Source organism: Amblyomma americanum, chromosome 2 (assembly GCF_052857255.1).
Source record: "Amblyomma americanum isolate KBUSLIRL-KWMA chromosome 2, ASM5285725v1, whole genome shotgun sequence".
NCBI classification, from domain to species: Eukaryota; Metazoa; Arthropoda; class Arachnida; order Ixodida; family Ixodidae; genus Amblyomma; species Amblyomma americanum.
The window spans coordinates 52,236,154-52,524,511 of record NC_135498.1 but is presented as its reverse complement, the minus strand read 5'-3'; the positions used below and the strand labels follow the sequence as shown (position 1 = coordinate 52,524,511).

At 47.5% G+C, this 288,358-nt stretch overlaps 9 protein-coding genes, 1 long non-coding RNA gene and 1 other non-coding gene across 18 annotated transcripts; 4 read left to right on the top strand and 7 right to left on the bottom strand.

The window, feature by feature from the left end:
* Positions 1-8,334: 8,334 nt before the first annotated feature.
* Positions 8,335-27,358, bottom strand: LOC144121240 (carboxypeptidase M-like). Its single transcript, XM_077654351.1, has 8 exons — positions 27,125-27,358; positions 21,431-21,528; positions 19,657-19,829; positions 18,554-18,741; positions 16,607-16,786; positions 15,531-15,683; positions 12,370-12,512; positions 8,335-9,789 (listed from the first exon to the last, which is right to left on the bottom strand). The coding sequence occupies exons 1-8, from the start codon at positions 27,336-27,338 to the stop codon at positions 9,664-9,666; spliced, it is 1,275 nt and encodes a 424-aa protein (XP_077510477.1). The 5' UTR covers positions 27,339-27,358; the 3' UTR covers positions 8,335-9,663.
* A 42,479-nt stretch (positions 27,359-69,837) lies between these two features.
* Positions 69,838-98,657, top strand: LOC144121241 (uncharacterized). 2 transcript variants are annotated; one of them, XR_013312579.1, is made up of 2 exons: positions 69,838-70,014; positions 98,466-98,657. It is a non-coding gene; the product is annotated as an uncharacterized LOC144121241 (long non-coding RNA). The 2 variants fall into 2 exon arrangements; XR_013312580.1 differs by lacking the exon at positions 69,838-70,014 and adding an exon at positions 90,866-91,004.
* LOC144121242 (carboxypeptidase M-like) lies at positions 79,515-90,999 on the bottom strand. The gene is made up of 8 exons (XM_077654352.1): positions 90,746-90,999; positions 87,956-88,053; positions 85,279-85,451; positions 83,814-84,001; positions 83,127-83,306; positions 80,789-80,941; positions 80,016-80,158; positions 79,515-79,779 (listed from the first exon to the last, which is right to left on the bottom strand). The coding sequence occupies exons 1-8, from the start codon at positions 90,963-90,965 to the stop codon at positions 79,669-79,671; spliced, it is 1,266 nt and encodes a 421-aa protein (XP_077510478.1). The 5' UTR covers positions 90,966-90,999; the 3' UTR covers positions 79,515-79,668.
* A 10,930-nt stretch (positions 98,658-109,587) lies between the features above and the next one.
* On the top strand, positions 109,588-112,077 carry LOC144118560 (uncharacterized). Its single transcript, XM_077651469.1, has 2 exons — positions 109,588-110,554; positions 111,054-112,077. Exons 1-2 carry the CDS (start codon positions 109,664-109,666, stop codon positions 111,372-111,374), a joined length of 1,212 nt encoding a protein of 403 aa, XP_077507595.1. The 5' UTR covers positions 109,588-109,663; the 3' UTR covers positions 111,375-112,077.
* Positions 112,078-137,780: 25,703 nt separating this feature from the next.
* On the bottom strand, positions 137,781-210,942 carry LOC144121239 (cytochrome P450 4V2-like). Of its 3 annotated transcripts, XM_077654349.1 has the most exons (12): positions 195,660-196,386; positions 195,196-195,618; positions 170,028-170,146; positions 165,796-165,881; positions 159,016-159,215; positions 157,438-157,507; positions 155,594-155,720; positions 154,365-154,571; positions 152,797-152,970; positions 144,194-144,260; positions 142,162-142,341; positions 137,781-141,395 (listed from the first exon to the last, which is right to left on the bottom strand). In XM_077654349.1, the coding sequence occupies exons 2-12, from the start codon at positions 195,440-195,442 to the stop codon at positions 141,229-141,231; spliced, it is 1,644 nt and encodes a 547-aa protein (XP_077510475.1). In that variant the 5' UTR covers positions 195,443-195,618; positions 195,660-196,386; the 3' UTR covers positions 137,781-141,228. The 3 variants fall into 3 exon arrangements, with proteins under 3 accessions (XP_077510475.1, XP_077510476.1, XP_077510474.1); XM_077654350.1 differs by lacking the exons at positions 195,196-195,618; positions 195,660-196,386 and adding an exon at positions 210,681-210,942; XM_077654348.1 differs by having other exon boundaries at positions 195,196-196,395.
* On the bottom strand, positions 139,076-139,265 carry LOC144122314 (U2 spliceosomal RNA). The gene has a single exon (XR_013312905.1). It is a non-coding gene; the product is annotated as a U2 spliceosomal RNA (small nuclear RNA).
* LOC144121238 (calcium-activated chloride channel regulator 1-like) lies at positions 173,210-177,251 on the bottom strand. Its single transcript, XM_077654347.1, has one exon. It carries the CDS (start codon positions 177,166-177,168, stop codon positions 174,022-174,024), a length of 3,147 nt encoding a protein of 1,048 aa, XP_077510473.1. The 5' UTR covers positions 177,169-177,251; the 3' UTR covers positions 173,210-174,021.
* Positions 210,943-218,829: 7,887 nt separating the features above from the next.
* Positions 218,830-247,562, top strand: LOC144121237 (uncharacterized). Of its 5 annotated transcripts, none has more exons than XM_077654343.1 (4): positions 224,437-224,581; positions 235,874-236,000; positions 245,724-245,904; positions 246,806-247,562. In XM_077654343.1, the coding sequence occupies exons 2-4, from the start codon at positions 235,970-235,972 to the stop codon at positions 247,047-247,049; spliced, it is 456 nt and encodes a 151-aa protein (XP_077510469.1). In that variant the 5' UTR covers positions 224,437-224,581; positions 235,874-235,969; the 3' UTR covers positions 247,050-247,562. The 5 variants fall into 5 exon arrangements, with proteins under 5 accessions (XP_077510468.1, XP_077510472.1, XP_077510469.1 ...); XM_077654345.1 differs by lacking the exon at positions 224,437-224,581 and adding an exon at positions 234,696-234,815; XM_077654344.1 differs by lacking the exon at positions 224,437-224,581 and adding an exon at positions 234,792-234,819.
* Positions 247,563-252,459: 4,897 nt separating this feature from the next.
* LOC144121235 (neprilysin-1-like) lies at positions 252,460-261,450 on the top strand. Its single transcript, XM_077654340.1, has 2 exons — positions 252,460-252,656; positions 258,782-261,450. The coding sequence occupies exons 1-2, from the start codon at positions 252,572-252,574 to the stop codon at positions 261,187-261,189; spliced, it is 2,493 nt and encodes an 830-aa protein (XP_077510466.1). The 5' UTR covers positions 252,460-252,571; the 3' UTR covers positions 261,190-261,450.
* On the bottom strand, positions 261,418-269,975 carry LOC144121236 (uncharacterized). The gene is made up of 5 exons (XM_077654341.1): positions 269,705-269,975; positions 269,469-269,585; positions 268,145-268,255; positions 265,402-265,551; positions 261,418-261,929 (listed from the first exon to the last, which is right to left on the bottom strand). Exons 1-5 carry the CDS (start codon positions 269,777-269,779, stop codon positions 261,849-261,851), a joined length of 534 nt encoding a protein of 177 aa, XP_077510467.1. The 5' UTR covers positions 269,780-269,975; the 3' UTR covers positions 261,418-261,848.
* Positions 269,976-274,492: 4,517 nt separating this feature from the next.
* On the bottom strand, positions 274,493-284,449 carry LOC144121230 (thioredoxin reductase 2, mitochondrial-like). The gene is made up of 13 exons (XM_077654332.1): positions 284,069-284,449; positions 283,906-283,971; positions 282,996-283,308; positions 282,202-282,280; positions 281,733-281,866; positions 281,119-281,138; positions 280,914-281,005; positions 280,316-280,487; positions 279,103-279,239; positions 276,124-276,219; positions 275,444-275,608; positions 275,177-275,274; positions 274,493-274,933 (listed from the first exon to the last, which is right to left on the bottom strand). Exons 1-13 carry the CDS (start codon positions 284,163-284,165, stop codon positions 274,810-274,812), a joined length of 1,593 nt encoding a protein of 530 aa, XP_077510458.1. The 5' UTR covers positions 284,166-284,449; the 3' UTR covers positions 274,493-274,809.
* Positions 284,450-288,358: the final 3,909 nt, after the last annotated feature.

The following is a 288,358-nucleotide window of genomic DNA, read 5'->3' as shown; positions in this document are numbered from 1 at the left end:
ACGCTTCAGAATTCCGCCGCTACGGGAGGGGCACGGCGCTGTCGTCGCGCGGCAAACTTTAGGTTGGGGTCCCTATTGAAAAGAAGAGCTCGCGTGCGCCGCAACCACAGTTGTGTCGTCTTTGATGCGACAACATAGCTAGACAACCAGACTAATCTGGACTTGCACTCAAGATTAACCAAGGCTAGCCATGCTATGCTTTAGCTTTCGCTACGTATATCCTGGCATAGCCGAGCTAAGCCACTGCCAATTTTCCGGAGCCACCCACTTCTGCACCTCTTTCTTCTCTTAGGGCCGAATTCTAAAACGCTCCTTAACTTATACGATTTCCTTACCTTTAGTTAGGAGGCCTTCATGCTGCCTAAACGTAGTCCCTCCTTTATCCCTTCCCTTACGGTGCAGTTCAGGTGTCCGCCGACACGTGAGACAGATACTGCGCCAGTTGCTTTCCCCAAAAACCAATTTTCAAGAATTTTTACGGCTATGGGATGCAAAGGGTTTTAATCGCTGTGGTCTCCACCCATCAACCCTTTGAGACCAAAGAGCTAAAAGAGGCAGAGACCACGCTATTGTACGGAATTCGCACAGGTTTCACTCGGCGTCGCTTGGATGTACAATTCAGGACTCGCATCGCACCTGTTTTCTTCGAGCAGCGTTTAGACGTCTTCGCAATTGTAACAAAAGGTAAAAGCAGCGCTAATTTAACACAAACCCCACAGAAAGACGGACAGAATTGGCGCCGACTCCAACTGTGTTTATTGAAGGCCACACTCTAAACAGAAAGGAGTAACTAGGGAGTAGCCTGTCCTATGACGCACTCCCTTTGTAAAAAGGGAGTGCGCTAGAGGATACTCTCTTTTTACTCCCATATTGGCGTATTGGTGTTTAGCGAGCACATATGTTGCATATATGTAGTATATATCCCGAATAAGGTGCACGCGTGCGCATTTCCGATATGGCAAAGAACCAAAAAAAAACGCCAAACAAATTAAAACACCTTTGTAGATTAGAGAGGGCAGATTTCACTTAATCGCATATTTTTTTTAGAAGTCTGTATTCAATTGCTCGCAGGGAGATAGAAGTGGTGCTGACGCACTTTGTCGCCACTCTTTGTGATAAAAAAGACTTCTGCCCGTTACGAGCGCCGTGGCTGGCAGAAGCCTTTTTTATCACAGAGAGTAGTGGGGACTTCGCATCAAATTCGCCCATTCGGCATTATTTTCAGTACATCGACGGCTCAACTGGGGGCAAGCTACTTCTCCATTTCGTGCTGTTCGAAGTTCAACCACGGCGGCTGGTTTCGAATCATGAATATGCTCCAAATCCCGCCTCCTTGTTCCTTCTGCTTGACAATGAATTTCTGCTTGCCGTGATATACCGAAAGTTGTAAGTGAACTCTCATTTCCTGCGTACCCCTTCTTGTTGATTGACGCGCAGCTTTTACTTGAGCAACCGCTGAACGGATTATTTTAATGGCCAGTTTCTCTTATGGCTACGATCGTACGCGCTTGGGAGTTGGTTGTTCACCGCACATTTCAGCTTTCGGCCGGTTGAGCAGCCAGGACGACGCGAAAGATGTTACTTTCAACCGGAGCACCGTCCGCGGACTGGTCGTATATCCATCGCACATTAGCCTCCCTTCGTGAGGGCTTTGAAGGAAGACGCTAGAGCCGAACAATGGAACTTGTATTTCATTCGTGGCAGCCCATATATGTATACGATGCACACAGAAGTAGCGATGGTGACGATGTTTCAAGACGGAGTGTTGCAAGGCCATATCGACGTCGTGTACGTGTTTTCACTATTTCGCCGGAAGCCACGCACGGCGCTCTTTTAAAAAATTAAGACCACAGCCGGCTCACAGTGAGGTCCTTCATACTCGTCGAGTTTTTTCCTCACTCACGAAGGGACAGAAATGAGCGCGAGTGGACGCAAGCTGGGGAGGAGAAAAATACTAACCCCATCGCGTCAACAGCCATTTCCGCTTCCGCCGTTCCATTGTTGCCAGTCTCGAGTGGGCTCCGCAGTTGAGCTCTGTAAACATTTGCAAAGCAGCCTTTTTTGTCATTTTAAAAATATGTAACCATTTATCAATGCCGCTATTAGTTGCAAGGTCGTCGGGACAGCACTGCAGGATCGTGGACTGCACAAATAAGCAAAGAAATCGGAAGCGGATCGCCGAAATCGCGTGCGGACAGCACGCAAAGAAAGTTCCAGTGCGGTCGGCGACATGTTTCTGCTGCACCACTTTCCGCCGACCAGCGATTAAGTTGCCACTAGACAGGTCTGTGCAAACGGGAACGTCTACATGCCAATTACGAACCCTCGGGTACGTTCAAGCCATTTTGAAGATGATTGCGCACGGAATAAAGTCTGGTACTGATGCTGAACGTGAGGTACAAGCACGGGTCAAGCGATATTGCTACTTTTATAGCGTCGCACATTGTTACACGAGTTGTTTTCGTTACCATGAAATTACTGCCGTAACAGCGATGGTAAATTTATCTCCGTTTTGCGTTAAAATTTCACCTGCTTATCAGTGGTATAATCGAGGTGTCGCACCAAGTCATTAACAAAGCATTGCGGGCTGGTCCGCAAACGCGATCGGCTTGTAGGTTGCAATAGCAATGTCGACAGAATACGGGCGCTACAAATTTCTGGCCACTCGACGTTATCTACCAATTCGACGACTGCCAGCGGATGTTTGGCTTACGTGGGTTTAACGTTTCGAAGCGACTCTAGCTATGAGAGACGCCGCTCCAGAAATTTTCGACCACCTGGTGTTCTTTAGCGTGCACTGACATCGCACAGCACACGGGTCTCTAGCATTTCGCCTCCATCGAAATGCGACCGCCACGGCTGGGATCGAACCCGCATCTTTCGGGTCAGCAGCCGATATTTCAGTGGATGTGCGTATGATGAGCTATAAAAAAAACACAACAACAACAAAGTAATGACAGAAAGAGAATCGTGCAATATAAATAGCAACGACTTTCTAGTCAACACAATATACGCCGCATCTCGACGCTGGTGATCGCTCCCGCAGCACACTCAAACGTTCGTGACGTGACTTCGGCACCCAATCACAATGCTCATTTTTTCACCAACGTCCGTTAAATGGGAGAGTTCCTGCGGCTGCCGCTCAGCGCGATCGCAGACTTCGATCAGGACGAGAGGCAAAAGTGCTCTCCTGCGCGCATTCAGTATAGCCCAGCAGGTAAAAGGCACGACGTAAATTTTGTTGTAGTCAAGGCTGAATGCTGGGTTAATTGGTTGTACATTATTAATTAGAAAAGACTAGCGCTATAGACGAGGACACAGAAATTTAAGTACACAGGACAAGCGCTTAACATCAACTACGTTCTTTACCTCACAGAAAGACACATAAATACAGGTCATGATCACATGAGTGCAGGGGCGTAGCCAGGGGGGGGGGGGGGGGGGCTATGGGGCTTCAGCCCCCCCCCCCCCCCCTAAACTGTCACGCACCGCTGACCAAAACAACCACCGGCGCAGGAAGTCATTCTGGATTCTGTCACCTACAATGCCTTTTTCAGACTATAAAAGACATCCTGGCGCGAACGAGCAATTACGGGCATAAACGGGCAATTACGAAAATGTATGACTGTCCATACCGCAGAAATTTGTGCCGTTCATTGTAACAGTTAGCATCATGATCAGAATTACCATGCGAATACTAAAATTTTGAGGGCATCAATAACCGATTTTGATTGACCTTGCCCATTGAAAGCCCTGCTCACGCGGTGTTTCCCAACCTACACATATTGGTTATTTCAACTTGCGGCATCATTCGTGGCTTTCGATTGTCCTTTTCTTTCCTTTTTATCTACCTGCTTTTACTTTTTCTTCGAATCAAAGGAATACCCTTCTGTAATCATGGGTGCAGAATAATTGTCGCCGTGCAGGCGGTTAAAAAACACATACTTCCGTATTGATATCTACATTGTTCCTCTATTATTCTGAACATATGGTGCTGTCGCGACCGCAGCATGCATGGCCCAAGTACATATCGCGACTTCTGCTGTCATAGTTTTGTTCTTGCCTGGATCGTCTGTCTTTCCGTGTGTAAAGTTTACTATCTGCGATTGCGTAAGATGTTTATTTGAACTGTTTGACGCATTGTATACAGTGAAGTTTACTTACATACGTAGATTTAATGGATACATACGTGTATTTAAAAATCTTTTTGCGATGTTTTGTGCATACATACAGTAACTTTGTTTCCTGTGGCACTTTGTTGTCCTTTATCAAGTTGTATCTTCTCATTTCTAGTAATCCATTTTAAATTTGCACTTCTAATGTATACTTTGCAGAACTCCTCTTTTATACATGTGCTCGCTGTTGCGAATAAAATTTGGGTGCAATTACTCGCAATACATGACCGGTGACAGCTGCTGTTGCGCAGTACACTGGAACGAGGGACAGCGTCATTGAGATTTTTCCCTGGCCGTTAAGTATGTACAAAATCTAAATGTTCTTGAACGACAAAAAATCATTAAAATGTTTTTCCTCTGCTTGCTCATTCCATGTCCTTTACGTTTATCACATCAGCGCCAAGCGCTGCTTTGCTGGTTTCGGACTGATATAGTTTTAGACTTCGTGTGATATTTTCTTTACTAATTAAATACGCGGAAACATGGAACCATTGGTATCAGTTATGTCTGCCACGATTTTTAAGACATACGAATACATTCTTTTATTTAAAGAATACATATTTCACTCGTCTAGACAGGGCGTAGCGCTATCTCATACACAATGGCATTGTCAATGGCAATGCAGTTATTATTCTTGCGTTTGATTCCTGCACAAATTCTACGAGGAGGCCACCCTGCAACATGAGCCTTGCCCCCTCCCCCCCGAACAGAATTTCTGGCTACGCCACTGCATGAGTGTGGCTGTGAACAAATAATCACTTATGCCCACGTGGTAAACTGTTTTCCAGATACCGCTTTTCATTTTGAGACAGGGCGAGTGGAGGCGTGCTGAAGCAGTTATCTCCTTCAGTGCTGATACAGTAGGCTTCGCATATCTCTCGGTGCAGCCCAGCACCTCCCCTACCGGGCACACACGTGACTTCAAATGCTGACACGCACCCGCAACGCCTGCCGTGCTTGGATAAAAAGCCGCCCCCCGCTAAAGAATCGACGGCTGCGTTGTGCTCTCGTAGTCGATCATTTAGGCAGCGTCCCGACTGCCCAACATAGCGCTTCCCGCTGGAGAGCGGAATCCGGTATATAATGCCGGTTCTGCAAGGCACATACTTGCACTCATGATCTGTCGTGCAGGCTGGCTTCTTTTTTCTCATTCACAGCTTTGCACACGCGGACAAGCTTCTCAGGAGCGGTGAACAAGACGTTCGCACCTCACTTAATTCCCTCCAACTTTTTTCAGCCGGTGGGATAGCTGACGCACATACGGTATGGCTGTCCACCTCAATCAGAGTGCCGCTTTCATTCCGCTCCTACAGAGTGCCACGTGCCCTGATTTCCTTCATCAGGCCTTCCGCGACTCCCATCACTGTTTCAAGAGGGAAACGGGCCTTGGCCAGCCTTACCTCTTGCGCCTGCAGACTCTCCGCGATTTGACAAGCGTGTTGGCTGCAGCGTGCATTATAAAGGAAAAACGTGTCGTGAAGGGGTTTAGATACGTTGATGACTCTATTGTTTTTGTGAATGTTGATGATGGCAGCAAGGAACCACAGGTTGTAAAGCGGGTTTTTAGAGATCTTCAGCAAGTGTTCGCGGGATCTTAGGTTCACGCATGAAGTTCCGGTCAACGGATGTCTCCAGTTTTTATAGCTGTGTTTGTATTTTGGTCAGGGGCACATTTGCTGGGCGTATGGCCACGCTCAAAAAAAAGGGGGATAGCAAAACACTGCTCGCATGGTGCTCTTGAGAAGTCTTGTCACAACAGAATCGCGGAGAGTCTGCAGGCACAAGAGGTGAGGCTGGCCAAGGCCCGTTTCCCACGTGAAACAGTGATGGGAGTCGCGGAAGGCCTGATGAAGGAAATCAGGGCAGGTGGGCGCTCTGTAGGAGCGGAATAGAAGCGGCACCAGATTGAGGCGCACAGCCATACCGTATGTGCGTCAGCTATCCCACCGGCTGAAAAAAGTTGGAGGCAAGTGAGGGGCGAACGTCTTGTTCACCGCTCCTGAGAAGCTTGTCCGCGTGTGCAAAGCTGTGAATGAGAAAAAAGAAGCCAGCCTGCACGACAGATCATGAGTGCAAGTATGTGCCTTGCTGAACCGGCATTATATACGGGATTCCGCTCTCCCGCGGGAAGCGCTATGTTGGGCAGTCGGGACGCTGCCTAAATGATCGACTACGAGAGCACAACGCAGCCGTCGATTCTTTAGCGGGGGCCGGTTTTTTAGCCAAGCACGGCAGGTGTTGCGGGTGCGTGTCAGCATTTGAAGCCACGTGTGTGCTCGATAGGGGAGGTGCTGGGCTGCACCGAGAGATATGCGAAGCCTTCTTTATCAGCACTGAAGGAGATAACTGCTTCAGCACGCATCCACTCGCCCTGTCTCAAAAAGAAAAAGAAAAACGGTTACCACACATGCATAAGTGATTTGTTTCCAGCCGCACTCATGCGATGATGACCTGTATTTATGTGTCTTTCTGTGAGGTAAAGAACGTAGTTGATGTTTAGCGCTCTTCCTGTGTACTTATAGTTCTGTGTCCTCGTCTATAGCGCTATAGCGCCACACAATCCCGAACGCTTTCAGGTATGGGGAACTATGACCAGTACTTCGATATGGTCCTGCCATCAGATTCACGATGTTACATAATGCTTTACCAAGATATCCATACAGTACTTAACATAAGAATAACCGCCTAAAACGAACAAAGGAGTTAGCGCCTAAAACGAGCGTCAGCATTTATGCCGCGCATCCAAGAAGTTTTGCCAGTTGCGCACGTCGCAAAAGCGTTCGTTGAATGGATAAACAGACCTATAGTGCTGTAAGTTTTCACCATGAATGCATTATTTATTTTTTCCCCAATGTTCTGGTTGTGAAACAAAAGTAGCAAGGCGTCTTAAGCGTAAAACTGTTCTGCGACATCTGCATGATCTTTCTCTCGAATCGCATCAGTCGAGTACGGTATGCCGATGATTGCCGTTACCGTGTTAGTTGGAGCGCCACGCCTTGCAGCATCGGAAGACTTTAAAATTACATTTTTTGTTCTTTGGCTGCAGTCGGCCGTTCGGGGAAAAAAATATTAAAGCTGGGCAGCTCAAATTTTTCCAAAGCACACCAGCTCCTTTCACCGCGCACGTCCCCCCCCCCCCCCTCCCACCCCCCCCCTCCTTTTTTTTTTCTCTGTGAGTGGAGATTAGACGCGACAGGAACACGCACCAGTCGCTGAGCTCAGGTTCATCACCTGCGTTACGCTCCTTGAATCCCGCAACGCCATCACGGAGGCTTCTGGGAAGGGTTTCAAGATCGTCAGTTACGACGTTCTGTTTTCTTCTCGCCTCCGTTGCCGCTGTATTTTCTCAGCACATACACATGCTGCCGCTGTCATCGCATCTTACACGCGCGTAATTATGCGCGAAGCAGTCCTCGGAGAACCTGTTCCAACCTGCTTGTCTCGCTGCTTAGCAGTAGCGAGCTCCCCTGCTATTTTTCAATTTTGACTTTTCCCGCCGCGGCTACGTACCCGACCTTGGAAAGCCATAACCCTTGCGACCAATCAGTGACCTTTTTGACTAACGCAGGATGCGAAATCGCATGACGTGCAGTGCCACGGTGGGAAGGTTGTGACGACGTCACAAGGTCATGTGACCTCTATGCACCAATCAACGACGTTTGTGACAGCCGCACGACGCGAAATCGTGTGCTGTTAAGTCTAGAGCTGTCGCGTTAAAAATTATTCTGCGACCTGTCAGAAGTCTGCATTTCATGGACAGTTGAGGTTTTCGCGCGGGGGGCCCATCACTGGAGAGAGAGAGAGAGAGATAGAAGAGAAAGAGAAATACTTTATTATTGGAGAGGAATTCGGGGCACGCCCCCGGGTCCCCAACCCATCGCTGGATTGCATCTCACTCTCAAAATTATTCGCACTTAGAAGTGCGAATAATTTTGAGCCAGAGAGTAATGTTTATTGTCCAGATTCTCGCCAGCTCATCGGCGTAGATCCGGATAAGTACAGTAACCTGCCAATAAAGGTAGACTTTTGTCGACAACAGGGATATTCAGGAAGCAGCTGAACTGCTGGTTGCATTACATACAAGGGAGAACATTCCGTACAGAACAGTGCAGTTACAGGAAGCTTTCCGAAGGCGGAATCTAGAGGAGTCAGAGCCAACTTCAAGCATCAGGTGATATCTTTTTATTCGTAAGGCATACAGATAGACACAGGCAACGTGACGCGAACCCGCCGCTAGACGCACTTGATGTAGAGTATGAAATATATGTCGTCATCCCAATACGCCATGGACTCGAACGCTCCTTTGTCTCTCGACGGTGTTGCATAACCAAAAGCACTCAGGGTTCGTCCTTTCCCTATTGTGTATTTATCGCTTGCGTTGCCTCATGGCCGAATATCCTATCTGTGCGGCTGGTGGCAGCGCTATATACATGCGTCCTTCAGAGGTTCACGCAATCCATCCTTGTCCGCCCCCAGATATAGCCCATCTTTTATTTCGAAACACTGCTAGAGACATCCTGGCTTTATGGCGAAGGTCCCGTTCTTAATCCGAGCGATAACTGAGCCGAGGTTAAGAACTGTATGAACAGAGCTTATATGCCGGTGTGGCAAGGGGATGAAAAACTACGTTGTTTGAGGTTGCCTCAGGAGGAGCTGCTCAACGTCATGTATTACGTAGGCGAATTCAAATCGATGCTGTTCAGCCCGCGCACAGAAAACGGTGTCGTATTGAGAGCTGCAATGTAGCCAGTATTCAAAGGCTCCAATTTCTGAACGACACAAAAAGCACCATGCGGGCCCCAGCGACGGATTTTCGCTCCTTTGAATTCGTAGCCTTAAAGGGATACTTAGGATACCTCCATGGAATGTTTGTTAGGAGTAGAAATATTTTCTAGGACCCTTTCAGACTGTGTTGATATTTTTGTGGCAGCGAAAGACGCGTTTATGGCTGAGAGAATCGCATTTAAAACATTTTCAGCCTCTCGATCTAAACTCGTGACGTCAAGATCTCAAAGAACTCCGAGATCACCATTTGCAAGTGAACAGTGATGCGGCATATAGCTAGCCTAGCCTCAAGGATCCGCGAAAGAAAACCTGTTATCAAGTCACCGCAGTTTGCCTTCGAAAACGGCTCAATGGTGGTGATACCTGTTTTTGATGTTATCCACCCATTTTACCACATAAAAACTCCGCTTTCACTTAATGTAGCCTCTTTGTCACTCGAAAGCGAAAAATCTAGGCCGTATGGGTAAACTAATGATTTGCCCTCGGTTGCCGTTTACACATTAAACACGTAACCAAACGACTCAACATTTCAACATGACGAACAAGCATGAACACAGGTACATTCCGAACTATTGGTTTGCACTGCTTTGTAAATGCCACTGAGGTGCATCCAAACACACCCAAAAATAGCTTCACAGTGCCCGCCACCTTGTCGTCGCACCCAGCGGGCGGTTGTCTACGCTGAGTTTCCCCAAGATCCGGCTCAGTGCAACAGCTGCTCCGACTCTTCTTCTTCGCGCCTTGACTTGAGTGTCACGTTGAGAACGGTGAATTGCTCCTCCGGAACGCTGAAGTTCACCTCGGCCTCGTGGAAGCCCGTTGCAGAAACCTGAATAAAATATGAAAAAAAACGAGGTGTTTATGATGCAAATGGCTGATGATCTGCATCAGGTTCCAGCGCAAAATAGGCTATTTGAGTTAAAAGAGCGCTTTTTCGGCATAGCATTGCCAGTGGTGTAGTACATCAGAATACAACTAGAAAGTGCTGACTAGCCGGCTGTTCAACTAATATTGAATAGTTAACTTTTTAACTATTACTCTTAGGCTCCTTAATTATTTAAAGGCATGTAGCCCGCCGTAAGTAATAATAATAATAATTAATAATTGGTTTTTGGGGAAAGGAAATGGCGCAGTATCTGTCTCATATATCGTTGGACACCTGAACCGCGCCGTAAGGGAAGGGACAAGGGAGGGAGTGAAAGAAGAAGGGAAGGAGGAGGTGCCGTAGTGGAGGGCTCCGGAATAATTTCGACCACCTGGGGATCTTTAACGTGCACTGACATCGCACAGCACACGGGCGCCTTAGCGTTTTTCCTCCATAAAAACGCAGCCGCCGCGGTCGGGTTCGAACCCGGGAACTCCGGATCAGTAGTCGAGCGCCCTAACCACTGAGCTACCGCGGCGGGTGCGTAAGTAATATCCATATCAGTTTTTATAATTTCGAAAATGCTCTTACCCTCGGTGCTGTGGCCCAACAAATTTTGGCTATTTCGACGAGTTACGTGCACTGGAGAGGTTGCTTTGCCTGAAAGCCTGTCGAAGGCGCATGTGTTTTGGCGCGATGTAGCCGAAATTTGTTGGGCCACAGTGCCGAGGGTAACCACGTTTTTTAAATTCTAGAAACTGATACTGATATTACTTACGGCGGGCTACATGTCTCTCAATAATTAAGGAGCCTACCAGTAATAGTTAAAAAGTTAACTTTTAAATACTAGTTAACCAACCTGTTAGTTACCACGTGTTAGCTTTATTCTGATGTATTACATGGCTGACAATGCTATGGCGAAAATAACTCTTCCAACTCAAAAGGCTATTTCGAAAAAAAATGTCTAAAGTCTTAGGTGAAACAGCGTGTATAACTCGCTGGAATGATAGTGTTTAGGCTTATTTCGTGCGGATAGTTTGGTTGCTTGTGGGAACCACAAGGCTTCACGGCATCCCGAACCACCTTTCGTCATAAGCTGCGGGCTGACTAACGTCGGTGTAGGAACACGCAGACCGAATGCTGTGCTGAAGTGTATATAGGAAGGCCTTCGCTATGCACGGCGCTGATGGATGTTGTGGAGCAGCAATTTCACGAAGAGGGCCTTGAAATGTCTTGCTGCGACGTTACCGCTTCCTTGTCTGCGGCGCATTCCTCCTCCTACTCTCTGCGTTTCTAACACACTGTAAAATGTCGCACCACTACCGGCTTCAGCCGATAGTGCATGCACATGAATGACCGAGTGCTGCCTGAATAACGCATCTGATGACCAGCCAAGGAAACGCGATCGCACTATTTAGTGGTCATATCGCTCTTTACGACGCGCCCGTGATTGCTTTGTCTTTTTGCTGTTTGAATGTTACGGATAATTACAGGGGGCTGAGTGTGTGTTCGGTGGTTGTTTGGGAACCACTGGACTTGGTTACATGTGGTTGAGTCTGCATCTGAAATGGCAGCTCTGAAGCGGGCGGATTCGTCGAATAAATTTGAAGGTCATTCCAGTCTCGTGAGTCCTTCCAGCCTTATCGTTTCTGCTCTATAGGAAGCGCTTGCACGACCTCCTAAACCACATGTACACAGTCAACCGTTCCTGGAAAACTGGGACCTGTCATTCCTTCAGGCTGTTTTTGATCCTTTGATGTGTTCAGCCTGCCGGTGAGAATAGCTTTTATATTACGAGATTTCTTCTTTCACCCCCTCCTTTATCCATTCCCTTACGGCGCGGTTCAGGTGTCCAACGAAATATGAGGCAGATACTGCACCATTTCCTTTCCCCAAAACCAATTATTATTATTATTATTATTACGAGATTTCATTATCGGGTCATTAGGGTGCTTACCGCTTAGACAACCGTCACTGCCAGCTTCAGACGCCTCAGTGTCACGGCGATAACGAACAGCCTCAAAGCGATGTCGCTTTGCTCAGCGATTTGCTCTTGAGGGCATTCTTTTTTGCTGAAACATAATGACGTAGAGGAGGCGGAGGCTTCTGTGCCCCTCGACGCGTGGCTCTGATTGGTCGTGACGTATGCGGCATCACTGTTCGCACCTTTGATTAGACTACGCTACACGCATTATTCACGCGTAATCTATGCGATACCAATGGCCTCTTTTTGCGAAACACTTGTGTAGAGGACACGAAGTTGCACTTGAACAACAGGAACACGGGGGTTTACAGATAACACCAGGAAGAATCTCGATGTCATGGAACGGTTGCGATAAACGCTCGCAGAACAAATGCATAATAGATATCGATCGCTTTATAGTGTGCGTGAGCGCGGCGCAGTGAAGGCGAACGGCATTAGGCGGCATTGTGGGGGCTGAAAGTTGCGAGTTCTCGCCGCCACTTGACAAGCCCGGAAACCCCTCAGGTTCAGTTGTTCTCACAGCCGAAACACGGATGGCGTTTCCTGGAATGTAATCTCACCTTCAGAGTGTACGTTCCCGGCCTGAGGATCCTCCAGTACTCTCCCCTGGACGACGTCTTAAAACTGGCTCTACGGTTGGAGACCTTCAGGGTCGCTTTGTCCACAGGGTTACCGTTTTCGTCTTTCACGATCCCGCGCACGCCTGCAGAAAGAGGGTCAAGTTTTGTAGAACAGTGCGCAGATTAGGTCGAAGGGAGAGGGGGAGGGGGTGTTTTGTAATTGCTTCATCATCATAATCATCATCATCATCACCACCACCACCACCACCATCATCATCATCATCACCATCATCATCAGCCTGACTACACCCACTGCAGGGCAAAGGCCTCTCCCATGTCTCCATTGCCTGACCATTATCGAAGTTCTTATCAACAGTCGGAGTAAGATCACGTGGAGACAAATGTTTTTGTAATCTCCGTTACATAAATCTACTCTGCGGAATCTGTGCCCACTATATATCGCTTCGAATTCTCTAACCTCACCATGTCTCCATCGTACCTGAGGCAACAACAACAACCATGTTGCCTGACTCTTTTCTCACGTTGCACTTGCCAAGGGAAAGACCATTATGTGCGCACCTGTGAATGTAATGCCTAATATTGGCATAACCGGCTTTAAACGCTCCAGCAATACTCTTCACCAGACCTGTTGTCGTGGCTGAAGTATATGCACGGACAATTTTAGAGATACTAGCCGCTGTGATCTCAAAGCGTTACAGAACAAGGCTGCCGCTAGGAAGAGGATACACGAGGAAAATCATATCCACCCCGCTTTAGGATATAATCAAGTAGCACTTCTCTAATGCGTGTCGTTCATTTGAAATCTCTTGTCTACACCTGTCTTTTTTGTCTTTATGTCACTCGTTGTGCTGCCTTTAATCTCATCCCTAGGTTATTCGTTTTCGCTACAAGCTGTGGACACATGCCCGAAAACTGGAAGGATGCATCGATTATAACGCTTTCCTTTTGTGACATAGTATCTATAACTCTGGTTCATGATTTAGAGGTGTCTGCGAAATGAAGTTAAATGATTATTTTTCATCAGGCACTGTACATACTCTCATAATAAGCGCGCATTTTCCCTCAGAAAACGCAAAAAAAGATATTGGGGTGCACTTTCATTATGCGGGGTAAAATATTGAGAAAAAATGAAGTGGCAAAAATGAGGAGCTATAGAGTTCACTCTAGCACAAGTCCCGGCATTTAGCGCGAAGCTCGACCGCAGTTTTTCATATGGAACAGAAAAACGCCTCGTGGCCTGGCATGGTATATACTGGTTTGCGGATTGCTGGCGGAACATCGCATTGGCTGCTCGTCCTGTATGGCGAAGCATAGTTGTGATGTCGTGCGAAGCGCGTGTGACGTCACATGGGTAGCGCGTCTCTCGGCGCTAGATAAGCGCTGCGTTCCGCAAGTATAGTGCATTCTTGGCCCGGCATGGGCGTGCCAATAAAGCGTCTACGTTACGCGTTACGCTGGCTCTGCCTCATCGCTCTCGGTTACAACAGTAGTTGTCATGAAATTTCAAAGGTGGTGCTTTACAATACTGCGTACTTCTTCCGGCGTTCAAAAATGGACGCCTGCTAGCATTCGTACTAAGCGAGGGAAAAAAAAAGTAGTTTCTGATAGCCCAAGTAAGAGACACGTTCGTTATGCGAGAGCGTTCATTACGCGAGCAAATACGGTATGCAATCTCTTCAGGAACTGTCTTGACTGCTCTGACTAGACATGTGCATCGTCGTAATTTCCAATACTTTTCTGCTTTGCCGCTCGTACCGTTATATAAAGCACAAAGGGCACGAAAGCTCCAGGGGTCATTGGGTGGCTGGCGACCGGACCTCACCATTGGCTGCATATCGCAGCCAATGGCAGCCAATGGTCGCCAGCCACCCAATGACCGGGTCGCTTGCCACAGACGCTTGAAAGCCGCGAGTACATCTGAGTGACCACTGACAGTAGACTGAATGGACGCGAAATGAACAAGGGAAAAATGGACAGCTTATAGAATATGACCCCAGGATCTACCAACTGATGTTTATGCTGTACGCCAAACGATTCGACATTGACTGCGTTTACGAAAAGTCACGCAGCTTTGATCGAAACGTTTGCGCCGCCAGCTGCCCACAGAAGTCATTTAGTAAAAAAAACAAAAAAAGAAACGAAGAGCTTAAAGCCTCCAGCTGCAGGACGTAAGAAAAGCAGCATAGTCGGAAAATTGTATACGCCGATCTTGCGGAAAATTTGTTCGGTGTGAGTTCACGTGACTTTCCCCAACCACTCTTACGAATGAAAGACGGGTTAAACTTATTCAGCTGATGTCGCTGTAATGACAAAAACCCCGCAGAAAAATTAGCAGTGGCTTAGCTCGGCTATGCCAGGATATACGTAGCGTGAGCTACGCTGAGCCGCTGAGCAGCAATTTCGCTCTCCTTCTCCATGGCTATACCACACTGGCAAACGCCCCACTATATGTATATCCCCACTGATACCTCTGCGCATGCGCACAAAATGAGAGGCGCTATCAAGCGGCTCCGGCGCAGCGTCAGACTTCGCTACTGCGCAACGGAGGCGCACAGCTGGGCACGCGCCGGCGCCAGTGCGTCTGCCGCGGCTATGACGCCACTCCTCTGGAATGCGTGCGCGGCGGCGGCTCCGGCGGCGCGCCAGCTGTGCGCCGCGTGACGTCACTGCTCCTCGCGCATGCGCAGCACGGCTCTCCGGGAACCACGCGAAACTGCCCAACCTCGGACAATGCAGCTCACGCTACCAAAACGCGAGACTGAGAACGAAACACTTTACGCAAATAGACGCTACGGAATACTCCGAACATACACGCGCTGTTTAGTGTTTTCTCTGTGTCTCATTTTTCGTATTGCTTTTGCGGAGATGCGTTCTGAACCACTACGTAGTCGAAGCCCATATTTTCCTAGAAGAGATGAGAGTGTTTTGATGTCGGGAACCATCACGGATTTCCGGAATACGCAAACTACAGTAGACGATGTTCACCTTGACAGGAATGAGGAGGTGTATAAGGTGCGGCAGCGGTGTTTCCCATTCTGACAGCTCGCGTTATCGCCCAGCAGACGAATACTCAAGTCTGTGCCCACTGCGTCCGCCCAGGGTGTCCGCAGTCTGCGGACGGGATCGAGAGAAGCACTTGCCTTTGTGGACTTCGCCCAAGTAAGCGAGCAGTGCCTGCCTGTTTTCCTCCCATAGGCGGCCGAGTTCTTGGCGAGGCGGGAACTTGCAGCAGGAGATCTCCAGTGTCACGTCCATGCATCCTTCCCAAATGTAGTTGTAGTCTGCCATGCTGCCTGTGTGCAAGGATGTCCGAGACAGACTTAGTCAAACCACAGCAGTGTGAAGACGGAAAACATTTCGCCGTCAGGACCGTTTGCTCCAAAGTGATTGGTTTGGTTTATGGGGGTTTAACGTCCCAAAGCGACTCAGGTTATGAGGAACTCCGTAGTGAAGGGCTCCGGAAATTTCGACGTCCTGGGGTTCTTTAACGTGCACTGACATCGCACAGCACACGGGCCTCTAGAATTTCGCCTTCATTGAAATTCGACCGCCGGGGCCGGGATCGAACCCGCTTCTTTCGGGTCGGCAGCCGAGCGCCATAAGCACTGAGCTACCGCGGCGGAACTTTTTTTTTTCATTCATTCAGTCTTTATTTTTCTTTTGGACAGAGAAGGAGACAGGACTAAAAGCTGGTAAACTTGACAGAGATCCTTCCCCCTTTATCAACTTGGCAGCTACAGTACACAGGCAGAGATTTTCAATTTTCCAAATAAACACTGAAACAAAATAACAAAACACTTTGTAAAAAAGCAGCGCTATGCATTGCAGCCCAAACATAGGTAATAGAAAAAAAAATGACTGGTCATTGGGAAACAAAAAAAATGAATAACAGGTATATGTTTAAACTGAGTGCAATATTATGTAATCTTGATAAGAAAAAATCGCTTAATAACATCACTTGAATGCTGAAAGGGGTCAAACAATTCTTTGTTTAATTTATTTAATAATACTGGAACAGTACAAGAAAGAGACTGCTCGGTATAATGTGCCCTAGGCGTCGGCACTAACCAAATTTCTTCATGTCTTGTCTGCAGGATATGCGTGTTTTTCCCAAGTTTTGCCAGATTTCAAAGTGAAATCCCTGGAATCGCCTGATGAGTGCGAACCGCACCAGGGAAAGCCCTGGAGATGTAATGAACTACTGAGTGGGACGTACCTGAGAAGTCGTACCAGGCAGCTCCATTAGTAGTGCCGTTGGGAAAGGACGGCATTCCTTCTGGAGGACAGGCCTTCCCCAGGTGCATGTTGGCGTGATTAGATGAGTACACACTGGCGAGGTGTCTCAAGACGTCGTCGTCTGGCGTCAGCGAATACTTTCGTTCGACGAATGTGAAGTCTGAGAGGAAGCCGAAAAACGAAGTGACGTATGCGCTTGCTAAAAGGCGACTCGCCCGGCACGGCTAGGGCAAAGCAGAATTCATGTAATCGTGCACTGGAGGGCACAACGGTCATGAAGTCGGTGGACAAACCCCCCCCCCCCCCCCCCCCCCCCAACGGTTTTTATTTCAGTTATGCACTTGAAGAGACGGAGCGAAAAGATAGACAAAGCTCAAGAAGAAAGATAATTTACTTTGGGCACCTAGCTGATCCAGCTGAGCATCCACGTCTGCACCTCTCGTTTTCTTTGCCTTCAGCATCAGATAGTCCGACTGCCAGTTAAAGCTGACATAGGCTGCTTCTCCAAGGGTCTGGGAAACCTTTTCCGGCGCGGAAGCCTGCTTGGGCCTCTCGTGTAAGCTAGAAAAACGTAGCTTCGCTAGCACAATATGTAAGGATATGTAAGGCCGCAGCTTCCACTGAATAGGTCTGCCTCCGTTCCACTTGGCTGCAGCTGGCGTGCACGGGTTTCGTCCTTGCCACGCGGCGGCACCTGCCGCAAAACCTGTTTTCCTCCTTCACGAGGACACCACGAGGCTTCGCAACGACGCATAACTGCTTTTTTGCTAGTGACCGACGCAGTGCTAGCGCACAAAATGGGAAGGGGGATTTTTATATCTCCACTTTGCCACCTGCTACAGTCGGATACAACTCAAGAACGAAGCGGGTTTTCCCGCAATTTTCAAAAAAAGGCCACCGCCGTCTGGAAGACGAAGTAACGAGCATTAGCTGTGTGGTTTACTATAGATGAAGAAAGCAATGAAGAACGCTCCGGTCGTCTCGGGAAACGGAATGTAATACCTTTGAAGCGGGGTGGATTGCCACCATGTTCGATTACGCGTGCGTGCACGCACGCCGCCTAGCGGAACGATCGCCGCCTAGCGCCATCTATCAGAGAAATTACGGGGACGAGGCATAACGACGAAATACGAATGGGAGGCCTTACTACTGAGCTCCGACCCGGCGATCCAGCTACAACTGTCCGACTGGCCGAAGCCGCCGCCGAAAGTCAAGACCTTTCGACCGTCGTCTAGGCGGGTAGACCTCTGGCCACCCTTTCTGTTGGACAATAAGAAAAAATTGGCGGTGGTTTAGCTTTGGTTAAACCTGAAGTGACGCGATAGCTGCAGCGGGCTGAGTGGGACTTGGTCACGTGCCCAACCAGGTGTTCAGCCACGGCGCCGCGCTGCCGGCAGCTACTCCGCACCACGTGACAGCGTGGTGGCGCCGCCACGCTGAAGGCTCGGAATACTACCGTAATGTAGCTATCGCTACAAAAGTTTTCCTATCCTATCCTGTCGCCGACAAAGGACCTCCTTCCAGCCAATGGCGTCGGCCGGTTCTCATGGGCCTGCTAGCGTGACAATGCAGGGAGTGGCAGATGAAATGCTATAGTCCACTGCCTTCATGGTCGAGGATAGGCTCCTCCCAGCATTGCATGTATTGTTACGCCGCGGCGTGCATTGTCCCGCTATCAGCCTAATGAGAATCGGCCGACGCCATTGGCTGGAAGGGGGTCCTTTGTCGGGGAAAAGTGCTTCGTTCTTGAGTTGTATTCGACTATAGCGTCTTGCGAACTCCCCCACCCCCCCGGCCACATACACACAGACTTTAAACAATGTCATCGACTCATCGGTGTGACAGGCGCCGGTCATACAAGGCATCTTCCCGGAACCTGAAAGAGCCAACCGTGCAAAGCGCGAACGATGCATTGCTGAGTGCGTACCGACGAAGGGCATGCTATCGTAGGGGTAGCTGGCTACCACCACGCCCCCGTGGAGATTCGCAGCCAGCACGAAGGGAATCTGTTTACTCCACCGCCTCACTGCCTCGGTCTCCGGTTGCTCCTCGTCCTCCTGTGTGTTGTAGCGGTTCGGGAAGTTTCGGTTCAGGTCCAGGCCGCGGGCGTTCTCGCTGCATTCCAGTAAGCGCCGCGCTGAAGGTTAACAAGGGAAGGAACTTGCGCTGGTGGAGGCATCGTTAAAGACGCGTGATTTGAGACAGTGTGAGCTCAGAATCAAGCTCCAAGTTCGTTCTAAAGCGCAGTTTATGTAGGAGCCCGTATACTTCAATGAAGTTCTAAAAATTAGCGACGGGTTCATTGGCAGTTTGCGGATGCAGTCATTTCTGAGATCTAAGACAGCATGGTAACCACAATGTTGGTTTAGGTTTAGTTTATGTGGTTTAACGTCCCAAAGTGAATTAGGACATCAGGGACGCCGTAGTGAAGGACTCCGGAAATTTCGACCACCTGGGATTCTTTAACGTGCACCGACATCGCACAGTACGCGGGCCTCTAGAATTTCGCCTCCATCGAAATTCGACAGCTGAGGCCGGGATCGAACCCGCGTCTTTCGGGTCAGCATCCGAGCGCCATAACCACTAAGCCACCGCGGCGGCCAGTAGTAGTATTAGTAGTAGTAGTATTAGTAGTAGTAGTAGTAGTAGTAGTAGTAGTATTTGGCCTCCCTACGTGATCTGAATGTTTCCTTAGTTGGCAACTATCACTGAATGCCTGATGATGATTATGATGATGATGATGATGATGATGAAACCTAAACCAAACCAACATTTTTTTTTGTCATTCGAGAAGCACTTCGCGCTGCTTCAATACTCGTGCGTCTTCGTCATGTTGGCTCCTGTGGAAGGAGCGTCGATCTTGGAAAACAGGGTTCAAAGGTTTCCCACTCTTAAGTGCCAATTCACTGGTGGCGGAGCTTCATGTGAACGAGATCTCGCCACAGTTTAGCTGAAAACTTGTAGACGTCTGCTATGGAATTTCCGTGATTAAGGAAAAAAAAAAGCACAATTGAGAATGCAGCCACGTACCGCCCTCGAAAGCCGTTGCAGACGCCCTCCTCGGACATGGCGAACCCGTCGGGGTTCATGCTGGGCATGATGTGGATGCGTGTGTCGTCCAGCAGGTGCCGCACGTACGGGTCCACTTCGTAGCGAGTCAACAGGTGCGAGATCAGGTACACCATCATCTGGCGGCCCACCGTCTGCGCAATCGACGCATGCGCCGTGGTTGAATGGTCCCATAGGATGTCTGGAAATTCACTTCTTCGGTGCGGGTGTACGACCTGAATTCTGACCTCGCCATTTTGTCGCTTAGAAGAGTAAAAAAAACTCACAGGACGGTTACGACTGTGTAACGCGAGCTGCAGCGATAGCTGTTTAGGCGTTTAGTTTTGGGGATATTTTGCTGGCGCACTGGTGTAGTGGTCACGTGATGCACCCCTGCACTGGCAGGCGGCTGTTCCAATCCATACAGAGCCACCCGTAGACTTATGAGACCCAGGTTTACAGGTTACGCCGATGGCGACGGCGACGAGAAAGCCAGGGACGGGCGCCTAACAGTTGTCGCTGTAAAACGTTTGTACAGCATAAGACTGCCATAAGTCCAGTATAAGTCCTCTTTTCTCGGAATAACATGGCCCTACCGTCATCGCCTTGCATTTATCGAAGTTATATAGCTTAGAAACCCGTGAAAACAAAAACGAACATCAATTTTAAAGCTCAGAAGCGCATACCAACTGACCTTCGAAGTTCTCATCGAAGGAAGGAAGGAAGGAAGGAAGGAAGGAAGGAAGGAAGGAAGGAAGGAAGGAAGGAAGGAAGGAAGGAAGGAAGGAAGGAAGGAAGGAAGGAAGGAAGGAAGGAAGGAAGGAAGGAAGGAAGGAAGGAAGGAAGGAAGGAAGGAAGGAAGGAAGGAAGGAAGGAAGGAAGGAAGGAAGGAAGGAAGGAAGGAAGGAAGGAAGGAAGGAAGGAAGGAAGGAAGGAAGGAAGGAAGGAAGGAAGGAAGGAAGGAAGGAAGGAAGGAAGGAAGGAAGGAAGGAAGGAAGGAAGGAAGGAAGGAAGGAAGGAAGGAAGGAAGGAAGGAAGGAAGGAAGGAAGGAAGGAAGGAAGGAAGGAAGGAAGGAAGGAAGGAAGGAAGGAAGGAAGGAAGGAAGGAAGGAAGGAAGGAAGGAAGGAAGGAAGGAAGGAAGGAAGGAAGGAAGGAAGGAAGGAAGGAAGGAAGGAAGGAAGGAAGGAAGGAAGGAAGGAAGGAAGGAAGGAAGGAAGGAAGGAAGGAAGGAAGGAAGGAAGGAAGGAAGGAAGGAAGGAAGGAAGGAAGGAAGGAAGGAAGGAAGGAAGGAAGGAAGGCCTCATCGCAGCTCGGTAAAAGGAACCGGAGCATAGTTTTCATCCTCTTTCATCCCAGCAATACAGATCAAGTTGGAGGCTAACACGAATTCTTAACTGTTTGACGTCACGCGTCCTTCACTCACTCGTGAGAATGAAGTTATCCTGCCTTCAGTTACGTGAACTGCTAGAGAAATCTCTGCAACGTTGTTACAATTCTATGTAACTTGACCACGTTGTCACAGCTTTGTTTCGTTCCCCGGTTCTTACTCTGGGAACGGTTAAATTGAATGACCCGATCACCAAGCACGACAGAAATTTCTGTAGTGTTAATGTCGCGCGACAAGCGTTCTTGTCGTAAGACAGAGACTCGTGTCGTGGGTTATGCCGCGCGACAGAGGTGTCCGCAGTGGGTGAAGTACAGTGCCACATTGGAATGCAACGCAACAGCGGAAAGGGAATGTGCAAATGGACTTACCTCGTCACCATGCATGTTGGCCACGTATTTAACGTTGGGCTTGAGCAGAGGCTCCTCGTCTGGGTCCTTGGTGACGAGGAGAACCCACAGGTCACGCCCTGCGACAAGTTCAAACTAAACTTGCCGCGGCACGCTATAACTGCTGAAGTTAAGCACTCTGCTCGTTCACGGAAATTTACTATTCGATCCCGGCATACTCGATGTGAAACAGGAGTAAGAACAGCGAATATCTTTTGATTCTGTGCTCATATTGAGAGCTCAGTAGTATTAGGCGGCGGACTTTGCGCAAATTTATATCTTCTTCGCGTTCGTGCCGTCCCGTTGTTAACTGTGAGTGCGAACCAGCGAACTAGCGGAAATAGCTCCCTAGCAGGCATAGTCGCTCTAAGGGCCTATTTCTGACGTTGGGGCCTCTATTTGCCCCTCTTAGATTTACAAACCCGTTTAATGGTTGCGTTAAGGACGGTAATCGAGGCCTTACAAAAATTTCTTTAGACAGTATATAGACCGTCCATAAACTTCGTTCTATAAAGTGTATAGACAAATCCTAGAATAGTGCACAGTGAACACAAATCATTTAGACAGTTTATAGACAATCTAAAGATTTATGGTCATACCCTTTCAGTAGACTTCTGTCTATTGACAGCCTATAGACTATGAGTAGACAGAAAGAAATATCGATAGGAAGGCAATATAGCGTCTATAAAGAGTCTATAGGGTGTCTATAGAACATATTTATATTTGTTTTCAATTAAATTTTTATATTTGATAAAGCAATGTGTCGATACAAAGGAATGAGGCTTAGTTTTGCAAGAAACGCTGCAGTTTGTTTCGGAAAAAAAGTCATATATCAAAAATGGTAGAAAACTTCGCTTTTGCAGTTTCGCGAAATCGCATGTTTGGTTTCCAGCAGGAGAAAAATAGGATTTTGTGAAACCTGAATATTTATTCCGCACTTATCTGATAGCTTATTTGTGAGAAGGAGTGCCAAAATAATTTTTGAATCTAGGAACTTGGCAGTGAAAAATTCGCAAACTTAGCTCAAAAAGTTAAGCGGGCTAAGAACAGCACTTTTCAGGGCTATAACAGAACAAGAACGGGTATGGACTTTACACTGAAATTTTTCCTCACTATATACCGTTTCTTTGTACTACGGTCAAGGAAAATTCGTGCTTCAAGAAGAGAAGTGTTTTTCTATATAAATGTGTAAATCTTGTGGAATTTTATTTTTTTGAAAAATGGCGAACTTTTACAGATTTAAAAACAAACACCATACCCGATTTTTTTTAAAAGAACTTTAGTACGTGGTAATTCTAGATCAAGAATAATGCATTGTAGTACTTTGTTTTAAACTACAAAATAATTTACTAATTTAGACCATGTTTCGTTAAGTTAGCATTACCGGATATTATAAAGTATAAAAAGTAACGGCCAGAAATCTGACTTCAAAATGAGTGCATGAGATTACATTTTGGTTACAATAATGGCACAACATCGGTAAATACTTTGGAACCACGTTTTTGCTCGTCGCTTTGTTAATAAATCAAACCGTGAATAAGTTCGGGTCTTCGCGTGGCTTCTATAAGCCTGGCTAATGCAAATCAGAATTTTGCTGCACTTCAAGGGTATTTCAAGGCAATTTGGCTTCGGATAAAAATGTTAAAACTCCTACCTCAAACTTTTGCAGCCTTTTGATGAAGCATGGCACCTTTAATAAAACTCTGAGCTAAGAAAAGTCGACTGATGGGCTAGTTCGTTTTCAGGCATTATATTCATCTCATTTAGCTCAAAACACACACCAGCCAAAAGAAAGCAACACACAGGACGAAACACGGGCGCTACTCACAACTCATTTATTCAAGGAAAGATCAAAGCATCTATATGTTTGCTGACCTGCGCAGGCGCCGCCTGACAAGGAATATTAAAAATGAGCGCACAGGAAGTTCATAGAGCAGGTGTGAAAGAAAATTTATCTCTTTATATCGTAGAGAGGCAAGGGAGGTATCACTGACACACTTTTGCTCCGCTTTTCTGATGAAATAAGCATCAAATTTTTCGCGGGCGGTTTTTTGCCCACTTCTGCCTATAGGATTCTTACGCAACCGAAACGCGGTGTACAATCTGTGCAGGCAACGCAGCGGCCCACAAGTGGGTGTGTTCATTATCAGCAAGATCTTTTTTTTTTTTGCTTGCTCCCGGGGTCGGTCACCCACACATCGTCCCATCTGGCCGATGTGAGCTCTACCTCAGGACAGGGGGATCTCGTGCACGGCGATGCTGGCACAGTCGACAAAACTCGCTTCATGCTGCATCTTACAGCACTGCTCTCTATTCTCGCGAGTGATGCGACTGCTCAGCCGAGCAAGCGTCTTGGGGGCTGTAAAGACAGTCGGAGCATTAAACCGATTAGCCACCTTCTTCAAGTTGCGGCAGACTGTTATAGTATTGAGAAGGGGGCGAGCTTGGAAGCGAATGCAGAAAAAGGGTCACCGACGTGACCTGAGGAGGGCGCGGGAAGAGGCGCCCCATAGACCGACAGTACACGTTGCTGGCGGGACTCAAGACTGGCTCCTCTCCTTGAAAAGCGGGGGAGCGCTTATTACCTTTTCCTTTCACTTTTTCCCCCGTGCATCTGGGTGCCGCTGAGAAGGCGCCTGCGGTGTGTCCTTCACGCCTGCTGCCTTGGAGAATTGTCGCAGAGACCTTGGGCATGTATGGAACCACTTACGGCCTCTTTTTTCCATCCGTGGTATTCGCATGCGCGCCCTTATAAAAATGGTTTAAAGACAGTCTATAGACCTCTTATAGACTCTATTGCTTTCATATAGATATTTTTTCGGTCTACTCATAGTCTACAGACTGTCTATAAAGAAAAGTCTACTAAATGTGTATGGCCATAGACTGTCTGTAGACTGTCTATAGGATTTGTATTGCCTATAGAAGCCAGCTGAAAACAGCCCCTCCAATTGGCGATCAAAACCTGCTTCTATTTCACAGACACACGGTCTCAGAAGCGCGGATTCCAAGACCAGTGTTGCTATGCCTCTCTTTACTACTTTTGAAGGGTCTGAATCGTAAGGCAAGAGCTCTTTATTATTATTTTTTTTTGCATGAGGGCCATACGCTTTGCACACATGCCTTTCGTTCAGTTCTATACGTAAGTCTAAAAACAGAAGCTTTCCTTCCTCGTGCAAGCTCATGGGTAAAAGTTAGCCCTTTGCCGAGTTGAATAAAATGCTATAATTCACTCTTTAGTGTATGCAGAAACGTGGAGGCTAACGAAAAGGGCTCTAAAGTAAGGACAACGCAGCGAGCAATGGAAATGAAAATGATAGGTGTAACGTTAAGAGACCGGAAGCGGGCAGAGTGGGAGAGGGAACAAACGCGTGTTAATGACATCCTAGCCGAAGTTAAGAGGATGCAATGCGAAGGCAAGATAACCGCTGGTCCTTAAGGGTAACAGAGCGGATTCCAAGAGAAGGCAGGCGTAACAGGGGGCGGCAGAAGGTTAGGTGGGCGGATGAAAATAGGAAGTTTGCAGGCATAGGGTGGGCGCAGCTGGCAAAGGACAGGGTTAACTGGAGAGACATGGGAGAGGCATTTGCCCTGCAGTGGGTGTGGTCAGGGTGATGATGATGATAGTCGTTCTTAATTGTTTTCGGAGATTGTGTGCCCATGAAAAGCAAGCAAGTTTTGATCATCAGTTACAGAGGCTGATTTCGGCTTGCTTCCCTGGGTCAGTCGTGGTGGCTGTGGCTGAAATGCTTTTGAGGAAAATGAAGGCATGAATGCATGCGAATACCACGGCTGGAAAACAGAGGCCATGTCAGGAAGGCAACAACAACAAAAGAGAGGCCGGAAGGGGTTCCATACATGCACAAGGTCTTCCACAACTTGAAGAAGGTGGCTAATCGGTTTAACGCTCCGACTCTCTTTCCAGCCCCCAAGACGCTTGCTCAGCTGAGCAGTCGCATCACTCGCGAGAATAGAGAGCAGTGCTGTAAGATGCAGCACGAAGAGCGTTTTGTCGACTGTGCCACCATCGCCGTGCACGAGATCCCCCTGTCCTGAGGTAGATCTCACATCGGCCAGATGGGACGATGTGTGGGTGACCGACCCCTGGAGCAAGCAAAAAAAAAAGATCTTGCTGATAATGAACACACCCACCTTGTGGGCCGCTGCATTGCCTGCACAGATTGTACACCGCGTTTCGGTTGCGTAAGAATCCTATAGGCAGAAGTGGGCAAAAAACCGCCCGCGAAACATTGGATGCTTATTTCATCAGAAAAGCGGAGCAAGAGTGTGTCAGTGATACCTCCCTTGCTCTCTACGATATAAAGAGATAAATTTTCTTTCACACCACCTCTATGAACTTCCTGTGCGCTTATTTTTAACATCCCCGGTCAGGTGGCGCCTGCGCAGCCCAGCGAACATATAGATGCTTTGATCTTTCCTTGAACAAATCGGTTGTGAGTAGCGGCCGTGTTTCGTCCTGTGTGTTGCTTTATTTTGGCTGCTGTGTGTTTTGAGCAAAATGAGATGAATATAATGGCTCAGATCAAAGGTGCGCGAAATGGTATAGTTGCGTTTTGTGCTTCTGATATTCCAAAATTGCCAGGAAAGCCCCTTAATCCCGGAAATATTACGATTCTCTGCATACGTATGCAAGCTAGGGTCGCCTGCCTACATAATCAGTGAGCACGAAAACAAAACCGCAACTCGAGTGGCGAGTGCGATGCGTCAACAGCTCAGACTTCTTTGTTGTTATTAAAAAAAAACTTTAAAGGAAGGACACGAAATTTCTTGCTACAGTTGCACAAAGCCTATTCCAGCGGAATGTATGCGTAAAGAAAGGCAGTGCTATGAGAAGAGAACACTCTTTTACATTTTCGCTTTGTCGCAGTATTCAACGATTCAGTTTCCAAATGGAATAAAAGTGTGTGAAAATGAAAAAAGTAGTTTAAGAGTGATTAGAATTGCTTCCTTAAGGTAATTGTGATGTGATGTCATTACTTATTGTGCGCAGTATTTGGTAATGTAATTTAACTGCATTTTCGCAGTTTACATGAACATAATGACTAATGTGGTATAATTACTTTTTAGATGTATTTAAATGCATTATCCCCCCCCCCCCGAAAGAAATTGGTTAGGACACTTAAGCTCCGCCTTAACGGTATGACGCGACAGCTTAATGGGTTAATTCCCATATATGCAGAAAGTCATTCTTCACTTTACATTAATATATCCCTGGGAGTCCTCATACCCCTTCCCGGCGCAGTGGTGCAGCGGTTAAGCGATGCGCCACTGCCCTGAGATGGCAGGTGCTCCCAGCGGTGGGTCTTGTGCGAGTCAGGTTGCTTTTCCCGAGAGTCCAATAATTAATTTAACTGCCACCTGCCACGGTTAGCGGTTCGCTCAATTTCCGGTGGGCAGGTTGTGTTGACGCCGCAAGGTCACGTGACCTAGGCGGCCCACCTGTCTCCTAGCCAGGTTGCTTTCTGTACACAACCTTCCAGAGGCATGCTCGTGATGTTTCGCTCGACAGCGCCGGCGCCGGATTTTACGAGTAACGGGGCTTTTAACGTTCTGGCGTTGAAAAAAACCATAGAACAAATTTTTGCTGAGAACTAAAATTTGTTGGACTTCCCTTCAGTGTCCCTTTAAAGCGCAGATGTACTTCGCATGCACACGTACCTTCCACGGACTTCCCGATGCTGTATAGCCGGGTGAAGTTGGGGTAGTTGGCGCTGACCTTCTTCAAGATGGCGGTCATCTCCTCGTGGTCGTAATAGGTGAGCTCCCCCGGGGTGCTTTCTCCCGTGGAAGCAACTGACTGCACGACCACTGCGCGCAGCCAGAACAGGAGCAGTATGGCCAACACAGACGGGAGCAGGCTGCGGGACTCCATCGCGACGGGTGTTCTTGCTTCTCCTGCACATAGAACGATGGATTTCTGGTGGTAGCGCTGCTGCACATCATTCGTCCAGCATATGCTCTAATGGAGCTATATGAACGGAGCGCTGCTATAGTCGGATACAACTCAAGAACAGAGCGGCAAGTTCACCTCCCTGAAGGCGCTCTTACCAATGGCTTTCACCGATTGTCATGGCGTCATGGTTAATCCCCAGTTAATCCCACACCATTCTAGATTAATCTCGTGTCATGCTAGCGTGACAGGAGACTGATTACGGATTAACTCCGAGGTCATGAGAATCGGTGAAAGCCATTGGCTGGAGAGCATCCGTTAAGCGGAATTTGCCGCTCCGTTCTTGAGTTGTATTTGACTTTAGCGCATTTATGAATATATGACTTTATAAATAAATGTGCAATATGGTTTAAGCTCTTGATGTTTTGCTGAAGACGAAAAATTGTACATCTGATAGCTTTGAGGCGCTGCATGCAGTTTCTCAAGTATTTTTTTTTTTAATTTGAAAGAAAAGGGAGCAGAAAAAGAAAGAAAAAAGGGAAAGGAACGAGAGAAGAAAGAAATGAACGCAGAAAATCAAGGCAAGCAAATATAAACTCACCTGTGCGAATGAAAGCCGGCGAAAATGTCAAATGCAAGGCTTTGACGTTGGTTTTAAGATGAGTGACTATGGAAGCTCAACGTAAGTTCTGGCTCTCGTGTTGTAGGCCAGTAGGTTTTCTGCCGCCGTCGACGATGCTGTGAATCGCGAGAGAAGCTTGGTGTTTTTATTCTGGAGGGTATCTTTGTAGGTGTGCCTAACGGTTTCTGAGGCGGTGCTTCGAATGAGTCAGAATCGAGATAAGCCTGCGAAGGACAATGAACAGTGGTTGCGCCGTGCCTTACGCATCGCCAGAACTTGCACTCATTAGACGACGACCACTATCAGAGTGGCCGTAGTTGTAATTATCCTTCCTTTGTTCACTTTTGAGAGCCACTTCGCACAATTCTTTCAAGAGAAGAACAAGTGAACTGTTAGCATCTATGATGAAAAATTATTTTTCTGGGAAGAACGATTTGATTGTGGCTGATCAATGTTCTGCGGATGTGAACTAATTTGAGGCCGAAATCGAGGTTCGTTCTTAGAAATCCTACTGTAGTTTTCGATACACGACCACCTTTAGTGCTGCGCTGTCTATCAATGCAGCGCCGCTCCGTTTTTGAAACAAAATGTTCCAAGAGTTTCGGTTTGGTGCGAGGTTGGCATTACCGAACCTCGCAGTTTAGGGAGGCAGTTGAGCGGTTATAACGGGTATGGCAAAAAAAAAAAACATTTGAGGTCACTGCGTTAACCAGCACTGGAAGAATACGAAAGCATTGACTTCTACTCATTTCTCATTACCTCTCTTTTCCTCTCTTTGCTTCACTTCTCTCTGAATGAAAGAAAAAATGAAAGAACTTTATTTTCCACTTGAAAAGGGATGGGCCTCAGACGAAAAGCTACAACTATGTAGCTTGAAATTGTGTGTGACAAAGGCAACATAAATAATACGGTGGCACACAGGGCAGCTCGCAAACAGGACTAACAATTTACAGGGCAACAAAGATATTCGAAAAGAAAAGAACAACAACATTGGAGTAGCGTCAAACGCAATACCAGACCAACATTGAAAGCTACTCGGTTGTACTAACTAAATGTAACTTCAATGCCCTCAGAGGTAAATACATCTGTATCCCTTGAAGTAAATTTGGTAAACAAAATGAGGCAATGAGAACTGTAGCGCAAGTCTTCCATAATTCGTTCGTATGCGCGGCAGAACCCATTTATCATTGCATCTGGTAAAGGCATATTTTTCTTTTGGTTCTAATTTAGCGAAGGACATGAGAAAAGCAGCTGTCGCGGGAGAGGAGAACCTTAGATAATGTACTAGCAGGAATTGAAAGAGGACATTAATACGAATAATCTTGTACTGAAAAAAATCAAATGTATGAGCTGTGTAATTGGCCCCGGCAATTAATCTAATCTCTTTCTTTTGATGCATTAGTAACTTATTCATGTTAGCTAGCCTTTGATTGTGAGTACTGTGCCTGCCAAAACTTATTCACAGAGAAAAAAATAGGGAGGTGCTCACTGATTGCGCATTATGTTACGCTTTCTCCTGCGTTACGTAATGACGAGTCAGTGGTTACAGGTGTAGAATAGATTCTTTCTGGTGTAACCCTCACTGGCATGTCAGCTATGTTGAAACATCTGTTGGAGGTACGAAAAGGGTTGATTCCGATCTCAAAATGATATTCCTGGACATATCGTTATTAAATGCAGCTCCAACAATTGGAGTGTAGCTGCACTATTAACAAAAAAAAAACCAAACCAAATGGGGTTAAATAGGTTAGCATCTAGCGCACACCCAAAATGAGGTTTTTTTTACTCCACATATATGGAGTGTTCTATTTACTCCCCATATACAAGGGAGGAAATCAGGAGTACAAGGGAGTAAAATTTTAACTACCCACAGAAATGCAACACGAAATGGCTTCATGTTTATTCATCCACATTAAGGCTCATTCTTACAGCAGTGAGAGAGGCAGAAACGGACAGGGAGCTGGGGAGGCAGCCGGCAACTCAGCTTGGGCAACTGCGCTGCTCTAATGTGAGCGCGCGTAGCGTGTTCTTCTCGCCGTCTGCGAGCGCAGCCGTGGCGTAGGTGGAGACGGCGGGAGTCGTCTGCTTGTCGTCTGCTTGCGCTTTGCGAGCTCGTTTGGTTGCATGTTATTGTAAATAAAGCGATGTAACCTTTAAATCAATAGTCTTGAGCTTAAAAGGGGTCTCAAATAAGTTTTAATGGGCATGCACCACGGCATAGTTAACTAAAAACCTGAGCAGTTTAAGTTGAAAATGAGAACACCACTGAAAGTAATCTGCCGTGGCAGCGTTTGCTATCATCTTCACGTCTTTAAATCTTAGCTTCTTAATATGATTAAAGAAAAATGTAGTCTCGTCAGCTGTATCAAGAGCTCGGCTTTGAAACTCTGCTCCATCGCAGTTTTATCTCAGCACATTATAGTCGGCTGCAACGTAGTCCAGAAGCAGACGAGACACTAGGTTACGGCGCGGCGGACGCAAATGGTTTTTTTTTTTACTCCATTGGGGACTTGGTGAGCACTGGGAGTAAAAAAGAAGATTCCCCCATTTGTCCTATTATTCAGTGCAGGGAGTAAAACAACCCATTTACCACATTTTTGCTCCATATTGACGGAGTAAATGTTTCCATACATGGAGGTTAAAGGGTGACGCTAACCATTAGAACTCCCAATTGAGTTGGTTCTTTGTTACAGTGTACTGTGGGCGATGAATGCGAGAAATGGCTGAATAGAATTCTAAAAACTAAAGCATATTTACACTGGGAGGGCGACCGCTCACGGAAAGCATACACTTTCCCGTTCAGACTAATAAAATTTCAAATTTATCGCTGATTACACGATGCATGTCTAGTATATTGCAGTCAAAATGACTACACACCAGCAAAGCTGCGCAACCACCATAAAGCCGGGCCAGTCCAAGTAGTATGTTCAGTAGCCGTTGATTTTAAGCACATAATAAATATTTATGCTCTAAGTTTCACTGAGCACAGTACTGAGAATTCATCGAAGAATTCTTGAAAAGATATTCTTTTGTTTCTCATAGATCATATAGTTGTGCAGTTCAGGTTACCAGGGAAATGCTAACGCAACTGCGGCATTTTGGTTACTGCTAAAAGAATGAAAAAATTGCATGAACATAAATATAACCAATCAAAGTATTCCAGTCAATGACGCGAATTCAATTCTTTTGCGAACAAAAAATTTTGTAGATCGACCAACTCCGCATATCGGACACCTAAATTTGTGGGTCGCTCGCCGATAGGCGCAGATGGCAGCCTCATGCGATCCTACTTATCGACAGTCCCTAGCCGCAGTACTTATCCGCAAGCCTAAATATGTCACTGCTAAGGCTCACAGATGTGAACGCGATCATCTCGACGTCAATGGCATGCATGCTGCAAGCAGTTTTTTTTATATATAAAACCTTGGAACGCGTCTCTCTGGTTAATGTTCCGTGCATTAGAATGTGGTCGCCGTCCTCTTGATGCCGCTGGCGCCTCCATGCTTTGCAGCTAAGTGGTCACCGTATGATTTCGCCACAGAAGCAGCACGTTAGCTTTTTCTTCCCCTAAAATACTTCGAGTTAACTCATTCAGCGACTGTGTCTTGCTTGGCAGGCCTTCCTGCACAAATCGATAAACTTTTTTCTGCAAATGACGCCGGGGGCATCGCGATTTCTTTTATCGTGCCGGAGTTGCAGCGATAGGCGATGACATATAGTACCGTGAGCCATAAAAAGAATTAAAAATAATATTGCCCAGCCCGCACCGCCCTTGAGGCACAGCGGGCAATAGGCGATGACAAATGGAACACAGCGCCCGGCCCGGACGTCATTCCATATAACGTATTCAAGATCTGAATAGCTCCGTAACCCCTCAACTTCTTAGTTCCATCAACAAATATGGATTCACGGCATCGTCCCAGGGAGCTAAAAGCGGCTTTTGTAATTCCCATTTCGAAACCAGAGAAGAAACCGGTGGACCTTGGCACCCTTATTCGTTAATGTTCAGGAAGCGTGGTGAATATTAACATCATTTAACATCAATTCTACCGCCCTACCATAGCTTTCACATGATGTTCCTGGCGGTAAATTGTTATACTCCATTTCATACATCAAGTGCAGCGCTAGCGACGTTTTGCACTGTATACATCCGCGATTAAAAAGTAGTGCGTTCCTTGTGGTGAGCGAAGGATAATAGATGCTTTGCGTGCGAGCTTATGACGCGATACATTTGTCAGGAGCTTCATTACATGCCTCGTTACCCAGAAAATCCTGGGTCGGCGTTGCGAGCAAAAAATCACGATCATGGCTCTGGAAGGTGGTCCCCACAGAGCAGCGTATGCGGCAGGAGGGCCACCTAGGTCATGTGACCTTGCGGCGTCGTCCCAACCTGCCCACCGGATAGGGAGCAAACTGCCCACCGTGGGAGGTGGCAGTTAAATTAATTATTGGTGGCTCGGAAAAGCTACCTGCGTTGCACAAGGCCCACCGCTGGGAGCACCTGCCATCGCAGGACAGTGGCGTATCGCTTAACTGCTGCACCACAGCGCCAGGAGGGGTATGAGGACTCCCAGGGGTCTATGAATGTAAAGTAGGGAATGACCTTCTGCATACGTGGGAATTACCCCATTACGCTGTCACGTCAAGGCCTTAAGGTGGAGCTTAATTGTCCCCTCCAATTCTTATTGCTGGCGACACGCTGTCGCTCTCTCGTGCCTTACACCGCTCGACCACAAAACAAGCGCGGAGTAACACGCATCCCTTTATTTTTTCAAGAGGTCTACCATCATACATTTCACAGCGTTACACTGGATGTGGAAAACGGAGTGCAGTGCACGCTGACATCATCTCCGCGACCTACTGACTCAAGCGGCTCCTCTAAACCCAGCATTGGGTATTAGCGCGACGCATGGGTCAACTTTTCTGCAGTTTTCCATGCATCAGCTCTCGGCTTTATCTGAGCAGAATTACATGCACGTCAGTCGCCGACCACTTGTGTCGCCGCAAACTGGCTGCCTCACCAAATCGTTTTCGTTGATCTGTGGCCCCACTTCAAGGAATCCCGTTGGCTAAACAGGGCTGGTTCTAATGTCAGTTGGTTGCATAATTTGACGAAGGTGTTGTAGCATGAATCAACGAACAAGTGAAACAGGGACAAACACAGCACTGACCAAACAAACGGAGCACATCGTCACACAAAGTAAATGCGTCATTTCTCGGCACACAGCACTGGCGATAAGAAAAACGATTACACATAGGCTCCGCATAAGCATAAGCAAGAGAATCCGCAGGAGCACATTGGACACTTTCCAACGTGCCTATGCGCACGTGCCTACGCGCACGCTACAATGCGTGGCGTATCTGTGTTTCATTGTTTTCTTTATCGCAACTCCCATTTACCAAGCAAGAAAGCTTTCAGTTGGCACGCGTACAAATGCCTTGCCATCAGGATGCCCGCTGTCTGGTTAGCTGTGTGTTTATGTTTGCCTCGAATTTTCTTCGATTCGCGCTATAACCCCTGCGTCGGTAATAAAATGTCTGAGGTCGGCGATCCACCAATCGCGACCTGCGACTACTTGGATTGGTCAGGTTAAAAAACAGGCGACTCAAACGTTGTGTCTAATCAGGCGTATTGCTCCCGAGTGTCAGTATCGGGGGCGTCCGCTCGCTTGTCGGGCGTTATTTAGTAAGGGCTGTTGTGCAAGAGCGGCACGTATATCAAGCCCACTTCGAGCATATAACGATAACACAATGGGATCGCGATGAAGCATTGAATAACGAGGACCTGAAGTGCATCAAGATATTCGCAGTTCATCGAATCTGGGAGCGTCGTCTCTCCACAAGCGCATTATTGAGTAAGGTACCCGCCCACCTGCTCTATGTCTCCGTCGCTGTCTGTGCTGATAACAACACACATGGCTGTGAAACAAAAAAAAAGATGGTCTAATTGCGTAGTTAGGCCACATGCGAACCGGAGGTGCTACCACATAGCGTTTCTCTTTGGTTCCGGTGTTCAGATCCAGTGTTCACGGATGGCAGTTGTTCAGACAGCGATAATGGGCTAATATCCACATATGTCAAATTGGTCATTCTCTACATTCATAGATCCCTGGGAGTCTTTCTATTACTCCTGGCGCAGTGGTGCAGTGGTCAAGCGATGTGCCACTGCCCTTCTATGGCAGGTGCTGCCATCGGTGGGGCTTGGGTTGCGATCCAGGTTATTCATCACGAGCAGCCTCTCACGATTAATTGAGCTGCCGCCTGACACGGTGGGCAGGCTGCTCATCTGCCCACCGCGTCACAATTTTTAAAATAGGCGTTTTGAGTTAGAAGAGCGCCTTTTTCGGCATAGCATTGTCAGCGGTGTAGTGCATCAGAATACAGCTAAGATGTGCAAACTAGCGGGCTGGTTAACTAATATTGAATAGATAATTTTTGAACTTCGTTGTTAGCCTCGTTAATTTTTGAGGGGCGTGTAGCTCGCCGTAATTAATACCCATATCAGTTTTTAGAATTTCGAATGCGCGATTAGCCTCGGAGCTGTGGCCCAACATATTTGGACTACATCGCCCGAAAATACATGCGCTTTCGAGAAGATTGCAGGCAAAGCAACCACTCCGGTGCACGTAACTCTTCGAAATTGCCAAGCTTCGTCGGGCCACAACGCCGTGGGTAACCATGCTTTTTAAATTGTAAAAACTCATATGGATATTAATTTCGGCGGGCTACGCGCCTTTCAAGAATTAAGGAGCCAAGCAGCAATAGTTAAAGGTTAACTATTCAATGTCAGTTGACCAGCCCGCTAGTTAGCACTTTCTAGCAGTATTCTGATGTACTACACCACTGACAATGCTATGCTGAAAAAGCGCTCTTTTAACTCCAAAAGCCTATTTTTAAAATTGTGCAAAATCTTAGGTGAAACACCCTGTATGCACCTGGACTGCTTGCCCACCACTAGGTGGACATGTGAGCAGCATCCCATAAAACAGGCTTTGAACGGACGGGCGAGCGGGGAGGCAGGCAGGCACACAACGGCTAAATGCGGGGAATGGCCACTATAAGTGCTAGCGCACTAAAACAATTTGCTGTTCTTGCGGCCCTGCCCTAATAAGACAATTAAATTTATAAACACGGAAACACCTTGCTCCTGTGCGGATCTGGTCGTTGTAGAGGAAGCGCTTCCAGCAGTGGCTGCCATTACTTAGCTTCCTATAGCTCGCATCGCCATTCGCACCGAGTCTCTGCAAGCAAGACGCCCACACTGTGGCGTCAGTCACAGCCCTATGATTTGGTAGGGCATATATCGACTGGCGTTCTGGATCCCGCAACCGATTGGTATTGAAAGGGTACCACGCAACCTCCTCATCTCGCAAAGGCTGTCAGATTCTTCGATACCCCTAGCGACTCCCACCGCTTCACTGCCTGCGCTCCCCAGCCTGGATGATGCTTTTCTCCATTGCAAAAAGGAAGGTGCACCCGTGCTTCGCAGGATCCGTGCCTGGGTTGCCCTCACTCCGGGCGTCATTCGGAACTGTCCTCACTTCCTAGTATTATTTCCCCGCACCGGGTGACCTGCATGGGCTCCAGAAAAAACGTCCCAAAAAAAAGTACCCGAAAGATGCGTCCCTGAAAAAAAAAGTTCCTGGAAAAAACGCCCTCGGAGAAAACATCCCTATTCGCGAATTAGGAAGAAAATGCCGCCAACCGGGTGCCATCAAACGTTTCGTAACCCGCAGTGATTCGAGCACCCGCATCGCATGCGAGAGGCGCCTCTAAAGGGCTTTTACCCCATGAAGGCAGATTTAAGCTGTTTGAGCCCCACTTATCCCATTACAATGTGGATCGTACGCGCGGCAACTCTTGATGGAGGACACTGGACCTACAATCATGCGGATACTTGGAATAGAAGGCTGGGAAGCATGGTGAGTCACTGCCGCCGCCTAACCGCGTGAAAGACCACTGACGTCTCGTGCTCAGAAGAAGCCACCATGGCCATGAAAGTCGCCCATTGTCAAGTCTGTGCGCCCCCAAAGAAGAGAAACAAGTCAGCGCTCGTGGCGCAGCAGCGTCTTTTGAAATTATTTGCAAACTACACTGCCGGAACGACCAAAATGGAAGATTTCTTGCGGGCTATTGGGCATACGACCCGGTTTTAACTCCATTCTCTTTAATTATTTTTACTTCTGTTTGCTCACGACGTTACTTCATCCTTTAGTCGTGTTTTTGTGTGCTTGTTTTGTCACTTAATTTCTAAAAAAATAATTTCATTACTCTTTCACACAGAAACTCATTTCCTTTTACTCTCGTCACAACTTGCTCATTTTACGAGCGTTAGCTCTTGCTCAACACGTTTCGAGATTTCGTGGGGTCTGCTGCTACCCTTGATCACAGAGTCATTTGTGACAGCAACTACTCATCACGTTTCGAGATTTCGTGAGGTCTCCTACCACCCTGAGATCAAAGCGCCGTACGTGGCTGCAACTAGAAAACAGCCCATCTCGCATTGAGATTTGTAGCGCCATCTACGACAGAATTGTAGAAACAACAACCTTCCACATGCTATTGATGACGTCACGTTCCAATATGATGGATAGAGGTGGAACTATGCAAGTATGACGTCAGGGGACGAAATGGCAGCATAGTTTAGGTTTCTCGAATTCAAGATGGCGGTTATTAAAATTGGTTGTGCCATCTCATTCCTTTCCACCTCACCGAAAAATATCCTAAAACGGGTAGGAAAACTGCCCCGTTACGGGACCAATATACATGTATACATTTGTTCCGCTATATATATACTCCGACAACAACGGGCACCCCTCCCGGGACAATTGTATACCGAATTTGGTAGGCAAATAAAACCATATGGGTTGTGGTATAGAAATAAAACCACAATTAAATAATAGGTAAACATTGTATACATGCAATTAGTCATTGAAGCATAACGATACCGCACCGCAAGCCGTTCTAGGCCCACCTTGACCCCCCAAACGAAGCAAATTTTGTTTGGGACGTATCTTGAGGGAGTGCAAATCGACAATGGATAGACGTGCATCGTAATTTCTCTGACAGATGGTGCTAGGCGGCGATCGTTCCGCTAGGCGGCGTGCGTGCACGCGTAGCCGAGCATGGTGGCAATCCACCCCATTTCAAAAGGTATTACATTCCGTTTCTCGAAACGAGCGGCGCGTTCTTCTTCGCTTTCTTCATCTAGTAAACCAAGCAGCTAATGCTCGTCACTTCAACGTCTGCCATTTGGTGGCGGCCATTTTTGCTTACATAAACTTTTATGGTTTTGGCTTCCATGTTTTGTGGTGTTTGGTGTTTTTCTTAGCTTGTTGCATTTCTTCACTGTGCTATCAAGGCTCAACTGCACTTCTCCTTCGCAAGCTACATTATAAGCTACTACGATTACACCTGTTGTCATGGAAGAGACTAAAAAACGCACAGATACGGTCTGTCTGTAGAAAAAATGATGGCAGCGAAAAGGAAGCAGCTCAGGCCAAGTGCACCCCTGGATCGTTTGGCGCTTCAACGAAGTCACCGGCGGAAGTGCTGTTTCTTGGTATATCTGGTACGGCAATATACTTCATGCCTATCTCTGTTCTCAAATTCAAGAAAGATTCCAATAAAGAGCGCATTTTTTTTTCAAACTTGTTCTGGTAGAATTCATTCTTTGGGTAATTTTTTTACTTCTGCACTTCTTTTCCTAGAGGACTGTTCCTCGAGGGACCTCTTTTCCGGGAACCTTCTTAGCCGGGGACCTTCTTTACAGGGACCTCTTTTCCGGGGACCTTGCCAGGGACCTTCTTTCCTGGGATCTCTTTTCCAGGGACCTTCTTGCTGGGGACCTTCTTTTCGGGGATCTTGCCGGGGACCTTCTTGTCGGGGACCTCTTTCCGGGGACCTTCTTTATGGGGACCTTTTTTCTGGGGACCTTATTTCCGGGGACCTCTTTTCCGGGCACCTCTTTTCTGGGGACATTCCTTCCAGGGACCTCTTTTCCGGGAACCTTCTTGCCAGGAACCTCCTTTCTGGGAACATTCATTCTGGAGACCTCTTTTCCTGGGACCTCTTTCTCAGTGACCTTCTTTCTGGTGACCTTCTTTCCGGGTGTTCGGTTGATGAAAACGAGAGCGTTGAGACGCCGACCGGACAGCTTTATTCCAGCCCATCGAATGCCGGCATGAGCACGAGACGCCCGCCAGCCGCCGCGAGCCTCACGCGGGCGCCATGCCGCGCAGCCAAGCCAAGCCACGCAGACGGCCTAGCCACTGCATGTGGCTACTGCCTACAACATCTCCCCTGACAGAAAAGCAACCTCTTGGGAGGAATGACGCAACGTCCACACTTGTTGTGCCGGTGGGAGGCGTCAGCGCAGGTTGTTTGGGAATCTTCTTGAGAAACTGAAATCCCAAGGAGAGATTCGTCGTATGCGACGTCTTGGGGGTATCTCTCCTCTTTCGCAGGCTTGAGAAAAGGGATAAGATGGGTTCATTTCGCCGTATAGTGCCGTTCCAAGTGTCAACTATATATGAGCTAGGCTCGCTTGCGGGCGTCACCACGTTCCCTTTTAGCTTTAAGTCTGTAACCCAGACTTTATCTCCTTCCAGAAGGGTCGGAAGTTGCCGTACGCCATGTCGTCTATCGTAATCTCTTCGCTGCTGTTCGTGGTATTGGGTTTCAAAATTCCGAAGTTTAGTGGCGTCTGGCAAACGGGCAGCAAGCCTTCCGGGAGTCAGAGGAATCTTTGTCCGCAACCGCCTCCCCATCAATAGTTCAGAGGGGTGTATCCATTTTTCAATGGAGTTGATCTGTAGGAAAAGAGGGTCAGGTACGGGTCCTGGGTCTTCTGGATTGAAGTTTTGATGATTTTTACCGCAGCCTCAGCGAGTCCGTTGCTTTGAGGGTACTGTAAGCTTGATGTGGCGTGTTTGATCCCGTATTCTTGAGCAAACTTAGCGAAGTTGGAGGACAAGAACTTCGCACCATTATTGGAGACTACACCTCTGCAATGCCGTGCCGGGCGAAAATTGCTATGCAGTGAATGATCACTATACTAGATGACAGCTTCTCTAGATGAGTCAAATCCGGATATCTGGAGTAATAATCAGTCACGATTAACCACCAGTGGCTGTTGAAGAAGAACAGGTCTATTGCAACTCTCTCCCACGGTCTTGAAGGAAACTCGAAGGACGGGAGGGTTCCGATAAAACCACCTTCGCTGTGGGGTCCAGATGCTTCAACGATGTCAACCCGGCGTGACATGCAGACAAACGCGTAGTGGCCCTTTTTGTGGCAGCCCCTGCATACCCGCGTCCGCACTGGGCACAGTGAACGCGGATGTCGTTCTTTCCCCACACCAACGACACGATGACGGTACGCTGTCAGCTGGATGCGGATGTAGCCTTGATTCAAAGTGCTCTCGGCCGTCTGTTTGCCTGATGCAACTTTGTTGACGGTCAGCGTTTCGGAGTGAAACTCCGCTTGCTGCTCGCGAACGCTTTCGACCTGCCTGATACTCTCAAGCGCCTTCCGAAGAGTAAGAGCAGCGTCTAATTGCAGTCTCGCTGACAATTTCTGGTCTTGAATGCCGACGACAAGTCTGTCTCGAACCAGTTCCTTTCGGAGGGTGCCGCACTCACAATGGTTGGAAAGCGTGTGAAGCGCAGTTACGAAGTCTTCCACGGATTCGCCGTCGTTTTGGACCCTCGTGTTGAAGCGTGCCCGTTCAAAAATGACGTTGCGCTGCGGTATGAAGTAGCTGTCGAACTGCTTTAGGACGACTTCCAAGTTCTGAGCTTTCTCATCGGAGAGTTTAGAGGTTGCGAAGACGTCCACGGCCGGGTTGCCCATCAAGTAAAGGAGCGTGTCGACCTGATGTGATCCTGATTTGTCGCAGAGACCGGAAGCCGTGTAGAAACGCTCGAACCGCTTCCTCCATTTCGGCCAGTCAGCAGGAGTCGTAAAGCAGAAGGCCTCGGGCGGTTGAATGACGAAGGACGCCATGAACTGGCCGCGTAGTCCAGGCCGTAGGCGCTGATGTGACGTGTGCCACCGTTGATGCGTATCCGAGCGAAAGGAAGCAGACCCGGTTGGGCTTACTGTGGGAATTCTGTTACTTCTGACACCATGTTGGGTGGAGGAAAACGAGAGCGTTGAGACGCCAACCGGACAGCTTTATTCCAGCCCAGCAAATGCTGGCACGAGCACGAAACGCCCGCCAGTCGCCGCGAGCCTCACGCGGGCGCCCCGCCGCGCAGCCAAGCCCAGCCACGCAGACGGTCTAGCCACTGCATGTGGCTACTGACTACAACACCGGTTACCTGATTTCCGGGGACCTTCTTTCCAGGGACCTCTTCTCTGGGGACCTTCTTTCTGGGGGAGCTGTTTTCCAGTGCCCTAATTCCGGTTACCTTCTTTCTGGGGACCTCTTTTCTGGGGACCTTCTTTCCGGGGACCTCCTTGCCGGGAACCTCCTTACCGGGGACCTCTTTTCTTGGGACTTTCTTTCCGGGGGACTCTTTTCTGGGGACCTTCTTTCCGGGGACATCTTTTCCGGTGACATTCTATCCGAGGACCTCCTTTCCGGGGACCTTCTTTCCGGGGACCTCTTTTCCAGGGACCTTCTTTCAGGTGACCTTTCCGGGGACTTTTTTCCGGGGACCTTCTTGCCGGGACCTTCTTTTTGGGGACCTCTTTTCTGGACACCTTCTTGCCGGTGACCTTCTTTCCGGGGGACCTCCTTTCTGGGGACCTCTTCTTGGGACCTTCTTGCGGGGACCTTCTTTCCAGGCACCTGTTTTCCGGTACTTTTCCAGGGACCATCTTTCCGGGGACCTCTTTTTCAGTGACCTTTTTCCGGTGACCTCTCCAGGGACCTCTTTTCCGGGAACCTTCTATCCGGGAACCTGTTTTCTGGGGACCGCTTTTTTGGGGACCTTCTTTCCAGGAACCTCTTTTTTGGCGACCTTCTTTCAGGGGACGTTCTTGCCGGGGACCTTCTCTGCGGGGATCTTTTTTTCTGGGGACCTTCTTTCCGGTGACCTTCTTGCCGGGGACCTTTCCTGGGACCTTCTTTCCAGGGCCGTTTTTTTGTACACCTGTTCTGCGTTTTCATATCCCGAGAAGTTGAAGCAGACATCCAGCCCTTCTCCCGGTCCGACCAGCATTGAAAACTTAAAGAATCCAGCAACTAGCCGCAGGGGATCTCGAGCTGGACAGTGTTGCCATATCATGCCCGTTGGACACAAGGACCTTATCGACCTTCTCTCGATCCTAAACTTTATTGTATCCACAACCCTTTTTTCCATTCATACATTCATATTATCGCCCCCACCACCACCTTTCATGCCTTAAGATAGAAAATATTGATAAAGGGGGTTTGAACTGTGCGGAGCATTAATCGCTTTTATTCCCACCCCCTCCATCAGCATACGGTGATAAAACTAAAATTATTATTATTATTATTAAGAGAAGCCTCTCTGCTTGTGTGCCAAACAAAACTTATACTTTATCTCTTTTGCACACTTTTGCTCCTACGATCATTTCCGCGATGTGGCATGCAAGTTTCCATGGAAGAAAATTGGTGGCTAACTGTTCTTAAGATGATTGTTTACTTGAACCTCATGTCCCTCATCGCTGGCGTCCCGGAGCGGACTATGATGCCTGGCACCTTACCTGATTAGGTGGGTTGTAGATAAAGTTTTATAATAAAAGTTCGTCAAGTGAGGCACTTCAATCTTATCAGCGAAGTCATTAGATGGAGCAACCAGGGGCTGTTTTCTGCAGCTTTCGATTCCATTTTCTGTTCCGTTTGGCTGTGACGTCTATGTGGCGAGAGCAACACTAAGTATAGAAAACAAACGGCCAGTCAGCAACATTGGTCACAGGCACAGCCGGTCTGGTCTTGCCGCCGCCGCTAGCCAGGCTCCTGTCGCCGCATCCAGTCATGCTAAGCTAAAAAAATTTGTCGCGCAAAAGATGTCCAATTGATCATGGATGGATGGATGGAAGGTAGGAGCGTCGCCTTTGAAACGGGACGATGGCAGTTGCCACCATGCTCAGCTTTTCCATTTATTTTTGTTTATCTGTGTAGTAAGTTATTGAAATTAGCCATTTTCTTTAAATACGTCTTCTTACATATTTAACCTTATGTCACCTCTCTGCTTTTGAGCCAGCAATCTTCCAATCGCTTTTTGCTAATTTCCACCGCCGATTTAGGCTATTGTTATCTCTAAGCCCTAGGGCCTCAGGAAGAGTGACTGCGCCGGCGTCGACATCGGGATCGATACCATCACATTTTAGTATGATGTGTTCTATTGTTTCTACAGATTTGCCACACACAGCACTTGTGTCATCTTCTTCGTTAAATTTCTTTTTGCAGCTGCGCGTTCTGAGACACCCTGACCTATAGCTTCAAAGAGGAGGGCACTGCCTCTTGAGTTATCATAAAACACTTCCCTCCTGATCTGCCTTTTCCAGTATCGATATAGTTCTACACTATGCTTCTTTTCCATTGAATCTATCCAATTTTTACCTTCCAAGTTTTTAACCTGTCGTTTAATGCTCTTTATTTCTCCGTCCTCGTGTCTGGAATACTTACTGGTTAGCTTCCTAATTCTTTTCCGCCAGTGTGAGTCAACGCATAGGTACTCTGTATAGGCTTTCTGTACGCATAGGCTTTCTGTATACGTATTCAAATACCTCAGCTGTCCACCTGTTATCGTCCAGTTTTCTCGGGCGTTCTTCGTATAGTATTTTACTCAGGGCTTAATTCCCGTGCTTCTAACGATATCCCCCTGCACTGCCTCGTTTGTGGCTTTCCCGTGGACACCTAGTGCTAATCTTCCAACAGCTCTCTGATTTGCTTCTAATCTCGACTGAACTTCTGACCTATAAGCACAGAACCGCATTCCCGAAAGTAAGCCTTGGCACCATTATTCCTTTCCAAATACCTCTCAGTACTTCATACCTGTTGTACCCCCAAATTTCTCTGTTTCATTATCCCGGTATCTCTTCGCCCTTTTGCTATGAGAGACTGTTCGTGCTTTTCCGTGTACAGCTGCCCTTCGTTTACCCATACCCCGAGATATTTGTAATCGGCCACTCGTGGTATTTTCATGGCCTTGTATTGTAAGCTCCTGATCACTTGTATCGTTGAAAATCATCACTCCTGGCTTAGTTGCGCTAAAACTGATACCCAGACTTTCTCCTTCGTCTCCTCAGCAATTAACCAGAGTTTTCAAATCTTCCGATCAGCTAACAGTACAATATCATCCGCATACATTAAACCCGGTAGTCCTTGCCCAGCAACCTTCCTGCCTAATCTGAATGACAGATTATAACCTAGATTGCTTCCTTGTAGCCTTCTTTCCATACTTATCATATATAGCATGAACAGCAGCGGTGATAGAGGATAACCTTGCCTTAATCCTCTGTGTACCTCAACAGTTGTCGTACTCTTAATTCCTTCCTACGTTATTTGAACTTTATTTTCTCGATATATTTCCTGTAGAAAATCAGTTGTCTCATGACTGATACCTTCATCTTTTAATATGCTCCACACGAGTTCCCTGTTCACGTTGGCGTATGCACCGTTTATGTCCAGGAAGGCTAAATACAGAGGTCTGTTTTCCGCCTTAGCTATTTTTCTGCACTGGGTTAGCACGAAAAGGCTATCATCTAAGCGCCTACCACTTCTGAACCCGTTCTGAAGTTCTCCGAGTATTCTATTACTTTCTACCCGTGACTGCATTTTTAATTTTTCCGCCTGCGTCGCCAGCCTGTATATAACTTACGTTATCGTTATCGGTCGGAAGGATATTATGTTCGTCTTATCGGCTTTCCCTTTATAAATCAAATTCATTTTACTCTGTTTCCAGCTGTGCGGAATTTGTTTATTTGTTATGACTGCCTCCAATGCTTTTATCAGCGTTTGCTTGCCTCTTGGGCCAAGTTCATTAATTAGCTTGTTTAGAATTTCGTCTATCCCTGCGGAATTGCATTTTGGAATATCTGCTTCTGCTTTTTCCAGTTAAGATTGGTCAGTTCTAAGCTGTTTTCTATTGTGCTGCCCTGTGTTGCTCATTCATTGGGGGTGGTTACCCTATCGTCTTTCCTAAATGACTCAGCTATAACTGATGTAATGGAGTTCACAGCGTCATATCCCTCTAAATATTTTCCCTCGGCATCGTGAATCTGTTCCTGCTTTCTGTGATTCGCTTTGCCCAGCCAGCTTATATGGTTCCAGAATTTTCTTGGCCCCCCTTTAGTTGCATCGCGAACTTCAGACAACCAGCAATCAGAGGAGTGTTTTATTTTAGCCTGGACGAGGACCTGCGCTTGCTGTTTTGTTCGTCGATAAGGTTCCCATTTTTGGCCTATTTCCCCTTCAGATAACTGCGCCCGCTTTGCTTCTCTGTTATCCCTTGAAGCCAACCGTCGTTGTTCGATGGCGCCTCCCTAATTTCCTTATTCCACCAACTTTGTGGCTTCCTCTTTCCTCTCCTGCGGTTTACTCCTTTTACTTATTTTATTTTTGTACTAATGAGTAGCTCTAACTTATTATAATCCCACTTTTCCATGGGATGTGTCTCTATTGCTTCCTCTATGCCGGCCACTATTAGCGCTATTTGTTCTTCATTTCATTTTGCGTACTATTTTTGACTCCCCTTCGTTTCTCTTTTGAGCAGGGCTCCCAACTATTGACTAATACGCTTATGATCACTTCCGAGGCTGCACTTTCCCTCCTCGGCTATTTTGCATTATTGTGAGCTTGCTATACATCCCTTGCGACATTAAGCGGTAGTCAATGGTCGTTTGCCTGTTACGGGATTCCCACGCGATTTGTCCCTCACACTTAGTGTCTCTATTTGCAATAACTAGGCTGTGTCGCTCACAGAAGTCTAGCATCAACTTCCCGTTACAATCTGTGTATCCATCCAGATCTTCGATGTGGCCATTCATGTCACCCAGCAGGATAATATCGGCACCTTCTCCAAACTATTTTATGTCGTCATTGAGGCACTTCACTAGATCCTTGTTTTCTTGCCTGCATTTGTCCCTGGTCCCTAAATAATTAAACTACTCCTAGCCATGCCCTTTTGCCGGCAATTGTACCTGATACCCAGACGTGTTATTTGCAAGTTGACTTTATTCTTTGTCAATTTCTTCCTTGATGTATCAGCATACCAACTCCTCCTCCCTTCCTCTCCGTTGTTGTTCTGTTGCTCCATTCCCAGACGTAGCCATAAATAAACGGTGGATCTTCTAGATTCCTGAGATGTGTCTCGCATAGCGCGTATACACCTACTTCTTCATCCTTTAACTGGTGTTCTATTTCTAACCACTTCGCTCTCTTTCTACCGCCTTGCATGTTTATGTACCTGATCCTGAGGTTAAATTTCTTTTTTGTAGTTTTCTTCCTGGACCTCCCAGTGGCCATTTTGTTGGGGTTAACCGCCATTGTTACACTTTATACTTTGCTTCTACCTACCCCTACGCCTTGAGCCGCAGTGGACCCGCTAAAAAGCTACTGCCCGGCCTGCCAGGCGCCAGCCGATCTCGGCTGCTTGCCTTCCATTAAAATGGATGCCATCTCTTGTAAAGCCTCTGCCAAAGCCTTCTCTATGCACATCTCTATGTCTGCCACTTCAAGCCTTTCTCCTGGCTTAACTTCCTTGTCCCTCGTTTAAAAGCCACAACGTCCTTGGCAACTTTTCCGTTCCGTCCTTGCACCTCCGGCACTGTGCACACCACGATCTCGATTTTCTGTGCTATCGCCTTTAAATCGTCAACAGCCTCCGCTAATCTTTCCACTACTTTTGGGGCTTCATTATTCAGGACATCATTTAGCCCCGCCGCTACCACTACCGAATTGCGCTCTGCAAGGTTCTCAGAAAGTTCGCTCTTTGTCTCTCTCAGTACTGCGTCCATTGTCCTGCCTGGGAATGCCTCCACTGCTACCCGCTTATCACTCTTTACACGCTCCATTATAGTTCTTTTGCACCTCCTCATATTTCAGTCACCACCGATAAGCACTAGGGTATTCTCTTCCTCCCTCCTAACTTCCAGATTATGCTGGCTCTTATCAGTGACTGTGACCTCATTCCCTGGGGTTAGCTTGTTCCCCTCCTCTCCATCGCCTCCAGACTTCCTAGATGCCACGTGTGCATAGCTGTTCCTGTCTGAACCAGCCTGATCTAATTCCTTATCGCGGTCCATGGAAGTGCAGGCCCCGTCCACGTGGCTGGCGTTGGAATGTCCGCAATTGTGGCTTCGCTTGGCGGTGTCAGCCATTTTTGCCTCCAACAATTAAACTAAGCTGTTCTTGAAGTTTGCGTTTCTCGCCCTCTCTACCTGTAGCTCTCTTTCTAGAACATCCATAAGTAAGGGGCAAGGGCCTTGTCAAGCTGCTTGTAGCAGCTTTTTTGCTCTTGTCCCAGCATTCCTTTGTTACACGCGGAAGAATGCTGAATAAAGATTTGATTTGATTTGATTTGATTTAGGTTGGTGTCCGCTTCGTTAGCCATGTCCAGGCGTGCACTTAAAGGGACTATACAAAGAACAAAAAGTCGCTTGTAAATGTTTTCAATGCTTAGAAATGGTGCTAAGAAGCATTCACACCAAGTATGAGTCTTCGGAACTGAGCCGGCAATTTATTATGATTTTTAAAAAACCGTGTTTTTCAAAATTGGCGGGCCGATTGGTGTGCTCGTAGTGACCAATTTTCAAACTAAAATCGTGAAAAAAGACGTCACTATACCCTTGACGTCACCAGGCCACAACACGCTGTCATTCACTGGAGCCACGGCAGCCACGACGTCACGGGCACACTTCTGGTAACCGTGAAAATCGTCTGCTCGTGCCGCCGCGCGACCCTCTCGGGCAGGGGCGAGCCAGGGCACTGCCTTCGCGCATATGGTTTCAGTTTTCCTCTGCCGCCTCCTTCTGTCGGGAGTTCCGGAGCCACTAGCAGTGGCTCGCCGAGTCGCTACTGTCGTCGCTGGCGTTCGGCCGGTACGGCGTGAATGCATGGGGCTCGATGCCCATCGCGGCCGTAAGGGCGAGCAGTCGCACCATTACTGCTAAATATAACAGACGACAAGCAAAGAAACCCGACGCGTGCCGCAATCACGCCGCCGACGCTGCTGCTGGGGTTCTAGGAGCGACAACCGGAAGTTGCAAACCGAACGTCAGCGGATGACATATTCATGGGCGAGGCCCAGTCCCAGACCTGTTTTCTTTATTATTTTTTTTCTGGTGCCCTGCGTGTACGAGTTGAGGGGGGAGAGGAGGAGCGTAATTTTTAATCGTCTATTTCTTCGTTGTTATGGATGCTAGCATAAAAATTCTTGCTTTGGGGTGACGAGGTATGAAATGCCTATCTCTCGTCTCCTTTACGTAATCTCAATTAATTTATTGCATAGTCCCTTTAATACGCAGCATTTGCCCATAAAATTCGCGCCTTCGGCCTCCTCTACAGATTCGAACGCGTTTCTTTCAAATTCACCGACACCTCACACTCCTTGCATTTAATCTTCAGTTGCTTGACCATCTTAGCAGCACTCGATTATTGCTACCACAAATTGCTAGGATATCTACGATATCTACAGGCTAAAAAAAATCACCCGCAAGCACGTGCTCAAATAAAATTCTGCCTGCCGCAATAGCCGATCACTTAAAAAATAAAACGAATAACTACCTGTCTAAACTATAGTTAACTCAGAAATGAGCGCAAAATATATATGGATGGATAGACGGATGGATGGATGGATGGATGGATGGATGGATGGATGGATGGATGGATGGAGGGATGAAGGGATGGAGGGATGGATGGATGGAGGGATGGAGGGATGGATGGATGGATGGATGGATGGATGGATGGATGCAGGGATGGATGGATGGATGGATGGACTGACGGACGGACAGACGGACGGATGGATGGATGGGTGAATGGACGGACGGACGGACGGACGGACGGACGGTCGGTCGGTCGGACGGACGGACGGATGGATGGACGGACGGACGGACGGACGGACGGATGGATGGATGGATGGATGGATGGATGGACCGATGGATGGATGGTGATCATAAGCCTGAATTCTGCGGGAAATATACGTGAGATTCCACAGATAACTCGAACTTCAATTATTCCCAATTACAAGTTAATTATAAAAGGCAAACAATGCCAGGTTCGCCTCCTGGAATTTTTCCTGAACCCTTCCCAAAGCGACTGATGAATGTTTAAGTCATCACAAAGCATCCACAGTGCATGACTCACCTGCATTCTGACTTTCAGCCTGTTACTCTCGTACTGACTTGAAGGGGAAGCATACTCTCCTGTCAGTGTGAACGTCACATCGCTCTTTTTGAAAAGAATACACGCGTACGATAGTCATCAGAAACATGAATTGTGTGGCAAATATACGCGAAGTTTTTGCGGATGTAGGCAAGAACTTTCCCGCATTCCCATCTATATTCGCATCCATAGAGCCTGTTGGTAGTGATAAGTTGATATGCAGGAGACTGCTGTAAGGAATCCATTTGTGAAAACCTATTGCCGAGGCTAGAAAGCCGCGACTTCAGGCCAATTTCATTCCAGCTAAAAATTTCAGTGCTTCTGATTTCCTCATAACACGAGGAAAGGCTCTAAAATCCGGTACTATCTCAAGAAGACCAAATCAACTCCCGCAATCTCTTTAGCAGCTGTTCACTCCGCCTAAACTGCCTAGGGATGGAAATTCGTTCGCCGGAAGCGGGCTCCTGGAATTAGAACTGCTTTCCCACTCAATATACAGTGAAAAATCATTGAAGGGTGGTTGTACAGCAGAGGTATGTGGTCACATGTGATCTGCATTTCTCGCAAAATACTGCGATATCTGGTTCCGATGAATAAAAACTGGCGGTGCTTTAGTTCTGGTTAAACCTGGAGTGACGCGATAGGTACAGCTGGCCGAGTGGAACTTGCTGAGTTGAACAGCAAAGCCAGTCTTTCGCCGCTCTGTTTCGCTGGGCGTTCCTTCTTCATCTTCGTCCCACTTGACACGGCGCATGCGCATAGCTGTGACAGCTCGGTTTCGCCGGCGCAGCTGCAGAGCACCACGTGGCTGGTCACGTCACCAACCACGTGACGAACCCCGTGAACAGCCACGGCGCCGCGCCGCCGGCAGCTGCTCCAGACCACGTCACCGACCACGTGACGGCGTTGCAGTGCCGCCACGCTGAAGGCTCGAAATGCTACCGTAATGTAGCTGTCGCTACAAAACTAGAGGTCTCCTCCTGGGCAGCAGGACGAAAGTGCATGATACACTCTGAACAGAAAGGTGTAAAAAGGGAGTGAACTGTTCTCTAGCGCACACCTATTTATAAAGGGGTGTGCGCTAGAGGACGGCTTACTCTATATTTACTCCCGTATAGGTGTATTACTGTTTATAGTGTACACCACAGTGAAGGCTGTCAACAACCACTAAACAAAGGTGCGTCCTTGAGTACATAAGTTCCAGAAGAGACGGTCTCCTGACTACCGCAGTTTGTGCGAAGCAATTAAAGCTCTGTCGCTAAACGATACGATTCTATGCATTATGTTTACCAACAGCAAGAAGGAGCGCACAAGCAACTTTACATGTCCAACATTCGTGAACAATACTTTTGAAAACTGAGAAACTAAGAAAATGGTAATAAATGTTGGAGGTAATCGTCCATTCTTCCGGTATGTAGCAACATTTTTCTTTCACAGTGTCTTCATCGCTCGCACTGAGTAGTGAAAACTGGATTAGAAAACGAGTGAGGAACTTTTTGACGATAGAAAAAAACATCAATAGAAAAAAAATTCGAGCCTCCCTATGGGAGGTCTCTGGATATATTGATTTTTAGTGTGAAAGCTTACAATATATAAAAAAATTCGCTCATAAACTTTTCCCACCCAAAAATGCATTTTTCCAGAAATGTTGGGTATGTTACAGTCAACTGTCAAAGAAAGTTGATCTAGAAAGCTTGCCATGATTAACAATACATATTTTTTAAAATATTTCAGGTAGTGAAGGTATAATTGAAATCGGACAATAATTTTCAGCATCTTTAAGCGCACCACTTGTATGAAGGAATATAACTTGCTGATATCAGTTTTTGCAGGAATGTTCCCACTTAGAATTATAGATTAAGCAATTCTAGCACAAATCTCGACTGTTCATATGATCCGCGCAAGTCATTAATGGAAACATCGTCAATTTCATGAAATGTATGGCATTTTAAACTGAAAATATACATTACCTCCTCCTGACAAGTTGAAGGCAGATATGCTGAGTTATTAATGTTGCGTCGCTTATAGTGCACAAACCTGCCTGTAGTTTTGTATTTCTAAGTACACGAAAGAAGGAGCTGGTAAAGTTATGAGTAATATTATGTCCGGCACTTCATAGACTCGCAAGAAAGTAATTCTCTATATTATTTCGGGTAATAACGCCTCTCAAGCTGTTAATTAGATATCATATTTTCTTACTACTGTAAGTAGTGGCTTTAAAACTGTCTCGAAAATGTATTCGTCTCGCGAAGTGGTTTACGGCATTAACTCTGTTTCTCAACTGGTTAAATTTGGGTTATGTCTGAACATTTCGGGCCGACCTTTGATTGAGCTCAAAGTATTCTTTTTATTACTGCTAGTATGTCTGACGACGTCCCCTCCTTGTCCACGCAAATTAGGTTGTTTGACCTACGTGTCTGCACTGGAATGCACTGGAATGCACTGGAATGGACCTGGAAGCACTGGAAAGAGAGCATCTATCCATTGTGCAGTGTCTCTAGCAGTGCGAGAATGGCAGTCACCGGCGTGCAATCACCTCGGCGTCGTAAGGACTTCGCGATATTGTTCCGCGTTATGCTTATCCGCGCACAGCTTGCGCTAGATAATGCAACTTCAGGACGAATCTGCTCAGCGGTACATGAAGTTGGATGCATCGGCCATGCTTCGCTTCTACACACGATGATTTCTGAGATCACTTATCCGCGGTGCATGGACGGGGCGTGCTCGGATGGGACGGGGGGCGAGGGGTCTGAGGAGGAGGTGCATTTGGGGATCCATGTGCTTGGCTTAAGTAGTAACATTTCTTGAAGACCATCTGCAGCGCGACCGCCGTATTCTATGAGTTGGTTTTACTGCGCAAGTGTTTCGAATTGTCTTTGACAGTTTGCTCGATAAAGGCGAGTCCTTTTTTAACCGTTAGAAATGTTTAGAAGGCGCCCCATGTGGCCTGCGGCAGTTGGAACATTTCAGCGCTCCTGCCTTGCAGGTTTCGCCGCTGACGGCTCGGGACGCCAGAAGCACACTGTCGATATCGCTCACGTGACCCCATTTTATGAATTTGTGGCACTGCAGTTGTTTCGGAATGTACAGCCTTATTTCAAGCCGAAATGTGCATACCTTTACATGAGACGGGAGCAATCGCATTTGATCGCACTCTTCACGCAACATAAGTTAGACAAAACGGGAAGCCCGGAGAGTTATGGCGCCTTCAATCTCCGACTTCACCAGTTCAGGCAAGCCGTCATAGTTGACGGCTACATTGACGTCACGGATGACTTCCGTAGATTCCTCTCTGCCAACCAGAATGTTCGTGGCGGGGGGGTTATGCCTCCAAGGATGGTGACGTTCCGCGGTGATTGCAATGAACCCGCTCAATGGACTTCTTTTCCGACGACGTTCCAGCGGGCGTTCGCTCTCGTATCCGGTATTTCATTTGCCACGACAGCCTCGAACCGCACAGAGACGTCTTGCCTCTTCAGTCGCCTCATGCTGCCAGAAAGGTGCAAAGGCACGATAGGGGACTGAGCTCACCGGTGGTTTATTTGTTTATGTATTCAAAATACCTTCCAGGGCCAAAAGGGCTTCGCGTAAGGAGAACAAAAAGCGATATAAGTATACTTGGCGATAACTTTTTTACCAATAAAGGAAAAGCTATAGGGGCGGAGCCTCTGAGAATGGGTCCCTCTGCCCCGACATCTCGGCAGCAGGACGTCTGCTTTGCACTATCTCTCTGCTTGTTTGCCTCGTTTCATCGCTAGTGGACCTGTTGCCATCTATGGAAGCTTCTTGTAACTGAATTTAAGTGGTCGTGGTCCAAACAATAATTTTATGCCTCCCTCGCCCGGCCCCGATTCTCGCTCACAAGGCTCAGGCGAGTGCAGCCTGCACACCGGACATCCCGAGTCGATTGCGTCGAACCAGGATCGGCTGCTCCGATCGCCCTGCTGCTTGTACTGCGTCGATTTACAGCACCTCATTTGGACCTGCCCCGGCAAAGTTTCATGCAAAGTTTCATGTGCGACGCTCGATTGTTCTGCTACCGACGTCCACGAGTGTGGACCCCTTAGGCGACAATCTAAGAAAACAGGTCTTGTCATGACTGGGCCTGCACCCTACGAGAAGTACTGAGCATATACGCTTCAGTTGGCGGCTGCATGCTAGACTGGGAAGAAGTGAGGCTTTCTGACTTCGATGTCCTGAAAACCTCTTTGCGGACCTGTTCATGCTCATGCGTACTTGAGTGCGTGCGTCCGTGACAGGAGATAATGGAAGAGTGTGTGTGTGTGTGTGTGTGTGACCGACAGTTCGACGCCTCTTGATAAACCGACCAAGGTGGAGCCAGCTCATTGGCCTAGCAATAGCCGATAGCGGTGCTTTTGAGGCACGAAAAGCCTAGACAAAAGTATACGCAGCAGCATGAACTCCTGCTTTCTTTAGAGCGCATTTTACAGTGTTGGGCACAGTTGCCGATGTTGCACGGTTGCCGCAAAACGATGCTTTGTACCCGGAGGTGATGAGTGCGCAAAGCATTCTTCTGCGACAACCGGGAGGTGAGCCTTTCATGTAATAAGACAAGTATGAGCATTGTATAAGGGGTATGCGTTTTTCTCGGGCTAATGCTCAAGTATTGTGGGCCATGCAACAGCATGAAACGAGCCTTATCAAGAGGGATGCTGGGGGCGTGTTAAACTCGTGGCCGAGCGAATATGAGGTAAAGCACACGGGTTCAGATGACACCCTTTTCAGCAGGCAGCTGATACGCTCCCGTGATGATGTAATTTATTTGAACCGAGGATCTGGCTATCTGCCTGTAATATACGCCAGCTTACTTGCGTGTTGCAGCGTCAAGGAGACACTCAAAGACACGTGGTGGATGGGCAAAGCACCAAGCTGGTTTCACATGCGAGGGCAGCGCCACTGCTCTCGAATCAGCGGCTATCTTGACTGACCTCTCGAAGTGCATTTCTTCTAGCTCACAGGAAGACAACGGACGAACTAACAGGCAGGAAGCAGGATATCAACTATTATTCTGCTTCGCAGAGGGCATATATTTATGCACAGCTTTTTTTTTCGCACGTGCCCACGCACACAATTCCAGTGGAAAAAATATGTTGGAACAAACAAGAATAACCTGATGGATTAAGGTTGATGAAATAAACACGACAGCAGGATCTACAAAATAACACCCGCTGACCCGACAAGCGATGATGGTGGACAGACAAATTTCAGGAGCTATCATATCGCGCGTACTTGTCCAAAATGCTATATCATTGCCCGTCGCAGAAACTGACAGCTTGCTAATACAGCCGTTTCTTTCCTCGTTGTTTGTTCGATTATTTATGAAATACTGCTGACTTAATGCATGTCCAAACGGGAGATGGAAAATACATTGTCAATAAAGGAACTTATACCAGGTGCCTATTCTGCTGAAAACTCATACATTCATTTGCTACATTTACATTACATTAATAACGAATTCCATTCGCGATAAAAACTAATAGCATCCATAACGGTGCTTCTCCTTGGCTCAGACTCGCTCGCTACCGGCGCACGTTTTCGAAATTAATTACTGCCGTTTCTACTTGCGCAGTGCACTGATCAGGCCTACTTTTCTGAGATGCATGGGATATCTTTATTGTTAAACCACTGTCCCTATCACTCGCCGCCCATATTCAAGCCAGGGAAGAGGTTCCCCTCCAGTGAAGCTTGTTCACTCAATGAAAGATTAACTTGAATTTCAACGCGAACATGACATGGCAAGATATTCACAATAGCCTTCCGAATCGTGCTGTTATTGTCATATTCGACACAAAAATCCATGGTGAACACCCCTTGATAAAAATGATGTCAACTACTGTGTTAACCAAAAAGCACGAAGCGCACATTAGGCTGACTGTAATCCACTTTAGCACCAGAAAAAAGCCCTTCTCTCTCTCCCTATATATATATATATATATATATATATATATATATATGTATATATATATGTATATATATATATATATATATGTATATATGGACAGAGAGAGAGTATAAGTATATATATATATATATATATATATATATATATATATATATATATATATATATATATATATATATATATATATATATATATATGTATATATGGACAGAGAGAGAGTATAAGTGAAGAAGGCACTTCCCAAAGACACATTTATGGTCGGCGTTTCGATCGCGGTGCGGTTTTCTTCAGGACTGCAATGATATCTCGTCAGATTGACGTCAACTAGAAGGGATAGATTGCTTAAATCAGGTATCTGAGGCGCAGCGTCCAAGAGTGACAGGTGAACTTGGATTCTCGAGCAGGGAGCAGGCAGTCTGATCTGTAACTAAATGGTGGGCCGGTAGTACCATACCGTTTTCTGCGACGGTCCATTTCCATTGGGTCCCTTTTTATTGGCCGCTGCTCCCGTCAGTGTGCCAGAGAGGACGTCGCGCTGGCCGCCACAGAAACACGTCCATGACGCCGCCTGCTTGCATAAACGCGTCACGATTCCACGTCTCTCTCGCGGAACAGCGCGTTTGGCGGCGTCAGGAGTCTGGCACGCCTGACGAGCTTTATCGCCTATGATCCAGTCTCAACAAAGAAATTGAGCATTTTCGGAAAAGTTTCTGCGCATGCGCGGTGAAGGCACAGCCAGCGCCCTCTATATGCGATTTCTTTTAGGTTGGAAAACATGAGCCGGCCGTGCGTTCCTGCGCTGTAGTGCGGCGACTGATGTGAGCTGTAAGTGCCACGTAACTGCAACGCGTTTTTATCTAAACTATCCACGAGTTTCAGAACACCGAGACTTGTACGTGATAAATGCCGCGACGAGATACAAGGCCCAAAAGATGAACCCGTTGATGAGGCCAGTAATGCGCGCATCCAGCACATTTCGAAACAAGTATTCCTGCTGTATTTCTCGCTTGGGGGGGAAATCCGACTTTGCGGCCTGCCCGTGCCCCCCCCCCCCCCCCCCCCTCCTGCCACCGGATACGGGCCGGTGTAGTTTCGGCTACTAGGCTTTGTTCCGGTGCAACGCCAGCGGTGGGGATGGGCTGACCGGGGCCCTTCCCCTGGGGATGCAAAACCCCATGGGAGTGGCAGCGACTCCCAAGCGACTGAGTGGGCCAGTCGCGCACGTGAGGTCCGATGCCTGTGCGGAGGCAGGCCTGGTTTTATAATCAGGTTGGACTCACGGAATTGGGCTCAAAAAGTGCTCGAAAATCAAAAGGCCTCTGCACGCGGGGGCGTGCGTGGCTACCGGCTGGCGCGTCGGTTTCTGGCCACGGAGAGGCCAGGTCCGCGCGGGGGTTTCCAGCAGAAGGGCTCCTTGGGGGCGATGTCCTCGGGGAAGCAGCCAGGGATGGCTGACCGCGGGGCCGTGAGGCTAGAGCGCGGGACGCCGAGGTAAGGGGGACCTTAGTAGGACCGATGCAAAAACCGTCGATGTTGTGGAGTAGCGGTGGAGTAGGCCCGGGTTATCCCACCCTCGGCCAGGTTCTTGGTTTGTGGCCCGGTCAGCCCGGCCCTGAACACTCCCTCCACAGTAGGTGTGGAGCAAGCCAGGGGAGGAAATAAGTGCAAGGTTGGTTGGTTGGAAGCACAGGTGGGTCCCTGGGAGTCTAATTCCATTGGCTGGATCCACCACACATACTTCCGGAGTCTGAAAAGCCGCGAAAAACACTTGACGGTTAGTAGCTGGACAGCATTACGCGAGTCCGAACCGGACCCCTGAAAGTCGTGGAGGAGCCCGAGGCAGCTGCCCCGGGTTAGGATTCCCTGTCTCCGAGTCGGCGCTATTGCGTCGTTGGGTGGTCGGGCATCCCGTGAGTGGAGCCGCACCATTGGACAACATCGACGCCCTCCCTGTCCTGGCCAGACAGGAGTCGAGCGCTGATAAAATGAGGGTCAATATCTCGCTGTCCCCATTCCCATCACATTACCCATAACCCTTCCCTCAGTCCCATTCCCACAACCTATGTCCCCCCCCCCCCTCCGCTACGTCCCAGGGGAGATCAGGGGAGTCTCCCGGGCCCGCTCCCCCGGCTGTGGGTTGCTTAGTAGCATTACCCTATTTTTTTATTTTCCCACCTCCGGGTGGCAAAAGCACAACATTGCCTTCGGGCCTTTTCATTTACATTACGATTGGGTTAAGCCTGTGATACTTTAGTGGTACAGGCAGGAGCTTATTGGTTTACATTTTTTTATGGCAGCTCCACCATACTCTTTGTATTTCTCGCTTACTGCCAAGCGCACACAGCTCGGTCCTTCTAGAAATGTTTTGCTATAGACGCAAAAAAACCGAATTATATATGCTAGTATGAAAATTCACCATAAGTGCTGCGATGTCAAACTGTGCTATCTGAACAGCGGGAGCACGGCAGAGCGCAACCTCGCGTATATGCGTGCATTCTATAACGCTCCTGCACGCAAAGCAACGTTCTACCGTATCAGCACGAGCCGTGATTAAGATAGTGCGATGGGTCGTTTACTAATCAGCTAAGTGCGCCCTGAGGCAAAAGTTGCCGTGTGAAGTTAGCAGAAACAACTCCCGCCCTACCAAGGAAGCGCAAACGTAAACGTCTGCGCGCATTAGGAAAGTGCATCCCAGTACACTGTTACACTCCCGCACATACGCGCACATTCATGCACATTTTCACTTGGACATTCGGCGTTCCACTGAGGTAACAGAGCGCAGGTATTGCCACACATGATCGTTTTTCAGGCTACAACTCGAAAACACTTCGCTCCTTCCCCGTTTCTAAAAAAGGAAATACGGTGTTATCATCCTCTATCATCCTCTTTCGTTATCATAAACACGTTTCCAGCAAGGAATCAACAATAAAACAACAAAATAAACGCACGTGAATAGCTGACCGCTGCCTTGCACATGTTTGTTCGAGAACCCCTTTCCAACCAAAAGTGCCAGTGGAGCTTCCCTGTTTGCACGACAGGTGACGCTTACCTTTCCGCAGAGAATGATGGAAAACAGGAATGCTGACGAAATCAGCACTGGGAACATACAGGATTTTTAAGCACGAAATTGCCAAAGAAAATATCTATGATAATTGTAGGGGAAGCTCTTTGTTGTTTGAGGCCAGGACGAAAGTTTTGCGGACTAAGACATATAGAGTCAGGTACCACGAGATAGACACGTTGTGCGTTGCGTGCGGAGAGGAGGAGGAAACGGCTGAGCACTTGATAGTTTTCTGTAAAGGGTTTCACCCTACAGTGGAAAGCAGCGGGGCTGATTTATCCAAGGCATTGGGATTTAAGGACAGTGAAGGGAAAGTAGATTTTAAGCGGGTAGAAGTAACCAAGCGAATGTTATCTGATTGGTGGCTAAAATCAAGAGAAGAGTAAAATTTCATAAGACATGGCTAGGTGGCTTGAACCTCTGCCCAATTTAAAGGGTTCAGCCGTATCCATCCATCCATCCATCCATCCATCCATCCATCCATCCATCCATCCATCCATCCATCCATCCATCCATCCATCCATCCATCCATCCATCCATCCATCCATCCATCCATCCATCCATCCATCCATCCATCCATCCATCCATCCATCCATCCATCCATCCATCCATCCATCCATCCATCCATCCATCCATCCATCCATCCATCCATCCATCCATCCATCCATCCATCCATCCATCCATCCATCCATCCATCCATCCATCCATCCATCCATCCATCCATCCATCCATCCATCCATCCATCCATCCATCCATCCATCCATCCATCCATCCATCCATCCATCCATCCATCCATCCATCCATCCATCCATCCATCCATCCATCCATCCATCCATCCATCCATCCATCCATCCATCCATCCATCCATCCATCCATCCATCCATCCATCCATCCATCCATCCATCCATCCATCCATCCATCCATCCATCCATCCATCCATCCATCCATCCATCGTCCGTCTCTCCGTCGTTCCGTCCGTCCGTCCGTGCACCCACTCACTGTCCCGCCTACCCATCGACGTAGTTGCGCCTTCCTCAGGACAGCACCGTGAAGCACGAACGCGCTTCATTCTCAGTTAAGAAACATTGCGCGTTTAATTTAAGTCTACCGCTCCAATTGCTTGGTGGTATTGACAAGGAAGTGTTTTGGAGCCACACGAAATTTTACAGCCGCATTGGTATTGAAAGGGCTCCACGTGACCTCCCCAGCTCGCAAAGGTTGTCAGATTCTTCGATACTCCTAGCGACTCCCACCTCTTCAGCGCCGGCGCTTTCCATCTGGGTGATGCCATTCTCCATTGAAAAAATTGGAGGACGCTTAAGCTTCGCCTTTAAGAGTGGAACACGACAGCGTGTTGTAGCACTGTCAGGGAGTCCACGGGATGCCATCGCCCGTTCGGCCCGACACCCTGACCGTTAGAGAAATCGCTCTGCTACGCACGGTGAAACGAATGCCTGGAGCGGCAAACCACGTAGAAGCGTTGCCAGGCGCCTTGTCGGAACGCGCGGGACTCAAGTTGCAGTCGTAGTTCGTCGGCACATCGTTCTTGACAAACCCGATGCCACGAACGGCAGCATAGCTTCCGCGCCGAACGAACGGGCAGCAAGCCGCAAGCTTCGTGGTGAACGCGCTTTGGATGTGCGCTGCTTTGTTCGCCGCTCACCGCGTGATTACTGCGTGCCCACAGGGCCCCACTGCGCCCGAACGCGAAGAGCGGGAGGCACTACCGTCGCGCGCCATCTTTTGGGGCAGTGGCGTACATTGCGAGGAGTAGGAGGAAGAGGAGGGAGAGGAGGGATTTTTCGCTCACGGCCAACGCTGCCGACGCCGGCGACACCGGATTTTCTGCGACACAGGGTCCTTAACGCTGTCGCGTTAAAAAGGGAGGTGCACCCGCGCTTCGGAGGTTGCGCTTCGGAGGATCCGCGCCTGCTCTGCCCTCACTCCGGGCGTCATTCGGAACTGTGCTCACTTCCTATTGTTTTTCCCCGCCCCGGGTGACCTGCATGGCCTGCGGAAAAAACGTCGTGAAAAAACCCGAAAGATACGCCCCAGAAAAAAGGTCCTAGAAAAAACGACCCAGAGAAAACATCCCCATTTGCGAAGTAGGAAGAAAATGTCCCCAACCAGGTGTCATCAAACGTCTCGTAACCCGCAGTGATTCCAGCCCTCGCATCGCTTGCGAGAGGTGCCTCTAAAGGGCTTATACTCCATGAAGGCGCATTCAAGCTGTTTCAGTCCCACTTATCCCCCTAATATGTGATTCGTCCGCGCGGCAACTTTTGATGGAGGACACTGGACCTACAATCATGCGGAAGCCTGGAATAGAAGGCTGGGAATCATGGTGGACCACTGCCGCCGCCTAACTGTGTGAAAGACCACGGACGCCTTGCGCTCAGAAGAAGCCAATGTGACCATGAAGATCGCCCAGTGTCAAGTCTGTGCGCCCCCCAAGAGCAGAAACAAGTCAGCGCTCGTGGCGCAGCAGCGTCTGTTGAAATTATTTGCAAACTACACGGCCGGGACGACCAGAATGGAACATTTTTTGCCGGCTATTGGGCATGCGACCCGGTTTCAACTTCATTATCTTTAATTTTTACTTCTGTTTTCTCATGCTACTTCATTATATAGTCGTGTTTTTGTGGGGTTGCATTGTCATTTCTTTTCATTTCAAAATTTTTTTATTTCGTTACTCTTTCTTTCACACAGAAACTCATTTCCTTTTACTCTTGTCACATTTTGCTTATTTTTGTTTACATAAACTTTTATGGTTTTAGCTTCCACATTTCCTTTTACTCTTGTCACATTTTGCTGATTTTTGTTTAGATAAACATTTATGGTTTTAGCTTCCACGTTTTATGTATTTGGCATTTTTCTTTGCTTCCCGCTGCATTTCTTCACTGTGCTATCAAGGCTCAGCTAACCTTTTCCTTCGCAAGCTGCAGCATTATAAGCTACTGCGATTACTATTACACCTGTCGGCATGGAAGGGGCCAAACAACGAACAGATACGGGGCGTCCGTAGAAAAAATGATGATGGAGAAAAGGAAGTCGCCCAGGGCAAGGGCGTCCCTGGATCGTTCGGCGCTTCAACAAAGTCACCAGTGGAAGTGCTGTTTTTCGGTATGTCTGGTACTGCAAAATACTTCATCTTTACATGTATTCTCAAATACAAGGAAGAGTCCAACAAACAGCGCAATTTTTTGTCAAATTGGTTCAGGAACAATTTATTCTTTAGGTAATTTCTCACTTCGGAACGTTTTTTTCCTAGAGGGCTATTCCTGAAAGGAAATCTTTTCCGGGGACCTTTTTTCCAGGGACCTTCTTGCCGGAGACCTTCTTTCCAGAGACCTCTTTTCCGGGGACCTTCTTGTCGCCCGGGACCTTCTTTCTGGGGACCTCTTTCCCGGGAACCTTCTTTCCGGGAACCACTTTTCCTGAGACCTCTTTTCTGGGGACCTTCTTTCCGGGGACTTCTTGCCGGGGACCTTCTTTCCGGGGACCTCTTTCATGGGGACCTTCTTTCCGGGAACCTCTTTTCTGGGGACCTTCTTGCCGAGGACCTTATTGCCGGGTATTTTTTTCTGGGGACCTCTTTTCCGGAGATCTTCTTTTCAGGAACCGCTTTTCCGGGGACCTCTATTCTAGGGACCTCTTTTCTGGGACCTTCTTGCTGACGGCCTTCTTTCCTGTGACATATTTTCCTTGGATCTTCTTTCCGGGACCACTTTTCCGGGGACCTTCTTGCCGGGGTCCTTCTTGCCAGGGACCTTCTTTTCGGGGACCTTCTTTCCGAGGACCTTCTTTTTGAGACCTTCTTTCCGGGGACCTTCTTACCTGTGAGCTCTTTTCCGGGGACCTTCTTTCTGGGGACCTTCTTGCTGGGGACCTTCTTTCCTGGGACTTTCTTGCTGGGGACCTCTTTCCCGGGGACCTTCTTTCCGGGCACCTTCTTTCCGGGGGCCTCTTTCCCAGGGGACCACTTTTCCGTGGACCTTCTTTTTAGGGACCTTCTTGCTGAGGTCCTTCTTTCCGGGGGCTTTCATGTCGCGGACCTTCTTTCCGGGAACCTCCTTTCTGGGGCCTTCTTTCTTTGGACCTTTTTGCGGGGAATTTTCTGGGGACCTCTTTTCCGGGGACCCTCTTGCCGGGGACCTTCTTGCGGGGGATGTTTTTTTCTACACCCGTCCTGCATATTCCCATCCCGCGAAGTAGAAGCCCACATCCAGCCACCTCTTTCGCTCCTACCAGCATTGAAACCTGAAAGAATCCAGCAACTAGCCGCAGCAGATCTCGCGCTGGACAGTGTTGCCATATCATACCCCTTGGACACAAGGACCTTATCGTCTGTCTCTCGATCCTAAACTTTATTATATGCACAACCCTTTTTTCAATTCATACATTCATATTATCGCTCCCCCCCCCACCACCACCTTTCATGCCTTAAGAAAATAAATATTGATAAAGGGGTTTGAACTTTGCCAAGCGTTAGTCGCTTTTATTCCCACCCCCTCAATCAACGTACGGTAATAACAATGATAATTTATTTTGTCACAGTCAAAAGCAATACAGGCGAGACAGTTCGTTCTAAGCCTTCAGATGGCTTGTAGGACCTTGTATAAAATATACATAGTGACTGAAAAGCATGAATTATGATATTATTATTATTATTATTATTACTATTATTATTATTATTATTATTATTATTATTATTATTATTATTATCATTATTATTATTATAAGCTTCTCTGCTTGTGTGCCAAACAAAGCTTAGACTTTATCTCTTTTGCAATCTTTTGCTCCTCTGATCATTTCCCCGATGTGGCATGCAAGTTTTCGTGGAAGAAAATCGGTGGTTAACTGTTCTTATTGTGTCTGTTTACTCGATCCACATGTCCCTTATCGCTGGCGTCCCGAAGCGGACTATGATTCTCGGCACCTTATGTGAATGGCTGGGCGGTTGATAAACAGTTTCATCTTACAATTACGCCACATCAGGCACTTCAAGCTTATCAGCGACGTCATTAGATGAAGCAACCAGGGGATGTTTTCTACAGCTTTCCATTCCATTTTTCGTTCCGTTTTGCTGTGACATCAATGTAGCGAAAGCAACACTAAGTATTTATTTATTTATTTATTTATTTATTTATTTATTTATTTATTTATTTACTATTTGAGGTCGTTCAGGAACTTACAGATAGGAGTGGTAAGTGATTATGAAAATCAAATACAAAAGAAGAGATATTAACATAGATGACGAAGAAGCGCAGATTTGAATACTTCTGGTTCTGGGATGGAGACGATGCAGGCGGGCAGGTGGTTCCAGCCGGAGCCGGTCTTGGGCAGGAAAGAATGAATGTACTGCTTAGCTCTGACACTTGGAACACTCACTTTGAATCGATGACCAAAACGGGGTGATACATAACTTGGAGCAGTGAGAAGACTTTGTTTTAACGATTCATTTGTGTAATACGTTTTGTGGAAAGTTAAAAACCGAGAAAGATGACACCGCAGTGAAATATCTGGAAAGTGTAGAGTTCGCTTCATGAGTGTGACGCTAGACGAACGAGAGTAATTAGTCAAGATAAAACGAGCTGTGCGATTCTGAACAGATTCTAAACTATTAATCAGCGACTTGATTTTACGATCCCATACGGAATGCGCATATTATATTTTAGATCGGACGACTGTTTTGTACAGAAGTAGTTTTAAACTAACCAGACCAAGTGAAAAGTTACGGCGAAGGAAACCAAGTATGCGATTAGCATTGTTAGTTATAGAAAACAAACGGCCAGTCAACAGCATTGGTCGCAGGCACATCCGGTCCGGTCGGGGCGTCGCCGCTAGCCATTCTCCTCTCGCCGCATCCAGTCATGCTGAGCCACATAGACCACCCTCTGCCAATTCGTCGCACAGACGACGCCTAGTTTCTTTGTTGAGTCTGGATCATAGGCGATAAAGCTCGTCAGGCCTGCCAGACTCCTGACGCCACCAAACGCGCTGTTCCGCGATAGAGACGTGGAATAGCGACGCGTTTATGCAAGCAGGCGGCGTCATGGACGTGTTTCTGTGGCGGCCAGCGCGACGTCCTCTCTGGCACCCTGACGGGAGCAGCAGCCAATAAAAAGGGACCCAGTGGAAGTGTACCGTAGCAGAATACGGTATGGCACTACCGGCCCACCATTTAGTTACAGATCAGACTGCCTGCTCCCTGCTCGAGAATTCAAGTTCACGTGTCACACTTTGACGCTGCGCCTCAGATACCTGATTTAAGCAATCTATCCCTTCTAGTTGACGTCAATCTGACGAGATATCATTGCAGTCCTGAAGAAAACCGCACCGCAATCGAAACGCCGACCATAAATGTGTCTTTGAGAAGTGCCTACTTCACTTAACCTCTCTCTCTGTCCATTATATATATATATATATATATATATATATATATATATATATATATATATATATATATATATATATATATATATATATATATATATATATTGTAATGGGACCGACAGGCGCAGCGCAGCGAAGAAGCGGACGAGTTCAAGCGGGACAACGAAGAAGCAGACGAAGTGCAGCTGGGTTTTTCGAACGACGCCTGTGAGTGTGCCCGTCGTGTCGCCGGTCAACCAAGACCAACCGACCTGTGCTTCAAATAAACGCCTTGACACTTGGCGGAGGTGCCTCGGTTCCCGTCCCGGTCCTCATCCTGGAACTTCGAAGTGGAACGCTCCTCGTCTCCGCCACCATGCCGGAAGGTCCGAGTGAACCATCGCAGCCCATCCCTGCCACCGTACTCTGTCACGGGGTGCAGCGCCAGCGTGACCCTTCTCCATTTAGTGGCACCGATGACCAAGACGTCGACGATTGGCTGGCCTCCTATGAGCGCATCAGCACTTACAATCGGTGGGACGATTCCATGAAACTTAGCAACGTCCTCTTCTACCTAACGGACGTTGCCAACCTATGGTTTCGCAACCATGAGGCCGATCTTCCCACCTGGTCGTCCTTTAAAACGAGCTTCGCCGACGTTTTCGGCCGCCCCGCCGTCCGGAAGCTTCGCGCCGAGCAACGTCTTCGTGCTCGATCTCAGCTCCCTTCCGAGACGTTCACAAGCTACATCGAGGACATCGTTGACCTGTGCAAGCGTGTCAACCCCTCCATGTCCGAAGGGGATAAAGACAACCACATACTTAAAGGCATAGCCGATGACGCTTTCCAGATGCTGCTGGCGAAGAACCCCACCTCCGTCGCTACCGTCATCCAGCTGTGCCAAAGCTTCGACGAACTCCGCAAGCAACGCGCATCTACGTGGCAGTCCGGCGCGCCTGCGGGGGGTCTTGCTGGCTTGGCCCTTGGTGGCTCGTCTGCTGAGCAGTCCCTGTTTATGCAGCAGGTTAAAGACTTCATCCGCGAAGAGATCGCTCGCCAGCTTTCTCTGCTGCATCACATTCCCGACCCCGTCTGCCCTCCACACGACCTGACGCCATCTCTCACGCCCACTATCCGTCGTGCTATTCAGGAGCAGGTCGCTGCAGTTCTGCCATCCAGTCCCCCACCTCCTCCTGTGGCAGCGCCGCTCACCTATGCTGAAGCAGTCACCGGTACACGGCGCTCGCCCACCTCTGCCGCCTACCCTAGCAGCCCGGCCTTTTATGCTCCACCGCCGTCTATACCCCCGCCGCAGGTCCCGGTTCGTCGACCCCGCCGAAACCCTACGAACCCCTGGCGTACCGAGGACAATCGACCGATATGCTATTCCTGCGGTCTTCCGGGCCATGTCGCACGCTTTTGCCGTCAGCGATCTCCTCGTTCTGGCGATTTCATGCGCAATTTCCGCTACGATTCCGGGCCGCCCTTGCCTAATGTCTCTTCTGCCTCCTCTACACATCGCTCTCAGTACCCTACTCGCCGCTCCCCTTCCCCTCGTCGACGTTCCATTTCTCCGATGCTCCGCCGCCCGGACCCTCTCCCAGAGGAAAACTGACTGCCGCAGTTCAGGAGGCAAGAACTGCGTTTTCCCAACTTTTTAAGTCCTCCGTGTTCTCCTGCTAACGTGATTGAGGTGTCTGTTGAAGGCGTCCCCGTTCTCGCGCTCGTCGACACGGGTGCTGCAGTGTCAGTAATTAGTGATGCTCTTCGCCGCAAACTTCGTAAGGTGACAACGCCGCTGTCTGACTTTTCACTACGTACGGCCACCTCTCAGCGCATCCACCCCATCGCAGCCTGCACGGTCCGCGTTTCTATCAACGACGTCGCCTATACCATCGAGTTTGTTGTGCTGACCGCCTGCTCTCACGATGTCATCCTCGGCTGCGATTTCCTCTCGACCCACCGTGCAGTGATTGATTGTGCCCGTGCGGAACTTGAGCTTTCTCCCCTGTGTGATGTTTCGTTGTGTGACCTACCTGTGCGCTCCGCTAAGCTTCTTGTAGCTGCCGACACCAACATACCTCCCTCCTCTTCAGCCCTCGTTCCGCTCCGCCCCGACTCTTTCCTCAGCGGCCCTGTTCTTTTCACACCTACCGCAGCAGCCACTCGCCATCAGCGCCTCCTCATTTCATTCGCCGTTGTCTCGATTTCCGATGGCCACTGCGCCATCTATGTCACCAACCCATTTTCTTGCCCGTCGTTTGTTCTTCGCGGCGAATGCCTCGGCTCTATTGAAGAACTGGACCCTGCTCTTGCTTCCGAGTTCTCCGATACCCGTGCCTGCTCCCCAGTTACTGCCTTAGCCTGTTGTGCGACAGCGCCCGATCCAATTTCCATCGACGTCTTTCGTCGTAACATCGCTCCCGACCTTCCGTCCGCTTACCGTGACCAAATCTTGGAACTTCTCTGCCGCTTCCGCAACTCTTTCGACCTTTCCCAGCCCTCCTTGGGGCGCGCATTGGCCGTCTCTCACACAATTGACACTGGTACCCACGCTCCCTTGCGTCAGCGACCGTACCGAGTCTCGCCGAGCGAGCGCCGCGTCATCCGTGACAATGTTGACGACATGCTTCGGCGCGGCATAATACAGCCTTCTCACAGCCCTTGGGCCTCTCCTGTTGTCTTGGTGACGAAAAAAGATGGCTCCATCAGGTTCTGTGTGGACTACCGCCGTCTCAACAAGATCACACGCAAGGATGTTTATCCTCTACCCCGAATCGACGACGCACTGGATTGCTTGCAGGGAGCGGAGTATTTTTCATCCCTCGACTTACGCTCCGGCTACTGGCAGGTCCCGATGGCAGCGAACGACAGGCCGAAAACCGCTTTCGTCGCCTCAGACGGCTTGTATGAGTTCAATGTGATGCCATTCGGCCTCTGCAATGCTCCAGCCACATTCGAAAGGATGATGGACACTATTCTCAGTGGCCTCAAATGGGAAACTTGTCTATGTTACCTAGATGACATTGTCGTTTTTTCCAAAGATTTTCCTTCCCATCTGCACCGCCTTCAGCGCGTACTCACTAGCCTTACTGACGCCGGCCTCCAACTAAACTTGAAAAAATGTTACTTCGGTGCAACGCAGCTCACAATATTAGGCCATGTCATCTCCAAAGACGGCGTTCTTCCTGACCCTGCCAAACTTCGCGCCGTCGCTGACTTCCCCAAACCAACCACCTTAAAAGAACTTCGCAGTTTTATAGGCTTATGCTCATATTTTCGCCGCTTCATCCGAAATTTCGCCAGTATCATCGCCCCTTTAACGCAGCTTCTTGCCGGCAGCCCGAACCTTTCGTCTTGGTCCCCCGCCTGCGATACCGCGTTCAGCACTTTACGCCGCCTGCTGGTCTCTCCCCCCATCCTTCGCCATTTTGATCCCGCCTGTCCGACAGAAGTTCACACTGACGCGAGCGGTGTGGGCTTGGGCGCAGTTCTTGCCCAGCGAAAGCCTGGGTATCCGGAATACGTCGTCGCTTAGCCAGCCGCGCCCTCACCAAGGCGGAATCAAACTATTCTGTCACAGAAAAAGAATGCCTCGCCATCATTTGGGCAATTGCCAAGTTCCGCCCTTACATTTACGGCCGGCCCTTCTATGTCGTCACAGACCACCACGCCCTATGCTGGCTATCCTCCCTCAAAGATCCTTCTGGCCGACTCGCCCGCTGGGCTTTACGTCTCCAGGAGTTTGATATACCCGTCATTTATCGCTCCGGCCGCAAGCACTCGGACGCCGACGCCCTTTCTCGTTCACCACTCCCATGCGAGTCAACCTCTGCCCTCGTCTGTGCCTACGAATTCTCTTCGTTCAACATCCTTGATATGCTCTCCGAACAACTGAAGGATCCTTGGATCACCTCGCTGCTAAACTTCTTGAACACTCCCTCACCGCATCATTCGACCTGGACCCTTCGCCGCCAAGCCCACCACTTTCCGTTCGTGATGGCCTCTTATACCGCCGTAATTACCTCCCCGACGGCCGGAAGTGGCTGTTGGTCATCCCTCGACACCTCCGTGCTACAATCTGTGCCTCTTTTCACGCCGCTCCACAATGCGGCCGCGCCGGTGTACTGAAAACATATGCTCGCCTTCGTCAGCGATTCTACTGGCGAGGTATGTACCGCTACATACGTCAGCACATTCGGTCATGCACCGCCTGCCAACGTCGCAAGAAACCTCCCCACTCCGCCGCCGCTCCTTTGCAGCCGTTACCTTGCCCTGGCCGTCCCTTTGACCGCGTCGGCATTGATCTTTATGGCCCGCTTCCAACTACTTCGGCTAATAATCGGTGGATCATCGTTGCCGTTGACCATCTCACCCGTTACGTCGAAACGTCGGCTCTCAAATCTGCTAGCGCAAACGATGTCGCTCACTTCATTCTACACAGTCTTGTTCTTCGTCACGGCGCCCCGAAAGAACTTCTAAGTGACCGCGGCCGTGTTTTTCTCTCGGACGCCGTCGAGGCCCTGCTCAAGCAATGCCAAATCGTTCATCGCTACACCAGCGCCTATCACCCCCAGACCAACGGCATGACTGAGCGGTTCAACCGCACTCTGAGTGACATGCTCGCCATGTACGTTGACACCGCCCACTCCAACTGGGATCAAGTGCTCCCGTTCGTCACGTACGCGTATAACACAGCTACTCAGACAACAACGGGGTTTTCTCCTTTCTTCCTCTTATATGGCCGGGAGCCTACATCCACCATGGACACCATCCTTCCTTATCACCCTAACCCTTCCGAGACCACCTTACTCTCCGAAGCTCACCTGTATGCCGAAGAATGCCGGCAACTTGCCTGCTCTTTCACCACACAGCAACAATGGGATCAGAAGCACCGTCGGGATTCCCCGGACCCTCCAGCGTCATACCCATCTGGCGCCCTCGTTTGGCTCTGGGTGCCTTCCTGCACTCCCGGCCTCGCCACGAAACTACTGTCTCGCTTTCACGGACCTTACCGGGTTGTCCACCAAACTTCTCCGGTGACTTATATCGTTGAGCCGCTCGTTCCCTCTTCGGACCACCGTCGCCGGGGGCGCGAAACTGTGCACGTTGAGCGCCTCAAGCCTTACTATGACCCGCCCATCCTCTCCTCTCCGTAAGTCGCCAGGATGGCTCCTTTTACGGAGGGAGAGTAATTGTAATGGGACCGACAGGCGCAGCGCAGCGAAGAAGCGGACGAGTTCAAGCGGGACAACGAAGAAGCAGACGAAGTGCAGCTGGGTTTTTCGAACGAACAGTCAGTCTAATGTGCGCTTCGTGCTTTTTGGTTAACACAGCGGTTGACATCATATTTATCAAGGGGTGTTCACCATGGATTTTTGTGTCGAATATGACAATAAGAGCACGATTCGGAAGGCTAATGTGAATATCTTGCCATGTCAAGTTCGCGCTCATATTCAAGTTCATCTTTCAGTGAGTGAACAAGCTTAACTGGAGGGGAACCTCTTACCTGACGTGAAAACGTGCGGCGAGTGATAGGGACAGTGGTATAACATTAAAAAGATATCCCGTGCATCTCAGAAAAGTAGGCCTGATCAGTGCACTGCGCAAGTAGAAACGGAAGTAATTAATTTTGAAGACGTGCGCCGGTAGCGAGCTAGTCTGAAGCAAGGAGAAGCACCGTTATGAATGCCATTAGTTTTTATCGCGAATGGAATTCGTTATTTATGTGAAGTAAATGTAGCAAATGAATGTATGAGTTATCTGCAGAATATGCAGCTGGGAGATGTTGCTTTATTAACAATGTATTTTCCAACTCCTGTTTTGACATGCAACAAGTCGCCAGTATTTCATAAATAATCGAACAAACAACGAGGAAAGAAACGGCTGTATTGGCAAGCTGTCAGTTTTTCCTACGGGCAATGAGATAGCATTTTGGACAAGTACTCGCGATGTGATAGGTCCTGAAATTTGTCTGTCCACCATCATCGCTTGTTGGGTCAGCGGGTGTTATTTTGTAGATCCTGCTGTCGTGTTTATTTCATCAACCTTAATCCATCAGGTTATCCTTGTTTGTTCCTACATATTTTATTCCACTAGAATTGTGTGCGTGAGCACATGCGGAAAAAAAACTGTGCATAAATATGTGCCCTTTGCGAAGGAGAATAATGGTTGATATCCTGCTTCCTGCCTGTTAGTTCGTCCGTTGTCTTCATGTGAGCTAGACGAAATGCACTTCGAGAGGTCAGTCAAGATAGCCGCTGATTCGAGAGCAGTGGCGCTGGTCGACCACACACTGCCCTCGCATGTGAAACCAGCTTGGAGCTTTGCCAATCCACCACGTGTCTTTGAGTGTCTCCCTGACGCTGCAACACGCAGGTAAGCTGGCGTATATTACAGGGAGATAGCCAGATCCTCGGTTCAAATAAATTACATCATAACGGGAGCGTATCAGCTGCCTGCTGAAAAGGGTGTCATCAGAACCCGTGTGCTTTGCCTCATATTGGCTCGGCCCCGAGTTTAACACGCCCCCAGCGGCCCTCTTGATCAGGCTCGTTTCATGCTGTTGCATGGTCCACAATACTTGCGCTTTAATCCGAGAAAAACGCATGCCCTGTATACAATGCTCATACTTGTCTTATTAAATGAAAGGCTCGCCTCTCGGTTGTCGCAGAAGAATGCTTTGCGCACTCATCACCTCCGGGTACAAAGCATCGTTTTGCGGCAACCGTGCAACTGCGGCAACTGTGCTCAACACTGTAAAATGAACTCTAAAGAAAGCAGGAGTTCATGCTGCAGCGTGTACTTTTGTCTGGGCTTTTCGTGCCTCAAAAGCACTGCTATCGGCTATTGCTAGCCCAATGAGCTAGCTCCACCTTGGTCGGTTTATCAAGAGGCGTCGAACTGTCGGTCACACACACACACACTCTTCCATTATCTCCTGTCACGGACGCACGCACTCAAGTACGCCTGAGCATGAACAGGTCCGCAAAGAGGTTTTCAGGACATCGAAGTCAGAAAGCCTCACTTCTTCCCAGTCTAGCATGCAGCCGCCAACTGAAGCGTATATGCTCAATACTTCTCGTAGGGTGCAGGCCCAGTCATGACAAGACCTGTTTTCTTAGATTGTCGCCTAAGGGGTCCACACTCGTGAACGTCGGTAGCAGAAAACTCGAGCGTCGCACATGGAACTTTGCATGAAACTTTGCCGGGGCAGGTCCAAATGAGGTGCTGTAAATCGACGCAGTACAAGCAGCAGGGCAATCGGAGCAGCCGATCCTGCTTCGACGCAATCGACTCGGGATGTCCGGTGTGCAGGCTGCACTCGATCCGGACCGGGCGAGGGAGCCATAAAATTGTTGTTTGGACCACGACTACTTGAATTCAGTTACAAGAAGCTTCCATAGATGGCAACAGGTCCACTAGCGATGAAACGAGGCAACCAAACAGAGAGATCGTGCAAAGCAGACGTCCTGCTGCCGAGATGTCGGGGCAGAGGGACCCAGTCTCAGAGGCTCCTCCGCCCCTGTAGCTTTCCCTTTATTAGTAAAAAAGTTGTCGCCAATTATACTTATATCGCTTTTTGCTCTCCTTATGCGAAGCCCTTTTGGCCCTGGAAGGTATTTTGAATACATAAAGAAATAAACCACCGGTGAGCTCAGCCCCCATCCTGCCTTTGCACCTTTCTGGCAGAATGAGGCGACTGAAGAGGCAAGACGTCTCTGTGCGGTTCGAGGCTCTCGTGGCAAATGAAATACCGGATACGAGAGCGAACGCTCGCAGGAACGTCTCCGGAAAAGAAGTCCATTGAGCGGGTTCACAGCAATCACCGCGGAACATCACCATCCTTGGAGGCATAACCCCCCCCCCCCCCCCCCCCCCGCCCCCCCGAACATTCTGGTTGGCAGGGAGGAATCTACGGAAGTCATCCGTGACGTCAATGTAGCCGTCAACAATGACGGCCTGCCTGAACTGGTGAAGTCGGAGATTGAAGGCGCCATAACTCTCCGGGCTTCCCGTTTTGTCAAACTTATGTTGCGTGAAGAGTGCGATCAAATGCGATATCTCCCGTCTCATGTAAAAGTATGCACATTTCGGCTTGAAATAGGGCTGTACATTCCGAAACCACTCCAATGCCACAAATTCATAAAATGGGGTCACGTGAGCGATATCGACAGTGTGCTTCTGGCGTCCCGAGCCGTCAGCGGCGAAACCTGCAAGGCAGGAGCGCTGAAATGTTCCAACTGCCGCAGGCCACATGGGGCGCCTTCTAAACATTTCTAGCGGTTAAAAAAGGACTCGCCTTTATCGAGCAAACTGTCAAAGACAATTCAAAACACTTGCGCAGTAAAAGCAACTCATAGAATACGGCGGTCGCGCTGCAGATGGTCTTCAAGAAATGTTACTACTTAAGCCAAGCACATGGATCCCCCACAGCACCTCCTCCTCAACCCCCTCGCCCCCCGTCCCATCCGAGCACGCCCCGTCCATGCACCGCGGATAAGTGATCTCAGAAATCATCGTGTGTAGAAGCGAAGCACGGCCGATGCATCCAACTGCATGTACCACTGAGCAGATTCGTCCTGAAGTTGCATTATCTAGCGCAAGTGTTGCGCGGATAAGCATAACGCGGAACAATATCGCGAAGTCCTTACGACGCCGAGGTGATTGCACGCCGGTGACTGCCATTTGCGCACTTCTAGAGACGCTGCACAATGGATAGGTGCTCTCTTTCGAGTGCTTCCAGGTCCATTCCGGTGCATTCCAGTGCATTCCAGTGCAGACATGTAGGTCAAACAACCTAACTTGCGTGGACAAGGAGGGGACGTCGTCAAACATACTAGCAGCTATAAAAAGAATACTTTGAGCTCAATCAAAGGTCGGCCCGAATTGTTCAGAGTTAATCCAAATTTAACCAGTTGAGAAACAGAGTTAATGCCGTAAACCTCTTCGCGAGACGAATACATTTCCGAGATAGTTTTAAAGCCACTACTTACAGTAGTAAGAATAATGGTCTTTAATTAACAGCTTGAGAGGCGTATTTACCCGAAATAATATAACGAATTACTTTCTTGCTAGTCTATGCAGCTCCGCGGACATAATATTACTGATAACTTTAACAGCTCCTTCTTTCGTGTACTTAGAAATACAAAACTACAGGTAGGTTTGTGCACTATATGCGACGCAACATTAATGAATCAGCATATCTGCCTTCAACTTGTAAGGAGGAGGTAAAGTATATCTTTAGTTTAAACACAATACATTTCCTGAAATTGACGATGTTTCCATTAATGACTTATGCGGAACATATGAGCCGTCGAGATTTTTGCTAGAATTGCTTAATCTATAATTCTAAGTGGGAACATTCCTGCAAAAACTGAAGTCAGCAAGTTATGTTCCTTCATACAAGTGGTGCGCATAATAATACTGAAAATTACCGTCCGATTTCAATTATGCCGTCTATACCTGAAATATTTGAAAAATATGTATAGTTAATCATGGCAAGCTTTCTAGATCAACTGACTTTGACAGTTGATTGTTACATACCCAACATTTCAGAAAAAAAAAACATTTTTGAGCGGAAAAAGTTTTAGAGCGAATTTGTTTATATATTGTAAGGTTTCGCACTAAAAATTAATATGTCGAGAGATCTCATGTCGGGGGGTTCGCATTTGTTTCTATTAACTTTTTTTTTCTATCGTCAAAAAGTTCCTCACTGATTTTCTAAGCCAGTTTTCACTACTCAGTGCGAGCGATGGAAACACTATGAAAGAAAGATCTTGCTACATAGCGGAAGAATTGACGATTACCTTCAACATTTCTTGCCATTTTCTTACAGTTTCTCATTTTTAAAAAGTATTGTTCACGAATGTTGGACATGTAAAGTTGCTTGTGCGCTCCTTCTTGCTGTTGGTAAACATAATGCATAGAATCGTATCGTTTAGCGACCGAGCTTTAATTGCTTCGCACAAACTGCGGTAGTAAAGAGACCGTCTCTTCTCGAACTTATGTACTCAAGAATGCACCTTTGTTTAGTGGTTGTTATTGACAGCCTTCACTGAGATGTACACTATAAACAGTAATACACCTATATGGGAGTAAATAGAGAGTAAGCCGTTCTGTAGCGCACACCCCTTTATAAATGGGGGTGCGCTAGAGAACAGTTCACTCCCTTTTTACACCTTTCTGTTTAGAGTGTATCATGCACTTTCGTCCGGCTGCCCAGGAGGAGACCTCTAGTTTTGTAGCGACAGCTACATTACGGTAGCATTTCGAGCCTTCAGCGTGGTCGGTCACGTGGTGCGGAGCAGCTGCCGGCGGCGCGGCGCCGTGGCTGTTCACGAAGTTCGTCACGTGGTTGGTCACGTGACCAGCCACATGGTGTGGAGCAGCTGCGCCGGCGAAACCGAGCTGCCACAGCTATGCACATGCGCCGTGTCAAGTGGGACGGAGATGAAGAAGGAACGTTCAGCGAAACGGAGCGGCGAAAGACTGACTTTGCAGTTCGACTGAGGTAGTTCCACTGGGCCAGATGTAGCCATCGCGTCACTCCAGGTTTAACCAGAGCTAAACCACCGGCAATTTTTATTCATCGGAACCAGATATCGAAGTATTTTGGGAAAAATTAGATCACATGTGACCACATTTCTCTGCTGCATTACACAAGCGAAGAATGTACAACCACCCTTCAATGATTTTTCTCTGTATATTGAGTGGGAAAGCAGTTCTAATTCCAGGAGCCCGCTTCCGGCGAACGCATTTCCATCCCCAGGCATTTTAGGCGGAGTGAACAGCTGCTAAAGAGATTTCGGGAGTTAATTTGCTCTTCTTGCGATAGTACCGGATTTTAGAGCCTTTCCTCGTGTCATGAGGAAATCAGAAGCACGGAAATTTTTCGCTGGAATGAAAGTGGCCTAATGTCGAGGCTTTCTAGCCTCGGCAATATGTTTTCACAAATGGATTCCTTACACCAGTCTCCTGCATATCAACTTATCACTACCAACAGGCTCTATGGATGCGAAACTCTCATCCGCAAAAACTTTGCGTATTTTTTCCACAAAATTCATGTTTCTGATGACTATCGTACGCGTGTATTCTTTTCAAAAAGAGCGATGTGACGTTCACACTGACTGGAGCGTAAGCTTCCCCTTCAAGTAAATACGGAAGTAAGAAGCGGAAGGTCACAATGGAGGTGACCCATGCACTGTCGGTTCTTTGTGATGACTTCAACACTCAACAGTGGCTTCGGAAAGGCTTCAGGAAAAACGGCAGGAGGCGAATGTGGCATTGTTTGCCTCTGAGAACGAACTCTGCATTGTGAATAATGAAAGTCCAAGTTATCTGTGGAATCTCACGTATATTTCACGCAGAATTCAGGCTTATGATGAGCATCTATCCATCCATCCATCCGTCCGTCCGTCCGTCCGTTCGTCGGTCGGTGGGGAGGGTCGGTTTGTCCGTCTCTCCGTCGGTCCCTCCGTTGTTCCGTCCGTCCGTCCGTCCGTCTCCCCGTCCGTCCATCCACCCACGCTCCCGCCTGCCCATCGGCGGAGCTTCGCCTCCCTCAGGATAGTAGTGTGAAGCACAAACGCGCTTCATTCTCAGTTAAGAAACCTTGCCCGTTTAGTTTAAGTCCACCGCTCCTATTGCTTTATGGTATGGACAAGGAAGTGTTTCACAGCCACATTGGTGTGCCAGTGAAATAAAATAAGCGCCTCCGTATGGCTGCGCTTGGGTGCGTGCCAATGATCAAATATTCCCTTATTATCAAAATAGAGAACGGTTCTCGAAAATTGGAGGCATTTTCTACGTAACTTCTCTTCCATCCAGCTGCTTTATGCACTCTTGTTTGCAAATACATCCGCGTTTGTCCGTCACTTGGACTTCGCACTGAATAAAGCCGCGCAAATCTTCCACACTTATTTTTTCTCATTGGCGTTTTTTGTGATTTGTGTGCTATTTCAGGAACATATATAACCAACTCGGCTTTTTATTTTTGGGCAACAAGATGCCACTGACCTGTCCACAACACAGGAAACGAACTAGCCTCCGCGGTGGCCGTATTTCGATGGACGCGAAATCCTAGTGGCCCGTGTGGTGTGCGATGTCAGTGCACGTTAAAGAAATTTAACAGAGTATACTGAGGGGCCAGTTGGTCAGACATAATATAAACAAAAAACGTAGCATATGGACGGGACGAAGAAGGGCGAAGACAGGACGGTTGCTACACTTATAACTGAATAGAATGAAATGAGACGGTAAACCACACCGGATCCGAGAGCAACAACACGCATGCGCATGACATAAAGCAAGGTAAAAACAAACTGATAATCTTAGAAAGTGTGGAAAACGAGCAAAAAAGAAGAAAATAGAAAGAGCGGTAGATAATAAAAGGTGATAAAAATTCTTAGCACCTTTTATTATCTATCGCTCTTTCTCTTTTCTTCTTTTTTTGCTCTTTTCTTAGCACCTTTTATTATCTATCGCTCTTTCTCCTTTCTTCTTTTTTTGCTTTTATTCCACACGTTTTAAGATTAGTTTGTTTTTACCTTGTTTTATGTCATGCGCATGCGTGTTGTTGCTCTGGGATGGGGTGTGGTTTACCGTATCATTTCATTCTATTCAGCTGTAAGTGTAGCAACCGTCTTGTCTTCACCCTTCTTCGTCCCGTCCATATGCTACGTTTTTGTTTATAACATGTTAAAGAACCCCAGGTGGTGGAAATCATCCGGAGCCCTCTACTACGGCGTTCCTCATCGCCTCAGTCGCTTTGGGACGTTAAATCCTATAAACCAAACCAAAATGGAATCGAACATAAAGCGTTGGATGTGGCAAAATGCTTTTGCGTTGTCCGCTTTTAGCTGGCCACCTGTTTTGTAGCTCAGTGCTCATGAACACATTATTGTCGGCAGCAGCAGGTCAAAGATATGTGCTGAGGATAACCTTTGTATTCACGACAAAAGCGTGGGGGGGAGACGAATCCTAGCCTCTCCTCCACGCAATGCATGCACTGAACGGAAACAACACAAACCTGCGAATGCAGCGCGAAAGTATTTTTGCCTGCAGACTGCAGGGTGTAATGCCAAACACAGTTAGCAATATTTCTGTTTCTTTAAGTTATAAGGACTTTTTCGGTGCTGCAAGTATTTTTTTAGAGATGTGCTGTTTTTTTTTCTCTCAAAGTGAAACTGCCAGAGGTGAATCCGGACTTTCCCAGGACTGCAGTGATACCCTGAAGTAAACTACTTTCAAAATATCGCTTACAGCAGTGACAATTCGCGTGTTCGTTTGTTTGCACGCGGCGTTTAGAGCGCACTAACTGTCCTCCGTGTCAACACGGTAACACGAGCCACACTTGCAGGCGGAGGGGTTAGAAACTGGGTTTGCCCAAGGAAGGGCACAGCAGCGTGGTTTGCGGAGCCTCTTCCAAGCGGACACCCCTAAGAAACCTCCCAAGAATTGCTCGGGAGGAGAAACATGCATGGTTGTCACAAGCCCCACCTGTGGCTGCGCTTAAAACTTCCATCTTCCACTGCAGTGGTGCATCAGTTAACCGCAGCGCCACTGTGCCGATAACGGTATGAATACTCGCCGCGATCACTTAATATGACACATTTTGAGTAGTTCCGTAAATTGTAATCCAATCAGAATTAGAATAGATTGGGGAGTGGAAGATGCATGCCGTCGCATTTCCTCTGCATCAATCCATTGCCCTTAATTTTACGCGATAGCGTAAGGAGCTCGTTCTGCTCAAAACGCGGCGTCGTGCGTCGTACTACGTCAGCCTGAAAAAATTGCGGACCACAGAAAAGAATTGGAAGATAGAATTAAGTCATTAACAGAAAATAGCCGCCGTTGGGGTTCGAACCCCCACCCTCGGTGTTCCAGGCGGGCATGCAACGCATAGCCACGAAGAGACGTCGGTTCGAGAGTGTTGCAGGGGCATCTAGGGAAGTCGTTGCGGTGTGTATGACGCGCTAGGTACAGGCGCGGACATAAGTAAACGGAGCACGCTATTCTGTTCTAAATGCGATCACGCCTTTCCTATCGTAAATAAACATTGTTTGTCCGCGAGAAAGCGCACTTGCGTCCACTACCGGAATGCGGATAAGATAGCTGGAAATTTCAATTAGGCAACGCGTGAAAAATGTTGGAAGGAAAATAGCGTGCTCCGTTTCCTTTTGTTCGCGCATATAGATCCGCGAAGAGACACCAGGACGAATCCGGTATTCTTATAATAATAATTGGTTTTGGGGGAAAGGAAATGGCGCAGTATCTGTCTCATATATCGTTGGACACCTGAACCGCGCCGTAAGGGAAGGGATAAAGAAGGGAGTGAAAGAAGAAGGGAAGAAGGAGGTGCCGTAGAGGAGGGCTCCGGAATAATTTTGACCACCTGGGGATCTTTAACGTGCACTGACATCGCACAGCACACGGGCGCCTTAGCGTTTTTCCTCCATAAAAACGCAGCCGCCGTGGTCGGGTTCGAACGCGGGAACTCCGGATCAGTAGTCGAGCGCCCTAACCACTGAGCCACAGCGGCGGGTGGTATTCTTATCGCACGATTGCTGCCTCGGTATCGGCAGCGAGGGCAGCAAAATTAGCCGCTTGGTGCCTGAATGTACCATGAGTGGTAGTGGAAATGAGGAACCAGCTAGAAGAATGGAGTCGAAGAAGCAAATGGCGATGAGCGGCTCTTTAATGGCGACGGTAATGTAAATATCTGCCTTCTATTGTAGAGAATAAGAGCGGAAGTGATCTTCCCGTGCTCTGAAAGACACGTGAGCCGATTCGAAACATGTTGTGGGCTGTTGCTATATACATGTTCTAAAAGTAGATACAGTGCTTCATCACTGACCTGCCGCGGTGGCTCAGTGGTTAGAGCGCTCGGCTACTAATCCGGAGTACCCGGGTTCGAACCCGTCCGGGGCGGCCGCGTTTTTATGGAGGCAAAACGCCAAGGCGTCCGTGTGCTGTGCGATATCAGTGCACGTTCAAGATCCCCAGGTGGTCGAAATTATTCCGGAGCCCTCCTCTGCGACACCTCTTTGTTCTTTCACTCCCTCCTTTAACCCTTCCCTTAAGGCGCGGTTCAGGTGTCCGACGATATATGAGACAGATACTGAGCCATTTTCTTTCCCCCAAAACCAATTATTATTATTACTATAATCACCCAGAACGCAATCAATCAATCAATCAATCAATCAATCAATTTCAACTCTATTCTCCGAAACGCTCGATCAGCTTCCTGTAACTGACCCAAAAGCTTACTTTTGCTAAAATTTTGTATCTCAGCTACTGATCCGGAGTCCCCGGGTTCGAACCCGACCGCGGCGACAGCGTTTTTATGGAGGCGAAACGCTACGGTGCCCGTGTGCTGTGCGATGTCAGTGCACGTTGAAGATTCCCAAGTGTTCTAAATTTTTGCGGAGCCCTCCACTACGGCACCTCTCTTCTTTTCTTCTTTCACTCCCTCCTTTACCCCTTCTCTTACGGCGCGGTTCAGGTGTCCACCGACATATGAGACAGATACTGCGTCATTTCCTTTCCCCCAAAACCAATTATTATTATGCTACATCACTGGGAAAGGCTAGAGTAAGAATATTCAACAGAGGGTGCGGGCTAATTCAAATGACTGGTATTGACGCATTTATACCAAGAGTCGCAGTCGTTGACTGGCTTGACAGCTTTTTAAGGCGCGCCAAATTTTGAGCAGGACAGGTTGACCATATCGACACGAGTGAAGACAAGATGGAGTCCCAAGCCCGTTGCCTTCGTTCGTGTTCAGGATTCGCATTTAGAATATCTGGCCTTTAAATTTTCGACCCGTTAACAAATGGCCAACCATTTCACTCTTATTAATAGACAGACACACCAGACACAGTGTTCTGAACCGTTGTATTCCGTTTCCACGTGAAATCCGCTGCGGTACAATCAAGAAGCCCGGTGCAGGTTGTCGGAGTGAGGTTTGCCGTCGTGCCCAGCACTTTGGTTGCATACGCTGTGCTGTCCGAGTCCTGCTTAAGCCACAGGCTAATCAGACTTCTCGTGTCCCTCTGACTTGAGCGTCACGTTGAGAACTATGAATCGTTCTTCTGGGACGCTGAAGCCCACCTCGGCCTTGTGGAACCCGGTTGCCGAAACCTGAAGGAGTGAGCAAGAAGCTTTTCATTACACGTGTGCGCATCCAATGAGAGCAATGACCTTTCAATAGTTTTGCAGAACGCCTGGTTAATAGGTTTATTAGAAGCAGATACGTTATATAGTATCGTGTTCTCGCCCCAGTTTGACAAACCCATTAGCCTGAGTGTTGCTATAGTGCCTTTTATTGATTATATTATAGCCGAAGCACAAATGCATTTCCTGGAAAGGGATCTCACCTCCAACGTGTATTGACCCGGTCTGAGGATTCTCCAGTACTCCCCCCTGGAGGATGTCTTAAAGCCGACTCTTCGGTTGGAGATTTTCAGGGATGCGTTGGCCACGGGAGAGCCATTTTCGTCTTTGACGATGCCGCGTACGCCTGCCGGAAGAGAGAGAGAGAATAAAAAAAAGTTTCAAGAACTGCCTTCATGTTATATGGGTGTACAGTTATATTCCACCTGGCTTTTATAGCAATCATAAGGATCAAAAACAGCCGGCGTAAGTTCGCTTTTAGATGAAGGCTACTTGTAGAGTCGATAAATATACTTGCGCCACGCCAGAGGTGGTTGCTGTTGTTTATTGCCTCACAAAATGGTATATACCCACAAGGGGGATGGCCTACGTCTCCTTACGGACTTCATCGTCTTCTTTCACGACCTAGCCATCTTCCGTCTGCATTTGTCTTTTCACAGAATACATTCTTCTGTCAATTAAGCAGAGCTGCTTATATATGTCTTGAGCATTAGGTAATCGTCGTGACACATTCCGTTCGTCTTGCCTATTTCTTTACGCTCTACTATATCGGGAAGGCTATGGCATACATTAAACTGAAGTTGAAGCAGCGGCGTTCGTTTGTTCGGTGTGGTTGCTTAGTGATGACAGAGATGAAAATGAGAATATGTCGCGGCAAAGCTAACCCTGCCTCCGACCCGTTCGCGTAAGGTTGGAGGGAAGCGGAACACACGCTGCCTGCGGGGTCTGTATACTGGGAGTGCAGAGAAGCACTCGCCTCTGTGCACTTCGTCTAAGTAGGCGAGGAGCGCCGGCTTGTTCTCCTCCCAGTAGTGGGCGAGTTCGCTGCGGGGCGGGTACTTGCAGCAGGCCATCTCAACGGTCACGTCCATGCAGCCGTCCCACATGTAGTTGTAGTCCGCCATGCCACCTGCGCACAGAGGTGGTGGGAGAAAGTGCGGTGAGGACATTTAATTTGTGATTGACGATCGCATCATATCCCTCTGTGTAAGTGCCCCCACAGCCAAAACTGCTTATTCAAGAAAGGTTTACCTTCTGGACAGAGTAATCTTTCCGGGGAATTTCGGAACAACTTGAAAAGCTATCTTTACACCTGTTAGTTCGGCTGGATCTAGTATCATAAGTGAACTTTGGCTGATGGCTTAAGGGCAGAATATTTGTGCTCCCTGACTCCAGTCTCTTATATTCCTACAGCAACAAATTCAGAGGCAAAGGGACGCCGCGAATTCATTGTAGCCTTGATTGTCCGAATCGCCTATACCACATAATTTATTCAGAGCGTTGCAGAATAAAATAACCCTTAGCATGTTCTGAATAAGTGATTTGACTATACTGTATTCAGAACAAACTGAAACAGTTGAAACAATGCACCTTCAGAGGTTCGGCTTCGACTCCAAGGAGAATGATAAAGAGGTATGGAGTTTAAAAAACGGTGGACGATTTAGCGTGGTTAGGCCAAATGCGAATTAGGTTCGCTAGCAATTCTGTATTTCATTCGGTTTCGGTTCGAGGCTGAGTTTTCAAGGCCAACCAGGCTTCAGACAAAGATCGACGAAATCGGACTTAAGCTGGATATGACGCGATAGCGTTAATGGGTTAATGCCCATGTATGCGGAACTGGTCATTCTTAACATTCATAGATCTCTGGGAGTCCTCATATCACTCCTGGCGCAGTGGTGCAGCGCTTAAGTGATGTGTCGCTGCCCTGCGATGGCAGGTGCTGCCAACGCTGAGGCTTGTGAGACCCGAGCAACCTCAAGGTCACGGAGAGAGGCTTGGGTCAGACAGACAACTGCGAAATCTGAGATTGGGGGTTCTAGTGAACTATGAGCGCTAGAGCTGTTCTGAAAACTAAACATTTTGACAGAACTGCCTGTCCGGTTGGGTTTGTTAACTTATTGCAAATTGTGACGCATCTGCAACTAAAACTTGTTTAATTTGAAACCCGACGTTTCGGAACCGGCTCGTCTCCTTCTTCAAGGGTGACTGGGGTCTGTGGCTAGCGTCTTTAAGTATTCATGATGGGGAGGAAAGGGGCGGAAAGAAGGAATAAGGTAATGTGAATGGTGCGGGAGGGGGAGAGGATGTCGATCTGGAGGGTTAACGCTGCGAGAAACGTTGCCGGGCTGTGCGGTGATGGGCCGTCCATAGCATAGCCCATAGGCTATCACTGTGAAATTAATACTGGAGCTTCTTGGCGTAACTTGACTATTATGAAAAGAGGGACTGGAGAGAAAAATAGTGAATGGTTCAAGGAATCCGGCTTAAAGCTATTCTATAGCATCTGTAAGACTCAAACTAGGATAAATGCATCATAAATCGTCTTGCATACACTGCATTACTTATCCTCCTACAAAGCCCACGTGTACAAAGTACAGCAGTACCCTTCCAGGGGGAGACCTTATGGAATTTTCTTTTTTTTTTGCGAAGTCCATCAAAAATCGGAACTAATCGTCGGATGATTCCGTGAACTGGAAATGTTAAGACAAGCTCTTCGATGCAATGTGCCCCTTCTACTCCCTCTGCATTAATGCCTCCAGGAGCCTATTGGATGCTTGAGAATACAGAATAACGCGTTCCATTGTACGGTGATGGACGTCCTGCTGTTACAGCCTCCGGCCCTCAAACGTTTTCGCGTACATGTTTAAAGGTCAACCTGCCGGTAAGAGCATGCAATTTGAACCCGCATTGATCAGGCGTCGTAAGGTAGATAAAAAAAGTCTCGGGACGTCATTGGGAGGAGAGTCCTAAAGTCGGATACAACTTATAAAAACGCAGCGCCTTTTCCCCGTCAAAGAACTCCCTTCCAGCCAATGGCGTCTGCCCATTCTCATGACCCTGCCAATGTGACAAAAGAGTGGTAGATGAAAGGGGATAATCCCTTCCCTCTATTGTCGGGGATAGACTCATCTTTCCATTGTGGCGCCGTTCTCTGCATTGTCACACTAGCAGGGTTATGAGAATCATCCGACGCCATTGGCTGGAAGAGGGTCCTTTGACGGTGAAAAGCCGCTTCATTCTTGAGTTGTATCCGACTATAGCAAGATGCGAGTTACAAACTGGGATATACACTGGCAGAGTATAGTATACGCTACCTGAGAAAGCGTACCAGGTAGCTCCGTTGACGGTGCCGTTGGGGTACGCCACTGTCCCATCTTTGGAACAGCCCAGTCCCAGGTGCATGTTGGCGTGGTTGAACGAGTACACGCTGGCGAGATGTTTGAAGACGTCATCGTCCGGCGTCAGTGAGGGCTCGTTGCGCTGACTTTCGTCGTCTGAGCGAGACAATGGGAAGAGTGACGTAAGGCTTCGTCCGGTGACAGCGACCACTCGTGGAGTGGCGCACCGCATGTGGTCCATAAGTATGCATAGCGAGCCACATGGAGCACGCGGCTTTGGAAAGATATACCTCACATGCTGTCCCATACCAGGACTATCAGCGAGATGAACCCGCCGCATTGGCTGAGAGGTTATAGCTCGGTTCCTGAGCCCGAGGATGCGGGCTCAGTTCCGACCACGCCTGCTGCGTCTCGATGGAGGCGAAACACAAGACGCACATGTACTTCGCTATGTAAGTGGACGGTAAAGCACCCTAGATGATCGAAATTAATCAGGAGTCCTCCATTACGGCGTTCCTCATAGCCCACGTGTAACTTTGTGATGTTGAACCCCACACACCAAATAATCCGCGAAAAATTTCGCTCATGTAGGGGAGGCATTTTTTTGAAACCTGGAGCAGGCAACCGTGTTTAGTTGGAGTATAGACATCGGCCAGGACGTACCGAATACGCGCGGATAGTCGTATGGGTAGTTGACGACCAGAGCTCCCCCGTGGAAATTCGAAGCCAGGACGAAGGGAATCTGTTTACTCCATCGCCTTAATGCCTCGGTCTCCGGCTGCTCCTCTTCCATCTGGGTGTTGAAGCGGGTCGGGAAGTTGCGGTTGAGGTCCACGCCGCGGGCGTTCTGCCTGAATCGGGGAAGGTGTCACGCGTGTGAGTTTAAATTGGAGGACTGGCGACTGTAGCGTGACGCATGACCATGAAAAAGATACTGAAATCCTTTTTAGAATGTTTGATAGAGCTTGCAAGGTTTCAACGTTTCATCTACGGTAATAAACAAACAAATGAGCTCGCAAAGCACAAGCAGACGACAAGCAGACGGCTCCTGCTCTCCATGCCGCTGCAGGCGCTTGTCGACAGTAAGGACCCCGTGACATAGGGTCATGCGAGCCTAGCGCAGTCGGCCAAGCTGTTTCGCCAGCTGCACGCGTGCCGCTTCCATTCCGTTTCCATAGATGGCACGGCATAACCCGGCTGCGAGAATTATGCGGGCACACGAATATGGCCCCATGTGTGTGAGCCGTTTCTGTGGGGAGGGAAACTTTTACTCTCTTGAATTCATAAAAAAAAACTCTGTTCTTAAAGGTGAAAACGAAGCAGTTCATACTGAGCAAGTATACAAAACGCCCATTTGGATGTACTCTAGAGGACGTCATTCGCTCCCATTCGGGCTTAATTTTGCTAATAATGTAGTGAAAGCATCGCTACTACCGCGTTTGGGGCTAAGCCGGGCCGATAATGATCTCTGAAGACTGCTGTTTTGCCGAGGTTTTCTTAGCACTGAATTCATCAAAATTTAGTATAGTATATAGCCTGTAGTCAGCTCTTTGCCAGAGCCGATAAGCCAGGTTCCGTACAGTTAGTCATTTCCCTCACGGTCCGCTTCAAAAAATCTGTATGGATGCGTCTTTGCAGCTTTTGCATTTGCCTCACAGTCTTCGTATCAAAGCCGAAGAAGGCTTGATGTATAAATTACTTGAAGAAAATGCGAGAGGTCCAGCAACCTTGCGAAAGTATATCCTGATCCCGCATTCGGGTTCCAGCGCGCATCGTACATGTATCGTGCACATAGCACAATCACCCCCTTTCTTACTAAGAAGTCCTGACAGTTTTATTTTTTAGCTTCTACAGACACTTCACGCATCGCCTGCAGCGTTTGCTTCCCTGCATTTGTTCTGGCACGTGCCAGTTCATGGCTGAATCGGCAAAGCGCTAACCTTAGAATGAAAAGTTAGAAGGTCTCAATCCTAACTTAACCAGCGGCGCAATATTTCCGTTTCATTATTGTCCGGTGACATGTGGCAGATGGTTGCTGAGCAAGATTCTGCCGCTTAGAAAACCTGGTCGACCACTCCCATCGATATCTCGCTCTTTAGGAAAACCTGAAAAGTGCGCAACCACGTACCGTCCTTGAATGCCCATGCAGATGCCCTCTTTGGACATCGCGAACCCGTCGGGGTTCGCGCTGGGCATGATGTGGATGCGTGTGTCGTCCAGCAGGTGCCGCACGTACGGGTCCACGTCATAGTGAGTCAACAGGTGCGATATCAGGTACACCATGAACTGGCGGCCCAACACCTGCGCAGTTCACGTAAATGCGGCGAGTAAGAAAAAAAAACACTCTGCTCTATGGGCTCTCAGAATGCTCTTATTGGGTGGGTGCGTGAAATACATATCGGGAATGGTGAGAAATACATGCTAAGGAAATCTGCTCATCGCAGGCATCAGAGAGCGATAGGTTGTTTGAGCGTTTCAATATGTGCTAAATCTTTCGATGGTCGAGGAGGAAGCTGATGTACTTTTTAATGAACACTGGAGAATGCTGCTGCAGACACGATAATGATGAAGCGAAACACACCCACACAAATCTCTAGCGCAGTAGCATACATACACAATGTTATTAAATTGTTCGTGTAAGATCCATGGTCTAATTTCAGTAATGTGAAGAATGAAAAGGAATGCAATGAAGACAACCAAAACACAGGTAGTCTCTGTTTTAAGTGCTGGACACATGCGTGGTAATGTAAATAAATACCCTATATTTTGTGTGTAGTCTTAATCATATTGATATGTACCCGTTGCTACACAACGCTAAAACAATTTGGCTGAGGCACTGGTAACTAGAAGAGCATCTTTAATGCGCACAGGCTGAAGCAACCTGCTACTACGTGAGGCCATAGGAAGTAACCTACAAGTTTGCTCCTATTACGGCTGGATAAACGGACCTGTCACATCGTTCCCGTTCTTTTGCAGCAGTGCGACAGAAATAGCCTTGATGACCTGGGGCTGTATTTTATGCCGATTCACTTCGTTTTGACACCATTCGGATGTGATGTCAGTCGCAGAGAAAGAGAAGGTGGGCAAGCCAACGACTTATCACAGTCACGACCGATCTGGTCGCAGCTCCGCCGCTAGCTACCCTATACACTGCCGCAGCATGCAGCCCGGCCGAGTCACAGGGACCACGTTCCACTAGTTCATTGCAAAACGACAGCACAGTTTTCTTCCCGAGGCGGGATTAGCGCCGGTAGAGCTCTTCAGGCGTGCCAAAAGCGTTGTCGCGCTCCGTCCCTTACCCGTGTCGTCACCACGGTCCGCCAGTGATGCATGGGCATAGGCAGTGTTTGTTCAAGTAATTGACATCATAGGCGTGTTTCTTCCCAGTACAACGCGACGTCAGCCCAGGCAGACTACGCCACCAGAAGCAGCGACCAATGGCAAATGACTAAAGGAAATGAAAACGAAATGAATCGGTTCAAAATGCTCCGCCAGATCCAATTATTTCTGATGGATGCGAAACGCAAAGGTGCCCGTGTGCTGTGCAATGTCAGTGCACGTTAAAGATCCCCAGGTGGTCGAAATTATTACGAAGCCCTCCCACTACAGCGCCTCTTTCTTCTTTTCTTCTTTTAGTCCCTCTTTTATCCTTTCCCTTACGGCGTGGTTCAGGTGTCCAACGATATATGAGACAGATACTGCGCCATTTCCATTCCCCCAAAAGCCAATTTTCCAATTTTTCAATTATTTCTGATGATGATTCAACGTGCTTAACTTTTTTTACAAAACGAGACACAATGTTATACCGATACCGATGCCGATATGTTATTTCGTTTCTTTGTTTGCCACTGATGACGCTCGCGTCTTGTGTATAAAAAGATCGCATGTTTTCACCATTAAAACCAGTTGTAAGTTCGCTCTCTGTGTTGGTATTGCTGTTGTGTCTCGTTTTGTAAAAAATTTAAGCGCATTGAATCATCACGGACAACCTACTAGGCGCAATTCTCGCCATTGTAGCAATTATTTCTCTTTTTAATTTGCTTCGTTTCACTCATATAGGCGAATAAGATAATGTCGTGTTTGTATGCCGTATGTCGGTAGCTAGAAGAAATTCTGCAGCAGTGGGATTGCACCGCGACAGCTTTGCGTACATTCCCGGTTCCGTAGGTGCGCAAAAACAAAAAAACAAACGCCGCAAATTGCATCCTGCATACAACGCAGACAACAACAACAACAACAACAACAACAACAACAACAACAACAACAACAACAACAACAACAACAACAACAACAACAACAACAACAACAACAACAACAACAACAACAACAACAACAACAACAACAACAACAACAACAACAACAACAACAACAACAACAACAACAACAACAACAACAACAACAACAACAACAACAACAACAACAACAACAACAACAACAACAACAACAACAACAACAACAACAACAACAACAACAACAACAACAACAACAACAACAACAACAACAACAACAACAACAACAACAACAACAACAACAACAACAACAACAACAACAACAACAACAACAACAACAACAACAACAACAACAACAACAACAACAACAACAACAACAACAACAACAACAACAACAACAACAACAACAACAACAACAACAACAACAACAACAACAACAACAACAACAACAACAACAACAACAACAACAACAACAACAACAACAACAACAACAACAACAACAACAACAACAACAACAACAACAACAACAACAACAACAACAACAACAACGCAGCAGTGGAAAGTGAATGAACTCACCTCGTCGCCGTGTATGTTGGCAACGTATTTTACGTTGGGCTTAAGAAGCGGCTCCTCGTGCGGGTCCCTGGTGACGAGGAGAACCCACAGGTCACGGCCTGCGGCACAGCGCGTGAACAATTTAAATGGCGATGAAATGAAACCGCGCTGTTTGCCTTCTTAAGTCTTCCATTCCCATCATAACCGATGCAAACCCTGAGCGCAGCTAAGATCAACCAATTTATTTAGACCCTATACGATCCTGCATGCGAAGACACTTTCAGGCCATTCTACTGGATTCTATATATATATATATATATATATATATATATATATATATATATATATATATATATATATATATATATATATATATATATATATATATATATATATATAGGGCGCTGGTGAACACTCTTAAGGTTCGCTTACACGCAAAACATAAATACCCACGAGAGCAGCAGATTGGACAGCCGTCGCCGTAGCTCAGTTGGTAAGAGCACCGGACGCGATATTCGGAGGTCGTGGGTTCGGATCCCACCGGCGGCATGGTTGTTTTTTCTGCTGCTTTATAATTATTTTCTTTAAGCGATTTATTAATCCAAGTACTATAATATCCCACTGATCAGCACAACACATAAAAAAAATATTCCTCTATGCACCTTGGTTTCGGTGACTGTTAGCTCCCTTCATACGTGTGTATATATATATATATATATATATATATATATATATATATATATATATATATATATATATATATATATATATATATATATATATATATATATTTCCCTGTCCATGCCTTTTTCAAAAAGAGACGGAGAAGAAAGGCGGGTACGTTAATCCGAAGAAGGTTGTGGTTGGCTATGCCACATTGGGTAAAGGGAAAAGGCAACGTGAAGAGGTAAAAGAGGGGTGAAGTCAGTTTAGTGGTGGAGTTTAGGTGCAGCTGTTTAAGCGTAAACTACAGGGGTTAATATACACTTATCAATTTTTTAAGTAGCAACTGCTCTTAGCTCCAGTTCTCGGAAAACCATGTCGAACCCCGTCCGGACCTGACGCCGAACTTGAGGGCGAGCTTATCCGAATTATACCGAAAATTTCCGTCCGAATAGCATCCAGCGTAAAAACATATTCAGCCCAGAGCTGGATTTGGTCCTGCGTCGGAGTAAACAGGTCAGCGTCGCTTTCCGCTGCCTTAGACCACTCGATGTTCGTCATTTTCTTTCTTTAAACATAGTATTTATTAGAGTGAAATAAAGTTATATGTACACGAATAGTTACAAAGTTTTTTGGCACGAGTATTAAATCCAGTTAAAAACAAGGCCCACCCAGGCCAAAAAAGTTCTAAAACCATTACGTGAACCTCATGAACGAAGCCTCACATGTTTTCGCGCTGTGTTTAGATTATCGCCGTCTTCATCATCTTCCATTCGTTCGGCGCGAATGATTGAGAAGGCCGCTGAGATAAAAATTGGTTTTCAGGAAAAGAAAAACAAAGGAGCTGTCCACCTTCTCAATGTACACCTCAAACGCGCCGTAAAGAAAGGGACGAAGAAGCAGTGAGAGAAGAAGGGAAAGAAGTCCATATAAAGGGTTCCGTATTAATTTAGATCACCTGGGGTTCTTTATCATGCAGTGATATCGCACACCACATGAATGCCTCTAGTATTTCGGCTCCGTCGAAACGTGGTCGCCGCGACCAGGAATCGGTCCCGCGTCATCGGGTTCAGCAGCCAAGCTCCCTAACCACTAAACCACCACGGCGAGTGCCGCTGGAAAGCAAGCGAGCGTTAACCGCCACGTCGACCGCCACCTCGACGCAGCAGCAATAAATGTAGCGGTCGGTCGTGCAGCCGACAGCGACCGCCCTCTGTACAGCGTGCTGACACCAGCACCTCTTCTCCGAAAGTGGGCGCTGGTCACGCGAGTCACCACGCACCAAAAGCGGCGAAGGAAGTCGAGTGTGAGCACTAAGAAAAAAGGCTGATGACAGACTTCAAGAACCGAGTGCGACTACCACCATTTATGAGCCGTCGTATAATTGCGCTAAGCCTTGTCTGCAATGCGTTTCATACGTGCAATGCGTTTCTCGATGACGAGATAGACTGAATTTTTTTATTGAGACATCGAACTCATTTTTGCCACAATGCTTCACGCCGCTAAAGGTCTTTAAAAGCGCATGTGACCTGGGTGCCTGAAGGAGCTAGCTGTGCTGCTAACTGTACTGATAGCTCCTTTAGGCCGCTGCAGTGCATACGAAGTAGCCGAGTGTTTGACAGAACCTGGCGGTTCCTTTTTATTCTTACTTTAATGGGCAAGCCCTTTTTTTCCTTCGCTTATATGAATACGAAGTTCTAAGCAGATATTGCCCCCTCGTGCTTCTTTAGGCTTCAAGTGAAGTGAACAACTCAGTTTTTATATACGGGATGTCAATGCTGTGGTGTGTTTTGCGGCCAGCCAAGGTGTGATACGCTGTGTGATCCACCGCCTTAGAGGGTTGAATGATGATGATGATGATGATGATGATGATGATGATGATGTCCTCAGGCTGAATAGCCCGTACCCATGGCGGGGGATTGGCCAGGGCGCATTTTTCTCACATTACTTAGTCAGTTTCCTCACTGGAGACAAGCTCAAGAGAGTTTCTGTACCAACTCGACTGCCTTTTGCCTAAGTTTGCGTATGCGGTGCCAGAAACTACTGTTTTAGATACTATTTCCAGCGTTTTAAAACATGCTATTTTTTAAGTTAACATAATATATGCTCTCACTGCTGGCGATGCTCGCAGATGGTGTGCAAACCCACCTTCCACTGACTTCCCTATGCTGTAGAGATGGGTGAAGTTGGGGTAGTTGGTGCTGATCTTTTTCAGGAAGGCAGTCATCTCCTCATGGTCGTAGTATTTGAGCTCTGCAGGCGTACCCTCCACCGTGCAGGTGGCGACGGACTGCGCGGCAACTGCGCGCAGCCAGAACAGGACCACCAGCAGCGGCAGCGCCGACGAGGTCAGGATGAGGGACTTCATCGCCACAAGCGTTCTTGGAGCTCCTGGACAGAGACACAGGTAATGCAGGTGCGGTGCACTAGCACAAGTCATTCGTAAACATTTGGGAGAGTTGGTCTGACATCCTTCAACGAAAAGTACAGAGCAGTACTCCATGGAAAACGACAGACATGTAGGCGGCACACTCCGTGCCGCCTGCGTCTCCTGCGTCTCCTGCGTCTCCTGCGTCCTGTCGTTTAAATTTCGTCTGCACTACGTTTTTGTTGAAGCGCGTCAGCCTTCCAGCCAGTGCGGGAATGAGCGGCAAGTGCCTGTAGTACATGGGTGGATTATGGTAAGCGCATTTTCGCCTGCGCCTGTCGCAGGTTTTAACTCTTGTTTATTGGCTATGAGCTCCACGTTTTGGGAAGAAAAGCAGACGTTTTTAAGTTTACAAACCGGAGAAAAAATTAAGAATTAATGAAATGAATAACTGAATCAATGAAAATGGAAATAAGATAATAATTAAAGAAGGAGGAAATAACGAAAGTTAAGAAATAAAGAATGGCGTAAGAAACGCTATGAAAGAAGTAAAAACAAAGAAGGAAGAAATTAAAGAAAGAAGGCACAAATTACCTCTTCTAAATGGGTTCCTGAGACGGTGTAAGATGAGAGGTCGGTGACACCCGCAGCCGCTCCACTCGGTGTATAACGTGGGGAATATACAACCGCTATTCGCGCGTCATCAGCTTCCGCACTACCGCCGGTGCTCCACAGCAGCTCGATAGGAGCCTCCGAGTTTTTATACCCAATCGTAGTTGTGGCAGGCTCCGGTAATAATCGCACGCCTAGCTGCGACCATGACCGAAGATTCGTTGCGACCTTGCTTATCCGTGAGGAACCCTGAGATTAGCCCGCGAAGAACAATGAATTACAACACGACCTTTTACGGCAATAGGTGGGCGTTGATTCAACGTTAGCATTACAGTCTGCTTCGCGAAACAACGTCAGCGGTGCATGACGTCACGCGCTGAGGACTTAAAGAATGAAAAAAAAAAACGGTATTGTTTTTCGCATGTACCTGCCACCTTTGGTCAAAATGTGCAAGGTTCTGTTACCGGTCATGGACACTTTACTAAGTCCTGAGCGGCCGAATTTTTATGGAGGGGTTTTCCAATCGGTGCGCGGTTTTTCCTCACTAGGTGCTAGGCTTCTCAGAGGTTGAAGGCTTTGCCCTGCTTTGCTGATCCTTCGATGCGTTTTAATTTAGTGTGCCCCCCCCCCCCCCAACCCATTTTTTTCTAATTGGCTTTTGTTTGTAAAGTTTCTTTGGGCGTTAGGCCCGATTCTTTAGAAGCGAAAAGCTTCACTACGCCACCTTCTCGAGCCGTCAGCGGGACTGCATGTTTGACCTTGAATGTAGCTAGAGGTCAAACCATGAGCATAACTGGTGGTAGTCAGGTTCGAAACCAAGGTGGTCCATAAGGTCAAGGTGAAAGGTCAAAGTCCAGATAGTTGGTGTAATAGTCGCTGATGTCGCTGCTGTAGCTGACGTCATATAAAAGAGAAGAAACAAGAAGTCGAGGGTTATATAAGCACCTGTGTGCGCGCTCACAGCCAGGCGCCTGGGACGATGGAGGAAGATGAACTTCCGGCCGTAACCGCGCGCCGAGAAGCCATGGTCGCAAAGTTTATGTCGTTTCGAAGAAAGCAAGATGTTTAACCAATAAAAAGAATGCCTACTACTGTGTGTGTGTCAGTATGGCTATCTGTAGAAACCGCCAGTCGCTCGACCACGAACGTAGCCAGGGATATGCAGCTTTTGGCGTTGCACCAGGGTTAACCACAGCTAAACCACGAGCAATTTTTTTCTTTTATTTTGCTTATGCCTGCTATAACCCTGTGTTAGGCGCGGGCTCTCTCCCGTCTTTATTTTTGTTGTTACTTTGAAGCATGGGAGTTTGACAAAAAGGATGGAACGCTTTGGAAATTGTGTCTTTGATCCCACCTCGTGCACGGCGAAAAGATGTTAACAATGGTGCTCTTTGATAAAGTTACCCTTGTGCCCTTAAGTTCAAGCCATCCTCATTAGCAGCAACTATGTACACGTTCAAACAAAAATAAAATATCGAAATTAATCCGCAGATATCCACAGTGGCATTTCTTGTAACGCACCGTACGGTGTTTGAACAGACACATAAACTGAAGTGAGAAATAAAAATATGATTCCGGACTGAAGGGAGTGAACAGAACGTCATTAAGCAACGGAATATGTAACGGCAGCAGAATATAATGCTTGAACTATAGACAACAAATTACAGGAACTAAATTAGACCATTTTGAATGATCCGGCATTGTAACCAAGCCTGCAGCAGAGCGTTTGCTGAGGACGGTATCAGATTTATGACATGTCATTGAGGATAATTTCAATTCGGTTTTCATACGTTCTGGTCTCATTCGTCTGCGCGGTACTCAACACTGCCACGACGCCATGAGCATGAGTTAGTGTACGTAACGCTTTCAACGTGAAAAAAAAGCTAAATGTAACGCACAAGCTTAAGCACTGTTAAGAGAATACTGCAAGTAGTTCAGATAGCATATCTTCAATATGCCTGCCTTTCTATAAGTGCTTTGTTGGCGTCGTGTGTCATCTCTAAGGGCTTTACCGAAGTCGTGCTCTGTCCATCGAAAGATCGAACGTCAAAAAAGTAAAGAAAAAAAACGCAAAACCATCGCATACCGGATGAATGCGCCCATCTCTGATGACGGCAGGCAGACGGTGCAAACTGGGCCTTTGGCTACGCGTTTCATTTGACGCCCATAATAAAGACTAAGAAAGCGAACAACCATTAAGGCCAAGACGACATATGAGCCCGGAAATCTGTAGCGCGTCAGAGACTGGTATGATTATTAAGTGAGCGTGTGTAGCATAGAAAAGAAATTCATTGGTTAAAATGTTGATAACTTTGCAAAATAAAACAATCGTTTCAACGGGATGATTGTACAAGGCTGCTCTTGCTGTCACATAGACCTCCGGTCTGTTTGCAAACAAACGTGGTGGCGCTGCAGTCGTTAGCGGGCTCGCGGTAGGCAAAAGGCCAGGGAGCGGCGTGGCGGAGAGGTCCTGAGTGCGGGTTTGGGAGGCTTGCAAGCATGCTTTTAGTTTCTTCGAATCGCGTGAGCGATTAGTCCCGTGAACTTTCTAATTTCGCTCGAAGTGCACGGGCCCGCGCAGACAAACTACGACGTACTGCGAGAATAATCCCGCACTGTGTATTATATAAGTTGTAGGCGGAAAATAAAAAAATTGGATAGTACACCTAAGCTCCGCCTTAAGGGTATGACGCAATATCGTAGAGGGTTAGGCTTTCCATTCTGAGCAGTTTGACGCCTTTTAACGCATTTTTAATTTCATTGAATTGTTTCAAATTGTTTGATCAATTGCACACTCTGAATTTTCTTAATTAGCATCATAAAGCACTGACTTTTTCATTCTGAGCATTTTGGCACCTTTGAACCCCTCTTTTTCCATTTTTATTTATTTATTTAATGAAACAATCAACTAATTACAATGATTTAATTAACTAGTCATCGCCTATCACACATCAATCAATCATCAATCACTACAACCACAAATTACCATGATACGATTTTTTTTTACTCAGCCCCCCCCGATGACAGATAGCCGGTTCAAATCCCTGGCGTGAGCTAGGCTTTAACTTGACTAGCAAGTTTATGCTACATTAAACGCTGAATGGTAAGGCACCATCCGGAACATTCTGCGGGAAGCGGTTGGCATAATACGATTTTTTTACGCAGCCCCCGATTATTTCCGACATGCGGTGCAGACTACTACTACACCGACTGCTTTTCGACCGAACCAGCTGTATAGACCTCCTTCACCCCGCGACGTCACGAAGACGCGGTGGCGCTGATGTCAGCAGCGACTTAACTCAAGAGGCAGTGCACGCCGCAAAGGTCGGTCATATCACCGGTACTGTTCAACGTAGCGATGATAATACTAGCAAGAAGACTCGAAAAGATCGAGGACGTCGGCATCGCAATCTCTGCGGACGGCATCACGATACGGGTCAACCAGGGAACGCTAGGACAAAAAGAGAGAAGTTTACAAGAAGCGGAGACGTGTGTGGAAGAGAATGTGCAAGAAAGAGGACTGGTGTGCTCCACTGAAAAGTCGGAGATCCCCAGAATCCAGAGAGGGAAGAAAAACCCGGAGAGGGAACGGGTCAGAATAATAATAATAATAATAATTGGTTTTGGGGGCAAAGGAAATGGCGCAGTATCTGTCTCATATATCGTTGGACACCTGAATCGCGCCGTAAGGGAAGGGATGAAGAAGGGAGTGAAAGGAGAAAGGAAGAGGTGCCGTAGTGGAGGGCTCCGGAATAATTTCGACCACCTGGGGATCTTTAACGTGCACTGACATCGCACAGCACACGGGCGCCTTAGCGTTTTTCCTCCATAAAAACGCAGCCGCCGCGGTCGGGTTCGAACCCGGGAACTCCGGATCAGTAGTCGAGCGCCCTAACCACTGAGCCACCGCGGCGGGCCGGGTCAGAATCCTCGGAATGTGGATTCAAACAAACAGGAGATGCGGATTTGCAATCAACCGGCTTAAGCTAGCTGCGACGCAAGTGGCAAGAATGATAACCAGAGTATCGCAGAGAAGACGTGGCATAAAAGAAAGTGAATCTCGGAAACTCGTAAGAACTTTGATCATAAGTAGAATGACCTACTCCCTCCTATACTTCCAAACAACCCGGGGTGGGGGGGGGGGGGGGGTATGGACCATATCAACGCAATCATTCGGAAGGCGTAAAAACGGTCCCCCGCCGCGGTGGCTCAGTGGTTAGGGCGCTCGACTACTGATCCGGAGCTCCCGGGTTCGAACCCGACCGCGGCGGCTGCGTTTTTATGGAGGAAAAACGCTAAGGCGCCCGTGTGCTGTGCGATGTCAGTGCACGTTAAAGATCCCCAGGTGGTCGAAATTATTCCGGAGCCCTCCACTACGGACCTATTTGTTCCTCTCTTCTTTCACTCCCTCCTTTATCCCTTCCCTTACGGCGCGGTTCAGGTGTCCAACGATATATGAGACAGATACTGCGCCATTTCCTTTCCACCAAAAACCAATTATAAAACGGTCCTTCATCTGCCGATGCATACAGCAAACGAGAAGTTACTAGCACACGAAATTCACAATACATTCGAAGAGCTGGAAGAGGCACAGCTGGAGGCGCAAAAGGCAAGGCTAGTGCAAACAAGAAGCGGCAGAAGAATCCTAGAAAAGTTGGGATACAACTTAGAAAAATACTAGAAAAGGAAGCAGACATCCCCGACAACATCAGAACCACTATCAAAGTCTGCTCGCTCCCCAAAAACATGGACCCAAACGTACACCCGGCTAGGAGAAAGGCGAGAGCAAAATACATCTAAGCGAAACTGGCGGTCAAAGAAAATACAGTATATGTGGACGCGTCCAGATATAGAGGAAGAGACGTGAGAATGGCAGCGGTAGCGCTCAACTGGGAGGGCGCAGAATTTGCTAGCGCATCCATTAAAAGCGGTACGGTTGATGAGGGCGAGGAACTCGCAGTTGCTCTAGCGATCGCCGAAGGCCACCGGATCGGAAAATCTTTAGCCATCCTAACGGACTCGAAAGAGGCGTGCAGGAACTATATGAAAGGAAGGATAGGTAAATGTGCAAGACAGGTCCTAGCACAAGTGGCTCCAAAAAAGGACGAGGCGAGGCATGTTATTTTGTGGGTACCCGGACATGCGGAAGTATGGGGCAACCTCAGGACCGATGAGACCGCTCGAGCTTACACGAACCGAGCCTCTCATCCACTCAGTCCGGAGGGGTCCTCAGAAAACGTAATGCCCACCTTCTCAGAAATCACGAATTACTACAGGGGGGTAAGGAAAAGATATCCGGAACCGCACTCTAGCCTGACTCGGGAAGAGGCGGTCATGTGGAGGAGGCTCCAAACAGAAACCCTAGCTAATCTTTTCATGTATCCAACGCAGTACAGGGACACGTGCCCCAAATGCGGAGGCAGACCCGCGGTGTATCACACAACGTGGGAGTGCAAGGACAATTATAGTTTCCATAATCAGAAAGAACCATGTTGGGAGCAGTGGGAGGTAGCGCTTTCCAGCCACAATCCAGCCTTCCAACGAAGGCTGGTACAACATGCTGTGAAAGCTGCCAGATCCAATGGGGCCCTGGAATAGGGGCTCCACTCGCTGAAGAGGACGAAGACATCGCAAGATGAAGTCGACCTCTGCACTCTGAAGTGTATAGAAACTAGAGCAGTAAAGTTTATCCTATCGTATACTCTTTGAAGCTAGGTCAGGGCGTCTTAGAACGCGCCGCTACAAAAAGAAATTTAACGAAGAAGATGACACATGCGCTGTGTGTGGTAAATCTGTAGAAACAATAGAACACCTCATACTAAAATGTGATGGTATCCGTCCCGATGTCGATGCAGGCACAGTCACTCTTCCTGAGTCCCTAAGGTTAGAGACAACAATAGTCATGTAAATAAATCTGCGGTGGAAATTAGCAAAAAGCGATTGGAAGATTGGTGGCTTAAAAGCGGAGAGGTGACACAAGGTTAACAGTGTAGTAAGACGTATCTTAAAGAAAATGGCGAATTTTATTAACAACTTAGAGCACAGTTAAACAAAAATAAAGGAAGGAAACTGAGCATGGTGGCAACTGCCATCACCCCGTTTCGAAGGGGACGCTCGTATACCTTCCATTCATCCGTCCATCATCCACTTTCGCATGGTAGGCAAAACAGGTTCCGCCTGCCCGTGCCTACCGCAGCTGCCGCAACTACCGGCGGCTGCATCATGCCTGTGCACTGCAGAAGCAGCATGTATTGATCAGCTGCGTCACTGTTGGATCCGCGTAGTAGCATAAAAGGTTTTTTAAATTAGCCTCGATAGGTTTTTCGCACATAAATACCGCATTAGGAAACTGGCTAACAGGCAATGGGCCACGGTAGTAAAGCGCGAAGTCTGGGAGTCGATCGGCACTGCCACTCAATGCACTTAATAGCGTGCAAGTTACTGCGTTCATTCACCTGAACATCTGGATAGTAGGCTGATAATTGCGCAAGGAAAAAAAAAGACATATGTAGCTGCACACGTGTTTATCACCTTGAGCCGGAGTGCACGGGGCGTCGGCAGGTTCACTCGCCCCCAAGGAATGGAAAACGTCCGAGAACGTCGCTCCGCACAGCCTGCAGCCACCATCAAATTCTGAATTGAAGTGTTTCAATACTGCCGGGCACAGTATTGTATTTGTAAAAATTTTGAGAAGCCGTTCGTCTGCTCTCCGGAGACCGTTACAGGGTTCCGAGCAGCGACGATGACTGTCCTTATAATATGTAGTGATGTCTTTGTAATTGGATATTGGGTAGGCTCGTAGTAGGCTTCCTGAGCATGTTTTCCATATGGTCTGGGCCTGCCCTTCCAAATCCACCCTTCCCAATCCTTCATCTCTCACCCTTCTAGGGAGGCCTGGGAGGCGGCGCTGCTCAGCTGCCATGACCTGCAGTCCCAACAGACCTTGGTCGCCAGGGCGCGAGCGGCGCTAGATGCCATTGGGGCTCCGGAATAGGAGCTCCACCTAGATTTGTGAGGACCTGGCCCATAGGGCCTGGGCCCAAGCACCTCCTTGTAAATAATAAATGTTTACCACCACCACCCAAGGAATGCGTTCTTTTGTTAATACCACAGCATGTTTTAATGGCGCGTTTTATAGCATTTAATATTTACTTGAAACTGTTTCTTAATATCACCGACGGAATTATTTGATTCGAGTAGAAAGAAGTCTGATCAGTTGTGTCAATTTTGCGCGGTAATGTCGGCGTGCTTAGAATAGCCTACCTTAAGTGTGCTAAACGCCACATGCTTTGTCATTGCATCATGCAGGTGTCATGTTTCATGAGGTAGTACATGATCGCGAAGCTTATTTGGAAAGAAGCAGCCGCAGGCGTGCTACTAACAGACATGTGGCGAGATTAAGAGGGGACGCGGCAAGGAAAATTAAGTGTTTTCGTTTTTTTATGCATGCGATATGTAACTAAACTTGGTGAAAATATGATATTGCTACGCCAGTTTCAGTAATGCCTTTTATTTTTAGCTATACCTGGTGCAGGTTTAGGCAATTATAATTAACACCCACATCAAGTCACTCCAAGGTCTTAAAAAATTGAGTAGGAAGTGCGCAAATTTTTTTTATGCCAGCATGTACACAAAGCCCTGTTCCGTATGATGATGCGATTAGTTCTTTTTCTAAATGATCAGTATTTATGCATGCATAGTTACAGGAAAAAGTTTCTTACAAAAATAACGAACATAGTACTGCACGTGCAGGAAAAAAAATCTAGAGATATATTACGCTCCTCAACGTCTCAGGAATAGTTTGCAACAAATGGAATCATTTTGTTTTCATGCGTTACGGAATTACGAAGGTGTGAGTGATGCCAGTCGCCGAAAATGTGAAAGGTCAGAAAACGAACCCTAAAGTTTTTTCCCTCGTTTATGGCCTCTTCACTTTCGCTTTGGTCAAAGGAATGCGGCATTGAAAGCAAAGAAATTACCTCACAACTTTCGACGACCGCACATCTAAAGAGCGTAATTTATAAATTTGTACTGAATATTTTGTATGATTTTTCGTCACGAAACAAGACTCCAGGGCTAGGAAAGAAAATAATTTCAGAAATAAAAATTTGTCACCAAATCGACCAGTTTAATTAACAAGGGGAGAAGTCGGCCTGGCTGGTGCGTGATCATGCGGCTAAAAACAGCGCTTAAGCGATACAGAGGAGATCGGGGACACGACGCTTTCCCCACTTTTTGCACAGCGCGACACGTATGTCAGCAGACGGTGAGCGCATGTCTGGTCCGCCGAAACAACGCCAGCACTTCCCCTCACTACTGTCCCGAAGTAAAATCATTCCGGCAAGTGCAGGGTGTCAACACTTACTTTATTCAATGCCTAGCGTATAAATCAACGGCAGCAAAGCTTTCTACATGTTTACTACTAACCATATGTACAATACACAGTGGCAAACTAGTTCTCTGAATACGCCGCACGTAGCCAAAGCGAGCTCGTGTTCTTCGAGAAATTACTAAGCATCAGCCATTTCTGTGATTCGCAGAAACTGGAAACGCGCCTACAAGCTTTGAAAACCCGCGCTCAACACCTCTCCGCGACGTCACTCCCTGGCCTTCTGCCTACCGCGAGCCCGCTAGCGACTGCAGCGCCACCTCGTCTGTTTTCAAACATGCAGGAGGTTTATACGCTGTCGCGCAAAAGGCGTTGCAGCCCTTGATTTGTACGCTTGCTGCAGAATACATTAACCAGTCTTCGACACTCTGCACTCGTCGGCGTGATCTTACTTCGGTAAAATAATTAGGAGAGACACTGGCATCGTCTGGACTGAGCAGATGCAACCTCGCCGTCTGCTGACGCCCCTACCGCGCAGTACCTTAATTGCAACTAATTAGGCTGGTCGTAATCCTATTTAATCCCTGATATTTCGCTACAGTGTTTTACCCGACAATTTCTGTTAGTTTATCTCCTTAATGAATCGGTTGCTGAGTAACGCAGGTTATTGAAAGACGCAGCTTCTCTGTCGAAAAAATGCCACTCGCCTGCAAACTACGTCGGTTCGACGCAGCTAGACGTGCGCGCAGTTGTTTTCGAGGGCTGTATGACATCCTTTGCCCGCCACTGTAACGTGAGGGCGAAAACAGAGACAATAGCACGCTGCAATTCACACAATGCTTGCCCGCGGCTGTTTCCTTGCAAACAAGTTCGCGATCATGCACTGCTTCATGAAACAACGTATGATACATCACGCAATGCAAGCAGCTACCCGTGCTTAAGTTGCTTTTCGCACACTATAAAGTACGCTATTCTAACCGTGCCAACGTGAAGAACGAAAGAATGCACATACAAGCAGAGTGCTCTCTACATGAATCAGTTGTGTCCGTCGTACAAAGAAATGTAGTGTCAAGTAAATAATAGACGACGTGAACGTGGACTTGTATAATCGTATAACTTTTAGGCATTTTAAAATATGCCATGCGGCCAAAAAAAAGAAAGAAAGCCTTCCTTGGGCACGAACGAGAGGTTCGTGGGACGAGGGATACGTTCCGGCTCCCGCCTTTTTTTAAAACTCATCCCCGAGAGTAGGAGGAGTCAACCAACTCGTGGAGTGCCTCTCAGCCAGTCGATTTCGCTTTAATTTTGTTTTTGGGTTCCTGTGAACAAATTGTTTCAGTCGCAGACGACATAGCCGAAAATCAGGCCCACGGAAATAAAAATATGCGCGCACTCCTTGCTTTCGCCGATCGGTATACGTATCACTCCGCCAATGGCAGAGCGGCAAGCCACCACGCGACTGGCTGGAAGGGACTCTACGCGTTGACTGACTCCTCCTCTTTTCGTAGGCGAGTAAAAAAAAAAAAGAAAGGCGGGAGACGGGACGTTTAATTCTATATAATAGGGAAATCCGCCACGCGAGACAATAATTCGAAGTTTCTAAGAATGCTCGGAGCGCGCAGATCGGGTTCCAGCGGTAAAAAGACTAGCTCAGAATCCTCTTTAGTGCTCGTTCAAATCATGGCGGTCATGTGTACGGTGGATGCACTATCCAAGCAGTACACTGTTCCCTTGAATTTAAAACTCACAGTTTTCGCCTGATTCAAAACTCGCAATTCGGCTTATATTCAGGGATGCTGCTCCGCCAACGCACTTCTTCGGAGCGTATAGCTTGAGTGTTATGTGGCCTGCTTTTTTTTTTTCGAGAAACTGCTTTAAGCCCGTCGGGAATTCATAAATTCAATGAATTTGCAAAGTAGCAGCAGCATACATGGTGGAAGAAAAGAATTCAGGAGAGGCGGTTACGTCACATTTGTTGAAGCAGGCTCCCCCCCCCCCCCCCTCTCTCCCTGCTTGGCCGCCGTCTCAGAGCTCTTGCGCATGCGCAGCAGGCATTGCAGCAGATGACGCCGCCGTGCAGTACTTGCGAAAGCGCGTGACTTCCGGCACAATTTATGAAGCAGCTCAGATAGCTAGGGTCTCCCTTTCCTCCGTGGCAGCATACGACGTCGGCGAAACGGATGTAGGCTCTCGAAGAAAGTAGGACACATGCCCAACATAGCTGCAGCAATAATGGCGTTTTCAGAATAGGGAACACCCCATAATTATGTTTACAGAAACCGAGGATGTGTAGTTGACGACTAAGAGATCGCGTTGTATATTAAGTGAGAACGGCGAATGAACTTTCAACCTGGGTCATGATGCGCGTACTCACAGGACCTAATGAAGAAAACCATACGGTTGTGGCTGGTGGTTTTTTTCTTAGGCGACCGTTCCTGGCTTCCGCGTCGTGGTCGCAGAGCGAAGCGCCATCTGCCAGCCGTGAAGAGCCGCGCTCGGATTTCGCATTACCGGCTGTCGTAATCGTGTGTTATTTTTTTTTCTGCTGGCCTGCAGTCGAGCACATCATAGTTTTCTTTTGTTATTTTTAATTTTTAGCGCTGCAATTCTACGGAGCTGACTTGTAATCAAGGCCGGCTTAGAATCGAGTAGGTACGGCATATGAGCTGGAACTGCGTTACCTTATACCATTGAGCATTATTTTAAAATTACTTTACTGAGGGGTGCATCACCACTCTACTAGAATTAACGATAAAGGCCTTCGGATGACACGATTCGTGACTCGCGTGTACCTCTTTATCCGACCTAATGGCCGGTCTGTTCTTATCGGCACCGCTAAGTGCGATGACAAGCGTACGTCGTATCCTGGTGCACTTCAGTTCGATTATCGAGCCTCTTCAAAACATCGATATCCGCGGTGTAGGCCTGATATCGATATGTACGCAATATACCTCTGCGCTCAGCTATGTTGAATAACTAGCTCACTCCCTTTGCTTTGATCAACTTATTATCGACATAATTTAAGGCACATGTTGACCTCAGTTTGCTACACTCCTTGTAGCAATCAACAGAGGTGCTGTCAGCGTCAAATGCTTTGCGTTACTTTGCTTTATACGGGTTTAATGTCCCAAAGCGACTCAGGCTATGAGGGACGCCGTAGTGAAAGGCTCCGGAAATTTCGATCACCTGGAGTTCTTTAACGTGCACTGACATCGCACAGTACACGGGCCTCTAGCATTTCTCTTCCATCGAACCCTCGTCTTTCGGGTCAGTAAGCGAGCTCCATATATCCACTGATCCACCACGGCGGCTTCAGCACCACACGAATCGCGAACAAGGCAATGAAAATGCAAACATCAAAAGGTGATATTTTAGCTGACAGGTTACTGATTATAGAGAGCATGAATTTCAGCGATGACACCAAGACCGCTGCGGGGAGGTGTTAATGAACGCGGCCTGCATTTTTTATCCAGCCCCTAATAAATTTTGCTATTGTGTTCATGTTTCAGTTAATCTGTTCTCATTTAATTTGACGCCGATGGTATACAACTTTGGTATATTTACACGAGAGGTCGAAAACGCAGGTCCAGTCGACATTTTAGTGCGAAAGCCCTACTTCACGGGGTCAAACCCAACCAAGAATCTTGTGGCGTCCCTGACCTTGAGGGTGCGAAAATAAAAATAAGCATTGCCGCGACTGGGTTTCCAACTCATGGCAGGGCGAACGGATCAGCTTCGCTGGCCACTGCACGAGGGCTGCTATCGCTACAGCCGATCACGCCTCGTGCTAAACTGCAACACACTCACGCTCTGTTAATTACACGTCGTCGCCTTCATAAACTACAATCTGTGGCGCGAACAGATCACATCAGCTTAACCTCGATCAGGGCTTAACCTGAGTCTAACATCGTCGCTAGACGTGCCGACGACCCAGAAAAGCAAAAGCATGAGCCAACCAGACTAAACACATAAGCTTTTGCAAGTCTACTCGGTTTAACTGCGTTAGAACCATGCTTAATCTTGACGAAAAAAATGTGCAATGCTGATGATGTGCAGGAAAAACTAACGAGAACTTGTTTTCTCGAAAAAACATTTCCCCTCCGAGAAACAAATCCCTAAGCCGGCTTGGCAGACGGCCCTGTCTCCCGGTCTATGCAAAAAGGCCGCTATAAAAGGGAATACTGCGCATACCGCACATCAGATAATTTATCTTGACACTACCTATGCTAGCAAACAAGGCAATGTCGTTATTTTTGTAGTGAATGGTGCTTATCTTCAGTTAAAAATTTCAAACAGAACACTTTTTGAAAAATCTCCGAAATATTTAGCCTAATTTCTTCTTCCCTATAATAGAGAGAAAACTGAAAAAATTAGGCCTAATTGGGTTTTACCTTTGTAATGCTAATGCCTATTGTCGTTATCTAGCCAATGTTCTTCATAACGAAAAACGCATTTGATTACGAGTAAATTAACTAAGGTGTCAGAATTTGGAAAATTATTTACAAAAAGGCCATCTTCCTTTTGTATGTAACATGCAGGGATAAAGTCATAGAACGTGCCCAAACGTTTGCTTCAAAAACATATTGCAATGCATTCGTAATTATGAAGTTGCGCATAGACGAATATGACCATGTTAGCACAATGGCATTTGCTATTAGAGGTGCCGGCAATGAGCTGTCCTCAACGTAAACATGCCAAGTTGTCTGTAAATAACAAAATTGCGTAAAATTACCTTGAAAAGGTCTGGCTTCGATAAAATTTCAGGCGAAAAATGCTTACCGCTCTTTAACTCAATTTGGGAGGGCTTAGCGGGCTACTCTCAAAACCTCCGGCGGGGTAGCTCTTCTGTGTTACAAACGCAACGCTTGCTTCCGAGTGTGCAGCGCCTAAGATGAAGCACGAAAACAATAGGGTAAGCCGAGTCTCTGGTGTCTGCGAGGTACGGGAGAGATCTGTTCATGATGCCGGGGGCCAATTAATGCCTTTTACTTGTCTTCTGGCCGAATAAGCGCGAGGCACTACCTTCACTGCACAAAGCGGCGAGCATCGGAGGATGTTGGTTAAGAAAACAGTTAGATGCAGGAGAAACAACTTCTCAATGCTTCCATAGCAGCGCCCCAGTTGTAAGGAACTGAGTATCGCCTGAGAAGATTCACTAGAATCTATTGCCCTCACTTCTTTAGACTGATAGAAACTACAATGAAAACCACGTCTACTGCGCAGAATATCTCAAATAGCCTAATAAAAAATATAAAGGCACCTTCGCGGCATCCAGGGCATGCAGATTATTTTGTTAACGACAAGTGACCTATGTCAGTGACGGTACATCAAGCCTTTTTAAAAAAAGAAAATTAAAGGCCACACTTAAGCTCCGCCTTAGCGGTATGACGTGATTACATAATGGGTTAATGCCAATGTATGAGAAATTGGTCATTCTCTACTTAACAGTCATAGATTGCTGGGAGTCCGCACACCGCTCCTGGAGCAATGGTTCATTGGTTAAGAGATGCGCCACTGCCCTGTGATGACGGGCGATGTCAGCGGTGGGGCTTCGCGCAAGAGTCTACACAGGGAATTTATAGCGGTACTCTTTCCACCGCCGCTGTACCGTTCTGTGTACTTTGCTCTAAAGGGCCATGATGTGTTAACGCGAGTGCCCAAAATGCCGATTTCTCCTCGCACCAAAACGTTTTTCAATAAATTTCACTCCGATGCTCTGCCTGTTAACGCGTGGCTCCAGAGGAAAAATATTTTTTCTTTCTTTTTTCTTCATTTTCACTTCAGATACTACAAAACGTTTCCAAAAACTGCTGGACCAATAGCCGAAGCTAGTATAGGCCCAATGTACATATTTTTTTTATCACAGAAACAGAAGATACCAACATGAAACTCGGTTATAAATGATCAGTGAACGAATTAATAGCAAACACTCAACATCAGACATAAAAAGTTAACAATCATAACCCCCAATCTTCGAAAATAATTTTTGTTGTATTGCTTTACCGAGGAGAATCTTGTACTCTGGGCATAGGTGTTCATTCAGGAAGAGTAGATTCCCCTCCTGGAATCCCAAGACTGAAGTAGAGAGCCCTTGTCTCCTTGGCTTTTCTACCAGCTGGTCACGAACCGTTCCAGAGAAAAACTTTATGACAACGTTTCGTTGATCTTTCTTTTGGTCAGGAACACTTTAGCACTACTAGGCGCCTCTTCCAATTTGGGGCATACGAACAAATGCCCAAAAAAGTTTACGGAACACGAAAATTACATGAAGGCTTAATTTCTGGCCAGCCTAAGAATGCAGCTCATAACTGGTAAACGTGCCCCGTACCATCCTAAACGACCTGAACAGCGCACTTCTCAGTGCCCGGCTGTGCCTCTACGTAGCAAGAAAAAAAAATTCAGCTTTTTTGTGATTTCTGCGTTCCGAAGACTTTTGTGGGCACGTAGGTACGTACGTAGGTACATCTCTGAAGCCTGGTTTGTGGCCGGTGGCCCACCTGCCCACTGAGTTGAGGGCAACCTGCAGGTGTGTACATCTGGCAGGCCTTTCATAGGTCATAGTACGTCGCGTTTCAGCATTCATGACTTATATGTTCACTTATATGTTCACTTATATATTCACTTATATGTGTTGTGACATCGTATACCGGCGTACTGCATCATTCGAATTTCGTGCCATAGACGGCGGCGGAATTTCGTGCCCTGGACAGCGACGGATGCCAGCTTTTGAGCTAATGGGACATATAATGCTTTCGCATTTAAAAAAAAAGTGGAGGACGCTTTACCTTCGACTTTAAGAGTGGAACGCGACAGCGATATCGGGTCCCGGTCGCATCCACTTCGCATTCGATCGCCTTTCGCGCTGCCGTCCGCAGTGGCAAAACCGTCGTGTTATCAGCGGGCGCCGCATTCGGATCAGTTGACGTCTTCAAAGGTTTCGTCTGCCGGTCCTCCAAATTCAAATCCACAACCCCTGTGCGATGTTAGTGCACGTTAAAGCGGTCATAACATGGTCTACCAACAAATCGTGCTTTTACGTTGCACCTGGTAGCCACCACGTTTTTATTCGTATTCGTATATTCGTATTTGTATATTCGTATTCATATATTCGTATTCGTATATTCGTATATTCGTATATTCGTATATTCGTATTCGTATATTCGTATTCGTGGTTCAGGTGTCCAACGATATATGAGACAGATACTACGCCATTTCCTTTCCCTAAAAAAACCAATTATTATTATATTCGTATTCGTATATTCGTATTCGTACTTAAATAAAGCAGCAGGGCTCTACGCGCGAGTTTGAGCTAGAAATTACAATTTGAAGTTATCTTCTTTAAGCACCTTCCCCTGTCAGCGATGGCCATATTGAAGCAGCCTGAGTGACGTCATAAACTGACAGTGCCGTCGTCTGCTGCAAAAGTGCCGCGCGCAGGGTCGGTGCGGAGCAGAGCGAGTGCTTACCCGAGTGCGGCCGTGGCACATAGTGATGAAGTCGCCGAAACCAGGCAGAAGCTAGACAACAGGGAAGGACACAGACCTTTGTTGCCTATGTCCCCTTCAACTTCCCCCTTCACCCCATCGCAACCGCTTTAGAACGTAGAACTCCATAAACCAACTCAAACCAAACACGGCTATAACGTCACCTATCGTACCTCAGCGCAAGCTATTCTCATTTACTTTCTTCTCTACAGCGTAGATGGCGCTGCTTTGCCACAGCTCTTGGCACCCATTTAAAATGGTTTGTAGAGTAGAACGCGACTGTTATCGGGTACCGCTACAAAATTCGAATACTCACAATTACTCATGTGCACAAAGACACTTGCCGAAGTCAGACACCACAACGAATTCACTAGGTCCACTTTTATTCTTCCTGGCTTCAAGGCATCTTCCTGGCTTGACCGTCAGGATCATGTTCTCTCCGCGTTGAGGGATGTGGGCCTGCACCTCTTCATTGAGCTGTTACCAGCACGCCCTGCGTAGAGATGAGGGCGTAACCCAAACATGGGGTGGTGCAGAAGATCATTTCGGTCTTGGTGATCCTGTAATTTTTGAACTACACGTTCATAGAGCTTCCTAGAAAGGAAGTGAGCGAAATGGGTCTGTGATGTTCCAGACCGGATGACTTTCTGGGCTTTGGTGTCAGGTGATAACCGCGTGCTTCCACTCTTGGGTACCTTTCCGGTCTTCCGTAGATGGTTGAAATAGTCTGTGATGTTGTCGATTTGTTCCGGGCCCAGAATGCGCTTAATGACGTTGCCGATCCTGTCTTCGCCTGGTGCCATGTTCTTTGTGACGGATAAGACTGTGGCTCAGATATCCTCGTCTGTTAAGATCGGTCTAGATGGTCATTTTTTTTCCCTTGACGTTCTTGACTACATGCCGGATGGCTGTCTTGTCCTACGTATATCTTTCTTTACGAGCCTTCCCGGAGGGCTTTACCATCCCTTGTGAAGGCGTGGGATATCCTTTGGAGCGTCTTCTGGCTTTCTTACTACTTCTTGTAGGGATTAATCAGGAGCCTGAGGATCGCCCACTTCAGGGGCGTTCCCAGGCTACCTGGCAGTGAATTAAAAAACTGGTCCCAGTTATGCCAGGCCACAGTTACTGCAGTCCACTCCGCGATTTGTGCTATGCGTAAGCGAAGTTCACAGTTGTACTTCTGGATCTTCGTTCCGCCTTTTAGTGAACCCTCGTCGCTCCTCCCAAAGGTGAACGAGGTGGTTGTCGACTTCCGGTGTCACCTCCGTTCTTTTGATCCTGTTGGTGTCCGGCGCCGACGCAGCCGGACTGTTTTCGCACTCGTGGCCTTCCTATTGCTCTCGCATTGAAAATTCACAGGAACACCTAATTACATTATGCGTTGGCAATGCGATAGAATGAGATGCTGTTGATGCCTTTACCGGAGGTGACATCACTCGTGGTCGGGTGACGTCACTTCCTTCGAGCCAAAGGGCGAATTTTATGACGACACATTTGTTTCCCGGCTAGGCTTTTAATGCTATCGCGCTGAAATATATGCCCGCTTCTAACCTCTTCTCTCCTCCTGAGGACTATTATCTCGAGAATCTCTTAACTAAGCAACAAGCAAAAGCGTCCACACTCGCCCCTCGTGGGTTCTCGCGTCATGCCCAGCTCTGTATGGCTAGCATGGCTGGTATCCACGTGTCTTTTCCTCTTTGTTGGACCCCGACCCATGTTATTTATTGCTTTTCATATCGCACTCGATTAGTGCATCATAGTGAAGGTGACCTTGACAGAGAGAGTGGCACGCACCGCGAAACTTTCCCATCTTCCAACAATAAATAACCTCACTTTCCTCCTTGCATCCTTGGTGGCGTTCATCAGATCGCGAACACGCTACGGTGGAGGAATGGTCGGCAGAATAATCGCCGTGAACCCGGGGTACCAGCTCGTGAAAAAAAGGAAGCTTGCGACTAACAGCTGACGCTATAAAGAATTCAACAAATATGACCATCGCAGAAGGATATATTACGTGTTTACGACTCATCGCCCTCAATAAAACAACCTCCTCTGTTTGCGCTGCCTTCTTCTCATCTGGTGGCTAATCCCACGAGGAAAGAGCCCGTATTGTGAAAAAGAAGAACTCGCAGGTTCGTGAGTCCTCGTGCTTTTCGTGGGCTAGAGCTCCTCTCGTTCAGCTGTCCACCAGAAATCACCGTCCCCAACCTCAGCCTAGTCCCAGCCCTCCCTTCCGCACATCCGCTGCCAGTTTTCGCCCCAGCGTCGCAAAAATGTCGCGCAACCCTCCACCTGTCCTCTCGGACACGGGCGAAGCGTCCCGCTTGTCACGACTCTTCTCCGAGTCGGCGTCGCGGGCCTCCCGGGCGTCGCGGTCCGCCGCGCGAGCTGTGGGTCGCAGCATCGCCACCGAGATGACAGTTGCGCTGAGCGAGGCGACCGTCTCCCGGCGGCCCTTCTACCCGACCGAAACCGAAGTGGAGGCGGAGCCGCGCAGCCCGGCCACCTTCTCCTGGGACGCCTCGCTGCTGGCGGCCAGCGCCAGCGTCTTCTGGGTGCTGCTCGACGTGCTGGTCAAGCTGAACCCGTCCATCCCGACGCCCAAGCTGCTCTTCCACGTCTCGGTGGGCGTCTTCGCTGGCAGCATGTCACTCATGTCGGGCGTCGCCGAGCCGTACGGCCCGCTGCCGATGCAGCCGCTGCTCTTCATGCGCAGCGTGGGCGTTTCTGGCTCGTTATTCGCGCGCATCTTTTCGCTGCGTTTCTTGACCGTGGTGGACGCGTTCACCGTCAGCAGCCTGGGGCCCGTGCTCTCCGCCGTGCCGACGTGCGTGACCCGAGAGGGCGCCACCGTGGGACGCGTCCTGCCGCTGTGCATGGGCGCCCTGGCGCTGGCCCTGCTGGGCTACGTCAACGGCAGCGCCACCGACGTGACGGCGGCGCGACGCTTCATGGCTGGCTGCGTGCTCACCCTGACGGCGTCGGTGCTGCGCGCCACGGTGCGCCAGTTCAACGACGCCGTGTCGGACGTTCCCAGCGTGGTGCAGGCCTTCCACTTTTCCTTCGTCAGCCTGATAGTGTCGTGCGTGCTCGTCGTCATGTTCGACAGCATGAAGCATCTGTACGACGACATCGACATGGGCACCATGGTGCTCCTGGCGCAGGTTAGTCGAATCGTAGCTCTGTCATTTGCGTGGAGCGGTTCGCAGGTGTCATCGGCGCGTTCAGCGAGGTAGTCTCTCGTCTTTGGCTTACCGGCTACCCGCAGGTCTACGGCAGCAGGCTCCTGCGTGCTTGTACCCCGCCAGCCGCCAAACACAAAGTTCGAAATTGAAATCTGAAACAGCGAAACTGAGGGCTGCTCGGGAAAAAAACAGAAGTGGGACGGGGGGATGACAGCGCACCCCGCTGATGTAGGGCGCTGGCAAAATTCATGTCCACCACGCCTTGGCACGGGGGTCATTGTCGGATTTGCCGGATAACAGGACTGTCCTGCTCCTGCGACGCGATGCTATTGCCATGTTTCAGGGAGAAAGAGGAAAGGAAAAGGCTCTCGTATTTCCGCTCTTAAGCAGACTTAAGTGCAATCCTGTAATTTACATTTTCTTGTCCATTGTACTCTTTCTATATATGCCATCGGGCACCTTTGTGCTTGGGGCGCAGGTGAGCTTCGCGTACATCTTCTCGCTGACCAAGGCGCGCAACCTGGTGAACTACTACGTGGTGAACGTGTTCTTGTACGTGCTGGACGCCTTCCTCTCCATGGCAGCGTCGCACTTCGTGCTCGAGGAGGGGCCCGGCCTCTACAGCTACTGCGCCGCCCTGCTCGTCATGGCCGCCGTGGTGATCGTCGAGGTCTGCAGGGTGGGACAGCTGCACCTCGACTTCTGCAGACGCCACAGCTGGTGGAACCTGCTCAACGCGCCCATTGTGCCCCGCCCGCGCCCGCCGCCCTTCCGCGGCATGGCCAGGGCTTCCACCTAGGTGCTTTATACGTTAGGCGCCACTCACGACTGGCAGGGTCTCTGACGACTGAGACGAGCGGACCATATCACCTGCTGCACACTGCCAGTCGCCATTTTACTGGAACAAATGTTTCATTATTTTTTACTCGTCACTACACTGCCGTTTCGTGTGCTCTGTCGGAAGTGTTTTCTATCGCAGTGAACTCTGAAGTCAGCTGCACGAACAGTTGTACGGACTGATTTGCTCGCTATCGATTCAGTATCTACGTAGCTTCCAGACGCGTATAAGTCTATGCAATCAAATGACAACATGGGTGGCCAGGGTGGACGACAACAAAGTTTGACGAAAGTGGCTAGTTGTATTGGCCGTCAGCGCGCGCTTGAGTGGTGTCGAGTTACCAGTGGATACAAGCTTGGGAAATGTGCTGTGAACACTGTGTTCCTGTGCATAAGTCTGGGGCGCGCGGGATTTCATAGCTTCCGTTTGTAAATGTCACACTGCTTCTGTGGAGGAGCAAGAATCAGAATCTCTCGCAGTTCATCACGTAACGCTGGAACCAAACCATTCGTAGAGGCTGCTGGGACAAGCAAGCTATGCACAAGCAACCATATAGGTGTTTGCGGAGGTGGTGACGCCTCATTGCCATATGGTTTTTCACCATCGCCAGTAAAAGAAGGTTATCGACAGTGAACTGTAGGAGAACTTGGAAGGCGGTGGTAGCATTCAAAACCTGCAGGTACTGTTTGTGACTGCTTTTTATGTTCTATTCGTGGCTCATGCTTTGCAGGTTTTTTTTTTAAATAGAATAGAAGCATGTGAGATACGTGTCCACCATCGCAGGACGCTGAAACGGGATCATTGAGATCACCCCAACTACTACGTGCTGTGCTGCGTTTCTAGGTTTTGAATTTCAATCATGCGGCCAAAACTCTATTGGTGTGTGCAGTGTTTGGCTGCAGCTCGTGCAGAATGTCTTACACGCACGGCGAGCCTAAGACGTGGTTTCATTGCATAGAAGCATTATGCTCCCACTTGGCATTGGGAGAACATAGGCGTTTGCAGGATCTATGCCTGTATAGCCTGACTGCTCTGGAATTGCTTATGAAGGTTTCACCTCTTGTTTAAACCTTAAGTTCCCGTATATAATTTTCAATCCATATTGCGCCAGAAAAAATTACCCCGTAGAACAGCCTGTGTGGCGATGCCACTTAGTCATGGGCACATCATTCTTGGGCGGCTGCACCTTGAACGAGACGTCGACGGTTGGATAGTCTGGATGACCAAACTTGAGGATATAATGTTGATGCCCTGCATTTCGTACTGGGTCATATTCTCGAGCTTGATGCCTTCCGAAGCCTTGGCCAGCACACCTGAGAACTTCGTCTTCGTGGCCGGTAAGTCCTGCAAGGAATTGTGCGTGGCTTTGACTGTGCACACGCGACTGCAACACTGTTACTTTGTAGGGTATACGGTGGTGTGGCTGCCTACTTCCCTTTGAGGGAGCGTATTCACTCTAAGTACATCTGACAACGTATCGCGCAGCAGGATGACGTCGTCTCGTATGTCATCCGCCAAGATCGCTAGCTGATATTAAGTGTGAATATCGCCTGAGCTGGTCCACTGGCTCATAACAGCGTCAATACTGCATCCGAACAACAAATGAGAACTACTCTAAACATGAGGTACATGGCGAGGTGAAGGGAAAAGTTCTGCAAGTAGCATCACGCTGTTCATGTGTTTCGGGTTCCAGAAGGGGCCGTGCAGCCTAAACATTAATTGCCGTATAAGGGAGTAACCAGTACTCTGGAACACTCCCTTTTAAGTTCATCGAGTGTGCTGCCGCTGTCTTGGGTGGACTTCTATCACTAAATACACAGGATGCTTACTGTTGGCAATGGCACCTGAAAGCTCTGGAGTGCGCTGTGCCATCAAGCTTTTTGGCGTTCTTAACCGCAGAACAGTAAAGAGAATGAGGGAATATGAAGGGCAGGAACTGAATAAAAAGTATTGCGAACCTCAGCGTCGCACTCTGTTTGGCGTGCAAGAACAGCTATTAGTCAAACACATTCTGACAAAGGAACAAGCTCTGAACCCGCTGTAGCGGGTATACCCGGTAACACTACACGGAGCAGAGATACATTGGCTCCCACCACAGATCCTTGGGCATTATCACTGACCATGGTCTGTCTTGGTCGAGGAGCATCAGCATGCTAAAGAAAAGACTGCCATGTTCTTCGCTTTGTAGGTGGCATGAAATGGGCTCCAGCGGAGTGCTCTCTAATAAAACTATACCAGACTCTGTTCGTACGCTACGTCCGATACAGCCTCCAAGTACTCCCTAATATTGGCATTTCTTGCTTGCGATCGTTAGAGAGCGTTCAAGTGCAGGTGCTCAAGGTATATGCTTTGTATTGCAACAGTGAACCTATAACAAAGGCACGATTGAGCAAGCATGTGGCTGAAAAATATCGACATATTTGTCACATGAACCACTTCGTGTGCATTAACGCTTACTTAATTACCAGACACCGTTGTCGCCCACTGACGAAGATTCTGAATGAATGGAAGGATAGCATTTTTCAAGTGCACTCCGCTGCCATCAGCCTCAAATACCACCAGGCTATGTCCTTCCATATCATCCCGTCAAGCCACCGTGGGTGACGGCTCAGCCTTCGGTAGGCCTGCATGTTCGTGGAATTCTCAAGAAATCCATGATACCGATGTGCACTGAAGCAACTTGCTCTGGCGTATATCTGGTCAGAATATCGGAACTACGTTCATGTGTACACTAATGGAGCTGTGTCACGAATGGCATCGACAGCAACTGTGGTGACACCCGCTCGGCCGATAACAATCAAATTAGTGCTAGGACATATTTCAGCATCAACCTCTGCTGAACTTGTGGCTCCTAGGGAAGCGACTTGGCATATCTGAGGAGAACAACCTGAAAGGCGGTGTATACTCACGGACTCTAAACCTGGACTACAAGTTTGTTTTAGGTCTGTTTCTACGCCACACTGCCTACCAGCCACAGCGTCGATAGTAACCATGTTTTAGAAATTCTAAAGACTGATATGGATATTACTTGCAGTGGGCTAAACGCCTTTCAATAATTAAGGATCCTAACAATAATAGTTAAAAAGTTACGCACTCAGTATTATTTAACTATCCTGCTAATTACCGTCTTAGCTGTAGACTGATTCATTACATCACTGACAATGCTACGCCGAAAAAAGCGCTCTTCTAACTCAAAAAGTCTACTTTTAAAAATTGCAGAAAGCCTTAGATGAAACACCCTGTATAGTCGCTTACGGGGGCACGAACTTTGAATCTAAAGGAAAGGCTTCAGGTTTATTTGAGGGCAACGCAAAGAGCTACGGTAAGGGAAATGTTAGAGGTAACGTAAAGAGGCAAGATGGAAGCGTCACTACCCACCTATTATTGCATAACTTATTTTGTTATGAGCGCTGAACTTCAAGGAGATCCAAGCACAGTCCGTTATTTGACCCCGTGCCGTTGCAGCTTCGTTCTTTACTTGATGGGTAACCATTTAAACGTAGCTTATCAACCGCACAGCCTGCGCAACGTGCATATAACTCTTCATATTTCGTAATTCAGGTCCTTGCTGCGGAGTTCGTTGGCGTCGTCATTGCTTTTCCGAAAAACTTTTTTCCTCATTCGCTTTCGTCTTAAGCTGTTCCCTTTCGTTTCGTGTTTTCTTTTTCTTCCCTCTTTCCTTGCTGCTCGGATACTGCATCATATGCAGTGGTATCGGCTCGCAAGGCCATGCGGTGCTGCTATAGCGCATTAATACCGAGCCATGGACGGCTTGTCAGCGCAACTGGTCACATTAAGAAATACAGCAACAGGCTTAAGGAATTTTGTGACATCAGAATTGGCGATTTTATAAATTGGCTGAATGAATGAATGAGTCACGTGCCAACATTCCCCGAAGTGTAATAGCTCGAAATGGGAGAAAGTAAAAATTTCAATACAGTCAAGCTACGATTCGATTCCTTTCGCTCCTCGCCATTTGGTTAAACCGCCGATGCGCCATTGGTATCGACTAGATTGGCCACTCATCGCTACGCATACTAAGAGCGCAATAGAAGACAACAGGAACCTACCCCTTTGTCATAATTGTCGAAGAATGTACCAACGTACGAAAGCAGTTTCAAAGCTTGCGGCGCGTTAGTTTATTTTTGACACACTTGTTAAAGGCGCGTTTCTCGGTTCTGCGGCGTCAGTGTCATTGGCACCGGCCTAGTACCGGGTCACGCTGATCGGTCACCATGAAGTAATGTCACACGTGACGTCATTACAACCAGCCATGCTGACCTGTTCAAACACAATGACGTCACGAGTGACAGCTGCTGATGTCACGCATGGCTTCCCTGCAACGCGCCTCGCCGACTAGCCCGATCAGAGTGACGAAACGAGTGATGGCATAGACCCGTCAGGCGCACTCCTACCCTAGTAGGCGACAAATAATAATGAATAAACAACATTACATATTCACGATAAACAATTGCCGTTCAATCTCGCGTTACTTAGTGGCGACGATTTAGTGAATTAGTTTTTTTTTTTTTGCTTCAAGTATAGGGCTAGCATTGCAACAATTTGTTCACTTACCTTTTTTCTGTGTTGCTCCGTTGTAGACAGTACTACAGTGGTTTGTAGATATAGTTACACCTGGCCGCAGCTGCGGCCAGAACCTATTGAACTCTCTAATTGGGGCTTCTTATTGCCTGCATCCTATAACGCCCGAGCATTCACTTAAAATACTGCATATGCGTAGAAGTTTATTGCCCACCTCACCGCAACCAAAACCTCCTGCGGTTACAATATGGGCTGCGTGAAATGCTGTGGCCACCGCGCCTGGACGTGAAGAGTTGCTTAAATGGGCGTAATGGGGCTGGACAACCAGCCGCATCGGTATAGCTTCTCGCCTTCACCGTATGTATGCAGTTGGCGTGCAAGCCCGAATTCGGTGTAATGGGAGTTCGATTAGAGAAATGCATTAACGGATCGTTCGGCCTGTTTTTTCCTGGCCACGTGTTTGCACGGCTGATAAGGCACCGGCGGCAAAGGCGTATCCGCGTGCATTTAAAGAGGAGAGGTGCTCCTCCATGGCGGTTATTTGTTTCGGTTCTTTTGTTTTGTTTTTGTTTCTGCAGCTACTTGAGCTAAAAAGAGTGCAGTCCTTAACAAGGATGCCACAGAGTGCTATAGGCCTTACTGTGACTAAGGTCGTGAAGCACTGTGTATACAGGGTGGCAAGCTTTTCTTGCACAATGTCCCCACCGTCCTAAACTGATCTGCAGTTACCTGATCTACACCAGCTGCTCTCCCACTTTGCATAGAATGCAAGGCTTTCCTTACTTCCTCTTTCGTTACCAGCGGGATCTCTAATTTCTCTACACCACCACCTTGATCTTTGGCGTCTTGGTTGTTTCGGCTACTGCAGAGATGCGCGTAGAATTCTTTGGATGTTTTAGCTATCGTATCCATATTGGTAACGATATTGCACTCTTTGTCTCTGAGGGCGTGCACCTGATTTTTGCCAATAACTAATTTTCACTTGATCGGTTTTAGACTAGCTCCCTCACTTAAAGCCTGCTCGATCCTCTCCACATTACGCTTCCTTATGTCGGTTACCTTATACACTTATTGATTAGCTTCGACACTTCTGTCAGCTCTGTCCTATCGATGAGGTTAAAGGCTTTGTACTTTGTCGTTTCTTAATCAGGTGTTTTGTATCCTGAGAGAGCTTGCAAGCTTCCTGTTTAGCTACCCTTGCTCCTGTACTTGTGTTGCGCACTCTATATTTCTCCTTGTGAGATTACCACTCTTCTGAAAAATATGCTCACCGTCCTCCGTTGAAGAGGAACATCTGCCCTCCAGCCAGATCCTGAACCCATCTATTTTCCCTCTTACCGCGAACTTCCTTACGTGGTTCTTCCTTACTAGTTTCTACCGTTCCTTGTGGCTAGTTCAAAATTGCACCATTCCATGGACCCTACATCTCACCTTGCCCAGCACCTCCACAAGCTGCCCTATGCCAGGATGAGCGCGCATAATGAACACTAGTTCATTTTCAGTCTCGCCGTTCTTCGAATTGACTGTTCTCTCGTTTGTGGAACAAGGTGTTCGTTATGCGTATACCATTCGTTTACGCCATAGATACTAATGGCTAATTGGAAGGCACAGGAAACCAAGTAAAGGCAAGAACAACAAAAATAGAGAATCTGAATTACTTAATGCCATTTTCGTGTACAGTACTTCATAAGATGAGCAGAAAGAGCAGGAAAGAAGGACGAGAAACAAAGTGAAGAAAATCCAAGAAGAGGTATTCCAGTGCGAAAGGCGGAGCGTGCCCTGTGCGGGACGCACACACACGCACGCACGCTTACTTTCGCTGCTGGCGGCGTAAGAGCAGACGTTATTGCCTTTCACCCTGAAGGCGCAGCAAAGCTGGCCGTCTGTTCAGTGTTCAGCAGCCACGTGTGTTCGTTCTCTTACACCTTGGCAGAGGGACGCTGGAGTGGTAGAGAAATCGGCTCGGCCTTGCCGCAGGCACTTAACAGCCGGTTGCAGCTGCACGCGCGTTCGGCGTGGATTAATTATCTAAAAAAACGAAGATGTCAAACTTCCACGCCTTTCCCTCCTCTCCGAGCGCCGCTTACACCTGTCGCCCGCAGTCGAGTTCTATACATCACCGCGCGGCTGTCGGTTTAAGCCGTGCCTCGTATCCCGTCGCGCGTCTCTCTGCAGTGTCCACACAACAACCACGCTCGCTCAGCGGCAACTTGCAATTTCGCCGTGTTTGCGACTTTGTTCAGGGGCTATCGAGATACTCAGAATTGGAACCCATGATTAGGGGCCCCCTATTCACTCTGCGTACGAAGCATTTTGAGGTGTGTACTCGCGTGAGCTTTAGAATATGAAGACAGCGTGCCGGCAGCGAGTGTGGGTGACGTTAGGCGCCCGCAGTGCCATTTCGGCTGTAAAGTGAAAATTCTTAATCTCGGAAATTTTTTTTTATTTACATTTGCATTTACGTCAGCATATGCGGAACTAGTAATTGTAGTGATGAAGGCGACCGAGCGTGCGCCATCTGCAGGCGACGACGAGGAAGGAGTTCAGAGCGCGAGTCTGGCAGCCAGCAATTAACCGCCTGTGTCTTGGCCACTCCCCCGTAGTGGGTATGTGCCAGCAACGTCTGAGGCCTTCCTTCCTTCCTTCCTTCCTTCCTTCCTTCCTTCCTTCCTTCCTTCCTTCCTTCCTTCCTTCCTTCCTTCCTTCCTTCCTTCCTTCCTTCCTTCCTTCCTTCCTTCCTTCCTTCCTTCCTTCCTTCCTTCCTTCCTTCCTTCCTTCCTTCCTTCCTTCCTTCCTTCCTTCCTTCCTTCCTTCCTTCCTTCCTTCCTTCCTTCCTTCCTTCCTTCCTTCCTTCCTTCCTTCCTTCCTTCCTTCCTTCCTTCCTTCCTTCCTTCCTTCCTTCCTTCCTTCCTTCCTTCCTTCCTTCCTTCCTTCCTTCCTTCCTTCCTTCCTTCCTTCCTTCCTTCCTTCCTTCCTTCCTTCCTTCCTTCCTTCCTTCCTTCCTTCCTTCCTTCCTTCCTTCCTTCCTTCCTTCCTTCCTTCCTTCCTTCCTTCCTTCCTTCCTTCCTTCCTTCCTTCCTTCCTTCCTTCCTTCCAGCCGCGCACGCAGGCACCATATTTGAAGCCCTGCCTCTACAACCTCTGAGTAAACCCCCTTGCTACATTTAGTGGAAGTGCAGGGTACTGATGATCCCAGTACCTCTCGCAGTCTGTGATAGAAACAACGTATTACTCGAAATTCACTGCAAGTAGCAAGCGGTTTATTAAAACAATAATAAAAAGGAAGGAAAATATTTTTGCTAGCCCCGGCATCTGCTATCGATACTGAAGCACCTGAGCTGGGGCAGCGGAAATGAAGGATAGCAGGCAGACTGGAGAAATGAAGTGAAAGAGGTGAGGGGACAGGAAGAGAGCATAGGGGGAGAGGTAATATACACAAAAACTATTTACGCAATAATAAATATGTACACGTGGCGCGCGTGATTAGTTCATGATGTGCCCCCGGTACGTTTTTTTAAGCATTTTAACCCGCCACGGTGGCTCAATGGTTAGGGCACTCGGCTACTCATCCGCAGTACCCGGGTTCGAACCCGACCGCGGCGGCGTTCGCCTAATCTCTAGCCGCAATGTCAACAATCACAAGTCATCGGATCGCGCCGTGACACAGCAATCACCTCATGAAGCAAACAATGCTAAACACCGGCAACATGAACGCGGCTGAGCACGAGCTTTTGTTGATGATGGACGGAAAGACAGGCGCACGGACAGACGGGCCGGCGGACGATTATGAATGTAGCTACTCTCATAAAAAAGTTTGCTGAAACGCTTTTTTCCCAAGTAATGAGCCCTGCCCCCAAATTAATGTCAACTTTTCTGAACAAAAAAACTGGGCAATGACTATCACAGTCATAACACCGTCAGGTGAGATGGTAAACTGTGCAATGACCAAAACCTATGTTTATAGTAACCCCACACACGCTGAGGAGGCAGCGATCGCCCCAGCGATGGCTACTAACACGAAAACTGTAATCATGACGGGTTCGCAAAATACCTGTCGCTACCTCACAAAAGGGTAATCCACACCGTATGACCCTCCCTCTTGATCCCCAGACTTAGACACAGACATCTTGTTTCCAGGTCACGTGGAACCACCAGGAGGAAAAGAAGCCGCTCACAAGCGTACCCGATCTCTTCATCAGCCATCTACCCGAGGCAATAGCACAGAGTGTAATGACTTAGTTGCCTCAATGTCTATGCTGAGTATTTGGCACACTTCAGAAAAGCTTGGCAATTCAATGTTTGCAACCTTTTCGACCTGTTTGAGCATCCCGCGCTTTCTGAGTGTATTGCAATCGCGGCAATAAAATTGGTTGTTGGGGAAAGGAAATGGCGCAGTATCTGTCTCATATATCTTTGGACACCTGAACCGCGCCGTAAGGGAAGGGATAAAGGAGGGAGTGAAAGAAGAAAGGAAGAATAGGTGCCATAGTGGAGGGCTCCGGAATAATTTCGACCACCTGGGGATCTTTAACGTGCACTGACATCGCACAGCACACGGGCGCCTTTGCGTTCCGCCTCAGTCACGGCAATAGTTACTTTATTTCTGCATGGGCTGCTGTTATGCTGGGTTTTGTCAAGATCGCCTTCAACGTCAAGCTACACACAAACTCGGTTAGCCGGTTAGACCTAGTGAAGTAGCGTGCTGTCGCACTAAAACAATTTCCATTGAGACAACGTGTACTGTGAGCTGTTTGGAAAAAGAACGCCCAAGTGCTTACTGCAAACAGAATCGATTAGCATTCAGCCAGGGCGAGCCACTGCATTCTTTATTCTTTCTAGCTATTCAAAGCCCGTTAATTCCTGGAACCTTTAGGGCGTTCCGAGAGGCACGTGATTTCCGTGCAAGGTCTGCGCGAGAGCGCAATCTCCCTTGAACTTTACAGCGTTCGGAGTAAATAGGAAAGAGTGTTGGTACTGAGCACTCGGTTTCCCAATCCCCGTAGACGCGCTCCTCTCTCAAGGGATTCATCTGCTGGCCTTGGCCACACGTGGGCTGCGTACCTCAAGGCGGCGAACTAGCGGCGAGGCCCTATAGGTGTGTTTTTCTTTGCGCCGCGTCACTCAGACATATGACGAGCAGAGGCGAATGCTGCTTCGCATTCGAAAGTCTGTCGCAGTCAGGATTGCGACACTTGTGCCCAACTCGCCGCACATAACTTTTTGTCTCTGCAAGGTCAGCATGCGTCGCAGTTAAAGCGTATTCAGCATTGAAACGTTTCTTAGCAGGCTGCACGAGGATCATCGGTACACTTGGTTCCATAGAGGAGATAAGGGGACTTCCAGGGAGGGCAAAACCTGAAAAAGCTTTCGCCAAAAGAAGGGAAGAGTTCGGCATCCGGTGATTGTAGACCTTTGAAGAGTCATTCGTGAATAGAGCTTATATACATCCTGGAGACGTTCATTCGATTCTACCATGGATGTGGCTCGGCACGCCCGCGATCTGCGAGATCTGCTGCCGGTGAATGTGACCCTCGTGTTTGTATTGTATTGTATTGGGTTTTATGGCGCATAAGCAACTCAGGCTATCATGCGCCGAACATATGGTATAATTTAGTTCAAAAATTGGGTGTCCTCTGCTAAAGTCCTTGTCCGGACAAGGACTCCGATGAGCCCAACAAATCAAATGTAGACCTCAGCCTTCTTTTCAGGCCTGATAAAATGGATGAGGTGCATCACAAAACGCGTCAAAGCTCAGGGTAAGAATTTTAGAATTAATCTTTCTGTGATATTATATTTTGTTTAAGATCACCGTTTCTTTCAGGAAACTAAAAACAGATGAAGTACCTATGAGTGGATTATCTCCTAAAATTAAATTGGTGTGGAAGGGAATGCGTTCATTCCAAAATACAGTGAAATATTTTTTTCCTAAGCCGTTCGAGTTCTGTGCACGAGGATGGCATGTGATTTACTGTGAGCTCATCTCCCCATTTCTCACATAAAGGTCTGCCTTGTTTTGTCAGTGTTTTGTCGTGCTTGTGGCCTCCGTCGTAGTCTCGCTGGTGGCGTTCGCATGGAACCACGTGGCCATGCTCATCCGTGCCTGGAAGATGCTTAGGAAGGTTCCCGGGCCTCCGGACTGGCTGCCCATAGCCTGCGGGGCGAGAGCGAACAACGCCATCTCCAAACAGTCGTCGACACCGGATGAGTTCAATATTCGTAAGCCTGCCCGTATAATTTCTAATCCTGCTGTGCCTTTGTCTTCGCTCAACGGTTCGCAAATTACGAAACGAACGACGATGTAAAGCTTCGTAATTTACAAACCGGCGAGCAAGAACTAAGGCGCAGTACATTTTGAAATTCTGCGAGCAGTCTTACGAAGATTGAGCTCCTCCGGTGTCGACGACTGTGCTTCTTAGTTTATAAAATCTCTGAGGACGAGTTTAAGTTGACTTTTGTCGATATTTTAACGCATTCTAATTACACAGACGTTACCTTCGTAGAAAACGGATTTTCAATGAGCTAGAGAAGATAAAGAAAACAAATAAAATACAGATGGTGTCATCACCGGCAAGTTTCGCAAGTTAACTGCGGTAAGTGTACAGGGTTTCATTGCGGATCTCAGAGGCTAGACTACGCTGCCATTCACTTGAAAATTGTGATCACGGAGTCCTTAAAGTAGACGTCATGTGTTGGAACCAAGGGGCGGGAAAAGTTTTAAATGCAATGCTCTGAGCATTAAATGCATCGGTCACTTGCTAGCGGAAAACATCAACATACCTACCTTCAAAAAGCCTTGGAATTGGTTTTTACTAGGAGCCGAAACAATGATGGAGTTTTCCTCAGTTTACCTTTGAAGTTATCAGTAGCCGCTGGCCATTTCCTTCTGGCAAAAAAAAAAAAAAATTGTTCCGCCTATACAGTTTATGTGGGCCACAAGAAAACCAAATAGTTTTGCAAGCCAAGACGACAACATGCACAAACTTATGTTAAAACATCACGAAGGTTTGAAATCGCGACTTTGAAACAAGAGTGAAGGTCAAAAAACGTCTTGAATGATGTAGGATCAAAACATCTTTTTTTCTTCAAGAATGGAGGCGACAGTGGAAACCCAGAATCAGTTGATATTATTACTCGTGATAGATCTGCCTAAATGGCTATATGTCGGAGGACAAGCTGCCAATCTCACTGTTTTGAAAATGTTATTTACTAAGTTCGCTCGATAACATGTAAAAAGCACCCGTGCGTGAAGATTGTTTAAGTCATGAAACGAAGAAATCCCAGTAGCAAATTTTTAAAGAAAGGCTGTGAGCTCGCTTTGCTCACAATTGCGTACGTAGAAAACAACTGTGTACGTAATGCTATCGGTAACCGCGTGCATAGTACCGAAAAGGATTTAATGGAAGCGCGGAGTATACATGGGGCGTGTTAACAGAAAGGGAAGGAAGCATTCTTCGCTCCCCTGTCGGTATCGATCACTATAAGTGATTAATCGCGAAGTATCACTGACATTGATTATCGCGGAGTTGCTGGTTTGCATACTGTAGCGCCATTAGCTCCTTTCTTCTGGCGTACTGCTTTGAGAATGTCTTGGTTTCCATTGCGCTTAGGAGTGGTTTGTAAAAGAGGAAGAAATGAGAGGTCTATTGGATCGCGAAAATGTCTTTCGCTGCTACTCATGTGTTATGCTCCCTCAGTGGTACTTAATGCACAGCCCCTGTTTAAAGTATAGAGCCCAAAGGGTTTGCTTTTAAGCTGTTTAATGGGGCTCCATAGCACATATAGCAGTACAAATATTCAGAGGATTGAGGACGCGAGGCCATTCCTATTTCGAGAGATTAAGGTCACTGAGAATGCATGACGAGGCATACCGCACGCCTTACAAGCAAACCACTTGGGCCGCATACTTTTGACAGGGGGTGTACCTGTCGTTTGGCGTTGATCTTAATCTTGTAAATGATCTGAAATATCTTGCTCTTTAAATCAGCTTTTTTATTAGTATAAAAATGAATTAACTGGGTTGGCGCATTAATAAAGAGGCAAATAACTGCAAAAGTAGTATATGCCCTGTTTTTTTTTTTTCGACCGGAATGAATTTCTACTCGAAGCGGATATCTTCGTGACGAAAGGAACTGACGCGAACAGCCTGATCATTTTCTCTGGACTGTAGGAATGAAGCTTGCGTCTCATCTGTCCTTGTCTTCCCAGAAAATGTACGGCTCGCAATTCATTTTCAAATTACAAACAGCGCAGGACTGAACGCAGGAAATAATCGGCGGACGTCGCTGTGTTTCTCACGACTCGTATCGTGAAATGTTCGTTGCTTCAGAATGAACTAATACCAACCAGCCAAGCTCTCCGCCAAATGGCTCAAATCAGATGCTCCGGTAAGTCCTGGGCAACCGCAATGGAACGAAATTACTTCATCTCTCCTGTCAATATATATGTATAAATAAACCAATTTGGCCTTGACATGTTTCATGCCAAAGTACTTCGTCATAGCACCACAAGCGTTATTCTGCGAAATTCTAAGCTCTTCCTCTAGTACTGAACCAGATACGAGTGCCATACCATCGTCCACAAGAATTTGTCATAGCCTCTCACATTACTTTGCTCGCTCTAATGCATTTAAATACAGTTTCCGCGTGCCACTGAACGTTGGAATACATTGCCCGGTCAAGTGCGTTCCCTCCTAATAGACAGATTTGTGCATGGCATAACTGATTCATAATCTTTGTATTTACTGTACCCACGCTCCCAATTTGTGTAGTATTGCCTAAGTTTTCAACTTTGGCGTTTTAATTTTTGCGACCATGTCTTACGTTTTGAATGTATCTACGATGTTTTGTATATGTCCACTCATGGGAAAGCACCTGTAGGGGCTGCAGCACGTACAAATAATAAAGTAAAATGAAGCAGTGCCTCATGCTTTGCAATTTTTTCCTTTTGCTCGCTTTCTTGTTTACTCTGCGGTTTCGAAAACAATGGATCAGCTGCACCAACACTAAACGCTGCTTGGGCTTGCATGTCCACATTTCTCGGGCATAAATTTTGAAAATTGAAAAATTGTAAGGCACTGTTATGGAAATATTGAAGTTAATGATCCAGTATTATGATATAGCAAAATCTTTCTTTTAAAGTGTTTCCGCCGACTATATCGAACAGTTAACACTGCCATAGAGAACCAATATGGACAACGCTTTTGACGATAGCAAAAACGTGTATACAAAAAAATACAAGACTGCCGTCGGGTGATCAGCGGATATATTGATTGCTGTTGTAATGAAATCTTTCATTACATAAAAAATTGCGCTCATAAACGGTTTCCCACTCAAAAATGCTTTTGTCCGGAATTGCTGGGTATGGGAAATGCAATTCTTCACATAAACAGGGAGACCTGATGCAGGACAGAAAAGGCTCAGGAAAATTAGTGTCCCGTCTGGTATCTTTGTTTTTATTCGGGTGCAAATGATGGCGTCAAAATTAAATGCGGCGGACAGAAGTGGAATCACGTAATTATGACGTCATATCATATCAGGCCGAACATGATAGAGAAGGGCGATTAATCTCGTATCAAGAGATTACAGAACACTACAAGCAATGCCGGAGGTGTTTTCCCCCACCAAACACGGCGTTAAATAGGAGTCAGGCGATGGCGTGGAGACGCCTGCAGACTGGAGTATACCCAAACCCAGTACTAAACAAACATATCCGATCGGACTGCGAGGACGATAAATGTAAAAAGTGTGGGGCGAGAGGAACCCTCGACCATATAATTTGGGAGTGCGCTTACTCCCCAGGCAGGGCGCAAAACATTAGCAGTAGGGAAGCCTGGGAAACCTTGTTGCGGAGCTCGGACCCTGAGCTCCAAATCAGTGCCGTCCAACTGGCAGAAGAGGCCGCCGGCGAAACCAACCCGGCCAGCATCGAATGCGACCATCCCGTGCGGCTGGGCCGCTCCTAAGTCCTCTCCCCTGTAAAGGGGGGTGAGACAGAGCGGCCCAGGCGGTGTGGTCTTTCTCTGTTGGACAATAAAAGTTTTCAACAACAACAACACAACAACAAGCCAAACAGCTAACGCTCGTTACTCAACGTCCTCCAGACGGCGGCAGCAACTTTTCTGTTTGAAAGATTGGATTGTCGCTCTTATGTTTCCATCGTAACGATGCCAGTTCGCCCACCGAAAAGCCTTGACAAATTGCTTATGTTAACCGCTTCTTACGTTCAGCCAAAACTCGTGTCTTTCGCTGGTCCATGCGTGAACCACCTGGACGTTCGAGTTTCCAGTTTTCTGCCTTCACCATGCTAACTGATTTCCGTCGCGTGATAAGGTCATTTCGGACCACCCTTTCGCGTCGTGGCGTTCGCAGTGGCCCTGCAGTTCGTGTTTGGCTACATGCGCCTCATGAAAAGGACAATGGCACTAAGCAAGATCTACATCGGCGTCTGGTCTATTGTCGTCCTCCACTCGGCTGGAGGCGTCGAAGTGAGTAATCGCCACGCCGCACTCATCAGTGAAGACAGTTAGGCTTACTTCTACACGAGCAGTCCCCACTGAAGCGTGCTTTACCTGGAGAAGCCTTTGTCGAAAGCGGTACTTCGGAATTAGCAAAGTTTAAAAAATCCGCACTGACTGATGGGGATAAGACATTCAGCTCTTCGGACAAGACATCTAACTCTGTACTCAAATCCGACATTGCGTACGGTCAATGCATTCTGTGATGCTCGACTACTTTCATGATAAAGATGTGATCGTGTCTTGTAGCTACGCTCAAATGCAAAAATGCGTAACAAATACCGTATTTAACACATTTCCCTCATTCCTCCTTTCACCATGCCAGCAAACTTTGTTCCTTCTTCTAGGTTCTGCTTAGAAGCAACGCATTACTATACAAGGGCCAACTCTAGAAGCTCATTAATTACTGACTTGGAACCGGCCTGCTCACAAGGTGAGCAACCTTCTTCATATATTCACATATTATCGCGCCTGGCTATCTTCCGATCCCAGTAGGAATTCGTTGGATGAACTTCTATAATTGCTATCTCATTCGCAGGCCGATCCCTGATCGTTAGCGAAGGTTTTCATTTAAAGCCGGTACTCTGGTCGGTTCATTGAGGGCAACGCGTGTTTAGCCGAATATGTCGAATATTCGGGACACCAAATGCAAATCAAACTGTTTGTTCCGCAGGCACATGTACCCGCGGCATAAGGTGCTACGTGAATGTTGTAAAAAATTGCCAACCCCCACTGCGCCTATATTTCGAGCACAATAAGCCAGCGTGCGCATGCCTTTATACTGGGTGTTTCACCTAAGACTTTACATAGGTTTAAAAATAGGGGCTTTGAGTTATAAGAGCACTTTTTTCGGCATAGCGTTGTCACTGGTGTAGTATATCAGAATACAGCTAAGACGGGCGAACTAGGAAGATGGTTAGCTAATATTGAATAGTAAACTTTATAACTATTACTGCTAGGTTCCTGAACTATTTAGACACGTGTAGCCCATTGTAAGTAATATCCATATCGTCTTTTAGAATTTCGAAAACGCGGTTACCCTTGGCTCTATGACCGAACATTTTTTTTCTGCTATTTCGGCGGGTTACATGCACTGGAGAGGTTGCTTTGGCTGCAAGCTTTCTCGAAAGCGCATCTGTTTTAGCGCGATGCGGCCCAAATTTGCTTTCTATTTCGCGCGCTTTATTCTGTGCTTCCCTGAAGATGCCCAGCTTATTAGTTTGCCCAGCATGATCCCAGCACACCACACCAGATGATGTTGCGAGCTCTCGTTATGAAAATTGAGCGACCTAGAGTTCCTATCTGCATATGAGAGCGTTTAGTTTTAAAAGCATTACGGATATTTTGAGCGGTTAATATTGTGGGGAATTAACTTCACCAATCAAAAGGCCTGCATTCATTGAGGAAGGTCTTACTTGCTCTTAAGGACCATACACAATGTTGCTTCTGCTGCACTAAACGCGAAAGTTTTTCATAATTTTTTTCACTCATGCTGCGTGCCACACCGTGCACACACGGTAATACCACAGAAAAGCACAGTGCGCACGCTCACACAGCGCCACCACCGGGAGCCGCTGGACGTCGTGCATCTCGTGTCCTGCTGTACGCTTGACGTCATCTGCGGTACACGGACCCGCTTCCTGTCTTTTTCTCTACAGCGACAGCTGTTGATGCCTCAGCTCTCGAGGTGTGGTCTCGTCGTCCGTTGTCCGCAGAGAGGAGGGTAGGGAAGGACGGAGTTGAGGAGGGAAGGCGCCCGGGAGCTCCGAAGCGAGCGGGAAACCTGAGGGGAGAAATGAGTATGCCACAGCGCGCTCAAAGATGCCTCCTGCGTGGCTGGGGAACTGCTTGTAAAAACGTTCGGCTCGATGCGCGTGCATTCATGAGAGGAACTTGCTGCGTTCTGCGATTGGTCTCAACTTCGGAGACGCCATGGTTGAAAGGACAAGGTTGGGACCTGAAATAGAGCTTTTGTCTGGTCTGATTGCAGTAGTAGGCCCACAGTCAGATTTATATCTATAGTAGAATTGAGACAAATGACCCCGGCTTGCCTCTGAAGACATGCCGTCCTTCCGAAGGAAGTTTGCCCATTCACGGCAGGAGTTAAACGATACAAGTGCAGTTGCATTTGCTAGCTGCTGGGGCGAATGCATAGATGGATGTCCACTAGTGACATCTTGAACACACGGATATAAAGCGGGACTGATTTCCGTGCCATTATATGACTTTTCCGCTTGCTATTCAGGAGAGGCAAAACCTGCCATCGAAATAAAAAATGTACCGCTCCCTAAAACGACCATTCCTGTGACCTACGAATATCCGACAAGGCATCGCGTGTGCTGCGCCGGAAATTGAAATTTACTGAGTAAAAAACAGCGTTATTTCGTGTTTCATCCTGAAAATAATAGGAAAAAAGAATTCATTTTTATATTTTGTGTGTTTGGTACATTATACTGCCTCGACTAAAGCCGCACAGTAAACCCCGACCATACAAATTCTTGTGAAATTTTCATTTCAATTGAGGAGGGTTTGAAAGACATTTGTTGGATTACTCGATCCATGTGATGTACAGTAGGCATGCGAAATATGAGTAATAATAATAATGGTGTCCAACGATATATGAGACAGATACTGCGCCATTTCCTCCCCCCCCCAGAACCAATTATTATTATTATTATTATTATTATTATTATTATTATTATTATTATTATTATTATTATTATTATTATTATACTTGGTTTTGGGGGAAAGGAAATGGCGCATTATCTGTCTGATATATCGTTGGAGACCTGAACCGCGCCGTAAGAGAAGGGATAAAGGAGGCAGTGAAAGAAGAAAGGAAGAAAGAGGTGCCATAGTGGAGGACTCCGGAATAGTTTAGACCACCTTAGGATCTTTAACGTGCACTGACATCGCACGGTACACGGGCGCCTTAGCGTCTTTCCTCCATAAAAACGCAGCCGCCGCGGTCGGGTTCGAACCCGGGTACTCCGGATCAGTAGCCGAGCGCCCTAACCACTGAGCCACCGCGGCGGGTGAATATAGAAGCAAAATATTGTTTTTGTGGCCACTACGGAGCTACAGTCAATTCATGCTTCGCCCTCTGTTATGCAAACAAAAATTGCATGATGCTGTTTTCTTACAGAGACTGCTATGGGGGTGTCCGTGGATGCTCAGGAAGACGCCGATTCTCCTTACGTCAGAGCAGTCAAGGTGTAAGTTTCTCTCTGGCATTTACCTCCGCTACGGTCCGGCCGTGCCTCACATAAGCATACAAAACACGCAGTAGTGACGCCGATTTACAAAAACTTACCATTTGGTCATTCACACCTTTATAAATGTAATTTCTAGGCGGACCAGGAACGCAAAGAAATTATACAAAAATAGTATTCACAGATCACCATGAATTGTCACAGGATCTGCGGTCACGGGGATGCTGTGTAAGCTGTCCGAGAAGCTGTGATCATGGTTGTACAAGGTGAACACTATTTTTGTAATCTGTCACTTTGAGTTCTTGATGAGCCTGGGAATAACGCAGTAAAACGTCAATACGTGCATAAAAATACTTCGCTGCAAGTAGACGCCACTCTGCGCCTTTGTCACTTGGAAATTAATCAACCAATGAATCAACTTGTTTTTGTTTATTCGTTAATGTATTTATCTTACTGCAGCCTCACATGAGGCTATAGCAGAATGAGATTAAAAGTTCACAAGTTGTATAGCTTTGCTTTAACCGCATGGCTTCTATTGCGTTGACTGTATAGAGTAATTACCCTCTTGTTATAAATCAACTCCACCTTGGGGGTTTCTGTCAAAACGTTGGACTATCACCCATCTCGCTTCGAGTTATTGATTAGTTCGATCTCACCGTGCAATCCGCCAGCAACCCTTAACTTAGTCAATAAAGAAAAAGAAATCCTGGTTAGCTTAGTTCGTAAAGCGACTTCCCCAGATAAGCGGTGGTCCGAAGTTTGATCCCCAGACCAAGACGAATTTTTCTTTAAAACTGTGAGGTTAATGCAAAAGCTGTGTAGCTTTTTTTTTGTAGCCGTATGGCTGCGCTTTGGTGGATTCTAAAAAGTAATTACGACGTTATTTTAAAGACTTCGCAAACAAATGGTAGTAATCGGTAGCATATATGTTACTAAGATAAGAGAACTCGGGGAAACACACCGTGAAAGCATGGTAGTATCTGATCGCAGAATCTTTTTTTTTTCAAGAGCAGAGCACAAGTAGGACCAGGAAGAGAGTTCCAAGTGCGCGGAGGAAAACTACATTTCAACAAGTCAGTATAACGAATGAAAAGTAAAATATTTAGTTTGTTGTACTTCTGCATGATGCTGTCTTAGAAAATTTTAAATAAATGCCAAGTTGCCAAGTGGCTCAATTACGGGGAGTTAACGGGTGCAATAACATTAAACATTCATTGATATTACTTGAAGAAAGTGGAGTTACACACCCCCCCCCCCCCCCCCCCGGTCAGACAGTTGAGAATGCGAAGTCTGTGAAATATAAAATGTGCAGCCGTGTTCTCTTGAACCGATTCCAGATTGATTACATACAGAAGCTTATCGCTGTTCAAAACAATGAAACCGTATTCTGTAGGGCTGATCAGATTTTCGCTTGTAAGAAACTTGGTGTCTAGTAGACCAACATGCAAAGTTTGACGCAAATATCCGAGAATTCGTTCAGCTTGGTCAGAAATTAGATCGATGTGTTTAGACCGCCACATACCCAGCGTGGATGTAAGGCCGAGGTATCTGTACGGCCATTTTCGCTAACGAGCTGTGATTCTTGTCGTCGACGTCGTAGAAATAGTTAACGTCTCAAAGCAACTCAAGTTTTGAGTGACGCCTTATTAGAGGGCACTTGATAATTTCGACCACCTGGGGTTCTTTAACGTGCATTGTCATCACACAGTACAGGGGCCTCTAGCATTTCGCCTCCATCGAAATGCAACCGCCGCGGTCGAGATCGCGTCTTTTCGCAGCATTTCTGCTCTCCGGACTGCAGTCACCACTTCGTGACTATTTTGTGCTCATCACACCCCTATGGCACATAGCAGGTGTCTCAGTGGAGACCGTTTTTTTTCTTTCAAAAAAACGGGCTTTTGGGAGTAAAAATGTGGCTTTTGCGGCATAGTACAACCTTTGTCCGTAAAGTTTCGAGACCGATTTATTTTATTCTCTATAAATGATTCCCCAAAACAAATGTTGATGCGTATGTGTAGCGCTATCTTTTTGGGCTAACCTGAGCTGTTTATGTTGATTGTTGTGGCAGCCGCTAGATGGCACTACATGTATAAAACACGTTGTCACTAGTCGTCTGCGCATTCTACTGTGAGTGAATGTGGAGAGATGGACGTCCACCTCGAACAACATGTAAACATAAAATTCTGTGTGAAGCTTTGCGAGAAAGCCACACAGACGTATGAGCTCCTTCGTGACGCTTACGGCAACGAGACATTATCGCGAGCGCGGGTTTGTGAGTGGCACAAGAGGTTCGTTTCGGGGGGAACGTCGGCGGAAGACGACACAAGGCAGGGGCGCCCTTCAACCTCACGGAATGAAAACAATGTGGCTCAGATCAGAGAAATCGTACAGCAAGACCGCATCATTACAGTCCGTATGCTATCAGATGCTCTCGGCATTAGTAAGACAATATGCCACCCAATTTTGCGTGAGAACTTGGGGAGACTTGTGCCGCACTCCCTCACGCAGGACCAGAAGGACACGCGGGCATCAGTGAGCGCTGATTTGCCCTACGAGGCAGAGAAGGATGCTACATTCGTCGACAGCATCATTGCTGAAGACGAAACATGGTGTTTTCAATACGATCCTCCAACAAAAAAGCAGAGCGCCGAATGGCGGTCCACAAGCTCTCCGACGTCGAGAAAGGTGCGGTGACAGACGACCAAAACAAAGACGATGCTGATAGTTTTTTTCGATGCCAGAGGTGTCGTACACCATGAGTTCGTCCCAGAAGGGCAGACGGTGAATCAGCAGTTTTATGTCCGCGTGCTCCAACACATGCGTGATGTACTGCGACGCCGTCGCCCTGACTTGTGGGCATCTGGACAACGGAGCCTTCTCCACGATAAGGCAAGGCCGCACACTGCTCTCAGCGTGGCAAAATTTCTCGCCAAGCACAGCATTACTGTACTTCCCTATCCGCCATACTCGCCTGAACTCTCCCCATGCGATTTTTTTCCTGTTTCCTCGTGTGAAGAGAGCCCTAAAAGGTCGCTGGATGGGGAGCGTGGAGGCCATTCAAGACGCCACGACAAATGAGCTGACAGCCCTGCCAAAAGAAGCGTTTTTCAACTGTTTCCAAGACCTTAAGAAGCGTTGGAAGCTGTCTATAGACTGCAAGGGAGACTATTTCTAAGGGGTGCTGCACAAATTATTTCAATGTTAAACGCATTTTTTTTAATGGACTCAGTCTCGGAACTTCACGGACAAAGGTTGCAGTACCAGTGTTCGCGAACCTGCCGTACCGCACCAGACAGCGAAAAGACGAGCACCGCTACTTCGCCAAAGATCTCGACCCCTATCATATACTGCAGCAGCCGCGGGTGCCGCCAACTTTCAATTGATCCCTAGACGAAGTCTCCGAAAAATGATTGGACTAATTCGAGCGCGTGGCATCTTTCAACAGTTGGGATGATGCGGCGAAAATCGGGATTTTTTTGCACTGGAAGGCTCAGCACGCGCGTGGTATGAAAACCACGAGTCTCCCTTGAAGACGTTCACCAGTGTAGTGAGGAAAGAGAGCCGAACGACTCCTCGAGTCCAGGATCCAGCTTCTGAACGAGCCCGTACGCGGTAAGCCGTAAGCGCCGTTTTCGCCGCGCTGATCCCGAATGACTGAGGAAAAGAAAGTTCAGTTTTTAATGCGCGGCGTCAAAGAACAACTCTTTGGCAGCCTCGTCCGCCAGCCGACAAAAACCGCCGACGAATTCATGCAAGAGGTCTGCACGATCTAGAAGACCCTCGACGTCCGGGCGCGGCAGTACAACCGTCCTTCCTCTGTCTGTGCAATCCATCCGGACACGACGACCACCACAAGCGACAACTTGCGGGAAGTTATCCGAAAAATCGTCCGCGAGGTGCTACGCCGATTGTCACATAGAATAGGGAGTTTTAAATAGAAGTATGAACGAAAAAGGTTTGAAGAAGACGACGAGGATGGCGATAAGGATGACGTGTATTAACCGAAGAGTAAAGAAGATGAAGAAGAGGTACTCGGTGAGGTGGGAATAGATGATTGGTGGAGAAGAGAAGAAGAGGACGACGACGAGGATCACGTGGACCAACGCCAATGTTATAAGAGCGCGAGGGGAGCGAGGCGCGGGGGTTACGGCAGGTCAGGAACACCTCGACTGGAAGAGAGCAACGCCGGCCACTGCTTCGGTGATCTAGAGTTCTACGGCGTCGCATCGTGGACTTCCTGCCGTTCCTGAGCCCGTTCTGGGGAGTCAACCAATCACGCAACCACCTGCTACGACCAGGGGTGCCTCCAGCGCTGTTGCCACCCATCCGGGTGGTGCCCACCCACAACACCAGCATCGACGGCATCACCCCCACGGGCGCTTGGACCGGGAGCTTGTACGACGCAGCAAACGACGCCGCCAGCGATGCCAGCCTGAGCACTTCGAACGCCACCTCGACGCCGGCTACTGGACCCACGCAACGCTGCATCAGCACCGAACCGTGAGCACGAACGCCGACCGCTAATAGTAGAACGCTAGTGGTAGGCGCAAGCAGCAGTGTTCCCGGGTAGTGTGTATCGGTAGTGTTTGCGTTTTGAGTTAGGTTTGTTAGTTTTGTGTGCTAGTGTTTGTGTCACGTAGGGTGTGTTAAGTGTGCGTCTGTGTGGGTAAATCTGTCGCCTAGTCCATTCTTTTGGCCCGAACGTTCTCCGGGGATCCGTGACACCGATTACTGCCATCCTTCCCACAGCCGCAAGTAGCGACTCTCATGGATGTGGCACTGGAAGAAGTGCAACGGGCACTTGGCACCTCGACGGCCACAGAACACCAGGCCATGACCTACGCCGCTGCAGTATGCACTCCTCAGCAACAACGGCACCCCCTACGTGCTCTCCGAGATGAGCCCCTCGTTTCAGAACGCCGCCACCCTGCCCCCACCCGCCCAGCCTACGAACGACGCTCAAGCCCCAGGAAATGCGACGCCTGGAGGACATCCGACAACCGGCCGTAGTGCTTCCATTGCGGTGAGGCCGGCCATATTCTTCGTCACTGCCCGTACCGACGTATCGGTCTTCGAGGATTTGCCGTTGATGCACCACGACCACGCTTCGACCAACGTCTGCAAGAAATCTACGAATACCTGCGTCGAGAGGAGTACTCGCCGAACCGCCTTTCACGCTCACCATCGCCGTCAGCCTCGCGCTTTGCGTCGCCACGCCGCAGCTACGCAGCCGCGGTACGAGGAAGGTCTCCGAGCCCACGTAGGGAAAACTGAAGACAGCAACCTCTGGAGGTGAGGTTGAGCCAGAGCGAAACACCGAAGATCCTCCAACGACCTTGCCGCACGAAGACAGCGCCCCCGACACGCCGACGCCGCATACAATGACGACCTCGACCACGACGCGAACCGCCTTCAGAACGACGCCGCTACCCAGAAAAGCTTCGACGACACGTTCTACCCACGATTCCCATACACGACGAAGCCGTGGCCCGGAGCCCAGGTCGACGTACAACGCAAGAGCCAGACGTCCGACTTAGAAGTAGTTATCGACGGCCGGAAACTTACCGCTCTAGTCGACACAGGAGCCGACTACTCCGTGATGAATGGAACATCCGCTGCGCAGCTGAGGAAAGTCATGATCGCTTGGGACGGCCCACAAATTCGCACCGCAGGGAGCCACCTCATTACGCCATCAGGACGATGCAGAGCGCGAGTGACTGTCAAAGGACATGCCTATCCTGCGACCTTCGTAGTGCTATGGCAATATTCCCGCGAAGTGATCTTGGGCATGAATTTCCTTAATGAGTATCAGGCGGTCATCGGCCTGCGATCCAAGCTGATCACGCTTTCGACAGACGAGTGTCATATAGGGGAAGAAGTGAGCGTCCAACCCCGTTAAAGCGTTACCTTGACCGTATAGGCGCCGCGAAAGCCATTAACGTGAAGCCATCATCGAGGGGAACATGTAGTTGCTTCTAGGCCGAGGAATCAGAATCGCAAGAGGCATCACACATTTCCGCAATGGCCAGGCCAAAGTACTGCTGACTAACTTCAGCGAAGAATGCCGGCACATTAACAGAGGAACGACGATTGCTTTCTTCGACGAAATATCCGACGTACGAGACTCCTTCGCCCTCTCCGACCCATCCGCAGAAGATTCGCCTGACCAAGGCAAACTCGCCCAATTTCGACATCAACCCAGCCCTGCCTCGGAACAGACAAGACCAGATCCGCAATCTGTTTCCAAGCTACAGCGAGTGTTTTTCGTCATCGCTGAAGGTCCGACAAACGCCAATTGCCAAGCATCGCATTATAACCGACTAGCACGCCCGACCTCTCCGTCAAAGTCCCTACCGTGTGTCGCCGCGAGAACGACAAGCCATCCGGGACCAAGTGGTAGATATGCTTCGCGACTACGTCATCCAGCCTTCAAACAGCCCATGGGCGGCACCGGTTGTTTTAGTGAGAAAGACGGCGCACTTCGATTCTGCATTGATTACCGTCGCTTCAACAACATAACAAAGAAGGACGTCTACGCCCTCCCCCGCATCGACGACACACTGGACCGGCTCTGCAACGCCAAATGCTGCACACCCGGCCGCCGTGATGCCACCGGAGCTGGCGGCCACGCACTGCCCGGAGTGCGGCGTCTTGGTGATCAACCGGCGCACACACGTCGCCTCCCGCTACCCCCGGCAGCACCTGGAGGGGGGGCGACCTCGAAGCCGAGGTGGTGCGGGCCCGGGTGGCCCGGGACCCTGTGTTCGCAGCCAGGGTGCTTCGGGTAGAGATCGCCCCGGAGCCCCGAGCCCTGGGCGCACAATCCGGGCCAGGGAGCGAGCCTCCTACTGCGCCGCCCTCCCCAAGAGCATCACCCCCAGAGGATGACGAGATCGGGGTCATGGCGATGGACTTCGATCTTCTGGAAGATTTATAAGCGGCAAATAAATGTAGACTTTAATGAGATCATTGCTGTCTACCGTGCGCTGAACGCGGGGGTCGTTCGGTCTTTACGGAGGAGGAGTGTGGGAGTTTCGGAGTGCCGTATCCTTCCCTGGCCGGCGAGGCGCGCCATGGAGTCGCAGTAAAGCGGATGCTTTCCGCCTTCCCCACGAGCGAGTAGCCAGAAGGTCAGCTCGAGAGCGCTGCGCCGCCTCCTTCCTCAAATCGGTCGCAAGCGCGCACCGCCAGGTGCCGCCGAAGCGGTCGCTGATTGGCCGAAAGTGACAACGGGCAAGTGCGCCGAGATCGGCGGGTAAAGGTCGTGGCCGGGGTGAGACGACAGCGAGCCGTGACAGCGAGAGGAAGTCAGGTAATTACCTCCCTTCTTCCCTCTTTGTTGTCGCCATCTTGCCCCGTTAGCCGCACGACCAAGCCAGACGGCAAGGGTCGCAAATCAAGCAGCCAGCGATTTTGGGAGAGCCCAATAAACGTTGGGCCCCGGCCTCGGGCAAAGCGTCCTGTTCCGTGTTGTGTTCTTATTTCGCATTTCCGCTGCGCTGCCGTGAGAACGGCCGCGCGTGGTGTGCGATATCGGGAGCTCGGAGTTCAAGACCTAGACCTCAAAGGAGACTCAACGGCCTAGTAAGAACACCCACATGCTACGTGTCGCAACACATGCCGTTCTGAAGCCGGTGGCATAACTCTACGAACCACTCAAAGGTGCCCTGGACGACAACTCTTTTCGCATCCTGTTGGCTGCCCATCCACAACACACTCTATGCATTTGGTACCACAGAAACTTACTTCCAAGCACCAAGGAATCCTTCGCTTTGGTTCCTCTTACTCGCCTCATCAGCACTGCCGGAGAGGAACAAAGAAATACTTTCCCCCTCCACCCTTGCTGTTTTATAAGTGAACCGGGCTCACGGAACGACTCCGAGTTCGTATGTCGTGTCGCTCACCTATTTATTTCAGCATACCGTCCCTAATTTAACGAAAGACCGACTTGAACGAAATTCACAGTTTTATTCTTTTTGCTGACCTTTTTATTTTAACAATAGTAAGCGCGTAACAATAGTACTATTGTTACGCGCTATCTCTTTTACGGAGGATGGAAACTTGAAAAAGATGTTGAGTAAGAACCACTGAATCAAGCATGAAACGAAGAAAACGAGGCGTCATGGCCTGATCTTTATTGCTGTACACAAAACACAACCACAGGTATCGCCATCAGTCACCGTGTTGACCTGCTTCGTGGTGGCCTTCGCGAAACTCCTTTTCGAAACTTCTTGCCTTTGGCTTTGAAAGGCACTATTTTATTTTTATAGGTTCCAGAAGAGTCCCTCTACAGTTGCATTTGTGTGAAGTTCACTTGTCTGCTTCTGAATTTAGTGAGTCTATGGCTCAGCTACCTGAAAATTTTCGTCTCGCTAACAGCTCATGAATTTTCGTCTCGCTAACAGCTCATGTTTCGCAAGAAATATGAATTGCGGATCCTGCACAGTGCACCTAGTGAAAGACACAGGAATCAATGACTTGTCCAAAGTGCCGAACAGAGAAAGAAGTACGAGGCACACAGCATTTGGCGGCAGTTGATGTGTGCGTGCGTTCATGTGCTGCGTGCGCGCCGAGGTAACCTTTGCATCAGTAACTCACATAAAGCGTTAGCTTCTCAATCCTACTTTTGAGTGACCTTAACCGCAGAATCGAAACCTGAGATAACACTCAATTCCGCAGGGCGGTTCCATCAAGTTCGCTCGGCAGATTTCCAGCAGAAATTTTGTGTTTGCTGAAAGCGGCCACCGTTATGTAGCGATAGCTACACTACACCAGCCACTTCGCGAGGTCAGCGTGGCTGCCCGCTGAGCCGTGGCACCACCGCTCCGCCAGTGTGCGCATGCCCGGAGTGACGCCATAGCCCGCAGCTGGCGGGCGCGCCTCGCCGCCCGCCTCGTCAGTTGTGCGCATGCGCGGAGTGACGTCGCCGCACGCAGCTGGTGTGCGCGCCGCGCGCCTACATTACGCTAGCATTTCGAGCCTTCAGCGTGGCGGAGCCGTGGCCACCGTGGCAGCTGCCGGCAGCGCGGCGCGCCGGCGAAACCGAGTGGGGGAGGAGTGGAGAGGGGAGAGAGTGAATCCACGTCCAGGGACGAAGATGCAGGAACGGCAAGCGAAACGCAGCGGCGAAAGACTGACTTTGCAATTCGACTGAGTGGGTTTCACTCGGCCAGCTGTAAGAATCGCGTCACTCCAGGTTTAAGCAGAGCTAAACCACAGCCATTTTTGTATGCTATATACGTCACTGCCTTGTGGTCTACTGGGATTTTTGGACCACAACTTCTGGTCAACACCGGCTCGCTTCGTTGCCGATGCTTCCGATCAAGGCCAACGCATGGCAAAGGTGTTTTCAGATACGGAAGTCTATCTTTTGATTCAATATAAGCCCCCCGTAGAGAGGGTGGGCCGAACCTTTCAATAGTGCAATGCCAGGACAACCCGTGGCGCCGCCGGAGTAAGCTCCGTAGCAGCAGACTATCACAAAAATGAGTTTAATACTCAAGGCCCAATGAGGGCAATATCACATATTAAGCTGATAAGAACACAAACTACGAACTATCTAAGCCAGTGAGGCCGAGAAGCGATGACTCTCACTTCTTCTTCTGTTGTTGCGAGGAAAATTGTAAAGGAAAGTGCACAAGCCTGTCCACTGGCTCAAGCTGAGCCATAATCGCTACCACGTGCAGAAAGTAGGAGGGTTAAAGATACGATAGAAATGACGCGCGCTATAATGTCCCAGGCCGATCCCGGAGGCAGTGCAATACCGGGCCAATCGGCGGCGGAAGTGAAGCAACCTTCAAGCCCTCCACCACATTTCCAAAAATATGTTGGGTTCAAATGGGACCCGGGTCAGATATTCTATAACCGAATACGGCCCACGGGGGCTTCGAACCCATTAGTGTGTTTCATTAAGCCCCTAGTGAATGCCGTTCGCGACAACGAGCCCCATGCAGAACGTACCCACACCAAACGCAGGTTACAGCTGTCGAAAAGTCAAAATTTATCAAAGCTTGGGTTTTGTCACAAAACAACGTGAAAGCGCAAAGAAACACCACGCATATGCACGAGCACCTGTTCATTTGAATGTTGCATTCTCTTCACCTCTCATTCACACAACCCCATATAAATGAGAAGGCAGCCGTTATTAAAAAATGCAGCTTCTGTTGTAGCTGCTTCTCTTTCGTCTGTATCGTGCACTTGTGCGCACGCGCCTACTTCCATAATACTCAGTAATTTGTGCAGTTTCACACTTATGCCGATTTCAGCTGCCGCGCTTTGTCCTTGTTTACACTAATTAGTCGAAAAAATCTGGAGGACCCCTATGCTGCGCTTATGAGTTGACGCGATAACGTACGCCGTTTGGTGCGTCAGCTGGTGCTGACGCGACTCTATAATTTTGTAGCGATAGCTACACTACGCCAGCCACTGCGCGAGGTCAGCGTGGCTTTGCGCTGAGCCGTGGCACCATAGCTCCGCCAGCTGCGCGCATGCGCAGAGTGACGTCATAGCCCGCAGTTGGTGTGCGCGCCTCGCCGGTGAATCGACGGTGCAGACGCCGCCTGCCTCGTCAGTTGTGCGCATGCGCGGAGTAACGTCGCCACACGCAGCTGGTGTGCGCGCCGCGAGCCTACATTACGCTAGCATTTCGAGCCTCCAGCGTGGCGGCGCCGTGGCCACCGTGGCAGCTGCCGGCAGCGCGGCGCGCCGGCGAAACCGAGTGTGGAAGGAGTGGAGAGGGGGAGAGAGTGAATCCACATCCAGGGACGAAGATGAAGATGAAACGCGCAGCGAAACGCAGCGGCCAAGGACTGACTTTGCAATTCGACTGAGCGAGTTCCCCTCGGCCAGCTGTAGCCGAGCCATTTTATTGTTGCATCTGTCGCGTAAACTGTGCAACGAGAAATTCCGCCTGTTTTGCTGCGCATATAGTGAGATGCCACGATCGTAAGAGAGAGGCCAACGCTTTCACCGCTCGACAGTTCAATGTAGCACTGCTATGCGTGCGCCTTTGCAAACTCGGAACGATTATCAAGTCAGTGTTACAGCCTTTTCTGTACTATAGTATAGCGATCACAAAAACCGCAACGATGGGCACCCGGACCAGCGGCCTGCCTACCGCGCATGCTACATAGATAATTACAGAGATGATGTGCTGTAGCACGCGCGCGCCCCCCGCCTGGTACCTCGGCGAACCGGATTGGCAACAGCGGCATGTTGCCATACGACCATCAATTGGCGCTAAAACTCTCCAATAACAGTCGGGAAACCCTATGTGGGAATGTCACACAAGATAACACACTGTCTGAGCTGTGACGTGCACCGAGAACAACTTAGGGGAATCTTTCAGCGACGTCTTCCTGCTGGAGCACAACTAACGTGGAAATGAAAAAAGTAAAAAGGCTCTATAGTAAAGGCCGGTCCTCTCCAAGATCTTCTGTGACTTCAACAGAACACACTGTATCACGTGTGCGGGCAGAGTTCGCGTGCTGAGCGGGCCACCGGGGAAAACGCTTGCACCGCAGAAAAGGGTGGGAGTCGCGAGAAGACGTCACGCCAAACTTCGTGGCAGGAACTGAACTTTTAGGCCGTCCACCGGTCTCAGGACCAGTTCCCACGTCAGCCGTATGGTGTCGCGGTGATGCGGGCTGTGCAGCCGGAAGTGACGCAGAACGGTCGATATCACAACTTTCTCTTCTTGCAGTGCAAAGCGTTGTCCTGCGAATTGAAAAAAAACAAAATTAACAAGAGCGGTCTTGTAGTTATCAAGGGTATAGAAGCGGTAAAATATTTTATACGGAATATCTTTCGCTCGCCAGATTTATGCACACAAAAACTCCGGTTGCGGACGAAGGAGCAATGATAAGTCATTCTTGAAGTTTGGCAAGTGCATGTAAGACGTGCACATAGAACGAAGAATCGGCGAAACAAGCGGCTCTGTTGGTGTCTCACGCTTATTCATGCTAGCCGCTTCTCAAAGATTACGAAAAACCAACTAGCCTTAGTCAAACAAGTTCATTTATGAGTAACAACAGTCTCTGTAGAGATCAAACAGCATTCCGTCCTTACATTTCCACCATTTATTTGATTACAACCACGGCAGCATGGCACAGTACCGTGATATGAGAGCGGTACAATTTAAAAGGCACGAGCTAAATGGATAGGACAGTGGCAGACGCAGAATAGATAATCACCGCCAAAACCTCCCTGGTAGAAAAAAGAACATTTCAGTGAATTGATCAATGTTCATTTGGTCAATGCATAGTTCCGACGACAACCAGCGCAGAAGAAACGACGGGGAGTATAGGGTGAAGGCAGGACAGGCTCGCCGGGAGATTAAAACAAGCGTTACGTGTCAATCACGCTGAGCCTCAAGGCTTTCAATCTTGCATCAAACGAAGTATCATGGCTGCTTCCACGAGGGCCATCTGTCATTTCTAAGTGAAGACAAATTGCTCAGTCTGCACACAAAACAGGCGCTTACCGATGCAATTGCGTGGTCCCGCCGAGAAGGGCACGTAGGCGTACGCATGCCTCCCGGCGCAGTTCTCGGGCAGGAACCTCTCGGGCCTGAACTCCTCGGGCTCCGGGAAGAAGCGGGGGTCACGGTGTAACGTGTACACCACGGCCAGCAGGGTGGCGCCACGTGGGATGCAGTGTCCCACTGTGGGGATACATGGAATAATAATAATAATTGGTTTTTTGGGGAAAGGAAATGGCGCAGTATCTGTCTCATATATCGTTGGACACCTGAACCGCGCCGTAAGGGAAGGGATAAAGGAGGGAGTGAAAGAATAAAGGAAGAATAGGTGCCGTAGTGGAGGGCTCCGGAATAATTTCGACCACCTGGGGATCTTTAACGTGCACTGACATCGCACAGTACACGGGCGCCTTGGCGTTTTTCCTCCATAAAAACGCAGCCGCCGTGGTCGGGTTCGAACCCGGGAACTGGGGATACATGGAAGAAAACGGGATTGAACGATTTGGGGGGGGGGGGGGGGGGGGGGGGGGTATGAGCGTCAGCTGCGAGAGGTGGCGCGAGATTATGTGAAAAACAATTATCTTTGATGACGTCGAGCTGAAATAGCTTAACCTTAGCTGAGAGAGAAGACGCTGTGATGATGAGGGCAATTGCGTGTCAGTGCGCTGCGGGACAAAAGCATCGGCTTCATTAGATAATAATTGGTTTTTGGGGAAAGGAAATGGCGCAGTATCTGTCTCATATATCGTTGGACACCTGAACCGCGCCGTAAGGGAAGGGATAAGGGAGGGAGTGAAAGAAGAAAGGAAGAAGGAGGTGCCGTAGTGGAGGGCTCCGGAATAATTTCGACCACCTGGGGATCTTTAACGTGCACTGACATCACACAGCACACGGGCGCCTTAGCGTTTTGCCTCCATAAAAACTCAGCCGCCGCGGTCGGGTTCTTTAGAGCCCAATGTTGTTCTACAGATACATTTTGCTTTGTAACGCAATAAAGGGCAAAAGACGCGCAGATTGATCAGGAAATGAACAGCGTACGTAAATCCGCCCTGGAGAAAGCGCTCGGTAAGATGCTATCGCTAGCGTTCTCCTCCACCTCAAACAAATTTTCAACTCGTGGGTAGAACTAATAGACACTGTTCCTTCAACTCTCGTCAAAGTTTCAGGTTTCATTTCGAGATAACAGTATTTTCTCCCTTTTGTTCTTTTTTTTGTTAAAATGCAGTTTATTGGGCCTTTTTTTTTTTCGCAGTTTCGATTATGTTTTTCAGCCAGCTCCCGAGGGATTTTGGAGTACTGATCAAGTATTACTCTCTAGGAGATGCGAAATCAGCTGCTATAAAGGCCGCGTTTTGGATTCGCGCCTCCATGAACGGTGGACGATAGGCACACTGGGCGTCATGCACTATACGCCCATGGTGTTGCCAGTACACTCTAAAAAGAAAGGTGTAAAAACGGAGTAAGCTGTCCCCCTTTTTACTGAGACAAACGCGTATTCGTGTTTGGAGTGTAGTTGAGCGTCTCGTATGCCCAGTAGCTGCGAACCTGTACTTCGCGCCCTAGCACGAATATATTTCTGTTCTCTCATGAAATGCCTTTTAGCGCGCCTCACTCGCTCTTTCTCACAAGATTCGAAATTGATTACTATACGGCATAATTAATACGGCATGCGCGAGTAAAACAGCTTGTAATCCATGTACAGGCCTGAGCAGGCTCGTCTAGAGTGCTCGAGCGGTTCGCGCGGAAGACAACGAAGAGATCTTCGAAGCACGCACTGGGTTTCACAGATAATGCTTGCGCTCAAGTGCAGCCGCATAGGCCAACAAACGGCGGAGGAAGGTGCTCAGGTGAAACTTGTTCCGTGGCTAGTTGGCGCACATTTTTCCTAACACAAAAAAAAAAAACTGCGGAGACGCGAGCGCCGCGTCATAAAAGGGAGCAACTGAGCTGAAATTACTGCTTATTTGTTCGGCATCACAACGCTCCAGCGCTCCAGAAAGGCCTGCTCACATCTGTACTGTGTTCTTCAACTTACGGATCTCAGAATCTTCGTCGACGTTCCTGGCGACGATTGGCACCGGCGGGTATAGCCTGTGGCTCTCCTTCATTTCGGGAAAGAAAAAAGAAAAACAATGTTACACAAAAAAGGGAGGACTGGTAGAACGAGCTGGCAATGACTAGATCTTTTTAAAAAGCGAAAGCTTTTACTACACCCCTCAGTAGCTTCATCGCCGTGTGCGCGAGTTTGAGCTTGAACTGAGGAGAAACCACGTGACGACTATGACGTCACTAAGCCGCCGCTGAAACCGAGCGCTCGCCTATGCCTAGTCACGTGACAACCATGACGTCACTCAACAGCAGCTACGCCGGAGCCGTGCGCTCGCTGTGTCCAGATAGCCTCCGCTGCCTCCCAGGCGGTGCCAATGTATTGCAACAGCTCTCGGCAATTTAACGGCAGCAGTCGTCATGGTTGATTCAGGCAAGACGCCTCGTGAACTCTCTGCGTCTCAGAGGTTGCGAAGTTAAGCCTGGGAAACCTTGGCTAAACGTCAGTCATTACCACCAAGCAATAACCATGTCTAGCCAAGCTTTACCAGGCTTAACTTTTAAGCTTTAATTCGCTTCGGTTACTTAGGTTTAGCAGGATTAAACCTGAGCCTAATTTTTTCTTTATCTTTACGTAAGGGTAGTACATGTGTGGGAGATGCACTCAAGCACATAGAGGTGATTAAGTTCGGACTTTTACGTGGCGCAGGGTGAACTGCACAAGAAGCAAACAAACCGCCCATGCATGCAGAGCTCGATCGTTAGCGAGGCAAGGCTGCTCGCCGAAGGCTCCCCTGATAAATCAATGTGTCATATCATCACGAAGAAGATATTTAAGCAATAGCGTTAAATGTTTCCGCACGAAATGGCTGCACGAAGTTAGGACTGGTTTGCGACATTTATGTTTTGTGACTGTTCTAAAAAGGGAGGTAGTCGATTCCATAGAATGGATTTCGCGGCACTTATTCTTAATGCCCGACGTCAAGATCCTGCTGGGTTGCAGTTTAGCTTTGACATGAAAACGCCACCTGTTTGGCTGCGGAAATCTCGAGCCAACATATTTGATGAAAACTGGCCGGTCACGAAGAAAAAACTGTCTAAGTGACTAGACACCTAGCATCAACGCAAGAGAGCGCGGGGCTGCGGGACCTGCGGATAATGAAGCGTACATTCGTAATACTGAATAGCTGAAAATTGTGTATCGAACCATGTTTGTACTCGAAATATGTGTCCGCCTTCAAGCGCTCCACGCCTCCACGTGATCAATAGCACCTGCACCTCAGGCAGAATAAAATTGTATTACATTGTATTGTATAGTATTTTATAAAGTTTTTTTTCCAAAATAAAAGAGCGTTTTCCTTGGGCATGCTTACTCGCGGCACGTCTCCGCGATTCGTATTACATCCCGAACTTAATCGCTTTTCGTGATTCACTACGGGTTGCGGCGCAAGCACTGAATGAAAAGAAACGAATTTTCTTGAAGGCTCTCGAATAACAAACACGCAACACTCTGGCGCAAACTCCAGACACACATACTCCCCTCACCCCTGACCCTAGCCCACTATCACCCCTCCTTCCCCACTCCTGCCTGCACCTTGTGCCCAGAACCCTTCACCTCTTCCCTCCACATCCTCTTCCTCTGCCCGGCGGACCCTCCCCCGCGCGGCCTAGAGGACCTCAAGACCTGGGAGGACAGGGAGACCCTGCTGCGCTCGGAGGACCCGGCCGTGCAGACCATCGCCACCGGCCGGGCTGCCAGTGTCATGGACCTTAGGGACATAAACACTTGAGTGCAGTGGGGTCGTGCGGGGACCCAAACATTCCTCTCCACAAATAAAGTTTCTCTCTCTCTCTATCTCTCCCAGGCGCGCTCTCCCGCGGGCGCATCCCAGCGTACAAGGGCGCCTCGATGCAGCTAGAGTCACTGGACAAGTATTATGCCCCTGTCACACGGGCACTTTCGATCCTCATTGAGTCAATGCTCATCGAACTCAATGCAGATCGACGGTTGTCACACGGCCACTTTCAAGCGCAATCGAGCTCGATCCTGCTTGACTCGATGCCGATTCCTCTAGAGGGCTTGAGGTTGCAAGCACAGTCGAGAACACTCTCGTTCTCATCAACCTATAAAAATAAAGACAAGTTAACAAAACCAAACCACAATTGTTGTTGTTTTAATTGATTAAAATGCAATACAGAACATTTTTCAGGTACTATGCCTGCTTATATGCAAACATTTGAAAATAATCTCTACACCACGCTCCAAGCTTCGCAGTCAGTGTAAACAAAGATGGCGTCCTCCTGCTCGTCGGCGCGCAAACTGTGGAGCGAGCGCGAGACAGCCGCTGTCACCGACTGCTGGCAGGACCGCCTAAATGATTTGCGGCTCCAGAACAGAAACGCCACAGTCTATGCAGAAATCGCGGAGGCGTTGCGGACCTTCGGGTTCCATCGCACAGCAGCAGAGGTGCGCCACAAGTTTAGAAACCTGATGCAGCTACGCGGATGCACCGATTTGGCTACGGATTTGGCTGCCCCTGCCCCCGACTGTACAGTGTTGCCGGACGTCGCCAAGTTATGACTGTCGGCGGAACATTTGGCGCACCTAACACACACGAGGGAAACTTCTCAATGAGCATTGAAAATGTCCGTGCAGCATCGGATGTTTCGAGCGTGCTCATGTATCTCGATGTAGATCGAATTCAATGAGGATCGAAAGTGCCCGTGTGACAGTGAGTCTATATGCAGCTGTACCGAGGCGCCCTAGAGCGCACGGCCAAGGCGCCCCCGGCCCCTCCTCTCCCCGCGGCCTTGGCGAAGGTGGGGCGCGCGTGGACAGACGTTCCGGAGGGTTCGCGACCTCTCGAAAAGAAAGAGGAGCTAGACGCATCTTAGCGCGTGCTGCGGCACCTCCTCCCTTTCCCAGCGCCACCGCGCGCTTCTAAAGTTTCGGAGTTGGTTGTTGCATTCGTTCCTGCGGCTCAAGGTCAGGCTTCGCCGAAGGCAGGCAGTGAGCGTCGAGCTCGAGTGCTACTTATCGTGTCAGCTTTGGTAGCCGAGTGTGATGTTCCCGTTTCATACGTGCTTATTTAATTCTGAACCGTTTCATAAGTTTTATAAAAGTTCACCTCCTCTGTTCATCCGTCCGTAATCGTCCGACAGTCGTCTGACTGTCTGCTTCACGTCCAGCAACAAATAAACGTGCACCTCGAAGTAATGAGGTGGCGAAGGCGAACCTGCGATTTTTACTGAGGGGTCGAATTTCATTTCGCGCGGCGCCGTAAACCTGAGGTATCCGACCTCGGTGGCCCCTTTTTCGCGCGCCGAGAGCGTCGGAGCAAGGCAAAAAACTGAATCATACGAAGTTAAGCAAAACAGCGGTACAAGTTAAGCTGCTTTAAAAATGCATTTAAATAAACAGGCCAACCAAAATTTCGAAATTTGTTTTAATTAACCGAAAGCGCTAATTATCCGAGATTTATTTGTCTCGATTCTATTATATATACATAAAGCGCGAAACCGTGTGTAAATACGGCCTAGCTGCGCGGCACAATTAATTGTGCGCGTTTGCATGAAATGATACCTGTAGGGAAAGGCCGGCTTACGAAAAACTGAAAGCATGCCCTTGACAAAAACTTTCATGACGCAGGCGTGTGCACTGACGCCGTAGCCTAAGGGTTCGACGGAAACACAGGCAGATCAGGGTGAAGTAGGATGAAGCAAGGGAAGCCGCTTAACGGTAGCTCACAAAAGTCGAAGAGTTGACGTTTCGGGTTCCATACGGAACCTTTCAGTGCTTCGGACTTTGTTCAGTGCCCGCTATAAGTACTGAGCCCCCGCCACGGGAACTCAGTGGCTTTGGAGTTCGGCTACTGATCCCAAGGTCGCTGAATAACATTCGAGCCGCGGTGACCGCATTTCGATGCAGGCGAAATTCAAAACGCCCGTGCGCAGTGCGATCTCAGTAAAGGACGGGTGGCCTAAAATCTGAAGCCCTCCGCCTCTGCATCTCTCATAGACCATTTGTCAACGTTAAACCACACGTACCATGCCGCGTACCATACGGTTGCTGACGCTCATAGCGTGCGAGAATACGAAACTATAGAAAGTTGGCGCAATCGCAAAAGCGCCGAGGGCGAAAGGGTAGGAGAACAAAGATAGCGGGTAAGACGGCGGGTGAGAAGGATACCCGCCAATCTGTTTCCTCTCCCAGATTCCACTCTCCTTCACACTCCCTCCTTCGATCACACAAGGGAGCGAAACGCGTGCACAGTCAAAGCGCCCGCTTCAAGGCGACGATGTTCGCTGTGCTGTTGTTCCTGAATCTTGCCGCGCGTTCGGTTCACTGTTTCCGACTGGCATCACCAGAGGTGGACGTGCGGGTAGCTGTGCTCCAGTACACGGAGAGGACGGATCCTCAGGGACGCCTACGCAACGCAATCGCTAACGGCAACGTGGTCGTCCAAACCGACGCTGCTGCCTGCCTCGAAGCCAGGGCGCCACTCGCAGTGCACGTGGACCGCGACGGGAAGGAACCGTCCCTGCTGGATCACGCGTACTTCGTGCAGCTCATCAACGGGACCCGGCTTGTTGACTTGCAGACCAGGTGGTGCTTCGACGGTCGCGGGACCCAGGACAGCGCTCTGCTGGGTTGTTACTCGGACCGACGGGGAAACTTCGTGCTCATCCCGCGTGGCGGCAAAGTGCGCGGTCCAGTGTTCGTGAGCTCATGCCCCAGCCAACCCGGGATACTGGATTTAATATTCCCCATACCCAATTACAAGGGCAAGCATGACGCCATCGCGGGGTGCCCCTGGCGCAAGTATCCCGTTGGCAAGGTGGTGCTTTTGCGATGCTGGTCAGAAACCTCGCCTGTCAAGTGCAACCGCGACCTGCGATGGGATAGAACATGCGTCAACAGATGGCTCCACACGGCCCGCGAGCGGAATAATTCATTTGCAAATTTTGCCAAAGCGATCGAAAGAACGATCAACACCGATGAAAAAAAGGAACAGAGGATCTTGAAGGCGACGCTGGGCGCGGTGGGTTCGTGCGTGGTTTTGGCAGTTTCCATATTTCGTTGCAGAAACAAGTGCCGCAAATAAAAACAGGCCGTTCGCTCCTCTACCAGTGTAAGCGTGCGTGTGTTTGTGTTTATTACTTTCCACATTTTCCGGTTGGCTTTTCAGAAGTCGACACGACTATAGCTCGTGTCTGCGTCGAGGCTGCGTCGTGAGAAAGTGGTGCGTCGCAGCTATACGTTGTGGTTCTCGTAAGTATACCTCCCGTCCTGGCCTTTTCACACACACACACACCTATCGCATCAGAAATTTACAGATATACACGTCCGTAGATTCCGCGATGGCAGAGTTGTGTGAGGTGCTCGAGAAACAGAGCGTAATTGAGTGCGGTGTGGAGTCTACCTGCCGAGGCCATACTAGCATATATCCAAAACCTGTTCTTGATCTCCGGCGTCGCCGGCCGTGTCAACTTACCGCACAAGTTAATCGCTGGTCACTCGCCACTAAATAAATGTCTACCTTCGATTTGCCGCTCGTAGCTGCATGCCCCATTTAACGACGAAAATGGTAGCAAAAACAAGGACTGCATGTAGGCCAGTAAAATTCCGACTGTTGTGACCTTTTGAAGGAGCAACATTTTGGGCCACTTGGAGAAACATTATGAAAGCAAAATCGAAGTGAATTCGAAAGATAGCTTGGCACACTATTTTTCCGTACCGGCATTCTATTATTCAGGGTGCCGCGCAAAGATGAAGAAAGGCAGAATCACTGCATGCGCCGCGTATGGACGTCATTGAACGGAGCACTGCTGAAGTCTCATACGCAGCCAGATACCCCATGTTTGCTGTTTTACCGCTGACTGCAGCAGCAGGCTGATAGGAGGAGCGGTGGCTGTCCTGGTAGGGCAAGCCAGCCATATCGGACCAGAACAAATGGCCACGGCGATTTCGTCTCGAGGGAAACGTTATTTGGTGGGTGGTTCTCGTTTTATCCACGCTACCAAGTTTTGTCGTCTACATTGGGCATATTTACTGTAGACTATACGACTCCAAAAAGCAAGCAGACATTCCATGCATTTCACGTCTTTTATCTGATGTACAGCAAGTCACTAGCCTGTTTTCTGCATGTACATGTCGAAATGGTGTTCAAGAATTATTTGTCCATTACGAGGGCTACTTGAGCAACACAAGTGTTGCAGGTTATAAGATTGCAGGCTCTCAGCAAGCTATGCGACCATTGTAAGAATCAATCATTGTTGTTAATAACAGTTCACCTCTAATGCATGTTTGCAAATGGCTATGAGAATTCACCCTTTTGTATCTATTGTGTACTACTTTACTGACCGGCGCTGTTTTGAATATCTCGAAAACCAGAGGATGAATGGAAAGTAAGTGTTGGAGATTATGATTTATGCGTGAAAGCATTATCAGGAAACACCTACAGTATATATGCAAGAGAAAAGCTTAGAGTGAAAGAAAATCAGTCGGCTGAAATTACAGATTAGCCCTCATGATTTTGTGTTTTTAACCTGCCTTCTGGGGCAAGGTAGCGGTGCACCCTGTTTGTTGTGACGGAGCAGGTAGAAAAACGCATTAAAAAATATAACTAGCATTTGCATTTCTCAATTACATTAATCCTAGCAGTCTTCATTTCCACGGAGAAGATGAATCGCTCGGAGAAGTTTAATCATGCTAGTGCGCATACCACAACAAAAAAAGCACAGCAGTGTGCGCTGGCACAGTGATGACGACCGAATTTTCATGTGATATGTACTAATAAAATAGTCAACCAATGTTTCGTGCTTTTTTAGGTTGTTCTTTCGGGCTAGATGGGATTCATTTTTGAGGAAGGTTAAAAACTGCGAAAAAGGATGAGTACAGGAAGTAAAGAAACCCGTGGGCCAATTATTTTGTTCGAATTAAAGCGAGCAGTGTCCGACTGCGATTGCAGTACCGAAAACAAAGACAATTAATTACAACTCGGTAGCATACGCGGAAATACTCGGTTTGCGGTAATCAGCAAGGCCGCTGGAAAAAACTGGCCCCGCTTTAAGGGCATGACGCGATAGCGTTAATGGGTTAATGCCCATATATGCGGAAATAGGTCATTCTCTACATTTGCAGATCCCTGGTAGTCCTCATACCCGCCCTGGCGCAGTGTTGCAGTGGTTAAGCGATGCGCCACTGCCCTGAGATGGCAGGTGCTCCCAGCGGTGGGCCTTGTGTAGCCTAGGTTGCTCTTCCCGAGCGACCAATCATTAAGTTAACTGCCACCTGCCACGGTGCGCAGCTTGCTCACTATCCGGTGGGCAGGTTGTGATGACGCCGCAAGGTCACACGGCCTTGTAACTGGCCTCGCACTTATTGTGACTGGCGCTTCACCTTCATCTAAGCTAAGCTGTTGAAGGGTATGAAGAATAACACACCAGCGTATTCGAAATAGGTTTCCAGCAACACCACAACTGCGAAAGCCAGCACCGACTGAGCGTTTGCCTCAGAAACGTTGTTAGTTCTGCGTTCTTATCTTTAGCCGCGTTTACATGAATGCGACAGCAGCGCATTGTATCGACTTCCTGGCGTATCGCACTCGTGTAAGCAGGGAAAATGCACCAGAAGAGCGTGTCGTGCAGGTCGAGACTTCCGCGGTGAATGGAAAGAAGTTTGGAGGCGTCCCTTCTCTTCCCGGTGGTGGCCATACAATACCCCCTCAGAAATAAATACGATGTGCCCTTGCCGTATTCATGTAAACAAAGGCGTTTTCATCCTCGTTTTCGGGCTCTCTCTGCGGCGGGCGCTGCGGGCGCTGGGTAGTTCCCGCCGCATGCGTGTTTGCTTTCGCATCTGAGCTTCGTCCCATTACATACGCTCGCCGGCGACGCCCCGAATAGTGCAGCCGTCGAAGGTCGAGTTTGCGGACACGGCCGCCGCGCTTTGTGCACAACGCGTGTCGACATTCAGAGCGGTACAATCGCGTGTAAGCGTCATATAGTGTGCATTAGACCAGCTTCTTCCAGCAGTTTATTTTCCTGAATTTCCGAAACTTCGAAATACTTCGAAAGTATTCGATGTTTCCGAATACCGCTATTAGCTTCACAGCCCAAATCAAATGCCGCATTATTCGCTTCGATATTCGAAACGTTCGAATGTTCGCACGACCCTATTAGTAGTGCGTTTGTACGCCCAAGTAAAATCTAGCTGTTGGTCAGCCTCGTGTCATGCATTCCTCTCTCTGTGTCGTTTCTTTTGCCTCTTCTATCTTCAAGGTAAGTACAAAAGAGTTGCGCAAGGAAAAGAATGAATCAGTAGCAAATAAAATATAAAATCAGTATAAATGAAAACAATCAGTAACTCGTCTTCGAGCGGAATGAAGCCCTTCTATCTGTGCTTCAACATAAGAAGTTCTTAGGATTTTTTTACACAGCGCATTTTTCGCACAGCGCTTCGGCCGTCTGTGTGCTAGCCACAAGGAGGGACATATTGTGAAAATAAAGAGAACATGTGCGAATTAGACGGAATGATCACTTGAGAACAGAACCAAGTCTTCCCAACAGTGCCTATAGCCATTTCCTTACCTTGATGACGCACTCCAAGTAACGCATCTCTTTCAGATCTTCGATGGTGGCCGCCCGTTCGACGTCTCCTCCGAAGATGGCTTCCAGTTCCTCGTAGACCTTGTCCTGTACGTCCTTGTACAGTCCCAGCAGGTACAGTGTGAAAGAGATGCCCATTGCGGTCGTGTCGTGGCCCTGTGTTAGTTTGGCACGAATGAGGCACAGACTTCAGGAAAAAAAATACCTGTCCCCATATCACAAACTTCAAAGACTTTCTTTGACGAACCGAATTAGTACTGCGAAACTCCGCAAGGTACAACAGAAAATGGTTCATCGTTAACGAAAACCATTAGGTAACTGACTATCTTACAACTAAATAAGGTTCGTTATTAACTACCTCGTCACACTTAAAGCCCAGGTCAATCTTTCTAATCCTGAAACAGTGCCGAAAATAGGGTTGTGTCCTTACCATAAATTCTATTTACGCTCGCCTTAGATTCACCACAGTTCCTACATATGACCGTCATTTATATCCTACCCCTTAAAATAAAAGAGCTTTGTATCGTCACGCGCAAAATTCATTATAATGATGCATATTGTTAGTTTGTTACGTTCTACGCTAGACTGTACGTATACTTGCTTGCTGGCTTGTTTAAACAGGGGCAATAGTGAAATTCTCTACCCAGAACCGACGGCGTGCGTCATTCTAACGGAGTGAGTTTTAACACAGCCGCCAAACACATTCGCCCTGTAACTGCTAACTACCGCTCCGCTTGTTTATTGCACGACAGCGGGAACCTAGCTCTATTAAGAAAAACTTGTATTTCATGGAAGAGTATGCATTCGATTGCAAGGTCGCTTCGGAAAAACAGAGCGCCATGTTTTCGAAAAAAAAGATCAGTTACCTCGGTGGCACGCTTACGCACTGTAGAAAGCAGCGCGCTGCCACTGTTGTTGAGCACCTATCGACCTGTAAGTCGAAATCATAGGACATTATACGGGCTATACTTGAGCTAGTACTGATCTCTTCGTTTACTTTAATTGGTTTTTCAAACGGCACAAGTAATAAACGTATTTGATGTTAATCGGAGCCGCGCCTGCTGCCACTTTTTACTCATCCTGTCTTCCTCGCTGTTTAAATCGGATGCAGGCGCTGCCGACGCGCAGCCCATTCTGTTAACCCCTGCCAAAGATAACCCTCGTTTCAGAGATGAAGAGAAGCTCCTTTGTCAGGATGTTGCACCGGACTGCGGTACCGCAAATATTCTATTTTACTTTCAGTTCTCACTGTCGAGTACACGATATGAGGCAAGTCTTATATCCAGTCTTATTCTAGTCTAAAGCAAGTGTTATATCTTAAGACCCCCCATCTCCTCTGGTGCAGTGACGATCGTGTGACGGCTCGCTCTGAGGTTAGTGAGCTGTGGAGGGTGGCTCGAGGGTCAGTGTTCTGCACCTGCCTTTATGCTGTACATGGCTGCACCTGTCCACCTGCTAGATGCCGGAAGTCGTGAAACCGACCAACTGCTCTTTTATATATAACTATAGCGCTGCAAAACACGGCGCGGTCTTCCTTCGGGGCTCCTCACCTCGAACATGAAGGTGTCCACTTCCTCGCGAATCCCTTCCTCGGTGAAGCTGGGGTCTCTCAGGTGACTCATGAGCAGGATGTCGAGGAAGGCGAGCCTCTTTCCACCGTACGGCTGGCTCACGCCCGGCTCCTCTACGGAAGCATCGGTGGCTGTCACGATGAGCGGCTCCTTCTCCAGGTACTCGGTCTTGCGGGACTGGATGATCTGCGCACGAGCAGGGGAACATGTCGGAGAGTCTCGCGAGGCGTTGTGTGCAGACGCACCTGGTGAAAGCTTACCAAACAGCGCAGGTCTTGTTACTACACGGCCAAAGAAAAATCGGAGTAAACCTTTACAAGATTACTTCAATGGAATCTCCTTGAAATGCTGGACAAAAGCTTAAAAAAAGTAACTGTTCCGGCGTCTTCAAGAGATAAAGACCTAATTGATATTTGCTAATTGTTTAGAGTTTGTTCAGAGACCTACACTAGGGCACTTCTTTCTCTCTTTCTTCTTTCACTCCCACCATCCTTCCCTTACGGCGCGGTCCGGTGCCTATCGACATTTCTGAGACAATTGCTGCGCCATTTCCTTTGCTCGAAAACCAATTTTCAATTTCATTTTCACAACTGGTGCAAGTTTTCGCAGAAAGTGCACATCGTAATACCATGGTCGTTCAACAAGACCTCTGGTAATACTATTCCTCATGTGCTCACAAGAGACTGTGCAGAGTACCCGCTTTTCTATTAGCCGTTGACGCTCACCCCAGTCCTCGTGCAAATTTCTCCATTCTGCCTTTTTTGTGCCCACTATATTCGTGTAATATGGATAGGCCTGTTTTATGCCTGGATCTTCCACACACTGCACCGTTCTATTGCTTTTGCTTTAAATATCCTACGTTATATATAGCCAACTTTATAGCACAGTCGAAGACAAGTCCTCTTGTCGAAACGTTGGCAAGCACCCTGAGGTTTTCCCCTCACTTGCTCACTTTTTGACTATCAAGAGCCATCTAACCAACCTCTGTCTACTATGGACTCCAACTTTATACCTGTTTCCCTAATCACTGCCACTGCAGCATGGCACACCGATGAAACTAAATGTTTAATGTAGGAAGTACTTTATACAGTATGTATACAGGTATGCTCTGTGGGAGTGGGATCAGCACAGTATCCACCATGAATATGAGCAAAAAGGTGCAGCCGACGCCTTTGAGTTAGCACAAGGACTCATAATTAACAGCCTACCCGCTCGGTGAACCTGTGCAGGTAGTCGACGTTTCGCTTCACGTCCCAGCCTGACGGGTTGTTGAAGAACAGCGAGTCCACCCACTTCCAGGGGCTGACGAAGCGCGCCAGGAACGACCCGGACACGCTGCAAGGAGGTGGAGGAGGCGTTACATGAGCAGAGAATGTAAACGAGTTCAGGAGTGCAAACTGCTGGGCTAGTTGGTTCATATTGTATAGAAAAGGAACCAGCGAAAATAGACGCAAGACAAGAACAAAGGAGGCACACACCACAACGCTCCTTTGTTCTTGTCTTGCGTCTATTTTCGCTGGTTCCTTTTCTATACAATGTAAACGAATTACGAAGCAAGAGCGATGTCGGATCATTCTCGTCGGCATCCTCCAGCGCTTCGCCTATGCTTCAATCCTCGCTGCTGCTTCAATGCCAGTATAGTTAAGTCGCTCAAGAATCGCAGCTCGTTCAGGAAAAAAAATTGGCGGTGGATGAGGTCTGGTTAAACCTGGAGTGACGCGATAGCTACCGCTGGCTGGGTGTAACTTCGTCACGTGACCAACCACGTGACGAACCACGTGATCAGCCACGGCGCCGCGCCGCCGGCAGCTGCTCCAAACCACGTGACCAACCCCGTGTCAGCGTGGCGGCGCCGCCTCGCTGAAGGCTAGAAATGCTGCCGTAATGTAGCAATCGCTACAAAAGCTCGTCGTCATGCGTCCCGCAGTGCACGCTGGAAAAGAGCCTCAAATGTAGCAAGGCTTTTGGCTGCATTTCGGATGTCGTTCGCTAGCAAAGGCCTCAAATTTGATGTTATGTCCATTTTCCCTTTCGGAGGAGCCAGACCAAATATTTAGCCTTCTGCCTATCCTCGGCCTTGTTGAGAGCAAGAGCGGGTGAAAAAGTAAATAGAAGGCACTGCGTATATAGTAAGGCTACTTCGTCTTTCTGGTTTCCCTTGGACCTGCTGGTGTCCTGCTGAGACCAGATGCAGTATAAAGGGAGCGTGAAATTCCTTATACGCAGGTAGAGGTGAAGCACGCGCATGACTATAGTGGTGGTATAGAACAATAGCCGGTTGGAGTCGTTACGTCTAGCATTAATCTACGCATTCGTGCGAACACTGTCGTTATCTGATGCGGGTAAAGTGTACACTTCTATAGTGCTCCTTCATTTCAGTCTTAACATTAGGACGTCTAAAGTCGCCACGTGCGCCAGGAAAAAATGACGCACGATTTAGCTTGGTCGGGCCAAATGCAAATTAGGTGCGTGAGAACTTCGGTTTTCACTTCGGTTTCGGTTCAAGGCTCGGTTTTCAAGGTAAAGCAGGATTGACAAAGATCGGCGAAATCGATGAGTGCGGCTCGTAGTGCTATAGAGCACTAAAAGTGGAGGAAACACTCACACTCCGCCTTAAGGCTATGTTTTCCTCCTCGCGTCCCCTGGCTATCATCCTTCTTTCATCCTGCGCTTTTCTCCTCATTCACCCTGCTGGTTACACCACCACCACCGACGCGAATCCCAGGAACGAGAATTTGAGAGCTGCGCTATAATAACCTGGCCATACAATTGAGGAGCATAGCTTCTTGGATAGCTCATACGACATCACCGTAGCGGCCGCTTCTTGGACAGCTGGACAGTTGATGGTGTCAGTGCATTAAATTTTGTGTCATCTCTTTCCACGTTCCTGATCCGCCTGGAAAATACACTTCTATATGTGTGTACGCCCAGAAAATAAGCTTTTTGCAAGTCATCGCCTGTATTACGTGCTCCGCATTTTTATACGTGTCCGCCGAGAAGGCACGGCGGGCCAAAGTGCAGAAAAACTGGCATCAAACGTAAACCAACTTACACCTTGACTGCTCTGACGTAAGGAGAATCGGCGTCTTCCTGGGCATGCACGGACACCCCCATAGCAGTCTCTGCAAGGAGGAAAACAGCCTGATGAAGTTTTCTTTGCTTAGCAGGGGATGATTAGTGAATTTACTGTAGCTCCATCATAGCCACAAATAAAGATATTTTACTGTGTATTTCGCAGTCTACTTTTGTTTATATTCAAGTAAGCCACCAACTGCATTCAACTTCCTCGTGAAGTAAAATAGACATTTGAATAACAGAAGCAGGTAGCTGCTTTATTGCGCAGAATCCGTCATGGCAATGTAAGGTACCAAACACGTAAAATGTGAAAATCCCTTCCTATATGTTTAGAGTGCAACACCAAAATAACATATTTTTACTGTGGTAGCAGCAACAGCGGCACTCGGCGACAATGCCGGCGTCACCTATATGAAGCCTCGGTGACTGAAGCCGGCACCTTCCTGAAGCTCCACCCACCATCCACCCAAATATACCCTCCAGAAGCTCTACCCACCACCAAACCACCTGCCTTTACCTTCTACAAGGCCTCCACCGAATAGAGCCCAACGCAGCAGCTAAACGAAAAAGCGGCGACCAAATCGAATTCAGACTCAGTGGGGAAGCCAGCTTCTCGCCATTATTATTACCAACACGCCACCTCTCCGCCTCATCCATGGCCACTGTCGACACACCTCCCCACCCCAACTCACCTCCACCCACCCAGTAAAAGCATCAAAGTAAAAATCGACAGCAAATCCTACTGCTATCGCAGCTTCCTTGCATCAGGTATTATTATGTTCCTTCCAATCTTTTGCTCATTAAATTTCCATGCAAGAGTATAATATATGATGAGGTATTCGAAGCTTACAGAAACCGCCGTTTTGGGGAGTGGTACATTTTGGATTTGACGGGAGATTCAAACTATCTCCAACATCAACCGGAGTAGTCATATCATCACACATATAAACTACACCCCCTGAACATCCGTTTCTTCGCGGTGTTGCCAGTGGACTAACGCACATTCGCTATTGTCCCAGCAACGAGCACATGTGGCTGTATTTGCAACCGTTAACGCCGGCCGTGCAGGAGCAAATTTCAATCAGAAGGACGACAGGTCTTTAGAGACAAGCCAGGCTCGTTTGACTCATTTAGGATACATATAAACCTCTGTTTGATTAACAGCCGATTTTTGTAGTCAGTCCACCATCAGTTTCTTCATTGAGTCTCCGAAGCCAAGAATGCAATTGTGGAGTGGAACAAGTGCCTGTCACCAATGTATACGCATCGAGCCGACCACTTCTACAAGCGGTTGCCCAAACGTGCGCCAGCGAATACCGAGCGCGCTGTAGCTTATAAATATCTCCGCTGTTCTCCGCCTCACCACATAGACTCTCCGCGCTGACGCCGCATCCGGTTTCCCGTTCGCTTCGGAGCTCCCGGGCGCCTTCCCTCCCCAACTTCGTCCTTCCCTACCCTCCTCTCTGCTGACAACGGACGACGAGACCCCACCTGGAGAGCTGAGGCATCAACAGCTGTCGCTGTAAAGCAAAAGACAGGAAGCGGGTCCGCGTACCGCAGATGACGTCCAGCGTGCAGCAGGACACGAGCGGCACGACGTCCAGCGGCTCCCGGTGGTGGCGCTGCGTGAGCGTGCGCAGCCGTTGCACGAAGGCCCGCGAGTGCTCCGTCATCACCGGCACGAAGTCGTCCAGGAGCTTGAAGTGGAACGCAGGGGTGAGCAGCCTGCGCCGGCCGCGCCACTTTCGCTTGGGGCTGCGTTCCGGGAAGTCAGGGCGGCACGTGTGATTTCACCATTTCGCACGCATCATTTCACTTCCGGACATTATGCTCCCGCCCCGTCGCGTCGGCTCAGTGGTTAAGGGACTCGACTGCTGAGCCCGAGGGCGCGAGTTCAAACCCCGCATGTGGCTGCCGCGTTTCGATAGATGCGCGGTGTCAGTAAACGTTAAAGAACTCCAGGTAGCCGAAATTAACCCGCGGCTCTCCACTACGGCAGCCCTCATAGCCCGTGTGACACTTTTGGAATCAGGAGGAAGAAATAGGCTTGGGGAAGGGTCTGAAGGCAAGATCATCGTTGTGTAACAGACTGGATTCCAAGAGAAGGGAAGCGTAGCAGTACGCGGCAGAAAGTTAGGCGGGCGGATGAGATAAAGTTTGCGGGGATACGGTGGCCGCAGCTGGCACAGGACAGGGTTAATTAAAGAGATATGGGAGAGGCCTTTGTTCTGCAGTGGGCGCAGTCGAGCTGCTGCTGCTGCTGAGGACCTCATATACTATGCGATACCATTGTGTACCACGCCACGTATATAGTAAGGTTCCATATGGGGTGGCTGCAACACATAAGTAAATTAACCTATGTCTTATACAGCTGCCTGGTGCAGAACCTTCTGCATATATCGCTCACTATCTTTTGCCGCTGCCTGAAACCGCTGCGCTAAACATCCAACAAGCTTCCCTGAATAGGCTTAGCTTACTAGTTTTGCCCGACACAGTCCTCGCGCCAAAAGCTTGAAGCTATTGCTACCGGAAGTCTCGCTGCCGTTAGTGCTCACGCTCATCTAAGAGGTGAAGATGGGAACACAATGATATGGCATAGTATATGGGGTATAATGCTGTAACGTCCAAAAGTGGCCCACGTGCTATGAAACACTAATTAATTAAGGATGGTTTATTTGCCACAAACAGGATGATATGGCTTCACCTACTTCAGAACGAAAGCTGACTTCGAGATACGACCGAGAAAACAAAGAAAATGTTGTAATTACTCGACAGAAGCGCGAGAGAGGGTTTAAAGAATACATATGATATCCTCATAATGCACGCAACAAAAGCTGTCGGGCAAAGACGACAGCTGCAACGCATGCAATTATGACATTTTTAACCTGCTGACAGAAGCGTTCTGTCTTATCGTGGTGTTACTATGCCCACAGGGCATCCCACGCAACATGATTAAAGGTTCATGGAATACTTACACATATGGCTACAGAAGCAGCCATTATTATGGTCGTTTAAAGCAATCAAGGCCTTTCTCGCTTCATACTGTCCTGGCCATTGGTCAAAATTAATGAACGAAACTTTTAGCCGCCGGAAATGCGTGGAATGGTTCAAGCTGAAGAAAACACATGCCTACTGTGCTGAAAGGTACTTACTTCTAGCTGCTTAATTTTCATAGCGGCAGCTTAGTTGTGAAAGTCTTTTTCGCTCCCAGTAAGAAAACAGCTTTGTTTCTCATTCAAGGTTTCGACAAGCGCTTCCTTCAAGACGCGGAAAACAAACTTTCAGAAGCAGCACCCTGCCCACCAGCTCGCCCGTGGTGCTCCATGTTCGCGCTGTGTGAGAAGTAACACCTAATCCTGTTTGCCCTGAACAACCCCCAACGATACTGCACCGGTCTTGTCACGGCAGCACGCGTTTTTTTTTCTCTTTTTTTATTCAGGCTCTTGCATCAAGTTCAGTGGGACACCTTGCATAAGTTGTGACATCTCTTCGGCCAAACTTCAGCGTTATCAATGCTGTCCGCAGTTTCGTAACCTTCTTGCCTTGCACACGTTGTATAAGGCATACATGATGTACGTGACGCATTCCCGACGAAATAGCTACTTCAGATCGTCGCGCTGCTTATAGAAGTCACGATTTTGTTTCTTCATCACGTAAACAACAGTCAGACTGCAAGTGGAGGCGCAAAAGTTGATTTTCAATAGAGAACCGCACAGAGACGCATTCGTGCGCGAGTATGCTACAGAAACGTGGCGCACACGTCAGGTTCGCGCAGCAGGTACGTTTGGTGAGCCACATAGCAAACAATGCGTTAAGGCGATTCGCTGGTTTAAGAACCTCGTAGTGTTGAAATGCGTTTCGAAACGTTAATAAACAAATGTGTTCTCAATGTGGTGCTTTTTTCCCCCTGCAAAAACCGGGATCATTACTCGAAACGGTAAGGTGAAACTTTAGCGGTCGCCGTAATGCCATCACACTAATTCGTCTAAAGTGACCTCCTGTGAGTTGTTACGTCTATCCACACCGATTATATATGGCATAAATTAAATAAAACCGATACACGTCGTCCGAAAATCGCAAGGGGACACAATGTATGTCTTCGTGCGCTTTCTGTAGGTCTGGGCCACCCTGACTCCCCTGCTAAGTTCCCATCGCACAGGAAATGATTTCTTCTGCAGGCGCATCGAATATGTCATGTACCAGGAAAGCGTCCGCAGAAGTCGTTATCCAGCTGTGCCTGCCGCCGGCTACTTATCTTGCGCCATCTCCTTGACCTTGGCCTTCAAAGGAGCCCCGAAGCTGTTTGTCATTATCCTTCTTGGAATATATAGCGCGTGAGCTGTGATGCCAATGCAAGGAACAACGGGCGTTGTTAGCGCGATGGCCATGAAGATACTACGTGATAGAATCTCTGCGCCTCTCATATCATGCGAAGTAATAGCGACACGCGTGAGCTTCTCGCAGCGGCGCACCCAAAATGACATTCTTTCGCGAGAGCCAAACGCACTCATAATGGCACCGTTACATGTGGTGCATTAATCGGGCTTTGTGCGAACCGCGATCTCCGTCGCAACAAAAACTTCAAGTGGGAAATCCCTACAACGGTGGACGTTCGTTAAAAGGTTTATTTATTCATTTATTTTGTGGCTAACCGACTAACTGACTGACTGGTTTTGGCTGAGAGACTAATATATTAACTAATTGATTAGTTGACTGACGAGATTATTCAATGGCTAACATATTGACTGATTTATTTATCAACTAATTAATTAGTTGGTTAGGTGAATTGCTTCATTAATAATGCGCAACTGACTGGCTGACTGACTTATTACTTGGTCACTTAATTAAACAATTGGTGGAAATATATTTTATTATCAACTTGCTGACTGACAAGTTCATTGATAAAAAATATTTGTTTACTGATTGAATTAATGAGCGACCGACACTGAGTGACTGACATAATAATTAATTGATTGATTGAATGATTAATTCGTTGTTTGATTGGTTGGTTGATTTATTGATTGAATGAATGATTTGATTTATTGAAGTTTACGAGCCAAAGCACATCTGGGCACGGCGTAGCGAAGTCCGGTGCTCTTAAACGTCCACCGAAGTTTGCATACACACAAAGACGTTTTTGAACAGTCAGCGTCATTTCGGAGGTGACTGCTTCCTTGCCGCCCGACGAAAACTATTTTTTTTTCTTGTATAACGATCCACCAACTAGTCTCATGTATTTTATTTTATCTTCTTGCAAATATAAACTGCGGTAGTGCAGTTTATATTATAGTGCAGTTGTCCTAAAGTGATCACGCTCATATTGTTTCCAATTGTTCCTCTCCTCTGTAGAAATGCAGCTGCTGTGGATTCTCGGCAAAGGTAGAACTAGCTAAATAGAGGACGATTGCAAGGTGGGTTGCACTTTTAATATGCCTGCTATCAAATGGGACAGTGAATTTCTCGAACCCATATCCACTACCTTTGTGTGTGTGTGCGTGTTTCTCCCTCCCGTCCTGTGTTATTCTGCGCAAAGTTTTTAATTTTGGCGTTACAGCAACTGACCCAACGTTCTACCCTGTTAAACTACCTCTGAGCCGTTCCTAGATTTAATCCTTTTCTACTCATTAACCCAAGCAGTGAGAGTACCTACCCGTATCCAAAAATACCCACCATTTATTTTATATCTTTTCCTCGTGAGTAACAGTCTGCTTTGCCGAAATCCGGTTGCACATATCTACGACGGCATATCATATCAGAAGATTATATAGTTAAGATTATATTGTTAAATCTCGTATGTGGTGCTGCTGGTAGAAAAAAGGAGGACATATGCGTAGCCCCGAATGTCACACGTGCCAACGACGTTGACATTCTAGATTCGTTAGACAGCTCGTTTTCTGGTTTTATCGCTTTAAGTAAATAAACCTAATGTTCGGTCGATGCACTCCGGTATTTCAAGAGCATTGTGTTGAAGCCCTTACAAGATTTGTGCCAACTATGAGGAAACTAGTGCCAAATACTAGTCCTTGAACGACTAAAGAAGTTATTCGGCTGAAGCGCAAAGCAAAAAACTGAGAAAGAGATCCCGGCTGTCTCCTTCAGCCGCTAACAAAGGTAAGATTTTTGTGTTACGCACACAGGTAAAGGAACGTTTGTTTTTGTTTTGTTCATGAGGGTTTAACGTCCCAAAGGGACTCAGGCTATGAGAGACGCCGTAGTGAAGGGCTCCGGAAAATTCGACCACCCGGGGTTCTTTAACGTGCACTGACATCGCACAGTACAGAATCCTCTAGCATTTCGCATCCATCGAAATGCAACCGTCGCGCTCGAGATCGAACCCGCGTCTTTCGTGTCAGCAGCCGAGCGCCGTAACCACTGAGCCACCGCGGTGGATGGTAAAGGGATGTATTAAAAACACCGCAGCTGAAAAGTTATTTTGGTACTTGTCTCCAAAAAAGAAAAGAACGCATAAATTATGCATCAATGGCTAAACGATAATCTAACAACCGCAAGTCACGTCCAGACTTTAATAAATTTTTCTCTTTTGTATTCACAAATGATGCTGGCAGGAAACTGCATTCTGACGCAGGGGCACTTTGTCTGAACCGGGCCTTTTGTTGCTTCTGCTGAACACTAACACCAAAAAGTCTCCAGGTGCTGATGGTGTACTTAATACCTTCCTATTTTTTGTGCCGAGTGATAAAGCAAATATTTATGCCTCATAGTCAACCTTTGTTTGCATAGAACAGATCCTTCCTTTGACTGAAAAATGTAGCAAAACTGTACCCATGCCTAAACCAGACAATATAGTTGACTGTCCTCTTACAGGCTCTTATAATTATGACGTACATGTTCTAATGTCCCTGGGAATATTGTTTTCAATCATATTTCAACGTTTCTTGAGATAACATAATGGACAACAGGACCCGTTCAGAATAATTTAGCAATAATCGAGAACAGTCCGGGGTCGATTCAAAAAACAATTATTCTGTGCACGCTAATTTTTCGTGTTGCGTTCTTCCTCAGCTGGGTGCATCCTCCCTAACAGCTTGTACCGATTGGCCCAGCATTCGGTCTCGTGCTCAGCAAACGAACGCCACAGCAACCGTAGCGGGTTTCATTAAAGAAGGTTGGCGCAGTGCTAGATGATCGGGTGTTCTCCGCCTTTTGTCCCAGAGTCGATTATTCGAATAAGATAAAGGCCTGAACCCACTCGCACGTAGTGGGTTGGCAACCAATACAGGCAACCAATGTGGGTTGGCAACTGATAGAGCATTCAAGCAGCACCACGGGAAGCAGTTACAAGTGACCGCGTTTTAAAAATCGACAAATAACTGTACGTAATTGGAGCGAAACGTATGCTGTTCGAAGTGCTGCCCTCTAGTCGTCACTATTTTTTTCGTTGTGGCCGATTGTTTCAGTTAAATTTGCTACGTTTGTTTTCAAGTTTAGGGTGGTACATAAATACTAATTAACCAGTAAGTTCTCCATACCCAACAATTCTGGACAAAAGCATTTTCGAAAGGAAAAAGTTTATAAACACAATTTTTTCATATATTTAAAGATTTCACTATCACAACCAACATATCAACAGACCTTAACTCAGCGGGCTTGCTTTTTTTGCTATTAACATTTTTGGTTTAGTTTATAGGGGTTTAACGTCCCAAAGCAACTCAGGCTATGAGAGGCTCCGTAGTGAAAGGCTCCGGAAAATTCGGCCACGTGGGGTTCTTTAACGTGCACTGACATCGCACAGTACACGGACCTCTTGAATTTCGCCTCCATAGAAATTCGAGCGCCGCGGCCGGGATCGAACCCGCGTCTTTCGGGACAGCAGCCGAGCGCCATAACCACTCAGCCACCGCGGCGGCTCTATTAACATTTTTGCTCCATAAAAAACGTTCTCTATTGGTTTTCTATGGCAGTCCTAACTACTCGATGCGATCGATGGAAAAACATTAAAATTTTGAACGCATCTGAGGAATGGACCGATTCATTCATTCATTCATTTTTATTTGTTCTTCACAACATGACGTACACATTGTGAAAGGGGCCAAGAAGAAAAGCCGTTCCTTCAATATTTCCATAACAGTACCTTACAATATTCCAATATTCAAATTTTTTGTACAAGAATGGCGAACATGAAGAGCGCAATTAGAGGGACAAATGGTTAGTATTTGGTTTCCCAGCCTAACCTAAGCTAACTGAACTTATATAAAAACGTTCGCTAACGGGAGGGAGCCGATCCAAGAATAAAGTGCAAATTTGAGAAGGTTACCCAACGAATTCCTGCTGGGATTATCACCGGACGTGATAATATGTGAAGAAGGCTGCTTACCTGGTGAGCAGGCCTGTTCCAAGCCACGAATTGATGAGTCGGTAGAGCAGGGCTTTGTCCAGTAATGTGTTGCTTTTAAGCAGTGCCTAGAAGAGCAGGAGCGACGTTTTCTGGCACCATGACAGAAGAAACGATATAAATCGAAGAATTGAGGCAGAGTTACCAATTATCATGGTATTGGCACGAACTTTATTTCTGTTTTTTTTTTTGGGGTGCAGCTACAACACATTCTGCTTCAGGATAGGCCTAACCTAAAGAACTCATATCGTCACCCTGAAAGAAGCCAAGCGGCGCAGAATACATCAATGCCTCCTGAAGAACATGCCTGAAGCGTCAGGGGTTCTTCTGCCCGCCGTAGAGCGTATGGCGGCGCTGTCAGATGACCCTCTAGCAGACGACACGCAGGCAGCACAGAATTTTTTTGTGACTGCCGTTGCAGCAAAAAGTATGCCTTCTGGTGCGCTGTTTCTTATATTATTTGTGTGGTGTGTTGAGTGTTACCGTTTGACAAGTGACGCGTCGATGACTGCAGATGCTGGAGGGAGTAGAAAGTGAAACTGCATTGCTGTTGCGTTCCGTTTCGCATGTCCAGTCAGCGAAACAAGAAGCACGGCGTTTCGTTCCATGAAACTCCTGCCGATTTAGGACTCCGGGAAAGACGGCTCAAGGTAATTAGAGGGAAAAACTGGCAGCCAAGCACAACATCAAATTATTCTGCAGTTTGTAGCTTGCATCTCAAGCCAAGGAAATGCTACTGTAGACAGTTTGACTGCCCACCAAGGCAGGGGTGGACTCTTTTACCTGACCTCAGCGCTCAGAAGAGTGTTACATAGCCTCAAGAACTTCATTGATATCATGCTCAAGGAGCGAACGCCTCTTCAAAGGCCACACATGCTTGCTCTACAACTAGTGTGAATAAAATCGCGGGTTTGCCTGTCTTGACCTGTGAGAACAAGGATAGCGGCATATTATATGCAAGAATTTCATCACACCGTTGCTAACAAACCATGCGCTTGACATAACAGACAAGAACGCAGTTACGAAGATGTACAACAAGAAACCTCTTTCCCGAAAATTCTAGAAACTGCACTAAGAAACGATTTCCGCCGCCTTCATCGCACCGACGCATGCCATTTTTCCTTGTAAGTGCGCACGTGTCTGTGCCTTCAAGCGCAGTTTTTTTTTAATATTCACACGTTTCTCGCCATGTCTGATACTCCCCTTGTTCCAGTTGTCATTTCATCAACGCACGTGCTTGTCATTTGGAGAACTCCGGTCAGTGATCAAGCCTGCATGCTGTGTTACTCCCGACGTCACTGTGCGCGTGTGCATCACACAGGCAGCTAGTGAGCTGTGTTTCCAGCGAAAATAATAGAGAAGAAGGGCATGGGTTTATTTGAATTAAATTTGTCAACGTTATTCAAGGAGGTACCGTTCGGCGAAAGATCGTGGGGAAAATAACCAGAACAGCGCGGCTAGGCTTCCCTCTCCAAGATCTGCTTCACCCGATCAAAACATCTCTCGCAATGCTCCGCAGCAAGATTGTAACAGACGCACGCTTTGCAAAGTTCTAAGAACATTAGATATGAGGGATGTGCCCCCTGCGGGCCAGAGGCTCCCCAGGCAAGTTACCGCGACGTCTCAGCTTCCATCCATTGAGCGCCATATGCAGTCCTCCTGCCACGGGTCACCTGGCTACAGTTGAGAGCTCAGGTAATTCCGGACTTCCTGCTGTCCTTATGCTATATCATAGATTATTTTCTCTTTTTGTTTGTCCGAAGTAGTTGATTTCTTGCCATTGGCAATAGTACAATACAGCCATGCATCATGCAGTGTAAGTACTTAATTTGCGGCATTTCTAGCCACTTCAAGCACTTGTTGCAATATGGATGTTTCGAACATGTTCCTTTTGTTGTAAACCGTCCAAAAGTTACTGGTTATGCAGCAGACAAAAGGTCCTAACGGCATGATAGAACGGCGTGCACAGCGCGCTTTCAGATTTCGAAATCGAAACTGATCATCATCTTTCAGCATCATGTGGAAGTCAGCTCAGACTTCTTAAGCGTTTGTTGCACTCTGAGACATTCAAAAACATGTTTTTTGTCGTTAACGAACTAAAAGTTGTTACTCAAAGCCCCAAAAAAGGATGAAACAGCATTATCGGGCGCCGTGCGTCACAGTCTCCTAGCTCTTGAAACCGAAATTGAGGATCATCTTTCAGCGCCGCCTAGCGGCCAGGCTGAGCAATGTCGTGGCTATCTCTGGGCCCATTGAAATCGAGGAGACGCTTCAGGCATGTTCTTCAGGAGGCATTGCATACATTTACCTCACGTTAGTGCTATATCTAATGTCGAATTTGAGTACCGGGTTAGACGTCTTATCCGAAGAGCAGTTGACCATACATACTGCATGGTTCAATCTTTCCTTTAAACCGAAGAACCAGATCTGATTTTCCAAATTTGGTTCCAACCGAAAGAGGTCAGTATCCATGACATCCACAGCACCACTAGCTGGCTCTCGAGTACGAATTATACTCAAAGGCAAAAATTAACAATGCGAGCAAGCTATGGTGTGGTGAGACGACGGTACCTTTGGGTACCGTACGTTTATAGGGATTAGTCTTCTGCCTTATTCGCCTCTCAAGACTAAAAGGCTTCACATCCTCATCGTCTGCTAGCGAAGCGCTGTTTCCTCCCTGTCATCACCCGCTTAGGGCACTTACTCGTTTAAGATGGTTTCTGCGCTGCATGCAAGGCCAGTGATACGGTACCATGCATATGCTTCGCGAAAAAAAAAATGTTAATGCTCTGGCTACCGCGAGATGGTTGTGACTACCGCAAGGTGAAGTTTACCGCATGAGGCGGATTTTTAGTTATTTTATGTCGGACCGATTCAGTAACCAGTCAATGCACCGATTTTATCAAGACCCTTTTCCCAAGCATTTCACCCAAGAAAAGCCGGGTACCAGGCCGGGGGAAATCTTGTTCCCATTAGAATAGCGGTGGGTATCCGGCGGCACTGTGGGTCGAACCCAGCACCTCCCGAATGCGAGGCGAGTGCTCTACATAAGCATTTAAAGGAATTCCCATAGATGGCGGTGGTTGGTTGGTTTGTTTTTTTTTTTTGGGGGGGGGGGGAAGGAAATGGCGCAGTATCTGTTTCATATATCGTTGGACACCTGAACCGCGCCGTAAGGGAAGGGATAAAGGAGGGAGTGAAAGAAGAAAGGAAGAAGAGGTGCCGTAGTGGAGGGCTCCGGAATAATTTCGACCACCTGGGGATCTTTAACGTGCACTGACATCGCACAGCACACGGGCGCCTGAGCGTTTTTCCTCCATAAAAACGCAGCCGCCGCGGTCGGGTTCGAACCCGGGAACTCCGGATCAGTAGTCGAGCGCCCTAACCACTGAGCCACCGCGGCGGGTTAATGGCGGTGGCGCAAAGTTTATTTTAAGGAAAGTTGACCTGTTTTTGGCCCATAAGTAGCCTTAGGAATAACACGTGACTTCCGGCACTCTTTTTGCAATACATCTGGGATAAATGGGGCCTCTCCTCATATTTCGCTCCTCCATGGCTGCTGTCAACTCAGAGATCACGTGATGTGTCTCCCCCAGCCAATGATAACATGAGAACAGAGTTTTTATAAGAAGCTTCCACATGCGCTTGTGCAATGGTTACATTATTTACGTTCCCCTATTTTTTTTTTTACTATTGGCGACAATTATGGTTCCACCAGAGAAAGCGGTGACGGAGGTATAGTGGGTCAGTTGCCCTCGCTGGCACCTCGTACCTTTCGAGGGGCCCGTCACTGGCGTTTTTACTTTTGACCAACGAAGTTATAACAACAAATGCGATAGCACTTCCTTCTACAACCACACCTCTAAGTACGAGCATTCGTGCGCTAATTAATGGTACAAAAAGGAACAGATAAACTCGAAGTAATTTTTTACCACGGAAGAATACCACATTATATCGCTGAAAACATTAATTCACCAGTACAAAGTAACATTCATCGACAAAAAAACACAAACTGTGTCCTGAAATAAACACCGACGCCCGCCGAACTTTAAAAAAATTAAAACCGAAAACCCCAGGCCCCTTACTATATCCCACCTGTGCATATTACCGGTTTCGAGAGTCTCATCCAGGTAAAGAATACTTAGGTGGGTGCTCTTCGTATACTAGTAGGTCTAACTCCCAGCACTGATCAACGTGGCATGGCGATTACTCACTTCGATGCCTTCAGCCGAGTTGAGGACCACAAAAGGCCAGACGCCGATGTATATCTTGCAGAGTTCCAACTTCGTCGTCTCCATGATCCGCAAGTGTCCCAGCAGGAACTGCACGGCCACTGCGAACGCGATACCACGCAAAAGAGGCCCAAATGTCACTTGCACGTTACGGAAGTCATTCAGCGCGATCAAGTCAGAGAACTGCAAACCTGCACGTGAGCGCTGTTTTTCCAGGTGGTTCGTGCTTGGGCCAGTGAACGATGCGAGCTTTACACGAGCGTGCGGAACAGTTCAACCAAACCAATTTAGCATGGCTTTTTTTATTTTGCTGGTAAAACTGGCTTCGATACAATTTAAACATAAGAGTAACTTTTTAACAAAAACAAAGATACTATACGGGACGGTCATTGTTCTCGAGTCTTCAGTTCTCGTCTCCCACTCTCTTTATTTATTTGAATAATTATACTTTCATTAAGTCCAAACAATGTTTGGCGTTGGTCCAGCTGATTTATTCGTTTAGAAACCGCGTGCGGCTAAACAAAGAAAAATTATATCACATCAGGAATTTTCCCATGTTTCGTCACGGACGTGCTTCAATATGCATTTAAAAACATGGGACAGTTTTAATATGGGTGCAAAGAACCATTTACCCGTCACTGTAGGAGACACGTGAACAGAAGAAAGCGGCTTGGAGACAAGTATAACAACTTAAGTAGCTTAATAAAGCACATCTTGACATTAACCAAATTGAACGAGTATTTCAATAGCTCTGCTATCCACTCAAAATCATGTCCACAGACGAGTGACACTGAACCTCTTGAGATGACGGAAGGCAAGCGCTACCTCTGGGGGAAAGCAGCTGCTGAAAAGAGGAGAAGGCATATTCATATTCCCTATCTACCTCTCTACTGTCACAAATGTGAATACCGTGCCTGCACAATGCCTAAGACATGAAGGTCAAGTTTGCTACACAAGAGCTGCAGCGCTTAAATTGACGATAACGATAGCAGGCAGCCCGATAGCAGTCTGAGAGTATTCAAGATGTTCGTCTGAAGGGGTAGACATCTTAGCGGCTCCGAGGCTCCACTCCTATCACCACAGCCACTTGTAAAACAGCTGCGCGTTTGCACACCCGAACATGGAGTGCACATCATGGGTTTTAAAGTTTGCGCGCTAGCGTCACTAAATGTGGTTTAGCAGGAGAGAAGTTTGAGCACGACGGCATTCCATAGCTGTAGGTTGTGGCGAGAAGTGGAATCGCAAAGACCAAGTGGATGCGATCAGCACAGGGGCCAAATTATGACCGCTTAATTTCTGAAAAACCAATGTCGAAACCATTGCAAGTGCAGTGTCAGAAGTGCACGCATAAAGACAGCAAAACCGAAAAGAAAAATAGCCACGCTACACAAAATCAGCTATTGATTAGTTTGAAGAAAGCCAACAGTTTCTGTGACAGAATGATAAAAGGGCAGTTAACGCAATCCTCCTTCGATCTTGCCGTTTGTGCGGCTTCTGCAATTTTTCCCTTCGATCTTGCGGCTGAACATCTGTCAAAGAACGGTCCACATCCGCGCGCAGTACATATATCTAATCTGCAGTAGTACGTATCTAATTTCTACTTGTACGTACCTAATGCGCAGTACATATCTGACTAACGCGAATTTTAAAGCGAAAGCCTTTAATGGCTCATACTCGCGGTGACCGTCCGTCCGGTCACGTGACTTCGCGGTGTCCGTCCATTACGTCCTAGGTAACGTGACCTTGTCACGTGATCACAACCTGCCAACTGCACTGTGAGCACACTGCCCGCTGTGGAAGGTGGTGGGATCCGCTGCAAAGCAACAACTGCGCATGCGCAGCGTGACGTCACCGCTCAAATTCAAATCAGAGCAATAAATCGCAAATGGCTTTCGCCTTCCTGCAGTTAAGAGATATCTAAGTGCCTCCGACGAATTTTTTTCACATTACCTTGATATTCTCGAAGCCAGTCATTAAGCCAGCTGCCAAACTGGCACACACATTGTTTGCCGGAGTAGAGTGGATTTGTGCACATAGTGCCTTCTGCGCATTTCATGAACCTCATTTCGTGCTTTCTTTTTTTTTACATTTGCTACAGCACTAATTCTCGTCTGCTGAGGTACGGGCTTGGCCGACCAAAATTCTGCTTACCTTCCCCCTCAGTCCTGTCCATTATCTAACTCAGTGCACCAAACCTATGTTTGGTTTATAGGGGCTTAACGTCAGGCTATGAGAGACGCCGTAGTGAATGGCTCCGGAAATTTCGACCACCTGGGGTTCTTTAACGTGCACTGACATCGCACAGTACACGGGCCTCTAGAATTTCGCCTCCATCGAAATTCGACCGCCGCGGCCGGGATCGAACCAAACCTATGTATTTCCTTGGCTAGACATTAGCACCAAATATGTTAAGAGTTTACCATGAATTTATGCTAAGTAAGTAGAAGCGAAAATCTGCTAGCACTACGCACTTTTACATTTGACCATGTTTAAGTGAGCGCAACCGTCTCACAAAATATCTGCAAAGTTGTGAAGCAACATACACAGTATCTAAAATGGTAAGCCTACGGTCCTTCGCTGCGTCTCTGGCTGGGAAATTAGACGAAAGGTGTAGTACGTGACTCGCGGGAGCTGTTGTTACCTTAGTTTTTGAATCGCCCTCGTTAAATCCTGCTCTGCTTGTATGCGCCACAACTCCGGTTAGTTCCCGGTCATGCCAGATTTGATTGATACATCACCCTCTGCTTTCATAAACTGAGATAGCGCGACATTGTGCAACATTGCTGGTGAATGTGGCCATCGTCTTGGTCTCGTCTCAGCGCCACTTACGTAGTTGCTCTACTTTACAAAGCATTCGTAATGGTACAAAAAGCGTCCCATCAGAAATTCCACTTTAGTAGCGGACATAGTATTGGGCACGACGCGCAAATAACAAAGAAGCGTGCAAGGACTAGTGCTCATCTGTCATCATTTTTTGCCCGCACTGCAAAGGGCTGGAATGACTTGCCCAACACCGTTGTACTTCACTCCGACCCATCATCATTCAAACAATCCATCTAATTAACTATGTGCCCTGAATTCCACTCCCTCATGTAATACCTCTTTAATGGTGCTTTGAGATTGTAATAAATAAATAAATGAATAAATGTCAGTGTTTTCTACGTCCAGCAATACGGATATTATTTATTATCTCTTTATTCTATTATGCCAGCAAATGGTGGACTATACAGTCGTACCTATTCGATGCCGGCGAACACTACAATGACTCAAAATTTGGGACGTGAACATGCTGAAATCCCACATGGTTTCTACATTAAATCGCGATTCACAGTGCATATTCTAAAAACGTTTGAGTTGAATACTCAGAGTAAAAATACTGAGGTGGTAAAATGATTAAAACATGTCATCTGTTCCGTATATATACAGAAGGAGGAAAATTCACATTATTTTAAACGTCATCTAATTACAAAATCAAGATGCGATTCAATGTAGGACGTGCACTCACGAGCAGAGCCATCAAGTCGGGCATATAATATTGGAACCGCTCTCGACTAGTTTCTCCCGCAAGCACTAGTCTCTACGCCACGGATGAGCAGGAAGCACATAATTGCTTTGCAGCCCGCGAGTGAAACAAGTTCGCAAATCGCAAAGAACACCACGTGACCCTGCCTCAGCGAGAAAAAAAAAAACAGGATAAACGGTAGGCTACAGACAAGGGCGCGCAATAACGTACGTCATGCGAGAACAGAGACCGGTCCCCATTGTTCACTCTTATCGTACCGATAGCTCTCGCCGCTCCCAATACTCATACACGCCGCCCTTCAGTACGAGTCACACACACACACCATGTTCCTGGTACTCGTACGTCACGACGGCAGAGTTAGAACACAAGGTTTCGAAGTCAGGCCGCCGCTGCACAGAAACCCCTAAGCACTCACGATCGAGCACGGTGAACGAACGGCGAGCACCCTGGTAATCACACGAAAGTCTGCCTCCTCGGCTCCGTCGAGAATCCTGGCGGCAAAACGCGCGACTCTGTGTTGTACGGAGGGCTGCGGGTGGGCCTCAGTTCGGTCACGTAAGGCCTCACGGACGGCAGCCCGACGTCGTTGTGGTCGTTCCTGCCCTCCGGCGACGTCCACCCCTGATGCTCAGGGGGCACGTCCACCGAGGGCGTTTCGGAGGACACGTCCGCCTTGTCGGGAGCAGTCGGGGTCCGGCGGCCCTTCTTCGCCTTCTCGTCTTCGTACACGTCCATCAGGTAGTCGGCCGAGTAGGAGTTGACGGGATTGATGCCGTAGTACATCGACGTCGCGTACGGGTTCACCTTGTCGCCGGATTCGTCGGTGCCATCATCGTCCTTCTGCTTGGGCGGCGAGCCGTTCTGCACTATGGGAGCCGAGATGATGGGCCGAGCTCTGGTTGGCGGTGGCGGCGAGCTGTCCTTCGAGCCCTTGCTCTTTTCGCCTCGTCTCCTGAAGCAAACGTAGAGCAGGATGACGATGATGAGGATCAGCAAAAACAGCAACGGAAGGACGATGGCCATGGCCAACTGCAGGGACGTCAAGCCTCCCCTCGCATAGTTGCGATCGTTGTCCAGTTCCGAGTCAGTCCCGTTCCCGTCGGGATCGCCACCACCGCCTGGAGAAACCGTAGGCTCAGGCGTCGGGAACTTGACCTCGACGGCGTTGGACACGGGCCCATTGTTCGAATCGTCATTGGCCCGGATCGCGAGGTAGCAGCTGCCTCCGCTGTCACCGCAGTTTAGATTAAACGATGCTTTTTCTCTCTCTCCGAACGGTTTCGGCGAGTAAGCAAGACCGTCGATGCTGAATGGGTCGATCTTTTTTCCCGAAGTGTCGAACAGCAGCGCAAAGTCAACGGCGCGGTCGAAGTACCTGATGTCGTATTCCTTTGCTGTGCCCTGGTCGTAGTCGTTGCCCGGCGCGGTCCACTCGAGCGTGACCCTCCTCATCACTAGGTCAATTTCAGTCGCTTTCAAGTCGGTGACGCGGCTTGGGGGATATACGTCGCCTTCAGGTCTGTCGTGAATGCTGAAGAAGGACCCATACTGAAAATAACGCGAGAACGGATCCGTCGGCACCAATGCGGAATCTGGGAACTGGCTTCCGCAGCAGCGAGGTGGTGGTGATGGTGACCCACCGTCCATAGCTGCGCCATTAACGATGACGCTCTCGTTAGTACCTTCAGCAGTTACAGACAGCTTGTAGTGCCCCCTTTTCGAAAAGCCTGTGAAGTAGCGGCTATAAATTCCATCTCCAGCCGTGATGTCAGGGTCTCCAGCCCCGTTGTCCACAAGATTGAATTCCACCGGTGTTCCTTCCGGATCGATGACAGTGGCAGTGACACGAACGTAACGAATCGGTTTCGATCCTTTACGAACTTCGGCGTAGACGAGGAACGGTTTGGAAGGATCCACGCTCGTAAAACTGGTGCTAAGCCAAGCTCTAAGAGAAATCAGGGGACCAGTTATGGATGTCGGTCCGAGCCAAACTTCAAGCTTTGCAGAATCAAGTGGACCATACGACGGTTTAACGCGTAAAGTCCACTGACCGGGAGATGCGTTCTCTATCTTGAACTGCTGCACATTAAACGATTGCGGTGTCAATTCCTTGCTGCGCGCATCGTAAATTTTCCCGGTTGGAGAGGAAAGTGAAACGTAGTTTATGTAATCCGACCCTGTATCTTCATTCTTGTACACCATGTCCATCCTAAGCGTCACTCCGGCTTGCGAATCAACATAAAAAACCTCACTGACTTCCTGACCACGGTTGACAGGCTCAATTATTCTCTGTTTTATCATCATCGGGGCCTTGATCTCGGCGTAGGACGTTTTGCTGAATACCAAATCAGCCATGGCGTTCGCTTGGTGCGTGAAAAACAGCGCTTCGTTTTCGGATGCCTCCGCTAAAAACACGTTTCCGTCGTTATCGAGACAAAGCTGTTCAACGCTGTTTGCGGCGTCACTTCGAGAAAGCAGCAAAGCGTGTATCCTGACCTGCGCCTTCGCCAGTTTGGCCGCTGCCGCACTGACGTCTTTCTGACTAATCGCTTCGTGGGTTACTAAGAGAATTGTGCCTTGCGATCCTGACCCTCCGTCTGCTTGAGAGTCCAGCAGTTGAAGAGCTTTGGCAACGGCCCGTTCAAGACTCGAGGGGTCACTCTGCGATCTAGGATAGCTCTTCGCGAACTGTTCTCGATCGCTCTTTGTCCTCATTGAGATGAGCTCATTGTCTGCGTAAAACATGTCCGTGCTGTAGGCCACCAACGCCATCATCGCGTCTTCAGGAACAAGTGCCTGCGCGAGCTTTTTCAGTGCCTTCAGCGTCGGCGCGTATGGCGTGGACGTTGCTGGTTCCTTCGATTCGACGTTCCAGACGACGACAATACGCAATGGTGCCTCTTGAACGACGTTTAACTTGACTCGCTTGTATGAATATTCCTGGCCGATAACGTCGCTGAAGTCGTTTGACGAGAAAATAACGTCCCAGGCGCTCTTCCCATCGCACAAAACACGTTGTTTGGAAATGGCCACCTCCGGGGAATATAAGGGATCGTTCGGTACGGGTTCTTCGCTGAACACGCCGTACCTGAGCCGGTACCATTCTTCAGCCATAGCTGTGCCGTCGACCTTAGCGGCGTAGGAAAACGGCAGCACAGTTCGGAGACCAGGGACACCGCAAGGGCCATATTGTAGGGTGTACGGATGCTCGCCGAACACAGAGCCTTCGTCTGGCACGATCACAAAATGCGCCGAGCCGAAACTGGGCCTCGAGCTCACCGTGACTTCGAGGTCGGTGCCGCTGCTTTTGTCGAAGAGGGCGGACGCGTTGAGCGTACTAGGAACTAGTAGGGTGACTTCATCGAAGAAGGCGCGGCCGTTCAGGTACTGGTACACTTTCCTCGATGCCGACTCGACGAGTTCAGCGACTGTGCGAGCAAAACCGTCGGGCAGCCTCTCCGGCGGTACCTGCGGTGACAGGGCTACCGTGATGCCCGTGTAAGCGTTGCGACGAAGCACAATGTCACATCTAACCACCAGTGAATTCCACGTTGTACACGCGGCGACCAGGATGATCGGTAGACAGAAGCGGCAAAACATTTTCGGGGCACCAATGCTGCGCCTATGGCAGCGACGCCGTTACTGCGAAGCGATGGCCATATTGGAAGAGAGGCCAGAGTGCGTGCACACCCGCAAGCAGGAGGCTGATAAGGTTGCTTAGCAATCGTGGGTCGCCGTCGCAGCTTGGCGATAAGCAGCCGCACCGGAATGCCGGCTGGGAGATAAGTCAGGACAGTAGAGCGAGGGGATACGCGAAGCCATCGTGGGGCTCTCAGCGACACAATGCACTGCGCTCGCATTGTGTCGATGAGTGCTCTGGTGGTAGTACTTGCCTTTTTCTTGGTGCGATAAAACTTACCCACACAAGAGCGGACGGCAAGACGTGAATTCGTCGTCGTTTATTAAGCATGTGGGAGCTGCATGCAAGTAAATGCTCGTAGTATCAGCAAAACATGTTTGTATACGTACTGATAGCCGCGCTCAAGGGTCACTGCATATTAGTCTGCGCTTTCTCTGGGCCAGCTTTATTCCTCCAGCGATATTCTTGACGGCAGTTTTTTGTGTTTTAATGAAGAAAATCTCCCGATAAGCTGTAGGCACGCGAAGCTTCTCCTGAAGACCTGTGATTCACGAGAGAGCTGATGTGTACTCATCCGCAATTCAGTCGACGCCTTGCTTTAACCTCAGGAAAAAGCACAGATATCAGAACAAACGTCCGTAACGTGCCGGGATGCTATCGCCAATGATATCAGCACAAGTGACAAGCCCACAAGGACGACGCCGCCTACTTCCCCCAGTATCAGGGTGAATCAGGCAAAGCATGCACGCTTTCTCATGACCGGAAGAGACAGGAAGGCCACAATAGGAAGCGTCACTTCCTCGTGCTCCAAGCAATCTGCGTGGAGGCTGCTTCTTGTGCTCCTACGTGCAAGGAGACATTCATACTGCCTAACTTATTTGGTTTCGATAAGCAACAAAATCATGGCAACAATTCAAATATTTCAGTCAGTGAAGTTTAAATCTGTGACACTGCAACTGCAATTACCCACAGCAAAAAAGAACTAGTCCTAACGATCTCCCAGACTCAATCGTAACTACTGCCATAGAGGCTCCGTGACCCCTATCCTTCCTTTCTATCGCCTCCCCCCCCCCCCCCCCTTCTTTTCCTCTCCCTGTCCTTTTATTCCCGCTAGTCACAGCTCAGGTGCTTCAGGTTTCGATGGCAGACGCCGCGGCTAGCAACATCTTTTTCTTCCATTGTCATTTTATTAATAAATAGCCACTAACAACAACAACTGCTGCCATAGCAGGGAGCGGTTTAGCGCACGCGTGGAGACGCCTGTTGACAGTTGTTGCTATGAATACCAGGTGGCGCAGTATGCCTTTTCAACTCAACCAGGGTCATCGTTTATTTTTGCAGTCCCCTTTTGTTTACTCTCTGTGTTATCGTCTCTTGTTATCGTTGCAGATAGAACAAAAACTCTCCGGTCGCCACAAAGGGAAGATCATCGTGTTACGTTCTCCTACATGCGCAGCATCTTTCTGCGCTCTACGTGCTACAGAGGAGGCAGAAATCGGCTCCCGCCCGAACCTTGCGGAAGAGAGCATGTGACACGTGTGCTGCCGTGTGATGCGTTCTTGTAGGTATGGCGGCGAGCGCTCCTCAGCTCCGCGATTTCGGTCTAGCGCGCTCACATTTTCAAAAACATTAAAGCAGGTCTGGATGACAATAACGGCGAGCTATAAATCTATAAAACCAATGACCTGACTAGCCGTAATAGGTAAAAAGATAATTATAAATTTCTGGGTAATCGTCTTGTTAGTTGACACGTCCTAGTCGCTTTGCTTTCTAAAGGCGGGTGACAATACCATGCCGAATAGAAAAAAGACGAACACTCTTTAAACTCTGAAAACCTACTTTCAAAAATTGCCAACAGGTGTGTGTTTGTGTGTGTGTGTGTGTGTGTGTGTGTGTGTGTGTGTGTGTGTGTGTGTGTGTGTGTGTGTGTGTGTGTGTGTGTGTGTGTGTGTGTGCGGGCGCGCGCGTGCGTGCGTGCGTGCGTGCGTGTGTGTGTGTGTGTGTGTGTGTGTGTGTGTGTGTGTGTGTGTGTGTGTGTGTGTGTGTGTGTGTGTGTGTGTGTGTGTGTGTGTGTGTGTGTGTGTGTGTGTGTGTGTGTGTGTGTGTGTGTGTGTGTGTGTGTGTGTGTGTGTGTGTGTGTGTGTGTGTGTGTGTGTGTGTGTGTGTGTGTGTGTGTGTGTGTGTGTGTGTGTGTGTGTGTGTGTGTGTGTGTGTGTGTGTGTGTGTGTAACACCGTGAATATATAGGCTCGAGACATCCACAGGTCATGAAGATTTCTGCGGGCGCCCTCTTCAGGTACGCTCATACTCTTGGTACGAAGTGCGAGATAGGACTGCACGAAATGAAAGGAGGGTTCTGTCCATCACTAAAGAGCCCACGAAGTGCTGCAGCGATACGGGGTTAAAGCAAACTAACGCTAACGCAGAGCCAACACGTGGCCACAGATCGCTATCAATTTGCTTTGTGACTCGCCGGCTCTCGCGACTTCTTCCTTTTCGTATCCTAGTAGCGCCAATTGTTCGGCTGCACGTTTGTCGTCGTCACTATACTGCTTAGAGGTCGAAAACAACGTGTTTTAAGGACAAAAACAAATTTCATTGAAACGCATCGCCGGAATCCTTCACAATGTGTGAGCAGGAGCGGCGGCTTAATGGTTATGCTGCTCCGCTGCTGACCCGAAAGACGCATGTTTGACCCCGCCCGCGGCGGTAGCAATTTCGATGGAGGCGAAATACTAGAGGCCCGTGTACTGTGCGATGTCAGTGCACGTTAAAGAACCCCAGATGGTAGAAATTATTCCGGAGCCCTTCACTACGGCGTCCCTCATAGCCTGAGTCGCTTTGCGACGTTAAACCCGGTAGAACCAAACCAAGCCTCACCACGTTTCTTTCCACAAAGCGTTCGCAAAACACTGAACAGAGACTGGAGCAACGACGCCACTACATTGAGTCGGATGGCGCACTGCTACTCTTCCGTATCTTGCTTGACCCCGATCACGGTGAAAATATGAATGCTTTTTTATCAACTTACTGCCGCCTACACCGATGTGCGCTGCTAAAGATACATGCGTGTGTGCACCATCACGACGCGCATGCCGTCACAGGCAAACGGTTTGCAATGGTGGACATTGCATAACCGGAACAGTGTTGCCAACCATAGCGAATTTCATGGGACCACCCCTACTTGACATAAGTAGTCCTTACTTCCGACAAACCGCGGTCGGGACAGGCGCTTGTGCCGTATTAAGGTCTGCTGAGAATTTCGCTCACTCAGATCGCATTGCATGCGCGAGCAACGCGAACAACAGGCTGCCATTTCGCGATGATAGTTAACTCTGACTGCAAGGGCCTTAATCATTTTAGCACGCGAGCCATGAAAACCCAGTGCGTGTGTGTCAACCACCGAAGACATTGGCCATATGATGCAATATCGCCTTAAGCATCTTAAATAAGAACAATGTTTCAGCGGCCTTTCTTTGCTTTGTTATGCATACAATGTCCAAAAAAATACTCAAAATTGTTTGGGCCCACAGCCGGAGGGCGATATTGTTGAGTCTAATACAGGCTATGGTACAAGGGCAAGGAGACATGAAACAGCAACGCTTCACAAAAATACATTAGATTATTCGTACCATATACGCTTGTATTTCGTTTCTGCTAATTTTATATATCTACCTGAATTGTCAGCACCCATCCACATTTCGTCTTTTTTTTTAATTTCCAGTTCCAAACAGCCCAGCAGCCATTTTTCGAGAGATGCGTATCACAGCTTATTTGAACCATTCAATACGCGCATTGTCTTTTCACATTTGAAACTAAGTAAATGCTCCGCCATGCCCCCCTACCCTACTCAACCATCTTCACGGTCAAGGGATAAACGTCAGTACCATTATCAACAACATGCTGAAAGCTTTCTTTGCCGCGAATGATTGACCAGGTATTATATTGTATCAGACATATTTTATACTCACTTTCTACTCGTATAAAGATGAGCGCTTAATCCGAACTGGCACAGTATCCCGCGCGAACAGAAAGCTCGAAGCTCGTCATGTGGAAACTTCCACTTTTTCTTCGAGCCCTCTTCTTTATGTTGTTCTTTTTTGTTTTGCGGAATAAATAATAACGCATTTATGCAATGCATCGATTGATAGCCATAAAAGACTATAGTTTCCGGTACAATACGAGATAAATTTAAAAAATTTAATATCCACAGCATATCAAACCATGTCAATCGACCAGTCATCTGCACATGCAAATAAATGAACAATAATAATAACACGCGAACAAACATTTCGTCGTTCATTGTACGCAATTTGATTAATAAATAAAGCAGATTACAATTTCTTCAAATTTTCTTGCAGTTTTAAAAAAATTGAGTGGGATGTTTTTTACACTGCTTTTCTGTATTGGAACTCCCAGTTCCTAGACAGGCTTCAAGAAGGAAAAATAAGCTGCAAACCCATCAAGGACCTTAAGGGCAGCGAGCGCACGCATTGCGTTCGTCCAAACTTCAACCTGTGTGTACGGAGTGATAGGTTAAATAGTTCACGTAAGTACCAGTCCCTGGGCTAACCAAGCGTTTTCAGCCCTGAAAACGGAAATCACTGCGAGTAGTCCGATTGTTCTACGACTGCACTAAAGAAATAAAACATCAGCGAGTCGAGTTGAAGACCAGTAGAAGAGCGCGAGAGCGCAATTAAATACAGCAGGGATCAGAGAGCATTCTTCGCCAAACAAACAAACAAAAAAAGATTATTTATTGAGCAAACACATTGCCTGCTACTCCGGCGGGTATAGTAAGAATCGTCCCCGGGAAAAACGTCCCCGGAAAAAAGGTCCCCGCAAAAAAGGTCCCCGGAGGAAGCACCGTCTAGGAAAAAATGTCCCCAAGTGAAGAAAAAGCCTTGCCAGAGCTGGCGCACACGCGAGGCTTGTCTCCAGGTGCAGTGCATAGGCGCTGAGTTACCACCCCCTAAATATTGCATCGGCGTCATGTGGTAGCTCGATGATAGTGTAGAGGACACGCGCAGTCCTTGTGCCTACAAACGCGATGTCCAGCAAGAAACGGTCGGTCATGATGTCAAGTGCCTTCGTTATGATCTGATGATAGATATATATCTTTTTTAAAAACTTAAAAGGAGGACGCCGACCAAAAGAAAAACAAAAAACAACAAAATGACGTTTAGGCTCCCGTACGGGAGCCTTGTTCACAATGAGAAGGATTAGGAAGTGCATCATGATTAAATACGTTTGAAAAGAGGGCGCAGGGAGCGGGCTTCCAAAGGTGCACGAACCTGGTATGCCGATGCGGCCCATCGTAGACTACAGTCGTTCTCCTCTTCACAGTTTATCCAGCTACCTTCACCGGATCCTCAGGCCACTTGTCGGTCTCGGCTCAACACACGTACGCAACTCGACTGACTTCATCAAGAAGCCTTAAGCGACGTATCACCGGACGATGACGAGCACATGGTTTCGTTTGACGTCAAGTCGCTTTTCACATGCGTTCCCGTTGACCTCGCCGTACAAGTGTGTTCTGCTGCCCTTGAAGCTGACAATTGTTTACCACAAAGGACCCCCATTGACATTCCAGATCTCCGCAGGCTCATACAGTTCTGTCTGGACAACACTTATTTCGTCTTCCAAGGCTCTTTTTACCGACAACTTAAGGGCACACCAATGGGCACCTCTATCTCAGTGACTGTCGCGAATCTGACTATGGAATTTGCTGAGCGCCGTGCCCTTGAAACATCCCCATCACCGCCAAGAATTTTCCTTAGATATGTAGATGACTGCTTCTGCCTCATTCTGAAAGATGATTTGCTGGCCTTTTCATCCCATTTAAATTCCATTGAAGAAGCGATTGATTTCACCGTCGAAGGAGAAATGAATGGCGCGTTGCCCTTCCTGGACGTATTGGTAAAACTAAACAGTGGAAAGCTATCATTCAGCGTTTACAGGAAACCCACCCACACCGGAAGATACCTTAACTTCAAATCTGTGCACCCGGCTAATCAAAAGAAATCTGTTGCCACAACCTTGTTCAAACGCGCTGAACGCATATGCAGTTTTTCCTGAAGATCGGGCAGTCGACTTTGGTACTGTACGGCAAGAACTCGCGCGCATCGAGTACCCAGCTGCTTTTGTGGCATCCGTTTAAAAGCAGTTATCTTGCCCGACACGGGAAACTCCCAGGTTGTCCCCTCTGAAACGTGCCGCTGTTCCCGACACACCCGGAATAAGCGAAGCCTTGGCGCGCATTCTGCGCACATTCCAAGTTCACGTTGCCCATGTCCCCACAAGGAAACTACGGCATGCGCTGGTTAACGTCAAAGACGTTCTCCCCAAAGAAAAATACCCTGGCGTTGTTTACAGCGTCCCGTGTTCAGATTGTGACAGCGTCTACATCGGCGAGGCTGATGATTTTAAAAGACGCCTAAAAGAACATTGTAATGATGTTAAAAGCAAAAAAGTGAACTCTAATGCTATCGCCGAACACTCCGTATCAACTGGCCACAATATTGACTGGGGTAGGGCACACGTGCTGGCAACTGAAAAGAATCTGTACCGTCGCCTTCACCTCGAATCATTATTCATTCAAACGACTAATCGCACCCTCAATCGCAACACTGGAAATCTAACTCCTGTATACGCACGCTCCCTGCGCCCTCTTTTCAAACGTATTTAATCCTGATGCACTTCCTAATCCTTCTCATTGTGAACAAGGCTCCCGTACGGGAGCCGAAACGTCATTTTGTTGTTTTTTTTGTTTTTTCTTTTGGTCGGCGTCCTCCTTTAAATTTTTATTATGATTGTCCCCGACCAGACGAGTTTTCGTCCAACTCTCGACTTCATATATCTTTTTTACACTTGCATTCTCCAGTCCACGATATTTGCTTGTATCGAGATGTCCATCTCATCATGTGTTTTGTTGCAAACCTTCCAAGCGTTGAGCGATAAGCGATTTCCACACCGGCGTTGCTCTGAACATGCCGTTGCGTTTACGGGTCAGTGACTCGTTCCACCGGCGAACAACTTGTATCCGCCTCATACATGCCGTACATGCATGCGAGTCGCATGAATGTACACATGCAAGGTGTCCAAATGCTCAAATTGCGGTTGCTTACGATACGTTTGATGTCACCTGTTTGGGGACATTTTTTCCTTCTTCGCAAATCAGGACGTTTTTTTCCGGGGATGTATGTTCCGGAGACGTTTTTTCCAGGGACGTATCTTCCGGGGACGTTTTCTCTGGGGACATTTTTTTCCGGCTCCCCACTCCGGCAGTACTGTTCGTTTGAGAAAATCAGCCTTAATAAGTGCGGCCTTCATGCTCTTAACTGCAAGTCACAGATGTCAATCTAAGGCGCCTTCTTTCACTGTGATGGAACGCAGCGTTCGCACCAGTTCATTACAGGTCATAGCCCGTACGAGGAAAAACCGGCTCGCATCTAATGCTGTCGCTATTAATAGAGCTGACATTTTCAGAAGCGCTAAAACACCGAGGACGCAGAGGGAACAGACAGGGACGAGCGCTCGTCCCTGTCTGTTCCCTCTGCGTCCTCGGTGTTTTAGCGCTTCTGAAAATGTCAAATCTGCACCAACTAGCCCAATCCGCTACCCTTCTATTAATAGAGCATGCCACATTGCCTGTGGTGTCTGGTGGGCATCGGGAATGTGAGTCTCTGCGAGGTGAGGGAAGCCCCGAAGGCCACGCTACTCATGCACGGGTACAGGTGAGAGAGATGACTATTTAATGAAAAAGAAGCAGAGATGTCAGCCAGCGAGTTTAGCCTTCTACGTTGTGTTGGGATGGGGAGAGGGATGGAGGTGGGGGGGGGGGGGGGGGGGAGAAATGCGGAAGGAGAAGAAGGCACAAAAAAAACATAATAAAAGAAGAATAGGTAAATGATAATAATATTCTGTTGTCCTGAAGTTTGGGTACAGACACTTCAAGCAGTGGCACAAACAGATTGATTTTTTTTAAGGTCAATGCGCTGAAGATATGTGCACAAAACGTATAGCGCGCGGAGCTTCTGCGAAGGGAAGGTGAAGCGACCTAGTCGCTAGGTCGCTTCACCTAGGAGACATTTAATTGCCTGCGGCATCGGGACACGTGCCTCCAGTTTAGGCTGGTAGCCAGTCCGCTCTGGCTGCCGAATGCCAGAAATTTGCAGAGCACTGGCCTCTGTTTTCTTGGCGCCAAGTCATTCGGTTTATATTCAAGACCCGAAGCTCGCGATCAGTCACACTGTGTGCAGACGTCATTACGAGGCCACGCGCGGTGAATAATAATAATAATTGGTTTTTTGGGGGAAAGGAAATGGTGCAGTATCTGTCTCATATATCGTTGGACACCTGAACCGCGCCGTAAGGGAAGCGATAAAGGACGGAGTGAAAGAAGAAAGGAAGAAGAGGTGCCGTAGTGGAGGGCTCCGGAATAATTTCGACCACCTGGGGATCTTTAACGTGCACTGACATCGCACAGCACACGGGCGCCTTAGCATTTTGCCCCCATAAAAATGCAGCAGCCGCGGTCGGGTTCGAACCCGGGAGCTCCGGATCAGTAGTCGAGCGCCCTAACCACTGAGCCACCGCGGCGGGGCACGCGCGGTGGTCCCAAATCGAGACTAACACTTTTCCCCATCTTGCGATTAAACACACATTTCAACGCGACAGCGTTAAGGGCCCCGTGTCGCAGAAAAGCCGGTGTCGTCGGCGTTGGCTTTGAACGAAATATCCCAGAAGCATTCATAAATAAAACCGAGTAAGAAATTGATAATAATAATAATTGTTTTTTTTGGGGGGGGGGGGAGGAAATGGCGCAGTATTTAGCTGTCTCATATATCGTTGGACACCTGAACCGCGCCGTAAGGGAAGGGATGAAAGAGGGAGTGAAAGAAGAAAGAGAAATAGGTGCCGTAGTGGAAGGCTCCGGCATAATTTCGACCACCTGGGGGGAAAATCGAACCAGGGCCTCCCGAACCCGACCGCGGCGGCTGCGTTTTTATGGAGGAAAAACGCTAAGGCGCCCGTGTGCTGTGCGATGTCAGTGCACGTTAAAGATCCCCAGGTGGTCGAAATTATTCCGGAGCCCTCCACTACGGCACCTCTCTCTTCCTTTCTTCTTTCACTCCCTCCTTTACCCTTTCCTTACGGCGCGGTTCAGGTGTCCAACGATATATGAGACAGATACTGCGCCATTTCATTTCCCCCCAGAAACCAATTATTATTATTATTATTATTATTATTACTCCGGAGTGCGAGACGAGCACGCTAACCACTACGCCACGCCAGCTCGATGTTTTGGAAGGAACAGAGGCGCGTCTAGTGAGTATACGGTGATGTCTTAGAAGGGTGCTCTTCCGTCACTTATGGCGCGATTTGGGTGTCCACCGAGGTGTGAGAGAGAGGCGTGATTTCCGTTTCTTAAAATCAATTTTATTTTCATTTTCCTTTCCTTGCAGCGCGGTTCGGGTGTCCGCCGGGTTCAGTTTCCTTTCCTTAAATTGTCCAACGGGAAAGGCGGCGCGCCGAACAGACGATGGCTAGGGAGCCTATGTGTCGCGCGCCTCCGTCTTTCCCGCGACATGTAGGCTCTCTAACGATGGTGTACCGTGGATTCCTTGGCAATTAACGCTGCAACACGCTGTCGCGTCCTGCTCTTAAAGACGAAGCTTAAGCGTCCTCCAATTTTTTACCCCACACGCAACCCTGCTAATTGATTTTTTTTTTTGTGGCGCACAGTCAACTGTCTATAATTGCACCTGGGAATTCCCCAATCCTTCCTCAGTACCCCTCATACCCCACCCCTACCCGTCGCAGCGGGGAGCCGTCCTGTCTAACATGGAGGACCAGTGCGACCTGATCGCCCGGACCACACAAATAGCTCCGGCAAATGGGGCACTCTGGGGGTCTCCCTCCAACCGCTGCTCGTAATAAAAGTTCTTTCTCTCTCTCTCTCTCTCTTTCTCTGTCGCTCTATACCCCTAGGAAATTCACAACTGGGATGTTTTCTGGCGTCAAAGCTTGTCGGCGGCAAAACGCCAGTTGAAACAATTCATCACGAACGCTTGGCGTCGAGATATCACGTGGTGCAGTGAGGAGGCCAACAGTGACAACTACGAGCAATGACGTTACACCTGACTACAGTCACGTGATGTCAGGGCGTCACAACATATAGCGCCACGACTGCGCGAATATGCGGCACACCGTGGAGCTGCCAAGCAACTTTTCCCCCTCTTGACGAAGGCTGTACAGCAGCTTCCCTGCCCCTTGGAATTCTATAGCCACTCAGTGCCGCGAAGGTATGCTGCCGAAGCACAGCACATGTAAAGGATTTTTTTTTTCCTGTGCAAGAGAACTATAAAGTGCAAGTGTAGTCCTGTCTGGCACATCATCCCAGCGCAGTCAATGCTGTCGTAATACGAAGACAGTCAAACGCCCTACAATAAAGTGTCACGTGCGCCTCATACATTATCTGCACAACTCCAGCCACCAACGCTTCCAGCTATATGTTACTCTGGTGTTCCCATCGGGCTGCCCAAACGTGCTTTCTCTATTTCAAATGGCTGCAGACTCTCTGTTACCAATTACGCGCAATAGAAAAGAAAGAAAACCGACTTCGAAATGAATATACAGCTATCCGTCTCCGCGTATAGTGCTGTCCTGTTTTTGTACCCCTATATATATGTGTGTTTGATTAGAGCGCAAAACCATGTGCACATTTAGTTCGAATAAAGGTGACAAAAAATATCAAAAACGCTCACGGTTTTGATCTCCATCATGACCAGGAATTCGGAACAGCGTCCAGTCCAGTGCCGATAAGCCTATAGCGGCCTGTAGCGGCGCTTCAGTGGCAGGCACTCAGTCATCCTGTTTATTGCGACATGTTAGCTAGCGCGAATAAAACAGCGGACAGAGACAGAGAAACAGTCGGGACACACGCTACACATCAACTGAAGTTTAATACACATCCAAGAAAAGAATCTCTATTCGCCAAACCGCGTCTGCGCATGCTCAAGAGACTCAACTTCGTAAAGATTTCCTTTCATACCGGAATAGCAAGCAACCACAAAAATCACAGCAAGGTGACGGCCGTGTTTTTTATGTATGACAACTCTTTTTCCAGTGATGGCAAAAGGCTCACATAAGGCTCTTCTACACCCTGATTCTGCAATGCGTGCATGACTGCTGAGGTTTCCATTGAGCTAAACGCTTTCTCGTAATCAGTAAAGAATATATATATATATATATATATATATATATATATATATATATATATATATATATATATATATATATATATATATATATATATATATATATATATATATATATATATATATATAGTGGTTGGTTATATTCTGCGCATTTCTCTATCACCAGATCGACAGTGTGAATTTGATCTATTGTGGAATATCCTTTACGAAATCCTGCCTGATCCTTACGTTGTTTGAAGTCTAAGGTTGCCCTGACTCTATTAGCGATTACCTTAGTAAATACCTTGTAGGCAACAGACAATAAGCTGATCGGTCTGTAATTTTTCAAGTCCTTGACGTCTCCTTTCTTATGAATTAAGATATTGTTTACGTAGCAAGGGTGGCTGTTATACAGTGTTTCACCTACGACTTTACGTATTTTTTAAATACGCTTTTGAGTTATAAGAGTGATTTTTTCGGCATAGCATTGTCAGCGGTGTAGTACATCAGAATACAGCTAAGATGTGCTAACTAGCGGGCTGGTTAGCTAATATTCAATAGTTAACATATAACTATTACTGTTAGGCTCCTTAATTATTAGAGGCGTGCAGCCCACTGTAAGTAATACCCATATCAGTTTTTAGAATTTCGAAGACGCGGATACCTTCGGCGCTGTTTCCCAACGAACTTTTTGGCCATTTCGACGAGTTACGTGCAGTGGAAAGGTTGCTTTGCCTGCAAGCTTCTCTAGAGAGCATGTATCTTGGCGCGATGTAGCCAAATTTTTTTGGGCCACAGCGGCGTGGATAACCGCGTTTTCGAGATGCTAAAAACTGATATGGATATTACTTGTACTGGACTGCACACCTCTCAATAATTAAGGAGCCTAACAGTAATAGTTAAAAAGTTACCTATACAATAAATGTTAACCAGCCTGTTAGTTAGCACGTTCTACCTGTATTCTGATGTAGTACACCACTGGCAGTGCTATGCCGAAAAAAGCCCTCCTCTAACTCTAAAAGCCGATCTTTAAAAACTGTGTGAAGTCTTAAGTAAAACACCCTGCGAATAAAAAAAAGGCGACACGAACGTAATAGGAAATTGCAGGCACATATCGATACCGCCATTTTTTTTTAAAGGATTAGAATGAATAATACGTCACCGCCACCGTGGATTTTTTATTAAGGCACCTAATAATAGCTGGTTCCCAGTACGGATTAACGAAAAACAAATGAGCCGAGCATGCTTTATTTCCTCAAAAATAATACATAGTGACCAGTTTTGGATCTCAACCTCTATCACATGGTATTTTCCTCGACTTTAGCGAAGCGTTCGCCAGTCTTACTCATGAAACCTTGTGCGCCAAATTAGAGCACTAAGGCATAGGAGGTCAAACCTTGGGACTTCTCATATCGTATCTAGGTCCTAGACGGCAATAAGTTTCCATTAATCACTGTTCTTCAGACCTCCTGCATATCTCAAACTGTGCGCCTCAGGGTGGTATTATAGGGCCGCTGCCGTTCAATATATACATCAAAGAAATCTGCAGTATTGCTGCCCAGGCAAATTTCTTTATATATGCAGACGATACCAGCCTTTTCTGCTCCTCTAGAGATGTAAAGCGGTTAACTCACACCGCTGACCATGTACTCAATCCTAGCAGACTGACCTTTATCAAATTATTTAAAATAAATAAATAAATAAATAAAAACAAAGCCATAATCTTCCATCCAAAAGAGAGGCTAATGTTATTTCCGCCACCTCTATCTATAAGTGGCACTTCCATCCAGTACGTCGATACCTTCACATATTGAGGTGTTGTGTTCACGTGCACTATCACGTAGGACGGTCATGTAACCAGAATGTGCATCAAGATTTCTACATTCACAGCAAACTTTGCATTTACGTGACTGTGTCTACGCTCAAAAATGCGCTCAGTTTTATTTCAAAATAGCATTATATGACGAACTCCTAGGAGAAGTTACCCAGACACATGGTATTAAGAGGGCAGGTATGCATAATCCCCCGTAACCAACCTAACGCGGCTAACGTTGTAAGATGCCAAATTTAATAATAATAATTGGTTTTTTGGGGAAAGGAAATGGCGCAGTACCTGTCTCATATATCTATGGACACCTGAACCGCGCCGTAAGGGAAGGGATAGAGGAGGGAGTGAAAGAAGAAAGGAAGAATAGGTGCCGTAGTGGAGGGCTCCGGAATAATTTCGACCACCTGGGGATCTCTAACGTGCACTGACATCGCACAGAACACGGGCGCCTTAGCGTTTTTCCTCCATAAAAACGCAGCCGCCGCGGTCGGGTTCGAACCCGGGAACTCCGGATCAGTAGTCGAGCGCCCTAACCACTGAGCCACCGCGGCGATTTCCAAAAAAAAAAAAAGAGGAAGGATTACACGCAAAATAAAAAAAAATATCTATACATTTGACTCTTAAACATCAACCAATCTAACCGGTGCAACACACACACACACACACACACAAACGACATTAAACACCTTTAAGAAAGGATAACACACAAGTGTCAGCGAAATACATGTTGCCGATACATTAGACCTTTCCTCCTTTGTTTTATCTATAAGCCGTTCGTAAGCGTAATCGAAACCAAAACATTCTCAAATAAGTACGCTATAGGACAACAGAGCTGGTGGCGCGAGTATCATAAGAACTGAAATCTTGCCAGTGAGGATATATGTCGGCATACTCACTTATGAGTGCACTCATATCTCATGCGTGTGAGTGCGTGAATGTGAGCACGGGTGGTCATGAGTGTAAGTGAGTGGATGTGAGTGCGAGTGAGTGGATGTGACTGTGAGTGGTCATGAGTGTGAGTGAGTGGATGTGAGCGTGAGCAGAGATGAGTAGTGAGTGGACATGAGCGATGATTGGGTGTGATGGGTTGTGAGTGGATGTGAGTGGACGTGAGTGGCGGCCGGACTACGACAGCGAAGTTTGTCGCATGTGTTTCACGGCCACGATGCCCGCTTATCTATCTCCATCTTGTTGACAGCTAAGGGAAGCAAATACTCACTGCCAAGGGCTCTCGAGGCAGGATAAGGCGTAATGCCGATGTCTATGGACGATCGAAGCAGAGGATTCCGCAGTCGCGGGAACGACAATCTTTCGTTGCTGCTCGCCTTACTAGTTCACCTTTGTCATGGGCGCAGGCCCTTTGCCGGTGCAGTTAGCCGCTACTAGTTGTGTCAGATTCTTTGATCGAATTTCGCATCGCAACTGCTAGAAAGGTACATGTCTCTTGCCACGCCTCCCACACGGCTCGGGCTCGTACACGCACTGTTGCAACGCCTGCTGCTGAAACAACGAATGTCCGCTTCTCGGCAATAACTAGCGTAAGCTGGGACCTCGAGTACTGCAGTGGACACTTAGGCTTCTCATGTTCCCGGGGTGTTTGCATTGCAGAGCTCTCCTGTGGCTGTAATCATCTAATGGGGCACCAAGTCTGCTCCATACCTCTACTCTGTCGGACCTGTTCCGCTATCCTTTAGGGTGCAGTGCCATGGTCATGCGGGTTATTTGACGATACTGATGGCCGAGGACCCATGATGTTGCGTTCCAAGAACTGTGTACTTTCCGGGTCATTTTGATGCAACCTTTACAGGTTCTTTTTCGCGGTTAACGAAAGACAGCTGTGTCCTATCTTCTGTGGTTTAGAGAGAATGAAAATTCCTTCGGAAGCGTTTTGTCACATTGATATACCTCAGCGACGCAGGGACTGCCTTCCTCTGCCGATGTTACACCTGAAAGTAAAAACTACTGCTCAATAATGTTTAGTATATCTTGCAATTTCATCACATTGAAATAAATGTTTTATAATCATTCCTCATCATTGCTCTCCGCCTTGACCGTAGGGGCCTAGGTTAGATCAGGTAGGTGGTGGAGGGGAGCGCTGTGCCGAAACTTGGCTCCCGCTAATGGAGAACCCTGCGCACGCCTTTGGACACCATTCGAAAACGTGGCTAAGCATCTTAGCTGACGCTAAACAGGCGCCCATCGTCTCAGCAGCAGTGCGGGAGCACACGTGCGTAACATTGGTTGAGGACGTGGAAGATGCGTGATAAGTGACCAATTCCTTCGAGCATCAATACTGCGAAAAGTGGCCAAAGAGCCCGACAGAGCCCCGGCGGCTCACCACCACACCTGTGCGACCCAGGCTTTGCCAGGGAAGCCACGAGCGCAGTCGGCTGCGGCAGTAAATCTCTCACATCCTCCGTTGTCAGCAAACAAGGGAACAGTGAGTGAGCGTGAACGAACGTTAGTGAGCGAACATGAGCGCAAGTGAATGGTTGTGGCGTGAGTGGACGTGAGTGTGAATGATTGGATTTGAGCGTGAGTGAGTGGTCATGAGTGTTAGTGTGAGTGAATGGTTGTCATTGCTAGTGGACATGAGTGCGGGTGTGAGTGAGTGGTTGTGAGTGCGAGTGGACATGAATGCAAGTATGAGTGCGAGTGGACATGAGTGCGAGTGTGAGTGAGTGGTTGTCATTGCTAGTGGACATGAATGCAAGTATGAGTGCGAGTGGACATGAATGCAAGTTATGAGTGCGAGTGGACATGAGTGCGAGTGTGAATGAGTGGTTGTGAGTGCGAGTGGACATGAATGCAAGTGTGAGTGCGAGTGGACATGAGTGCGAGTGTGAGTGAGTGGTAGTGAGTGCGAGTGGACATGAATTCAAGTGTGAGTGCGAGTGGACATGAGTGCGAGTGTGAGTGAGTGGTTGTGAGTGCGAGTGGACATGAATGCAAGTATGAGTGTGAGTGGACATGAGTGCGAGTGGACATGAATGCAAGTTATGAGTGCGAGTGGACATGAGGGCGAGTGTGAGTGAGTGGTTGTGAGTGCGAGTGGACATGAATGCAAGTGTGAGTGCGAGTGGACATGAGTGCGAGTGTGAGTGAGTGGTTGTGAGTGCGAGTGGACATGAATTCAAGTGTGAGTGCGAGTGGACATGAGCGCGAGTGTGAATGAGTGGTTGTGAGTGCGAGTGGACATGAATGCAAGTATGAGTGCGAGTGGACATGAGTGCGAGTGGACATGAATTCAAGTGTGAGTGCGAGCGCACACGAGTGCGAGTGTGTGTAAATGAGTGGTTGTGAGTGCGAGTGGACATAAATTCAAGTGTGAGTGCGAGTGGACATGAGTGCGAGTGTGAATGAGTGGTTGTGAGTGCGAGTGGACATGAATGCAAGTGTGAGTGCGAGTGGACATGAGTGCGAGTGTGAGTGAGTGGTTGTGAGAGCGAGTGGACATGAATTCAAGTGTGAGTGCGAGTGGACATGAGTGCGAGTGTGAGTGGTTGTGAGTGCGAGTGGACATGAATGCAAGTATGAGTGTGAGTGAACATGAGTGCGAGTGGACATGAATGCAAGTTATGAGTGCGAGTGGACATGAGTGCGAGTGTGAGTGAGTGGTTGTGAGTGCGAGTGGACATGAATGCAAGTGTGAGTGCGAGTGGACATGAGTGCGAGTGTGAGTGAGTGGTTGTGAGTGCGAGTGGACATGAATTCAAGTGTGAGTGCGAGTGGACATGAGTGCGAGTGTGAATGAGTGGTTGTGAGCGCGAGTGGACATGAATGCAAGTTATGAGTGCGGGTGGACATGAGTGCGAGTGTGAGTGAGTGGACATGAGTGCGAGTGTGAGTGAGTGGTTGTGAGTGCGAGTGGACATGAATGCAAGTGTGAGTGCGAGTGGACATGAGTGCGAGTGTGAGTGAGTGGTTGTGAGTGCGAGTGGACATGAATTCAAGTGTGAGTGCGAGTGGACATGAGTGCGAGTGTGAATGAGTGGTTGTGAGTGCGAGTGGACATGAATGCAAGTATGAGTGCGAGTGGACATGAATGCGAGTGGACATGAATTCAAGTGTGAGTGCGAGTGGACATGAGTGCGAGTGTGAATGAGTGGTTGTGAGTGCGAGTGGACATGAATGTAAGTGTGAATGAGTGGTTGTGAGTGCGAGTGGACATAAGTGTGAGTGTGAATGAGTGGTTGCGAGTGCGAGTGGACATAAGTGTGAGTGTGAGTGAGTGGTTGTGAGTGTGAGTGGACATGAGTGTGAGTGAGTGGTTGTGAGTGCGAGTGGTCGTGAGTGGGATTGAGCCACCTCTTATGGTGACGAGATATGCCAGTGAGAGATAGCTCGCGATACAAACGTCGAATGGGAACATCGTGCCCTTCCGGGTGCACGCGGCACACTTGTGTTCAATCTTCTCAGGCGATATGTACACAGTCACACGTACGCAGTTGATCGCAGTTGTTGATGGTGTACATAATTAATACTTTTCACATCCCTCCAAGGCTGTTTTTTATACTAGTTAGGGAACGCAGTAAATAATAATTACCAACGTAATGAGCTTAGCAGCACGTCCTCCGACATAGTCATGTGTGCAGATTTGTCACACGAATTATTATAATTTTAGTCTTGGTTTCTACGTTGCACATATTTTCAGTTTTAAAAAAAAACGTGATCTCAGATGACTCTAGTACGTATCTGAAATATCGCGGCGTTACAAAGTGAAAATCTCGAGCTTGAGCGATGTTCTCTACATTTTGTTCATGTTGACGTTTCGGGCTGCAAAATAATTAGTTGTCTACGTGAACTGTATGGGTGGAAAAAAAATACTTTTCGGAACAGAAGTAGCGAGCGGGGACTGAAAGCTTTAAGTTATGGTGCGCATCCTTCGTTTCGCAATTTGCGAACTATTGAGCGATAACCAAGGCACAGCAGGATTCGACATTATACTGGCAGGCTTACGAAGTTTGAACTCCTCCGGTGTCGACGACTGATTCGAGACGGCGCTCTTCGCTCCCGCCACGTAGGCCATGGGCAGCCAGTCCGGAGGCCCGGGAACCTTCCTCAGCATCTTCCAGGCACGGACGAGCATGGCCACGTGGTTCCATGCGAGCGCCACCAGCGAGACCACGACGAAGGCAACGAGCACGAGAGTCACATTCACGGGCAGCAGATCACGCAGACCGCGGGCGCGCCAAGCCACATCCATGGTTGAATCGAAACAAAGCTCTGTTCGCCAAGGGCTCTTCAGAGGTATACGCTGACCGGATGCCGAACCTGTCCCCTTCTCTCGGAGAAAGCTTTTTCAGGTTTTACCCTCTCTGGAGGTCCACAGCTCGTTATCTCTTCTATGGGACCATGTGCATCGATGATGCTCGGCGCAGCCTGCAGCGAAACGGTTTTCCCTCTGAATGCGTCTCAACTACCTTGCAGACACGCTAAGTAATGCGCGGCGAGTTCGACACAAATTCCGCAAGCCTAACTACGATAAAATTTTAAAATAGGTGGTGCAAAGGAAAACATCCGTAAAGTGCTTCTCCGGTACTTCGCCTCCTTGATATGCGTAGCGCATTTATGGTGAAGGTCAGCAATCAAACACTTTGTCGGTGGAGGACATCTGCGGGCCTTTACAAACCGGGCACTGAGGAAGAACGCTCTTTCGTTTACTCCGACAGCCGTAAAGTCCAAGGCAGGTTTACGCTGTCACGAGGCCCTGTACAGGCTTACGTGCCTCTCGCTACGCTGTGCACCTTTTTAGAAACAAACGAGCTCGGAATAAGCAGGAAGAATAAAGAAGTCAATGGCTCGCCCTTGACGGAATCTAATCGAGCCTGCGTGTAGTAACAGCCATTTGAACGTTCTTTTTTCCAAACAGCTCACAGTACACGTTGTCCCACTGGGAGTGGCTCTTCTGAGTGCAAAGATGCCGCAGACATAAACCGGACGTAACCCGCGAAAGGGGTGCAGCCACTGAACGATGTCGTCGTCAACGCGGAGAAATCACAACCTGCAGTCGCTGGTCGAGCGTGGACGTTGTGTGGAGAGTGACGGGCTGTGAGATACGAGGCACGGCTTCCCGTCGGCCGCGCGGTGATGTGTAAACAGCGTTCGGAGAGGGGGCAAGGCGCGCGGTAACCCACGCTCGACGCGTGTGCGCAGCGGTGAGATGCCTGCGGCAGGCCGAGCCGGTCGCTCGGGGGGGATTGGAGAGGGAGGCGGTGATTTCTCTCCTATTCCAGCAACCCTTTATGAAGGTGAAACGCGACGAACACATGTGGCGGCTGCGACCGCTAAATTTGCGGTCAGGTTGGCACCGCTTTCAGGGTGAAACGCCAATATGTGCGCGCGTGCCGCCAAGAGCAGATGCGCGCGCGCGTTCGTGCGTTCGTGCGTGCGTGCGTGCGTGTGTGCGTGTGTGTGTTCGTTCGTGCGTGTGTGTGTGTGTGCGTGCATGTGTGAGTGCATGTGTGTATGTGCGTGTGTGCATGTGTGCTTGCATGTGTGTGTGCGTGTGTGTATTATTGTGCGTGCGTGCATGTGTGTATGTGCGTGTGTGCGTGTGCTTGCATGTGTGTGTGCGTGTGTGTATTATTGTGCGTGCGTGCATGTGTGTATGTGCATGCATGCGTGCGTGCGTGTGTGTGTGTGTGTGTATGTGTGTGTGTGTGTGTGTGTGTGTGTGTGTGTGTGTGTGTGTGTGTGTGTGTGTGTGTGTGTGTGTGTGTGTGTGTGTGTGTGTGTGTGTGTGTGTGTGTGTGTGTGTGTGTGTGTGTGTGTGTGTGTGTGTGTGTGTGTGTGTGTGTGTGTGTGTGTGTGTGTGTGTGTGTGTGTGTGTGTGTGCGTCTGCGTGTGCGTGTGCGTGTGTGCGTGTGTGTGCACACATCGCCATTGCCCTATAATAAAGCCTCTTTCTTCCTCTTGCTTGGTTTTTGTCTGTTTCTTTCTCTTTCTTTCTTTCTTTCTTTCTTTCTTTCTTTCTTTCTTTCTTTCTTTCTTTCGTACCCTCTCTATCAGTTGTACAAAGTTTATTAAACGAGAACTGCGTGAAGCAATGAGCATTCTTTTTTATGCTGTTTCAGCCGTCAGTGTATCTATGGCGTTGATGGAAAACTGAATGCGGGTGAGCTAGACCACCTGCTATAGGTATGGTCGGACACTCACTGACTACTGATTTTTTTTTTCCCCCAGAATGCCATGGGCGTGCTGGATTGGGAGCAGACGACAGTTTAGAGTGCTGTGTTGCTAATGCCGCCGCAAAGCCGATTCGCTTTCGCTCTTCGCCCAAGTGATAATTTAGTTCCAAGTTGCGCGGAAACCTTAAACGCGTGTTCTGTAGAAACACAAAAATCAGACGGCGCGTGAGATCACAGAGGCATACGAAATTGTAACTCATCCAGATTGTGTCAGCGCGCCATCTTTGAGACTGACGAGGAGTTAGTCCATCTCAGAAAAAAAAAAATGTGTTCTGCCTGAGTGCCCCGTCGACGAGTGCAAGCGTTTCAGTAGCATAGGTCACGTGACCTTATGACGTCGTCCCTGCCTGCCCTGATCGGCCACACTGATTGGTCGATAGAGGTCGCGTGACCTTGTGACGTCATAACGATCTCGCCACCGCAGCAGGTGGCAGCCCGGCCACCGGATTGTGAGCAGCCTACCCGCCGTAGCAGGTGGCAGTTAAGTTTAAAAGTGGTCGAGGGAGGTCACGTGGGACCCTGCGACGTCATCACAACCTGCCCAACGGGTTGTGAGCAACATATAGTTCCCAGGGAGCAACCCAGAGAGAAAATCGAAACCAAAAATGAGAAGAAAAAAAATGATATAGGCAAATGCCGGCACCTTGACAGCATAACGGATACCTGCTATGCAGCTATCAGCCCGAATATGTCGGTTGAGCGACCTACAATTGCAAAGAAACTCATGCAAACAATCACAGAAGATGTAACAGAAGCTGGAACAAATGTGAATCTAATGCTATCGCATTTCACTCTTGAGGTGACTTAAGGTTCTCCATAGCTTTTTTTTTTCTTCGGTTCGGTCAACGCATATATCCTCCTCCCCATACGCACGCACACTTTCCGCATTATTATGCGTGTTTAATAAAGCTGTTTGGTTGATAGTGAAGTCTTGGTCCTGTGTTTTCTTGTCTGTGTCTTCATGGCGTCCGAATTCACTACGAATGCCCATCAACTCGCCCTGCCTTCCGCCCTTCTGCCGATCCAGGGAAGTTGGGGTATCTATTGGCTGCTGGTCCCAGCGCTGGCACGAAGGAATTCTGCGCTCTCTGCAAAGACGGCCGGACGCTGTAAAGCGTCGGGCTCCCTCCTCACCCGTAACTCCCTGGCTGCTTTTATCTAAACCCCTGGCTTGCATACCAATGCGCGCAGGACGTCTTCTATTACTGTAGCCGCCTTCTCATTGTAATTCAGAAAGAGAGACGTGGTTTCCTTCAGCCGTGAGGTATAGTGGGGTCAAACCCAACCAAGAATCTCATGGCGTCCCTGACCCTAGGGGTGGAGAAATAAAAATAAGCATTGCCGCGACTGGGTTTCGAACTCATGGCAGGACGAACAGATCAGCTTCGCTGGACACTGCACGAGAGCATAATGCTATATCGACGCAGCCGATCGCGCCTCGCGTTGAACAGCAACGAACCATCGCACTGCGCATTGCACACCGTCGTCTTCATCAACTTCCATCTGTGGCGCGAACAGATCACATCAGCTTAACCTCGATCAGGGCTTAACCTGAGTCTAATATTGTCGCCAGGCGTTCCGACGACCCAGCAAAGCAAAACAGTGAGTCAACCGGTCAAAACATATCCTTTAGCACGTCTACTATGCATGTAACTGCGTTAAAATTTGCTTTTTTTGCTGCAGGCAGGATAAACAAAAGCATATGGTCCGTTCTTTAATAATAATAATTGGTTTTGGGGGAAAGGAAATGGCGCAGTATCTGTCTCATATATCGTTGGACACCTGAACCGCGCCGTAAGGGAAGGGATGAAGGAGGGAGTGAAAGAAGAAAGAGGTGCCGTAGTGGAGGGCTCCGGAATAATTTCGACCACCTGGTGATCTTTAACGTGCACTGACATCGCACAGCACACTGGAGCCTTAGCGTTTTTCCTCCATAAAAACGCAGCCGCCGCGGTCGGGCTCGAACCCGGGAACTCCGAATCAGTAGTCGAGCGCCCTAACCACTGAGCCACCGCGGCGGGTGTCCGTTCTTTCGCAAAATACCCATCACAGCAAGTGTTGAGATGAGGATCGTTCTAGAACTGACCCTGGCGTGAAGCGTCCTAAGCGGCAAGCAATGCACGCTGATGGCGGCGGCCACTATAGTGTTCAGGTGTTAGTTCAAAGCGTCACCGGTCCTCACGTGTCGTCTCTCTCACTTGATTCCTCTCGGCGCTTTCTACAACACCGCAACCATGCAAGAATTCGCGCCAAGAACTTTTGCGGCCCAGGCTGAAACGCCTTGCAATTGATTTCGCTGTATCATCAAATCGCTTAAAAACTGCACGTATAGGTAGGAATGGGCCATCTTTCCGCGGCCACACCGCAGTGAAAATTTTATTCGCATTCACAGAAAAAGAACAAAGTTACGAAGAAGCTTTCCAAAAGGTTCTACCTTTTACCAATTAGTTGATGCATCGCCCAGACAGGAGCTTCAAAGAACGCAAGATAGACAAGAGAGAGAGAGAGGCTAAGTGCCGGAGGCATTTCGGGGAGGCCGCTGTTAGGCGCCATAAAAACTACCTGCCACTGCGCCTTGTGGCGTCCTTGGTAAAGAGTGCCTTTTTTTTTAGCTAGCGGTAGGTGCAGAAAATAAAAACAAAGGAGCCGAAGCAAACAGCCGGCATTGCGGAGCGCCTGTCATCTCCAGTTGCATGGGGACGCGCCTTCGCCGGTGGCGCCTATAGTGAGCCGTGCGCGCACGTGGCCAGGAAAACCGAGGCGAACGATCCGGTAATGCATTTCTCTCAACGGACGCCCATTACAGCGAAATTTGGCCTCGCACGCGAGATGCATCCTATGCGGCGGAGGCGAGCAGCTCGCCGATGCGGTTGGCTGGCCAACCCCATTGCGCCCAGTTAAGAAACACTCGACGCGCAGGTAAGGTTGGTGACAGCATTTCAGGCCATCCATGTGGATGCCCATCCCTCGGCTTTGGTTGCGCTGAGATGGGAAATAAACTTCTTCGCATATGCATGGTCTAAGGTATACAGTGCGTGCAATTGCTGTGCAGAGTGCTCGAGCGATGGAGTACACGCAATGAAAAGCCCAGTTAAGAGCACTTAATGATTTGGAGGTAAGTTGCTCGAATGCGAGTCGTAGGTATGTGTTTAGGTGTACTTGAGCGCTAGCGCCCTCACCAGAACGTCGCAGCTGCGGCCAGGGGTCACTATATTTACGAAGAACGGCATGAATGTAGACAACAGAGCGACACATGCATACAACTGAATGTACAATTCGCTGATATGCTTGATCAAGAAACGAGGCAAAAAAAAATTTCGCAAGACTGTTACAGGTAATGCGAAATTCAGCGTCAGCTATACGCTGTGGGGCATGTGATGTTGTTTATTCATTAGTATTTGTTGTCCACGCCGGTAGGAGCGCGCAGGACCTGACCATGCTGTCAATCGTTTCGTCACTGTGTTCCGCACACACAGCACGGCGGGTTGCAGTGCGCATTCCATCGACGTCATGCGTGCCGTCAGTAGCGGTCACTCGCGACCTCACTGTGCTGGACCTCTGGCTTGGCGCATTGTAATGACGTCATGCATGACGTCACTGCGTTGCATGCTGACCAATTCTCGTGGCTCGGTGTTATGCCAACGCGTAAAACCGGGAAATTCGCTTTTAACAGCTGTCTCCGGAAAAACTAACCCGCCGCGAGCATTGTAGCTGCTTCGTACGTTGGTACACTGGCGCAGCGGCGGTACAAGCAAATGACCTAGTGTGAAAGGAATGAAATTATATAGCGTAATCATAGAATTGTTACTTTATCCCGTTTCAAGCTATTCCACTTTGGGGAATGCTGGCACATTACCTAGTTGATTCACTCAAGCAATTTTAAAGAACAGTGAAAAACGATAACCCTGAATTCTGGCATGCTGAAGCCAAGAAATATATTTAGCCTGTTTCTGTGCGTCTTAATGTGTCCAGTTGCGCTGACCAGCCGTCCATGGCAGGGCATTAATGCACTATAGCAGCACCGCGTGGCCTTGAGAACAAATACCACAGCATTTGATGCATTATCCGAGCAGCGAAAAAAGAAAGATACTCAACCAAGCGAACAGTATAAGGCGAAAGCGAACGAGGAAAATGGTTTCGGGGAAGAAATCAATGACGACGCCAACGACCTCCGCAGCGAAGACGCTGAATTACACAATGTGAAGAGATACGTATGCGCATCTTGTCTGAGTTCTCAGGCGCTCGTATGCGACATTTTAACGGTTACCCATCCGGTAGAGAACGGAGCTGCAATGCCGCGCGGCTAGAAGTAAAGAACTGTACTTGGATATTGCATGTCGTTGCTTTAGTTGATGTTTTTTTTTCTCTCTCTCTCTTTGGCGTTCGGTAACATCCGGATAGTAAAAATAGTTTGGCGCGCGCTTAGTGTGATCGCATGTGCTAATGTAAGATTATTTAGCTTTCGCTGCAACTAAAATGTGATGCAACTCGCCGGACAGAAGGGCTCCGTCAGCTGAAAGTCAGCGTGTCGCAGTGCAAAAAACGTCATCATCGTCATCATCAGCAACGTTTGGTCAATCATCATCACCGTCTTCTTCTTCACCGGCGTGCCCAATCACAACCACTGCAAAACAAATGAAGTGGAGAGACTGCATTGCTCTGCACGACACCTTTTTATGATAGGTATTCTCTCCTTCCTACTGCAGAAGACTGCGGCTGCTGTGCAGTCCCAGTATATAATTTCCAGCTTATGTAAATGGACTTCCTTTGCACCCTGGTTGCGCAGTCCCTCAGTGCCTGCTGATGTTTCAACTGCTGAAATGCCTTTTTGTAATAATGATATGAAGGCCGTATATAAAAATTTGTACATATGCAGGGATGGCGTCCACCTTGTGTGCAGGAGGACAGCGGTTCGAATCCCTGTCCCGCAATTCTCCGATGGACAAAAAATTTGAGTGTCGATAGAAATGAATAACCAGGCCCGATGATGAGAGCCGACAACGCAACCTCTCACTAGAGCAGGATTTGACCACCCCGGTGTCTAGTAGTTGACTCCAACATCCTGTATAACGATAGACCAGTGAGCGCCCGGCCCTCAGTTCTCAGCGGCTGCGGAGCAACTGACCACGGCGGCGGTCAGACCTGTGACGCAGCGGAGGGTGCTAAGAATATCTAGTTCCGTACTGGCCGCCATTGGAATCTGAACCTGGCAACGTTTAACGCTAGAACTTTAGCTAGTGAGGCTAGCCCAGCAGTGCTGTTCGAGGAGCTAGCGGTTATTAAATGGGATGCCATAGGGCTTAGTGAGGTTAGGAAGACAGATGAGGCGTATACACTACTAAGGGGCGGGCATGAACTGTGCTATCGCGGGTTATCGGACAGGCGAGTACAAGGTTTCGGACTCCTCATCAATCAGGATATAGCTGGCAACATAGAGGAATTCGACAGTGCTAACTAGAAGGTGGCAGTTATTGTAATTAGGCTTAAAAAGAAGTGAAAATTGAATGTTGTAGACGCCTGTGCACCTACATGTAGTCACGATGGCAAGATAGTCGAAAGTTTTTCTGAAGACATGGAATCGGCAATGAGTAGAGCAAAAACTTAGTGCACTGTCTGGATGAGTGACTTCAAAGGCAGGCAAGCAGCAGGCAATTAACTAGGCAGTGGGAGACGACGGCATAGGTTCTAGGAATAGCTCAGGAGACTTATTAGTAGAGTTGTCAGAACTAAATAGTTTACGGATCATACTTCTGCAAACGAGAGAACCGGAAGTGTACTTGGAAGAACCTGAACAGCGGGACTAAAAATGAAATTGACTTCATAATGTGCGAACATCCTCGCATGGTGCAGGATGTGCAGGTGATCTGCAGTATGAGATGTAGTGATCATATGATTAACCTATATCTGAACAGATATCGGAGGAAACTAGTAAGAAAGCAGCCCATCAACGAGCCAGCTGTAAGAGGGAAAGTAGAGGAATTTAGGATCTCGCTGTTGAACAGATATTCAGCTTTAACGGAGGACGATGACATTAATGTTCAGGAGATTGATGAAAATCTCAAAGTATGATTACAGATTGAGAAGAAGAAGTAGGAGTAGGGTAGCTAGACAGCATACTGGCAAGCTCTCTCAGGAGACGAGGGGCCTGATTAAGAAATGGCAAAGTATGAAAGTCTCTAACCTCACAGAAAGAATAGAGCTGGCCGACTGTCAAGGCTATTAATAAGAGTGAGGTAAATGACATAAAGAAGTATAATATGGAAATAACCGAGCAAGCTGTAAAGAATGGTGGTAACCTAAATGTGGTCATGAGGAAATTAGTCGTTGGAAAAAAATCAAATGTACGCCCTTGGAGACAATGAGGGCAATGTGAATATAAATATGGATAAAATAGTTAAATATCCAAAAATTCCACAGAAATCTTTGCAGAAAACAAAATAATCAGGGTGCTAAAGATCAAGCCAGGGTTTTGCAAGAATTGGACATCCTGTCCGTAACGAAAGAGGAAGTAAAGAAAGCCTTACATGGAATGAACACGGGAAAAGCGGCTGGTGAGAATCAGGTAGCCACAAGTTTGTTGACGGACGGTGGGGAGATTGTGTAAGAAGGAGTTGCCACCCTGTGTACGCAGTGTCTCATAACCTCCAGCGTACCGGAATCTTGGAAGAACGCTATTATCCTCTTAATTCATAAGAAAGAGGACGTGAAGGACCTCAAAAATTACGGACCGATCAGCTTAGCTGCCTGTTCTTTACAAGTAGGGGGTAGACATTCCGGCTTTCATTTTTTGAAAATTCGGTGGACTTGTTTATGTGTTTGTTTCAGAACATAATTTTCCGCTCTTTTCGGCGAATATTGTTTTCGACGGATGGATTACTGATTTTTTAGCCGGCCGACAAAAACTCCAGATGACGTTTACTTCTAAGAACTAGGTTCCCGTTTTACCGTTGGGTTTGTCGTGCTAGGTTGAGAGAGCGAGAGGACGAGGAGCGGTCTGCGTGTTGATGGAAGCCATGGAACTGCCGCTCAATCGTCGCGGTAGCCAGAGCATGATACTTTGCCGTGACGCTTATACACGGTTTCGTGCCCTATATTCAGTTGCTAAACCTATACTTAACCTAACTTAGCTGACGGAGCAGTTCCTCAAATCGCACAACTGTGCTGCTTATCCAACAATACCACCGTGGCATCGCACCCGAATACGTTATCGGGCGCGATTATATTTACATTTACATATACATTGATCACCCCGTTGTACGATCACTGAACTTGACTTCGGTCCCTCCAAAGAAGCCATCATGCAGTGATGTATTGCGTTACAACCCTCTACAATGACCGCACTCTTTTCTAGCACCCGTCTTCCATCTTTACTCGCCAGTTCCCTCCCCTATGCAGTGTTACATGTCAGAGAATATTCACGCCGGCTAAAATATCTGTTTTTCATTAAAGATCTCTCTCTCTCTCTCTCTCTTACATACACATTACATTTCGAAAATTGTCGTCGGTTTTATCCATTGAAAGCTCTTTATAGGGATAGAAAGCTAGTCACACGCCTTGGTCCGAGTCAGTGTACTATCCATTCTACTATATATGGCTGGACCCGATCAGAAGGGCTTTAGTCCGCACCCCTACACCACCCTGGTCAGGCCGCCTTACCGATTTTTCTCGGTTTTGAACCGGTTTGACCTCGTGAAGTAGTGATTTCGCGCTAAAAACAAACGCCGCTGACATGCACCGGCTCGCAGCGTCTAATAGTGCGTGCAGTGCGAGCGTGTGAAGGCTGCATCCGAGATCGCGGCACGCCATCTCTGTTTTGTATACAGGCCCGACGGCGTCTCAACGAAACTGGTTCGTATTCCTCCTCTCATTTGCCATTAACCCCACTCCTTAGCTTGAGAGCGTCTACACGCCCTTTGCCTCGATGCTAGGGGTTAGTCAACCTAACCCCTGAAATCACGCTGACACGATAAGCCCCACACTCTCAGCTTGACCCGCCAGCGTTTATATGAGAACGACAGGTAAAGTTGAGACCGAAAGACGGACTCGACCCGAGCTTTTCGAGTTTATGTAAACGCCAAGTTGAACTTCAGCAAGTCGAGCTGAGTTCGTATTTATCCCAGAAAACTGGTTGACCTCATTCTTCCTTTCTTTCACTCCCTCCTTTATCCCTTCCCTTACGGCGCGGTTCAGGTGTCCAACGATATATGAGACAGATACTGCGCCATTTCCTTTCCCCAAAAACCAATTATTATTATTATTAATCATGTAAAAAATGTCGGATTGGCTCGAGGATTCGAGCGGCCAGGTCCGCTAAAACCGACAGCACGAAGTGAGTCGATTCTCCACGCCCCTCAACAAATTGAACGTTAATCCCATTTCATGCCCTGGAGTAGAACTATATGCATGGACGGAGCAGGAGAGGGGAGATAGAGAAGGAAGGTGGTTGCACCGCGACTGGCTTGACTCGCTAGTTTCGAGTTCATGTAAATGAGCAGTCGTCAAGATGGTGCGATCTAGCCCACCTGTAGACTCATGAGTGGACCCACATCTGTCGGATTCATGCAAGCGAGGCTGGAAATAAATACCGGCATAGTAATAAAGGGATGGCGGCATAGATATGTTTTTTTTTATCTAAACGTGCATTTCAGAAGCACTGAAAGCCTGGAATCCGGAATACGTGACGATCTCGGTCAACGAAGATAACATATCGAACGTCAGATTAGAGGACGAATTTCCCAGTTTGCATCTGGTATTACAACGAAGTACATAGGCGTGGAACATGTGACGGCTAAATTTGTTCATGTATAAAAATCTTGGCAGGGGAGCTGAAACAATTCCGCGCCATTTGTGGTTGTCAAGGTCTGCTGAACATGGGCGACTGGTGGAGAACTGGGCTAGTTGGTAATGTTTCATTCTGAAGTAACAAACAGCACACGATACGGGACGTGGCAAAAGCAAAAAAAAACTTCTGCAGATTCCTTTTTTACGTCCCGTCTAGCGGGTTTGTCGTTTCAAAACGAAATGCGAGCCGTATATGTCCTGAGAAGACAACAGGAAGTCCGTTCAGGGTCATCCCACGCCAAACGTCCCAGGCGTTGCGCTGGACCATCTCCAATTTGTTCCAAAATTTCCTTACCTTAATGTGCGGAATGAAAGCCTGAAACATTTTTGCCGAACAAAATTTATTCGTGAAGTGAGGGCAGCTTATATTTAGAAAAGGCGAGAAACCAGGCACTGCTCAATAATTAATAACAAGTTCATTTTTTTAGAAAACGCTTCAAACATTTTTTCATTGACATTTCCAGAGATTCTGTCTTTCAATATAATTCGGAGCATGCAGCTTTAAACGGCATAAATATTTTTAATAAATCGAAGAAAGTATGAAAATGTGTCATTTTTGTCGTTTTTTTTTGTATTAAATATCAACTTGCTCTCAGAAATTCGGAAATAGCCGTTTTGTTCCTCTAGATTTCTAGTACCTATAACACATGTTACAGGTGATGAAACCGCGTACACCAAAGTAAAAAAAATACTAAAGTTCCAAAAAAGTGCGTTTTGAGCCAAAATACTCGTTAATTTGACCGTGAGTATTCCAAGTAAAAATACAAACAATAACGGGTTACGTAGAACGGATTATTGCCTTTCATTTCTGAAATTTTTACCAAGGTAATTTTTTTTTAAAGCGAGGACAGAATTTTCGAAATTGAGCTCTCGGGCCGCAAGTTGCGTCGTCTCTTAACGCCTCTTCACCGCAGAGCACGATACTGCCGACAGTGTAGCCACGCGAAATGTAGAGTTCTTGTTCTTAAGTGAGGTTTGCACTGCAGGCAAGCATGAAAACGTTGAGTAGTCGAACAGGTATTCGTGGCAAAAGATTTTCTTAACGTTGCTAGGGCGGCACATGCCCAAGTGAGCTAGTTGTTCGGTGTGGTTCTGTCGCAGTCAGTCATTCTTGTCGGCGCCATGACAGACGTAATCAGCAGCGTAAGAGCTTGTGAGACGCCGATCTGTAAATGACCAGAACGATCCGGTGTTGAAAGAATCCGCGACGCAGCAGTACCACGTGGTATACTTACCCTTGTGGCCGTCAGAGGCTCATGCCCGGTTGTTTCCGATGTGATGTGTTTGTTGTATTTGATTTATTCAGTGCAGTTTCTGCATTAATGTCCCAGCGACACCTGTGCACGGGCCACTATGCTGGCGAAGCACCTTCATGCTCGTGACGTACCTGCGCGCGAGCGGGCCGCGTTCACCGCCAGAGCGTCTGGCGTTACTCGCCGCAGCGGAGTGCACTTCGCACCTTCACGTGCACGCGCTTCGAGGCGCGCCCTCTCCGCGATATTTTCGGATATAAATAAAGCACTTGTGATACGCCTGCCACGCCAGCTGGTCATCCCTCCTCGTGGTCCATGCGAGACAGCACGTTCAATTCCCTTGTTTTCCTTCTCTCTGCCGCCCCGCACCAAAGCGGGTCTCTTCGAACTTCGAAAGCGAAAACGATCTCGTTTATTGCATACCATCCGCCGAATGTCGCATGATATCTTCTTTAGCTACAGCCCTAATAATGCACGACAGCGAACGGCAGCAAACGAAGTTACCTGGCCATAAGTGTCGTGCCATGTCAGGTGTTGTGTTCTGCGGTGAAAAGGCATTAAGAGACGACGCAACTTGCGGCAGAAGAGCTCAAATTCAAAAATTATTGTCTCGCTTTAAACAAAAATCACCTCGATAAAAATTTCAGGAATGAAAGGCAATAAACCGTTCTTCATAACCCATTATTGCTTGTATTTTTGCTTGGGACACTTCAGGGCGAAATTAACGAGTGTTTTTGGCTCAAAACGCACTTTTTAATAATAATTGGTTTTTTTTTTGGGGGGGGGGGAAGGAAATGGCGCAGTATCTGTCTCATATATCGTTGGACACCTGAACCGCGCCGTAAGGGAAGGAATAAGAGAGGGAGTGAAAGAAGAAAGGAAGAATTAGGTGCCGTAGTGGAGGGCTCCGGAATAATTTCGACCAAATTTAGTATTTTTTTACTTTGGTGTACGCAGTTTCATCACCTGTAACATTTATTATAGGTACTAGCCATGTAGGGGAGCAAAACCGCGATTTCAGAATTTCCGAGAGCAAGTTGTTATTTAAAACAAAAAACGATAAAAATGGTACATTTTCAAACTTTTCTCGATTTAAAAAACAATTATGCCGTATAAAGCTGTATCCTCCGAACTATATCGAAAGACAAAATCTGTGCAAATGTCAATTAAAAATTTTTGAGGCGTTTTCTAAATATTTTAACCTGTTATTAATTATTGAGCAGTGCCTGGTTTCTCGCCTTTTCTAAATATTGAAACTGCCGTCCCCTTACGAATAAATTTTTTTCGGCAAAAATATTTCAGACTTTCATTACACACATTACGATAAGTTTCCATGAATTTTTTTTAACAAATTGGAGATGGTCGAGCGCAACGTCTGGGACGTTTGGCGTGGAATGACCCTTCATTGTTACATTACAGAGAAAATGTTTTCTGGCTGCAATTGTCGAGAAAACGTTCGGGCGGTTCTCTCTGTTTCTTTGATCACGAATATATGTCCGCTTTGAGTATAAATTTATTCAGGTTGAACAAAAACTAGGGACCTGATGCTAAGTTGCAATTCTTTGCCGCCTCATTGATGCCACGAGCAGAAAACGTTGTGTTCGTTTCTCTCACACACATCTTCCTCCCGTAAAAAAGTTGTGGGAGGGAGATGACTGAAAGCTTCACCACGGCAATGCGCCGGTCCATTCATTACGTTTCGATACTAATAAAATGCTTAAAGGGTAATTAAAGGGCAAAATACCTCTAATTATTTAAAAGATGAAGAACAACTCCACACGGCAGCTACTTCCAGCATACTTTTACAGGCAGGAGGAATTCTGAGTTACGGCTCCCCTTAGTAAATAAAAGAAAGGTAATCAATTAAGAAAGATTAAATAAAAATTAAGAATGTAATGCTTACTAAAAAAGACCTTTTGTAATACGTTTGTAATGTTTAAAAAATGAACAGCTAGAAAAAAAGCTTGGGTGCGCGTTTTTCTTTCGAATAACAGGTAGTCAGCGGTTGAATTTTAACCCCCCCCCCCCCCCCCCGTTGTATTTTTTCCTTTCTCGTTCTTTGTGCGGCGGTGTTTTTCTTAAAGCAGGAGACAGTGAGAACGTCGCCCGATACACTGAATTTAAGCCGGTCGTATAATGTTTTTTATCAAGTTTAATTCGGTTCATTCGGCAGACCACAAACAAAAATGCGGAAGTTGAGCTCCACATCTGACTAGGGCCTGCCGTCTGAAAAAAAAGTAAAATAAAGCACTAACGATTTATTTGGCTCTAAAACAGCAATCGATATAATCAGTACAGCACACACACAAATTGCACTGAACACCTATGAGAGAAGATAACACATAAGTATCAGCAAAGACATGTTACCAATAAAGCGAACCTGTTCTCCTTTGTTTTCTTTATAAGCCGTTCGTGAGCGTATTCGAAACCAAAACATTATCAAATTGTTACGCCAGGACAACAGAGCTTGCGGTGCGAGTATCATAAGAACTGAAACCTTGCCAGTGGTGACAGTTCGCGATTCAAACGGGAACGCGAAAAAAACCTCGTGTACTTCTTGATGCATGCTCCTGCTCGGTTGTGTTCAGTCCTCTCAGGCGATATGCACACAGATACGCGTAACATTACGTATGCAGTTGTTTGCAGTTGTTGGCGGAGTACACAATACTTTGCTTTTCACATCCCTCCAAGCATGTTTGTTATGCAAGCTATAGAACGCAGTAAATAACAATTCATAAAGCAACGAGTTTGGTAGCCCGTCCTCCGACAAAGTCATGTGTGCGGATCTGTCACACATAAAAATATAATTTTATGCTGAGTTTTAAGCGTCACGTATGCATCTTCAATAAAAAAAAAAACAGTGATCTCAGATGTCTCAAGCTCTTATCCGACGTATCCTGTTGTTTCAAAGCCAAAATTTCGAACTTTGCAACGTTCTGTACAAAATTTTGTGGATGTTGGCGTTTCGGGCTGCAAAACTAACTGGTTTTCTCGAGGTCCACTTACACTGTATGGGCGGAAAAAATGCATTTCCGTATATAAATAGCGAGCGGCGACTGAACGCTTTATGTTAGGGTGCGCATCGTTCGATTCATAATTTGCGAACCGTTGAGCGAGAACAAAGGCACAGCAGGATTAGAAATTATACGGGCAGGCTTACGAATATTGAACTCATCCGGTGTCGACGACTGATTGGAGATGGCGTTGTTCGCTCTCGCCCCGTAGACCATGGGCAGCCAGTCCGGAGGCCCGGGAACCTTCCTCAGCATCTTCCAGGCACGGATGAGCATGGTCACGTGATTCCAGGTGAGCGCCACCAGCGAGACCAGGAAGGTGGCACCAAGCAGGAGAGTCAGATTCACCGGCAGCAGATCACGCAGATTGCGGGCGTGCCAAGCCACATCCATGGTTGAATCGAATGAACTTCTCCGGGATGTCTCTAAGCTCTGTTCACCAGGGCTATTAAACGTCTAGACTGACCGGATGCCGAACCTGTTCCCTTCTTTCGGCGAAACCATTTTCTGGTTTCACCCTCCGTGGGGGTCCACAGCCCCTTATCTCCTCTATGGAACCCACTGCACTGATGATGTTCGGCGCAGCCCGCGGCGAAATGTTTTTGCCCCTGAATGCGCCTTAACTATATAAATATGTATACAATGCGTGTTGACCTTGCAGAAACATGCGGCGAGCTCGACATAAACGCGACTAGCTTAACTACGATGAACTTCTGAGATATGCGGTGCGAATAAAAACATACATAAAGGTCTTCGCCGGTAGTTCGCCGCCTCGAGATGAATACCGTAATTATGATCACGGTCGACGATCAAACGCTTTTGCAGGGTAGCTCGTCTATACGGGCCTATACAAGCCGAGCACTGAGGAACAACGCTCGTTCGTTTACATTGAACGCAGTAACGTCCAAGAGAGATTCAAGCTTTCAAGAGACCTTTTGTAAACTTACGTGCCTCAAGGTACGCTCTCGAATATCATCATCATCATCATCATCATCATCATCATCATCATAATTTATTAACCCTTAAGAGTCCCGCAGGGACATTACATAAGGGGGGGGGGGGGAATAACGGTCATGCATACATATGAAAGGTCAGCTAATAAGCGAACTAAGCAAACAAAAGAAAGCGTAACAAATTGAAAAAAGTACTCGAGCAAAGACATATTGTGATAGAGGTAAAACAAAAAACAAAAAACACACAACAATACAGACTACAGAAACACAACGAGTGCGCTAAAGCGTGTTTGTCGGATTACAGCGCATGGTAGCTGATACAGGGTACAGAGAAAAAGTTATTCGTTAAAATGGTCAATGAGTGGCTGCCTAAATCTGGAAGGATGAGTCTCAATGACAATGGGCTCGGGCAGGGTCCAGTCTTCAATCGCACTAGGAAGAACGATATGCTGAATGCAGAAGGGAATGGATCTCATTGGGGGGAAATTTAACTGATCGAGCCTGCTTGTAGTAATAACCCATTTCAGCGTTCTTTTTTCCAAACAGCTCACAGGACAGATTTTCCCACTGAAAGTGGCTCTACCGAGTGCAGGGTTGCCGCCGACATAAACAGGTCACAACCCACCACGAAAGGGGTGCATTCGGTTTGGTTTATAGGTTCATAGGGGTTTAAAGTCCCAAAGCAACTCAGGCTATGAGAGACGCCGTAGTGAAGCGCTCCGGAGATTTCGACCGCCTGGGATTCTTTAACGTGCACTGACATCGCACAGTACACAAGCCTCTAGAATTTCGCCTCCATCGAAATTCGACCGCCGCGGCCGGGATCGAATCCGCGTCTTTCGGGCCGGCAGCCGAGCGCCATAACCACTCAGCCACGGCGGCGACCTAAAAGGGGTGCATTCACTGAGCGAAGTCGTCAACGCGGAAAGAGTGCGACCTGTACCTCTCCCCCCTATCCTCTCTTCCTGTCTCCTCACCTCTTTCATTTCATTTCTCCATTTTGCCTGCGTTCCCCCTATTTCCGCTGCCCCAGCTCAGGTGTCTCAGTATAGATGGCAGATGCCGGGGCTGCTAGCAAAAATCATTTCTTTCCTTGTTTATTACCATTAATCATAAACCACTTACTACTACTACGCTGGTCGAGCGTGGACGTTGTGTGGAGAGTGACGGGCTATGAGATACGAGGCACGGCTTCCCGTCAGCCGCGCGGTGATGTAGCAAGGCTTGAATGCGGGCGCCTATGTAAACAGCACGCAGAGAGAGGGCAAGGTACGAGCGCGTGGCATATATGCCGGACGCATTGCGCAGCGGCAGCCGGCTGTGAGATAAAATAATGTTGAACAGTCTCAACAGTCTAAAATAATGTTGAACAGCGTCTGAAGGAAACAATTTGCGATTGGCGGCGAAGCGTTGCGAGTGGTAAGAGTGTACGTCTACTTGGGGCGGGTATATGACCGCAGAACCGCATCGCGAGAGTCCTGCTGGAGAGGGAAATAATAAATATTTAACTTCATAGATTCCCCTTATGTTGCCTTGTTAGAATACAATCATTCAACTTTCTGTTTGAGCGTGTGCTATATCTATTAGATGTATTTTGTATGCTTGTTAGTGCTTTTACAATTTTCTTTTCTGTTCAGTTTCAACGTTTGCTGTCTGTATAAGATGTATTGTTCATGCTTGTTGCTGTTGTGCGAAATGGCGTCTTGTCTACCGTTACTGCTCGATAGGGCCGGAGCCCCTCTCAGGCTACGCCTTTAGCTCCTGCTTTATTGCGCGTTTGTTTCCTGTATAACAAACCAATGAATAAGCGTCAAGCTTCAAATAACTAGAATAATAAAGGGGTGGTGTGTATTTGGCAGACACTTTCAAGTTTTGAATAGCAGTTTACCAGTATCACTCAAGAGGAAAATATACAACAGCTGTATATTACCGGTACTCACCTATGGGACAGAAACTCGGAGGCTAACGTGAATATAATAATAATAATAATTGGTTTTTGAAGGGGAAGGAAATGGCGCAGTATCTGTCTCACATATCGTTGGACTGAACATAAATTGATAACATCGTAGCAAACATCGTCAGTGCACGTTAAAGAACCACGAGTGATCTTAGTTAGTCCGGAGCCCTCCACTACGACGCCCCTATAATCCCATGTGTTGCTTCGAGATGTTAAAGACAACAATTTAAAATTTTGCTGCTTCTAAATCTCTTACATCATCTTTCTTATTGACCAGTATGGTGCTAACGTTCTTCTATGCTTCTGGTACAAGTCGGGCCAAAAGTCATTGGGCAAACTGCTCCGGAAGCTTTCTTCTATCACAACGTTTCTGCTGTCCTTCAGCACATCTGCAGCTACTTGATCCTCTTCTGCCGGTTTTACTCTCGCCATCGTTTGCATATCTTCCTTACCTCTTAATAATTGTCTTAGTTATAGTTTGACCTTATATTTCTTCCATGCCATTATTTATATAAGCGCCTTGATTATCTTGGCTACTCTATAACCACGTGCAGTATTCCTCGGCTACATCAACTCTCTTATTCGCATTGCTACTGACACTGCCGTCTTCTTAATGCATCTATTTGGCTTCTGCCCGTGTCTAATTTTCTCCCTGCTGCTTTCATGACTCCTCTACATGTGCTTTAATACTTGTGCATTACTGTTCACCTTATGCTCAATAACGACGCTTACCTTCAAGCTTACTAGTTAATTTTGGTAGGTCCACTAGTTCTGCCTTGACTATGTAGTTCGAGGCTTTCTCTCTATGGTATTACGTTTTCTCGAAGAGTTTGATGTTAGCGTCTAGCCTACCCATCATACCTTCTACTTCAATCGCGCACTCCATGGTAATGTCGGCAGCGTTGTAATTCATCGCATTTATGGCTATATGCTCGTCTTCCTCAGTTAAAGCCGAACACGTGTCCTCGAGCGAGAGTATTACCTGCTGCGCTTGCCCATTTAGCGCTGACTTTTTTGTCTGCGTCAGCCTGACAGCTTTTAGCCGCTCTTTCTTCACGTGCGGTACCTGACAGTGTTAGAGACCGAAAACCGAGTCTTCAGCACAACGCGTTCACTCTAAGCTGAAGTAGCCAATGCTGTTATCAGTGCACCGTAGCTGTCCTAGTGCGTTAAATTTATTTGCTTCTTTCTTTTTTTTATCCTCAGGGTGCAGATGTGTACATGGAACACTTGAGTCTCTGAATATGCAAGAGCAAAATATACAGTATATACGAAGGCATATAAATTATACAAAGGCATACAAATTATACAAAGACAAACTTTGTACAAAATATTCGAGGAAGCATGATATGGCATAAAGAAGACAAATATATTTACGGGCTCAAAATACCTCGGTGTGTGGTGTGCTTTTGTGTGCTTTTGTGCACTTTTGTGTGCTTTTGTGCGTGTCAGGGTTGATTCCGCTGGTTAGAGCAAGCTTAGCGAAACGAAGTCCTTTATCACAAATATGCGATATGGGCGCTTCGTGAGTTAAGGAACTCAATGATGCGTCATCGATGCTTCCTCGGCAAGGTCATTAACAAGGAAGTGCATTAGTAATGGCGCTCTTGGGAAAACGCAGTCACGTGAGCAAACAGTCGACTTTCGGATAGAAAAACAAGACGGGAGGAAACAAATCATTTCGCCACTTGTGAGCGTGGTTTTTGAAGGATACCTGAGTGGGGAGGCCAATTAGAGACGCTGGGAGCGCACGGTTTCGCAACGTCGGTATGCACTCGGTAGCCAGCCTCCTTCCGAAGCAACTCAGCGCCCAAACAAGTATCCCTGTGCCTCAAGGATATTCTGCCGAGGGCACACCAAGTCACGAAATTTTCCTAACACCTGCCGCTTTCGCCTGCCGTCCAAAGTTCTCACATCTTTTCTTCTGCCCATATTTTACGAAACTCTTAGAAAAAATCTGGTTTGTCGAACAGGTGCATTTTAAAACCACGTTCAAGAATATATAAATTCTAAAATTTTTGGTTAGGAAGTCGAGTTTTTTGTCGCGAGTTTATGAAAAAGGCAAAATACTACGTCTTTCCTGCCACATATTCAAGCCATCTAGAGAAGCGAGCTTATTGCGATGCGGTTCTATATGGTTTTTCTTGGTGGTGATATGTGAACATGTTAATCTAGGGGCACTTTTTACCTATATTTCTCGGTCGTTTTGTTTGGCAAGTCTTCTGTACGTTGGGTTAGGTTGTGAACTTTAATTTCCAAAACTAAGTTCGTAAACAAGCAAAAAGAGCATAAAAGAAATAGACATGATCTTAAGGTAAAAAAAAAAGAGAATTGATTTTTCACTATAGGTGAAAAATTGATCCTCCCCTCCCCCGAAGCTTTCGCAGCACACGTTTTGCGGCCTACTTTCGCAATCTCCTGCTTTAGTTCATGCCGCTTTTCAAATACCAAAAACATGAACGCCCTACCGCATTCCGCGTTTTCTCAATTCTAACACGTGATATGGCTATTACTAGCGGACAGCTATATGTCTCTAATTGCGTCCAGGCGCCTAACTGTAATAGGTAAAAACGTTAACTAGTAGAATTTACGTAGTTAATCAGCTCACTACTTAACAAAATTATCACATTTTCTGATGTCCGACAGCATAACTGCGCCGTAGAAGCGATCTTTATGGCTCAAAAGGTTAGTTTCTAAAAATTAGTGGCTGGCTTTCCTGAAACAACTGGAAGATATCAAAAAAGTTCTCGCCGCACAACCCCTCAGCCAAACATTCGTCAGAACCTCCTTCCTCACGCAGTCAACCTTCCATCTCTTCTATACAAACAGCTTTGCGGGGTCTATATTCTGGAAAAAGAAAACAGAAATGGATAGAGTGACATGCGGTGGAGGAAAGACAAGGCTGTCGACGCAGCGTGTAATCGCAAAACCCGACCGCGATTGAGTATAGCCTTCGAGTATAGGCGATGTTATGCGGTCGTTTTCCTTCTCGCGGACCGAAGCAGAAGCAGTGGCCCCGAGGGCTTAGCGTACGCTCACAAATTGTTCTTCGCAGAAATCTCTTTGGTGACCTCGAAGAAAGAAGCATTTACTTGCAGACTGTCCGAACCTTCGAAAGCGTTCAATCTAAACCGGGACGGTGTTGAAACGGGCCTCAGGTAGACAATTTCTGATTGCTGCATCACGTCTGGAGCGCGTGCATAGCTAGTATGCGTTTCTATATATATATATATATATATATATATATATATATATATATATATATATATATATATATATATATATATATATATATATATATATATATATATATATATATATATATATATATATATATATATATATAGAGAGAGAGAGAGAGAGAGAGAGAGAGAGAGAGAGAGAGAACAGGAAACCATAACGAAACTACTGTCGAGTAATGTTAGTTATTATCTGCGACTCGACAGATTTCCGGTAAATCCTTTAAAACCGGTGTCCGGTACTCTAAAGACTGGCACGCTATCAGAGAGAGTAAACCGGGGGCTCTACATTTAGTGGCAGCTGTTTACTCCGCCTAAATTGCATAAGGAGTGAAGTGCATCCTTCGGTAGAGAGTAGAACTGCCTGCATGCGCACTCTTTTTACGGGCAAAAGAAGTTGAAGGATGGTTCTTTGCAACCGAAATTATGAAAAATCGTACGCGCAGCTTCCGCTCTTTATAGCTGACTCGGCTATGCCCCAGGCTGTTAGGCTTAAAAGCGTCAAAAACCGGCGCCAGGCAGCGCCGTTATTGTTGCTGCACCTCGCATTTTCTAAGATTGTGCATAGTATGCGCGGCTGTAAGAGCCTCGGCAGTCTTAATGGGGAGCACACACGGCGGAAAGCGAGCAATTCAAAGAAATACCTCGCTCTTTCAACCAAAAATAAAGCAAAACATAATGCCAACGGATGAAGTGCAGCGACCCAATATAAGTAAAACTTGGTGCCGGGCTAGTTGATTCTGCAGACTATCGAAATAACACAACGCAATGACAGGCAAACACACAAACCTGAAAACGACTCGGCACTCAACGGGCATCAGGTGATAGAACAGCTCATGAAGTAGGTAGACTCTTGGTCAGAAGTCTTAAGGCCACAGCCTTCAGCTGCAGCGAAATGATTGTTCCTAGAATGCTTCGTATAGCGGATCATTCAAAACCCAAGTCAAGCAGGAAGCTTCTCTACCGCAAGAAGAAAGCTTCTGCTAGCATTTTAAGGCCATTCGATTTTTAATAGTGCCATTCAGTTTTTAATAGTGCCGTAATGGCTCTGTTATTGTGGTTGAAGCGAAAAGCATTTGTCCTTAAGACTTTTGACCAAGACTGCACGTATGCTTATTACATTCCTAAGTGAAGCCTACCTTTATAAAAATTTCAATACCCAAGCCACAGAAAGTTTACTTACAGTATATGAAGAGTCTACTGAATTTTATTTTTTTTTTGTTGGCAAAGGGTGCACTTAACATATTGTGGTGCCGGTAAAGCAGTGCATGTGGTGGACAAGCCCTTCCACGTCTTCCATTTTGCGTACGCAGCATTGCCGTTATAAGAGCCAAAAATCGCCGCAAGGCAATGCTGTCTTCTTCATAACCTTAGAGTCGTAAAAGTTTCCAATGACCCTATCGTGGCCCTTCGTGGTACCTTTTCCAAGGGCGATTACGGGCACTGCGACACACGCACGTGCATCCTGCTCTTTCATCAACCTCCCTGGCAAGTCGTAGCGACTCTATTGACGGTTACTCCGGTGAAACTTGGACCGCGATACAGTAGGCGTGCCCCGCAACTTGTGGCCGTCGCTTCGACATCGGTGATCAGCGATAACCTGCCAATATTTTAGTTCCAATCGCCTGCGTGCGGTCTTATCATCTCAGACCATCCACGATACCTGAGCACGAACTCGGAGCACCCATTTTGCAAACATTGGTAAGGCGACAGATATGGCATAAAGGAAAAAAAAATTGACGAGCGGTAAAGTACCGGCTACACGGCGCAGTTTAGTCAGTTTTGCGTCCCCTCTCTGGGTCGCTTCAATGAATGCCTTCTCCCACTCTCGCCCACCGTCGCTGTCGCAAGTGAGCAATTTTGTACGACGCACTTAAATTGAAATATGCTATTTAAAATAGGCCGATAGCTTGTCAACACCGAAAGTCGAGAAAACATTTCTTATCGACAAAAGAAAGGAGTGCGAGTTGGACCAGCCAAGAGTGGTTATCAGCGTAAGGACAACAAGTGCGGTCTGTCCCCTCGTGCTTTCAATGCATCCGTCTCCGTCGGCGAAGCGGTTAAGCTGGCAGTACTCCAACTGAGAGGCGTATCTTCCGAAGCGAATAACAGAAGGAGTAAACACGTATTACGTCCCACTTCCAGCTTGTTCACTTCCCCCATGACCACATTACCACTCGCCCTCACGGAACTGAAGGATGGGGAGGGGACTTCAGGACCTTGCGCCGCTGACGACCAAGACTACATACGTACGTACATCAATGTTCGCCTCCGTCGGATACAGGCAGCGTAGCGTTGGTCATTTCCGGTTGCACAAATGAAAGATAAATTACGCCAAGCACATACGATAAAGGTCACCAAGAAGATGTAAGGCCCGTTGCAACGCTTTTCACAACGTGATGCAAGCTGCCCTGTGAACTTATCGCTGAACGGGCTGAGCAGTAAACCACCGGCAGGTCACATGGAAAAGCCAGTGCAGGTAGCCTTAGTCTTTTCCAAAGCTCACTTTTTGCTTTTCTGCGTGTTTTTAATATTTCTTCACGCTGGACAACACGGGCAACAGGCCTTATTCGCAAGCTTCTCGGGCCTGTCCATCACTCGGTTCCGCGCGAAACATGGGCAAACTCCTCTTGCATTAGCTCTATCAAATAACAAAAGAAAAACGAATAACAGTGTGCGGAAGTCAGCACCAGCAATGCTTTGACAGGGTTAAAGCCAATTTAAAAATAGAAAAATTCCTCCAAATGCACAAGAAAATTTTTTAAAAATAATTCAGCAAATGAAAACCAAGGCCTAGCACTGGACCTAAATTAATCACTGCGCAGTTATAGAAACAATTAAAGGAATGGCGGTAGGAGCCCAAGTGAAGGACCCTGAACAGGAGAACAGATGACAACATGGTGAATAGGGGGATGAAAAAAGGGCTGGTCTGAATGGTGTAATTCTGATCTCTCAACGGCACAGTGCCAGTTTCGCCTCTCAGATCGTCCTTCAACCTTTAAAGCAGCGAGTTTGGCTAAACACCATCTCAAAATGGAACATAAAACGTAACATACACTCAGAGAAGACGGAAAATGATCTTTGTGTTGTCAATTCTGCGTAATTCTACTCTCCCAACATTACAGTACCATAACTATGGGCGTCGCCGCTCGGTTCTTCTAACAGCTTTCTAAACGGTGATTCACACTCTGAAAGCATTAAATAAAGCAACCTAAAAGGTAACACACATCCAGGGGAAATGGGAAACGTTCTTCGTGCTGGTAATTTCTGGTATAAAAAAACACGAGAAAAAAAATTTTTCGGAAAAGGAGGCTCAAAATTCTGCATTTCGCTGGTATTAATTATTTATTACAGTGCAGCAATGTATCAAACGAAAATGAACTATTTACAAAGCTTTTAGTAGGCGGCATCATATACATATCGAACTAAAGAGAATTAGTGCTTTTAAATGTGCTCTTATCAGGTCTCATAAAATTTCTCCTATTTGTCTCTAGGTGGCGCCGCTTAACCACAAGCAATGGGTATATGAGCTGTTCAGCGAACGGAATCGTGTGGTCTGGTTACCATAAACAGAAAAAATAAAAAAGAAGCCGAGAACTATACAACACAAAACATAGGGCAAAAAATAAGCAACAGATGAAAACGCACCAGGTATAAAAGCGAAACAGTAAGTAAGGTTGAGTACATATTTACAGGATGGCGAATAGTGCCATAATCACAAGGACATTGCATGAAAGCATTATCCAAATAAATGCAACGATAACAGTGAAAAAAGGAAGGCAATTGGGAGAAAAAAACAAAAAAAGTGGAAGGAAGAAAGCAATAAAATGGTCAAAATAAGAAGCGAGAAATTAAAGGGAAACAGTAAGAAAGCAACGGTGGGTGGAGATTAACGGGACAGTGTGCATATGTTGGTTCTAAGCGAACAAGGAATGAGCTAGAAAGGATGTCATGTCGCTAGGACATAGGTCATGTCGCTTGGACTACTATTTATATATAACGGTTGGAATTTTCGGTTTAAACAAAAAAAAACACCGATATAAGCGTGCCGAATTTATTTTTTGAAATCCGGAAAAAGGTCAGTATTTCTGGCATGCCTTTCACATCTAACTGGCTATTCAGTGCCAGTAACAGTAGATCACAGCAGAAATTTAAGAATGTGCTAGAACCAGGAACGCGGTGAGACGAAGGTATGCTAAGAATTTAGTACGATGACTGTGGGTTATGAGACATTGATCCTAGAAATACACGTCGTTGCAGATATAAAAGCTCGACCACTTAGCTAAGCGCTACTGGCTATATCGTAACACCGTCTACTCAGAGTTGTCATCAAATCGGGGCAGTCGCTTCGTTAAGCAGGTTTTTCCGCTGCATGTAAGGGAATTGAAAACCTTTGGAACCGTAACAAGCAACCGTCAATGCGAAACGCTGCATAAACGGCATGAAGGTGTCGCGTTCTGGATTCCGCGGCAGTTCCACCGCTGCATCAGTACGTGGAATGTCAGGATGCGCTGTCCCTTCGTTCAGCGCAGAGTTAAAAAGAATGGGGCAGTCATATTTTTAGAACTAAGCTTTCTTATCGTTTAAGTTCGGCATTTTTGCTTCTGTTACGACTGTACGACTTTCTTCTTACGACAGTACACGTTCAGTGGCATATGAACCAAGGCACCCACACGTGGATAATCTATTTCGGAGAAAATGTTGCTTATTTCGCACGAAACGCGGACCACAGAATGGAAAAAAGCCAATTCAGCAGCGAGAAGAGGTCATCGATGCGTCGTGGGTGTGAAAAATGAGATCCATGCAAGGGGACAGAATGCCGAAAAAAACTCCGGTCCATAATCAGCGCGGAATTCGTTCCGGCTTTCCTCAGCAGCGCCTCTCGGAAAGCCAACGACACGCGATCGCATGCTCCCTTTAACAGTGGACCATACTGTACAACCTTTGCCAAAAGTATGCAACCCCATTACACGAATAAGTGGAGCTTTTGTAGCATAAATGGTAGGCCTTAAGTTCGGAGGGATAAGGAAGAGAGCTCCTTTCATCTACCTCAAAGAGATTTCGGGAGCTTCGAAAATTTGGGGGAGAAATGAAGGTTCAAGCGCATAGTTCATTTTTAGAGAAGCAGAAGCAGTCGCTGTCGCTGTGACTAGGCAGACGAAGGCTTGCGAGACATCAAAGGGTTACCAGGGCGTGCAATCTCCTGGCAATAGATAGTAGCCAGCAAGGTTAAAATCATTACCGCTACATAAAACGACCATCAGAAAAAGGCGAACAAAATTAAATGAAACAAAGTGGACCTGGCAACGCACAGGTTACAGGATGCTCAGGTCGCGTATCTGAGATACCCTTGCCAAAAGTGCACACATTTTTTTCAAGATTACACGAAGAGTACGAACAAGCTGGTTTTGTTCATGACAGGAAATGAGCCGCTTGCTCAGATGCCTCAAACGTAATGAACTTTCTACGGTTCTGTGGTGCCTTTCAGGAAGCGAACCTGCTGCATGTGAGGTTGAGGATCCTTCCTGTGAGAAATTCTTAAGTCACACTGGAAAACAGTTTTCAGGCAAGGTTCTTCCTTCGAAGGGCAACTCCTAATCATTTTTCAACATTTTGACTTGACTGTAGCAATATACTTCTTTGACCTCGCTGCATTAGTTCCGAAAATAATTCTGCAAAATAATGAGAACAATAATTATAAAACAGTACAAACCAGAAAACTGATGCTGAAGCTGGGTTTCGAGCAAAGTATGACGTCATGACAAGTAAACACATTACGTCAAGGATATTGTCACGAAACCTCTCTTGTGCTCGTGAGTTTGCTAAACTGACGACTGTGGTGGATTTCATAATTACCTGTCCGAAATTAGGAAAAACAAGCTCCATATTTCCCCCTTTTGCAAACGCAGGGTGAATATCGTCAGGCGAGCAGCTCATGACGTCACACACGCAAGGTTGCCCTTAGAAATCACCCCGATCGTGGCCGTGAAACGGGAAAATTTTTAATTAATTTTCGCTTAAGCATAACGCCGGCCGGCAACGAAATATGGCGCAAAGTATAAGAAGGCTCCGAAGAACCTACTGTGAAATTTTCAGTAAAATGCGTGGATATCAAAAACACCCCGCGGTTGTCCTGAAAGCCCCCGCCGCGGTGGCTTAGTGGTTAGGGCACTCGGCTACTGATCCGGAGCTCCGGGGTTCGAACCCGACCGCGGCGGCTGCGTTTTTATGGGGTAAAAACGCTAAGGCGCCCGTGTGCTGTGCGATGTCAGTGCACAAAGATCCCCAGGTGGTCGAAATTATTCCGGAGCCCTCCACTACGGCACCTCTTCTTCCTTTCTTCTTTCATTCCCTCCTTTATAACTTCCCTTACGGTGTGGTTCAGGTGTCCGCATATATCTGAGACAGATACTGCGCCATTTCCTTTCCCCAAAAACCAATTATTGCCCTGAAAGCAAACGTCGCTGGGGCTCGTGCTCTGGTCGTGCAGGTTCTAAGCATAGTAGGCTATGAGCAGCGTGTTTGGCAGATGTGTGGCAAGACTGCAGGTGCGACGCGTTGCCTGCTGCCGGATCCTTGAGCGTCGCAACTGAAACGCATAGGCGACTCATCGGCGAAATGTGTTTAACTGTAGACACATCTGCCCATTTACCTCGTAAGGCGTGCCCCGGTGTCGCGCCTTGTATCCTCTCGTGTTTGTGTCAGACAAGGTACGTAAAAGTCAGCGCCCATTGCTGACTTCAGGAGCGCAGTGAAACTGACGATACACGCGCCTCCCTTCGTCATGCGTTGTAGTCACTGCTGTCTTTACACGCTTCAATAAGCAGGCTCTGGAGTCTATCACGTGCACTGAAATTTTACGGATGCGAAGAGGTGGTATGTTATAAACTGCCCACTTTTTGAAATGCTCAAAAATCTCGTAAACTTATAATTGCCAGAATGATATAATCTCTGCTGCTGCTGAAGGATAGTCCTCGTCTATTTCCCCTGCGATTTCGGGGAACTCAGTGCTGTCTTTTACGTTTCGACAGTCCACGAGTGTGTACAGCCCGGCGAATTGTTGTCGTTGTTGTTGTTGCCTTGGTGACATGGCACATACCCACGACGGGGGAGTGGCCAGGGTTCAGTGGGGAGACCCCACAGAATAGGGTTGCTTTTGTTCTTGCTGCTGTCGCCGTCGTTTTCGTTGTTGCTGCCGCCGTCGTTGTCGTTGATGCCGTTGTTGTTTCTGCTGTTGTCGCCTTAGTTGCTGTGGAGGTGACCGGGAAGATGTCATAAAGCTAATTTAGTAGTTGAACTCGTCTTAGTAACATTGGCACTATGATAAAGTAAATCAAACGCAGTGTAATATTACAGCCAACTAAATAATGATGACATATAGACAAAGAAGACAAGCACCAGCCAAAAAAAAAAAAAAGAACTGAGAACAGACTTTTAGTCCTGTCTCCTCCGCTCAGAAGGAAATAAAGAATAAAGAAACTCTTGCTTCTTAATCTCTTGCACGAGTTTATTTTTCCAACTGAGCCAGACGTAGGCGCGTCTTTGCATTTCTGCCAACGTCCATTGAATGCGCAGTACATTCCAATATTCATTACCAGCTAGCTCAGCCTCGCTCAGATAGGCGCGACTAACCAAACAGAGCCTGCAGATGGTGCGCACTTTGTGAGCGCCCTTCGATCTCCCGCTCTGCAGGTAACAAAGGCTTCTCTCCGCCTGTTCCGGGAACGCTGACAAATGTTATCTGAGAAAGCGCAATGAATGAGCAAAGCAGAGAAACCGAGATAACGCGCCGGCCTGGCTGCAAGCACAGCCGTTGCCTTTCACTGCATGCGCGCGTGGATATCACGCCAGCGCGGAAAGCCGCTCAGTCAGCGCGCCATCTTGTCGCCAGGAAAAAGGTGGGTTTTTCCATATGGATCTATTAGCCCTGCAACGCCCGGCATATCGTGCGCAGTATAAACAGCGCATGTGGAAAGAGTTTGTGGTTTTAAGCGAAAGGACTGTTAGATTCTCAAATCATCGCATAGGCCTCATTTCTCAGCATACTTCTCTGAGCAAACTGTCAACTGTCAGAGATGCAGACGGCATGCACGTGAGGCCACTCACTGCGAAAGCTAAACGTTGCGGCGAAACAACGTGAAATTTCAACGAGCCCATTTCTACGTTAGCAGATGATGGAACGGTTATGAATTTTCGCTGTTGACTTAGTTGTGTGTCTTAGCATCTGTGCGCAGGCGCACACTGTAGACGCTCGGAAATCAACCTAATCGATTAGATTAAACTATATTTACGTAAATAACAACTTTCTGAATAAATCAAGCAGTTATTCAAATTTCTGAAATGTAGGGTTAAGCAACGAAGAAATCTGGGAATTTCAGAACATGTATCTCACATTTTCATTGCTTGTGCATTAAGGGATGATTTCTATTCATGTTTCAACCTTGGCAGTCGAGTCGTACTGCAGTGTATTAAGAATCTCTCCCATTCGAGGACGGTCGCTTGGCGCTCTTCAATGTGTCGAAAAACGGCGCCATTTTACGTGACCGAATGGCCGTATGTAAACTATGGGGAACTTGCGCTGAAGTTTGCGGCGCCGATTGCAGCGCCATAACACACTGCCTAGCGAGAAGAGCAAGCAGTTTTGGGTAGTACTATTAGTACTTTTCCGCGCTACCTTCAAGCGCTTATTGGCGTGAGCCTCCGCGCTCTGTCGAAGGCGCACGTGCCGTGCGTCAGCTATCTGGGCTACGCCGAGAGAAGCTGGGCAATGAATGCTGTCAGCCAAACGCGGGTATCTAATCGCGCAGAATGTGTTCTCGCGTTTGCAGCGGCCCAAGCGGCTGACAAAAGCAGTTTTGAGTCACCGAATGGAACAACTGCAGCGCCATCTTGGCAGCGCAGGTTCCCCATAGACTTAAGACGCGGTTCAGTAGTGGGAGCCTGCGTTACACTTACTGCAGACAGCTCGAAACCTTGTCTTGCTCTAACGTGCGGTCAGGGAGTGCTTGCAAAGATCAAGAATGCGAGCCGGGGGTTAACCTTGGCGAGCAACAAGAAAAGCCTTACACAGCGCAAGCGAAGGCGGTGAGCACAGGCAAAGGGATGACAAATTGCGGCGGAAACTGCCCGCATGAGGTACAGTCGGGGAAACAAGTCTCTGGACCGCGTGCTCCGTAATTACTACTACTATTACTAGCCGCCGGCAGGAGACCACACTAGTGGAGGTGAAAGTCATTATCAGGCTCCTTCATATCCCCCAAATATTGTCTCCAGCCACTGGCTAATAGCAGAGCTATCAGCTTCGTTCAGGGAGCACGAGGTCCTTAGACTTCTGTTCCCGACTGTACGCTAAAAGAGCGGATGCGTTATTAGGCATGTGCCTTCATTTTTATAGAAGCGTAATGCGCAGGTCAGACAACCAACCATCTATTTGAGTGTAAGGGCGGATACCAAGAGAAGGCTATCGCAACTGAAGGTGCTAGTTCTGGAAAGTTACATATTCTTTTGAAGTTTATAACGTCCATTTTTTATGGGCTTCAGTGAAGCTATCTTGAATAAAGAGAAGGAGGAGGAGGCACCCTCGCGGAATAACGAAGCCACGGAAGGTGGAAAACAGGACATATTGGAGACCACTGATGTATTTCCTTCGCCTAAACGTCGTGCCGAAAACAGAAGTGGAAAAAAAAGTGCAGAAAGGACAACTGAGCTGTCTGAGAAGAAGTTATTTATTGCGGACAGTTCCAAAATGAACAACCACAGTAAAGATCAAAATCATTTCAAAAGGGAATATGACAGAGACCAACTAAATCCGCCGACTATAGGAGGCGACTGAGCTGGAAATCGCTCCAATGAGTTTCTCTAGACAAAAAGCTTCGGTATATTTATCCCAGGCAGGAAACCACTGACAGGTCCATGTGCTCTATTCGCCCAGCATATTACGCATGGCGTGTAATGATGTCTTTGTCCGTTTTTCAATTTCTCCATAGTGTTTGCTTTCGTTCTTTACTTCATTATTTTGGAAACACTTTGCAGCGACGAATTAGTTGCTAGACAGCCCTTGTGTCTCATCCTCTTGCTGCCCTGTTTTCTACATCCATGTGCGCGCTGTGTGCGCCAGAAGTGGAGGCTCTTTGAGAGAGGCACATTACCCGCAATGTACTCAAGTGCATAATGAATATGGAGGACGAGGCACCCTTTAGTAATCACTGCAGAATAATGATGGGTGTAGTGGTCGTGGCTGCGACAGTTGCGATGATGATGATTTCGAAGCAGTAAGCATTCGGTGGCGCTATCGCTGCCCGCTTCCCTCGAGCATCACTCTTTGAACAGCCTTGACAAAATACGCTCTCCTTACAGAGGCGCCTCGATCGAGTGCCGATATCGCTTACTGTATAAAGATAAGCGCACCTTCTTCAATTTCTTCGTCGTCGGAAACAGCCGGATATCGATTCGCTTTGCCCAACAAGTTCTCTAAGCGCCCTCCTGTGAGATCATCGCACGCGATGTTCCGCGTCACACGACCGATTGCGCCACAGAGGCTCAACTATCTATTGTTGCGGCGCAAGATGGCGAGTGCTATAGCCCTGGCCACGTTTCGATGAATGAGAAAGTGTCAAGACGCCTCGCAGCTGAGATCTTGAAGGAACGCATTATATGTTACATTTTATTGCGGGAATGCATTATTCATCTGCATTTTCGCTTTCTATTGTGTGCACATTTCTTTTCGTCCGCCTTCTGACGGAAAGATAATTCACCCGGATAGCAACCCGGATGCAAGCTCACCCGGAGAACGCTAAAGACCGGCTGGCAGCAATGCATAATTAGGCAATGGTTGCTGCTGTCTATTTGAGTACGTGGAGAAAATAGCGCGTTCACGCGGGACTCAAGAAGCAGCGCTAACGCGTCAAAGAGGTGTCAACGTGCTGTTTTCTCATGATGCTCTCAAATAACGTATGTTGTCTCAGAGTCCTTCAATTTGGTTGCACCTTGAGCGTGATTTCTATACGCGTCGTTAGATAGCGCTCCGTGTCACCATACTGCCACCATCATGAGTGCAGCGTTGTGTTTTAGAAGAAGACGAAGTTGTTCTTGGGTGTTCTACCTTCGTGCTCATTGCACGACGACGCAGTATTCCACTACAACAAAGAGCACCTATGACCATTCGAACACTGCATACACCGCCACATGTAGCGTGCAGTGCGTACAAGGCCGCACAGGTAACAATAATAATAAATGGTTGTTGGGGAAAGGAAATGGCGCAGTATTTGCCCACATATCGGCGGACACCTGAACCGCGCCCTAAGGGAAGGTATAAAGGAGGGAATGAGAGGAGAAAGGAAGGATGAGGTGCCGTAGTGGAGGGCTCCGGAATAATTTCGACCACCTGGGAATCTTTAACGTGTACCGACATCGCACAGCACACGGGCGCCTTTGCGTTTGCCACGGTCGACCGCCAGCCACGGTCGGGTTCGAAACCGGGTACTCCAGATCAGCAGCCGAGCGCCTAACCACCAAGCCACCGCGGCGGGTGCCGCAAAGGTAGCAGAACAGGTTATCATGTGATGAAAAGAGGAAGTGGTAGACGAAGAAGGTATCCTCGATAGTATAAGTGGGCTTGTAATAAAGCTATCGAGCGATTTGCAGAGGAAAGGCGCAGTGAACAGTCACGAACGAGGTTTTCTGTCTGATCACACAGGTAAAAAAAAAACGGCTGGCGGTTTATCACTACTAAGCATGAAATGCTGTGCGAAAGCACAGTTTTCTGCAGGTGGACAACGCCGCCACATATCTGAAAGCATGATTGAGGTGTCCACTGACCCAGGGAGCCAGTTAAGCGCGCCTTCAACTTTTTCATCGTCAATGCCAATTTACCCAATGTACGCCGGCGGCCTATGCTCCAGTGCCGCCGCTCTGCAGCAATGTTGTCGACGCCAACGCGTGTTGCTCTAGTGCCGTGAAAGACGCGGGTTCGATCCCAGCCGCCATGGTCGCAATTCATTGAAGGTGGAATGCTAGAGACCCGTGCGCTGTGCGATTTCAGTGCACGTTAAAGTACCCCATGAGGTTTAAACAGTACAGAGCCCTCCACTACGGCGTCCCTCACAGCCGGAGTCGCTTTGGGACGTTAAACCCCATAAAAACAAACCAAACGTCAGGCTATAGTGTCGTATTAGCGCGGGCATGACTGCAGGGTCGTTACCTTGCCGGCTATGTCGGCAAGCAGTGCGACCCCGCTAACCCTATTGAAGCGGTAAGCTAAGAATTTTTTTATGTCATGTACGCTCTACCTAGGCACTAAGACGAGCGTAGGGACGAAGCAGAAATTTTTTCTCTCAGTTCATGGCAAATGTGTTGCGTGGGGTGATATATGCTATCCGGGGTGGGGTGGGGGGGGGGGGGGGGGGGGGGGGGGGGGCTCTGACACAAGGGTCATTGTCATGAGGGAATGTGCGACATCCCTTGTGTCACGTGACCCTTCAGAAATGTGTCGCCATCTGTGGACATGCGATCTAGGTTGGCTTGAGGGTGAGAGTTTTTTTGTATTTTGCTCCTCTCAAGTCGCACAGGTCTTAAACTTGATGTGGTCGACGTCGACACGTACATAGGCGTACACTCGACTGCGAGATCACAGCCTGCACTGTTAATGTTGTAAACGTTAAACGTCGGACAATTTTCAACAGTCGATTGAGTTGAAATTGCTTTTGCAAATGGATAAGGCAACCCCTAGGGGAGAAACTTGGCGGCTGTGGCAACGGTTACAGATAGAAGCGCCGTTCCGGGCGCTTTCGGTGCAGTCATCATTAGAGAGTTATAGCATAGCGCAATCTGCAATCACCGCTTTCGCAAGGGGCCACTGCGCATGCGCAGAACGCCGTGATGGCGCCGGATGGCGCCACGTGCCCGTCACCTGCGTGCGCGCCTGCCGCGTCGAGACCAATCAACGCGTAATCAGTGGTCACGTGGTCACAGGGATCCGCGGCAGCGGATCCCTGTAGCGGATTCCTGTAGCGGATCCCTGTAGCGGATCACGCTATGCTATACCTCGCTATTAAAGGGGCAGTTATTGTCGCGTTGCCGGCTGAAAATTCTGTCTCAGTACGATGATATAAATAACTTCTGCCATAGGGACGGGATTAAAAAAAACGGATCAAGCCATAGACTGTGAGCGTTCATTTGTGCTGATTACTCGGCGTGTGGATGCCTTGCGTGTTCTGAGGCGACGGCATACTAGCCGCCGCTCGAAAGGGCAAAGAAAACGAAGCTTTGTCTGCGTCCAACGCGTACTGATTTTTTGTGCTTCATTGCCGCACATATTCTAAAGCCTTGCCACGCACAGCAGCCTAATAAACATGGCCAACATTTTTCTTTTTCCGAAGGAGTCACGTACACCAAAATCTAATCAAAGAAAAAGGCAATAAGCGTTAACACTCACAGCTGAGAACTTGCCAGATCTCTTAATCTAAGTTCCTGGTAAGGCGCATTTAAAAGCAGGAATAAGGTACCTGCATGAAGCCCTTTATGTGAAAACTCGTCAAACAAAAGAAGATGCATATACACTCGAAACGGAATTATCACCTAGAGTGACAACCGCCGCTGCCAGCTTTAAGAGTAGTTATTTATGGCCACTGGCTGCCTACTGTCTGCCGTCCACGTCACCTTATATCTCTTCCCGGAACACTCTCAGCACTGCCTTCTATGGTGAGGAATGCAGGCTATCAAAACGTATACGCCGTTGCAATGATTGCACGACGGATGCGGAACTGCCGGCCAATACAGCGTGTCAAGTTGGCACACTAGAGGATTACTCAGTCAGAAAATTGCAACACGAGCGGCACTGTGACGCCCAAGTAGAGAATTAAATAAAGTGAATTGTCATTCCGCGTGATTATGGACAGCCATGGGGTACATTTTAGTTCGTGCTGGAGTGCATAAAACATGCTTCACTTACTTTTATTGGACTTCTGAAAGGGGCGTTGCGGTGTTACGACGTTATTTTTCTCTCTCTGCATTGCTACCTGAAAGGTGGAAGGTGTTTGGCAGGTGGTGTACACAGCACTACGCTGCCGGACAAAGCCGGACACTTTTTTTTCCATGTTGGGGCTTATAATACGAGCGCCTTAAAACAGGCGTGTAATATTTGTTTCAAAGCACACTGGAGCTTATCTTTTCCACTCCCACCGTTCCTACGGCTCTGCGCACCGTTCTCAGGAAGAAATTCAGTCTAGAAATTTGGCGTTCTTAGTTCTTCCATGAGGAGCCTCCTGGCCTTGCAATGAGCACACGGGCCTTATTTTCTCAACAGTTTTAACAGTGCGTGCGCTGACGTGAATTCGATTTGCTTCATTTGAGACTGGCTGTCAAAACTGTTGAGAAAATAAGGCTCGTGTCACTCGCTCAGTGCAAGGCGAGGAGGCTCTCTCTCGCTCTACGTGTGTGTGCGTGCGTGCGTGTTGTGCGTACGTGCGTGGCGTGCGTGTGTGTGTGTGTGCGTGCGTGCGTGCGTGCGTGTGTGTGTGTGTGTGTGTGTGTGTGTGTGTGTGTGTGTGTGTGGTGTGTGTGTGTGTGTGTGTGTGTGTGTGTGTGTGTGTGTGTGTGTGTGTGTGTGTGTGTGTGTGTGTGTGTGTGTGTGTGTGTGTGTGTGTGTGTGTGTGTGTGTGTGTGTGTGTGTGTGTGTGTGTGTGTGTGTGTGTGTGTGTGTGTGTGTGTGTGTGTGTGTGTGTGTGTGTGTGTGTGTGTGTGTGTGTGTGTGTGTGTGTGTGTGTGTGTGTGTGTGTGTGTGTGTGTGTGTGTGTGTGTGTGTGTGTGTGTGTGTGTGTGTGTGTGTGTGTGTGTGTGTGTGTGTGTGTGTGTGTGTGTGTGTGTGTGTGTGTGTGTGTGTGTGTGTGTGTGTGTGTGTGTGTGTGTGTGTGTGTGTGTGTGTGTGTGTGTGTGTGTGTGTGTGTGTGTGTGTGTGTGTGTGTGTGTGTGTGTGTGTGTGTGTGTGTGTGTGTGTGTGTGTGTGTGTGTGTGTGTGTGTGTGTGTGTGTGTGTGTGTGTGTGTGTGTGTGTGTGTGTGTGTGTGTGTGTGTGTGTGTGTGTGTGTGTGTGTGTGTGTGTGTGTGTGTGTGTGTGTGTGTGTGTGTGTGTGTGTGTGTGTGTGTGTGTGTGTCGTGTGTGTGTGTGTGTGTGTGTGTGTGTGTGTGTCAGGTGTTTCCACTTAGGTGACCAAATTTTTTAAATAGGCTTTTTCGTGTATGAAGGCGGCGTCAGCGGCCCAATAATACCTGCGTTGCCAGGCATCAGAAAACTTGTAAATAATGTTAACTAGTCAGTCGCTCAACTAATTCCTGATAATGAACTTTTTAACTATAACAGTTAGGCTACTCGTAGCCGGTCGTTAGTGATGGCCATATCAGTTTTTCTAATTTCGAAAACACGGTTACCCTCGCCGCTGTGGCTCGACAAAATCTGGCTGTGTCGTGCGAATATACATGCGCTTTCGAAAGCATGCAGGCAAAGCAACTCCTCCAGTGCACGCGACTAGCAAAAAACGAGATTTTTTTTTTGCGTGTGTACATATATATATAGCGCTCCAACTGTCGCCGAAGTCGCAGACCTGCCCGCCGCGGCAGCAACGTCGAGACTATATAAAACACGTTTCTTTTTTCTGTTTGTGCTGGAACTGCCGACTGTACACACAAATAGACGATTATCAGTACATTCTTGAACACTGGAAAGCTAAGCTCGGACGCCGCGAGCTGCCAGCCACGTGTATTGGCCCGCGCAAGGCACTATAGCGACGTGTGGTTATGCAATAGGAGCCGTACACGAACGTGAAGGGACTGCCTCTGAAATTGTTATCTACCAGGTGCTCGTGAGAAGGCAAAGTTCTTCAAGCTGACGACTCTTGCTGGTAGCATGATTTGCATAGCCGCGGACGGTTGTCCTTGAGTAGCGCGTCCTAAGTGGCGTCCAAGGAACAGCGATCGTATCGACGAGGCCAGCAACCGAGTTGCCTGATGCACGTGTGAGACCCTGCATACCTGCACACATGCTCTGCACACGAGCAAAGTACAACAAAAAGTGAAGTGACATATTTAGCACTGCTCCTCAGAACTGTGCCAATAAGTTTCCTTTAAAAGAAGCATTGCACGAAGACGGGTATAACGTATATTGGCTCTGCTCCAAGTGCGTCGTTCGAGCTCTGCTGGAGGCAATTGGCATCGCATATGCAATCCGAACAACCTGAATTAGAAGCGTGCCTTGACTTCTTCGGAATGAAGAAGTACATTCCGAAGTTAGACGCGTAGCTGCAGGCCATGTTTGCACACTGTGTTTATCTGTGACATGCGAAGCGTCATTTATTATGTCCCTCGTAGATGTAGCTACGGCGTACAAAGCATTACCCTACCATTAATCTAATCGATGTTTGGCATAGACTTCGAACTCTTCTTTTCACGAGTTGGCATTACGTGTGGCAGCACGGGTCGGATTCCCTTTGGCTTCAACACGCAATAGTGTCGCATTGCGACAATAGATCCCTTACAAAAATTTCTTTAGATAGTCCATAGACTGTCCATAGGCTTCTGTCTATAAAGTCTTTAGACTGTCTATAGACAAACCCTAGAGAGCAGTCTATAGTCCGCACAAATCGTATAGGCAGTCTATAGACTGACCATAGACTTTTGTCTATAAAGTCTATAGACTGTCTATAGACAAACCCTAGAGAGCAGTCTAAAGTCAGTATAAAATCGTATAGGCAGTCTATAGACAATCTATAGATTTATGACCATGCACATATAGTATACTTTTTTCTATATGCAGTCTTAGACCATGAATAGGCAAAAAGAAATATCTACAGGAAAGTAACAGAGTCTATAAGAAGTCTATAGACTGTCTACAGACCATGTTTATAATCGAAGTCACTTAAAAGCTGTATTCGCCGAGAACTTTCGCATGAGCTTGTCGAGACAGAAACAAGTTTTGCTATAATTAAAAATCAAGCTATGTTGTATTGTTTTCTGCTTCTCTACCTCGTCCACGTGGCACTGACAACAAGAAAGCCGTGTCGTTCAGATCACGTGGCGCTGGTCCCCAGTAATGTCCAGTTTCTGTAAACCTTTTCTAAACTTTCTATTCCTGTTGTGCACCCGTCCTCAACGGACTTTGATTAAAAACGGAGAACTTAAGAACAATTGTTTCAATGCTTATTACAGGAAGACGCTCTTCTGGTGACGTTTCCTTATATATACCGTGTTTCTCCCATAATGAGCGCACTCGCACTTAGACCGCACCTCCTACATTAACTCTCACAATGCGCAATTTATTTCACTCGCTTAATGAATGCACCTATCTTTTGGAGCGCAGTCCGCTGATGATCATATGAAGTGCTAGCAGGCGCCCTTTTATGACCGCCGGAAAAACTACAAAATGTTAAGATTTCTCATTACATCCCACCGGACGAACAGGCAAATAAATACTGAATTATTATATAAAAGCCATATTTTTGCCTCAAAAATACTATTTTTGAAAATCTAAGTCTTCCTTGTAACACCCGGTGTGCGTGTGTGTGTGTGTGTGTGTGTGTGTGTGTGTGTGTGTGTGTGTGTGTGTGTGTGTGTGTGTGTGTGTGTGTGTGTGTGTGTGTGTGTGTGTGTGTGTGTGTGTGTGTGTGTGTGTGTGTGTGTGTGTGTGTGTGTGTGTGTGTGTGGTGTGTGTGTGTGTGTGTGTGTGTGTGTGTGTGTGTGTGTGTGTGTGTGTGTGTGTGTGTGTGTGTGTGTGTGTGTGTGTGTGTGTGTGTGTGTGTGTGCGTGTGCATACACACCGGGTGTGTGTATGTATATATATATATATATATATATATATATATATATATATATATATATATATATATACATTCGCAGTGCGATCAGAGTAACCTGCCTAGCGTCCAGTGAAACTGTGCGGCAACGTCACTCGTACAAAGTACGGTAGAGCTCAGCTACGCAACACGCCCCTCATAAATACACGTGGAAATGCTCCAAAGGCGCGCGATACCGAAGGCGCCCACGTGGTCTGCCCTCGCAAACACGACCAACTCCATTGTCAAAGAGGGGAGATAAACGGGTGAGCCCAGGCTATTCCGAGGCATCGTTCGCACACCTCTCCAGCACCGTAAGTACGTGCACATATTCTCTCCGCCAGCACTCGTGCACTCACCGTAGCCTAAGTGGAACCTGATCGGGCACACGCTTTTGCTGACTCATTGACCATCGTACGCTGAGCATGTAATTTAAACTTAACCTTCGCCACCAAAACGGCTTTCATTTTTTTTTATTCGCTGCCAGTCCCCAGAAAGGGGGACAGGCTGGAAACGCCTTTAATTACCCTGAATAGGTTATACAGTCGAACCTCGTTAGGCGCAGTGTAGCCTTAGTTGATTTCGCGCCATTAAACTCAATATAACCTAACCTCGTTACAACGAAGTTTACGGGGCCCTGCTACTACTTCGTTATAGCCCGTGTTGACCGAGGCTCCAAGGAGAGTAATCATTCCTTCGTTATATCCAATATTCCGTTATAAACCATTTCGTTATAGCGAGGTTCGACTGTAGTACTATTCTTATTCGTTCACTTAAACAGATCGTTCTGAGAAAGTGCCTGATTCAGCTTCTCTAGCATCAGCTTTTCCGGCCGCGTTCGTGGCTTAAATTCGGTACAGCACTCGAAACTTCGTTCTCAAATCGTTATAAGCACTGAAGACAAGTTCGGTTGACGGTGCGGTCAACTCATTCGAGGCCTATCTGTACGATCTAATACAACCATGGTTGGTTGCGCTCTACTACATAGCTTTATCTAACTCTTTTGTTCGGCCTGCATTTGCAGTCGACGTGCTGAGCGGCCTGTCCTAATCCACTGGCAGTAGTCAACTATTCTTGGACAGTTGACACACTCAGCGTGATTACCGGTGCCTACTCATCGGTTTTTGGCACCTTCCTAATGCATTCACAGCTTTCCGGACGAATCCACAGCACCCGGTTCAGGTGCAGTCTCTACGCGTCCTTCTCCAGGAACGCGCCATAGCAAGGGACGTGCCCATCGAAATTCGATTCTCTATGCGAATGTTATCAGGACGACTTCAAAGCAGCCTTTATCTCTTCCTGCGCGACACCACCTCGAATATCGTTCCGTCGGACGACACTTACTCTCACTGTTCGCCCGTGCCGTACACAGAGGACGCTTTGCCTGCGGCGAGCACGGAAGCGACACCTCGTGGGAAGGACAGGCCACAGCGCAGCGTGAGCAGCTTGGAGCACCTCGGCGGTGCACATGGGATGCGTCGAGTCCTCTGAAATAGACGGTACGCGTAATACTATACTGCGTCCAATATAGCAGACCAAAAATTCTCGCTACTGCTTGCGTCTCGCAATATTTTAACTGGCAGCAACTTCGCGAAATTTCTCCGGCTACTTGAGTCATTACAGCAGCGAGTTCAAACTGCACGAAGAGAAACGCCTACTACGGACTCTGAAGAGCGCTGGCGCTAGTCAGCTCTAGTGCTCGTCAGCCCCGCTTGCGAGCTTCCTTCTTTCGCTTTCTTGCTCGCAGAGTTTGAACGCAGTTCCGCTGATTATGTTATCCTCACCTTCTTTATGCGACTACGGCCGCCTTATGCGGGCTTTTTGCGTTGGTTGCGTCCGATGGAGCATTACCATGCAGGCGCCTATTGAACAAGCGGCGGCGGAGTCAACACCTTATTGGTTGACTCACACCGCACAGAAAACTCAGTTGACTGAGTGTCGGCAACAATGTCTAATTTAGGGTACAGGAAAAATGGTAAGCGGCTGCTGCCGACATGCACTGAGGATGGTGTAAAGTCGTTCCAAGCGTGCTTGTTGAAAGGTCGGAGTTTTAACACTGCTAGAATGGTGAAGATGATGAATTTTTATGCCGCAAGGGCAGCTCCGGCCAAAGAGCGCCATGGCACAAGGTAATTGTTTTTACACAAGGTTGAATTAAGGACCCATTTTCCAAGCTTTTCACCCCATACAAGCCTGAGCGCCAGGCCAGGGGAAAACTACTAACCATTGTATCATCGGCGTGTATCCGGCGACACTGGGTGTCGAATCCCACACCTCCCGCATGCAAGCTGCTAGAATATACAGGTTACTCGCACAATACACGAAAGAAAATTACAGTGCTATTTGTTTCTTTCTCAAGAATCATTACTTCTGTGCACATATATAAATCTAGTTTATCCTGCGCTGACTACCTGATCACCAGCTGCGAGAAGAAGAGGATCCGCAGGATTCCTGTCGTTCGGAAATTGGATGCACCAACGTGAGCAGCTATAAACAGCCAGAACTTCTATTCTCGCCCGCTTTAGATATATACCTACGAATGGACGGATTACAAGTAACATTAGAACATACTCGCCTAAGGCAAGACATGTGTGGCGCTGTGTCTAGACTGAACTCGGAAAGTGAAAGTTACTTTCGCACATAAATGCGCTCCTCAAAAGACTTGCCAGAACTGTCCATCGTACGTGCATTTACTTTGGAAGTAAGCAATAATCAAGCCGGTTATTTTACAGGCATACCCCCTAGAAGGGCCAAGAAAAAAAGGAAAATCTTCCCGTACCGCCCAAGAAACAACGGGCTTGTCTTACAGAGAGCGCGCGTGAGCATAACCAGTGTTACATGAGTAGAGAATGAGTTCTGTGTCTGCCTTGATCTGTGGGCAGTTGGGATACCGTGAGCTGTGTCACGCCATCCGAAGTTGTAGAGATTCAGTGGAGTGAGGCGAGTGTTAGTCTGAACTTTGCGAAGGACGTGTGCTTGTTCCGTGTTCAGTGACGGGTGAGGTTTTGAGGATGTTTACCCAAAACATACGTGGATAATCAACTGGCCTATGTTAGAGTTCCCGGTGTCCGAAAAAGGAAAAATATCCACATTCACTCGTGCAAGGTCTACTCATGCCAAACCTTATGTGCTGTCGTTTTTGCTCTCAGAGATTAGATAGGCGTGGCTAGCAAACAAGCCACCGCCCTTAGTCCAGCTGGCTTCCCTCCTCCATAAGGACCGCCTCATATATTCCGCTTTTCTCGTTTTATAACTCGCCCGATTGTTCAGGTTTATCAGCTTTAATAACCGCTCTTTGCGCCGCTATTTTAGCACACAAGTCGATACCTTTCACTATACCAACTTGTCGAGGTCGGTGCCATTATTTCACAGCCAGCATACTGAAACACTATGCCAACATGAATAGCGGAAAAAAGTATGGCGAAAGTGAGAAAAGGAGACCGGATATTGCAATCGGAAGTGCCGCAGGACGCTAGTATTCCGCTTCGGCACAGCATAGCATGTTGGCAACTTTCTCAAGCTTCCCAAGACGGTATTTACATTCTTCTGAAATGTCACAAAAGAAATAAAAAAAGATGTTAGCTGTGCTGAAAATGTGTGAAGGGAAGCAGCACGTTGGTCTTGATAGCATAGCGCGAGATTTCCTATCTATCTGTTGTATTAGGCGGCTAGAAAAGCTGAAATCAGTGTAGGCACTGAGTAAAGCATAAAGTAGAATCAGTCGCAGTTAAGGCCCACAGATTTGCACCAGCTATTTCGTGTTCACCCACTTAATTATAGCGCCGTTTTGCTGTCGCATCAGAGCAGCTATATGCTTCGCGCTCCCCCCACCCCCACCCCCACCCCCCTCCATTTACCACATACATACCGTATATTACATACCCAGTCTTACGAGAACGCAGCAACAGCTGTATTCACGTCACAGCTTGTGACAATAAATATCGCCCGATTATTTCGGCAGTCAAGAAATGACAGAGTGTGGTGCCCAAGGGACCATCAAGCCGAGAACCGTTCTGGAATTCGAATTCGTCCCCTGAATTTCTGAATCCAGCTGTGCCTTCCACATTTGGAGGCAAATCTTTGAGGGTCTACGCCTCAACTATTTATGAAACTTGTGAGGAAAACGTACCCATGCAGGAGGTAGGCCTGTGAGTTCCCTGACGAAAAAAAAACCATCCTGCTGTCACCGTATATGCCACATGCATACGGCATGCACTGAGTGCTGCTGCTGTGCTGCTGCTGCTACTGCTGCTGCTGCGCTGCTGCTACGGCACCAGGATTTCAGGCGTGCTCATGAAATTCTCGGAACTCCCAAGCGATATCGTGACATCGGTCGTTGCAACAATGTGCCAAAGGGAACGCCACGCTAAGTACGCACCACGAGAGGAACTTGGGAGTGCTTATCGATATACCCGCATAAGTGCAGCAGAGCTAAAACACCAGCCACTCCTAGACTCTTGCCGATAAGATAGCGTGCACGTTTCCGGCGCACAGAAAATACGATGCGTCTGGCGCCCCCGCGCTCGAGTAAAGGCGCTGGCTACGGCCGCATTGGACGAACGGTAGGCGAAGGCATTTGTTCCCTAACGCACCGACGGCTCAGTGCCAAGAATGTTTTATGTCGTGTCCTGCTGTCGCGTACGAACTGCGCCGCCGTAACTATAGAAACAATACGAACATCAGCTCATATCAAACCATTCGTTTTTTCTTCGCATTCACTTCGCTTGCTCTCTCCTTAAATTGATTGATTGATTGATTGATTGATTGATTGATTGATTGATTGATTGATCGATCGATTGATTGATTGATTGACTGATCGATTGATTGATTGATTGATTGCTTGATTGATTGACAACGTAGTTCTACGCGCACTACTCCGTAGTATAGGGGCTCGAGCATTCGAGAACGTTCAAAAAACACGGTGTCGGAAGCGTAGTATACTGAGTAGCCATATGCTTACAAAACAGGCATTGTTAAATAGCAGAGAGCGTGCTTTGCTGGTTCTAGGTGCTATTACTGGCCGTTTTACGAGTCTGCTTGAAATAAACCCCGAACAGCGCCTTCTGGGAGGTGTTGCCGAAGCTTTTACCAGCAACTGAAGGAATGCCGCTTTTTCGGCCTCACGTTCACGCGCTCATCGTCTACGATAAAGCAGCTCGCGTTATCGCCGACGCTTGCATGCACAGCCACTTGGATACGCAACAGCGAAGCCGAGTGCTATGCAGAGTCCATACGAGGAGCGTAACGCAAGCGGAAAGTGTACAACAGCATTATCTTACCGGTACTCGCCTACGGGGCACAAACGTGGAGGCTAACGAAAAGAGTTCAGCTTAAGTTAAGGACAACGCAGCGAGCCATGGAAAGAAAAATGATAGGTGTAACGTTAAGAGACCGGAAGCGGGCAGAGTGGGTGAGGGAACAAACACGGGTTAATGACATCCTAGTCGAAATCAAGAGAAAGAAATGGGCTTGGGCAGGGCATGTAATGCGAAGGCAAGATAACCGCTGGTCCTTAAGGGTAACGGAGTGGATTCCAAGAGAGCGCAAGCGTAGCAGGGGGCGGCAGAAAGTTAGGTGGGCGGATGAGACTAAGAAGTTTGCAGGCAAAGGGTGGATGCAGCTGGCAAAGGATAGGGTTAATTGGAGAGACATGGGAGAGGCCTTTGCCCTGCAGTGGGTGTAGTAAGGCTGATGATGATGATGATGATGATGATGATTATGATGATGATGATGATGATGATGATGATGATGATGATGAACGCAAGCGGTGTCTCGTACGGCAACGCAAACAACGGCAGCGTCGAAACGCACAAAAGCGTTCAGAAGACGCTATACCAAGAGCGCCGTCTTCGTCAAGATAACGGGTCAAGGCCCGCGGCAAGACTGAAAGAGCACGCCCGCAGGCACCTTCACTAACATGACCTCAAACACCACCCGATAGTTTCTGCGACGTCTGCGCGGGAACACGCTACGCCGCCTTATGAGCAATCCCGTACGATCATACATGACAACTTAAGTGACTAATTATTTTGTCGATCAGCATGTCAATTAGACAGCGCCGAATTTTTCTACTAGCGGCGATAGCCATAGAAATCAGATCTGCGTACACAGCGTCAAGAGGATTCCACTCCCGTTAGCACTTTACTAGTTGCTCTTAAGCTAGCATAAAATGCGTACTGTTTCAGCCGTAGCAGCTGCTTTTCGGTGAAAGCCAAGCGCAATAATGAGCTGCGGGCTTGAAGATTAGGTTTCACATTACGTCAAACTTATTATTACCTTCCGTTTTATTTAGTTTCGCAGTGATCTTCCTGAACAAACATACGCATCTGTTGACCTGTGCTTTTTTTTTACGAACGGCTCCTTTTTTTGGTTTCGGTATATTGGATTTAACGTCCCGAAACGGTACACTGACTATGAGGGACGCCGTACTGGAGGGTCCTGGATTAATTTAGACCACCTGGAACGTAGCGCAGCACACGGGCGCCTTTTGCGTTTCGCCTCCATCGAAACGCGGCCGCCGCGGCCGTACTGAACGCGCGTCTTCGCACATAACCGAGCGCTATAACCACTGCGCCACAACGGCAGGTTTCTTTTTTAAGAGCGTTAGCTCTTACTCATCACGTTTCGAGATTTCGTGGCGTATGCCACCACCCCGAGATCACAGCGCCATCTGTGCCAGCAACTACTCATCACGTTTCGAGATTTCGTGGGGTCTACACCACCCTGAGATCACAGCGCCATCTGTGGTAGCAACTAGAAAACAGCACATCTCGCATTGAGACTTATAGTGCCATCTACAAAAGCATTGTAGAAACAACCCCCTGCCGCGTGCCAATGATGACGCCACGGTCCAATATGGTGGATAGAGGTGGAACTGTGGGGCTCCCAATCCCAACATAGACAACAATAAGCAGCATAAAACATACATGAAATCAATATTCAGGGACTCGATTTTCCTGGTTCCTACAACTTCAGAAGAAATTTGTGCCATTATACGACAGCTAAGTAATAATAAATCTTCTGGAATAGATGATCTCAGGGTCCAACCCATAAAATCAGTAGCACAGCATATCAGCAGTCCGCTTTCTCACATATGTAATTTAATCCTTTCTACTGGGGTGTTCCCTCATGAGCTAAAGATTGCGAAAGTGTCAGTAATTTTTAAAGGGGGAAACGAAAACGACTTACATAATTACCGACCAATATCGGTTTTGCCAGTCTTTTCAAAAATTATGGAGCAGATTATTTACATTCGCTTATTAAATTTTTGTAAACAAGAAGGTATAATTGTAGAACAACAATATGGCTTTCAGAAAGACAAGTCCACTGAAAAAGCGTTACTTAATACTAAAGATAAAATAATAAGAAACTTTGAGTAAAAATATCATACAATAGGACTTTTCCTTGACTTCAAGAAAGCGTTTGATTCCATCAAACACAATATATTACACAAGGGTAGAAACTTGGGCGAGTCGGTAACGGTGATCCATGGAAAGTGAGAGTAGCGCAAAACGGGACAAAGGGACAGAGAAAGACAGACACAGCACAGGCGCTAACTTCCGACTGAAAGAAACCAGGGCGGCCAAGACGAACGATAATCCGTGAGGGGAAACAGGCGCATGCGCCCAGAAAGATAATGAAAAACATGTGAATGAGGATCTACGGATGTGCACGATTCAGAGGGGAAACAGGCATGCGCCTGTTTCCCCTCACGGATTATCGTTCGTCTTGGCCGCCCTGGTTTCTTTCAGTCGGAAGTTAGCGCCTGTGCTGTGTCTGTCTTTCTCTGTCCCTTTGTCCCGTTTTGCGCTACTCTCACTTTCCACAATATATTGTTGCAAAAGTTATACAACTATGGAATCAGAGGAATTGCATTTGACTTAATAAAAAGCTACTTAGATAGTCGACAACAATACGTGCAGATAAACCAGGCAAAATCAAGTCTAGGAACAATAAAATACGGGGTCCCACAAGGCTCCATCTTAGGACCCTTACTGTTTTTGTTTTATATTAATGACATTATCGATATTCCACTCACGCCAGATATAATCCTGTATGCAGACGATACTAATGTATTTTTTTCTGGAACAGACTTAGAAATGCTTGAAAGGCAAACAAACAGCTGGCTAAACAACCTATCACAATGGCTTAACATTAATCAATTAACCTTGAACACTAATAAAACAAAGTACATTATTTTCCGTCCCAGAAATAAAGCCATCAATAGAGAATCTATTATACAATTTCGTGGGGAACACCTAGAACGAGTAAACTCTCACAAATTTCTGGGGGTTATTTTTCAAGAAAATTTGAGCTGGTCTCTGCACATAGAAAAAATACGAACAGTTATTTCCAGATCAATCGGAATTATCTTCAAAGTAAAGAACTTACTACCAATGTGGTTAAAAAAGCAGTTGTATTATAGTCTAGTTTTTTCTCGTTTGCAATATTGTACTCTTGTATGGGGAACTACGACAAAAGCAAACATGGAAATCCTGCTTATACTACAAAAACGAGTCATACGATTAATAGAAAACTCTCCATATAGAGCCCCCTCAGCCCCACTTTTCGAAAAACATCAGATATTAACTATCACGAATATCATGAACAAAAGAGTAGCTTTGAAAATATATGGTCAATAAAAATGGACCCGGCTGGGTTCTCGCAAACTTTCTTCTTTAGAGACCACGACCATAACCTTCGGCATATGACCTGTAGAAAAGAACTAGTGCGTACGAACTACGGTACACAAACGCTAAAATATCGAATCGCTGATCTTCTAAATAAGTACCCGGGTATTATAGAAACCATTCACAACAGTCGTTCCACGAAAGCATTTAGCAAAAAGTTAACCCATTTCTTTTTGTGACATAGCAATGCCTTACTTTTTCTGCACATATCTGCCCTATATTAAAAAAAAAGAAGAAAAATCCATGTTTTTATTAGAAAAGAAAACCTTACTTTGGCCGGCCTAGATAAGCTCTTCTTGCCTTTTGTTATATTCAGTCACACCGATATTTGTATTTTATGTGCAATTCTGTGCAACAATGTTGACTCGCGAATATACTTTTTACAGCATTTCTTAATTGTGTACCTTAAATGAATATGTGCTGTTTTTTTCTTGTTTTTTTCTTTTTCGATGTTTTCGTGTATAATGTTATAAGCAATGTCTCTTTGGTGTTATGATCTGTTTTTCTTTGGTTAAACCTGCCCACTGCTCAGTGGTAGAGTGTAAAGGGGGCGGACGCTTCGTCAGGCAACTTTTGATTGCCTTTTTGTTCGCCTCCTCGGCAACCAAGTGTTGTTGAAATAAATCTGAATCTGAATCTGAATGACGTCAGGGGACGAAATGGCGGCATAGTTTCGGTTTCTCGAATCTAAGATGGCGGCCATTAAAATTGGTCCCTCCCGTCCTTCCTTTAATCTCATTCATATGAATTCTAGCAAGACAAACAGCTAACACTTTTTACTTCAACGTCTTCCAGACGGTGGCGGCCTTTTTTACCTGTCGGCGTGGTTTCTACGCCGAGAAAAGAGCAGCTCTACCACACGAGACCCTTCAATAAATGCACGACTTAGTCCTTGCATCCTCGTCAGACCCGAACAAAAGTTCGGCTTTTCCGCGTTAATCCATGTCTGTGTGTTCCGATGAATGTACACAAAAAAAATGCAGCCGTAGGTCGAAGAGTTATTCCTTTATCAGTTTTTTTTTCATAATACATACTTGTTTATACACATTGTGGGGACCTGCCCTGCAGCCCCCTGAGTTTGCTTTCCCGCGAGGCACCGTGCAGCAGCAGTCGTAACCCGTGGATGAGCGCGTTCCCTTGCCAGTTACATTAACTGGCAAGAGAGGGCGCCAGCGTCGCTGCGCGGGAGACTGCTGAAGCCTGCCCGCGGGAGATGGGGCCTCTTGGGCCGGGATAATCACCCTGATCGGACGCGTCGCTCGGGTCTCCGCTCTTCGCCGACGGGGCGAAGAAGCGACGGGGAGACAGGCTCCCGTACTCGTCCCGTCCGGCCTGCGGAGTTTATATCCCTTGCCCTAGCGCGGGCGAACATTCGCTCGGAACCTTGCTGGTGAGTCGGACGTCCTTGATTCATTAGCGTACCTTGTTGCTAGCTGGCGTTATTGTTTCTGTAGCAATAAATGCCTGTTTGTGTCAGCCAATGTGTCGTTCCTTTGTTTCCCGCAGAGCAAGGCCCGCCGTGGTCGGCGTGCGCTCGGTAGCGTACGCGATCACGGGGTGGGGTCCGGGCGGCTTTGAACCGTGTCAGCCGCGATTGAGTGGGGAGAAAGTAAATATCTCCCCATGTCAACCCCACAACATATGAAGATGCAACAACGCCTTATGATGTACATTTTGTTAAATAAATGCAGAATCGAATGTAAATCAAAATTGCGAATTATCTCACGATAAAACTTGAAAATATTTGGAGTATTTGGACGTTGTGAGCAAAAATGCTGATTTACAGACAAAGCTGTTCAGAGTGCCTTCGTTGTTACACGGTTCTTGAAAAGCTAGGAACACAGTGGGTGTACTCTCCGACTTCCAGTAGTACTTGGGCAGCAGACGTTATGCGTTTTTAGCAATTCCTTAAGAGGCAGATGTGCAATTTGTAAAGCATACGCGGGGTCTGGCGCGGATATTTCAGTATACTAACATGGTAGCGGGGTAGCATGATGTTGAGTGCACAGAACGTCGAAGTGAATAATACTTTTTTTACATATTGTGTGAGCGGAAACAAGTTTACTGGCCATTTTATTAGGACAAATTCTGTCGGGTTCTCTTGGCGGCCGGTTGGTACGAGATGACAGCAGGACGCCGAAAGCAGCGGCACAGGAAGTGGCGATGAGCCCATCGCTGTGGGAGTATTCCAGATATGGGCGACGAGTATGCCCTTGTGGAAGCTGATAACCATTAGACTGACGTCGTCGTCTCGGCATTAATACATTACCACATTAATAAAGCCACCTAATGTTTTGACTTCTGAATTGCCGCTTTATGCGCGCACCCTGCATGCGGACATGTCACTGTATAGGCCTTTTCACAAAGAGGTCCATGGGTGCCGCCATATTGGACACTGGCTGTGCTCGTAGTACAGGAAAGAGTTCAGGATTAAGCTCCCCCACGTTCTCCCCACAGCCCAGAAAACCGGTTTTCCCAATGGCCGTGAAAAGGTCTATACCTGAAGCTCGATTTACGTTCCAATCTCAACAGAAGCAGACAGCAGAGCAGGCATGTCGTACCAGCCTCCTCCGCCTCCCGGCGACCAGTACGTGCCTCCACCTCCCCCTTCGGACTATACGGACAGCTACCAGGCGCCCTCGGGTACCACCTATTGCCCACCTCCGCCGCCCGACGTGGTCGACTCGGCGGTCTCCTACCAGCCGCCAACCTTGTAAGTGCTCTCCTCTTCGGTCGTGCGTCCGGAGCATGTGACAAGAGCTGGACAAGCTGAACTTGTTTGCAAGTTAGAGAGTACACTGCTTCGGCCGCAGAGGTCCTTTCGGTCCTCTCGGCCCAGCGCGCCAAGCTCTTCATTTCCAGGGGCACAGTTTTAGACTTAGGAAATATAGCGTGGCGTGCGCAATGCTCTGTCACAGCCTGGTCACAGCTGGTACATAGAAAATAGAAAAAACAAAAACGCTATAGCGCTAGAATTCACTACCGGCTTGGCGATATGGAAATGCAAAGCGCAGCGAACATAGGAGACTGGGCACAGCTGTCATCTCTCTATAGACAACGGGTGTCAACACGCTCATCACCTCGTCCTTGTAACTGTTTAGTCCACAATATCGCATAGTGCACAAATGGAGCCTCATAATTCAGTCTGTTATCACCAAAAGCCGCAAGATGGCGCTTTATGTAGTGTGATGTGTAAAGCCCAAGATCAAGGAGGCTTAGTAAGGTGCGATGGGCGTCAACCACTGCCGCTACTGGCATTCATAGGCTTGAGATGCCGTGTGTGGCAACCGTGTGGCGAAAACTGCCAAATTCGACCTTAAGCCTCGCTGTTTATCCCGCCAGGCGTACATGTGGTAGATGTAGCTACACCGCGTTCCCCCGTGCCCCGAGAGTGTTCACACCCCAGGCGGGACCAGCTAGGCCTGTCTAGGTCGCATAACAACGGATAACGCATTTTCGACTGCACCCGGACAGTCACTTGTACACATGTTCGCAGCCCACCCATGCTACAGCCGCAAACACCTGAGAAAGTGAGGAACTCCGCGTAGCCGCAAAATCGGATGCATGTTAGAATTTCGATTCATCGACACTGTACCTGTCTCTCCCCTGCGCAGTAACTACCAGCCACCCGGCGGGGGCTACAGTCAAGGCAGCACCTACGTGCCCCCCGCACCTCCTGGCGACTGCTACCAGCCGCCCAGCGAGCCGTCCTTCTACAGTGGCACCACCGCCGGCGATACATACAGCCCGCCGCCAGCGCCCTACTGCGGCGGAGGCGACACGTACTGTCCACCGGCAGACCCCGGGTACGGTGAACCGCAGGACACCTACGTGCCTCCGCCGCCACCCGAGGACTGAAGACGCAGAGCGAGTGCGGAAAGACGCTACGGGGCGGCCGTTACTGGATCACGATGAGACGGGTGACAGTAAAGAGAATAACAGCGATCGCGTAGACGGGACTATAGGCGCTTAGAACTACCGCCTCCAGCAGCACTCATGGAAGTAAAAGATGCGCTCACCGGTGGACAAAAGTTTTCCGGCCACGCGTGCCGCGATACAGCTGAATGTCCTCGAGGCTTAGGTGCGAGCCCTAAGGTTCTAATGGACACAACCAACAGCATCCTGTACCCACAGGATGCGACAGTAGGAGCGCACGTAAGCCGAAAGGAAATTCAGTTGCTTGGTAGTATTTATGGTAAGAAAAATTTCGTCGCCGGGAGTGCATCTGATGCAACAGGTGCTGTGCACTGACACACTGATCATAAAATGCATTCTAGCTGTTGCGCTTCTGAAGTGGCGCCATGTGTTAGCCGGCAAATGTGAAGAAAGTGACATTCGCACTGCAATGAAATAAACTGCTTCGAACGTCTACGTGTGACGGTCTTCCTCGGCACTGCTGGTGCTTCGTGTCACACAAGAAAAAAAAACGCACAAGCTGCTCGTATTATCCACGTACGGTCTCTGCTAAAAGAAAAATCAAGCAAGGGGGTTTGATCCTCATCCGTATAGCGGAACCCCTACAACATCCTTCAAACCAAAAGGTCTGCAGAGGTGAGGACAACGGTTCTCCTTGCTGTACACAGATTTGCATGCATCATAAGGGGCGCCATAAGTTCTCCACTATACGGATAAAAAACACGGCCTCGTCAGGCGTTTGAATACACCTTTTGCCTCGGCTCTCCAGACAGGATGAAAAATTTAATGTATATATGCATGTAGACCTTACATGATTGTCTAAAATGAATGAATGAATGAATGCACCTATCATACAGAGCCTTCTCCGTTTTCCTTCAAGCATAGAGTAGGACGTAGCATGATGATAGTTATGCTGCTGCGTAATCGGCCACGCTGCAGGCCTACTTCGGCGCGTCTCGTGAGGCTAAGGGTAACGTGCAAACGTCTACTTCCTATTACAGGAATGGAATAAAACCACTAAACATTTACCGCCCAACCTGGGCAATTCCATGAATTGAGGTTTGCGGGGGTTATGAAAAGCGCACCAGCGATCGGTAGTCCACCATTCGTCACCGCATTTATTTTTAACGCGATAGCGATAAAGGCCCCGTTATTCTTTCTTTAATTATTCTTTTCTAGTTTTGAACCATTTCACTGTTCTACATTTCCGCCTCATGCCTCTCTTCGCAATCGCCTATGTGATTCTCTTGGCCAATTGCACCGCGTGGGTATGTGCCATGCCTTCTGAGGCCAACAATAACAACCGAAAAAAATATTAAGCCAGCTACAATAAGAGCGAAGACTTCGGCGATTAAAAATGGTGTCCCTCATCTCCCTTCTCAACTCATACACGCCGACTCACAAGAACAAAAAAATTAAATAAGTCGGAACTGCACACCGCCGCGCCCCAACCCACTATGTATAACTTGGACACGCCCAATGAGAAGCTCGTCCGGTGTTTTTTTTTCTCTCTCTCTCTCTCACCCAGTTTTCCACTCTACGTCATCGGGGTAGGGGCGGCAAAGAACGCGCGGTAAGGTGTCGCCCTAATCGGCTGGGAGCAGCAATTTTTAAGAATTATTTGTAATTTACAGTTCCACGCAGTTTTTAAACTTGACTTGAATACTCACAAAGACCACCCCCAGAGGTCTGTTGGTTTAGAATATGACCACCAAAATCATTTCAGGGTAACACCCGCCGCGGTGGGTCAGTGGTTAGAGCGCTCGGCTACTGATCCGGAGTACCCGGGTTCGAACCCGACCGCGGCGGTAGCGTGTCGATGGAGGCGAAACGCAAAAGTGCCCGTGTCCTGTGCGATATCAGTGCACATTAAAGATCCCCAGGCAGTCGAAATTATACGGAGCCCTCCACTACAGCACCTCTTTCTTCCTTTATGCTTTTAGCCCTTCCTTTATCCACCCGCCGCGGTGGCTCAGTGGTTAGGGCGCTCGACTACTGATCCGGAGTTCCCGGGTTCGAACCCGACCGCGGCGGCTGCGTTTTTATGGAGGAAAAACGCTAAGGCGCCCGTGTGCTGTGCGATGTCAGTGCACGTTAAATAATAATAATCCAGGTGGTCGAAATCATTCCGGAGCCCTCCACTACGGCACCCCTTTCTTCTTTCACTCCCTCCCTTATCCATTCCCTTACGGCGCGGTTCAGGTGTCCAGCGATATATGAGTCAGATACTGCGCCATTTCCTTTCCCCAAAAACCAATTATTATTATTATTATTATTATTCCTTTATTCCTTCCCATACGGCGCGGTTTAGGTGTCCGCCGAGATGTGAGACAGATACTGCGCCCTTTGCTTTTCCCGAAAACCAATTTTCAATTTTCCCTTTAAGCGGTTGGGGTGAGCGGTTGATATGGAATTTACGCAAGAGCGCTGTGGTATACGCAGGTAAACCGTCCGCCCGTAACCATACAGTTCCGCAAAATTGAAAGATGGCCTAATATTCAGGAAGGTATTAGACGAAGTGAGAAAAACTTCGGCGCGTGTATCACCCTGGATAACGCAGCACACCCTGCGTGTGCGGCGGCCGTGCTAGTTTAGAGAACTTGCGCAGCAGACGTCTCCACTTGAAAAACGATTACACCGCTTCCAGTTTGCTTTCGTCGCACCCCTAGCACTTTCTCTTTACCCTAGTGCGGCGAAACCAACCAGCCTTACACTCCTCTTCGCATGAGCAGCCCGCCTGCGGCAAGGATTGTATACTAACTAAAGCTTGTCAGCCTGGTCGTACGTGAGCTAACCCAACCTAAATCTCTTTCTTATCTTCAACTGATGCCATCCCTTTCTGAAATCCACGAAATAAAGAGAGTTACCTTTATTACAACGCAGTTCTAGGCAGGGGCGTAGCCAGGGGGGGCTTATAAGGCCTCAGCCCCCCCTCCCACCCCCCACCCCCCCCCCTACTCCCCCCCCTCGGAAATTTTTTCGAACTGTCCCGCTCCGCTGACCAAAACAACCACCGGCGCCGGAAGTCATTCTGGATTTTGTCACCTACAGTGTCTTTTTCAGAGTAGAAAAGACATTTTGGCGCGAACATTGCTAACTCGGGTTGGAGTTCGTGGCAACGCCCATGCACCTCGAGTCATGTAACGAAAGGGGCCCCATCCTATCACAAACTTTCAAGGGCCTACCAATGGCTCGCTGTTGCGACTAAAATTTCGGTGCAATCACTCGCAATACATGACCGGTGACAACTGCTGCTGCGCAGTGCACTGGAATGGAGGACAGCGTCATTGAGATTTTTCCCTGGCCGTCGCATACGTACAAAAATCTAAAGGTTCTTGAACGACAAACATTCATTAAAATATTTGTCCTCTACTTGCTAATTTCATGGCCATTACGTTTTTCATATCAGCGGCATGGACTGGTTTGATGGTTCCGGACAGATATAGTTCTGGACTTCGTGTGATATTTTCTTTAATTATTAAATACGCAAAAACATGGAAGCATTGGTATCAGTTATGTCTGCCACGAGTGAACGATAAGGGGATAGTTGGTATGACATGATTACAAGGCATAACACTGAGCAGGGGACAAGACACAGAAGAGAAGCAAACAGGAAGAGCTCGTCCTGTTTGCTTCTCTCCCGTGTCTTAATAATAATAATAATAATAATTGGTTTTTGGGGGGAAAGGAAATGGCGCAGTATCTGTCTCATATATCGTTGGACACCTGAACCGCGCCGTAAGGGAAGGGTAAAGGAGGGAGTGAAAGAAGAAAGGAAGAGAGAGGTGCCGTAGTGGAGGGCTCCGGAATAATTTTGACCACCTGGGGATCTTTAACGTGCACTGACATCGCACAGCACACGGGCGCCTTAGCGTTTTTCCTCCATAAAAACGCAGCCGCCGCGGTCGGGTTCGAACCCGGGAACTCCGGATCAGTAGTCGAGCGCCCTAACCACTGAGCCACCGCGGCGGGGCACCCCGTGTCTTGTCCCCTGCTCAGTTTTATGCTTTGTAATCATGTCTGCTACGATTTTTAAGACATACGAATACATTCTTTTATTTAAAAAATACAGATTTCACTTGCCTAAACAGTGCGTAGCGTTATCTAATACACAATGGCATTGTCAATGGCAATGCAGTTATTATTGTTGCGTTTGATCCTTCCACAAATTCTATGAGGAGGCCGCGCTGGAACATGACCCCCCCGGACAAAATGTCTGGCTACGCCATTGGTTCTAGGGGTCGAGTACACTCAAAATACGAATAAGCATATAAAGGAGTAAAAAAACGAGTAAGCTTCCCTTCAGCGCAGACTAAGTATGCTGCCCAATCTGGTAGATTTCTATCAGAAAACATATGGAATACTTAGGGTTGGCTGCGTAAAAAAAGTTCCTCTTCACAAAATGCCAGACTGTAGCATTTAGAGAGATTTTAACCTAGGTTGCAGTCTCCTCTACTTGCTAGCCTGAAGACATCCGGTGCCACGTTCAAAAGCCTCCTTCCATTGCAAACTGCACCAAGTTACCATACTTTGAGGTAGGAGTGTGTCTCTATTGCCAAGGGTTAGCATTCCGTACAATAAGTGATCGAAATCTACTCCGAGACTTGGGAAGAATACCTTGCTACTGAAAGCGTGTGCTGGAAGACAGCTTACTTCCTTTTTACTCCCATATAGGCTTATTCATGTTTACTCGTGCTTAGTTGGTCAGCGAGCTGGCCAGAGATGAGCCAAGCTAACAGCCAACCACGTTCACCAAGCCAAGCCATGACCTGTCCCTGAAAGCTTGTACCCTCCTCTGATCTGTTTCCATAGGCATGCACTCTTCAGCAGCCTCGAAAATGCGGAAGAATGCGTTTAAACCATGAGACACAAGAAAGTAGAAGGACCAGCTGTCGTTTGTCATTGTCATTCCTCATCGCCCCATGTTCTAAGCGCCGCTTACTGATGATGATGAGCTCAGGCTAAATGGCACATACCCACGGCGGGGGATTGGCCCGGGTGCATTGCTGATACAAACGCATCTCATGTGCAAGGAGTGCAGTAATTGGATAATTACTGCCTCCTCTTCGATCATGAACCAACAAGCTCGACTCACCCCTAGATCTTCTCTGCTCTATATCGAGATGTTCCAGCCGAGTGAAACGTGATCTCAACATCGATTCTTGAATGTGGCAAAGCCAGAAACTTGAACGTGAAAATTCCTCTCACATTGCATCTCAGAACCGTCGCGCGTGTCAAGCTTTCTCGTCAGTATGGCCATGCTTGAGATTTCGCTTAACATCAGCGCACTGAAGCACCAAGGTTCCGTCACGTTTCTTTGCGAACGAGGAAGAATGCTTCAAGCAGTGCGCGATAAAGAAGAGGCTGAGGAGGGAAGAGGGGGCGGCGGCTGGCAACAACGGGTCGCGGCTGGAGCGGCCGCAACAGCGCCCGACCGAAGGGTTCCCCCGCAGGCGCCAGGTCCCATGTCGGTGCCAGCGTCGTCCACAGAGTCCTCCCGCTGGAGCCGCCCCAGTTCGCTCTGGAAGCATCAGGACTCGGACGTCAACGGTGAGGGCCGACGATCTCTGCCGCGTGAACCACATGGTCCTGCACAGGCGCGGCGCTTTTCCGGCAGCCAGCTGCCTTTGCGTCTCGTTTGAACGTTAGAGCAGCTGATAAAGACCTCGATGTTCAGTCGCCAACACTTTGCTGTCCTGCCACAGCAAAGTGTGTCAAGACACAGGTCATCGGGGATGGGTCATGTGCGAGGTGCCCCATTAAGAGGGAAGCAGCCCTGAAGCCGTCCTAGTGGGGATGTGCGAATGGTACTTTTTCAAAAGAGAATCGAATACGAATCGAACAGTTTTAGAAATATTCCTACATGTGCGAGTATTCGCACAAATCGAATAATCGTGTTAAACAGCGCTAGCGGCGGAGCTGGGGCACGTTGCTATGACTCATGGAGTTAGGCATTAGCTGTCAAAAATCCCCAGTACTGATCACCACAATAGAGTATGCAACATTAACTCAGGATATTAACTCTTTAAATGTCATATAACGCGTGTAAGAAAATTAAATTTTCCTACTCGTGGTGACAGCGAATAAACTCCACATCTCAGTAGATAGGAGTAGCGACGGCTACGCGTGGGCCATGGATTCTGAGATTGGGCACCAAGGCAGGCTTTTCCAAGTCTGCCTGAGCACTATACCGCATGGCGCAATCTTGGAGAAAGCGTGTGGGCGTCATTAATGCCACCTCACGAATCGACTGCGCGGATGGAACCCTCGAGCCCCAATTCACTCAAGGCAGCATGCTGTTCATTGTCGTGGGTCCTGTTTTTGAAACAGTCGTCGAAGAAAGCTGCGGCTTGCTTTATCCGAACTTCGTGCCACTTACTCAACAAACTATTCGAAAACTTGAGAACACATTCCATACGTTTCGAGTAACTTTGACCACACAGTATTTGATTCGTTCAGCGAACCGAAGAGGAGGATATTAGATTCGCTATTCGAAAATTTCGAATATTCGCGCACCCCTACATCCTCGCTATACGCGAGCACGAAAACATACACAGCTCTATTGGTAAGCGAGTACAGTGTATGCAGTCCCAGGACATTGCAAAAGTGGGGCCCCGAAAAAAGTCTGCAGGTCCTGCGGTGAAGCTAGGAATAGCGCGGCCAGCTCTCTGGACGCATTTTATACAAAAAAGGTATTCCCCTTAACTGGGCACGGCACTGGAACGCCAGATGCACTACAAGTGCTCAACCATGTTCCCTGGCAACAATTTAGCTCATGACAGTTCTGGCCAGTAAACTTTTGATGTAGGCGTTGCTATAGGCCATATCCCCGTCGCTGTAGAGACACGGTTCTCGGAGGGACTGGCAATATAATTTTAACACTTTACTGCCCAGTGTCGCGACTTCGCGACATAACCGTTGGCATGCCGCTTATACTACACAGAGCCTGCATACGAAGTTTGCAGGCAAAATGTTTGGAGTCACTGAGAGCAAGCTGTGTGAAGAAAAATGGGACGCGAATGTATACGGCTTCCAGCCAGCGTCCAACAATTCCTTATCTCCTTTTCCGATATATGTTGGGGGCGAAGCCGGAAAATATTTGTAGAATTAAAAATTTATTGTTTCTGGACCTTCGAATTTGTTCGAGGCCTTCGATCTGGTTTTTCAATCTACTCGAACACGCGGCACAAAATGGACTATGCGCAATTTTTTTTTTGTAATTAACAACATAACAATGTCTCAATTTTAGCGGCGCTAACGAAATTTTGATATTGGCTTTTGAATACGAGTACATATGGCATAATGTGGGAGTGATTATTTTTTTTCCTTCATAAATTGATCACTATAAAGGATTAAGGACCCGAAGTTTTCTGACGCAATCGAAAGCTTGGAGTCCAACGTGCCCGATCGCGCAACGGCTTTGTTAGAAACACCTTAGAATATTTTAACAGGAGTTTTCGATAAATGAATGCTCTTGTTTTGATGTATCTCAGTGCTGGAAACCATTACTCTCGAGCGCGATAAAGACTACATGTCGGAAAAAGCAAGGGACCAAAACTGTATTTACACGATTGTAAGCCGACATATTTTTCAAAATTTGAAAATCCGAAGTGGGGGGTCGACTTACAATCGAATCAAAAACATGGCACTATAAGTAAAGGCAAGAGAAACGAGATATCGGGCATGCTACAGCGTGGTTGCACTTTTGCTGCGCGGCTCCGTCGCATCGCTCTTGGTGCTGGCCTTGAGCAGCTGCTATGTCAACGCGCACAACTGGCATCCCCTCCACCCGCGGGAGGTGGCCGATGGCGGCTATCGATAAGCAGCAAAGTGGCACCACACACTCCCCACACGTGGCTGCAGACTGCGGCTACTGATAAGCGGGAAGCTCAAGTGTCCAACACGTTTTCTTTTTACTTTCAAATGCGCGCTCGGCGCTCAAGGGAGCGTTGATAGTTGATGAAAGGGCCGCTGTTCCAATCGAGGCGGCAGCCCCCACTCTGAACGGCAGCTGCGCCGGGGAGTGTCGGTAGCCGACGGAAGAGCCGACGCCGCTCACGTTTAGTTTCTCTTTGGCTCTGACGCATTTTACTACTGCCGGTCGCGTTTCACGGGTCTTTAATGTAGTGCTTCGTCATTTGTGCTCTGGGTCCGGTAAGCGACCGGCGCTTGTTCACGGCTGCATTCAAGATGGCTGTCGTTCTCTCCGCCGAAGAAACGAACAACTTCGCGCCGGGCCACAAGTTCGACGTTCGCAACGGGTGATACAGGTGTGGCAGCTGCAGCGAGTAAAATTTTCAGCTGTTCCACGCGATGTCGTGATGTGGCTGTTTGCGAAGTGCGGGATTTCGCTGGACGACGTGCTGTGGGACCGCAGCAGCGATCACGACGGCAGCGCTAGCGAGGACGACGACGCAAGTGTGCACGAGTAGTCCAGTGACTAACATTTTCGTTTTGGAATGTGCCCACGGGCACGGCCACGCGCGGCCGGCGATAGCAGCTGGCGATAAACGCGTTGGCCGCTGGATAATGCTATCGCGTTCAACTATTCAAGGCCAAGGTTAAACAACCTCGAAGTTTGTTTTTTCGGAAAAGTGATTTGGGGGGTCGACTTACAATCGTGTAAATACGGCTCCATCTTCCGGATAGTAATTGGACAGTTTTAGGGTAGCACAGAGTCCACTAGCGTTTCCAGGCGCAAAGACTTTATGGTACAGTGATGCACATCTCATCGATGAGCTTTAATGCACCGCGGCTACCTCTACAACAAAGAAATGAACACTGTGGTGCTACCTTGTAACAACTTAAAGCAATTCATTGGCGATGCAAGATAGCGTCGCTTTTCATCGATAGATGACCTGAAATAAAATATTAAGAACAGTTCTGAAAGAGAAAAAAATTCAATTGCGCACGTGACAACATCCAAGTCATTTTAATAATACGTGGTCACGTCGTCGTACACATCCGTAATATCCAGGTATCAGCGCAGAATGTCGCTCCGGCTTGACCTACGCAATTTTGAAAGCCAACTGAATAAAATAAACCTTTCATCGCTATTACAGTGCCCGATTTCATCAATATATGAGGAAGGATCTTTTCATTTGCACTGTAACCTCAAAACAGGTTTTGGTCCGTTGTCAGTGCCCTTGAAAACCTTACGCCATAAAGCTATCATGGCCCTTGTGTTCTTCAGTCGTCACAGCAACACAAAGTTTTCAAGAAATCTCCAACGCAAAAAGTTCTTTATTGATGCACACGAGCTTTCAAGAACAAGTTCCATGCAGTCTGCATCAAAAGCTCGAACCTCTGGCCTGAATAATTCGTCTCACAACATGTTCGGAATGGAGTGGAAACTACAAGTAGCTGAAAGTGCCGTCAATGCACTAAGTTCGCCCCTGTGGCAAATTTGAGAGCGTTCATGGCACTCCAACTCTGCCACAGAATATTTCGTGTAATAGCAGTGCGTACAGCAATACCGGAGCGCCGACTCGAGCACACAGCAATGCGTGCTGAAATCACACGATCAGAATTTCCATGTGCTCTCCCCCTCCGCTCCCCTTATTTCGTCAATGGACCTGCTGCTTTCTCCCTTTTACCGACTTCGTCGAGTAGGCATGGTTAAGGCAAGGTTACTTCAATGTGCCACCTCCCGATGAACAGTAGCAGCGAGCGGCAGCCGGGATCGTTCTACCAGGCCTTCGATTAGAGTCCAGTAACTCCACCTCCAACTACTTTGAGACATCATCTTTCTGATACGCTACGAAGTTCCCGACGAAGCAGTTATCACGTGTTCTATAAGTAGAACTAGGCTCTTCAATCTATCTTGCTCCGTTGTCTACACTCCTAAAACTGGAGGCCGCACGGAAGGAGTAAAGAGGCTGATCTACTCTTTCCAGAGGCTGTTGGCTCTTTTAAGGCAGCTGTTTACTCCATTTAAATTGCCAGGTGGATTCAATGCCATGCTTACTCCTACTTCTGCAGGTAGCAAAACAGGCTGAGCAATCCCTTAAGGACAAAAGTTGGAGGATGGCTCTACTCCATCTCCTTGAATGATGCACCAAAGCTATGCCCTTAGACAAAATTATTCTCCAATCACTGTGAATAAGGGTAGCCTCCTTCTGAGTGGCCGCAAGAGAGTGATGGTTCTCAGCAAACACTGTCTATAAATATCGTTCAACGAACGCATGCACTTGCATGCTTAAGATTGAACTCAGACTGTTTGCTAGTTGCACTTTCTGACGAATTATTCCAGATATCGCTAAGTGAAAAGATTCTAAGCCATTCTTATTTTTGGACATCAGTTTTGACACAATGACCTTACGAAGAAACAACTTTGCACAAGCGACCGAAGTTTCAGCTCAAGCGAAACATTCCTGCTAAATGTCCTTAAATCTTTACGATTTTTTGCAACATAAATATTTCTCATTACAGCACCGTTACAGCATGGCTGAGCGACAAACCAATGAGAAGGTTCATTGGATTTTTTGTGGCATGCAATATGTAATAAAACGCCAGTGATTTCCGTTCAAAAAGAGTAAACGTTTTACAAACACCCTAAACTTGCTTCCCTGTGGGAATTTTGGTGTGCCATTCGCATCTCTTTTCTGAACTGTCTCCACATTAATCGAGCTGTACAAGCTCTAACACGCAGTGATCTGTGAATTACCAGTGATTTGGATCAATGGACTTAATATCCGTCCAGGAACAAGCCTCTAGAGTCGGAATGCAGCACGTATCTATCGAGTGTTTCGGCAAGTACTTTCAAAAACTTTTTAAATAGAGGAAAAAAATAGCTGCTTGGTTCACTGCACGGGTGCAGTGGTTTTTTCGTTTTTGTTTTTCTTCAACATTTATTGAGGGAGTACTTCCATTCTTGCACAGTGTGCGTTACTCCCCTACTCACTATATGGCTTAGCAAGAGGGCAGCAAATATTAAAAAAATCAAAAGATAGGGCAAGAATGTAGTCTTGGAAGTATTTGCTGGGAATGTTAGTTTTTTGTATATGTATTTACAGCGACACAGTGTGCCATTATAGTGTACATAAAAAAAAAATTGCCACCATCCGTGCGACCTGAAAAACATGGTGTTGGCACGAAGCCATCCTCAAGAAGTACTGGACAAGCGACTTGCACGCTCTCTGTCCCATTAACACAGCTCTGCAGAGAAAAACCTACAAAGCAAACCACAACGAAGTGGAAATAACCGTAGGATAACGCGCAGGCAGCACTACTTGCAACCGAGATTAAATCCCGCGACCTCATGCTCAGTAGCGAAACGCCTTTTCTCTCAGCCGCCGTGGCGGCTGCTTGCAACAACCTTTTAAGTAGCGTTGGCTTGCAGCAGTAACAGCAGCTGTCCCCCGATATTTGCGAAAGCTAGTTTTGAGCACACAATTACAATAGTGATATCTGATATGTGTTTAAAAGCTTCGCTGTGAAATAGGCTCCAAAGTAAACTCTTCCTTCACCTAGGCATCGAATTCAAAGCCCGCAAAATTCCAATACCCATAACTTCCCTGCTGCTATTTATTTCTAGTAGCTGCGTGCCAATTAGGGGTATGTCAACTAAACAAAGCGCAGATTGTAAATCCCGACAGGTTAAATTTTGTGAAAGTATAGACCTACCAGCGTCTATCCCACTTCCCCTTCAGACTTGCCCTGTGTACCTTTCGCAGCCAGCAGCTACACCGACAGCATCTCAAACAGCCGAAGCACCAATGGCTTGACCAGCGAGGAGTACGGGGAGGATGGCCACTCACGACGTCACCACAGGCGAGCCGGTGACCGCGGGGGCAACAGCAAAAGGCAGCCGGCGGAACACCGGCCCTCCTCCCCCGCCAGTCGATGGCTGCTCAGCAAGGAGCCCAAACTGTGCGTCAGTTGGCTCTACATGCTGTTCCTGGCGGCCGGTATGATTGTGGCCTGCACGGCCTACATGAGTGGCTCCTTATCTTCCTTCCAGCACGGGGTGTTTACGAAAGAAGCGCCGGACAAGAAGGTGTGCCGCAACCAGGTATGCAGAGAAGTGGCCCGCAGCATCGCTCGCTCTCTGAATCGGAGTGTGGATCCGTGCAAAAACTTCTACCGGTTTGTCTGCGACGGCTGGAGGCGCAAGCACCCCGTCCGCCGTAACGAGGTGCGAAGCAGCCCCTTCTCGCTGGTCGGCAAAGAGCTGGACAATGTCATCAGGAAAGCTCTGAACAAGGTGCCCATCACGAACAAGAAGCAGGGTGCCCTGGAAAAGGCGGCCATCATGTACCACGAGTGCCTCAAGAACTACGACATGAGCAACTCCACACGCTCCATGAAGGTGCTCACAGAACTACTGCGCTACCTGCACATGCCGTGGCCCGCCATGGACACAAATCACACCGTGGACTTGTTTGAAATCATCGTGCAGTTATCACTGCGTTGGTCCATACCAAGCCTGTTCAGCATTTCGGTTATCCCGGATCCAGAGGACACGAAGACTAATGTCCTGGTCATAAACACTATGGAGAACTTGGAGGTAGGCTTCCACCAGCTGCAGACAAACAACCAAACGAAAAACGACACGCAGGACATCCTGTTCATGAGAATGGTGCAGAAGATCGCCTCAATAATGGGAGACAATAGCACAAACTACAAGTCGCTTGCCGAGAATGTTGTCATGGCACCCATTATTATCGCATCAGTGAAACACTTCCACTTTGAGGTGCTGGGAAGGTCCGACGCGTGGCCGCCTAAAAAGTACCAGATCAAGCACCTTGAAAACCTGACGCCGCAAGTAAGTACTAAGCGCTGGTTGTCGGTCATAAATAGGTACTTGCCAGGGAATGTGCAGGTGCGGGACACCGACGAAGTTATTGTCATGAGCCCTGGATACTTATGGCTAGTCACAAGCTTGTTGCACCAGAACAATACTGTTAAGATGTTCCACGATTTCATTGGATGGTCCATTGCATTTCTTTTGGGACCTCTCTCATCGAGGGAAATCAGGGAAGCTGTGAGTAGCTATGGCCAAGAAGTTGGCATGGACTTCACTGACGTGGACAAAGAAAAGCTGTGTCGCAAGGACGTTGAAGATTACTTGCCGATGCCGTATGGAGCCATATTCGTTCAGGCCTACACCCCTGACTACGTAAAGGAGGACGCAAAAGTCGTCGTGGATCATATCAAGTTAGCGTTCGCCTATGCACTTCGGCTCAACACGTGGATGGATGACCAGACAAGAACGAGGGCTATGGCCAAAGTGCAGAGGATTGTTTCGCATGTCGCGTACCCCGACTGGATAAAGAACAAAACCGAACTGGATGAATCGCATGCCGACATTCCCGACATTGAGGGCCCTTACATCAAGATCCTCATGGACCTCAAGGAGGTGTACACGTTTCGCTCGCTGTCGTTGCTCCGGCAGACCAACGGTAGGGATGAAGAGTTCTGGACGTTCAGTCCAGCTACGTTAAATGCCTTCTATGAGCACTCCACCAACAGCATCACCATACCGGCGGCCATCCTCAATTTCCCCTTCTACTCCTATGGCCTGCCACCTGCTATGAACTACGGCAGCATCGGCGCCATCATCGGCCACGAAATCAGCCACGCGTTCGACACACTGGGCAGCCACTTCGACGACAGCGGCAACCTGCGAAATTGGTGGACGAAGGAGACAAAGAGCAACTTCATCCTCAAGAACTACTGCTTCGTGCTTCAGTACAACAGCATCTACGAGCCGCACAGCAAGCGCTACCTGAACGGTAAGCAGACACTCTCGGAAAACATCGCGGACAACGGTGGCCTCAGGCAGTCGTTCCATGCCTACCGCCTGCACGTCGACGAGCATCCAGGGGGCAAGGAAGAGAACATACCCTTGGAGGGCCTCGAAGAATTCACTCCCGACCAGCTCTTCTTCATCAGCAGCGCATACAAGTGGTGTGCAGACATCAACCCCAAGGCCGTCAAAATGATAATGAACTCTGACTCACACTCCCTTGAGGAATACCGCTGCAACGTAGCCGTTGAGAACATGGTCGAGTTTGCCAAGGCCTTCCAGTGCAGTCCCAATGAGGAAATGAACCCGGGAAAAAAGTGTGTCGTGTGGTGAAAAAATGCTGAAGGCAGTGTTCCGGCTGCGTTTCACACATCAAGAGCGCCTGCATGGCCGCAACCAGGTCGAGACTGCTGAAGGGCTATATACTAGTTTGCATTGTGCATGTGCTGATGGCTTTCCCAGATAAGTCTTGAATGTTCATTAAGTATGGGGATTACCCCACACCTAATGAACATTCAATGCTCTTGCAGCTATAAAAAACAGGAAAGAGAGCACACAAACTTTCTGAAATTAAAGGCACTTTATTAAAGAAAATTTGAATCAAGAACAAGTCAACAGTGCATATACATACAAATATATGTATCTCCTTGACTTTATGAACACGAAGTAAACTCAGGAAATGCCCGTCAAAGACACAACAATCTACTATAAACACCGTGCTAAAGTTTTGATGGTACAAAACTGGGGCAGTAGGATTCAATAAAGTTGAACACTACCGGAGTATCAGCCCTGCACATAATCTAACTGCTTGCACAATCTGCAATTTCAGCTGCGTTCCATAAACATCTCTACAAAAACCTTGATGAGTTTGTTTTGGCACAATTATTGTAACTAATATAAAGCTTCACACCTGAGCAATAATCCCTGCAGAATATCTAAAATCAGCACCACTTCCTAAATGGAGTAGAGTGTGAGAACTTTGCTGTGGACCGTCACTTGTAAGACACATCACACGAGGATGTTTGCCTGGACGAGCTTGGTGTCGACAGTGCTCTTGTTGCCTCCAGAAGTTTCTTGAAAAAAAAAAAATGCAGACATGAGTTACAATGCTCTGCTGTGGTGAAACTGTGTAACAACCCTTTTATGTTTCTCGAATCGCGGCTAGGTTTAAAACCAAATGAAATAAATCTTCAAAAATGTCAGCCACCCGACAGAACGTGGTATGTATGCAGCTGTGGCTATAAAAAACATAATAAAGCAATGAAGGATATCCTTGCATGGTGCCAAAAGGCAAACCTCTCTTACAGTAAACCATCTCAGAGTACAAACTATGACCAGGACCATTCACATTGCTGCTCTGCTTGACAGTCAAAACACCCTTTCACACATTTAGCTGCAAAGAAATTTTGCGCACCCAAAGGAATCCTGCTTTGTGGTAAATGGCTGCTTGGTTCAGGATACTTCTATAAAGGGACACTGAGGGCAACTCTATCCAATTACTGTTCTCACTAAAAATAGATTCTCTAATTATGCTGACGTCTGTGCGGCAATAGGCATAACTGAAACTTCGTTATAACGAACCGGTAAAATTCGTAAAATACTAGTTCGATATAGCCGATATTCACAATATAAAATGTCGCCGAGAAAACTCGCAATGGAGAAGCTAAATTTAGTCAGCGAAACAACTGGGAGAGACTTTTTCCGCAATTTTTGCACCCTTTCGAAGCCGCTAGCGGCGATCGCGGAGGCCGTAAAAAACGGAGCGTCAAACTAAGTTCGCTTCGCCGAACAGCACCGCAGCACGCGGCGGCGGCAGATCAAATGTCAGCTAGGGTGGCTTCCTCCCATTACAGCGGTGTCATGTAAAAAAAATCGGACGCCAGGGCGAAAGCTACCGTTGTTTTCACCACCTCCACTCCGTGATAGTCGACGTGAACAGATAATGGCTGCCGGAAGGCTACAACGACTCACCGTGTCGCTGGTTCCGGGGCACTGTCGTCGGGTGCGAGAGGCGCGAAAGGGCGCCGACTACTGGCTACCCGCTTTTCTCGCCGCTATATCTTCTGTGGCGCTGTTGGCAAAGCGAGGTTAGCGTTCCTATATATGCTCCCATAGGCTACGGTGGTTAGTCATCCAGACACTATACACAGGGTGCTCCCTGCGGGAGCATATACAGGAACGCTATGCAAGGTAAAGCGTGAACCGTGGCGCGAACGCTTGCCGCTCCACCACCAGTCACCCATGCTGTGAGGCAAAGCCTGCCGCCTGCTCTCCGATCGGATACAGACTGGCGCTCGGAATAATAATAATAATAATAATAATAATAATAATAATAATAATAATAATAATAATAATAATAATAATAATAATAATAATTGGTTTTTGGGGAAAGGAAATGGCGCAGTATCTGTCTCATATATCGTTGGACACCTGAACCGCGCCGTAAGTGAGGGATAAAGGAGGGAGTGAAAGAAGAAAGGAAGAAGGGGGTGCCGTAGTGGAGGGCTCCGGAATAATTTCGACCACCTGGGGATCTTTAACGTGCACTGACATCACATAGCACACGGGCTCCTTAGCGTTCTTCCTCCATAAAAACGCAGCCGCCGCGGTCGGGTTCGAACCCGGGAACTCCGGATCAGTAACCGAGCGCCCTAACCACTGAGCCACCACAGCGGGTCAGAAAAAAAAATTGAAAATTGGTTTCCAGGAAAGGAAATGACGCAGTAACTGTCCCACATGTCTCTGTGGTCACCCGAACAGCGCCATAAGGGAAGGGATAAAAGAGGTAGCGAAAGAAGAAAGAAGTGAATAATTTCGACCACCTGCGGACTACCACTGACATCGCACAGCACATGGGCGCCTTCTGCGTTTCGCCCCCATCGGAACGAGACCGCCGCAGTCGGTTTCGAACTCTGGTACTCTGGCTCTGTAGACAAACGCCTTAACCACTGGGCCACCATGGTGGGTCTCGGCAGTTCGATATATCCATTTTATGGCAACCCGCGTTCGATGTATGGAGTAAGAAATACATGTTTGTGGAAAATGTTTAGGAACAGTTCGATATAGCCAATAATTCATAATATCCGTGTTCGTTGTAACGAGGTTTTAATGTATTTATCGTCGAAAAAATTGGATTTAAGCACCTCCCAGTCTGTCGATTCAAACTCTAAGTCCTTACCCAAAAGGGCGAATTGCCACTGTTTTGAAGTGAATGGCAGTGTAGCGTAGCATCTGGAATCCGCAACCGAAAGTCTGCGTTGATGCACGCATTTTACTTATGAAACAGGCTGCGGATGGCAGCCCCTGCATTTCGTTTTTGGAGCGAAAAGCTCCACTTCTCGCATGCAAACCTGCAGGTCAAATGGCGCTTGGATTTGACCTCTAACTGGAGGCTCGCCACAGGTGTGGCTGTGACGTCATACCACGCGATTTGTCGCAGCTGTTACCGTTCGTTCCACCACTGCGCCGACCACTGCTCCGACCGCTCGCTCTCGCCAGTTGTGTCACGTGACGAACCACGTGATTCGCTCTTGCTGAATAAAGGCCAGCGCTCGCCGCCTACACACTGCAGACATGGAGCCAGAACCGGTCACCGGGACGAGTTCTTCGACTAAGCATTGGATGCGACAGGCTGCTTATAGCGATCCCTATGACAGAGCGTCACGAAGCCACGTTGGCTAGAGATGTGTCGCGAAAGCGGGCTGGTCGAGTTGATGAAACTGATGATGAATGGGAAGTACGTCTGGAGAAGTAGTGGCACAGGCAACAAGAGTAGCTCAAGCAGAAAAAGGTAGCGGATGCTGCCAACGTCTCCGCGTCGATATCGGCCACTTTGCCTTTCGCTCCGTATAACCTGGCTCAGCCGAGTAGTGCAAAGACTTTTTTTGTGTGTGTTTTCTAGCTTATAAAACCTCCGTTCTCAGTCACAGTAGTCTTCATGATTAGAAAGCGGTACCCTATCGATACTGGCCAACTTGCATTTGTCCTCAGTGTCCCTTTAACACCACTCAGAAAGTGACTGAGCAGCCACAAGCAAAAACCACTTTGTGAGTTCAGCAGGGCAATTTTATTTTTATTTCTTTCTTAAGATGCCGCCCAAAAAAATGTGAACTTTGCTGCCCATGGTACTTTTGTGGTGCAGGCAGAGACCTTTTTCCCTTCAGTCTCATTCCGCCATCGGTGAAGTTAGCTTTGATTTCAACGAGTGCACACCTCAAAACATGTCGGCACCATGGTATCATGGCTAAAAAAAAAACTTAGTCCCTCATGCTACCCGTACTGTTATACTAGAAAAAAATGAAAGAAAATGCAGGTTCCTGCCCATGCATCTTCTCATTTGTTCTAATTATCTGACTGATATCACAAAATTAATGCTACGCTAACTAGATTGAAATTTATTTTTAAAAGTGGAGGCCAACGTGTTCCTCTATTTTCTGCTCGGGAGCCTAAAGCAGCACTGGACAAAACCAGTGACCTTGTGAAACTTTAGATATAATGCTGCAAGTTCACATCTTCTGTGTTAATTACAAAACAAAGGATGATTACCTTTGACTGATCAGAGTACAGGAGCTGCAACTTATTCAGCTGAAGTGCCTTTTTCACTAGCAAGATGTTTAGGTTGCAAGTCTCCTCTTCCAAGAGCCAAACTCGTCTTTCTGCAGCCAACACTCTGTTCACTAGCTCGATCTGAAACGACTACCAAGAAAAGGATATCTTTTCATGACGACGTGAAACAATGCGCTGTCATATAAGTAGGCTAAACAGAACATGCTAGTTAGAACCAACACGCAGGTTACATTATGACATACAGTGGAATAGAGACGGTCTCAGAAGTGGCATCATGCAGCCACTCAAATTTATCACGATGCCTTCACCAAACCATTGCACTTGGGTACCACTTAAGTTTGGTATGGAAAGCTAAGCAGCTGAGCTTTCCTACCTAGGAATTACACCCAGTACATGCAACTGCAGTCAGTAACACAAATACCCTGCCCAAGTCAATAATTCAAACTTGCCAGACTAATAAAGTAAACACCAATGACCCTGTTCTGACCATATTTAATATATAAGTTCTCTGCACATGTATTCCATGAGCACATATGGCACGCCATATGCAGTGCTGCAAGTTGGGCTCCTCCAGTGCATGAGTTTATCAAGCTGTATCCTCTATTTCTCATATCATTGCTACGAGAAGGCTCTTCACCCAACTCTGCAATATCAATGCACAAGGACGTTTAGAAAGGGTCTGCTTTACAAGCACTGTGCCAATCAGGACAATTTTTTTTATTTCACGAAAGAGAGCACCTACACTCGAGACAACTTTTTTGGCAATGTAGCAGAGGCTAAGCAGGGAAGGGAACTAGAGGGGCTTATGTCTCCGTGCCTCCTGTGCTGGGTGGGTTGTTCATTGTTTGGCTCCACAGCTTCCCCCTTTCACCCCTCCACAACCCCAGGCCAAACAATGAACCCAGCCCTCACCACAGGGGAACAAAAGCACGTCACCTTCCCTTTCCTGTCTAGCCTCTGCAGCATTGCCAAGAAAAGTTGTCCCCAACCACAGAGTTCAAGTGGAGAAAATTCAGGATAAGGGCCTCAAAGGTGTTCTTTTAGTGTTTAGTGCGAAGGTACTAATCAGGAGGTTCAGAGCATAGCAAAACCTTCACCTTCTTTTCCAGCTGGGAGCGCGAGACTAGCGCCTAGCCTGGCCTAGCGCGAGCGTTCCGTCCTGCGGCACTGCCCGCTAATCATCGTCTTCTATGTGGAAAAAATCCAGTGGCTCTGACCCAAGCAAAACCGTCCCCTTCTTGTCCATCCAAGTAGCAATGCAAAACAACACATGGCTCAGAACAAAAGGGTAAAGTTTGCCGTGCTCTCGCAATTGTACACGAATGTTGTAAACATTGTCATTTTTTTTTTAGAGAGACAAACACTGTATGGCATGAAAACATTAGAGGCTTAAAACCGAACACACTGCTATGTACTATTGGGGACAAAAGTTTGGTGAACCAAGTTCTTGAAAAAATGTTTATTACAGCTCCACTTCGCTACCCAGTAGTCCGATATTGTTACCAGAGGCATTTATACCTTTAATACATTCATATAATATCAGGCGACTGGGTGGCGAGGTGGAGCTACAATAAACATTTTTCCAAGAACTTGCGTCCCGCAAACTTTTGTCCCCAATTCTACAAAGCAGCTAGCCTGTGAAGCTGCTACACTCTTGCTATAAATATAAAGATATACATACCAAGTGCAGCCTTTTCATAGAATACCCAAGAGGTTGGGAAGCAATTTTCTTTATGAAGATACCGTATTTACTCGCATATAACCCGCATCAAAATTTGAAAGAAAAAAAAACGTGTTTAAAAAGTAGGGTTGCGGGTGGGTTATCTGCGAATTTTTTTCTTTGGGGGGCGGGGTTGGCACGGCCCCTCATCGGCTTGTCAAGCTGATGAGGGGCCAATGATAGGCATAGCCAAATCACAGCGTTGTTGAGCCTATGTCAGGAAACGTTGGTGTCAGGTGCTGCTTCGTGTACTACCCCCCAGTTTGCACTGTTTGCCTGCTTTGTCTAGGCGTCGTGAGTTACACCCTCACGCCGACAGGACGCGTGCGAAGGCCCAATATTCCATTGTTGTGCCAGTGGATCGTGGATGCGTGGAAAGTGATACCAGCCGACTTGGTGCGTAAAGGCTTTAAAAAATGTGCCATCAGTAACAGCTTGGATGGTTCCAAGGACTACGTTTTTGAGAGTGGTGACGAAGCCTCGGATGGCAGCAGTGAGAGCGACGACGATTGAGAATCGAATAACCAGTGATGTGGTGGTAGTCATTTGAATAAATGTTCTGAAAACGGAATGATCACTGAGTGCGCAGTTTTACCTTTCTAGCACTTTTTTTTTTTTTTTCAGGTAAACGTGCCGGTTATATGCAGTTTTTTTTTCATGGAGTTCAAAGATAGGGGTGCAGGTTATACGCAGGGGTGGGTTATACACGAGTAAATACGGTACAGAGCCACAAGGCTGGTTATTTTTTAAGCGCTCAGTGACCTGTGACCTGCCTAAAACTGAGTTTCAATCAGCCATCTGTAGCTGATAATCACCAAACCTTTTCCTTCACCAACTGTGAAAACTACATTGTACAAGAGCACTGGATGCAGTTTCCACTGCAATACCGGCAAGCAATACTAGAAGTGGCCTTGAAATTAAATAAATAATAACAACAATAAAACAGACCACTTGCTAGAGCAGTGGGAGAACACTTCTTTGCAATGTAAAGTTACTCATTACCTGAGAATTGGCATTGTGATCGACGCATGTTCCAGCTTGTTCCAAATGATCATTGCTCGCTGCCTTTGCAGACAAAAGTACTTTCAGGTATTCAATTTGTTCTTGTTCCTCCTGCGAATGACAAACAGTGCTTATTACTCAGCATTACAGCCACATGAGAAGCTCCAGTTTTTAAATGTATTTGCAGGAAAGCAGTATAAAAACTCTGATTCAAAAAAGTGACAGCGATGGAGTACCACAACACACTGCACCACCTTCCAGACCTACATTATTCTTGTTGCCTGTACAAACCTGGATACATTTTTAATGGATAAGAATTTAATGCAAGTTTCAGCTGCAGCATATGCCAATTTACAACACATGAGGTGCAATTCACTGGAAACACTGTACATTGTTCTTGATGAGTACAGATCCCATCCAGAAGAGGACCTAGAAATGAATTACTGCAACCTTAGTGTGAGCTTTCTGGCAACTTGTCTTCATACAGCTGAGATTCATTTATTCCTCGGGCCTTGGAAAGATGAGCTTCATTTAAAACAGGCCCAATATTTTCAAATTGTGGGTTAAAGAGCATGGCTGCAGCGAGCCTTCCTCTTTGAGAAATGATCAGAGATGTGTTAATAATGCAAAAACAAAGCAAAAAAAAACGACGAAAAAGAAAGGCAGGTACATACAGGACGAGGGAAAAGAAGGTATACACCGGACGAGTACTGTCCTGTGTCTACCTTTCTTATCATTTTTTAGCTTTTTTTTTTTCATTATGAAGCCATACCAACTCGTACAACTCAACGTTTTACTAATCGGAGATGACAGGATTGGAGGGCAGAATTTTTTTTTTTATTGTTCCCTAGAATAAGATCCAGGCGCGCACCTTACACACGAGATTGAAAAAAAGAAAAACACATTTCGACTTTTCCCTAGCGGTGTGCAAACATTCGAAACTTTCGAATCGAATATCCGTTTATTCGATTAGGTGTTTTTTTTTTCTTTTTGCATTTTGTGCAATTTCCTGACCGTTTTCGTGTAACGCCACCCTCGATCTCCTGCAACGATGAACATGAAAATAAATAAATCAATAAATACTGCCAGCAATCGCACAACGGTTGAAATGGTGTCGAGCAAGCAGCGCGTGTCCTCCTTTCTTCTGTATTTAAACGGAACCTAGCGTCACGAGTGAAATGCTAATTACATCTGAACACCACGGCGGTCACGTGACCATCACTTTCACCCGAACGCGGCTCCCCGAAAGTTTCCGAGATCTACATGGCATTACAGCTTGTCACGCTCTCATATCTCTCTTCGAAGGACTAGGCTCTACAAGCACCTTTAGGGCCTTCTTCAAACGCCTGATTTCCTCTTCCTGCTTCGTGCAAGTCTGTTTCAGTGTCTCCACAGCATCGCTGCCACTTGGTCCGCAGCGACGTCTCAGATCCTCCAGCTCCTGACATGAGAAACGCAGACGTGAACAAAGGCACTTTGCTTTAAACACGCAATCGAAGCACAAAAATGCATCATTAAGTCCGCGGAATCAAGCGTTTCCACCTCGAATGTCAAACTTACCACGCGTAACTTGTCGAGCCTGTCATACACCCCGCGCCTAGACTGCGCGAGATCCCAAGCGCTGTTCGGTGTCATTTCTTCTCAGCCGCAGCTGCGCGCACAGCTGGGTTCGACGAAGGACGTCCGCTCGTTTTTTGGGTTGTTTGGCAACGTCTTAAACTGCATCACACAGGAAACGCACGCAGCGATGGCAGAAAATTAGCGTGCGAAGAAACAGGCAAAACGGACAAATCCAAAAGAGAATGCGGAAGCACGTGACTTCATTGAATCGTGAAAGCAGCAACACGTGGTACCACAAGCGGTCACAAATCAGTTTGAGATAGGCACGACAGAAAAGTAAGCTTTAAAATGTATAAAGCTTTTTGTGATGTCGTTTTTAAAATAACAGTACTATTCGTCTAGATATTTTATTTTGAAGTTTAAAAATTTTATTTTCGGTTTCGGTACAGGTCAGAGCAACTACCACAGCGCCTCGAAAATGCTAAATCAAGCGCAACTTCCACTTGAATATGAGGCTCGTAGCTGTAATCACGCACTCTGGATCCAACTGCATAGGTCTACAAGCCGTCGCCTCGAGTTCTTGGCATCTTAGCGTCCACAGATTGGTAGCTTGGTGGCTTCAAGCCGCAAAGCTTCTCCGGAGCTGTCCAATACGACGCCTCTTACTTGCTTCACTCCCACCTTTCCCTCACGGCGCGGTTCTGGTGTCCACTAAGAGGTGAGAGTTACTGCGCCATTTCCTTTCCTCAAAAATCCACTGAAAACCATTACGTTTGAAGCAGCGTGCTGTATGCCGAAATGGAGCCAGTCACTTATTCTCATGCAAGCCTCCTTGTAAAACGAAATATCTGTGCAAGCGTAGTATGTTTGCAAGGTCATAAAGCACGCGCTTTGACTGCTCGATGTATGCAATGCATATGTAGATGCCGTAGATCAGTGTTCAAACATCATTCCTGTATACTGCAGAAACCACATGCGCATCACAACTCCAAACCAGAATCAAGCATATGTGGCCTGTCGAGTTGTGAATGATAACCACTATACTAGGATACAACTTAAAAAAAAAAACAGCAGTTGGTAACAGTGGGCCACAGTCAGCAGCATGCTGTACTACACCGCTAGCCAATCACAAGAATGAAAAAAAAAATTAACTTTTGAATGTTTGGCTGCATCAAACAAGCCCCAGGTATCAATTTTATCTCGTCGTTAGCTTCTTGTTAGGGTAATAAGAAAAGCTTTAACAACAGTCTGCTTTTTGTCACAGAGGAATTCTGTTTCGTGGTTCTCAATGCTAGTAGAACTTCACTGCAGAATTGAGTTGTATCCGACTAAAGGGCAGTGATGCCTCACGCATAGCTCTTCAAGGTGCTCTCGGAGCTCACCTTCAACGCCAACAGCCATCACCTGCTGTGTTGCACTGCCATTTACTTTTTCAACTATCTGAAATAACTTACCTTCAACATAAAGAATAAGCTTTCATAAACACCAAACTTGCACAGACACACACAATATTAGGGCTGCATAGGTGATGACAGATCTGCAAGTGGTGTCGTGCTCTGCCAAACACCCCAAATTAGATGTGATAAATGGGCAGGTACAGCATCAAGGTGGAGCATCCAGCCAACGCCAACCTCCACAGCTGCCATGGATAAGGCGACAAAAAGTAATATACATAGTAATATACATGTAATATACAATGTACAACCTAAAGGAGAGGGAACCCTCAGGATGGTAATCACACTCGTGACGGAAGGAATATGCCGACATGACCTTACCCTTCCTTGAAAATAGACCCACCTTGTTTAAACGCAGCAACACTGCAACGACTTCCACTGGATGGACTGTGCTTTTGCTCATGGCTCGTAGCCACATAGGCCTGTCCTGTCTAGTATAACAGTCTCTTTCAGGAAACCTTGCTTACTATTAGCACCTTCCAACAAAAAAAACTTGTGCAACTTTGCTAAGAAGTAGTATTTTCCTCCACCGATACAGTAATTCAGCTGCCATACAGCTCACACCTGAATCCTCCGTCAAAATTTCAGGAACGATAGTCAGCAGAATGCGCGTGTCATGTTTTAGTTTCCAGTTTGTCAGTTGGCAGTTTCCATAGACTATGGCACTCGCCTGTATCGTAGTTTCAGGTGTCCAAGCTAGTTGACGGCCAATGCGCATTACAAATAAAACAAGTGCAGCCATCCCCGATTCGGTGGTATTAAGGTTTTATCGGCTTTAGGACTGTAGGAATTAGTCGTGCCTTGTTAATGCAACCCCCGTTAATATGGAAGTCTCTAGTTATGGCCAATTTCTCCAGGGACCAAACTTTTTAAATGTATTTACACCTATTAATATGAAAACTTGATGTCCAGGCAATGGAGAGGGCAAAAATGCACAGACCAAATTGGAAAATTTTGTCCCGTTAATATGGACAGCTATGAGAGCAAAATCTCGAGTGCCTCTGCCAGATGTTCCGCCCCTTGCACTCTTGAGTGCAGAACACCAGCGTAAGGCAGTGCAGAAGTGCAAAGCCATAGTAACGGCCCTTTTTTTGTGTGTGCGTGTGTGTGGGGGGGGGGTTCAAGCTTTAGTGGCTAGGTTCGCGGCTGATGCAGCTTGCCATCTGCCGTGTTGCATGAATGGCTCGAAAAAATTTTTTCTGTCGCTACATGGAAAGCAACATTCAGCAGCTGTCAGCCAAGATAGTACACAGTTCTTGGCATGCAGACAGTCATATAGTAAGAGATAGTTCATCACACCAAGAGCAGCCATCACGTCTCATGGACCACTAGGCGCTCCAAACATGCTAAAACCTCCACTGCACAATTTCTAAAATAATGGCAACCCGAACAATGCACCCGCAGCTTCCAAGACTGCCCAATTTCCACTCCATTGCCCGCCACTATGCAGAGGAGCAGTCTGTAATCATAAATGTTTTTTTTTCTTCTGAATACTTCTTGTTCTTTACGATACCTTATTACAGATGACTCGCTTTATAGGCACTTTTGATCAGGAACCAAAGTGTCCATATTAAAGAGGCACGACTGCATTTAGTAGTTATGAATGAGTGTCTCAGTTGGAAGCAAGAGTTAAATGCAAACACTACACCGATAAAGTTGCTTGCGATGCCAATTTGACATTGCAAACTTATATTAATATTAACAGCAATCGAGCAGGCAGAAATGAGTAATGAACCCATGCATGTGCAATGGCTCCAGGCCTCTAAGAGACAACTAACAAAGTGCAATTTCGAGCCACAAATTTTGGATATACACCAGGTGATTTTTTGTTTACTTTTACAGATTCTGATTTTAGAAACTGTGAGAAATACATCAATGTGTCCTGTGCAGGTAGATTGTACAGCAAGGCAGACATCATGTATGTGACAGAGCTCAATAATGAGACAATTAAAATTCACTGAAAAACTTTTTTATTTTTGACTTTAGCGGTTAAGATTATAGAGAGAAATTGTAGGCCATCAACATCAATGGCAAAATTCAAGAATATGCATTAGAAAGCTCATTGAGTTGGATATCCCGTGTTCCACATTTATAAAATCGTATTGCTCGTAGATCTAATGCATGAAATAGACACTGTTTACATATTTTGTGGCTTAGAAGCAGGTAATGTGACTTCAGCGACAGTACTAAGCTCGGTGACACCATTTAATAAATATGCAATACAGGAAAGCTAACTCAACGAGCTCTAAACTGCACAATTTTGACGTTCAATATTATGAGCCAGACTGCCGATAAGAAAAAAACGTAAAAACTGGGCTCACCTTCAGTGCTGATAGTCTTTAATTTCACAATTCAATCTCGACCCCTAAAATAAAAATATGAAAAGTTGATTTTTTTCATTTTACTTAACTGTGTAATTACTAACATCTATCACATACGTAATGTCCACCTTGCTGTACAATACCGCCATGCAGGCTGCATCGACGTTCTTAAATAAAAATCTGTGTGTGTAAAAAAAAAATCACCCTTTATTCCAGATAGACGGCATAATTTCCAAATAGATGTCACAAATAAACGGTGACAAATGTCATCAGCCAGCTCCGTTGAGGGAGAAGGGCCTTTGCCACTGGTCTCCAATTATCTTTGCCTTCAGTAAGCTGCAGCCATCCCACCTCTTAACACATCTCTGCAGCTGACTCTTTGCCACCCCTGCTACATGAGCCCCCACCACGTAATTATAAATAAATGGTGGATCATTTCACCTCAGCCTAGTGGTACCAGCAAAATCAAAGGCTCTGCGATGAAATGGGCATTAACGCTCTGACTAGCTAACACCACTGATGTAACATCCCATTACAGTTTCATTACAGTCCCATTACACCCATCTCAGTCGTTTAAAAGTAACGGCTTAATTTGGTTGAACTATGAGCGCTTTTACTAAGCAGATGAACTACTGCAACACACATGGCTTTTCTGATATTACTCCAATAAGGATGTCAAGCCATGATGAATGACAGATCTAGTTAACATGCACACACAAAATGCTCAGCTGTAGCTCTGTCCTGCAACTCTAAGGTACACCTCACCACAACTTAAGATGCCTAGCACAACCCATGTTCCATTTGTAAAGTTTTATTTCTCCATAAAACAAGCACGCAACAATAAGCCTTCATTTTCTTAAAGTCGGTACTTGCAAACTTTACACAAAAAAGTTCAGCATACCACAGCATACACCGTTCCTAGGTTTCACTGCTCAAATACACTGCACTGCAGTATATTATAAACAGTGCTCTTGTTCTACAGTTGCCTGGCTCAAGCAGTAAATAATTATTATGAAACAAAATTGTAAAATTTATTGCCATAACTATACACATATAAATATTCATCACAGCTAACAAGGCAGCAGTTCATTCCACCCATGCAGTACAACTGCCACCGTATAAGTACAAAGCAGCATGTCTGCCACTTCATCAGCCGAGCCCCGGCCAAGGTATGGCTTTTGATGGTTCAGCGTCATCACAGCAGCGGCCAATGCAGCCCAACAAAGTCCTGTGTGCACGTGGAACGTCTGTGCTCCTTGCAGAAATGACCAGTCCAGCACTTGGATGAGCTGGTCTGACCACTTCAGAAGTACAAACGTTCCATTTAACCTCAGCAGCCCGTGACTTGCGGATCTACTCCGGACCGCTTTGTTATGCCCAACTTGACAATTTCCTCCGCCACAGTGGGGTGGATACCTATTGTCTGCTCCAAGGACTGTTTTGTCAATCCGCACCTGGAACATTGCATCAATAATCATATGAGAAAAACATCCCGTGAACACAAGCGCCACGAATGCAGCAGCACCAATTCCTGTAAGCCGTGCTGGAAGAAGTACTACTATGTACTGCAAAGGCAAAAAGCAGGCAAAAAGAACTGCAGAAACAAAGAGCAGAACAGCCACTCATTTTCCCCTTTTTTCTTTCTTATATCACAGCCAAATACTAAATTGAGCTATGATGCTTTTTCGGCCCCTTACCTGAGCGCAGCGGCAAATCCTTGGATGACCTCCCCAGCATGAGGTCCCGTCATGTGCAGGCCCAACACGTGCTGTGGTCCTGATAGTTTCACTATGGCCTGCAAGAGGGACATAACAAGGAGTAAGTCAAAACCAGCAGAGTGTTAACTCCTTACCTGCAGTCTCGGCAGCACACAAATACACAGTACAAAAAGAATATTATTATTCTGGCAACTCTCGCACAAGATGCCAGCTCACGAAGGCACAAACATGCAGCTACTACAATACCTTCAAGTAGCAATGGCTGGCATCTCTCTGAGCCACTGTGTACTCCAGAGGCTTGTAGAAAGCGTGCAAGACATCCAAGTTTTCCTTGCCAATGGTCTTCTCAGCAAGCTCTTCAGACATGCCAACACAGCCATATTCAAGTGGTGTGAAAACTGTTGTTGGGACCTGAGTTCAAAAACACAAACACGCAGAACATTTGCACATGTCATGAGCCACTTGAAATATTATAGCCAGTCTAAAACCAGGCAATTTAAGGCGGCATTTAGTGCGCTTATATAAGAAAACTTGGGGGAAAGTCATTATTAAATCAATTCAATCAAACTTCTGCCTAATATTGATGCACGTGATGCCAATATCAGAGTAAACGTTATGTGCAATATGTGCACACATGTACGCAAGCATGCACACACAAAGACATTTTAGGGCGAATTGTACAGAATGGAAGGCTAAAACAATACCTTCCTCTCATGCGGCTCAAACTGACTGATTCTTGGCCGATCCCCCAGTGTGGGTATGTGCCATCTTTTGATAGGCTAACAACAACAACGACTGACGGAAGCATGTATATGCTACTAATGCCAATGACAATGCCTCCACGAAAAAAAAGATGTCACAGAAAACTGCAAACACATAAACAAACAACTGAAACAATGTTCCAGGTGCAAACTACTAGAACTCACGCTGTTGTAGTCCATGCACTCAGTGGATACACCAGCAAGGCGTCGAGCCAGAAGCTTGCCAGCATGAATCGCCACAGGTGTGAGCTCAGGCTTTCCCTGGACATAAGTGATGGTAAATTACAACCAAACTTTTACTGGCAAAAAAATAAGATAAGTAAAGATGGCCACATGGAAGTTTTGTCAACGTGGCATGAGCAAGGACAAGATATGAAAGACAATTGTGGGTGACAAATTTTTGAAATAAAAATGACAGAAGAGGATAGAGATATCTCTCATATGCTAGCACTACCAACAGATTTCACACACAAACCCAAAGTGCTACAAACAGACAAAACCACTCGGACATTTGGTACAACAGGAAAGCTTCTAACAGAAAAAAATGCCTACAAAAAGGCTAAAACTAGAGCCAGTTCGTTAACCAACTTGAATATACTAATAATTCCCTTACTAATAACTTCAAACACAGCTTTTTTCCTCGTACTAATGAACATTGGAACTTAATTCCTGGCATAACGCAGTCTCTTACATTAAACTGATTTTTTACGGCTATCGGTGCCACATAATGTTTTCTTTTGTGCTGTGTTCATTGCGCGTTGCTTCAATTTATTAGTTAAGGCCTATCACATTGTTTGCACTATGTATTCAAACATGTTAGATGTAATCTTTTTATATGTGTGTATTGTATGTTGCCATTTTTACATGAATTGTTAACCCCAATCCTGCAATAGCCCCAATAGGGGCTACAGTATGTAAAAATAAATAAATAAAAAATGTGCTAAGTGGATTATAAAACAATGATAAAGGAAAGAACAGCAGACAACACAAGGCACGACTTCGAGCTATCTATTACAAGTTTCCTGACACTTAACAAGGCCGACTGGGGAGGCCAGTTGGTCAAACATAATAGTTAAAGAAGACTGTAGCATAAAAACCACACATAGAAAAGGCACTGTTCCATCCTTGCCTTTTCTATTAGTTGTTTTAATGCTATATTCTTCATTTATTATTAATCTTGACACTTGACTTGAATTTTATAAGTAGGTTGCTTGCCACAATGAAGGCACCTAGTTTCCCATAATTCCGTGTAAAATCGCAAATTTAAGCATTTTTGCGGAATTTTGTGTTGACAGCCAAATTCTAATTTTTTTTTAAACAATTGTTGTTACGGACATCAGTAGGAAGGACAGAACGATGGGAAAATGACTAATTTATCTCATTTGCACAAACAAAACACGAGGGGGCCCGGAACTTGCGCACCTCACGAAAATTTTAAAAGAAATATCATCATGAATGCAGTGAAATCTCAAGCTGTTTGGGCCAACCACAGCTGAAGAAGGATCCACGGCAGGTCAGGTTTCTACCAGAAAAAAGGTTGGAGTTTGCAAGCACACCTGGACATAACCACAAATTGCCAGCCCTAGCTGCTGAGTGGCAAATGTACCTGAAAACTACTTGATAACTGAAATTCAGTGACAGAGACTCCCATTGTTTCTTTCTAAGCAAGACGAACAAAATTAATATTTCGATATCCCATCTATCTGGGCTGGAATGGAAGAAGTGACCCCGACACTCTCTTCCATCGCGGTCATTATGGATATCTTGTATCAAACAAGAGAACGGACCTCTGCAGCATTCAAGGCAGGTGGTCAAAAAATAAACTTGCATGTTTATTTCATGCGTCTTAAGATTCCTGCAGAATTTCATGGATTTTTAACCTCTTAACCCTTTCCGGCCCAAATTAAAAGTGCTCAATATCAAAAACTGATATTAAGAGACTATCATGTGTAGGAGCAAGATAATTCAACAAGATCATAAAATCACAGTTTCGTCAGTTCTTTATCAATGTTTTTGCAAGATTTTAAATGGAATCAGTGGGACTTAGTGGGCGTAAAATGGTTAGTCGGGTGGTTTTTTTGAAAATTGAATTTAATATCAACTGCTCTGAAACGGCGCTTGTCTTTCCTGAAGTATATAGGTGTGTGTCAAAGTTCTAATGAAGAATATGTAAGAATGACATGACACACAGCTTGTACCTCTGCTGTTGTTTTGTCATCGTAAATGAGCCAATGTGCGGTCGTTTGCAAGCGGAATTCTCGAGTTAGCTGAAGACAAGCACTGATTCTTTTGAAAGACGGCGTGTAAGAGGCAGGGAGACCATGTTGCCAGCAACCAGATTACCAGCCTTGAGCTCACAGCATCTAGCTTTCTGCATTGACTAAAAATTTGTAATGCAAAATTCTGAAAGACTGAGTCAATGCAGAAACTTTTGAAGTATTCAGGCGGTGAAGGTGTTCCTTGCGGTGGAGATCCGTATTCTTGATTTCTGCCTGGTTCAGCAGTATCGCGATGCATCTACAAAATGGATTTTTCAATGATGCCTTTTTTGGATGTACATCATCAACTGCTGGGCGAGTTGGTCGGCTTTTCAAAGGTCGCAAAATGGATGGCTTTAAACCTTTGGCATTGTTGCACTCCCACTCAGTTATACATTTTCCTGCAGTTTTCAATTTCTTGCCATCACGGAAGTAATTTCTATGCATATATGAAAGATTGTGTAACAAAAGTAAAAACAGCGCTAATTTTTACACAAACCACACAGAAAGGCCAGACAGGATGGCGCTGCCCGTCCTGTCTGGTCTTTCTGTGTGGTTTGTGTAGCAGCACCGTACTGTCTGGCCTTTCTGTGTGGTTTGTGTAAAAATTTGTGCTGTTTTTACTTTCGTTACACAATGTTACCCCAACCAGCCCAGCAAGAGGTACTGTTATACATGAAAGATATTTGCATTGTAATCATAAGCAACTTGAATGTATAAAATTCGTGTCCGGTGCTTGTAATAAAGAGCAGTTGTGAGTAGCAACTTGAATTGTAAGTAATTTTTTCCTCTTCCTGTGTTTCACATTTCCAAGTAATGTGTATACTCAAGATGGCTCTCAAAATGGTATCAAGCAACATACTGAACTAATAGCGCACATACTCACATCGATCACATCACCAATGGCATAAATATTCTTGGCTGAAGATTGCTCGTTGTTATCAACCAAGATTTTCTGATTCTTAGGATTCACATTCACTTTTACTGCATCCAAATTGAGGTTTGCCGTCTCTGCTCGTCTTCCTGCACGTTAAATGCCAGAAATACAGGCCGCATTGAAATATATGTGTTGTGCCATAAGTAGAGCAAAACAAAGCATAACTTGTGATTAGCAGTAGATTAAGCTAGTAAGCGGAACAGTTCTTAAAAATATAAATAAAACCAACACAAAATACAAGGGCTTCAAATGAGTATTTAAACAATCCAGTGGACACTGCAACTGATATGGCAATTACTTAACTTATCTCACTACACAAGAGAAGAGATCGATAGAGGTCTGGACCTATTTCTATGTCTTGCTCACAACAATTTTTATAAGAGGAAAAAAAAACAGCAGAATGAGCCTCTGGAGAAATAGGCCTGTTACACACATTTGGCATGGTCAGGGGCCCAATCTTAATTCAGTTTCATGTCATACTCTCCAATGCAAATAAACTAGAGAAATGAAACTGGCTGGTTGGTTTATGGGGTTTAACGTTTCAAAGTGACTCAGACTATGAGGGACACCGTAGTGAAGGGCTCCAGATAATTTAGGCCACCTGGGGTTTTTTAACATGCACTGACTACGCACAGTACACAGGCCTCTAGCATTATGCCTCCATCGAAATGCGAATGCTGTGCCCGGGATCGAACCCGCATCTTTCGGGTCAGCAGCAGAGCATGATAACCACTGAGCCACCACAGCAGCTGAAAAGGAACTGACTAGCTATTATTAGCAAGCATTAAAATTATGGCAGCTAGGAGTGAACCAGACGTGGACTTGTGGGAAACTCTTCGAGGGGGCACTCTTATTTTTCACAAAGCATTTCTTGAAAGTTGTTTCTTCAAAACAATGAGGATCAGTGTGAGGTTCAGCTTACTACTGTAGTATGCCATTGTGCAACCGTATTGTAGTATGTACTATTTGCTTCACACTATCAATAGAATGTCCCAAACCAGGAACGTTTCTCTAATAGCGAGGACCTGAGAAAGCTATGTGGCTTTTCTTTTCTCAGGAAATTGCCAAATTAAGTACTGCCTTGACCGAAGCACACATATCTTGCCCTGCATCATATTATCATGGTGCAAACATGTCCCCACAGAAACAGGGTGTAGCTCACCAACTGCTACCAGGATGGTGTCAAAGACGTCCTCCTGGATTTTACCATCGGCACCAGACCACTTGACCTTGAGCTTGCCATCTGGGAGTTTGGTCACTGCCTTGGGCAAGCATTGCCACAGGAACTTGGTTCCCTCAGATGCCATGTGGTCAGACACCAGTTTGGCCATTTGCTGGGAGGAAAAAGAAGCAGTGTGAATCGCTAGTGGACCAGAAGTAAAAGGACATGACTTTGCGAAAAGAGAGACTGGGAGCTAAGCTGTAGAATAAAAAAAAATACACACGAAGTGAAATATAGACACAAAACATGAATGTTGAGCAAAAAAAATCAAACTAAAAAATTAAAATGCGAGAAATGTAACACAAGCATAAAAAGAGACGATCAGGTAATCTTTCATTTCAGTTTACACTGCAGATTTCTTAGCATAAAATTTTTCAAACTGAAAGCATGTCAGTCAAGTGATTTAGAAGCATAAGAAAAAACACTTAGGAGAGCAGAAAGTTGGGCGAGTTGGCGCTCGTCTTTGTTTGTCTCGCTTGTCCTCGTTTTTCCGCGCCAACTTCTTCAGTATGCATAAGAAAAACCACTGCAAATTTACCTGGTCAAATCCACGAAGGCAAATGGACCTCACCATCACTGTTGTGTCATAACCTAGGCCATTCAGGAAGCCAGCACATTCTAGTGCGACATCTGCCAGCAGTGTCAAGGCCTGACATATGAAGGAGTGTGACATTATACTGAAGGCATCACATACTAAATGCGCAGGCTCACAGTTTAATACAGCGTTAAAACAAAAAGGATACAACTTGCTCCAATAACAAGCCTGAAAAGATAAAGACATCAGCATTATATATAATCAACATAGGGCTTTCCAAAATAAATACAACATGCAAACCCACAAACAGCTGTAAAGAAGTAGTAAGGAAAAACATATTTCGGCAAAATAACTTAAGTATATAAGCAAGATTCAGCAGGTGACAAGCAAAAATAAAAGCGTTAGCACACACTTGTGAGGCTGGTCTAGTGCAATTGCAGAATTCAGGCCCTGATGCAAGACATGCACTGATAAAGAACGCCGGCACTTACCACTGCCTGCAATAGCCAGTGTCCTTCACAGAACATATAGTAACAATTACAAAAATTGCCACAAGCAAAGGTGAACCAAGAAAGAATGAAGATGCACTGATCCTCACACCCCTTTTGAGCTCTACGGGCAAATTGTGCAAGTAATTGTGCAAGTAATACATTTTGCGGAAATAAACATAGCAAACTATAGCAACTCTGAATTATACAAATAAAGCCAGAAACACATGCAAAACTACCTGTATTCAATTCTGAGCTGCTCTGCCCAGCAAGGAAACTGGATTTAATTATAACATGCAAAAATAAAGAAACTAGTAGAAAAAATGAGGCTTACGTTTTTCCTGGCGGGTTCTCCAGAGAGAAAATGTCATCTGAGGTGATGGCATACTCAGCAAGACCAGGGACATCTGCCGGGATGACTGGCCTGCCTCCCACAGCAATGACATATTTGCTGGCAACGAGGATTTCCTGTTCCCATGTGCAATGTGTGGACATCGTACCACAGGACTAAGACAACGCACTATATGCAGAGAAACTAGATCACAATATACTAAAAAGCATCCTCATCGATGATGTACAACTAAAACAGGGTAACCAAAGCTAGGTTGTAGAGTTCATCATGAACTCTACTATGAAGAAGCACATGTTACTTCCTAGCACAAAAGGAGGAGGATGAACTAAGCTTCATAGTCATTTGCAAAGGACTATAATACAGTGTGTCAGAGACAAAGCACAAAAAGGAAGGCAGGCAATATTAATGAAGTTGCAGTAAGCACGAAAGGCAAGCGACCAAAAGAACATACCTCTTTATCACTGGGACCCTTGGCAACAATCTTCTGGTGATCAATAAATCTTCCATGGGCATTGTAGTAGTCAACTTTTCTAGCGTAGGCAAAAGAGGAAACCACAGTATAAAAATCATATGAGCTTTCTTACTAATCTATGACAACACTATTCAATCTATTGTGTTATCTGCCATTCCTGAAGGCATGATTTTTGACCGCCTTCTCTCCTCGATATCCATTATATAGTAAAGCGACTGCTCGTCACAAACCAATGAAGACTCCTTAGAAAAAAAGTATTCGTGACAACCTTACCAATATAACCACTGAGCACAAAAAAGAAGAAGGGGACACACTTTTTTTACCTTCCTCGTTGTGAAAAGTGGCTGTAACAGCTATAGCCCACTCCAAACCCATTGCCTACCTCAACCCTTCAGAGTGTGTGCTCCAAGATATAAATAGCCATGCTTATCTAAACAACATGGCTACACAGGCGACGCTCTTAAGAGTGCCCATGCCTTGCTCCACATACGCAGGGTTCTCAGTACCACGCGAGTGTGCCTACAACAATGACCACATAGATCAGGACCATCACATTACCACTTAGGGCGCATTCTCGAGAGCAGCTTACTCTCCAGCCCAGCTCAATAACAATTTCATTAGCTCGTAGGTGAAAGCAGTATAGCCATAGCTGTCACTTTTTCAACCAAGGAGTAGCGGGAAAGACAGCTCTTTTTTTCTGTTTTCCTGGTAACACTTTTTGTTTCACGATACGCGCTCATACATTCAACCAGGGAAAGGTATGGAGAACCTACTTCTTGTTCAGCTGCACTCGATGTCCCCAGTTGAGAGACCTTACATGTGCCTGCACGGCATTCTTCAAAGCAGACCAGTCGTGCTTCAACCTGGGTCCATCTACAGTGGATCCTGCAGCAGCGTCGTGGCCTGGCAGTTGCCAACCGTAGAGGGGTGCATCCTTGACAGCCTCACCCAACAGGGCTGCCTGGTGGAAGAGCTTCTTGGGTATGCAGCCCACGTTGACGCAGGTTCCCCCCAGGCCCCACTTGCTGCCTCGAGGTGAAGGCGACACAGCGTCCAGCACAGCCACCTTCATGCCAAGCCCCTGCGCTATGTGCGTATACAGGTGATCCAGAGGAAATCAGCCCCCGCCATCTCAAGTGGTTAACTGCCATATGTCTGTAAATTACACACACACCTAATGTCTGCTAATGTTCGCAAGCAAGGAAAGCAGACCAAACTGGCTATTTGTTTCGCTTGACCATTGCTTCGATAATCTCTATCTTCCCGTCTATGACGAACTGTTCAAACAAAACGCCAAATAATGTGCGGGGCCGACAGCATGATTCGTGAGCTGTTCTAGCTAGAGTCACTGGGAAAAAAAAACCGCCACCAAGTTTACTAAAGCGTGCATGCACACACAGTATGTGCAAGCATTATTTACGAACTCATATGCAATTAACAAAGTGCACTTACACTCCCTAGTGCCACAGAAGAGAAAGGCGTATAATATTTATTATAAGTACTTGGTTGAAAGTGGGAAACATATTTAATCGGAAACTGTAGACTCGCTGATTTTGGCGCTTATAGTCGTGTGCAGACGGATGGGAGAAATGCGGACAGATTCACGCACCATCATCAAGACCAATGGAAATTAAACATTAACGAGTCCGTAAAACGAGAGCGCTTTGTGTAGAGCCAACTTACCTTCCTTCGCACATGCCAGGCCTCCCGATCCCCCGCCGATGACAATCACGTCGTAGCTTTTCTGCTCTAAATTTTAGTCAAATGGAAAGCAGAAACAGAAAGCAAATCCAGCGAGTCGGCGTGGGGCTTTGTAGTACGACATCAAAGGAGTGAAGATGCTCACCTTGCGCCGTCGAGCGTTTTGCCTTAACAGAAAAAGTGGGAGTTGTTTTGAGCCACCTAAAAAACTGGCACTCGCGCCTCACTAAAGCGCAAGCCATTTCGTCTTTGTTTGAACGCAAATTCCAGAGTACTTAGTACACTTTCAGTCTCTGCGCGACCATCTCAGCACACCAGCAGACGACAAGCACCCTTGCGTACGCTCCTACGCCGACCGCTCAGTCATTTACCTACGGCACAGCTAGTCATCAGAAGAGGCACCTAGAAACTTAGAAAGACGGATTTGACACAGCATAACTGCCACTATATCATAAACTTAAAGGCAGTAACGACTACGCTAACCATTAACGATGCTGCAAGCAGCATGCGGAAATGAAAATCTACTTAACCAAAGGCCAGTCACAAAGAGCACAAAGCCAGTCGTTAAAAGGTAAACACACTAAAAATCTAATAAAATTAAAACACGTTTAAAATGCTCAGATAAAGTATCAAAAAGTAGTTTGTATATGCAAAAATTGTTTTAGGTATTTTTATTTCATTATAGTGAGGGCGGCACTTTCTGGAGAAAAATTACCTCGAAAGCAGAGTAAACTTTTTTGTAACGCGGTAGGCGACGGCTTTTCTTGATGCATAGAGTTCCTAAATATTAGTAATAAACTCTATGTCGTGGTGTGTTTTCTATCCCCTTGTCTACCCTAGCAGTTTAGAACTTTGCTAGCCAACAAACAAAAGATTAAAACTAAGCGCCGCTTCGCGGTGAGCCAGAAGAACGTTGATAGCAGCGCCATACTTGAGTAAGCATTAGGTCTGGCAGCAGGTCTAGTGGCGCGAACGGAGGCGCGCGGCAGCGGAGCGGCTGAAGCAAAACGCCTCTCCTCGCCGCAAGGGGCGCTGCCGCGCCTTTTGGAAAGGAATAATGGTTCCGGGGCTTACATTCGGGAATGCGGTTCTATGCTTAAGGGCTGCAGTTCAGTCGCGATTAGAAGTAAATCAGAAAACTGTCGGAAGATTAGCACTAGGTGCCCACGGAAAAACCACAAACGAGGCAGTACAGGCGGATATGGGCTGGGCAACGTTCGAAGCACGGGAAGCTCAGAGTAAAGTACTATACGAAGAACGCCTGAGGAAATTGGATGATAACAGGTGAGCAGCTAAGGTATGTAAATACCTGTACAGAAAGAGCTTTGACACACAGTGGCGGAAACGAACTAGAAAGCTGGTCAGTATGTTTGCCAGAGACGAGGAAGGAGAAAGAAATAGCATTAAAAGGCAGGTTAAAAACATAGAAGGTAAAAATTGGATAGATTAAATGGAAAAGAAGCATAGTGTAGAACTATATCGATGCTGGAAAAGGCAGATCAGGAAGGAAACGTTCTATGATAACTCAAGAGGCAGTGCCCTCTTTGAAGCTAGGTCAGGGTGTCTTAGAACGCGCAGCTACAGAAAAAAATTTAACGAAGAAGATGACACATGTGCTGTGTGTGGTAAATCTGAAGAGCATTAAACGACAGGTTAGAAACGTCGAAGGTAAAAATTGGATAGATTCAATGAAAAAGAAGCATAGTGTAGAACTATATCGATGCTGGAAAAGGCAGATCAGGAAGGAAACGTTTTATGATAACTCAAGAGGCAGTGCCCTCCTCTTTGAAGCTATAGGTAAGGGTGTCTTAGAACGCGCAGCTACAAGAAGAAATTTAACGAAGAAGACGACACGTACATGTGCTGTGTGTGGTAAATCTGTAGAAACAATAGAACACCTCATTCTAAAATGTGATGGTATCCATCCCGATGTCGATGCAGACACATGTACAGTCACTCTTCCTCAACGTTTTTGGATCTAAAAACGTTGCTCTTCCTGAGGCCTTAGGGTTTAGAGATAACAATAGTCATGTAAATAAATCTGCGGTGGAAATTAGCAAAAAGCGATTGGAGGATTGGTGGCTAAAAAGCAGAGAGGTGACATATAAGTTTTAAAGTGTAGGAAGGCGTATTTTAAAGAAAATGACGAATTTTATTAACTTACAGCAGAGCTAAACAAAAATAAAGGAAAAAACAGCATGGTGGCAACTACCACTGTCCCGTTTCAAAGGGGACGCTCCTACCTTCCATCCATCCATCCTAGTAGTGTTCCTGTATATGCTCCCGCAGGGAGAGGCAGGGAGCATATACAGGAACATTACTAGCTCCGCGCCTCTGCCGCCTTGCTAGCCGGGCGGTACGAACGGCAAAACACTTGCGTTTTCGCGCCTCGCTGCTGGTGTTCTAGGTCCCAATTCTGCATCTGTTGACAAGCTTCATTTATTTCTGTCGCACCTGAGTGCATGGGAAAACCAGATTAATGGAATGAAAGGCTTTTATAAACAAGCCGACAGCTACAGGACTGCGTGCGACACTGTTTAGCGTGTTAATTGTCACTGTTGAAGTACCTAATAGAACGTGCAGGTTTCAGTTACCTGATGACAAGTAGAGTGAGCCAGGATCCGGCTAGGAAACTTATCAGAATTGTGCGCCAGTTTTCGTTCTGGCTGCAATACCCATACCCAGCGTATGAGATGTCGTTAATTCCTAGTTATGCTGTAATCTGCCTTGCACTTAACAAAAACCTTTCCCACCCAGTTTCTACGGGAAACCTCGAGCCTGGCATCCTCATTGCCATTTTGTACGCAGATACTGGCCAGCAAAGCTGTCCCAGTGGCACGCAGGAGCTTGATGATAAATTCTAGATGCAGGCAACATGCAGATGCAGCAGGCGCAGCACTTAATTCTGAAAATACCGCCATACCATTCCACTTGCACTGTAGCATCATGTGACAGGCGGCTAATATTCTAATGGACAAGCTTGGGCGTGTTGGTTGTGGATCATTCTTAAAACACAGCGCTAACAATTCGAGGGCGTAGAGACAATAGGTAAGGGGCGACAGAAAGAAACGCGAACAGAGCGGAGCCTATAGGCGCTCCGCTGTTCGCATTTCTTTTCATCGCGCTTTTACTTCGGTGGTAGCTAAAGGACGCCAGAGTCGTCCGTAATGCTTTCTAGGATGACTCTATAACGCCTTTTTCTTACCATCCAGGTAAAAGCGCGATAAATAATTAATAATTGGTTTTTGGAGGGGAAAGGAAATGGCGCAGTATCTGTCTCATATATCGTTGGACACCTGAACCGCGCCGTAAGGGAAGGGTAAAGGAGGGAGTGAAAGAAGAAAGGAAGAGAGAGGTGCCGTAGTGGAGGGCTCCGGAATAATTTCGACCACCTGGGGATCTTTAACGTGCACTGACATCGCACAGCACACGGGCGCCTTAGCGTTTTTCCTCCATAAAAACGAAGCCGCCGCGGTCGGGTTCGAACCCGGTAAAAGCGCGATCAAAATGAATTCCAACAGCGGGGCGCGTAGGCGCCGGGTTGTTCGCGTTTCTTTCCATCGCGTTAGTATACACACGAGCGCTCATGTTTACGCGTCTCGTACGTCTATGCGTGCTCGTATTGTTAGCGCTGTTTCGTATTGTTGGCTGCACGGTTATGTAGCAAAAAAAAAAAGATGGCGTCTTGAAGACAGGTTGTGAAGGCTATCTGAATTTGCTTCTAATATGACCAATTAAAGGTGCGACAGCGAACTCAAGCCAGCCAAAAAGGCGTGAATAGAGAGGAGGAACAGGTGAGGGAGACCAAGAATGGCAGAGATTTTAGCAAATCGAACCTTCAGCGTGCGTGTCCACGGAAAGCCCTTTGGTAACTTCACTTCCAATAGAGGAGTGCCGCAGGGCTCCGTTCTCGCCCCCACATTATTTAATGGGGCTTTAATTCCTCTTGTTCGAGCCCTAGAGTCCATCCCTTCTATCCGCGTGCTTGCGTATGCCGATGATATAACCTTGTGGTGCTGTCATCCAGATGCGTCTATTCATCAGTCGGTCCTTCAACACGCGCTGGACGTATTGACATCTCGCCTCCCACCTCTGGGTCTAACACTCTCTCCTACTAAATCATGTTTCATTCGAATTGGAAATAAAGCCGGCTTACGGAAAGCTCCCCCTTTAAATTTTACGGTACATAATTCTCTGATTCCTCAGGTAGAAACTGTTCGTATTCTTGGTCTTCTCCTCCATACATCCAGGACTGGCACCCCGTGGCTGACAGCCACCCGTAAATCGGCTCACGCTACTCTAGGTCTGATTCGTCGCATAGCTATGCGCTCTGGTGGCGCACGTGCTCATACGGCCCGCCAGCTTGTGCGCTCGATCCTTCAGCCACGGATAGTATATCAGGCACAATTTCAACGTCTCACCCGCAGACAGTGGG

Bases quoted from the DNA above. Each gene is read 5' to 3' on its own strand.
- LOC144121240 (XM_077654351.1), bottom strand. From the start codon at position 27,338: ATGGAGTCCCGCAGCCTGCTCCCGTCTGTGTTGGCCATACTGCTCCTG. The intron at 21,529-27,124 runs GTACGTGTGCAT...AACTTGTCGCAG, and splicing joins CATCGGGAAGTCCGTGGAAG to GGCGTGACCTGTGGGTTCTC. The intron at 18,742-19,656 runs GTACGTGGCTGC...ACTGGAATGCAG, and splicing joins TGCAACGGCTTTCGAGGGCG to CGAGAACGCCCGCGGCCTGG.
- LOC144121242 (XM_077654352.1), bottom strand. From the start codon at position 90,965: ATGAAGTCCCTCATCCTGACCTCGTCGGCGCTGCCGCTGCTGGTGGTC. The intron at 85,452-87,955 runs GTGAGTTCATTC...TGAACTGCGCAG, and splicing joins CCAACATACACGGCGACGAG to GTGTTGGGCCGCCAGTTCAT. The intron at 80,942-83,126 runs GTAGCGTATACT...CTCTGTGCGCAG, and splicing joins TACCTGGTACGCTTTCTCAG to GTGGCATGGCGGACTACAAC.
- LOC144118560 (XM_077651469.1), top strand. From the start codon at position 109,664: ATGTCGCGCAACCCTCCACCTGTCCTCTCGGACACGGGCGAAGCGTCC. The intron at 110,555-111,053 runs GTTAGTCGAATC...CTTGGGGCGCAG, and splicing joins CCATGGTGCTCCTGGCGCAG to GTGAGCTTCGCGTACATCTT.
- LOC144121238 (XM_077654347.1), bottom strand. From the start codon at position 177,168: ATGTTTTGCCGCTTCTGTCTACCGATCATCCTGGTCGCCGCGTGTACA.
- LOC144121239 (XM_077654350.1), bottom strand. From the start codon at position 210,927: ATGGATGTGGCTTGGCACGCCCGCAATCTGCGTGATCTGCTGCCGGTG. The intron at 157,508-159,015 runs GTACGCGGACCC...TCCTCCTTGCAG, and splicing joins CACGCTGGACGTCATCTGCG to AGACTGCTATGGGGGTGTCC. The intron at 155,721-157,437 runs GTAAGTTGGTTT...ACCTCCTTGCAG, and splicing joins TACGTCAGAGCAGTCAAGGT to CGTGTCCGGGTCGTTCCTGG.
- LOC144121237 (XM_077654342.1), top strand. From the start codon at position 218,845: ATGACCACATTACCACTCGCCCTCACGGAACTGAAGGATGGGGAGGGG. The intron at 218,933-245,723 runs GTACGTACATCA...CAATCTCAACAG, and splicing joins TGACGACCAAGACTACATAC to AAGCAGACAGCAGAGCAGGC. The intron at 245,905-246,805 runs GTAAGTGCTCTC...TCCCCTGCGCAG, and splicing joins TCCTACCAGCCGCCAACCTT to TAACTACCAGCCACCCGGCG.
- LOC144121235 (XM_077654340.1), top strand. From the start codon at position 252,572: ATGTCGGTGCCAGCGTCGTCCACAGAGTCCTCCCGCTGGAGCCGCCCC. The intron at 252,657-258,781 runs GTGAGGGCCGAC...TACCTTTCGCAG, and splicing joins TCAGGACTCGGACGTCAACG to CCAGCAGCTACACCGACAGC.
- LOC144121236 (XM_077654341.1), bottom strand. From the start codon at position 269,779: ATGACACCGAACAGCGCTTGGGATCTCGCGCAGTCTAGGCGCGGGGTG. The intron at 269,586-269,704 runs GTAAGTTTGACA...TTCTCATGTCAG, and splicing joins GGCTCGACAAGTTACGCGTG to GAGCTGGAGGATCTGAGACG. The intron at 261,930-265,401 runs GTAATCATCCTT...TTTTTTTTCAAG, and splicing joins TGTACTCTGATCAGTCAAAG to AAACTTCTGGAGGCAACAAG.
- LOC144121230 (XM_077654332.1), bottom strand. From the start codon at position 284,165: ATGGCTTGCGCTTTAGTGAGGCGCGAGTGCCAGTTTTTTAGGTGGCTC. The intron at 283,972-284,068 runs GTGAGCATCTTC...ACTAAAATTTAG, and splicing joins AAAACGCTCGACGGCGCAAG to AGCAGAAAAGCTACGACGTG. The intron at 281,006-281,118 runs GTATCCTTTTTG...CACTGCTGGCAG, and splicing joins GCTTGTTATTGGAGCAAGTT to ATGTCGCACTAGAATGTGCT.